Here is a 288,358-nt window from a genome sequence, read left to right as displayed (position 1 = left end):
TTGCTCATGGAATAAATTGATCATGGCTTAATGTGAATAGTGTGTTTGTAGTCAATTCAATTTAATTTTAAAATTTTAAAATTTTACATTTAAAAACAAAGGCATGAGTAACTGAAAACTTTTGCATCCTGCTGCATCCACACCACTAGGTGTAAGTAGTCCTTGACTGCTATATCAGTAAATATTAATAATATTAGCCACTTTTAAATAAACCATACAAAACTACCTGAGCAGCTTTGACATTTTGATAATAGCTCTTTTCGTGTTCCACAGGAAAAAAAAAAGTTGGTGTGTGGGTAGATTTTATCGAGTTTTTGATATGCTTGAATAAAATAATCAGTTACGCCCTTAGGTAGAAAAAAAATACCTTCAGTTTAGCCCATTCTTGGCAGTTTATGCTATTGTGACTGACTCACAGCACCAAGCGGGACTGAGCACTGCTATCAGAAGGGCCTTCTGGCTCTTTTTTTATGATGATATCACTCGGCTACATCATCTCTGAGGCGCTGTTTGTGCTAGCGATGAGTGCTATGCGAAGAGTAAGATATCACCTCACGATCATCTGAGACGCTGTTAGCTGCTGAGGCTGTCGTTCAGGTTATCACTCCCACTTACCCCATAAAAGAGCAAAGTTTTCTTTCTCTCGCTTTTATAAAAAAATGTCAGGAATGAGTGAGAACTGTCTGTCAAAGGAGGATTTGTGAGTTACAAACATTCAGCGTGAACTTGTATGAAAATTTTTGATGGTGAAATGGGAAACGGCTAGCTAAGATGCTAATTTGTTGACATTATCTGTTCTTATGCAAGCATTCAAATCTTTTTAAATGTGTGAAAAAGAATGTTTATATTGTGATCGTTTTGGTCACAGAGTTTTAAAAATTCAACTAATATAGAGAATATAGCAAATTGCATAACATGTGGATCCCACATGTTGTTTTTGGAGCCCAAATTGAGTTGAACTGAAAGAATTTATTCAGTATTGTGACGTATTTCTGAGTTAAATAGAATACTGAATAGAGGACGCTCTTGTTGATGTTTTCCCCAAGCCGTTAACCTGACGTCATCAGAGAAGCAACGTCATTCCAGAGGGGAAGCAAATCATTTGATTTTGTCTGAAGATTAAGCACACATTTTTTTGACTCTAAGCACCCCTGCACTCATCAGAAAGGTGAGGCGAGAAAGGCATTGTGGGAACTGATCTTTATGGAACTGTCAACTGTGTGATCTGTTACCGAGGCCACTGTCTTGTTCTTTCAGACCTTTAGCTAAGTTTTAGTCAGGCTCTGCATGCAAAGAGCTCAGACAGATTGATGGAAAGAGAGTCACAAGAGAGACAGAGAGGAGTAGAGCTGACTGAAAATCCTCTCACAAACACCCCACCGGGTCATTAATCATTGTCTGTTAGGCCACGACCTCAAAAAACCTGTATACTTTACATAGAACTAGAAGCTAACAGCATAAGTCTGTCAGGATTCAGAGGGACAACCGTCCTCTGCTGTCCCGTCCTTCTCAAGTTTGTTCTACAACTAAAAGAATCAGGAAGTGCGCAATTTGAATTCTACCAACTTTGCTCCAGTGTACTTCAATCTAGATTCTATTTTTTTGAGCCAATCACCTCAACTGTAAATGCCATGTGACTAATTCTAGAGCTTCAGGATGATGTCAAGACAATGCTGATTGGGTGATGAAAAAACAAATACAAAACAAGAATGCACAAAAACTTGGGCAAAAACTTATTGGAAGACATGGCTACGTTTAAATGGGCGCCAGTGGAGAAAATCCCCAAGATGGTGTAGTTACACAGTCTATCAGCAGGGGCTAATTGAATCATGCTAACTAGCTAAACTTTGACACTTTGTGCATAAACTGTCATTTCCTGCTTGCTAGAGAGCATGTTATTGGCCAAAAGATGAGTCATCAGTGTATTTGTTTATTTTTAGGAGCATGTTAGCGTATAGATTACCTCAAAGTGTACTTCAAATACAATAGGTTTATTCTAGAAACTAACAGTCCTTGTCTGTCAGGATTCAGAAGGACAACGTCTTTCTGAAATTTGTCCTTCTAGGGGGTATGAAAATACATCATTTGAATTCTACCATTTTTGCTTTCAAGAACCCTACAAAATTACTGTCACTGAAAAAACATACCTATAACGTTTTTTTTTAGTTAATTAAAGTTAAAAAAAAACTATTAGTGTTCCCCGGTAGAATATCATGGATAAATTGTTGCCTGGCGGTAGAAAATTCCCATCAGCAATGCCAAATTTGTGAATGAATCACTCTTTTGATCTAATCATGATTTGCCAGCAGTTCTGCAATTGTTCACAATTCAGTTTGACAAATTACTGACATACTAAATAGTTTACAGCAGTTTCTCACATTGAAATATTAATGGGACACTTGATAAGACAGAAAAAAGACAAAAAGAGTGCTAAATAAGGTTACCTACAATCCACTGAAAGAAACAAAATTTGCAAATGTCTTCCACTGTTTGTCAGCAACTAAGCAGCTCTTTATTGCATGTGCAGCTTGTGAATGACACTTTACTGCAGGTAGAGCAATTTATATCCATATTTTCATAATGGAGAAAGATATTTTTTGCTTTCAGGATGTTGTAGTTACTGCATCTACCTGCAGGGGCTAATTGATGATGCTAACCGGTCTAATCATCCTAGTGAGGATGCATCCTTTCTAGTCCAGACCTTCTGAGGCTTCAAGTCCTGTTTAGCATTAAACACAAGAATGAGATGATTTAGTAAGTGTGCATGTTTAAAGGGTCATTAATTACTTACCTTCATGTCGTTTCAAACCCGTAAGACCTTCGTTTATCTTTGGAACACAAATTAAGGTATTTTTGATGAAATCTGAGCTTACTGACTCTCCGTAGACAGTAAGGGTACTGAAATGTTCCCAGACCCAGAAAGGTAGTAAGGACATCAGTAAAACAGTCCATGTGACATCAGTGGTTCAACCACAATTTTACGAAGCTACGAGAATGCTTTTTGTGCACAAAGAAAATAAAGACTTTATTCAACAATTCTTCTCCTCCAAGTCCTTCTCCTTCTTCTCTTCCGCCATTATCGAGAGTACCGCGACACATCTTGAATGTGTCAGTTGCGGTGCTGTCTATGCAGGGTCAGAAGGCTCTCGGATTTCATCAAAAATATCTTAATTTGTGTTCCGTCTTACAGGTTTGGAACGACAAGAAGGTGAGTAATTAATGACAGAATTTTTCATTTTTGGGTGAACCCTTTAAATTATAATTTGAAGACTCATACAAATATTTATATTTGCCGATTTTCTATTAATGCCATACATGCAATGACAACCATCTGTGGTCTCCCAGTGGTTTGTATTATGCACAACAAACCAACAGAAAACAATGCCTTCATCTCCATATATATATATATATATATATATATATATATTTTACCTTGCATAACAATGAAATTGGACGAGGTCAGAGCCGTTTCATTTTCAGCTAATTATTTTTCATCAATTTGAGTATGTGCAAAGGATTGTGGGCGATCAAAGGACACAAAGGATACACACAATGCATCTTTCAAAACAGGCCGAATTAAAGATGCGAAATGAAGACTGCCTACTAAGGATCTTTCAAATTGAGATGTCCTTCAACGGAGCTTGGTGAGACAGCAGCCAAGTTATGCAGGCTTATTTGGACCCATCCTTCTGACTGAGAAGCCTCTCTTGACTATGAATTTACTCTGATTTGCTACTTGATATTGCTAATAGCTACCAAGTGATAAAAGAGGAGGGTCATTGTAATTTAAGAGTACATTTTATTGGACAGTAATCTAGTGCAGGATGACTCATGAATAGTTTTGCCAACATTTAGGAGCACACTATCATTTAGACGTCCTCAGATATTGTGTACTTCAAATAGAAGAGGTTTATTCATGAAATTAAAAGCCTAGGTGTCTTCTAGTATTCTTCAGTCATCTGTCCTTCCCAGTTTGTCCAAGGTTACCTTACCTATCTCTAGTGCAGTGGTGACCCGTCTCCTCATCTTGGGTCACATCTCCAGTGAAATACCACCCCCCCCTCATCATGGACCGCCCCACCACATTTCTCTCTTTTTAGAGTGACGAATTAATCAGGCCAGAATAATGACCGGACTAAATAGGTGGTGCATGTTAACAAGATCGCAGTGGCTCAGAGCATTTGTTGTAAATTGTACGCTTTTTTACAGCTCTGAATCATGAGGGGGCATGTTTTGTTTGGCTCCAGTGCTTCTGTCAGCACGCAAACATGCAGACAGAATCACTTTAGACTTTACTGTTGCCAAGTAAAATCTACAAAGCGTGAGAACCAAGAGTGCAGCCAATGTCATAAATATTCTTGGGGTGAAAATGAACAAGCGTACTCGATTGGTGAACTTTTGCACTTTTGGTTAGTGCTTCAGGTCAGTCGTTCTCACTGTTTAGTGTGCTACAATACAAGTCCAGATCCACTAGTGACACACTGTGTCTACATCAGACATGAATGTTGTTGTATTGCATCGCGTCATGCCACAACAAACTGACGCTGTTTACACTGGACATGACAAAGCGACCATTGCAAATCCATTTGTCCTTTATGTTAGAAGTAGTGTAGGTGTTTGGAGTACATTCGGCATTAGTTTACTGTAAGGAATTTGCTGTGTTGCATTGTCTCACGCCGCGTCCAGAGTAGACACGATCACTGATTATAAAGGGTTCTATTTTCTTTAGTCTCAGCTGTAGACATGGTGAGAAAACAGCACTCAAGAACACTTGAAAACCACAAAAAACAAAAAAACAAAACAAAAAACAGTGCACTTAGCTGTGAAACACTATACAGTGGTAAAGTGTTTACAGTGGTTAAGAACTGGCAACAAACTTTTAGAGGGCTGTTGTACTCGCACTGCCAATTGAGTATCAACCATCACTTTGAAAATTCCAGCTTAGGGTGATGGTAATATGAGTCACTTTTTATGTTAATTTAATTTAATTATTTGCCATATACTAATTATATCTATATATGAATTTTGAGCATCAAAACATCATAGACGAGCTTTGTCACCACTTAACACATTTTATAATTTTCTGTGAATTTAAACCACAGAATTACTTAAAGGCATTTAAATGAATAAATTATTAACATATTAAAATAATCAAACTGTTATCTAAATTAAATTTAAAAGTAAAAAAAAAATAAAAAAAAAATAAAATCAAGATGTAAACCATGGTAACCTTTCTTTTCCTTCCTCAATAACTTATATACAGTAATCAGAGCTGGGTAGATTTCTTACAAATTTGAGTCCGTTACTGATTCCAAATTACATGACAAAAAATGTAATTAATAATGTAATCCATTACATTACACATTTTAGGTAATATAATCAGACTACTTTTTGATTACTTTTAGATTACTTTTGACTTAACTCATTTATCACATTGATTTAAATGGGATAATCTCATACAATATCGAAATAAAAAAAAAATACAAAGAGTAAGAAAATATATTCCATTCACTGTATTTAACAAAATGAAGTGCATATACAGTACATGATATATTTTCAAATAAAATTCTGGATGTCCTGTGACCATTAACCAATTTCAGAGAAATGTGAATATGCAAATGTGAAAATATTTATTTTAAAATATCAGGGGCACTTCAAGTAAAAATATTAGGTGAAAGAGGTTCAGATGATAAAGCTTGTAAATAATAAATAATGTGAATTTGTGCATTTAATGTGCTTGAAATTATTTTTGTAAATCCAGTGGTCAAATACTGTGTAGCCATGGTCTTTGTGTAAATGTCTGCAAAACTGCAAGACTTTCTGAGTGTATATAAGAGGTAGGCTATTTTAGAAAAGAGCATTTAAAAGTGGAAAAAGAGGAATATAGGGAGAATCAATAAATTGTGAATAAAATATTGCTATTGTGTGAATAATATGTAATCATATAATCAATAAAAAGTCACTGTAGTCTGATTACGAGTATTTTAAAATGTAATTTAACCTAATTACAAGTACTTAATTTTTGGAATCTGATTACATAATCCAGATAACATGTAATCAGTTACTACCCAGCTCTGACAGTAATATTGTTCTTTCTGAAGAACATACAATACAATTTTTTTAAATTTCTGGAATCACAAAATGAATTATGGTTCATTTACAAAGAACCTTTCTCCATTAACAACCATTGAAAAATAGAAGTGTTTTCTGACAAAATACATATTTAATTTGGCTTCAGTCATATTTTTGTCAGTTATCTTTTTTGGAGAGCTCTTAAAAAATGTCAAATGGCCTATTTGACCAAACAATGGAGAGAGAAAGGAAAATAGTGGGAGGCAGATGAGAGAATGAAAATAACAGTGCATAGTGCAGGTCAGACATGATGCTGTGTCCCTGTGGAAGTTTTAAGCTTTGGCTGTTTTTATTTTGCTATATGGTTTAGACTAGTGTATGTGCATCTTGATAATTGAATTATTTAGTTTCTGTGTTACAGTTGAGTGACCTAGAGATGTACTACCCAAACTTCCTCTAACATTAAGTGATGCGCACAGTCGCTGTGACCAAATAACACTATTATTAATGACCAGTGGGGCTCTGTGCATCGTAACCGGTTACCGCGGGATGCGTATTATTAAAAAACAAGAACACATATAAAATCCATTTGGAATAGCCATGCTAATCTATCATTCATACTGTAACTTTAATCAATGTTATGTATCTTTTAAAAGGAGAAAGAGAGAAAATTAAAGAAATGCATTTGAAAATCTGCCCGGCAACACACAAGGGAGAAACAATGTTGAGTCAATACTGTGACATTTTCCTTGCAAAGGGTAAAGACTGTCAGTAATTGGAGGTGAATTGACTGGGGTCTGACTCTGCAAAAGGCCTTTACATGGGCGGCCTTTAAGACTGAACACACACTCATTCAAATGCAAGCATGGACTGCACACATTCCAAATCCATTTGGGCGAAGCTGTAAATTCTCACCCGCAAAAATGCCTCTGATCTCAAGCCTCTCTGTGGTGTCCATCTCATTAATGCTCTCTCTGATGGCGAACAAAACAACTTTGTCAAGTTGAGTTCTCGAGAGGTGCCATTCTCTCCAAAGTCACAGAGCCAAAGCCCCGCGTGAACTCTCTCAAAGAGCCACAAGCACATCCATTTGAGAGGGGAATCTGTGGCAGGAGCATGCAGGGATCACCTGCCATTCAAACCAAGGGCCAGATGGACCCCTCTGTGTATGATGCATTAAAAACCATGACTGTTTCAGATGTACTGTTGATTGTGATACACAAACACCGATAGATATATTTGATGAAAAAACAGATACAAAGGATTACAAAGGGTGGATTCGATGACCAGCTGTGGTCTCAGGCCTCCACGACTGGCGGAAGTATTATACTCTAAGGCCAGAATAAAACAGCTTTACCCGGGGTATTAACTCAAACAGGGAGGTCTAATGCCACGGGATCAAGCGTTCCGCGTCATTGACAGGAATGAGGGGAGTCCCACAGGATCATAAACTCTGTCCTGATCTTGTTACGCAGTCAGAGACTACATCTTCTCTCTTACTAAGCCTTTCTGTGCCTGAGTGGGACAGACTTGCAGAAAAAGCCTGGCTTATCATCTGCTACTTAGCAAGCTCTTCATCCGAGTTTTTCTGTGCATGATGTTGAGGAGCTAAACAGAAGAAGTCCTTGAATATGGGAGAGAAAAATGATAAGTGTTTTCATGCATTGCTTTGACAAGCTATTCATGATTCAGGGCCAGTGACAAATACATACTGTACAAACACATTCAAAATCTAATCAAAATACATTCAGAATGTAGCATACATACAGTGTAAAAAATACACTCTGTTTTATGGGAGCATAGAGAGAGAGAGAGAGAGAGAGAGATTCATTAAACAGTGGAAAAAGGGGGAATAATATATTATTACTTATATATTATAAAGATTTTAACAAAACAGATTCGCTGCTTATTCATATTTAAAATGTTAGGTTCAGGTTGTCAGATTAGTTCAGGATTTACAATATAATATAGTGCAACTCACTAAAAACACGTTTTTATGATATAGTGCAGCTCACTAAAAACCTGTTTTTATGAATATTATAATATATTAATATTTAAGTATTATTAATACTTTGAAAAAATATTTTAACGAACCGATTCACTGCTTATTAGTATTTAAAATGTTAGATTAGTTCAGGATTTACAATATTAAATAGTGCAGCTTACCAAAAACAAAAATTTGTAAAAAAATAAATAAATAAAACAAAATAAAAAAATAAAGAAGAAGAAATAGGTAAAACATGATTTTTGAAAATAATTATTAAAGTTGTGCACAGTGCACACTATTTAAGCTGTTAGGAAATTATTACTTTTTAAATATTAATATTTTCTTATGTCATCAAATGTAAACTTTTCCCTTATAATCGTATAAATATATTTCGAAACAAACATTTATATTAAAACTACATACTAACACTTGCAACATTTTACAATCTGTTGAGGTTCCCCTTTGTCAATTATCTTTAAGTTTTTATTCTTTGTGTGATATGTTTCTTATTTTATAATGAACAACAGTACTTGCTATGTAATGTCAACTCATAACCCATTACCAATGTAAAATGTGTGAGCAACATGCAGTTGCTATAGTTACCCTGAGGCAAATATGACTTCTGTTTGCTACTGTTAAATTAACAACAGGTGAAAACATAAATTTATCGCTACTGAAACATTTGAAATATAGATATATACTCAAGCGCCTATTGTTATTTAAAAAAAATCTTTCTAACTTAGTTCAAGACTTAATTAGGGGGCAGATTCTCCACAAACACCCCCATAAATTGCAAAAAAAGCAACCATTTTCCTGTAATTATTGTTCCATTCAGTTTGTAGGCTGAAGCAAATTATTAGTAAGATTCCATGTGGTGGTGGATGTTTCACCAAAGTTGGCAGTGCAAATTGAATGTAGCAATGCAAAGTTGAAAATGTAAATGGCTCAGCTTTAGCAGGCACTTCACATAGCCTCTCCGTCACCTCTCGTTATTAGCCGCCCACTCTTCGTCTGCGTGACCGGCTAGCGTGGACGCTTGGAGTGGCAGGTGTGGGGGCTGCCACATGATGGCTAATAATGCCGCTTGTCAAAGGGGCTTTATGAAAAACCCAGCTAACTAACACTTGTTCTGATTGTTCTTAGCAGAAAAGTGGCCACAACCTTCCCTCACCTGCGTCTTCTCGCCCAAACTCCTCGACACGCTCTTCAATATCCCTCTTAACAGTTTTTCAGGTTTGGTGAACCAATTTGATGGCACTGACACCATTTTTGTGTGACTGCCCAAGCTCCCTTGAATAGAGTGCTATTGTCCGATAGTTCCGCCGTGTGGATGGTGAGAAGGGGATTTGATGGTGGGTTCCCATAGTGGAACAAACTGAATTCTGTTCTGTTTAGCAAGCAGGACAGGTCTTTGACGAGAGGAGAGAGGAGGGAGGGGATTGTCCAGTGGAATGACGATCAGATAGCGTAACACTATTCTGCTCGTCGTATAATGCGAGGCCCCACAGAATGGGATGGCGAGGCAGGTGGGTCTTTGAAAATGGATGACAACACTGGCGGGCTGTTTGAGGCGTACAACAAATAAATCAACCATTAAGTCATCTCACAGTTCAAATCCCCTCAAGCTGCTAATAGCCTCTCCATTTTAAATGGAGGGATTAATTTCGGCTCCGAGGGGTTCGTTTTTGTGAGTATGGATTGAAGCTCTTTGTTTAGGCTCAGGAGTGAGCATTCACATTTGTGGTTGAAGATAATTGTTTAAGAGATTCTATGGGACTTAATCATGAATAAATAAATTGAGACTGCGGGATGTTTTCATTTAGGAAATTTATTTACATTTGTGTGCCAGAAAATAAACACATTTACTTAAAATGATATTTAAAAAAACAATAAAAACTACAAGAAAACATATTAAACAAATGAATGAATGAATAAATAATAAACAAATACATTTTGCCTGTTCTTATGAATATTGGACACTTTTTGGAAAAAAAACACCACCACCACCACCACCAACAACAAAAGCAAAAAAGTACAAAAAAGAAAAACAAACAAACAAACAAAAACAAAGAAAAAAACAAAAAAAGCAAAGCAAAAAATTAAATAAAAAGCAAAGAAAAAACAAACAAAAAAACCAAAAACAAAACAAAAACAAGAAAAACTCTTAATTAATCTCTCTATATAGCAACGATTCCTTAAAAATATACAATATTTCAGTTTTTCTTAAATGTAATTGAGATATCTTATTACACTAATTAATATTGCATATAATATATAATAATTTACATACAATTACATTATATTACATTAATACACTAATTGAAATTGTATATAATACGTATATAATTTAAACAATAATAATAATAATAATAATATTTTTGTAAGGACCATTCTAGTGATTCATTTCAAAGTGTAAACGCTACTGTTTTCATAATTAATGTCAGGTAGAGTTAATGTCTCAAGACACAATGAATGGTTATATATCAAAAAGACAAGATAACGGCAACCAAACAAATGATAATGTTGGAAAGGATGATTTGAATATAATGCATAATTAAAAAATGGAGATAAATCTGCAGCTAGCTCATAAAAGCTGCTGATTACTGCATAATAAATCATTATAATTAAGCACATGCTTCTCCTTGGACCGAAAACCCAATATATAAAATTAGTCCCAATCAACACTGCAGAAACTTGTGGAACATGTTCAACTGAACAAATGCTCCAAAAATGGACAACAACTGTAACTAGCAAGCAAATGATGTCCGATAAGATGGGAAGTTTGCTTGCAAGTGTTTGCAGTTTGGCACAGGGCAGGGTTAGCATTAATAATTCAGAGGATGTGCCAGCACAAAAAAAAAAAAAAGCACAGGTTTTAATGAGTTCATTTCCACATCGTGGATGAACAGATTAATTAGGAAACACTGACTCCAAAAGACAAACCCAGGACCCATCGGTTAAAGTTTCAGAGATGATATTACAGTTAACTCTTTTCATTAATTCTACCGTATATGAAGTCAATATGAACATGAACTCATTTGAAGTGAAAGTGAAGTGAAGTGACATACGGCAAAGTATGGTGACCCATACTCAGAATTTGTGCTCTGCATTTAACCCATCCAACGTGCACACACACAGCAGTGAACACACACACACCGTGAACACACACCCGGAGCAGTGGGCAGCCATTTATGCTGCAGCGCCCGGGGAGCAGTTGGGGGTTCGGTGCCTTGCTCAAGGGCACCTCAGTCGCGGTATTGAGGTGGAGAGAGCGCTGGACATTCACTCCCCCCACCTACAATCCCTGCCGGCCCTTTGGATTACGAGTCCAACTCTCTAACCATTAGGCCACGACTTCCCCATTTGCTTCCACTTTAATTTTTTCTTAAGGAATTTTGAGAGATTCATGTGACAAAATTGATGTGTATGAAACATAACTGCGCTAAAAAAACGACCCTATTATTTGCTCTTAGTAATTTTTTTTTTATATGACCACCTGTTAATCCGTGTATATCTGCACACTTACAGTCAACACTTCACAAGTCTTATGTGTGAGCGTGAGGAAGCAAAAATAACATGCAGCACGTATCATAAAGTCTGAGACCCTCCTCACATTTGCCTTTGTGTTCATAGATTTCTATTAGTATGTTTCTGAAAGTTGCAACCTTGTAATTCTCAGTTTGCTAATAGGTCTTAAAAGCTGAGGCCATTTGAAATCACACGTGCACACATACTCCTACACACTGTCACTTAAGTTTAAAACCACAGTATTTTCTTGTAGAGGCATTAATTACATTAATGCTTTTGGCAGACACATTTATTCAAAGCAACTTGCGTTGCATACAAGATGGCATTTTATGAGTTCATAACTAGGTATTTAAAAATAAAATGTGGTTCTAGCACTCATACATTGGCATAGAAATGAAAAGTTACATTATTAACCCATTGAAACGCATTCAAAATGGTAAACAATTTAGACAATAATGTCTAAGAAAATATTTAGGTTCATAGAATATATATATATTTTTTTGTTATCAACATTTTTTTATTTTCCATACAGAACATCCAAAAAAAACAAAAACAAAAAACAACAGACATACTCAATATCTCAAAGTCCAGTCAAAGGGAGGGAGAGAGGGAAGGACAAGAAAAACACAAAAGTCACTCCTTTATACAGTCACGTATATCAAAGAGAAAGCACTGCCAAGCATCGATGGTAGAAGGCTTGGCTCCATGGCTTCGTGCTGTTGTACGTTCATATGTCACTATTTGCAGGAGGCTACGGATCCAATATGTTTTAGGTTCATAGAATATTAATGGAATTTATAGAATGAATAGAATGATTTATTTTTTATTTAAATAATAATTAATATTTATACAGTACTACAAAGTAACTGAAACTAGTAAATGGTCAGGACTAGGTATAGCGGTGGATTAGAGGAAAAAATGTCTATATAATAATAATAATAATAATAATATCATCATCTTGTAGTTTTATACATATACATATAATTTTGTATTTTATTTTATGTTTTTTTTTTTTCACTTTGTGTGTGTGTAAAAAAAAAAAAAAAAAAGATATATAAAGATGTCTACATGTCTACAAAAAATGTTTACTTCAAGCTATTTCTGCTAAAAGTGGATCTACGAGCAATTGAACCATAGGGTGTCCTAACTTTGTCACATATGGATTTTCCATCTTGGCTTTATTTTTGTTAAATAAATAATGACACAGTGTGATATGTCATGTCATATTGTTCATTTATTTTTCAAATTACAAGACCTGCCAAGGACCAGATAATTTTTTATTATGTCCTGATACGGAAAACCACTGAATTCAATAGGGTGTCCTATAATAAATAATAAATATAAATGAGTGCCCTAACTAATATATATATATATTGCACATTTCATACATCTAAACTACAAAATAGCTATAAATACTTAAATAGTTAATAGTTAAATTATTGTAAAATAGTTACAAGTTATTGTAAAATGTGTGAATGTATTACAATAATTATAATTAAATATTATAAATAAATATAAAAGTGTATTCATGCATCCAAATGTACATAATTTAGAAATACCTACTGATCAGTATAAACACTACTGAGATCAGGCTGATGTTATACTATACTATACTACTGTATAGTATTTCCTCTTTTGGATCATATAATGTAGTTCTTATAGACAAGCTGAGACATATACTGTGCATTCAAAAATGCAATGGGTTGTTATAGTAACATCATCAGGTTGGCTGAAATGACATCACTTTGACCGGCCTTTTATGTGCATATAATAGACATCACGTACACGGTTATTTCCAGACGTTTGGTTCTGTCTGTCTAGCTTCAGGAGTGTATTAAACCTTTGACATCGCCTCATTTTATTTTGCCTTCCCATAGCATTTCTTCAAGAACCTGCTGTTGTGTGCTCTGAGGCATTATTAAAAAGCATATTCAAACATCAGTTTAGCATTTAACCTAGATAAGATGCAGCAACGATAAGAAGTAGCCTAGCAGGAGGATGCTTCTGTATTCAATGTCGTTTTCGCTCTGAAAGATCCCTAAAACATTGTGTCGGACCTGTCGAAGCTGTGTGTGGGGATGTGGCTTGTCAGGGAAAACTGGAAGTGACAGCTGGGATTTAAGCGAGGTGTCTGGCTGCTATCTTTCTGTGTCAAACGCGCTAGGTTTGGTCACTCTGGACGTCCCGGGGATCCCCCAGCGGGCCCTGTGTGGATGCAGCTGTGGGACCAAGAGTCACTGTGTGATTAATCACCATGCACACACATATAGAGTGCACAACGCCGCTCTCAGCCAAGGGGGCGACAAAGGGGACGTCCCTCGACAAGTGTAAACCCTCGCACCAGGCTCGTGCGGATTCCTCGCATATCCGTTCTTACACAAAACAATCCAGGAGGGATGTAAGATGGGATCATACAGTCTCACATGGCTTAGAGCTACTGATCAAAGCACAATTTCAAGTCTTGAAACTTATTCTGCTGCTTTATCGTGGGAATAGCACAAACACAACGGGAGTCGTTTTGGGTTGATACAATAGTAATTTCAATTTCACCATGCTCTCATCAGATTCCTTTCTTTTTTTTTTCAAGTGCTCAATTTCCTGGCATGTTATGTGTGGGAGTAGCAAGGCATTGCTAGTCAGACAGGAGGTATTTTAAAATGAGCCCTGCAAAAATGGAGGCAGTTCAAAAGACATTGTGGATACTTCCAAGTCTCCTGTCGATTCCAAGTCCTTTAGAGCTTAAGCCTGGCTGCTTAATGAGCTCGCGTTAGCTTAATTAAACCTTGCCCATCAAGATCCTTGTCAGTTTGCTTAGGTTTGTTGGAGGGGATGTCGGCGTAATTGGGAAAATGGCCCCAGGTCCAATGCGGGGAAATATGTTGTCAACGCCATACCTAGATCCTCCCTGCGAAGCTTTTATGTTTTTCTTTCCCCTGTTATAGCCACCCCTTGAGTACTTGGAATCTAATCGTCATAGCAACACAAACTACCACTTTAACGTCCTTTAGCTGGCAATGCGAGTAGAAAGGTTGCATTTGGAGACAAAACATCCTGCTGCCATGGAGACTGCGCACAAAAAGCGGTCATGGCCATGTGCATTTAGATGAGCGTGAAACTCAATGGCTGGAGCTTGAGGGTTATTCAGATCTTAGAATGCTTCCGCAGTGGTCCTGCATTCTCTAGAGAATTAATACGTATGGGTGCATTAAACAACGTGGCTCATGGCAATGCAACAAGTAGCCCACTTAGATGATAACTAGGCCTTTAATTGACAGCTTTGTGTCGCCTCATTATCCCTTTATTGGGTTAATGAGGTTAAAAAGAACCTGTAGCTCCTTGTGGTAAGTGTAAAGGCAAGGTTAGTCTAAACCTGGGCTGGCATTTGCACTCGTGTTTTTAATAAAGGACATTAAGACTTGTTTTGATCGTTTACAACTCAATTTATGTTGACTGTAATAACTCAACGACTTCCTTGCGCAGAACAGTGGCACAAAAGTAATTTGTAGCTACATACTGGCATAATCTGTCAAAAGGGTCAGTGAATAAATCTGAATGATTCAACAAAAAATTCGGCCGCTGAAAATTATCGGTCGAAAATGGCATTGAGAAAAACAGCTGAAAATATGAGCTGAAGATATATGGCGCGCCGCGCCACTCGGCAGTGTTCTGCGTGAAGGTTTCACTCCCCCTCCAGTCATCATGACTGTGCAGTGTGACGCTACGCCCAATATTTAATTCTATGAATGTGCATTCCATCGGAAAAGCAGAGTCTGCTCAAATAATGTGGCGATAGGAAATTTCTATGTAGTATACCAGGGGTGTCAAACTCAGTCCCTGGAGGGTCGTAGCCCTGCAGTTTAGTTCCAACACTGCCCCAACACACATACCATGTAGTTTCCAAATAAGCCTAAATGACTTGATTAGCTGGATCAGGTGTGTTTAATTAGGGTTGGATCTAAACTGTGCAGGGCTGTGGCCCTCCAGGAACTTGGACACCCCTGTAGTATACTGTTTGCAATAGCGCTACTGTGCTGTAATATGGCCACGCTGGTAAAATGATGCTATACTCTGCTCACTTGCTCTGATAATCATAGGTTTGTAGGACTATACATTATTTGGATAATTAAGGAAAAATAAAAAAAAAGTAATTAATATGAATATATTTTCTGTCCAATTTTATTGCGTTACTTTCAATAAAAGTATGGTTATTTTATTGGCTTTTGTTTTTTAAATTTAGTATCATTAAAATTATTGAGTTAAATTAAAAAGTCTTTACAAAATGACTTTGTATTAAATAAAATAATAAATAATTATTACAAAGCATTTTCGATTTCGGTTTTCTGCAGAGTGCATCCAGAATTTTTGGTTTCGGTCCAGAATTTTCATTTTAGTGCATCCCTAATTCAAATGAATCCCAAAGTCGTGATAAAACAGAAGTAGTCAGTGATCGTGTTCTGTATTATGATACAATATGAGCAGTTTTGCCAAGTCTGTGGTTTCCCCACGGAATTGGGCTACTTTTATACTGTTACCGTGGATTGTTTTTTAGTTCACAGGTTGAAGCGTGATTGGGCTAGTTTTGAGTACCAGTTATGCTGGTTTTATTATGCACACCTGGCAACCCTGAAACCGAGTAACAGATTATCCAAAAAGGAAGAAAAGAAAATGTAAGATGGGAACTTGGTGTTATTTGATTGTGGATGGACTAATGATTGGAGCATACGTAATGCATACGTCACCAGATAGAAGTCTGTCATTTTCATCAGAAGATCCAGTTTTGACAAATTAACAGATTAAACAAAACAAAACTAAAGGTTTCTGGATGAATCATTTTTCAATAAGATCTATAGCATGCATTTACAAAATAGATAGGATTAGTTTTTATTTCATGCTGACTAGAGTACAGATTCAGTTCAAAAGAATTGAGTCACTCGGATGCATTAATTTGATATGCATTAGCTTAATTTTACATAAATGTTGTAATACGAGGCATATCTGCTACAGGATAGGGAGTAGGAATATATATATATATATATATATATATATATATATATATGTATGTATATACACACACACATATATATATATATATATTTCTGTATGTGTATATATACTGTGGTTTTGCTGCACATCCCCACTTATGGGTTTTTGATTTAAGCTTTGCAGACAGACGAACAATAGCAGCTGGCATGTTACGCAAAGCAGACTCCCTTTACCAAATCTCTGAACCAACAGTAACTGAAGAGAACCAAAGAAACAAATTTGCATGCCAACACTGAAAAAAACAAACTGAAATCTGCTGCAGAGGGAGCGCTGCGGCTACACAGTCACAATACAGAATAATTAGTATTTAAGGTGTAAAGGACACTGGAGAACATAGCAGTGTGGATAATGAGTGTAGAACATATAAAGAAACATACAGGTTTTCCAGCATCTGAGGTGGAGTGTTGAGGGGTGACACGAGTAGGTGACGATGACAGACCACTTAAGATGTTGCTTCAATGTGAATACAGAATGAATAGTTGCAAAGGAAATTGTACACATACTCCACTGTAAACAGGACAGCTGGAAAAAGATTCTTTCTCTGCTCATAAATGAGCGTTTTGTCCAATTTTTCTTCTGGTCCACTAAAGTATTTATGTGTGTTTGAATACAGCAGCTCAAAACTCTTGCTACACATCTGTTCAGTCCAGGAGAGGCTTGCTTGTATTTTTTTTAATGAGATCAGCTTTATGAATTTAAATTGATATTGAATTAAGTTTAATTTGAATAAAAGTAATAATTCACACAAAAACGAAAATTTGCTTAAAATGTACTTACCCTTAGGCCATCCAAGATGTATGAGTTTGTTTCTTTATCAGAACAGATTTGGAGGAATTTAGCATTACATCACTTGCTCACTAATGGATCCTCTGTAGTGAATGGGTGCCGTCAGAATGAAAGTCCAAACAACATAGAATAATCCACAAGTAATCCAAGTAGTCCATCAGTTAATTTACCTACAGCTTGGATGGCCCGAGGGTGAGTAAAATTAAATTTGTTGGTAAAATATTCTTTAAATTATCATAATTAAAGAAAATCAAAAAATCTAACTCATGAACTTAAAGGGAGTCCATTGTTCAATTCTGAATTTTACCCAACTCTGCTGCCTAGCAACTGCCCAGAACAGCCTAGCAACACTCGTCCCCTGCCGTTTGTGCTACAGGTTGGCTATTTTTACTTTTCTAAGCCATTGGACTTAGAATGTTTACCTTGCAAATTAAAAAAAGGGAAAAATATCTATAGGCTAATATTGAAAAGGGATCAGAGGGATCATATCTCGGCATCAGAATGTCATAGAGACATGTAGGTGGTCTCTTTTTGCTCGGGGTTAACAAGCAGATATTCAGTAACACCCTAGTACCTGCTTAGTGATGCATGAGCAAACAAAACAACCTTGCACCAATCACATCTTCAATAGAAAATTCAATAGATAGGTGTGCTTTTTATTCTATCTGGTAACAAGTATTTCTGGAGCTCTGGGATCTTATTAATTAATCCATTATTCAGGCTAAACTCACAATGGTTTCAATCCCTGCAGTAAATTTCAGTAAAATTTCCAACTTAATCCAAACTAGCAGGTGCATGTGCACAAGGGTCTTCAACCTAAAACAAATTGCACCAAAAGCACGCCCCAGATCTGATTATCTGGTCCCAGACAGGCCGCCAGATTGACTATAAATACTTTTTCAATTTGGACGATTAGAAGGGGAATCACTCTGAAGAGCCTGAGAGCTTTTGGGCCACTGCAGGTAATCCCTTTTTCCGCTAAAAGCTAAACACCAGGAGGAGAGATCCATATCTATTCCCTGGTGTCTGGAGGGAAGTCTTATCAGTGCAACTTCCAGCGTCACCAAAGAACGACTTGTTGCGTTTAGAGAAGAGTGGCATCTCATCGTCAAAATGAAATTAAAACTTGAACCATGCACTCTTTTTTCATTTGGTATCCGGACAATCGGAGATCCTTTGTATGCATCTGAAGGAGCTTCCCTTATTATCAGCACATCATGTGACCTCATGGATTATGGGATTAAACTGAGAATCATTGGTGACCAATCATGATTTGTTCTAAGATAAGCGAAAGCACTTGTCACATATGAGCTACATTGATAACGCCATCGGCTAATTTCTCATTATGTGAGCAAAATTACTCAGAATTCAGCTGCCTGTTTTAAAACCGCACACAGGTTTGTCTTCATGCTTGTGACACAAAGGATATGACATGTTTTCAGAAATGGCAGCGTGAAGAAATTGAAGATTACAAGAATAGCCACATAATTTGATGGTCTGGGGCTAACCCTCGCTGTGAACTGCATGTCAAGTAGCATCTGCGTAAAAATACCATCCAGGCCCATAAAACTTATGTTCCTCAGCCCTTCCTTGGCTGTCATCTCTAGATAAATGGCCGTAAGCTGATCTCCTTCACCAAGTCATTGTTATTATTAATGATAGTTTTTGGCAATGTCACTCTCAGTCTCTTCCTTTATGTGGACAAGGAAACGAATGAATTTCACGGCTGCCAACAAACAGGAGTTTTTGAATGTTTTGCTAATCACCTGCGAGCTGTCCAATCAGAATGGAGAAACCTTGTTGACTTTTAATCAGTGAGGCTTGCTACATGCTGACTCCGAAAAAGAGGAAAATGGTTATTTGTTTTTCCTCACATATTGGCACCAAATATTGGATCCAGCAAAAAGGAAATGTTCAACTTTGTATTTAGATTCTCTCTTTTTGTCAAATAAGCGTTGCGGTTCTGTATTCCAACAAATAATAATTGTATCAATTATAAACTGCGGTTGTTTGTTGTAGCTCCTTGAGTTATTCTTGGAACACAGCTTTGGGATTTTGGGAAGATGGAAAAGAGATGAGGAAGGCAGTGAAACCAATTAAAACCAATCATGGCTTATCACTTTGATAAATATGCTTGAATTAATTCCATATTGCTGCACTAATGTGGAAGGCATGTTTCCACAACCTTGTAATTAAAAGACCTGCTTCGGTGGAAGTCTTTGTTAACCATAATTTGCACTGATGATTAATTATTTTCCTGTAGAAATGATACAGAATAGGTCACTGGGTTATGTAATTGTTCAAAAATTGTTTTATTTCTTTTTATTTGCACTCCACTCACCTTTGAGTATATAATGGAAAAAAGACTCTGTCACAGTAATTCAGTTATATTCAAAAGAGCACTAATGGTAACAATAACTGTGATTGTATTTCTGAACCTAGGTATATATTGAACTAAATAAGTGTCAAGCAAACAAAATCATTTTCATAACAAAGGATGTCAAACCAAAATTCAGTGAAGATATGCAATAGCTTTTTACAGTACTCAAACTCAGAGATAAATATACTACACCTGTCGATTTTTCAAATGAAGTGCATGACATTCTAATGAATAAAGATAAATAAAAATGTATTATTTTTACATTTTTAATATTTAAAATGTATTTAATTATATATGTTTTAAATCACTGAATGCCATATATGTGTAACATTTTTAAATTGCATGATGATAACAACAACACAAAGCAACTCCCAAACTAACAAGCCCGTGATTTAAATATACATGCAACATCTCCAGTAACTGAGGCAAACGCCCCTCAAAAGAACTAAAATCAAAGCTTGTCTCATCAGGACTTGCTTATACTGTTAATCAGTGTCTAATTGCTATTGAAAGAATTCTGAATAAAAATCCCCAGGGATAAACGTAGCAAACTGCTTTACAAAAGCAAAAAGGAGTCTACATGGTGCATTGACCTATTGGATTTGATAATCGGAACACCGACTTCAGAAGCCAAAGCTTTAAAGCCCTTTAGTCACTATAACGAAACCAAACACCTACGTCGTCTAACTGGGCATAATGACCTTTCAATACCAATGAACTTTTAACTGATTGGTGTATTGTAGAGTACAACTTAACAAGCTTGCAAATGAGCTACCGAGCTCTTCAAATCCACAACAAAAACGCCCGGGGCTCATTCAAGCACCAGAGGCAACTTTATGTCCGCTGACAACTTGATTTAACATCACTGCCTCCGTTTATGTGTTCTTTTATTCCAGCAGCATGCAGAGCTGTGGTCATCACGGAGGAACGTATTGCTTTCGAGTTCATAAAGCAACGGAAAAGAGAGTATATATGTTTTGACCTCAGTCTTCTCGCTGAGCTTGACCTCCGCCTTTCACTTGAAAGGCTACGGTTTTGCAAAGAGGTGTTCGGGTATAAGAACAAAATGACCTCTAAGAGTGGATCTTATCAACTTATCTTCTTTAGTTTATTCATGTGAACTTTTTTTTTGCAAACCAAAGCAGATGATTACCGAGACTGGAAATGCAGCGGCTTCCTGTCACTGCCAAACTCGGACCGGAGCGTTCCCTCCAGAGGCGCCTTTTCTAGGCCCTTAGAGAGGCTATACTGCACTAGACTGCCAATGGGGGAGAGAAGGAGAAAGTTGGAGGACCTAACAACTCCCAGGTTTTAATTAAGACACATGTCTTTGAGGGCAGCGTTGTAGAAAGTTCACGGCGGCCTACTTCTGGCTGGGTATGGAGGGCCTTCGGGGGTTTCTCCTCAGCGGAACATTCAATTGATTACGACATCTCACAGCCGGGCTGGCAGAGGAGACCTCCTCCAACACTTTGGTATTGTGCTGAGCAGCCTTGTGATGTTCCCAGCTTATCTTCGTCTGACTTTACTGATTTCTCCTGAAGGAAATAACTAAAATGTGTTTTATTTGCTCTTTCAATTTCAAGGTGATGATGAAAAAAAGTGCTGCTTTTATAAAGTACTTTGTTAAGAAAGAAAGGAGAGTTTGGGGGAATGTAGAGAATTATAAAACAGATCATTCTGATTCTGGATGCTGTTTGGTCAATACCAAGGTTAATTAGTAAGTAATCAACAATATACTGTTATTCTGACAGATTTGTACATATTTACTAAATATATCATTGCATAATGCTGTGAGCTTATACAATGAAAATTGTGTTTTGACAAGCTTATTAGATGTTGTTGCTAACTTCACTGTTGATTAACTTTATCTAGCAGTTTTACAGAAATCTGTACATCCTGTAACTCCAATTGCATTAATGATTTTTCCTCATTTGGAATGTTTACAGAAACAGGCATCAATTATATTAAAACATTAATTCATTTTAGAAGTGTTTAACATAATATAATTGCATTTGTATATAAATAACACAGTTATAGTTTGAACTTCAATTCAGACAAAGATAAACATGTTTTATAGAAATGGCAAGATGAGTGCACACACAGCTGTTCCAACAGAGAGAAAGTTCAGAACCATTTAAAAAAAATAATAATTCACTCAGTTTTGTAGTTCTGCTGTATAAATACACAAATTATAGGAAATGATAATTTCATTATTACATTTAATAGTATAAATGCATATTAATATTTAAATAAAAAGCACTATCTGGAACATTTTCCATTGCGGTACAGAGTGACTATATGGAAATATTTTCCCCCTATTCTTTTATCAGAGATATTTTGTATTGTAAACATTCCACTGAACACAATGCTCACTAAACAGGGTTAATGAGAAAGAAAGAAAGAAAGAAAGAAAGAAAGAAAGAAAGAAAATGGATATTTCCCAAGAGATGGAATTTAGGCAGGATCACATTTGGTAGAAAATTTCCCATTAGCTCATCTTTCAGTGCAACAAAATCTACCCACCAACAGACACACTTGTATGCCTGAATGCCCACATAAGGTTGTTATTTGACATTTTTCTGCTTCATCACAGCTAATATATATATATATATATATATAAACCTTCAGTCAGTAATTATACAGCCAAAACTTGACACAAAAAGGCACAAGGAACAAACTCTGAAAGACTTTCACAAGTTCTTTAGTCAAAACACACTCAGAAAAAAAATAAAACTGAGCAATAAAATCAACAAAACAGGGTTTAAAAGTTTCCTTGGTTACTCCTGTGCCTGCATTACACTGAGCAAAGTCATCATGACATGCAAAGTCATCAGCAACCTGTTTTTTCACACAGCCTGCTTTACCTGAGTAAAACATAAATGAATGACATTAATTAAGCATAATAAAACAATAAAAGTGCATCATATACATTAGTGTGTCATAATATACAGCACTCAACTGTAACAGTTTCTGAACCTGCTCTGTTTGAAGACTGACAGGATTTAGCATATAAAAAGTGACATTTGAATGTTGGTTTGAGGTTAGAGAGCACTGTAAGGGTGTTGTTAGCATGTACTGTATAAGAAGGAGTGGATGTGTGTGAAAAGCGCCCGTGTCACAGACCCGGCCCACATTTCCTCAGTTAGCGGTAATCTCTCTGTGTCCAACCGCTCTGATGATCTGGGAACCGTGCCACCCTGAGCTGGATTAGTGAAGAGCTAACAGGATCCTCCCGTTTGTCGGGTGGAAATGGCGCGGGGAGGATCGCGGATGGGGCATTACATTAATTACAACCTTTAGAAAGTAGGACGGCTCTATATTTCATGCACTGCTTCCTGGGATTGAGATGTGTGTGTGTTTGTTTTACATACACCTCTCTTTCCATCTCTCTCTTGCTTATTCTCTCTCAGGTTCTCTCATTTTCTTGTTTATTTATTATTCTTTGATCATGAGGTCACAGAGGACAGGCTGACAGAGATGGTGGGTGCGCTGGGATCACATTACCTTCTTTACACACTTGTAGTGGAATGGGTAAAAGAAAAATCCCTTTATACCACAATAGGAATCCTGCTCAAGCCATGTTATGGTTCGGATAAAGACTAACCATTTGCCTGACCCTTATTCCAAGGGTTTCTAAAAGAAAAATGTATCTTTTTTTTGCCTTTGCTCAGAACACACACACACACACACACACACACACACACGTTTGCGTGTGTTTCTGTGAATTGTGGGGACTTTCCATAAACTTTTATTACTTTTGATGACCAAACAATACTTTTTATCCCCTAACCCAACCTTAACCTTAAACCTACCCCTTACAGAAATCCTGTTTGCATTGTTATACTTTCAGATAAACATCATTTACTATTTTTTAAATATTTTTTTCCCTCATTTCCCTCCACGGGGCGACCCCCACAATGTCAAAAATTTCAGGCTTTACTATCCTTGTGGGGACATTGTGTCCCCACAATGTACAACCCGAATTCCGGAAATGTTGGGACGTTTTTTAAATTTGAATAAAATGAAAAATAAAAGACTTTCAACTTTCACATGAGCCAATATTTTATCCACAATAGAACATAGAGAATATAACAAATGTTTAAATTGAGAAATTTTACACTTTTATCCACTAAATGAGCTCATTTCAAATTTGATGCCTGCTACAGGTCTCAAAAAAGTTGGCACGGGGGCAACAAAGGGCTGAAAAAGCAAGACTTTTTGAAAATATTCAGCTGGGAGAACATCTAGCAACTAATTAAGTTAATTGACATCAGGTCTATAACATGATTAACTATAAAAGGGATGTCTTAGAGAGGCAGAGTCCCTCAGAAGTAAAGATGTCCAGAGGCTCTCCAATCTGTGAAAGAGTGAGTAAAAAGATTGTGGAATATTTTAAAAACAACGTTCCTCAAATAGCTGGGTTTCCATCAGCCTGTTTTAATGCGCATTTTGAAGTGTCGCATGAGAAACGAGTCATGGAAACGCCAAATTTAGAATAAAAATCCCTTAATTTGCAAAAACGTTTTTACGCTTGCTTGAGGTGGTTTTTGACTTGTGCGAAAAAGGGTTAATGCGAATAATGGGAGATGGAAATGCATTTTGCGAAAAAAATTCCTCCAAACGGGATAACTTGACTAGCAGCAGACTGATCTCGTTCACAGCATCTGAATTCAAACTGTTTTGAAAAGAAGAGGAGATGCAACACCATGGTAAACATGCCCCCGTCCCAATTATTTTGGTGAATGCGTATCAAATTTGAAATGAGCTCATTTTGTGCATAAAATTGTAACAAAACCTAATTTTGACAAAAAAAATTTACATTCAACCTATTTTTCGAATTTCCTGAAAATGTCCAGCGTGACATCCGACGGGTTTTCCCAGATCGCATCACATATTTAAAAAAAAACAACAAAAAAACAACAACAACAAAAACTTATTTTATATCAGCTAAGGCAACATTTCTCATTTTTATCCAGTTTATCTTGATGTACTAAAATAACTAAAACTGAAATAAAAATTAATGAAAAAATTACTAAAACTAAAACAAAATTACTAAAACTTAGAACTATAATAGTAAATTATACAAAAATAACACTAACTCTAATCAATTCCCAGTGGACACAATCAAGTCCTGGCCTACATTTTTTCTCATTCAAGTAGCCATTTCTTTTTCTTTCGGATATATGCTCGCAACTTCTGTTTCATGCACACTTTAATAAAATTAAACACTTTTTTCAAATTAAAATACTTATGTTGTTTGTATGGATACCTCATTTGCATGATTTGTTTGGTTAATCAGGTGCTTAAACCACACTATCAGTGGCTGCAGTTCATTCCGAGTGAATTCTCTCCAGAATGAATGTGACATACACTACACTCTGAAGTAGCTTCAATGATTTCATCTCCTGGGTGTATGACTCTGAGGTGGACTGAAATGCAATACTGCGGTTTCTGTTCGAGTAAGATTTTTCATTAAACGTACAGAGGAACATAACTATATCTGCAGCATAAAGCCCCTTCACCTCTGAGAGCAAAGAAAAGCCAACAACCTCTGTGAGGTTAATGCATCCTGACAGTGGCCTCCTCTGGGCCCCGAGTCTTTCGGCCAACTCTCTCTTTGTATCTGCTCGGCAAGGGGAGACGTCTAGTAGAGATGAAAGTCTGAGCATGGGAGTGGATCTTGGGAGATTAGTCCATCACTAACCTGGACTGAAAAATTTTAACTGATAGCAGATCAGAAAGGTCATGCTATGACTGACAAACAGAAAAATATAAAAATATGCAACACATTTTATACAACACTTAATAAAGTAAGTCAGTTGCAAGTCATTTGCACATCTCTAAGCAACGCAGTGGTGCTTTGTTACTGAATGATTCTTTTAAATGAATCATTTGAGTGATTCAATGACCTACTCATTCATTACTGAATGAATAAGTTGTTTGGAACAAATCGGTTGAATGAATGATTCAATGACTCACTCATTAAGAGAGCGACTTGCCGGTTTTAATTCAGTATTAAAAACTTTTGTATTAATTTCAGTTTTTTAGTACTCCAAATTAAGGAATTTTTTTTTCCCCCCATGGCATATTTCTATATTTAAAATATTATGTTTAAACCATTAATCTCACAATTACTTATACAATTGTTAATTGTTAATGTACATATGAGCTTAAACAAGTGAAACTTTAAATTCACTTTCAGATTCATTAAATTTATGTTAATTAAATAGAAATTACACACACAAATATATTTTTATTTAATTAACATTGTTTTGATTAATTATACAACACAGAAATGTATGTTTCATATATAAAATTTACATTATATTTATTAATTTACTTTTTAGTAGATTTAATTCAATGAAAATAAATATTGGAATGCATTGGTCACTCGAATTAGATGTGAATATATACTCCAGAGGGCAGTACTGAGTTTTTGAATGAATGAAAACATCAGAGTTGTTTTCCATCTATTGCCAAATGAGGCTAGAATATGTTAAGCCAAAACATTCAGCTGACACACAACCACTAGAGGAAACAGCATATTTTGAAAGACTAACATATAAGCAAAAATGCAGGAAACTGTATCATCTCATTAGCATCTCTGTGCATGTTTCATGAGCGGGCCTAAATTATGCATGTCACCGAACTTTTGTCATTACATTCCAACCGACATCATCTTAGGTTTTTCTGATGTTGCCAACATCTGCCACTAGAGCCTTTCCCTCAGCTGGCTTGTGAAGTCAAGAAGAAAAAGGAGCCTCTAAAAAGCTCTGAGCTTTAACAAGTGTTGGCCCTGGCATGTCCCACTGAAAAACTGCCTTTACATGAATCACTGTACTTCGTGTTATTGAGGGTAATGCCAATCGGACTAATAGGGTGTTTTGAGAAGAGGGTGAGCTTACTGCAGCAGAGCTAGACCTTTCAAAGGATTTTTGGGAACTTGGACAGAAAGAAGGGAACGTCTGGGATGGGATGCGTGCCGGGTAGGAGGCTTTAGCTGAGCTACGAATTTGGGGTGCCTGAAAATAATTTCTTGGAAAACTTACCTATGTACTATTTTATGCCAGAGTGGAGGTGGATTTAGATTTATTTTGAAGACACGTTCTTGTCAAATGTAGGTGTAGTGTGTCTAGTATTACTTGTAGATGTGTTTCTATGGCAGCGCAGGTTGGTTGAATTAAAAACTGGCATATTTTTACTTCTTTTTTCTTTTTGTTATATGAAGGTCACATTAAAACTTTTTACATTCCCCCAGGTTTTTACTCTCATCCCAGACCCTGACATTCAATTTTAAAATATGAAAATCCACCATAAAAAAATAAATATGAATAAATAAGTTTTTTAACATTTGTTTTTTTTTAAATTATCTGAACATAAAGGTATGGCATACAATACTATACATGTCTAAATAAATAAATAATATATTTAAAGCAATATAGCTATATTCATTTATAATATGGTTTAAAGTTAAAACATCTTGATGAATTTATTACAAACACGCAGCTTTTCTCTTCACAAGACGTTAATTGATGGACTGGAGTCACGTGAATTGTGATTTATTTATTTTTTAAAAATTTTTATCAGCTGTTTGGAATCTCATTCTGACGGCACCCATTCCCTGCATTAAATTGATTTTAAATTTGAAAATGTTTTCTAATTTAAAAAAAAATAAAATTTGTGAGTAAAAGATATTAAGATTGCAGAAAACTGTATGTGTATCATTTATAAATTCTTACTATATTTCAAAGGTCATTCAAGTTCTGGGGGACACAGTTGGAGATGTTCCTGGATCTAGAGTGCCAACAAGTCCAAACAGGTCAATAAGGCCAACCAAATTCTGCAGGAACAGTAACCTGAATCACTCACTCAGCGCACACTACCGTCATGCAGCGTTCAGCAAGGTTCTAGTGTGCTGTATGTTGGAGCTCTCTACTCGTTTGTTTGGGCTCATTAGGTCAGTAATGAAGTATAGCCAAAGGGGAGCTTCATGAGTAACAGCCCATATTTGTACTAAAGCGACAGCCTGCATCGGCTTTCCCTTAATTCTGGACCAAATGCACATTTAGCTGAGACATATGGAAAACTTTCTAAAGTGTGCAGTCGCTGAACCTAATGTGTGTTGTCATTTCAGTTAAGCTTATTATCTGCGTTCTTCCACTACCCCGCACTGAAGTGAAACACAAGCAGACATCTGCCGAGCTAGATATTTTCAATGTTTTGATATTTTCAGCATGATATTTAGCGTCAGTAAGTGTGTTTTGGAGATGGATTCGATTGACCTTACACTGACATGCTTTTCTGAGAGCCTTAATCTTCTGCACAGGAATTGCCGCCTGATAGAAACTACTAGGGTCACATCTGGAGTGCTATAGATTGTTTAATCCCTAACAAGTGTCCACTGTGAGAGAGATCCATATACTCCTATCTTGTAGCATTGACATTTGATGAAAATAAAGGACCCATGTGGGCTCGGATCATTAAGGTAGTCTGAACACAATAATTGTTATAAAAAGACCTCGGGGGGAATTGAATTGAATGAATTGTGGCTGTTGAAAACAATGTTCATTTGCTATGTTGTCTTTGTTGTTTTAACTACAAAATATATGGTGAACATCATTTGAATGCCACAATTGCAAAACTTGTGTTTCTGAGTTCTGTATTGTGGAGAATTCTGCAATCCGACATGCCTTCCTGTAGTTTACAGTATAGAGTGGGTTATGGGTTTGATTCCTACACTGTAAAAAAAATAAAATAAAAAATAAAAAATACAATCTGTAAAATTTATGGTAAAAAAAATGGCAGCAATTATTTTGAATTGTTTACCACCTGCTTCAGTAGCTTAATGTTGACTGAGTTTTGTGAATAAAGTTCAATCTATAATGATCCTAATTTGCATAGCAAGGAGTCATGTTTGCATCGAAAATATCCCCATTAAATACAATAAATAGCGCAGCACTATTTTGGCGGTAACAATAGTTAGTTATGATACTGTAAGGGTTATAAGTTAGGTTTATAAAACACAAGAGTTTAGCTCAACTGTTTAGTCAATTCACCGACTCTGGTCCTCAACTTCAAGACAGTGTTTGACCTATTGTCTTGCATGCACACTAAACAGAAGGCCAGCAGTTTGCCAAAGGAGCCAACTGTATGATGTATTTTTCCTCTCAAAACAACATCTCCCAAAGAAGAAGTGGCTGTCAAGCAATTTGAGAAAAGTGCAATTTCAAGAGACCAATTTTGAGCAAAAAGGAAGCCGGTTTTAGGCTAATCACTCTCCAGACCGCTCTCTTTTTGTCCGTCTATCGGTCTCTCTCTCTGTCACTCTCTCGTGCTCTTTCAACCCTCGTCTCAGTCCTTTCTGCCTTTTCTTTTTCGGAGGCTAAAGCGTTCCATCACCGGATAACAGTAAAACCACTTTCTGCTGAGAAAAAGGCCAAGGCTATACTTTTGTGAAGGTCAGCTGTCATGTTGGCATGTCTGAGGGAAAGGACTAACCTGATTGAAAAAACCCAGCAGCCCGAGGGGGAAGCTGCTTCCTGGGCAAAGGTGCAGTGGGTGTCCTTAGGCAAGGTGAGGGGTTACAGGGGCTTTTAGATTGAATTGTTACCCATGAGAAGAATGTCAAAGAAGTAAACAAGGGAGGAGGTAGACTGCACCATAAGCAGATGTTATTCGCTTTGGGTTATCTCGCCTTCTACCTGGCAAACAACGTAATCTTACTCCGGAATTCTCTGGAATTTATATATTTGTCAACCAAATCCTTCAGCGCAAAAGATGGATGACTTTGAGCCGACGCTTGAGACTCAAGAGATAAAATCCCATCTGTAGCATATGCTAAAAGATAATAAACTCCCTTCATGAAGATTCTGTCAAGAATATGAATGCAGTATAATAGTGATTTTCTTAAACAAGCAATTGATTGTGTAGTTTAATTAATGTGAGTGATGAGCTTTGACCATGGCCTGAATCCGTGCCAGTAAGAGAAGCTAAATCATAATCGTGTCAGAGTGTGGCACAGAAACCATTACAGAAAATCAATTTCTCTCTCTCTCTCTCTCTTGCCCCTTTCTCTATATCCCTTTTTTCTTGTTTGGAGCGATCCCCACTGCTCTCCCAGGTATCTCCTTTGAAGCTTTTATTTATTGATTGTCTAACCCCCTCTACTTTGTTGTGCTTTTACTCTCTGTGCTCATCCTCTTTCGCTTTTTGTCGGGGATGGTTTTTGCAAATTTCCCAGCGGGCACGGTAAAGACGCTTAAGAATTTTTCTGAACATAAGGCGGTTCAGTCATGAGCGGGAGGCTATGTAGACGTCTGTTTCTTTTTGAAACTTGGAAGATTTTGAACTTTTTTTGATAAAAGATTTGCCAGCACAACAGGCTTCAGTGAAAACACTTGTCTTTTAAAGTAAGGAGAGGCTTGGGTTATGAAAGGTAACAGTTTGACAGAAAATCTTATATCGTATTACAGACAGCACATTTGAATTTGAATGTTTTAATTTTCCTATTTCTCTCTTGAATAAAAAATAATCTGCAGTTTCAGAGGAGTTACCAATTTACACTAAATACAAATTCAAAGTTCAGTCTGATAGGTTCTAAATCAATCTGACAAAATGACATCATTATTTACGTGGCACAGCTGATTGGTTTATTTTCGTATCAGAAGCCAATGTGTTTGCTGCTCAGCATTCAAATACTTGGCTAGTGCTTACTGTAGCAGTTGCAGCGCGCTTCAGAAACCCTCCTCCTTCCCCAGCTCCACCTGTATAGATCTGCTTATGAGGTTGTTCATGTATGCTATATATGGGGGTTATTTCATATGTTATATGTGCAGCAGCACTATTTCTTACATGCTCAAAGCAGCATGTCTGTAGATGCAATGGCAGTGGCAAGTCTTGGTACTTGCTGTGCCGCAGCATTACATTACCATGCTAAACTCTAAACCCTTCTTCACAACCAGAAATATGCTTTGGCATATTGCCAGTTACACAACATTATTATAATTGAGAAAAACAAAAATAAAAAAGTTTTTTTGTTTTTGTTTTTGTGTGACACAAAATCAAAATAAATCTAACACAACTGGGAAAAACAGAAAACAACAACAAAAACAAAAACAAAAAACAAAAAACAAAACAAAACAAAACAAAACAAAACAACAACAAAACAACAACAACAAAAAACTACAACTAAAAATTAGTCAATCTATTTAAAATGAAATAAAAAGGCTACAAATTAATTTTAGTATGGTACATAACAAAATATGATAAAACTCAACATACTAATATTATTTTAAACATTAAACATGAAAAATGCTACTAGATAACAATTACATTAGGCTGTGCTGATAAATTTAACATATTAAACATGTGAAATGATGCCAGTTTGCGCATACACTTTGGCTGCCCTAAGATATAAAACGAAAATTAAAAACTAATGATGCACATCGCTGTTGATTTCCTTAAGATCAACCTGTATTTTCCAGTTCTATTGAACTCTTAGGGTTGTTTAATGGAGCTTGCGCATTATTGGCTGGCATGTCTAACACATCTATTGGTTTTCATAAGGACCCAACTTTAAGATTGCTTAGTTTTAAACTAAAGACGATCAATCACAATGTAGTTTCCCATTTCACCATCATTCCCCTGCTCTTAATCCTATTTCAGCTTTATGGTTACATTTAAAGACAGTAAAAATCTAATTACTGTAGATCTCGTTGGTCAGGATGAACCTTTGGCTTTACTTTTTAACCCCAGCGTCCTTGCCTTGTACCAGTGAACACTCTCTTTCTTGGAAGTGCAATTTTTTACAACCATAGATTTTTTGGGAACCTTGCAAATTGCTCTCTCATAGTAATTTATTCCCAGGCTAGTGAAGTTATATTCGCATGCTCTTACCTTACAAAATAGCAAGGTTGTCACAAGTGGTTTCTTTTTTTAATTTTTTTTTTATTAACTTTTGATATTACTGGGCCACTGAGACTTGTGCGATAGAACTGCACTGACATTTGCATTATAGATAGTGATCTTGCTGGCACAAGAAAGCTGAGAGGACAGCCAGATATGGCCTTGTTGTTCCGGAATCCTGCTAGATTTCCCCCAGAATGCTTCTCAACATCAGTGTCAGCTCAGCCATTTCACTGATACTTGTAATGCTACCCAGGACTTTCTGAAGTTTAGAACAGCTTTGATACTGACTCCACTGAGCAAATACGGATCATCAAATTTAAAAGGACAGCCAAGAACTTACACAAATTTTGAGTTTGACATACATATTTCATCCAAAAATCAATATTTTGTCATCATTTATTGACCTTCATGTCATTCCAAACTCGTATGACTTTCTTTCTTCTGTGAAACAAAAAAGGAAGTGTTTCAATGAATGCCAATGTTGCTCTTTTCCATATAACAGTGGTCTATGGTGATTTATAGTGCCAAGCTCCAAGAATGGCATCAAAACACACTAAAAGTATTATAAATGTAGCATTATTTATGGTCCCTTATTATCCTTTTTGGACAGTATAATTTATAAAGATTTAACAACCTACTCATGTCACGATTCGGTTCAATATGCAATACTGATCTCACAATATTATACTCTCACTCCACTATAGTAGAGTTAAAATGGTACTTAAAAAAAAAAAAATTATAAACAGTTCACTTTTAGGTTTCTGACCTTCTAGTTATACAATATTTGATGCTAAACTTAAACTTTCATTTTGGGTAAACTATACACAAAACATTTTGTTTCATCTTTGTATTCTGATAATGTGACACAAAATATTGTTAGACCCCTAATATGTCATCATTTGCACTTTGTATGGAAAAGAGCAGCTTGAACATTTTGCCAAACATCTCATTTTGTGTTTCATAGAAAAAAGTTGATGATATTAAGATTTTTTGGGTGAATTGTTCATGGTTGGTACCATCCACTAAATTCAGTTGCTTGGTTCAAGATTAAAAACTTTTTTGTCTATTTGATGGCTGCCTAATGTCAAACATTTTTTATTTTTTTTATTTTTTTACAATGTCTTGCAAAACAGCACCAGCATTCAAGGCAGCTTAGCAACAGTGGAAAATTTTGGTCTTGTGTGGCCTTCATTAATCATAGTATGAGTTCCCATAGTATACATTCAATTAATCACACCTCCAAAGAGGAATGTAAGGGCACAATAATTAAATAAATGGGGTCTGGGTTGTGAGGTCTAATATTAAATCAAAATAGAAATACAAGAAGTGTACACAGTAACCAGGCTACCATCGAACTATGGTACAGCACTGATCTCCACAGGGTGACAATATCTATTCCTTTGCCATGGGAAAAACAATGTGTTGACGAGGCTGTTTATTTTTACTACATGGTTCGGAGACACAATGTGATGTGACTGTTTGGGGAATGTGTCAGAAGACTGTTTGGAGACAAAAGGCAATTGACCCAAACTAAATTTCATCCAAAAGCGAAGATTTTTAATGCCCAATTGGATGTTTCTAATGTTTATGCATATAATGCTTGCACAGTGACACGGTCAGGATGTTTCACCTCATGCCGAAATGAAGTGTGAGCATCGCTGGTTATGCGATTCTGTAAATAACACAGCAGAATACAAATGGGTTCATTTACAGGTCAAAAAAAAAAAAAAAAAAAATCCTCATTTTATCGTGATGTTTGTACCTGCATCATGTTGGGACTAAAAATGTAAAATAAGCCATTTTTCTTTTCAATGCACTAATTTAAAAAGCCAAAACTATGTATGTGCTTGCATATGTGCTTGGCATAACATAAATATAAAACATAATATAATATAAATATGAAAAAAAAAAAAAAAACATCTTATGTTTATTAAATCAATGTGTTGCCATTTCTTTGTAATTATTTGTAAAAATTTACTAGCGATTTCTGGGTGAAAACTTTTTCTACACATTTTTTTTCAGTGTACTTCATGTGCTTGGCATAATATAATAATTATGTAATGATAATATGTAAAAATGTATAATTTATACTTTTTATTTATAATTTTAAAGTATTAATATTAATAGTATTAATATTATCATTAAATATTTATATATCCAAAAAATACAGGCATACTTTAATAATGAACAAAAATATTAATCATTTAAGAACGTTTATATAATAGGTTATAATAAAAGTAATAATTGTCTTGAGCCATTGGATTTTCTTCTTGAATTGTTAAACAACTTATGAAACTTTGCCTTCCATTCTAGACAGCAACTTGTGTACTTGTTAATAATGTAGATACTAAGTAGCTGAATGTTCAGGGAACTCCAAGTTTGGGAGCTGAAATGTTTTACCACATAATATCACAAACATTGTATTTCTCTGAGTCTTAGTGTAGTTGACAGGACAAGGAGAGATGCTAGACAACAGGAGAGAGAAAGAGAGACACAGAAAGAGGCATTTGTTCTTTGCGCCCTCCCAGAGGGTAACCACAGACATCTTAATGCCGGTATGATGAAATGGAGGTACAATTGTCCCTTCTCCCTTTTCCTTTGTGGATCCCATACAGTGGAAGCATCTTTCCATCCACACAAAAGTATTTTATGGTAGGCCTACTGTATCTTGCTTCGAGATTACACATTACATGTCATAGTTCTGTACCACCCAATTGTTGGATAAGTCTATGAGAGGAATACATGCTTATGAGGAAAATTCAACAAGCCTAGCAAGTCGAATATACTACAAGTATAGCAGTATATAAATCCCCTGTGGTAGGATTTGGATTATCTTTCAGAAGAGCAATAGTAATTTTGTGCTTATTACATAAGAAACTGGCCTGCATGGTAAACAAGATCAAGCCATGAAAACTGCCAATCACCAAATCCTCTTCATTAATCAGAATGGCAATTAAAAAGTGTTGTTAATGTTCTAAAGCGTCCGCCATATATATATATATATATATATATATATATATATATATATATATATATTTTTATTTTTTATTTTATTTTTTCTCCCTCCAATGAACTAGACACACTTCCTCTTTCTAGGAAAAAAAATAACAAAAATCGCACGCATGCTTTAGTTTCTTTATTATCTACTATCTTCATTACTTTTTTTTTTTTGGACATGACAAATTGCAAACATTTCACACTCATGAAACGCCGAACTCCAAGTTCGCGCTCACAGCTTCTGTTGTCCCATGATATATGGTGATATATATACAATTATTGAAATATAGAGAGTGCATAAAAAGTCTTACTGCAGCCACTTTTTATTTGACTGTTTACAGAAATGAAGACTCAGAAAACTCTGGACAGATATCTTGCCTACCATTCCATAATAAAATCACTCACAAATACTTTAATATCACTGTAAAATAAGTAAATTTATAAAGCAAGTCAGTAAAGTAAAAAAAAATAATTTATAAATAATATTTTCCATAAATAAATGCACAAATATTTAAAACAAATATATTTTTCTTGATAACTTATACACATTTTCTTATCCCTTTGTTTATTTATTTATTTCACAATATAATACAATATAATATAATATAATATAATATAATATAATATAATATAATATAATATAATATAATATAATATAATATAATATAATATAATATAATATAATATAATATAATATGTATTCAAACTGTGTTCAATTATTCTGAATGCTTTTTCAGTCTTATTATTTTCTCTCTGTTTTCCTTCAAGCTATTAACCTTTGCTGCTGCTGGTAATTTTAGAATATCTGAACTGATATAAAGATGCATTTCTGATTTTTATCACATAGGCTTTTAATGTGTTTGCCCATTAATATATTAGGTGAAAACAAACCGTTTTAGATATAAATAGCAACACTGCTGCAAATTAATTTTAAAGCTGTGAATATTTTGAGTTTCATTAAATGAAACACTCATAGGTTATACCCTCAGCATGTGATTTTCACAGCACGGTTCGGTTAAGACTGATATAATTCTTTCTATCTACAACAATCAAATCAAATCTAGGTGCATAGCCAGAAGGTCAAACACTGAGCGCCCATGTGCACACACACACACACACACACACAGGTTTTAGCAGTCAGCGAATAACTATGTTACAGTCCCGGGATTGTAATGGATTTTTCTCCCTAATCCCTGTATGTCCCTTCCCCATCCATATTTACCTCTGGATTTACACTTCAATGAGGGGGTGGTACACCATGATAATGCACCGCACACTTCTGCCTGGATGACACCTGCTACTGTATATGTGAACTTGTATTCATGCTTTTATGTACCGCATTCACATTTATTTGCATGCAGAACCTTTTCCCTATCTGTTCTGGTTTGGCCAGTTTTCTGCCCAACTTTGCTTCCGAAGGATAAAAACAAGTTGGGACTGAGGTTAGGATTACGGAAAGGCTTATATTCCAGCGAAAATATTTCACAAGAGGAATTAGATCCGGAAGGAGAACACGTTGTCTCAGGTTTGATTCCGCAGGGGATGACTATCTCCTCTTCCAATGGAAATGATATATGAACCAGCCCAATTTACATGACTATACATAATAAAAATAGGCATCAAGCACATCCTTAACATGAAACCTATTCACCTTTCCTTTGCAGCTAACACCTTTACCGTGTAATCCCCTTTATCATTCCCAACACTTTTCTCATCCCCCTTCCTCTCTAGGTCGACCGTACCTCCTTATCACATGCGGTTTATTGGATGTCTCCAACGAAAGCCTCAATAAATCCATAAACCCATGAAGATGACAGAAGAGGGAATATATGATATATGCTGAGAGTCACATCCGTATGTGTGTGTGTGTGTGTGTGTTAGTTTGTAGCTGGGGAATGGCTCATACCTTACTTTCTCCTTGTCATCCCTGCCAGGCGCATGACCAGTGGTGCATGAGTGTGTATATATATATGTATGTGTGTGGTCTGACAATACGACTTGTCCTCCACTGTGTCCCACAGGCATCTGTGAGAGAGCGAGAGAGACAGAAAGAGGCATCTAACTACTTACGGCAGCCTTTAGACACATGGGGCTTCGATTTCCTGTGTTAAAGGTGAAGTGTGTAATTTTTTCGATGTTAAAATACTTTCTTCTGTGCCGGTGTAATGTGCAGAGACAACTATAAGTAAGCCGTTCTTAGGAAAACTTCACAAGTAAACACTGTGGCAATAGCTTAACATGTCAGTGTTTGGTTTAAGACGTGACGTACTGGGACTAAATAAACAGTTTAGGGCCAATGCACAATAATAATGATACAAAATGAAAAGAATAGCTAAAATGACATTTTGCTGAAAATGTACTCACCCTCAGGTCTTCCAATTCTTTCTTCATTGGAACAGATTTTGATAAATTTAGCATTACATCACTTGCTCACCAATGGATCCTCTGCAGTGAATGGGTGCCGTCAGAATCCAAACAGCTGGTAAAAACATCACAATAATTCACAAGTAATCCACACAAATCCAGTCCATCAATTAATGTTTTGGGAAGTGAAAATCTTTGTTTTTGTAAGAAACAAATCCCTCATTAAAGGGATCTTACCAAAATTCCAGTCCATAGTCCATACTAATGCTTCATCCAAGTAAAAGGTTCATCCGCTGTCATCCTCTCACATCAAAATCCACCAACATATTTGTTTTGAACAGTTTTGGACTGTTTTCTGTTGTAAACGATACTTGATTTTTTTTTTAGCATATTTCTCTCCTGATTCAGACAAGACGACTATTTCACTGGAGAAAGTAATATTATGTATAGAAGACATGGATTATTTATTTATTAGGGGACTTGTGGATTATTGTGATGTTTTTTTTTTTTTTTTTTTCAGCTGTTTGGACTCATTCTGATGGCAACGATTCACTGCAGAGGATCCATTGGTGAGCAAGTGATAGTACATTTCTCCAAATCGACTATTCAATGAAGAAACAAACTCTTTTGGTTGAAACAAACTTATCTTTTTGATGGCCTGAGGATGAGAAAATGTTCCGTACATTTATTTATTTGGGTGAACTTAAATATTATCATTACATTCAATAATTGTAAAAATATTTTTATCATAATTCAACGAAAAAACTAAACAAAAAATCAATTAAATTAAATACAAATTTTGATTAGAATTGAAAAAGTGTAATTTTGGTGCAAGTTCAGCATTCATCATTTGGTAAAGGTTACATTTGGCTACATAACTTCGAAAAACCATAAACGACCCACACTACATTAAATACATTAAATTCCTGGTTCATAAGGAGAAATGTACTGACCACAATGCATTTTGTGCAGTAAAGTATTCCCTACTGCAAGGAAACAACTGATATTCATGAGACATTTATAAATCAAAAATGTTATAAACACAAGCCTCATGCAATATTTCCATTTTGTTTGTTTATTGTTATATTAACATCACATTACAGGAGCAAAACAGGTAGCAACTGGCAATTAACACCAACTTTAATGAACGTTGCAGCTTAAGTAAAGACAAGATATGACATCCTCAGCAACATCCTCAGCATCTCCTGTCCATGTTCCCTATATGTAGCCTATATATTTATATCATTTTATATAGTTAAACAATATCACACGAAGATCGAGCACTGTTTTTTTTTTTTGTCCGAAAATAGTCATGATTATGTGATTTTATAACAGTTCAAAGAAGTTAATATTAAGAGACTTACACTTTAGACACCATATTGCCTGTTTTTGCTCTATTTCACCAACAAAAATAACTCCAAACACAGCCACAGCACTATTTTGCGTCTCTGAGCAACATGACAGAGTTTCTTTCCTGAATGAATCAACCATTTAAATGATTCTAAATGAAACCTGTTTTGGAGATGTATTTACACTGTTTTATGGTTGCTTTTGTTGTTAGGTTAAGTAACTTGCTGTTTTGTGACATCTGGAGTAATTTTTTTTACTCAAAATGACCCATTCATACTCAAACACTATTCACTGATTGTCATCATCATTGTGTATCATGTGCCAAGTAATCAGGTCTCTGTGTTCAATTGGTTAATAACTATATTGAGTCAACATATTACCTAAAAATGTATAACGATTGTAATTTGTGATTGTAACTTAACCACATGCTTTATAGGCATTTTTTTCAGTGCTATGTTTTTTGAGTAAAGTTTACAAACCATGACTGAGTGAAATGTACTTGAGTATTGCAGGATAAACTTAAAATAATTAAGTAGAAATTACTCATCAAACTCTACCTGGCCACGTTAAATTTACTTCTTTCCTTTGCTAATTTTAGATAACTTAGTTAAGTAGATTTGACTTAATTTTGTATTTACATTTTACTTAAAAAATATGCATGCAAAAACTTGCAAAATAAAAAGTATATTTAACTTCTTGTTTTTTTCAGTGTAGGAGATGTTCCATTAGCAAGTTTAATAGAGCTATTGCTACCACAGTACATATTTTTTAGACTTTTGATACTTTTGAAATCATTCTTTTGAAATCATTCTGAAATCAAAACTGATGAGTTTTCTTGAATCAAATATAACATTATGGCTTGCTGTATCAAAAGCTTTTATAAAATCCAGAAACAGTATTAAAGTGTCTCCATTTAATAAATCACTATACTGCACTAAATCAATAACTAAACGTATATTAGAAGAAATGTGGCGACCTTTCATGAATCCACATTGAGTTTCATCAATTATCTCATTTAATGCATTTTTCATACGTTTTGCAAAACTTGATGCCTTTATTTTATAATCTATTTTATGAGATAGGTCGCCAATTTTCTAATAAAAGGATATCTTATTGAAGTTTAGGGATCAAGGTGATAACACCATGGCTAAGTGATGTAGGTAAGGATCCTTTGTTGATGGCCTCTTCATTTACCCCTAACAGGAATTTAGATATATCATTTATAAAAAAAAAAAACTTTATACAATTCCGATGTAAGCTCATCATTTCCGGGGCCATTTGTTGTTATATCTTGTTCAAGTGGTGTGAGTTTTTGACAAACAGTGTGAATGAGAGGTCTGTATTGATTTGCAGCTCCTTAAGATGTTCCTAAGGCAGAGGCACAGACTGGATGAATAAAACAATGATTATGCATTTCTCTCTGTCTCTCTGCATCTTGTCTCCCACACAGCTCAGTCTGACTTCCCACCATCTGCTGACAAACCTCAGAGATAGCGGCCCTCCTCGTCTGGTCACCATCTGACTGCAGCAGTCAAAGAACCATTTTCATGCTATTTGAATAACATGCTGCTGACCCCGCCTCCACACTTACTGAAGAATGATAAAACTTTCTGTGCTTCTTTGAAATAATACATGAAAAGAGAGATTTTTTTTCCTCTTATGAAGTATGATGTCTAAAGTATGTCTGTTTCTAAGGAATAGAAAATTATATCTCACAATTCAGTTTTTCTGTCATGGAAGGAAAAACTATTAAAATATAAGTAAATAATAATAATAATAAAAAAAACATAATTTTGTTCTGCAAAACTCATATTTTTCAGAATTTTAAGTTGAACAATTTTTAACAAATTTAGTGAATTTTTTGATAAAACAATTCTCAATTCTGAGAAAAAAAAAGTAAGAATAACTCGTAACCAACAGTTGTAACTTTTTTTCTTGCAATTGTGAGTTTGTATCTCCAATCAGAATTTATCGCTGGAACCATTTGTTTTATGAGAAAGAAGCAAGACTCCATCTGAATCTAAGAATATTTTCATTCCATAATTTTTCTTAACTTCCTTACCTCTCTGTTTTCTGTGAATAGACTGTACACATTAGTGTGTGTGTGTGAGTGAGAGAGAGAGAGAGAGAGAGAGATAATGAGGGAGGAACAGAATTTTTTTTAAGCATGTAAAAAGCCCTATTCACATAATGGCATTTTATGTGATTAATACCGCCATTGACAAAATAGGCAAATGGATTTTTTTTTTTTTTTTCTGTCTGTGCAATATCCATTTGGATTCTTCTGTGATTATAACCAGGGCAGATCTGAGCCTAATCCTGATGGCCCTGCCCGGATCTGCTCTCAGAGGTGAGGGCTTAACTCTGACATAGTTCAGAAATCTTCATGGCCACTGTGATGGGACAGCATGGTGCGAGAAGGAGTTCAGTGAGGTGAACTTAGGTGAATTTTATTTCAAAAAGAAGAAGAAAAAAGGAGAAAAAAAATCTGCCTCAAATGCTAATGCACAGTTATTATTAGAAAGTTATTAACAGAATAAAAATGCAGACAGAATATGCATATACTGTACAGGTGCATCTCAATAAATTAGAATGTTGTGGAAAAGTTCATTTATTTCAGTAATTCAACTCAAATTGTGAAACTCGTGTATTAAATAAATTCAGTGCACACAGACTGAAGTAGTTTAAGTCTTTGGTTCTTTTAATTGTGATGATTTTGGCTCACTTTTGACAAAAATCCACCAATTCACTATCTCAACAAATTAGAATACTTCATAAGACCAATAAAAAAAAACACATTTTTAGTGAATTGTTGGCCTTCTGTAAAGTATGTTAATTTACTGTATATGTACTCAATATTGGTAGGGGCTCCTTTTGCTTTAATTACTGCCTCAATTCGGCGTGGCATGGAGGTGATCATTTTGTGGCACTGCTGAGGTGGTATGGAAGCCCAGGTTTCTTTGACCGTGGCCTTCAGCTCATCTGCATTTTGTCTCTTGTTTCTCATTTTCCCCTTGACAATATCCCATAGATTCTCTATGGGGTTCAGGTCTGGCGAGTTTGCTGGCCAGTCAAGCACACCAACACCATGGCCATTTAACCAACTTTTGGTGCTTTTGGCAGTGTGGGCAGGTGCCAAATCCTGCTGGAAAATGAAATCAGCATCTTTAAAAAGCTGGTCAGCAGAAGGAAGCATGAAGTGCTCCAAAATTTCTTGGTAAACGGGTGCAGTGACTTTGGTTTTCAAAAAACACAATGGACCAACACCAGCAGATGACATTGCACCCCAAATCATCACAGACTGTGGAAACTTAAAACTGGACTTCAAGCAACTTGGGCTATGAGCTTCTCCACCCTTCCTCCAGACTCTAGGACCTTGGTTTCCAAATGAAATACAAAACTTGCTCTCATCTGAAAAGAGGACTTTGGACCACTGGGCAACAGTCCAGTTCTTCTTCTCCTTAGCCCAGGTAAGACGCCTCTGACGTTGTCTGTGGTTCAGGAGTGGAATACGACAACTGTAGCCAAATTCTGTGTGTGGTGGCTCTTGATGCCTTGACCCCAGCCTCAGTCCATTCCTTGTGAAGTTCACCCAAATTCTTGAATCGATTTTGCTTGACAATCCTCATAAGGCTGCGGTTGTCTCGCTTGGTTGTGCATCTTTTTCTTCCACACTTTTTCCTTCCACTCAACTTTCTGTTAACATGCTTGGATACAGCACTCTGTGAACAGCCAGCTTCTTTGGCAATGAATGTTTGTGGCTTACCCTCCTTGTGAAGGGTGTCAATGATTGTCTTCTGGACAACTGTCAGATCAGCAGTGTTCCCCATGATTGTGCTTGACAAATCTGACCTCAGAAGACTACAGAGGGTAGTCCGGACTGCTGAGTGAATCATTGGTACAACCCTCCCCAGTCTCCAAGAACTGTACTTATCCAGAGTGAGAAAAAGGGCTGGCAAAATCATTCTGGACCCCTCACATCCAGCACACTCCCTCTTTGAACTGTTGCTGCAACCTGATCTCACAGAATTCCGTGTAATGTTCACAGACTTAATTAACCTCCGAATCTGTGGTGGCATCACGGAATCGCCGAAAATTCCGTGATGGGCTCACAGAAGGCATCAGCCGTGGTCCATGCACGGATTCACTGGTTCAATGTAAAAAAGAGTGACTCCGATGCAGTTATACTTTCACTGGAGTACCTGACCCCACCCCTACCCTAAACCTACCCAGTTCTGAACAATAATGACGATAAATGTCCCAGTATCGCGTCGGCATATTGATGCTAAGGGTTTCCGTGCGTGGAGCACGGCTGATGCCTGTCACTGACTTACGTTGGTATCACTTCTGTGAGCCCATCACGGAATTTTTTCTGTGAGCCCATCACGGAATTTTCGGCGATTCCGTGATGCCACCACAGATTCGGAGGTTAATTAAATCCGTGAACATTACACGGAATTCTGTGAGATCACGTTGGTTGCTGTCTGGTAGACGCTACAGAGCTCTGAGCACCAGGACGGCCAGGCACAGGAACAGTTTCTTCCCTCAGGCAATCCATCTCATGAACACTTAAACTCTTGAACACTTAACAATTTTAATTTTTTATTTAACACACATACATAGGGGAAGTCATGGCCTAATGGTAAGTGGTAACCCAAAGGTTGTGGGTTCGAGTCTCAGGTCCGGCAGGGATTGTAGGTGGGGGGAGTGAATAACCAGTGCTCTCTCCACCCTCAATACCACGACTGAGGTGCCCTTGAGCAGGCGCCGCAGCATTGGCTGCCCACTGCTCCGGGTGTGTGTGTGTGTGTGTGTGTTCACTGCTGTGTGTGTGCACTTTGGATGGGATAAATGCAGAGCACTAATTCAGAGTATGGGTTACCATACTTGGCCACATGTCACGTCACTTTCACTTTACTTATTACATTTCAAATTTGCATCTAACATACCTGTACATATTAAATTGTCTATTTTGTATATTGTGTTTGTGCTATTTTGCACATTGTCTATTTTGTATATCTGTATATTATTATCTTTATTATCTATGTCTTGTCACTGTCATTCTGTCGCACTGTGGAGCTTCTGTCACCAAAACAAATTCCTTGTATGTGTAAACATAAACATACCTTGCAATAAAGCTAATCCTGATTCTGAGACGTTTCCTTCTGTCAAAACTACTGCATTGAACATACATAAATATTATTTTTTACAAAGTTTGCATGCCTCAGGCGAAAATTGCCACTTTGACCCCCCTCTAAAAAATAGTAATTCAGTAAATATTCATCCATAACATTTAATATTTTGGCTTTCATCACTATACATGATTATCTTTCTTCAGAAAAAAATATTAGCAAAATCTAAAATTTGACCATTAATAATTTGAGCTGGAATAATTAATTTGATTCCAATATATATTTGATGGACAGTCATACATAAAAAATGTTTTATTATTATTATTGTGCACAATAGTGTGTGCATAATACTGTATATTTCTATATGTGATAATACATTGCAACATTTAGAGCGTAAAAATGAAATGTCCTCAACATTATCATCTTGATGTTTTGAAAGAGAAAGAGACTTTTTCACCTTGATTTCTGTTGAATCTATTAGTTATTTCTGGCCTCCATTTTCTGTGCCGCTGATATTGTCAGTGTGTTCAAACATGGCTGTGTGGGCGTTCAGCCATTCGTTGTGCTCCACTGACTGCTCAGATTATCGCCATCCATCATTTGTTTACACTCTCATTTGGAAAATCGAGCTGTTTTACTCCCTGAAATTATAATTTGTCCCCAAGGCCACGTAAGGTGAACGTCAGCTGTGTTTTTTTCTTTCTTGTTTGTACTCTTAAGATGCTTTCTCAAGTCAGAATCGACCTCTGGTCCGTGGCACACTTCAGATGGTATGCTGACGGACATTCTTTGTTTTGCCTTTGGTTTACGCCTTGTCTTTTCTTGTTTGTGAAGATGTGAAGGTGAAAGGGAGATGCCAGAAAAGCTGGCGGCTTACGTCGGTGTAAGAGCACTGTAGGATTGATGCTACAGGGCGAGGCTTTTGATGTCGCAAGTGACCTTTGTCATTGGAAACATTCTCAGACACAAGCTCAGGTTCAAAAACAAAACAAAACAAAACAAAACAAAAGAAAACTAAATAATCATGGTCAACAGTCTTACTGTTTATTGACAAAACACAGTCTGAATAAAATAAAATAATAAAATAAAATATTATTAAAAATAATTTAATTGAAATAAACTAAACTCAAATAAAATAAAATAAAGTAAAATAAAATAATTTTGGTCGTCGTTTTTAGTATTTATTGACATAACAGTCTGAAGCAAATATAATAAAACAATTATAAATTATTAAATTGAACAAAATTAAAAATCAAAAATCAAATGTAAAATAAAATACAGTAAAATAAAATATACAATTGGTCATCAGTTTTACTGTTTATTGACATAACACAATCTGAATAAAATATAATAAAATAAAATATTATAAATGATTAAATTGAACTAAACTAAAATAAAATAACACATGTTATAGTGTAAAATAAAATGAAATAAAATAAAATACATTTTATAGTGTGAATGTAAAATAAACAAATAATTATGGTAATCAGTTTTACTGTTTATTGACAACAGTCTGAATAATATATAATAAATTAAAATATTATAAATGATTAAACTAAACTAAAAAACTAAAATAACATTTTATAATGTAAAAAAAAAAAAAAACAGAAAATACATTTTATAGTGTTAGCAGAATAATTATGGTTATCAGATTTAGTGTGTTTGTGTATTGAAAACACAATCTGATTACTGATAAAGTAATAAAATGAATAAAATAAATAAATAGGAATAAACTAAAATAACTAAACCAAACTAAAATAATTATGACCATCAGTTTTAATGTGTTTATTGAATAACAGTCTGAATAAAATAAAAATAAAATAAATAAAAAGTTTAATTAAATTATTAAATTAAATTGAAATTAAATTAAATGCAGAGTCTGAATGTATAAAACAAACTGCATCAAGTTTATTAATATGCATACCATATAATAAATTAAATTTTATTTTGATTGACAGCCCTAAATAATAACAAATTATTATTCTGGCATTATTATTATTATTATTATTATTATTATAGACTTTTGAGTCAATGTTTAATTTTAGAGAGAATATGTTATATCCTATATATAAATGAAATTTTGCCTTACAAGCAGGCCCAGATGGAATATGTACACTTTTTCTATTCATTTTGGCTGGAAATATGTGGAATAGATGATCAAATGAATGGCAGCTGAAAGTATAATAAAATGATCTAAAACATTCAATAAATGAACACACAAGGGAACTTTGTAAAGTATGGAAATGTGCAGTGCTTCACATGGAATTCTACAGGCGCATATTCCACACGGGCCTGCTTACACAACGTTAAAACTGAAGGTGGAACACGCATGCATGAGAAAATGTGACCTATCTATGCATGATTTATGGGGCACTTGAGAATTATTGGTATCTGGTCTTGCTCTTTTAGAGATAACACAGACAGAAGCTTGTATCACTGATGGTGTTGGTAAGACATGCTGACCTACAAGTTCTGCTCATGCGTGAAACCGCAGGGAGTTCTCAACAACAGCCACTGTCTGCGTCTGCCGATTCCACTCGCTTGGGCAAAAAATGCAGCAAACTCAGGGGACAGCTTTATTTCTACAGAAACGGGATCATAGAATGCCATAAATCTATCATGTTCTGTCATATCTGACATAATTCATCCATGCATGGAACGTTGCATGTCTGGAGAGCATGCGGTTTTGTATGTGTGGATGCTATATTTCTTTGGATTCTTCTCGAAAATGGGCCGTTTCTGCTCATATGTAGTATTCAGAGTGAAACTGAACTCGACATGGTGTCCAAACACTGCATATCCAGTTTGTATCATGCAATCTGAAAGGATTTTATCAGCCTAAATTACATATTAGACCTAAAAATATCAACGCAGAAACTCCCCTTAAGCTTAATGTAACAAAGCATCAAATCTTTTGGGCTGAATTATCTTCTTCTGAACTTTAGATGCTCTTTTGTTTTGACCCCAGCACTTTAATAATGCACTGTTACATTCATTGTGCATTATTCATTATTCACTTTCTCCAAAAGTTATTCGTAAACCACTAAGTAGAATGTTTAATATTCATAATGTTTCGTAGAATATTTTCAACATCATTTAAATTAAAAAAAGCTTTAATTCTTCTTAGAAAACCAAACGCCCTGGCATTTAGCGCACATATGAATGATGTGTACCGAGACATATTAATTATGTATATAATATGTCTCTGTGTTTCTCTCTTTAAAGTTCTTTGGTCCTTTTTTCTCATGTGTGTTTGCTTTGTTCTTTTGATTGATTTTCTTCAGAGTTATTGCTATTATTTAATCTTTTATATTTGATCTCATTTAAGAGCTAGTAATTTCTCTTAACTTTATTGGATCTGAATTATATTCATAGGCATTTATGGTCCATGATAAAATCAAACAATGTTCAGTAATGTCTTACCAGCTGAAAAGACAAGTGTGGATTTTTCTGGTTTAGTGTTATTATTATTATTATTATTATTGTTGTTGTTGTTGTTTAAAGAAATAAATATTACATACATAAAACATAAAATATGTGATGACATGAAAAATAAACCCAAAGAAAGAAAGAAAGAAAGAAAGAAAGAGAGAAAGAAAGAAAAGAAAACTTTTTAAACATTTAAAAACTGGAAGTTTTGAACGTTCATGGAACATTCAGAAAGTTATGAGCAAACATTTTTACAGTAATTTTAATAGAACGTTTTCAGGCTTTAATAACATTCTCAAAATGTTGGCACAAAAACAATTTATACATCAGTCATGGAATGTTTTTAGGAACATTTTAGTTGGATGCTCTTCAATCTTCAACCTTCATTTTCTCTTTTCTGTGATGTTCACAGCCAATTAGATGACGAAGAAGATGAAGTTTTGAATGTTATTGAACATTCAGAAATAACATTTTCATAACTTAACAGCAACGTTAGAAAAACATACATTGTTTTGTTAGCTGGGAAACAAATGAATTTGATCCTAAATCATATACTTATATAGCATTTTCTTTTTTGAATAAAAGACTTATGCTAATATACATTTCTCATTTCCTCTTAGCTAAACAAAAGATCCTTTTGAAATAAATGGTAACTTGACAAAGTTTGCGCAGTTTTCTAGATTACCCACTGACACATCTTACCCCAATCTCCTGATCTGCGCTTGAGGGCTACGGTGCATTAAAATAAAAAGGGAAGATTTATTTTATCATTTCAATGACTGCGCCGGAGTCTGTGTGGATCGCTTACCGTCATAGCCTAACAGCTGGCTTATTAAAAGCTATCCCATCATGCCCTCTGGAAGAATCCCTTTTCTGAGGAGGTTTCTGAAAATAAACTGATTATACAGACATAAATGTTAGTCATATGCAGTACGCATTTGGCCTGGTCTAACAAGAAACACAGCAGGACAGATTTTCGCAAATTTAGCAGTGAATTTTTTTTTTTGTAAGAAAGAAGCCTTTATGTTTTTGCCTGCTGAAAAATAATACAGATAATTGTAGCTAATTAGCCAATCAGTGCCATAATATGAAATAAGAGACAATATACAGTATTTTCTCAAAGGCTCTTAATGAGAAGAATATAAATTCCCAAAGTGGTAATTGTTGCTGGCTGTGATGTGCAAAAACACGGCTTATCAGTTCAGTCTAGCATATGCTGATTAAAATGTAACTTTGAAGGTGGTACAAAAACATTTCTCTTGAAATATGAATGGTGAACCTGACCGACCCACTTCTTTGATCATGTTTCTCGGCCTAAAAAATGCTGAATCCCTGAGGAACATAATGCACAAAGCATGATAGTTGGGGAAATCTGAAATGATGCTTTGAAATGTTCCACAGACTCTAATTTTCTAGCTGAGGTTAATAAAACTGCAGCATTATTATGGTACAGAGGAATTAACGTGAGGAAATCCACCTTGGAAAAACTAATTTGCTTTTTAATTGCACACTTTGAACAATAAAATGCTTTATTCATCCGAACTAAGAGTCTTCATGGCTGAGAGCTCTTCATAATGACTTTTGATGACAAATTGAGATCTAGATAAATATAAAAACTGACCAAATCTAGATAAATATTTGGCTATAATATTAAGACCTCAACTAAAGGAATAGTTCACCACAAAATGAAAATTTGTCAACAATGTACTCACCTTCATGCCATCCAAGATGTAGATGAGTTTGTTTCTTCATCAGAACAGATTTGGAGAAATTTAGCATTACATCACTTGTTCACCAAAGGATCCTCTGCAGTGAATGGGTGCCATCAGAATGAAAGTCTAAACAGCTGATAAAAACATCACAATAATCCAAAAGTAATCCACACCACTCCAGTCCATCAATAAACATCTTGTGTTTTTAAGAAACAAATTCATTAAGGCATGTTTTTCCTTCTTTTAAACTATCACGCCTGGTCTAAATACAAGTCCATAATCCATAATAATGCTTCCTCTTGTGAAAAAGTCTGTTCCTGTTGTCCTCTCTCATAAAAATCCACCAACATATAGTATTTCGTTTGGACTGTTTTTGCTTGTAAACATTGCTTCATCTGTGCATATTTCTCTCCTGATCCAGACGAGACAACTATATTCACTGAAAGCAATGTGTGACCCTCGACCCCCCCCCCCAAAAAATGTTTCTTATGCTCATCTTTTCACTTTACAAGAGGTTAACTGATGGACTGGAGTGGTGTGGATTATTTGTGGATTACTGTGATGTTTTTATCAGCTGTTTGGACTCTCATTCTGACGGCACCCATTCACTGCAGAAGATCCATTTGTGAGCAAGTGATGTAATGCTTTCTCCAAATCCGTTCTAATGAAGGAACAAACTCATGTACATCTTGGATGGCCTGTTTTGGGGTGTTTGGATTGGCGGTATGGTTCCGTTCTGGGCAAGAACTCCCTGCACATCCATGCAGCCTAGCATGGATGAGAGCAGGGAGAGCAGTGACAACCCCCCAAAACAAAACCATATGCTGATATCCCCCAACACAAACTGATAGCAAAATCTCAAAGCCTTGATCAACAAAGATGTTGCCCTTAACCAGTGACTAAAACAAATATTTTGGCTAAACCCACATAACCTGTAGCAACAAGCATGTTGCCTTCAACAGATGACCTAATCAAAGACTATAGAATACCCAAGACGTGTCACTCGTTTTGAATGGGGAAAAAAATGCAACGCTCAATATGGCTGCTCAACCGCAGGAAGCCCCGCCTTCTGAATGAAAAAGCCAATCGCTAATCGGTAAAGTCAGCGTGTCACTGCAACTGCTGTTACAAGTCCTGGTTGCTATAGAAACAATCAGCGATCTGAGACGTGCACTCAGGACTGCGCATGCGCACACTGGCTGATATAGCCTGAAAAAATAAGCTTTTTATAACGCTATTTGAGCAAAAGAAACAACATTTATGATACAGTTGTTGTCAGATTTCTTTGGTGATCTCAACCAAATCGTAAGCTTAGTGAACACTTTTGGAGAATTTGATGTTTCCCCATTCAAAGAGATAGGAGCTGCACTTCCATGCCCGAGAGGCGTTTCAAAGATGGCCGCCGAGTGACATGACTTGTCTTAAAGAGACTTTGACCTAATGAATATGTCGCCAATACCTTAAAAGCTTAACCAACACGTTCTCAATAACACCAGATAGGCTTAAGAAAAACATGTTTCCAATTCAGTTGAACAGCTTTAAGAACAAGCATGTTCTAAATAACGACCGGATTGCTCTGGAACAAGCATTAAGAACAAGCATGTTCCCAATACGACTACAGCTTTTAGTACAAACATGTTCCAATAACAACCAGATAGCTCTGGGACAAGCATGTTCCCGACAATACAACTATAACTAAGAACAAGCATGTTCCCAATACAACCAAGAGCTTAAAGGGATAGTTCACCCCAAAATTAAAATTTGCTGTTAATTTACTCACCCTCAGGTCATCCAAAGTGTGGGTGACTTTTTCTCCAGTAGAACAGTAAAGAAGATTTTTAGGTGAAACCGTTGTCCTTGGTAATTCATAAAATGCAAGTCAGCGGCTGCTGGTTTTTGAAATAAAAAAAAAAACACAAGACCAAATCAATACCCGTGGCTCCTGGCGATACATTGAGGTCTAATGAAGCGAAGCGATTGGTCTGTACAAGAAAATGAACACTACTTACAACCACTGATCTATATATAATGACTGGATCGCTTGTTGCGTTCTAAACTGCCAACAGGCAGTGAAGCCACCGGAAGTGTTCGATCCGCCATCTTACTATTCCCTACCAGCAGAGAGCACCATTGATTCACATGCAAACCGATGACCTAAAATCACCCGATTTCACGCAAATCAGTCAAACGGGATTAGTTTTTGTGTTACGTGTATGTAAATTAATTTTTACTTCAGATGTTATCTGCAATGTTTATGGTCTTTTTGGGCAGGATAAGCTATATATTTAATTCGTTTAGGTGGGTGTGTCTGCTGCGCACTGCCGACACAGGTAATGTTAACTGATCCAACACAAAATATAGCTAATTTCTTTATGTACGTAATTATTCAGGAATCATTAAACATGAACGTATTAGTATCAGAAATTGATTTGAATATACAATGAATAATAGCCTCTGTTACTATATTGCAGTAACAGTACAACATATTACACTATGTTGTACTGAAATGAAAAGCTTAAAGGGATAGTTCACTCAAAAATGAAAATTCTGTCATCATTTACGCACCCTCAAGTAGTTCCAAACCTGTATGAATTTCTTTGTTCTGCCGAACACAAAGGAAGATATTTTGAAGAAAGTTTGTTACCAGGCTGTTTTGGGGAACCACTGACTTCCATAGTAGGAAAGCAAAATACTATGGAAGTCAATGGTGCCCCAGAACTGCTCTGTTTCCCACATTCTTCAGAATATCTTCCTTTGTGTTCAACAGAACAAAGATATTCATACAGGTTTGGAACTACTTGAGGGTGAGTAAATGATGACAGAATTTTCATTTTTGGGTGAACTATCCCTTTAACTTACCATGCGTCATCTTGCAATAAAGCTTCTTGCTTCTTCCGTACTGTAAGTTACTCAGTTAATTCTCTGAATAAATTATGATGTGTATATTTTTAGTGTCATGATTGATCTATTTCAGATCTCCAAGATGCTTACATTACCGTTTATGTAAAATGTAACATTTGCTAAATTAATAATTTATATAACCACCGTTTAAATCATTACCTGCTTCAAAACGAATGCTGTTAAAAAAATCATTGTTGAAACATTTGCAGTTAGCTTACAGTACGAATAAAAACACTATAACAAAATTATAAACAATGAATAACTGTACAAGGCGAAGGTGTATGTGTATACAAAGCATAAATCTTTCTTCAGATTTCAGAATGAGCACTTTGTGATTTGTTATATACGGTATTTTGAGGTCGTGTCTGTCTGATGTTTATCATGTTCATCTGATGTTCGCTACTGTAATGTATATGAACGTAAGTTTTTAATAAGCAGGGGAAATTCACAAAATTTTTTAATAACATGCCTAGGGAGTTTGCATTGTAAGAATACACAGGGATACTTCAGATTTAAAAACGCTGACTTGTTAGGTGATGTTTTCTCATTAAATTCGTACGATTTCCTATTAATTTAATAGAATGTATGGGAATGCTGGGGAATACCAATATGGCGGCGCTGCTGGCTTCACTTTCATGACGTCATGAGCAATCCAGTTCTCTATTATAGATCAGTGCTTACAACAATATTGCCTTTAATCCACAGCCTGGGCAAACAGCTGTCAGCGCATTCACGACTGTCTATAGAGCGCGACCTCTCTGTCACATGACAACGGATGCACGGGCGCGATACTGGAGCTGAAGACGCTGTTTGTTAACAGTTAGAGTGAGAGAAAGCATGAGGAGAGATACTCACACTGGAGCTGAAACAGTTAATTCACGAAAGAGATAGAGGACGTGTGTTTTATTATTTGTCAAAATGGTACTTACCTGTGCTTATCCTGGATGCTGGAACAAGTTTAAAAAAGTAAAATTACATCCGCGTCATCAGCTCCAGTATCGCGGCCATGCATCCCTTGTCATGTGACAGAGAGGTCGCGCTCTATAGACAGCTGGTTGCCCAGGCTGCGGATTAAATGTAATACTGTTGTAAGTAGTGTTCATTTTCTTGTACAGACCGATCGTTTCGCTTCAGTAGACCACAATGTATCGCCAGGAGCCACGGATATTGATTTGGTCTTGTTTTTATGGTTTTTGTTTTTTATCTCAAAAACCCCACATCCAAAAACCGGCAGCCGCTGACTTGCATTTTATGAATCACCAAGGACAACGGTTTCATCTAAAAATCTTCTTTACTGTTCTACTGGAGAAATTAAAAAAAAAAAAAAAAAAATCACCCACACCTTCGATGACCTGAGGGTGAGTAAATTAACAGCAAATTTTAATTTTGGGGTGAACTATCCCTTTAAGAACAAGCATGTTTCCAATACAACCAAGAGTTTAAGAACAAGCATGTTTCCAATACGACTAGAGAGAACAAGCGTCTGATACAGGAGAAGAATCAACGCTGAAGTGACGGCTGCATCCGAAACTGGAAAATGCTGCCTTTGGTGGACACATTTCGAGGAAGGAAGGCATCTTGACACGTCGAATCCAGTGTTAGCCTTACTTCCTGCCTCCTGAGATACCTTCATTTGGTCGATATTTAAAGGCCGATATTTATATTCCTTCGCTGCCTTGATACCCACAATCCTGTGTGGTTGAGCAAAACAAAGATGGTGTCTGAAGTTATTTCTAGCGAGAAATCATTATTAAGTAATTAAATATCCGCTTAGTTATCAACAAGCTCGTTCTATTTTGTTCTATATCATTGAACCGTTCTTTATTGCTGGGGCTGCTCCAATACAAGTGTATTGCCAGTACACAGATAGTACCTTACATTGACAACTAAACAACTAAATGAGCCTAAGCAATGTGGATAGCCATAGCTACACGCATGTTGCCAATAACCTGAGCGCATTAAAAGGAACTTATCTTGTGAAGACGTTCGAGAGAGTGAAACATAGCAGCTGTGGCGAGGATGCATGATTTCTTGATATCGTTCTTGGGGATGAAGTTCCCATCTGAACTTGTTCTCGAGTCGGTCACATAACTCCTGGACTCCATTTCAATAATGTAGTGATGCGTGAAGTAATGCTAACTCAGTCACTTCCAAATCAGGCAGCTCATGATCAATGCGGTGAATTGAAGTGGTCAAGTTAACGAAATTGAATGAATCGAAGGTGCATTCATTGGGGAAACGAATTCCACTCGCTAAATTCCTGATTCCTAGTGGTGTTTTGCCTGCCGAATTCACCATTTAATTAGCTATTGAGCAATGCGAAAACTGCTGATAAACTGAGGGACCTTATATATGGATGCTTAGATATGTGTCATATTCCTATAGACCCTTTTTGCGCCGACGTCACGATTACGTTACCGCGCTAGCTGGAGGCAAAACAAAGGGAAAACTGGAGGCGGCCCATTCAAACCAGCGCAGATTCGGCTACATAAGGAGCTTAAAATATCATCTTGATGTGATGTTGGATGCAAGAATCGACGTAGTACAGGCTCCGATTTGAAATTTTATCGCATACCTGCTGCCTCTGCCAGACAAAAAACCGACGACAGCTGTGTTTAAACGAGATAAAACGAGCGGACTGGACAGAAACTCCAGCCATTGTTAAAAAAACAAGGTAAACAAACTTCATAGCTAGAGTTAGTGAAGCGGTCAGTGGAATCTTTCTGCCTCCACCTAAGCTGGATTCGGCCCGCGGGCCGCCAATTGAATAGCCCTGCCCTACACCAACCCTACACCTAAACCTACCCCTTACAGGAAACTACAGGCATATTTAGATTTTCAAAAAACGTAATTCTGTGGGATTTATTAGCTTCTTTACCCGTGGGGACCTCAATTTAGGTCCCCACCGTGACACGAGTCCCCATGAGTCTGTGTGTATTCAGGTTTAAGTCCCCACCTGAATAGAAAAACAGGTACACACACACACACACACACACACGACTACCATGATTTTGCCAAGTAAGACCTGTTCCTAAATCAGCATATTTTATTGATCCTGTCTGAAAACATAGTCCCTCTGGCCCTAAACCTAACTAAACCCTAAAATCAGAGGGAAATGACAGGTGGTGAACACTGAATAGCACAGATGCAATGTGAAATCACCATTTGATCAATTAATTAAATGTAACAGCCTACAAATAAAAATAAACAAATAAAAAGACATATTTGTAATCTTTAATTAAGTTATTTTAATTAAGTTAACTGTAATCTCTTTTTTTCCATAGTTGCAACGCTATTTGCTGTTGCTCAGTGTTGCTTTGAGCTGATTGGTTAAGCTGACTGTCACTCAGGAATCTGGCCAATGACTAGCGAGCGCCGTTTTCCGCTCAAATTTGAATGTACACTTTCATAGCAGTGTCTGTCAGTGTGTCGCTGCTGCTCGGCTTCTGCAGTCTGCTGCGGTCTCTCCTCTAGTAATGGCTTTTATATGTATTATCTGAGTGTTAAATTCATATTTTGAGTGAGTTTGTGTTGTGGGATGATGATTGAGAACGAATAAACGCGAATATGGACACTTCTACCAGCAGCTAACAGACAAGCAAACTGCAAAAGGTAAGTACCTTTTATTAATGTATATCCTAATGTTTTATAGTTACATCAAGATTGAAGTAAGATGCTAATCGCGATTACATATCATTTCTCAATGTCCCACCAGTTAATGTGTATTACTTTAGTATGAGCTAATACTGTTAGCTAGGGCTGGGCGATATATGACCATGTCACACAGAAAACCGCGCCTCGCTTGAATGCTCAAATACAGACAGTCATCTCAAGATTCACTTGACTTAAACACAGTCACTAATGTCTGGAGTCAAGATAAACATTCAGGTGGAAACCCGGTGACCTGTCCGTATACTGGATCTGTGCTTTTGGTTCTTAAAGTGACAGCAGTATAATTTAACCTAATGTTACCTGCAGTCGGTCATAATTTTAATCAAACAACAAAATACTAAAGAGAAAATGTATTTAACTGGTCTTTGTTCTGTTGCATTAGTCCTATTGTTTGTAATTTGCTACTTTGATCTTATACATGTGATATATAATATATAGTGTTGTGAAGTAAAATTTCCTATATTGTGAAATAATATGGTCATATCGCCCACCCATACTGTCAGCTAGTTTTAAGATCAAACCCATAAGAAAAAAGTGACAGCACTTTGAAATGAGTAACCTGAGAACACTGTCATGTAAACTCATTTGGCAGAGAGGACCTGAAAGCATGATCCTTGGACTCCTTGGAGAAGAATACTGTATGCAAAACAGGATTTTGGATCAGCTGTGAAGATTTTGTATGGAGCTGGTGAGTCCATTTTTGCAAGCCCATGTCTCTGTCAGTAAGCAGACAGTGTTTTATTAAACAAATTAATAATGTGTGTGTGTGTGTGTGTTGTGTGCGCTTCCCCCTCATGAAGTTTTGGAAATGAAAATCTTCTACCATATGATCTTCAGAGGAAGTGAGTATTCATGTCTAACATTAATACATATTATATAAATCTATTTTAAATTAATTTTCACAGTATTTTTCTTCCATGTTTTTAATTTGTTTTAATACCAGACAAAACAGGTGTCTTCTGACATAATCTTTTTTTCTTTCTCTTTCTCTTTTTTTTTTATTTTTCCCCCAGCTAATCCAGCCGATTGCTGGCAATTTGGAGGAGGACTGCTCTTTATCTGCTGTGTCTGTCACGTCTGGCCATGCAGGGCTCGCAAAATTTCAAAATCCCTGGTAGCCCTTCGGGCAGGTACTCTTCAGATTTTGGTAGCCCGAATTAAAATATTACTATTTTATTTTATTATTATTATTATTATTTTTAATATAGAAAATCAGATAGGAGTTTAAACGTCAATCAAAAATATTTTCAATACACAAATATCAACAAATATGAAGGAAGGAATTTTATTTCACTATTTACAGGGTATCTGCAGAATTTTTAAAAATATATTTAAGGCAATTTATGACCCATTTTAAGAGCTGCACAAGTAAAATGAACACAGTATGAGCGGGGTTGGACAATGTCTATGGTAACATACAGTTTTGAGTCATAAAATTACATGATTTACAGTTCAGATACAGGTTTTCACAAAAACAAAAATCTTATACAACAGCGTTTCAGGCTATAGGCCGTTTTTATGAAAAGGGATCAATCAAGCATATAAATTATGTTAATTTAAAACGTATAAATCTTAATTGTCTTAATTGTTTAGATTTTTAGAAGGCACATCAACTTCTTTCTCATTTACAACTCTGTGTTTGCTGCGTAAAAACATGAGTTGATATTTGCATTGATCTGACCATAAACAGTAGGAAAGGCTATTTGGAAATGCAGATTCACTCTCTGCCACGAGGTGGCGCTTTAGGAGCGCTGAAATATTGCGGTTTCCCCGGAAACGCTGTACACAAAGCAGCTCCGCGCTCATAAACGCTTCTTTATCAGGAATTATAGTTAAAATGCCAACGACACATTTCTGAGGACAGTCGGTTACCTTCAGATACATTCACATAAAGACATCCGCGCCGCGTTTTGACTTGAAACGTGCAGCGCTCATATTTATTCAATGACATCCTTGCCTTTTGAAGTTTAATCCTGCCATATCGCGCGACTCTTGTCTTTCCGTTCCCAACTGTAAGACCTCTTGAAATTAAAATTAAGACATTTCTTTTACCATTTAACGTATTTAAAACTTTTTATGGCCTTAATTTTGATACAACTCATTTTAAGAGTTTTTAAGGACCCGCGGGAGATCTGTATTTAAGGAGCCCGTCGGGCAGGCAGTGATACATTTTGGTAGCCCGACTGGAAAACACAATAGCCCCGGGACGTCGGGCTAGCGATTTTGCGAGCCCTGCCATGGACCTTTTGTTGTATGTTTTGGTTTTACTTATTACACTAATATAGCTATTAGTTTTTAACTAACATATGTAGAATTAAAATACATATGTTTGTCTACATATATTAGAGCTACAGTGGTGCCCAAAATTATTAGAACACTATTTATTTTATACCAGTTAAAAATGGTTTTAAGTCAGTTATTTCTATCTTTTGCTGTACAGTGTCAGTAGGAAATATCAGTTTACATTTCCAAGCATTCATTTTGCCATTAATTGTAATTTTTAGATTTTTGTTTGCACAAGGAGTCTGACAACAGCCAGTACTCCACAGAGATCTGATCTCATCGTCTAAATCCAGAAGAACATGTGGCAGTGTCTCCAAGATGCTTCAAGAAACCTACCTGCAAAGCTAAAAGTTTTAGGCACTTGTGTAAAAATTCTGTTAAATGAGGATGTTGTCAAAAATAATGCCATAAATAAATTTTCTTTATTAATGAACTTTTATAACTAAATTAAATCAACATTTATTGTTACCATCCTTTGCGTTTAAAGCAGCTTTTTCTCTAGGTGCACTTGTGGTTAGTTTTTCAGGTAACTTTTCAGATAGGTTTCTTGAAGCGTCTTGGAGACGTTGCCACAGTTCTTCTGGATTTAGTCTGTCTCAGTTTGTTTGGTTTCTTCATCACATTCCAGACAGACTGATGATGATGAGATCAGATCTCTGTGTGCAGCACTGGCTGTTGTCAGACTCCTTGTGCAAACAAAAATCACTGGATTATTGGCAAAATATGGCAAAATTAATGTTTGGAAATGTAAACTGATATTTCCTACTGAAACACTACAGTAAAAGATAGAAATAACTGACTTAAAACCATTTTTTAGCTGCTGAAAATACTAGTGTTCTAATCATTTTGACACCACTGTATATGGAGCCCACAGGAGTCAGTAGAATATTGTGGATTAATATAAGACTTATGTTATGTACTCATGTCCTCATCATGAGAGTAACCCTAACTGATAAGATAGAAATGCACTGTTTTAGCTATTCAATTCCTCCTGGGGCTCTGAAGAAATGTTTATGAAGAATTCATTGATGATGTTATTTTACATCTGAATAATAAAATTGTGACAATCTTATACATATATTTTAGTATTTTTTTTTTCAGTTTAAAGGACTAGTTCAATTCCAGAATGAAGATTTGCTGATAATTTATTCACCCCATGTCATCAAGATGTTCATGTCTTTCTTTTTCTGTCGAAAAGAAATTAAGGTTTTGAGGAAAACATTCCAGTTGACTCCCACTGAAGTCCACTATATGGAGAAAAATTCTTTAATTTCTCAAAACTTTAATTTCTTTTGACTGAGTAAAGAAAGACATGAACATCTTGGATTACATGGGGTGAGTAAATTATCAGGAAATATTTATTCTGAAGTGAACTTGTCCTTTAAGTTGAATATATTTAATTCAACATTTTTATGAAACTGTTCTATGTTCTTCACCAGTACAGTATTTTAAATGTAATTGTGCTGTATTTCTTTTAAATTTTAATTTCTTACGGCATCTGTACAGACTTTGTATTTTGTCTTCTAAATAAAACTGAATTTTCCATCTTGAGCATGCTTTGACACTTTATTGAAGGCTTTTGATTGTAATAATTGGTAAAATAACAGTGTTTCTTAAAATAAGGGTTTTACACTGTAAACAAATGACTGGCAGCTACGGCTGCCAAACAAAAACCGTAAAATTAAAAGTAAAATATCATAATTGTAACAAGGAACAATCTGTAAAATAAGGGTTTTACACTGTAAAAAAAGTCCTGTAAAAAAAAACTGTCAAATGACTGGCAGCTACGGCTGCCAAACAAAAACCGTAAAATATCGTAATTGAAACAAGAAAAATCTCTAAAATAACAGTTTTTTTCTGCAAAACCTTTAATGAAAATTTCTGTAAAATGATTGTTCTTGCACTTTATTTCAAATAAAGGTATTTTATTGTAATTTTAGTGTTTTTGTTTGGCAGCCGTAGCTGCCAGTCATTTGACCGTTTTTTTACGATTTTTTTTTTTTTTACAGTGTATTATGTATTAAACAACTGACCGATCGCAATCGTGATGTTGCTGCTCTATTAATTCGACTGCAACCTGCCTGATCTGCAGGAGAAAACCACCATTCGTCTCAGGCGCCATTACTCTGCTAAACATGCAGAGCCGTATACAAGGATGAGATGAGGCATTCAGTTCTGAAAAGGCCCATCTATGCATCAATAACCATATTACTGGGCCAACAGTTAAAATTCATGGTCGTTGAAACATTTATTTGTTGTGACTATTCAACTGGTCTGTGCTGCTGACCCTCAGGTAATTTGAGTTTGAGACCCCAGAATTAGTTGATGGCAGTTTATACATTTATAGATTCTGAGCGAAGGCAAAATCAATTCAGCAGTTTTAACATTTGCTTTTCACTAATGTGTAGCTCTTAGTAATATTATTTCCCATTTAAATGTAAAAGCCCACTGTTTAACTTGCCGCCGCAGCAGGTACCATAATGAATTTACCGAGCCCCTCGTGTGCAGGGAGATACTGTAGCTTATTTCCAAACATCTGCTTAATTAAACATGAAATAGGTGTCATTTAAAGTCTTAATCTGTCAACATTGTTTATTTATCAATGCATTTAACTTTTAATTAGCGAAATTAATCATGTTGATTCTGTCTAATTAAACATTACAGCATGAGCTGCCCTGACTGATACTGTACGGTATGACAGGAGCTGCAATCCATCTCATGCTTTTAGGATCCAGCCAGTCGACAAGTGGTGAAGCTCTGGGGCGATGAGGAGATAGTGCCAAGTTTCACCAGGATCCAACAAACAATCCTGGAGAGTGCGTTAAGGTTTTACGATTTGACAAATTCAGGGGAACTTCGAAACCAAGAGCTAATTTATTATGTTACGGGAACAAATTGGATAATTAATTCAGAAATTAACTTGTGTAAATATTTTATAATTTGACTGTTTTAGTAATTATCATTGATATGTTTTCAGTACTTTCAGTGCTGCTTTCAACCAGGGTTGCTATCCTTAAAGCCCTAAACACATTGCACAATTTTTGGCTGTCCCAGATGAACGATTGGCATCATGAAACAATCGTGGTGATTTCTGTGATCGTGGCTCCTAATCGGCCGGTGGTCCTGTGCCGTACATTGAGAGAGGTTCAAAGACGGCCATTGTCACGGTCGTTGCGACCAAAGATAGCCTACGATACAGCATGATCATTTCACAGTGTGTTCGCAGGTACGATCCACGTTTACTGACCAACCAATAAAAATGCGACATGAAATCAACGCGACATGGTGCTAAAACATAAAACTGCTTACCTCAAGCTCTTATGCCTTCCTCTTTCGCTGCTTCTACTTTTTTTCAGCACATAAAAAATACTACTGCTAAAGTGTTTCTTTATCATGCTCTTTTTGTTTATCACTAGCGCATGATGATGACGTTTTATTCTTCTGTAGTAACGTGCGTCGTAGCCTACGAGTCAACAGGTGTCATCATCGTACAGTCTACACGCATGTCGTAGCCAAGTTTATTAGATCCATGTCACACAATGTGACATGCAGTGATTTTATAAGGATTGCTAAAATTGTGCGGTGTGTTTTGGGCTTAACTAAGCTAAAAATAAGACAAACCATTAAAAATTACTTGAAATAAAAGAACAAACATTAACTGAAATAAAATATAAAAAAAGTAATATATATATATATATATATATATATATATATATAGTAGTCAACATTTGAAGTGGATCAAAAAAGTTCATCAAAGTTGTCCTAAGACAAGAATGCATTTTGCTTTTAGGTTTTAGGACAACTTTGATGAAAGGTTTTGATCCAAATGTTGACTACTGTGTATATATATATATATAGGTGCATCTCAATAAATTAGAATGTCGTGGAAAAGTTCATTTATTTCAGTAATTCAACTCAAATTGTGAAGCTTGTGTATTAAATAAATTAAATGCACACAGACTGAAGTAGTTTAAGTTTTTGGTACTTTTAATTGTGATGATTTTGGCTCACATTTAACAAAAAACCCACCAATTCACTATCTCAACAAATTAGAATATGGTGACATGCCAATCAGCTAATCAACTCAAAACACCTGCAAAGGTTTCCTGAGCCTTCATAATGGTCTCTCAGTTTGGTTCACTAGGATACACAATCATGGGGAACACTGCTGATCTGACAGTTGTCCAGAAGACAATCATTGACACCCTTCACAAGGAGGGTAAGCCACAAACATTCATTGCCAAAGAAGCTGGCTGTTCACAGAGTGCTGTATCCAAGCATGTTAACAGAAAGTTGAGTGGAAGGAAAAAGTGTGGAAGAAAAAGATGCACAACCAAGCGAGACAACCGCAGCCTTACGAGGATTGTCAAGCAAAATCGATTCAAGAATTTGGGTGAACTTCACAAGGAATGGACTGAGGCTGGGGTCAAGGCATCAAGAGCCACCACACACAGAATTTGGCTACAGTTGTCGTATTCCACTCCTGAACCACAGACAACGTCAGAGGCGTCTTACCTGGGCTAAGGAGAAGAAGAACTGGACTGTTGCCCAGTGGTCCAAAGTCCTCTTTTCAGATGAGAGCAAGTTTTGTATTTCATTTGGAAACCAAGGTCCTAGAGTCTGGAGGAAGGGTGGAGAAGCTCATAGCCCAAGTTGCTTGAAGTCCAGTTTTAAGTTTCCACAGTCTGTGATGATTTGGGGTGCAATGCCATCTGCTGGTGTTGGTCCATCGTGTTTTTTGAAAACCAAAGTCACATCACCCGTTTACCAAGAAATTTTGGAGCACTTCATGCTTCCTTCTGCTGACCAGCTTTTTAAAGATGCTGATTTCATTTTCCAGCAGGATTTGGCACCTGCGCACACTTCCAAAAGCACCAGAAGTTGGTTAAATGAGCATGGTGTTACTGTGCTTGACTGGCCAGCAAACTCACCAGACCTGAACCCCATAGAGAATCTATGGGTTATTGTCAAGAGGAAAATGAGAAACAAGAGACCAAAAAATGCAGATGAGCTGAAAGCCACTGTCAAAGAAACCTGGGCTTCCATACCACCTCAGCAGTGCCACAAACTGATCACCTCCATGCTATGCCGAATTGAGGCAGTAATTAAAGCAAAAGGAGCCCCTACCAAGTATTGAGTACATATACAGTAAATGAACATACTTTCCAAAAGAGCAACAATTCACTAAAAATGTTTTTTTTTTAATTGGTCTTATGGAGTATTCTAATTTGTTGAGATTAAATGTTTTTGTTAAATGTGAGCCAAAATCATCACCATTAAAAGAACCAAAGACTTAAACTACTTCAGTCTGTGTGCATTGAATTTATTTAATACACGAGTTTCACAATTTGAGTTGAATTACTGAAATAAATGAACTTTTCCATGAACATTCTAATTTATTCAGATGCACCTGTAATATATTAGTGCTGTCAAATGATTAATTGTGATTAATTGCATACAAAATATTATTATTTTTTTGCATAATATATGTGTGTGTTCTGTGTATATTTATTATGCATGTATAAATACACACACATCCAGTATATTCAAAATATTTACATGTCTATATTTATATTCATATAATTTATATTATAAATAAATGTATTTAATATCTAACAAACACATATTTTTCTGAAATATACTGTATACATGCATGTGTGTCTATTTATATATACATAATAAACATACACAGCACATATACATTATGTAAACAGAAACTTTTATTTTGGATGTGATTAATCGTGATTAATCATTTGACAGCACTAATATATATATATACATACACACACACACACACACACATATATATATATATATATATATATATATATATATATATATATATATATGTATGTGTGTGTACACACACACACACACATAGGGCCTATATGTTCCTTTTATATAAATATATATATCAGGGATAGACAATGTCAGTCCTGGAGTGCTGCTGACCTGCAGACTTTAGCTCTAACTTAATGAACTACTGAACTTTAACAAAAACTAATATGAAAATCAAAAATATACAAATAAAAAATAATTCAAAATATTAGCAAAAACTACACATCATTGATACCCAAATAACAACGCTTTCACTTGTTATCAGAATTATGGTAAATATAAGATGCAGGATTAATCACATATATTTTAAGAGGCTTAATTACATATATTATTTGTACAAAATGCACTTCAGCTATCAAGAAGATATTGATAGATAGATAAACAGACAAATAGATAGATAGATAGATAGAATCCAGCATTCTTCCAGGTTCCTGCATTATTATTATTATGGTGCAGAGAGATTAAACATTAAGAAATCCATTAAGAAAAAAAACTAATCTGTTTTTTAATTGCACACTTTGAACAATAAAATGCTTCATTCATCCATATTGAAATCTATATATGTAATGTATGTATGTATCTGCATTAGATGTAAGCAAAACAATTTACTCGCATAGATATTAGCATGACAATATGATTCTTCTGAGAAGACATTATCATTGGAGCCCTTTAAAACACAACTTCAATCACTGATAGATAAGCAGTTCTGTTTGTACTGGCAATTTTGATATGCAGCACATACCCGCATCCATTAACTCTGCTTCTGACCCAAAATAGATGATATAGTACATTTTAAGAGTGGTGTGACATGAATCAAGGCATGAAAATTGATGAGTTCTTGCTTTGATTGCATCCTTGATTGCATGTAAAATGAAAGGAGGGAGAAGGAGGTCAGTTTTACCATAAAGTATGTCTTTGTAAGAGTCAGAACAGAAGCTATATGTTTTAATTCAGTTTCCTCTAGAACAGAATTGCTAATTTCTTTTTAGCATTAGCATTGCTAATTTTTTTTTTTTTTGGTATTCGGTAGTTCCCAATGCAACATGAAGCTAGCGCATGGTGTAAAACGTACAATGTAATTTCTCTAAACTGAGTCTTCAAAGGTCTTCTACACACTTTTCATTGCTCTTCAGAAGTCCTTCAGGCATGATTGCATGCTTTTTAATTTCCGGTGTCGAAGCACATCCACTCAAGCACTTAACATATCTGAACCAAAGCGACGGCACACGACACAAGACCTTAATTTCTTTTGTCAAGAGTCGCTGATGGAAGTCCACAGGTTGCCAACATGCAGTAAGAATAAATGGCAGACATAATACCTGCTGACACACTTATATATCATTTGCAGCTGCTGTATGTGTGAAATAAAGCAACAGTATTACAGTAACAGAAGTATATATTATTATTTATTATTATGGTACACTCTAAAAAAATCCTTAGTTAAATACAACCCAGCGCTGGGTAAAATATGGACGAACACAGCGATTGGGTTGTTTAGACCCAGCGGTTGTGTGGGTTAAACATTTAAACCAACTGTTGGTTGAAAACAACCCAGCATGTGTTCTGTCCAATATTTACCCAGCACTGGGTTGTATTTAACCCAGCATTTTTTAGAGTGTATATTTAGTTTTTTCCCTGTCAGTACTGTCCTGTCCCAATAAAAAAGACAAAAAAAGCACAAAAAATACATCGAAAAACATACAGAAATACAAAGAAATATATAATAACATACTTATATACATGAATGTAATTTGTAATTTATATTTATAACATATTGCAGTTGACACCAATTATACAGTATGAAATATGTATGAGAAGTAGTAAGTGAAGTTCACAAAAACATTTTGGTAATGAATAGAACTCCTTACAGCAATATTTCCCTTAAAATAAGATTGCCCTAAAATGTAGGCTCAAGATTAATCTGGAACAAATAAATGATTTGAGTCAGGACAGGAACTGATTATCTGTACTTGCCAGAGTTGCTTACCCTATTCAAATCTCAATGTAACGTATTCCAACGCTTATGCACCAAATCTGTGCAATGCACGCTTACATCCATCACGCATTAGAAAAGCTGTTTCCAAAATTATTCAAATAACTTGGCAAGAGAAGGAGACCTTGCACAGTGGATCAAAGAGTGCGAGGGGAGATCATAGGGTTTTTTCCTTCCATTATTACACAATACAACAGACGACGCTACTTTCAAAGAGTACGGTTCCTTTCAACTCAACATTTCTGCAATACAACGCAACAATGACCACCTACTTTTTTTTTTTTTTTTACAGCAGTCTTGGTTCTGGAAATAGTTTTCCCATTCATTCTCTCCATAGGGGTTTGAAATAATTCTTCAGTAAAGAGTTCTAGTCATGAACCAAACCAACTGGCTCTGAGATGAATCACACCATTGCACACTTTGATTAGAAGTAAAAAAGAATACGAATATCCAAAGAAAAAGATTCAACACTGTGTTATAATATTAATATTATAGTACAAGGAATACATTACATTATTCAGTGCAAAGTTTTGTACTATAATCCATAAAATGAGTGTATAATATAAAATGAGTATTATAATATGAAACAAATGATTTAACATGGATTACACCAACCTGCATCATATTTGCTGAATGAAATCCAATACTTGTTTCTTACTAATTTTGGGGTTCTGATTCAAAAATTGTTTTTTTTTTCTAGTACATCATACTTTCTCATAAAATATTATGTGAATTTCATAGCATTTTTGCTTTTGAACCCCATTTGTATAGGTGAAGATATCTTATTTTATACCTTATCAGAAAAAGCCACAAAGACATAATTCCTCTCTTCCTCTGAGCCAGATTACAACTACAAGCCAATTTTGACATTTATGAATGATTTTTAAATCTTAATTTGTCTAATCCTGATTTCAAAGTTAGAATTATGGCCAGTGACGGACAAAAAAATGCATAAATGACCCAGATGTAAAGTTCTTTGATATTACATGGAGTATTTGAAATTTTTTTCACTCCTTTCCAGATTAGCTTAATCATACATTTTGAATAATACTTCAAAACCTTTAAAATTTGAGTGATTTCATTATTATGATAAGTTTGTTAAATATGATATATCATTTGAAAAATCTTCAGATTTCTTTTGTGCAAACTGCACATGATGGAAAATTTTTAGTAGATATTTTTGAACTCTGCATTATCAAATTAAGTAATATTAGGTAGGCTATTTTCTTCAAATCAGCAGAACTTTTTTTTTTTTTTTTTTTTAAAGATGCAGGGTGTGTATAAAAAAGTATATAGTATATATTCTTAAAACACACACGCACACACACACAGAGAGAGAGAGAAATGGTGTAGAACATTTTTATAGTCAAAAAGTGCTAGTAGAAATTGTGAATTAATTACTAAGTTTCATAAAGTTACACACTTCGAAGAAGAAAGCCTGAAATACAATTTTCCTGTAAAACTTACTGTAGTAATCTTTATTTTTATTTATTGTTATTTTATACATTATTGTTTTTTTATTTTATATAAACAATTGACTGTATATTAGTGCTATTACATGCTTTAAATTTTAATATGCTGGTCATATAATTAGAATATCATCAAAAAAAAATTATTTCACTAATTCCATTCAAAAAGTGAAACTTGTATATTATATTCATTCATTACACACAGACTGATATATTTCAAATGTTTATTTATTTAAATTTTGATGATTAGAGCTTACAGCTCATGAAAGTCAAAAATCAGTATCTCAAAATATTAGAATATTTACATTTGAGTTTGAATAAATGACTTTTGAGTTTGAATACTGTCAAGCAAAGCCGATTCAAACACTTGTGAGAGCTTCACAAGGAGTGAACTGAAGCTGGAGTCAGTGCATCAAGAGTCACCACGCTCAGACGTCTTCAGGAAAAGGGCTACCAAGCCACTTCTGAACCAGAGACAACATCAGAAGCATCTTACCTGGGCTGTGGAGAAAAAGAACTGGACTGTTGCTCAGTGGTCCAAAGTCCTCTTTTCAGATGAAAGTAAATTTTACATTTCATTTGGAAATCAAGGTCCCAGAGTCTGAAGGAAGAGTGGAGGCACAGAATCCATGTTGCTTGAAGTCCAGTGTGAAGTTTCCACAGTCAGTGATGATTTGGGCTGCCATGTCATCTGCTGGTGTTGGTCCACTGTGTTTTCTGATGTCCACAGTCAACGCAGCCATCTACCAGGAAATTTTAGAGCACTTCATGCTTCCTTCTGTTGACAAGCTTTATGGAGATGCTGATTTCATTTTCCAGCAGGACTTGGCACCTGCCCACACTGCCAAAGGTACCAAAAGCTGGTTCAATGACCATAGTGTTACTGTGCTTGATTGGCCAGCAAACTCCCCTGACCTGAACCTGACCTGTATTGTCAAGAGGAAGATGAGAGACACCAGACCCAACAATGCAGATGAGCTGAAGGCCACTATCAGAGCAACCTGGGCTCTCATAACACCTGAGCAGTGCCACAGACTGATCGACTCCATGCCACGCCGCATTGCTGCAGTAATTCAGGCAAAAGGAGCCCCAACTAAGTATTGAGTGCTGTACATGCTCATACTTTTCAGTTGGCCAAGATTTCTAAAAATCCTTTCTTTGTATTGGTCTTAAGTAATATTCTAATATTTTGAGATACTGATTTTTGACTTTCATGAGCTGTAAGCTCTAATCATCAAAATTAAAAGAAATAAACATTTGAAATATATCAGTCTGTGTGTAATTAATGAATATAATATACAAGTTTCACTTTTTGAATGGAATTAGTGAAATAAATCAACTTTTTGATGATATTCTAATTATATGACCAGCACCTGTATATATATATATATATATATATATATATATATATTAGTTGTTAAGCATCAGTTTCTATGAAGAAAATGGGAAGAAATAAGTTTCTATGAAGAAAAAAGGATTTTCACTATAACCCAGATGTTGAACTCAATGTACCATACTGACATCTCTCTAAAGTCTCTACTGCGCATTTTCTGTTTCAATTAATCCTCTAGTAAATGAGTGCCAGTTGTACTTTCTGTTTCCTTTTTTCTCCCACGTCGTTATCTTTCTTTCCTCTCACCACTTCCATTATTATCTTTCAAATTTAATAAACATCTCTCGACATAAATGAACACATATCTCGTCTTCCTCTAGCGCCTGGCAACCAGGGTTCTCATGGCACAGACCACACGCAGCCATCACACTTTTTTAGTCGGAAAGAAAAAGACGTTTTTGTCCAGCACTCAGTTAATTGACTCTGGGAGATTTATCGATAAGGAAATGATCGTGGTTGAAATGATGTGCTGTTTTCACACGCTGCAGATCACATTTACATAGTTTAAACAAACAATTATCTCCATTGTGAAATTACAATGATGCTAACATGATATTACACATGCATATCATGCATTTGTGTTCCACCATGGCCGTGCAAAAACAATTCACAGCCAAGCAGCGCGAGGGATAACGGTCTTGCAGTGATGGAAGTGCGGCAGAGGGCTAAATAGAGTGGGCTGAACATGTTTCAGCCATTATCACGAAAGCACTTATCAGTGTACTTTCAAATGTGAAAGATTTGGATTCTGAAATTACAACGTGAGAGTCATTCATATGGAAATGACATCCCTTTCCTCTTTTGTCACTCCCTGTTTTCATGCTGAGTTGATATGTGGGTATTCTAAGTCATAGGCCTACTGTATTTTTTTTTTCCATAGCCATATGGTGCACTATGAAAAAGAGTAGGTCTATTTGTTCTCTTTTTTTCTTTTTGTTACTCAGTGCTTGTACAATCAAGCCCTTTCCCTCTTTTTTCCCCTTAATACAAATTATTTGATTATTGTTGTTGTTGTCATCATGAATATGCTTAAAAAGTGGTCTATTTTTAAGAAACGTATGGTCTTTCTAACATTAATTATAAACAGTGGGTTTTAAAATGCTGCAATGGTAAAACATTACAGACATATTATGTAAGTCATTGCAATTTCACTAAAGGGCTCTTTATTCAACAAGACCGCTGATGTGATCTTTGAAACATACAGGCTTGATTATGTCATGAGTCGTGGTGCGAAGTCTAGCATTCACCACGTAATTGATCTACAAGTGCTGTTCGAGATCTCCGACTATCAGTGGTCTAACATGCTAATTAGCCAGAAATACTTCATTTAGATTCAGGGAATGCTTTTAAAACACTGTGAACTTGATAAACAGATACTTTCACTTACGACCATTGTTGGCCGTTTAGAATGATCTCCAGTGAGCTTGAAAGTATGTCAGACATTGTAACTTGGTTATTAAATTCAAACATTTTAATGTTATATAATGTTACATAATTGAATGCATTAATTTTGTAATATCAAAAATACACAAAACTATTTATTTATGGCCTTTTCTACTTTTATTTAATTTAAATAAATAGTACATTCAAAACTTTGCTGAAAATGTACTCACCCTTAAGCCATCCAAGATGTTTCTTCTTCACCAGAACAGATTTGGAGAAATTCACCAATGGATCCTCTGCAGTGAATGGGTGCCGTCAGAATGAGAGTCCAAACAGCTGATATAAACATCACAATAATCCACAAGTAATCCACACCACTGTCCATAAATTCTTGTCTTGTGAAGTGAAAAGCTGTAAAACATTCTCTTCTGATTCAGACAAGTCTTTTTTACTGGAGAAAGCAATATTATGGATAGAGAACTCATATTTTATTCGGAAGCAATGGTTTGAAGTTAAAAACCTCTTAATTATGGATTATTTTTTACAAACATTAAGCTTTTCTCTTCACGAGACATTAATTGATGGATTGGAGTCTCGTGGAATGTTGTGATGCGCTTATCAGCTGTTTGGACATTTTGACGGCACCCATTCACCACAGTTGATCCAGCAAGTCTACATTTCTCCAAATCTGTTCTGATGAAGAAACAAACTCATCTGCATAGCCTGATGGAGGCCTAAGAGTGACTATATTTTCAGAATTTTTTTTTTTTTTAAACAATTCTTTTATTTTTATTTTTATTTAAAAATGTTTTTTATTTAATTAATTTTTTTTTTTTTTATAATCTGTGAGGATTTAATGCATGTACTAGCACTAGCACTATACAGCCTAAACAGCCCACTCTCAAGTCTCTATGATATTCCAGTCTTTCCAGAAAATGATATTTTCTAGGATTTTTTGGTCTGTTTTATCATCTGCAAAGTGCAAAACCATAAATTTGTTTGCTTTGAAAACGAATAGTAAATCTTCCCTAAATCAGCAACATAATTTGTGGCATCATTCATGTTTGCACCACTTAAGTTTAATATTTAGAAAAACACCTTACCCATATGAGCAGTAATAGTGTTTGAAATACTAATGCTTGCCTTAGCAAGCGCCACTAATGATTAAAAATTAAGTCTTGCGTCGCCTCCGAGTTAAAAGAACATCTGGCACGCTAACTCTAAAAGCATTATTGAATCAAATGGAATAAAAACCAAACCTTCCCCTCAACAAACGTTTTAACACTTTAACAAAATAAACAGCGGCTGGTTGTTCCCTTAGTGCAGGTAAATGGCCTATTACATGTTTTTTTTTTTTTGCATAAAAAGGCTGTTTTTTTAATCAATTCAAAGATTCTGCTAAAAACCCACCACAAATATACCCCATTTGCCTCTAATAATGAGAGTAAAAGCATCTCCACCTGAAGGCAGTCATTTCCTAGATAATTGTACATCAACATAATCACACGCTTTGTGTGCACATTCACAGCCATCTCTCTTAGGACTCCTCTGCAAAAAAAAATAAAAATCCTCTTTTGAACCACATTACTAGCTCTTGACTCAATACGCCTTACGGTTTTTCTTCAGAAGCATGATTGATGCCAAAACAATACTTGGTCTTGACAGAAATGATCGGTTTGATACATTGATTGATTACTGTGAAAAGAAACAATAGCTGCTCTCAGAAAATCATTTCTTTGTGGCCCAGAAAACAGGTTGATATGTGTGTGTTAAGGCGGCGACGGGCAATTTTTCTCACGTTATAGTCCCTCTAAAGCCATGGCAACGAGGAAGGGTGATTAGAGGGTGGCTTTCTTTGATATCCCTTTCTTCTGATAAACCCATAGTTAAGTTCCTGCATGGCCATTTGCACTTGTAGGATCTTATGAAGTGTAACTGGAGTTGTATCTCAAGAATGCATCCAAAAGTATAAATATTCCTCATGAAAACTGCTGCTTCAGCCCAATTTTGTGAAACGTAATGGACTTTCACAGTCTTACTAACAGCTCGATGCAGTATAAAGACTAAATTTAGCAAAGAAAATTGATATTTATGGGAGGGGCTGCTTCTCTTTCTCTTGAGTGATTTGTGTAATGGGCACTTACTCCCGCCTTGAAAAGACTCTCTTGGAAACTTAAAAACCGACTTTTATGTAACTCAAGCAAGTGTATGGATTGTGTTCGCACCACACAAAGGGATCTATTGTGACACACACACTTCAGGTAATGAGCACAAAGAACTGTAATTTCATCGGCTGATTACAGATGGTAATTAAGACACTGATCCTGCAATTATTCTCAGGCAGATATTGCATGCCTGGAATACTGTTCTTTATGAAACGCATCCGGCTCTAGTGGCTGATCGGATGAGCCGTGTTGTAAAATAGCCCATAAACACACATCTGTGACTTCAGTATCTCATTTGCTACTCCCAGACATCAATAAGATCAAATGGAGAGCAAATGGAGATTGTTGCTCAATTCTCCTGCTTCTCAGATGTTTCTTCTGAAAAAAAGTTCAGATTTGACAAGATATTAAAGCCTGCAGGTTTCAATATGAGCTCAAATATTTCTGATCGCATTCTTCAAGACCAAATGATCTGAGCTGTTCAAAAATGTTTGTAGCTCTGTACTCTGTTTTTGTATTTATTTCTCCTTTAGGAGTTTTAGGAGAAAGATCTGAGACAACGCTGAAACTTAAAGAGATAGTTCAACCAAAGCATTTACTCATCCTCATGTCGTTCCAAACCTTTATGATTTCCTTTGTTCTGTGGAACATAAAATACGATTTATAGAACAGATAGTTCCGGTCTTTGATTCTGATTGGTTTAGATACACCTTTGTGTATGTCTGTGTGTTGCTCGGCAGCCACTTTGTTGCAACCACAACTGTTTGTTTGGTGGAAGAATAATGTTTTTATTAATATCATTACATTTTATTTGCTTTGTTTTATTTTGTGAAACCTTGCTACATATATGGAATAACCATTTTATAAAAGCAATAAGCCATGTGAAGCAGTGGTTTACAGTGAATTTATAACAGCTAAGGGGGTTTTAGGCACTCCGCTAACTGTAAAACCATGGCTTCTTGGGGCTTTTTGCTTTAATTTTGAATGGTAACCAAACATTTTTGGTTTCAACTGACTTTGATCATATGGATAAAACATACAGTGGAAGTCAATAGGAAATTAAACTTTCTGGTTATGAATGTTCGGTAACACTTTACAATAACAGTACATGAATTATCATGTACTAATACCTTAATTAATAATTACTTGACTATGAACTAATGAAGAGTTAAAACATGTATTAATCAAGAACTAACGAAGAACTAACTTAACTATGACATGAGTCATATGAATTACCGCACGAATAACACCACCTTAATTACATGTTAGTTCCTGCATGTTAGTTAATGTATTAATTAACACTTTGGGGTAAACTAAATCAAACATGCTCTAGAAGAAATATTCATGAAAATGGCACACTGCAAAATTGTTTATAAATTTTCCACCTGCAGCTATGTCACAAACATCAGTGAATGACAGTGGATTTCTTGCAATATTTACGTTTAACCTAACTCATCCAACGCACAATGATGCATTCATAATTAAAAACAACTTCATCTCATTTTGAGTGATTCCACTGCTGCCCTCCTACAATAATGTATTCATTAAGCAGATGCAATTTTCCAAATTAAAATCAGTGTTAGCAGAGTTGATGGTTATGTTATGGATTGGTTTACTGTCTTTATATCATAATAATGCACTGAAATCAGACGTTTGTCTTGTGTTCTTGCTCTTCTTTTGGGCCACTATTGCCCCTTCAAAATGTTAACCTTCCTCCTATCGTTCAGTTCCTTCTCCATCCAAATGCAGCCACAGGACCTCTGCTCGTCCACTTTTTTACAAACCACCAAAAAACACCAAATATCTGATTTAGATGAGCTGAATATGTATAAAACATGTGTAATTGATAACTTTTAAAGATGTGCCCCTCCAAGACAAGTCATGACATGATACATTGACAACTCATGAATTCATGTTAAGTTATAAGTAATTAATGATGAGTTAATAATATTGTGCCCCCCCCTAAGTAAAGTCATGACATTATGATACATTAACAAGTCATGAATTAATGTTAAGTTAATGATGAGTTAATAATATTGTGTCCCCCCAAGTAAAGTCATGGCATAATGATACATTAACAAGGCATGAGTTTGTTAGTTAGTCTATGAGTTGTTAATGATTTATTAATAATGTGTACAGTCAAGTAAAGTCCAACGTGATCTCATGATAATTCATATGTATTTTTAAATGTGGTTCTATATAACGTACGCTTACTTACGTTTTTACAGGCACTAAAACGTACAATACTAACGTATTTTCAGCATCTAAATGTACAAATACTTACGTATTGACAAAAATGAATCCTTATGAATATTGAAATCGCGGAATTAATTTTATTATTAGTTGTCATATCAATTACATGGTTTTCAATTGCATCATTAAATTATTTACTCGTTTAGTTAATATGAAATGATAACATTTCGTTTTATTGTGTGATTTCTGCTGCCGGCTCGTTTCCAATAATAGGCCTACAAGTTAAACAAGACTTAACTTTAAACCTTAAAATAAATAACATTTGAAATCGTTTAACCTTTACTTGTCATGAAATGTTTACTTTGTTTGCCATGGGCCGACATGCTGTGACTGACAATAGAATAGAAAAAAAACACCAAAACCACAACATAATTACGAAATGAAACAATTTTATTCCTGCGCTGTAATCCAGATATTCAGAATCCATACGACTGCGAGGAACAGACCCAAATCCAAGTTTTTATTCCGCGATCTTCATCTCCATCTCGAGCAGCGAGTCCAGCGACCATAAACAGCAAAGCCCGCGCTGACTGACGCGTTCGTTACAAATTCAAAATGTTGCTGCTTCAAACGACAGGTTTTTCGTCACAGATTGCGACATGCAGTTTCTGGTGAGGTGTATTTGAATAATGCTAGCAGCACGCGCACGAGTTCACTGAGAGGGAGAGGATCAGGAAAATAATCTGGATAATATTTTCAGCGATTAACAACATAAATTCTGCTCAAATGAAGATATAAATCTTTCATTTGAAAACCATGTTTCTAGCATCTGTAAAACTGCGTTTTTCCATCTCAAAAACATATCTAAATTGCGACCTATGCTCTCAACGTCAAATGCAGAAATGCTAATTCATGCGTTTATGACCTCAAGGTTAGACTATTGTAAATAAATGATTGTAATTGCATTTATCTGTCTGTCATGTTTTTCTTCTACTGTACAGAAATAGCTATGTTTAGGTGTAGATGTAGGAGTGGGATTAGCGATTATAAAAACGATTATATTTTTTAATGCTATATTGTTACTAAAATGGTTATTTTCTTGCATGTTTATAAAATGGGTAGGTTTAGGTTTGGAGGTAGGTTAAGAGGTCTAAAAGTCTAAATCACTTATTGATAAAATGATAAAAATGCATTGATAAGAATATCTTGATGATATAAAAGATACGTAAATATTTTAAGTTTTGTCATGACTTTACTTGGGGGGGGGGGCACAATATCATTAACTCATCATTAACTTAACATTAATTCATGACTTGTTAATGTATCATAATGTCATGACTACTTGGGGGCACAATATTATTAACTCATCATTAACTTAACATTAATTCATGACTTGTTAATGTATCATAATGTCATGACTTTACTTGGGGGCACAATATTATTAACTCATCATTAATTACTTATAACTTAACATGAATTCATGAGTTGTCAATGTATCATGTCATGACTTGTCTTGGAGGGGCACATCTTTAAAAAGTTATCAATTACACATGTTGTATACATATTCAGCTCATCTAAATCAGATATTTGGTGTTTTTTGGTGGTTTGTAAAAAAGTGGACGAGCAGAGGTCCTGTGGCTGCATTTGGATGGAGAAGGAACTGAACGATAGGAGGAAGGTTAACATTTTGAAGGGGCAATAGTGGCCCAAAAGAAGAGCAAGAACTCAAGACAAACGTCTGATTTCAGTGCATTATTATGATATAAAGACAGTAAACCAATCCATAACATAACCATCAACTCTGCTAACACTGATTTTAATTTGGAAAATTGCATCTGCTTAATGAATACATTATTGTAGGAGGGCAGCAGTGGAATCACTCAAAATGAGATGAAGTTGTTTTTAATTATGAATGCATCATTGTGCATTGGATGAGTTAGGTTAAACGTAAATATTGCAAGAAATCCACTGTCATTCACTGATGTTTGTGACATAGCTGCAGGTGGAAAATTTATAAACAATTTTGCAGTGTGCCATTTTCATGAATATTTCTTCTAGATAGAGCATGTTTGATTTAGTTTACCCCAAAGTGTTAATTAATACATTAACTAACATGCAGGAACTAACATGTAATTAAGGTGGTGTTATTCATGCGGTAATTCATATGACTCATGTCATAGTTAAGTTAGTTCTTCATTAGTTCTTGATTAATACATGTCTTAACTCTTCATTAGTTCATAGTCAAGTAATTATTAATTAAGGTATTAGTACATGATAATTCATGTACTGTTATTGTAAAGTGTTACCGAATGTTCTTTAAAGTGTTTTGGTGTGTGTGCAATAAAAGATAGTTCATATAGGTTTTGCATACAGACATGAGAATGAGTGAATCATGACAGATGTTTTTTGGGGGGTTGGGAGAACTATCCTTTTAAATGAAACACAACTGAAAACTGAAAAGGGGTGATGGAGAAAAAAAGAGATATATGATTTTAATGCTTTCATGTTTGATCGCAACAACTTAGATTTGTGAAAGAACGCAAAAGCATTGACATTTTTTTTTTTCTTAGAATTTTCTTCTTTTTCATAGAACTGAGAAGTACATTAAACTATAAAAGAGGAACATCTGAAACATAAATATTTACTCTGGACGCGTCAGTTGAATTTTATATAAATGCTCTCTCTCTCTTTGGTCGTTGTGTTGATAGCAACCATAAACATTTTATACTGATTACCAGAAAATGTTTGATAATTATTATTATTAGTAGTAGTAGTATTGAAAAATACCATTATATGTTAAACATTGGTATCTTTTATTATATTATACTATATTACAACACTGACGGCCAAGCACTATTTACTTCACTTCAGATCATGGCACATGATGGCCCTTAACCGCAGCACATCACTGTGACATACAGCCTTCAGTGGCTTATTGCTTATTTTCTTTGGCGAGGAGGCAGTATCCACAGCGCACTGGTTTTATCATTGATCAATTATGGATCACCCCAAGGTAAATACTGACAGAAATTCTAGAGATGCTTGACTTGACTGTGTACATATGTTTACTATTCTCCCTTGGAATGAAAAAAAAAAAAAAAAAAAAAAAATATATATATATAAATATATATATATATATATATATATATATATATATATATATATATACAGGTACTGGTCATATAATTAGAATATCATCAAAAAGTTGCTTTATTTCACTAATTCCATTCAAAAAGTGAAACTTGTATATTATATTCATTACACACAGACTGATATATTTCAAATGTTTATTTCTTTTAATTTTGATGATTAGAGCTTACAGCTCATGAAAGTCAAAAATCAGTATCTCAAAATATTAGAATATTACTTAAGACCAATACAAAGAAAGGATTTTTAGAAATCTTGGCCAACTGAAAAGTATGAAAATGAAAAGTATGAGCATGTACAGCACTCAATACTTAGTTGGGGCTCCTTTTGCCTGAATTACTGCAGCAATGCAACGTGGCATGGAGGTGATCAGTTTGTGGCACTGCTCAGGTGTTATGAGAGCCCAGGTTGCTCTGATAGTGGCCTTCAGCTCATCTGCATTGTTGGGTCTGGTGTCTCTCATCTTCCTCTTGACAATACCCCATAGATTCTCTATGGGGTTCAGGTCAGGCGAGTTTGCTGGCCAATCAAGCACAGTAACACTATGGTCATTGAACCAGCTTTTGGTACCTTTGGCAGTGTGGGCAGGTGCCAAGTCCTGCTGGAAAATGAAATCAACATCTCCATAAAGCTTGTCAACAGAAGGAAGCATGAAGTGCTCTAACATTTCCTGGTAGATGGCTGCGTTGACTGTGGACATCAGAAAACACAGTGGACCAACACCAGCAGATGACATGGCAGCCCAAATCATCACTGACTGTGGAAACTTCACACTGGACTTCAAGCAACATGGATTCTGTGTCTCTCCACTCTTCCTCCAGACTCTGGGACCTTGATTTCCAAATGAAATGCAAAATTTACTTTCATCTGAAAAGAGGACTTTGGACCACTGAGCAACAGTCCAGTTCTTTTTCTCCACAGCGCAGTTAAGATGCTTCTGACGTTGTCCCTGGTTCAGAAGTGGCTTGGTAGCCCTTTTCCTGAGGACGTCTGAGCGTGGTGACTCTTGATGCACTGACTCCAGCTTCAGTTCTCTCCTTGTGAAGCTCTCACAAGTGTTTGAATCGGCTTTGCTTGACTGTATTCTCAAGCTTGCGGTCATCCCTGTTGCTTGTGTACCTTTTCCTACCCAAATTCTTCCTTCCAGTCAACTTTGCATTTAATATGCTTTGATACAGCACTCTGTAAACAGCCACACCTTTCAGTAATGACCTTCTGTGACTTACCCTCTTTGTGGAGGGTGTCAATATTCGTCTTCTGGATCATTGCCAAGTCAGCAGTCTTCCCCATTATTGTGGTTTCAAAGAACAAGAGATGCCCAGAATGTATACTGTAGGGATGGTCATTTATTCAAACTCAAATGTAAATATTCTAATATTTTGAGATACTGATTTTTGACTTTCATGAGCTGTAAGCTGTAATATAACCACCTGTGTGTATATATATATAAAATTAAGAAATATAAATAATATACAGGGTATATGATGCCCTGGTCAAGAATTTATGTTTGTAAATTTGTAACAGAAAATATTTAAAATACAAAAAACATATTATTTGTGAATATACACATTCAGAAACTCAAGGCAAAATAATTTATTAAAAAAAAATAAAAATGCTGAATTGCATTAGTAATTTAAATTATGCATAAATAACATCAACAGTCACAAATTTATAGTTTTTGGGTTACGTTTACCTTAAATTAAAGTTTTAATGTAAAATTTTAATGTGTAACACAATAAGATTTTTACTTCGTTATGCCACACCTAGCCTAAGTAATTTACGCACGGTGGGTACAACTGGCCCCTGCTGCCTTAATATGAAGGCAGCTAGAGAAACAGCTGCAGAAGTCTAGCCACCAGAGAGATGTTTTGGATTTTGTGCAGGGAGGGGGTCATCTTCTCTCTGTGTTATCACCAGCATGACACAAACACCTCTGCCTTCCCTCTAAATAAATACCTAGACAGACAGCTGTGTCAGGAGATGAGTAACTACACATTCTCTCTATGAAACACTATCACTCGCTGGCACAATTGTGCTTTCCAGCTCGCTTCAACCTTTTCATGCAGTGACCTCTCACGTCTGCAGCAATCTTGTACATGCAACAGCACATTTGCTATTATGGTCTTTATGAAGTGCTTTGATTACTATGAATGCTCATTGTTTATTGCATACTGCATCCCTTTCTTTTAACAGAAAAGCTTTGCAAAGCATGCCTTGTAATGAATGTATCCATCAGTAACCACATTTGCAGCTCACTTAGAAAACTTTCAAATAAAAGGCTCTTAGCATTTAATTACATTTTTTGCAATAAACTTCTACACCATCAATGACAAAGTCATTTTATATTATGAAAAAAAGAGATTATAGTGGCCCATTATGACCTTCTATGCTTATTAAGAGTCTTTGACTAAGGTACTTAAAGATGGGATTTTATTCATAACTTGTAAGGAAAAGGTCTTTAGATCCTAATGCATCTGCATATCAAATGCGTCACAAACAAACCTTTTATCTATGGTGGTAAAGAATGAGTGCCTTATAAAAATATGAAACTGAGACAAGCAAATAACACTGACTTTTGTGAATACAGCACATTCCATATTAAGCCTAAAAGAAAGAAAGCATGTCTGCACTAAATTAAAATGGGATTTTTGTCTTTTCTAAAAAATATACTTACACAACTCATTACAATCATGTAGGATAGGTTATCATAGAAAATATAATACATTGCATTTCAAAATCAATTCAATTTAAATAAAATCAATTTAGTTACATTCATGTCTAAATTAATAGTTCACCTAAAAATGAACATTTGCTGAAAATGCAATTACCCTCAGGCCATCCAAGATGTAAATGTGTTTGTTTCTTCATTGGAGCAGATTTGGAGAAATTTAGAATTACATTACTTGTTCACCAATGGATCCTCTGTAGTGAATGGATGCCGTCAGAATGAGAGTCCAAACAACTTCACAATAATCCACAAGTAATCCACACTACTCCAGTCCATCAATTAACATCTTGTGAAGAGAAAAACTGCGTGTTTGAAAGAAACAAATCCATCAATAAGGCATTTTAACTTGAAATCACCACTGGCCAAAATACGAGTCCATAATGCATAATAAACTTCCTCTAGTGGAAAAGTCTATGCTATGGAGCCCTTTACAGGACATTGTGGTGGGAAAAATTCGGGGTGAATGGAAAAAATTCAGGGTGGGAGGAAAATTTTTTTTTCAAATGTTTTGCGTTCCCTCGAGAAACTTTGCGTTCCCTCGCGAAACTTTTGCGTTCTCTCGCAAAACCATTTGAGTTCGGACAAACTCTTCCTGTTTACTTTGCAGCTTGCAGTGGTTACAGCTCGTATGTTCACAATGGAGCGGTTCATAGAGTTTTATTTTGAACTTGGACTCAAATAAATTAATAAGTCAGTGCTTAGTTCAAGGCACGGTTTTGGGACATAATAAAACGCTTAATGTGGCTTAATGTTTTAAAACAGTGACTTGGAGGACCAAATTCGATAAAGCTGATACAATTATTAGGCTAATATTAATAACCGTATTAATAATATTACTAAGCAGAATAGCCCAGAATATGAACGCAACGCCCTGCACGTAGCCTAAGCTTTCTCTCCCCCATAAAACGCTTAAGGTAGGCTATAATGAAAACGGTGATTTAAAAATACCAAATCCTTTGCATTCATATTCTGGGCTATTCTCCTTTATTAATAGTAATATTATTAATAAAGTTATTAATATAAACCTAACAATTTTATTAGTTATTATTATTATCGAATTTGGTCCTAATGTCACTGTTTTAATACATTAAGCCACATTAAAGCGTTTTAGAATGTCCCAAAACCGTGCCTTGAACTAACCACTGTCTGACTGTATTTCTTTATACTTGAGTCAAAGTTCAAAATAAAAACTTTATGAACCGCTCCATTGTGAACATACCAGCTGCATGAACCTTTCATTATAGCCTACCTTGAGCGTTTTCTATGGGGAAGAAAAGGCTTAACGTGCAGGGCGTTGCGTTCATATTCTGCTTTATTAGTAGGAATATTATTAAAAAGGTTATTAATGTTAGCCTAATAATTTTTATCAGGATTTATTATTATCGAATTTAGTCCTCCAATGTCACTGTTTTAAAACATTAAGCCACATTAAGCGTTTTAGAATGTCCCAAAACCGTGCTTCGACATAAGCACTGACTGTAGTACTTTGAGTGCAAGTTCAAAATAAAACTCTATGAACCGCTCCATTGTGAACATACGAGCTGTAACCACTGCAAGCTGCAAAGTAAACAGGAAGCGTTTGTCCGAACTCAAATGGTTTTGCGAGAGAACGCAAAAGTTTTGCGAGGGAACGCAAAGTTTCTCGAGATAACGCAAAAGTTTTGCGAGAATTTTTCCCACCACAATGTCCTGTAAAGGGCTCCGTACTATACAGACGTATAGAAAGTCTATAGAACTGCTTTGGACTATTTTCACTTGAAGTGCTTGATCTGATTCAGATTCAGATGAATTTTTCACTGGAAAAAGCAATATTATGTAGCTGGAAGCAATGGTTTGAAGTTACAAAAAGTCCTAATTTACAAGACATTAATTGATGGAGTGGATTTTGATTGCTTCTAATGTCCTCATTTATAAGTAGCTTTGGATAAAAACGTCTGCTAAATGACTAAATGTAATGGAGACGTGATTACTTATGGATTATTGTGATGTTTTATGGATCAGCTGTTTGGACTCTCATTCTGACGGCACCCATTCACTACAGAGGATCCACTGGTGAGCAAGTGTTAAATTTCTCCAAATCTGTTCTGATGAAGAAACAAACTGATCTACATCTACAACGGTTGCCCTGAGGGTAAGTTTTCAGTAAATTTTCATTTTTGCGTAAATTATTCTTTTAAAACAAGAATAAATAATTTTTCTTTTGAAAAAAAAAAAAATAAATAAAATGCTAGTTGCCATTGGAGTAAGAAATATAAAAGTTAATTTAATTAAAGATAATTCCTAATTTGACAAGGTTTTACAGTGCACCAACCAAACAAACTGAACTCTGAACATAACAGACTCAGCTCACCGCCAAAAGCTGTGAAAGTGCTGTAAAACTGGACATCACTGAAATGAGATCTATCAAACCAACACAGCTCCTGTTAACCTTAGACGCCCTCTATGAAACAAACATAAATGCCATGGGAGCGAGATACTGCTGTTCACTACTGATGATATACATCCTGTGCAGAGTTAAAACGTCATGTTGTGATAGATTTATCTAAAGATAAAGCTTAAATTTTAGTTAGACAAAAAGCTATCACATCGCTTCAGAAGATGTGGAATGTAATGCACAAGTCTAATTAATGATAATTTTATGGTACTTTCATGGTGTTTTCAAGAAACTTGAAAGCTCCAGTTCCAATTCATTGAAAGCAGCTATGGAAAGGAGCAACCAATGCGTTATTAAAAGTTTCTCTTTTTATTTCACAGACTGACATGAGGGTGAAAAAATGATGAAACAATTGTCGTTTTTGGGTGAATTGTTCCTTTTAACTGTTCAGCAAAAAGAAACATTGATTCATTCTCACAACATTAGTCAAGAAGCAAAGAGAATCAAAAGCAATTCACCTTTTTTTTTTTTTTTTTGCTGTATATTTTAAGCTTTGCTCATTCAGATGACAGCGAACACTGTGAGAATGATAAATAAGTGTTATTGATATAGCTTGTGATACAATGTGAAACAGATGAATCATGCTGTTTGGCTCTATCGTTTCCTTTGCGATATCTCAGGGAGAAAAAGATTGGAATCTGGGATTCACGCAAAGCTCTCCGCTGTCACAGTGCCTTCACTTTAAAAGACACTACCAGCTTTGAAGTTAACAAGTTTACACTGAAAACAGTATGTTGCAATAAAATTTCAGCGATAACAAAAGAAGAAATTTCATCCCTTTTATCTGCTATTGAAGTGAAGAACTCTTTAGGTCAGTTTCTGTATTTTTTCAACTAATGTTGAAGCCGACACAAACCTAGCAAAGGCAATTTTCACCACTGTAATATTCTTTGAAAAGTTGAACCTTGAAGGAATTGAAGCACAATTACACATGCAGTTGTAAAGGTGAGTAATATTAGATTGATTGTAATAGCAGGATGTGTCAGATGTAAAACAGTCCAACAATTCGATTTCTGATGTGTGGATTTTCAAAGCAACATAAAATAGCCATGTGTCTCAGAGGTTAAATTGCCAGAGAAATTGCAGGTCCATTGGTCACCAAAACCGGAAATTATTTGATGCGTCAAAGGGAACGGTCTCATATATAATAGCAGCTCATGCTTAACATGGACAAACTGTATTGACAAAGAGCAAAAACAACTGTAAGCAACGGGCAGATGGCCACATAGATGTGCTAATTGGTTGTGTTAAATTGAAACAGTATGATTATCCAATCTGAACAATACAGTTTCACAAAGCTGTAATTTATGGCAGACCTGACATTTGAAAACAACTATATCCAAGACCATCAAATAAACACTAATAACCTGCTGTGAGTCCCACAAAACATCAAGACAAAGTAATGCAGTTGGTGAGTTTTCAAATGATCTTGATAGCTTTACACCAAGAGAAATGTTTTTAGTCTAAAACTTCATTGCCAACTGTTGCTAGCACATGGGTGCCATTAGTTTGTATTGCTTTGAATGCGTATATTACTGCCAAGGAATATGAACCCATTTTGCAGGCTAGCAGCACCCTATTGTGAAACATATACTCCACTGATGTTCCCATATACTAGAATTATAATGGCAATAAATCCATTATGGCAAGTTTTGGAGTACATTTTGCAAAGTAGTTTTTCACATTTTGAATAGAACACCTCCTGTGTGCACTTTAAGGTTTTGATATACAAATACAAACTGTAGTTTGTTTTGCAGGTGAAACAATATACTTCTTGTTTCGTACTAGCTGAGACCAATGCAGTATGACATATTGCACATGACAGATCTTTTTAACGATTTAATTCATATTATTTGCATTTATGTTTAATTATGAAAAATAAGACCTTTAATTTGTTAGCAAGATTTAAAGGAATAATTCAACCAAAAATTTAAATTCTGTCATTAATTACTCACCCTCATGTCGTTCCAAACCCGTAAAACCTTCGTTCATATTTGGAACACAAATTAAGATATTTTTGATGAAATCCGAGAGCTTTCTGACCATCCATAGACAGCAACACAACTACCATGTTCAAGACCCAAAAAGGTAGTAAGGACAACCTTAATTTTATGAAGCTACGAGAATGCTTTTTGTGTGCAAAGAAAACAAAAATAATGATTTTTTTCCAACAATTTCTTATTTAAAGTATCTTCTTTTTTGTTCTAAAGAAGGGAGAAAGTCACACAGGTTTGGACCAACATGAGCATGAGTAAACGATAACAGAAATGTCATTTTTATGGGGTGACCTATCCCTTTAAAATTAATTTGTTACAGAAAAATGAAGCATTCTATAGCTGAACCACTGTTATTGTGATGGACATGGTGAAGTTGTTGAGAAGTGGTGGCATATCCTTAAAGGAAATTGCTCTCTCAAACAGAAGCCCCTCAATGTTTTTCCAATAATTCATATGAAGAAAAGAGATCTCTTCTCTCGGTGCTTGAGACGCCACTTCAGACAGCCGACAACATCTATGACCAATGGTGCAAGGGACTGTAGTCTCCCTATGGCCGTCTGCATGCTGTGTTGGTGATTATTTTTTCCCCTGAGTCATTAGACCCCTACCAGTGAAGTCCATGCCCTGCTGGGACCAATGTGTCTTGATAAATTTGCCCTATTATGCTGATAAATTAGTCCATCTACAGAACGTTTGGGGGCTCTCTGCAGCTGTGACTGGGGGCAATGCTTCTGTCATTACACTCTTTTAAATGTCATTCTATTACCTTCCCTGAGCACAGAAGAAACAGAGACAAGAGGCAGAATTAAGATGAGTATGAAAGCGGATTCACTCTTAGTTGCTGCATCCACATTAAATCCAAATAGAGGTTTGTACAAAGCAGCCTCAAAAAGTCAAATTTGATTTCATGTTAATTAATGATGTTGTATTAGGTAACAAAATACCAAAGTAAATAGCATTTCACTGAATAAAAGAAACACAAACATGCTTTACAAGCACATTTTGGAATAGGCTATATATAAGTGGTGTGCGTGAAATGAAATGGAAGAAAAAATGGTGTTCTGAAATTAGGAGGCTTCAGTTTTTTTTAATCAAATGTAAATTTATGTCCAAGTCACATTTTCTTGGTTAAATAAACATTACTCACACTATCGAAAAAAAAAAAGAAAATCTATTTTATATTTTTACATTAACAATGTATTCAGTATTCTATTTATTAAAGCCAAGAATCTCATCAAGTTAGTATTTTTAAGCATTTTACATTTAATCCAAAATAATAATTGAAGACAGACAATTGTGGGAACTTTTGTTCAGCTATTCTTTTTAATAGCTAACTTTTTTTAATTTTTCGGATTATCAGTCATCAAAACATGGTAAATACTGGTCATAGACGTGGAGATCAAGCTGTTTACTCACAAAAAATTCTCACATATCAGATTTTAAGGCAATTTTAAGTCTTATTATAACCTAACAAAATGTTTTTCTTACTTTTTTTTAACTAGTCTTCCCATTAACGCCATTATATTCTTAATTCAGACTGTTTTGCAAAAAAAAAAAAAAAATTATATATATATATATATATATATATATATATATATATGTATTAGCTAGCTATATATCTATCTATATCTATATATATCAAAATACAGCTACACACACACTTTAATTGTTTTATTTTGTTATTATTTGTTATTATTATTGCTATTATGTATAAAGAACAGGTATCATAAAGTATTACATATTGTGAATATGTTTCTAAGTGTCAATTTTTATACATATGATTTATACATATACTGGCCATTGCAACTAAGTGGTGTTTCACCATTTTTATACATTTAAATGAGTTTTACCATTTGTATACCTCTGATTTTCTGAAATGTTCTAGACAACATTCACCTCCAGATGAGCGTTAACCTTCAGATAAAGCAACAAAACAAGTGTTTATTCAGTAGAATGGCATGATTTTACACATAATGTATGTGAAATGCAGCGTTTTAGCTGTGGAGCAATGGTCTGCTTGTTTACCTCGACCAAAGCAGCGAATCATTGATATTCTGCTGTCCTCTTTTATCTATATCAAAAGTGATACTGGCTCCACCTGTATTGTTATTGCATCTGTTTGAAATCATAATCCATTATGTAGAATATTAAGAGCTCATGCAGGTAGGAATAAAGAAAGGCTGCATTATTTACCACCACACATTCTCCAGGGATACTATGAAAAGCCTGTTTACTTTAGGTAAACATTTTTATGCGCTGTGAGGAGAGAGAAAAAAATAACCCCTAACAATAGCAGAGAACTTTCCCAGAATGCTTTCATGTGTGTGCAACTCCTACTCCTCTCCACTATTAAAGTTCACAAAAAGGTCATTTTGGCTTTCAAACACCATCTTCTGCTGATGCTCCGGGCTGTTAAATGAAGCTCCTCCATCCCGCTTTGCCTCGCAACCATTATTAAGTTTAACAACTATGTATGTTTCTAACAGAAAATCGGTAACGGGGCATCAGAAAATGCTGACCTCTGGATTCCTTCTTGACAGTGTCTGTTTTCCCAGTCATTCACTATCAGATGGCCTCTATTACACAAAACCTTTAGAAAAACCTGGCAACGATGCAGCTTTAAAGGGCACGGGCGAAAACACACGCAGAATAATTATGAAGCCGCTGACCTCTTGCTCATGCAGCAAACGCCACTGGCAAACATCTGTAGCGGAGAAAACGGGTGAGTGAGTTTAGTATTTCTGCAGTGTTTCAAGTATTGGATTCTACAACTTTACTTAAGGGGAACCTGATTTGAGGCCATATCCATTCATCGATACCTCTTTAAGGATTTAAGTTGCATTAAAATGCACGATTTTAAAGCCTTGGTTTCTTTCTTGGAAATGCAAACAAAAGAGCCTTTTGGAAGTAGCTAACAAAAAGTAGCTACACTGTTTATAAGAGCATGGCAGTAGCAAAACTGTGTAGCTTTTCAAGTAATGAGCTACTTTGTCTATCAAGTAGCAATGTGCTTTTTTTGTCACACTTTAATGCTTTACCGCCATGCAAACTGGGATAGTAATGAAATGTGCTCACCTAGAATAGGTCATCTGGAAAAGGCCCAAATGATGCACTTTATGGACTTGCAGTCACATGGTCTTCGCTCCTGGCTCCTGATTTGTTCACAAACACCCCATTTGAGTTCATGATACACAACAGTCCAATTGCATATGCACATTTTTTTGTTTGAATTTGTTCATTCAGATGGGTCATTTGTGGTTCAAAAAAAGGTTCATACAAACTCTTGAATCTGTTCATTTAGATGGTTCATTTAAATTAAGCGGTTCAGAAAAGATTAATAGATTCATTTAAGTGGTTCTATATCCTTTTTTTTTTTTTTTTTTTTTAATACACACATAAACACACTTCATTTCATACTTGTTAACATATTTGCTTGTGTGCCCCTCTCATACAATTAGGGAATCTGCTTAATTTGATTAAATCTGTTTATTCAGTTACATGGTTAAAAAAAAGATTCTTAGATTCATTTAAACTCTTCTGTGTGTGTGTGTGTGTGTGTGTGTGTTTTAATAGCGATCACTATGTTTTCTACTTGGTCATATAAATCTGTATGTGTGACCCATTAATAAAGTTTGGAAATCTGATTCATTTGAGTAAATCTGTTCATTCAGATGGTTCATTTAAAGATTCATATATTCCTTAACATTCATTCATATATATTCATTCAAGGGGTCAAATGACATGATTTAATGTTTTCCTTTGTCTTTGGAGTGTTACAAGCTGTTCGTGCAAACTCTATATAAGATCCGTAAAGTCGCAAATATGGATCTTTGAAGTCTCAAACCCAAAGATATATTCTTTCTAAAAGTTAAGACTCAACCAAGCCTTCCTAAAACACCTCATTCAAATATGCTCCCACATATCTACCTCACTGTGTTGGACGATTTGCATAACACCTCCCAAATGTATACCCAAAGAAAGAAAGCGTAACTTTTATTCTTGCTGTAGTATTGCTGCCGCCGCTGCCTCCATGTCGTGGAGACGCTGTGTGTTTCCGAATTTGGAAAAAGGCGTAACATTTCTGTCACGTACTTGAGGTATTTAGCCAATCGCAATGCACTGGATAGCTGGCCAATCAGTGCTTTTCTGAACGATGAGCTTTGTAAAAATCAACGCGTTTCAGAAAGGCTGGGCAGAGAGAAGCAACAATAATATACGGTATGTGGAAAATAATGTTTGAAAATAATTTTTTGAGCCTTCAACCGTGTAAACAGATTGCATTACACCAAATACACAAAATAATGTTATTTTTAGCAACGTCATATGACCCTTTTAAAACCACCTTCTTCTTTTACAGTGATTAATGTTTTCTACTCGGTTATAAAATTTGCTTGTGTGCTGTTATCATTGAGCTGGGAACTCATATTCATTTCATGCAATATTTCCCTCACATAGAGGTTTCTTTTAAATGAACTGGCTCATAAATGAGTCACATTTTCGTATTACAGTATATATTAGGCTATAGCTAAAACATTTCAAATGGGTAGCTCAGAAGCAGTTTCGAAAGTAGTTTCAAAGAAGCTTCCCCCACACTGCAGCAGAAGTCATTGGTCTCATATGGTAACATGAAATGATAACATTTATTGTAGTGCTGATTGAGCTAATCGAGCAAAGAAGAAATGTTGTACTACATAAGCAGCTTAAAGCTTCTCTCAGGCCCAGTTCATATTTAAATGCCCCAGCGGGGTGCCTAACCTTTCAGCTGAAGAGGTTTTCCACTGGACTTTTTTGGCCCTGCAATCTGGACATTAAATGTCTCATCCCACCATTTCAGCACAGGGCAGATGAGGACATCTAGAATGACAGCTTTCTTCTTCGAAGGGGACAGGAAATGAAGGAGGGAACAAGAGAACAATGTCCTGACCTCTGATACTGTATCACTTTTGCACCGATTCAAAGAAGGATTGAAAAGACCTGGCCCGCCATATGAAATGAAGGGACATTCTGTGATGATGGAAATTGCTGGCACAGAATTTCAGTTTCAAAATCTTGTAGCTCTGATAAAACCCTTTTAAATTTTTTGAAAGGTGTTTTTTTTTTTTTTCATAAGGCTGTCAATTAAATTAAAATTAAAATGCACTATTTAGTATATATTAGAATTACATGGAATATAATTTATATAAAATTTACAATTATTCACAATAATAATACAAAATAATTAGTAATTAAATATTATGTAATTATTTAGGTGGTTCATTTAATATAAAATTCACATAATAATAATACATTTTACATAATATATAAAATAATTAGTAATGACATTTTATGTTTTTTTCAAAATTGTATAGCACTTTTCATAATTACTTTTAAATTGAATATTTTATTTATTATTTTGTATAGAGCCAGTTCAGTTCAGTAACCTAGAATAACTTAGAAATCACACAAAAGAAAATAAAAACTATAATAATAAAAAAATTTAAATTAAATAAATGTATAACAGCTGAAAAACAACATTAAATATATTTAATTAAACAGTAAGTTAATGTGTTCATTTAATGTGTCCCTAGTTTTTCCAGAAAAAAAATAAAAAACTTGCATACATACAAATGACATTCAAAGTGACAAAAACAAACAAACAAAAGGACCGTCCTGTACATTAGATCGTTAAATTACTTTATTTCTGATCTCATCATCAAAATTTTTACAAAACATTTTTTTTCTGACAATAATATACTCAAAGAAGAGCCACGTTTTTGCATTTGGAGCAGGTCTTCACAAAACTGTTTTCAGTCTGCGTACAGACGAAAACAAAAGAAAACAACAGCAAACTAACAGAAGGGTTATAACAATGCATATTTACATCCCACAGAAAAACAATAACCCATATAGCCTGAGACCAGGCAAAGTCAGAGAAACATGATTTTCATGGAAGTTAATGGGCCTACAGAGGATGAAGTGGAAGGTTAAAACACAGGGGGCGAATACAAATGAGAGACAATATTGCTTTTCATTGTGTTTTTGCCCTATGCAATCCATTAATAGATTGAGTGGGGGGAAATGAATCAGAACCAAAAAGCCAAAATTCACTTGAATCATTAGTTTGACTTCTCCATAAATCATCGTGGCCAGATCGTTGATATCTACACAATTAGCAGTGATGTCATGGCTGTTCCTATAGCTCTTGTATAAAACTCAATTTCAGTTCAAAGAACAGCGTTCGAGGTCTCATCTTCTTTCCTACAAAGCGGCTCTGCTTTACAAACGGAACAAAACACCCGACTCTAAATGTTATGCTGAGGAACCTTGAACATGCTGGATGGGTTTGCAGACAGCCAGCTAACAGACGTCATTTTAACAAAAGCGTTTTTTTTGCTCTTGATACATCAAGGCTTCAGGTAACAGTGAAAACGGATACATGGGAGCTACTGTGACAAGTAGGCCTATACTGTATACCAGTCAAAATACAAATCAAACGCCTGTCTATATCAGATGCTTTTTCCAGCAGTTGACACTCAAAAAGCACTAGACTATAACTGCAACTCAAAATCAGCGTGAAATACATAAAGCAATAAGCTTTAGTCAGAGTCGATGCAATACTGAAACGGTCACAAACAAAAACAGGGCTGTTTGAGATGGATGCACAGTCAGTTCAAGTTCTGTCAGTCATTCACACAATGAAAAATTTATATTTCCAGAAATGTTCAATGATAAAAAGACTCCAGAAAACATGGGCTCATGAAAAATAAATGATCTCAGACCAGCAGGACACACTGAACAGACCGTATTTCCATCCCTCAATCCTGTTCGCATTTTCCCTGCCTAAATTTTTGTTATTTCCTGTTCATTGATTATAATACGTTCAGGTCGGAGAGTGTGTTTTGTCCCACAGAGCTGCATTATGACCAATTTTATTTTAGTAATGAATGCCTTTTTTAGCATTTCAGAGGAAATTGTGTTTCTGTTCCAAAACATAGCGCACTGCCTACGTATGCAGCATTTTAAGGCATTATTGGCATGTTCCCGATTTAAAAGTGTTCCAAAAAGTATGCAGCATGATTAAGCTGCCTTATAAAATATCTACTTTTGGCCAATTCAATTCAAAACAGCAGATTCACAGGCCTTCTTTGCATAGAAGGCAATCCCACAATGCATTGCGATCAACTTACCTAAAATAAAAAAAAAAATAAAAAAAATACTTGTTGAATACTTGTAAAAAGGTTGATTATGAATACAATTTAATATTGTATACATAATATTCTATAATAGTCTACTTGGTTATATAAATTGGCATGTATGCCAAAGAAAATCTGATTCATTCGAGTGAATCAGTTTATTCAGATTGATTATTATACAGAAAAGTTTCATAGATTTATTTAAATCCATTTTCATGCTATTTAGTGATCGCTATGTTTTTTACTTGGTTATATCAATTTGTTTGTGTGCTCATACCATAGAGTTGGGGAATCAGATTCATTTATGTGAATCTGTTCAATCAGATGATTAATTTGAATAAACTCTTTAAAAAAGATTATTGTGGATTATTTTTAAAATTCTCCCATCCCTTTTTTAATTTTTTTTTTTTTATAATAGAGATCACTATGTGTTATAGAGATCACTTGGTTATTTGCACTTGTGAAATCTGATTCATTTGAGTAAATATGTTCATTCAAATGGCTCATTTAAATGAACTGGTTCAAACTTCTTTTTTTTTTCTTTTTTTTGGCAATGATCACAATGTTTTCTACTTGGTAATATAAATTAACTAAATTTGAGTTTGGAAATCAGATTCATTTACATTAATCTGTTTATTCAGATGGTTCAGAAAGTGCTTCAAGAAAGATCTGTAGATTCATCCAAACCCTTCCACCTTTTTTCCAAGTATGTTTTCTACAATATTTAGTTATTTGAATTTGAATTTCATTTGAGTTGGGAATTCTGATTCACTGGAATGAATTTGTTCACTCAGATGATTCACTTAAGTGAACTGGTTCAATAAAGATTCAGATTTGTGTTAGTATTATGTAGTGTAGCTTTTTAAAAAAAAAAAAATTTTTATGAGTAGCTCATAACTAGTCAAGTTTAGACTAGTTATAGACTATTTTACCCCAAATTAGTGTGCTGTGTCTTTATGTTTACTAAAATACTGTGTTGTTAGCTTAGCAACACGCTAACGCTCATGTAAAATGTGGACATTTCTATGTAGAGTATTTCAAATTGGCTACTTCTGTTGATTCATGCTGGTTCGGATGCTGTCTACGTAGGTGGCGAGGCAGCTCACTAGATTTTGGAACAGATCCTTTGGCTCTTTGGCCTCGTTTTAACGCCCGGCCGTTCTGTCCAACATTCAATTGCTAAACTACGATACTTGAGGTGTAGATAGTTTGTGGGCTAGAGCTCTGGTTGAATGTGGCAGATTTAGTAGACAGAGAATAAGTATGGTGACAGAGCCAAGTCCACAATAGCAGCAGATGTTAGCCCCATGGGCCAACCCCCACACTGACAACAGCTCTACCTCTCAGCCATGTGCAAGCCTGGAGATAAGCGAAGGGTTTTTTCTCCTCCAATTTCTGCACAGATGAGCAAATGTATGTGTTTTTGTGTCGTATATAGCTCCTTTCACCAAGACTTTTGCCCCAATATTTATATGGCTACGCAGCAGAGAAGAAAACGGTCAGTGAGCTGAAATTCCTTCCCTCTGACTTTCTTTCTCTCAGGCCTCTTCCTGTCCTTCTGGATATTTGCATTAGACACTCATTTGAGAGTCAGCACAGAAATATAAAAGTCTTTTCTGTTTCTTTAAATCCTACCCTTGAGGAAAAACGTGTTCCCAGAAGACACTGGGGCCAAAATCACAAGGGGAAAAAGAACGACCAAAACAAACAAACGGGAGGGAAACTCAGTGAAGCTGTGATTTTTCCTTTTTCTTTTGAAGCTCTAATTTTGCGTTTATGTGAATGTACTGTATTGGTACATTCTTTGTATGGAAAGTGCTCTCTGAACATTAGGAAATTACGCCTACTGCTGTTAGAGAATATCCTTTGTAGACAAAGACAAATTAATTGAAAATTTGCATTTAGCTTGTTCGTTATCGGCAGCTTAATAACACCTGCTTGGATATTTCCAGGAAAAACTCCTGGAAGTGTTTTGCTTTGTAAACATGAACACAGGTTTGATTTAACCCCCCTCTTGTTGCATGAAACTGTGCCCACCTATGATACTTGTGCCAAATTGAAATTTGATTGCATTGAAATCCATTAATAATTCATTGTTCTTGATTAGGGATTATTCACATTAAGTAGAATGTTTTTTTTTTTTTTCTGCCTGTAAAGTGTATTATGATTACATATTTGAATAAAAAGTGTTTGTGTAAAAAGGTACATTTAAAGGTTTACTTTGTATTTCACAAATAAATGACTTGCATTAAAAATCACTGCTTCACAGGAAGTACAAAGCACTACTTTTTTTTTTCTTTCTAAATGTCAAATATTTTGGGGTCAAATATTATTCATAAATTAAAGGTATACACAACCGTTCAAAAATTTGTGGTTTGTCCAATTTTGTAATGATTTTGAGTCACTTAGGCTGCATTAATTAAAATAAAGCAAACTAGTAACATTATGAAATATTATTACAATTTTAAATAACTGTTTTCTGTTTTAAATTATTTGATATGTTTATTCCTGTGATGGCAACACTGAATTTTCAGCAGCCATTACTCCAGTCTTCATGTCTGATTTGTTACTTCATTAATTTGTCGATTAATAGAAACATGAAAAGATAAAATTATTAATGTCTGTACTGTCACTTTAGATTCATTTAATCCATCCTTACAAAAAAAAAAAAAAAAAAAACATTCTCATGTGCCAAATCTGACAACAGATTTTTTTTAAATAGTTGTTTTCAAACAAGCGATTATTATTATTATTATTATTTTTTAATTTTTTTTTTAGAATTGTGTTAAGACACTGTCACAAAGCCAGATTTCAATACCAAAAATGTTCATATTTCTAATGTATTGTTTTTACCAAAAATGAACAAGACAATAGGAGGGTTAAAAACGTAAATGGCAAAATGTGAATGACAAGGGAAGAGAAGATGCAGGGGCGTCCTCTGCCTTACGTAAATGACCGTAAAGCAGCAAATTGTCAGAATAATGGGAAGAGACAGTTACATAAGGCGTCATGATTTGGCGACTTTGTGGAGGAGGAGAATCGTTGCTTTTGAATGATGGTTTAAGAGCTTAGATTATCTAGTCAAGGTAACTCATCCAAATAGCTGATAGGATCGGATGCTTTCATACGCATTCCTTGTTTATTTTAAAGCAGAAAACTGATGAAATTTTGTGGTTCTGAATAAATTAGTATGTGCTAAGTATTTTATCCAGACTGACCAAGCAGAGAGTCCCAAACAGGAGGTCTATAATGCATGGAGAAAATTATATAAAATTATTTTATAATTTCAATTAGAATAATTAGAATGAAATATTCTAGTTTCCCCTGAACAACATTCTGACTTTGCCTTTTCAAATTCAGGACACAGAAAGTAATATGGATTTTCTGCAACACTGCCATTGAGCTAATGCCTTGCTGTAAGGAGCGTTTTATGAGGTTGTAAAGTTCTTGCGACTTACTCAGAATTGAAATGTGGTGGGCAGGTAACCCTATTAGCATTTACTTAACAACATCAAGCCTATACTTGATACATCATGCATGAAGCCTCGGAGCAAAGTACAAGCCACTCTCATTGAACAAGTAGATATTATTTTGCCTGGGTGTCTCGAAAATACAAACTGAGGAGAAAGAGAGAGAGAGGATCACAACGGTTAGGGCACATAGCAGAATCAAAGTATATATGACATTAAATGAGCATTGATATCAATCTTTCTATTCCCAAACAGATGTCAGCAGTAAAGTGATACGAAGAAAATGAAAATCTATGATGCTAATGAGATGAGGAACGGAATGAGATAGAAAAATATCAATCTTCCAAATGAGGGGTCATATCCAGTCTCTCTAGAAGCGTATTCTTTGATCAGGGTGCGCGTTTAAACAGCTGAGGCTTCGGTCTTTTTCACAAAACTTGTGTCAAAAGAAGCAAAACAATATGTTTCTTTATACTCTCTATTTACAAGATAAACATACGAAGATAACTGGTGCCGGAAACCACCAAGACACGTTTCAAAACGTCTTTGATCATCTTGACAGCGTCACTTCTCTTGAAGAGACTGAGACATGACAGTGTGAAATCCATTTCTTACCTCGCCAGCACATTTCCTGTGACGTCATTGCGCTTTATCCAGCAGAGTCTGTTATAAACATGCCAGCGTAGAGTTCTGGAGGGGCCAAAGCAGTTATCATGGCTCCTGAGGAAACGGGTGACGTTCCGTCATTGTTCCGGAGGCCTTGAACGGGTTGAAATTTGCAATATCCACACTGACTGTTGGTGAGGTACCATGTCCACATTCATTGTGTGAAGTCCAAACGCACAGGCACACAGGGTGAAAAAAAAAAAAACTGTGTTTACAGGCAATAATTCCATATTCTCAAAGTCCTTTTGAAGGTTGAAAGTAAGAAAAACCAAACAGAACTTTTACATGATTGGACAATGGCAAGAGTTTCTTGAACAAAATGCTCTGCTGAACTACGGTGAGCGAAACAGAAAACTGAGTGATACAGAATCAGTGAAATGTGACTAATGTATGACCACAGAAGTCTATTAGACTAGTAATAGTCCGATGTTCAAACAACAACAATAAACAAAAAAAAAAACACACAGGAGCATCTGGTCTGCCTTAATCTCAACTCAAACTAAAAATGAACAGGCCCTCGAATGACTATGGGAGACCGGAGGCTATTGTAACACTTATTCAGCATATGCTCAGTAGAGATTACTTTCCGCCTGAGGAAAAGCATGATCGTTTGACTTTGTGAGAAATAACATAGATTTTTTCTTCTGTTGTTTAACATTATACTTTTAAATAAAAACATAAATAAAAAATGTAGTCTTAATTATTAATAAAAATGAATATATATAAAATAAAATAACATTTTAATAAAAATTATTTTCCAATATATCTTGTTTTAGCTTTTTACCACTTAGACCTTTTTTTTTTAAAGATGTATCATCATCTAAAAGTGAAAACGATTCAGTAATAGTACTACATATTAAATCAATAATGTTATTATTTTGATCTGCGCTCTTATTGGAGATACAATGGGCTAATAAACATTTTTTTGTAAGTGTTATGATTGCCCCCAGTCACTGTCACATTCGAACCCATAATACTACTTGTATTAAATTCAATGTAATGATACTATTACAGTTGGCACATATATACGGTTCTTACATCAAAACATGGCATGTAGATTTGTAGTAGTCTGAGTTATATAGGAAAATTGCTATTACAATTGTCCCCAGTCTCCCATACGTCTTGCTTTTATAGCCAATTATAGCAATTTCATCCGTGTTGCTACTTTGTTGAGTGACATCAGGAATCAGAAAATCTCTTGGTTAACACTCCATGACCCGAGGTGACTGACCACCTCTTTCTGAACTCCTCTGAAGCAAATATTGGTTTATTCAGCTCTTCGATACAACTGGAGGCTCTTAAAGGAGATTCAGGCTTTGTTATTGTTAGATCATTGGAAAGCCATTTGAAAATGGGTTAGAAAGATCGTTTTGGTCAAAAACATGTTCTACACAAGCATGCAAACGCTTCTAGCCAAGCTCCATTTCACACATTGTCATCTGCCAGAAACTCAAGTATGCGTTGAATTTTCAGCGTTCTCAGTTTTTCCATTTAGGTCAATTACTGTCATAGTGTAGCAATAGTTTGATGAAAATATTGCTGAGCAAGTTAGCACACTCCTCAGTGACGTATAGCTAGTCACCTCAATATTAACATACACAGCGTAATACCGCTCACACTGTTAAAACTGTGTGCGCTTGCGTTGTGTTGCATACTTGCGAAGAATATATTTCTGCCACTGTATGGTAACTCCAACAAGCTAACAACCAAGTGAGGGACGTTTGCTTCACCCCTTTATGATTCTTCCCTCTTGAAGCTGAAGTGTGTAATTTTTTGGCTTTTTAGCGAAAAGCAGAGACAATTAGTATTCAGTAACAAGTACGAACAAGCAGTTGGCTTAGCAAACACATGTATACACTGTGGCACTATCAAAACTTTGTTTGTTTGTTTGGCAAGCCAACATAGCAACACTGCCTCAACCAATGGTGTAAGTTTGGGGGCGTGGCTTTCTGTTTGCCTGACAAATGGCAGATAAGGGAAACCTTTTAGAAAACAATCATTATTTTTCACACCACTGGGCGCAGAAATTACACACTTCAGCTTTTAAACTTAAAAAACACATACACACTCACAAGCAAACACACACATACACTATCTAGTCAACATGTAGCGTTCAAACACTGAGCTTGATGTTTTTCACTCTGCATTTCAGTACTGAATTCTACAGAATTGAAAATTAGTCATAAACTCTGGCGGCCCGCACATTACAGTATGCATTAGACACATACTGATTAATCTGATTACATTTTGAAAAGAAACACAAGCTATATGTACATCTAAAGAAGCTTGATCTTTGGTACATGTGCACGCTGAAAGACCTTGCCTTGTGAGACTTCATTTCGCTTTTAATGAATGCTTTTTTTATACTCAAGAGATCTTCCATTTGACATGCTCATGTCTGGACAGATCTGTCTTTTTAATCAAATAATGACAGCATTTATGAGCGCTCCCTGGCAACTAAATGAAAATAACAGCGAGAGGCCTTTGAGCTCTGGTGAACATTAATTTGTTTCTTTTCATTCTCTCATTCTCACACTCTCTCCCTCGTCAAAAAAACCTTGTTTATTGCACATTCCTATTCATTCTTCACTCAGCTTGAGAGAATCACCATTATCTACTCCTCAGAGAAGGCGTCCTGTGGCGTTGGTACAGAGCGAGGGCTGAATGAAACCAAAGCCACGTTTAACGTCTCATGCATGTTGCATTGGATTTCAATTTGCCATTGAGCAGAACAGGGACAACAAAACGTGTACGGGCCTTTGAGTCGGAACAAAGAAAAGATGGAGAAAGATGAATGGAATCCCATTTTTCAGGATACACTACACTCCACAGTGAAAGTGTACCATATGCCAGATCCTCGTGTCCTCCAGCGATGTTGTGGGAATGTTTTTCACTTCTCTATATTCGCGAGAAACAGTTAGCACGCAGCAGTATGCTCAGTTTTCGGACGTGCCGCTGTGTTAATGCCGGCAGAATGTGGATCACAGCCCAGGCACATCCTCTTTTGAAATTACCCATCATGCCTTGCTTTGCGACCAGATCCGTTAGCGTCTAAAAGTGAGGGTGCTGGTGGAACGTTCTGTTGTTGGATAGTTAATGGAGCGTTCTGTGGTGGGGTAGGTGATGCTGGGCCCCTCCATGGGTGCTCTCTGGCTGGGTGGGGAGCAGGGTCCCATGGTGCCAGTGTTGATGGTGGGCACTGCCGGAAGGGCCACAGTCTGGATGGTGCTCCTCTCGCGGGGGGGAAGCTCCTCCAGCCCCTCCAGGCTTTGCGGTGGCCCCTCGTAGCTCATGTTGAGCCGCAGGGGCTGATGGGCCTGGCAGTAGTCCACTATGGGCTGCTCGTACCTGTAGAAGGTCAGAGTGCTCATCTGGTGAGGGACCTGTGGGGGGTAAAGTAGAGAGAGAGAGAAAGAGTGAGTTGAAGATCCCCAATTAGAATAATTAAGTCATTAACAGTCATTAAATTGTCATTAAAATGATAGTTCATTCAAAAATGAACATTTTGTCATTATTCGCTCACCCTCATGTCAGTTTAGACCTGTATGACTTTCTTTCTTCTGTAGGACACAAAAAGAGAAATTTTGAAGATTGTGGTAGTCGCTCTTAGTTTGAACGATTCAAGCTTCACAAAATTATGCAAAACACCAGAAAATATCAAAAGTGGTCCATTTGAGTTATGCTCTTCACTGTAAAAAATTTTGTGTTTTTATTCATTTATTATTAGAGTATATTTCAGAGGGTAAATTCATTCGTTTTTCTACTTCAAAATTTCACGTTACAATTGTAACTTGCCATCTCCCTTTTACTAGTTACTAATTGTCTTCTGACAATATATTCCAAAAAAGAAAGAAAGAAATAAAGAAAGACACTTAAGTTGTTATACACTGATAATATCTAGTGAGCTATTAGTCAAATTTGAACTTGAAAACCGAATCAGTCAGATTTGTGAATATTTGTGATATATTAAAAAAGATCTGATTTAAAAGAATAATTTATTCATGAACCAGGCATTGCTACTTTTCTAAAGAAGGATTTTCAGTGAATGAATCATTCAGATTGGAACTTAATTAACGATTAATTGAAAAGATCCAATTCAAAACAATGATTTGCTAACAAACTGGACAAACATGGACAGTGGACAGTTTTCACTGGATTAATCATTTAGACTACAACTGAATCAACGTTTCATTGAAAATATCCTATTCAAAATAATGATTTGTTCGCAAATTTGCACATTGCTATGTCTCCCATGAAGAATTTTCACTGAATGAATGAGTGATTCAGACTAGAAATTAAAGTTTCACTAAAAAAAGATCAGATAAAAAAAAAAAAAAACGATACAGGGAATTTTCAGTGAATAATGAATTACATTTTTGTTCCTTTTTCATCACACAAAGCTATTGTATGAGTCTGAATACTGCACGTGAGTCACATTTTATGATGCTTTTTTGTCATTTTGGAGCTTGACAGCCCATGTCCTCATTCTGTTTCCTTTATGGAAAAAAAGCTATCAGAATACTCATCAGAAATTCACCTACAGTATTGTGTTCCAAGGACGAATTAAGTCATACAGGTTTGAACCGACATGAAGTCGAGTAAATAATGACATTTTTCATTTTTGGGTGAACTATCCCTTTAATTAGAGTAATTAAACCACCCCCTCACCACAAGAGTCATTAAATAGTCATAAAATATCTCCGATAATGATTCTACCACCAAGAGACATGCACACACACAGAGTTCATTCCAACATCCCTCATTCCCACATCGTTCTCAGCCCACTCGCGACTTCCTCTTTAAGCTCTGCTTCCGTCTGCATTTAGAAGCTTCCTCGTGGCGCCGCGTTTTCAAAGAGGCACCGCGCTGGTAGGGGTAATAGCTTTTTACACCGAGTGTAAACCCAGCATCTGTCTTGCTTCCCAGTGTGTGTGCTGTGCTCGCTGGTGACTCACTCTGTGTATGCACAAGAGGCAGAACACACACACACACACACACACACACACGAACCCCCGCACAGACTGCAGCAGCTATTCCTATGATAAGTGACACAAGCAAATATGCCTTTCCTTTTCATGTCATGACTCCAGAGGAGTCACTGTGGAGAAACATGCCACATGTGGCTGCCTCGTATGTACTGCAAAAATATTACAATTTTTCCAGAAAACATGCAACAAAAAATACTGGTCATGTAAACATCATTATGGCAAGTTACATTTAATTTATTTAAAAGAACTTACTTTATATATATAAAAAGATGTTTTCAGAGAAAATATCATGAATTATTTTAAGTCATTTTTCTGCTTTTTTTAATATGCTTAAGGAATAGTCAAGTGTTTGAATCAGTGATTGAAACCTTTCTTTTGAGCTTTCCCATGAACCAATGGTAACACATTTTCTAACTTTAGTTAATGCATTAACTAACATAAACTATTAATGTATTATACTAGTAATGCATTATACTATTAATTCAATCAATACATTTTTACAGTTCTTGTTAACTTTTGTTAATATTAGTTAATAAAAAGTTTGTTTTATTTCACAGTGCATTAACTGTTTCCAGATTTTGATATGTAAATGTAGTAAATATTGAGATAAACATTAACTACGATTATTAAATGTTGTAGAAGTATTGTTCATTCTTATTTCATGTTAATTAATCGAATTAACTATTGTTCATTTCCAAACAACAAGACCAAATTACTGATTAAAAACACATTTTTTTGCAGTGTTCTCATCCCTCATACCATCACACACATGATAGCACATTGATAAATCATCTGAAACGAGTCGCCATATATTTCCACTGAACAACCAGAGTTCATTGCTTTTAAAGGAGCGAATTAGTGAATGCTTAAAGATAGTGAAGAGCGACCCGAGCGTGATTACCGTCACCAAGCACTAAGTGAACATTAGTGACAAGACAGCTCTGCCGTTGTGACAGACGAAGAGGTTTTACAAAGAGACTCCTAACAGGGAGCAAAAGAAATAAACAACGTCAAATGCAGGGCCGACTCTCAAGTGATAATGAGATGCGTTGTGTCAGCGGCTCGGGTTTAAAGCTCTTTGTATGCCACAATTAATCCACTTCCCCATATTCCCCTGAGCAGAGCAAAATACTTTTTGCATGGGCACCAGCAGAATGCACAGCTACTTAAAAAAAACTGCTTTACTTAGAGTCTCGTGGGATTTGTTAGGAGGAAATGGATAGTCATATACTGCAGGGTCACTACAAGGGATGCCAAAAGTGCTAAAGCCGTTACTAAAATGTGAAAAGCGATTTTACACACTGACATGCCTGTTTGTGTTTATATGTATTTGAAAAGCACTTGCTCAAAGACATACGGAAATGTGTGCAAATAATAAAATTAGACATGTATAAAAAAAGTTAATCTGTGCTTTAGTCTGCTTTTGTCTTATGTTTTTTTTTTTTTTCAATATTAATCAAAAACAATATTGACAAGAAAAAGATAAGTGTTCACTGATGTTTGCTGGATAGCTTTAAGTCTCTGCAATCAAATATGAACACAAAACCAGGCCTAAAGAAAGAAAAATAATTCATTTACACATTTTAATTACAGGCCTGCTTTTCATTTAAACTCAAACAGCATCCAATATTAATGCATTGTATCTAATAGTCATGCAGTGAAGACTGTGCCAATAATTTAAGTAGTTTATTTTGCATTTGATTACTTGAATACATGATTCTGCTTTTACATAAAACTTTAAGCACTGTTTAGTTCATTTGTTCTGTGGCTTATAATTGATTTTGTTATAATTACTTGAATTACGTGATGAAATGTTTAATTGAGAAAAGCTGAAAACACATAACAGTTTTGTTAATAAGCTAAAGATTTTTGTGATTAGTTATCGGCTGATGTTGATGAAAATAAAACGGCAAATATCTGCTAATTAATTAGCAGATATTGACCTAATTGACCTGTCTGATCCAGTATATCAGTCCGGTTGACAATATCAATTACATACAAAAACACAGGAAGAGGCTGTGAGCTGAGCTATTAAGTGATGGCAGAAGATCTTCTTGTATTTTATGAGCCATCGGTGTGTTTAGGACACAGGTGGGTCCAACCTTCAGTCTATGAGGACACTCATAAACATCAAAAGGTGCCTGGGTAGAAAGAGATGAACGCTTGCCAAAATCCTAACCATTGCCCCAGGTGGCTTGGAAAAATAGAAAATAAATGAGAAAGAGGGAGAATCATTGTTGTCAAAATGAAAGAACCTTCACAACTATTTTTTTCTTCTTCTATCTGTCACAGATATTCGGAACCACAACATTCAAAATATTTAATTAGATACTTTTGTATCTGTTGTTAAATGACTTTAAAATGTTCAAATGTTATTTTAAGCATTCATATATTATTGCCAAGTAGATTAATAATGTTTAATGCAAAATGAATGCTAATTAAAAATAATCATCACGTTTTCCGCATTTTTACAATAAATGAACACAGTGAAGAAAACTCACATAAATAGATTTTTTTTGAGATTGGTAAGATTTATGTTTTTGAAAGAAGTGTCTTATGCTGACTAAGCCTATATATTTCATTTAAACATGCAAACAAACAAACAAGCAAATCAATCAATCAATCAAAACACCGTAGTATTGTGAAATACATTTATGTAAACTGTTTTTTTTTTTTTTTTAATGTAATTTATTCCTGTGAATTTTCAGCATCATTACTTCAGTCTCCAGAGTCACATTATCCTTCAGAAATTATAGTCAAATAGTCTAGATCAATTTGATGCATCCTTGCTGAAAATGATTTTCTTTAAATAAAATAAAATAAAATAAAATAAAATAAAAATTTTGAACAGTAAATGTTGGACACATACTAAAATGACAGCAATCCATATTATGTGTTGCCCTAAATTTGGAAAGCATTTAAAAGAAAAATGCCTCAAACACAGTGTTTGGCTGTTGTCTAAGTGAAAATGAAGTAAGTTTTTCATTCTGATTAAAAAACTATTTTGTTTTATGCAGAATAGCACACGCAAATGAATTAAGATTCATTAAGATTCATTAAGAAAGTAGATTGTTGATTTTGAGTTGCTGTTGGCTGTAAGTATCTACTGTGATGAAGTGGCAAGGTCACACTGTGCTGAGCTGCAGTGTGTGTCAGAGGTAAAGAGCGGTCAACTGAGAAGATAAATATTTAGACCACGATGTTTATGCTACCGTAAATGCAGTGGACTATGCAAATGAAGAGACATATAAATGATAAACAGGGTGAATCCTGTACATCGAGGCAAACATTACATTCTCAGTGAGTCAAACCTTTCTAATGAGCTCTAGTGATACCATTATATTACTCCTTCACTCTCTCCTGCTCAAATGAACTCCATTAAGCTATACATTTACTTACTGTAGACACTCAGTGGGTTAGCGCACACACACACGCGTTGGTATTTGTGGTTTACGGGGACTCTCCATAGGCGTAATGGTTTTTATACTGTACAAACTGTATGTGCTATTGCCCTACACCTAAACCTATCCCTTACAGGAAACTTTGTGCATTTTTAGATTTTCAAAAAAGCACCATTTAGTATGTTTTTTAAGCCTTTTTAATTACGGGGAAACAGGCAGTGTCCTCATAAACCACCTTCAAATTGTAATACCTCTGTCATACCCATGTCATTAGACAAATTTGTGTCCCCGTAAACCACAAATACCAACCCACACACACACACACACTTCTCTCTCATAGCTATTCCTTCCTTTAACTGATCTTCAGTGAAGTTGCATTGATTAATTATAATAAATTAACTACTGTTTCAGAGAATTCTGAAGAGTGCAGGAACATAAATCTAACCTTAATGTGTGTGTGAGAGAGAGAGAAACGGTGTGTGACAAGTCATAACTGCACCTTTCAGCATGGCAAAGTGACAGACGTGGACCTAAGTCAGGGTAGACACTATATTTAATTTAACACGAATGAAAAACGGCTGTGAGGGACAGACGTATGGTCCATTTAATGGGTTCCACTGTCTTAAAGGAACAGCTCAACCGCAGGTCATGACTTGTGGATTAATGACATGGAGATAATTGTGTATTAATTTAAAAAATTGATACATTAATAAGTACAATGAGTTGAACACACCTGTTCTGTGAAGAGCATGTTTTAATTACTGCATTATACACAACTGTCCTGATATCATAATAAAGAAAAAAAGCCTCATTAAAATAATAATTTCTTGAAAATCCTGTTAAGCAGTTTGGCATAATATTTTATTATCATTTCATAGGAAAAAAATATATAATAAAGAAAATATATAATAATAATATATTTAGAAGATAATACAAAATATACTGTTCACTGTTAGCTACTACTAATAATACAAATTATATATATATATATATATATATATATATATATATATATATATATATATATATATATATATATATATATATATATTATTTGTATTTGCATAATATAAAAATTAGAATACATTTTAAATAATGGGGTCTGTAGGATGTTTTAATGTTTTTGAAAGTAGTTTTAAAATATTATTACAACTTAAATTAACTTATCTATTTTAATTTATTTTACATTTTTATTTATTTTAAAATCATGATGATTTAGTGCTCAAGAAATATTTCTTATTATTCATGTTGAAAACAGTTGCTTAATAATACTGGCGCTTAATATTTTTGATGAAACTGTGGTACTTTTCTCAGGATTCTTTGGTTAACAAAAAGTTTCTTGCATTTCTTTAATACTGAAATCTTTTGTAACATAATAAATGTCTTTACTGTCACATTTAATCTATTTAATGTGTCCTTGCTATATTATATACTGTATATATAAAACTATATGACCCCAAACTTTTAAACTGTACCGTATTTTCTAACTTTTATTCACCCACATTTAATTAAATTTTTAAATTCAAACTTTTCTTGAAAAATCTATTTCTTTAAATCAATTCTTTATTTTTTATCTTGGCCATTCTTATTTGTTATTGACCCTTATAATTCACCTGTCTTTTGGCATTTTTTTAATACTTATTCATAGTACACTAGTGAAACTTTTTATTATTGGTAATGTACTGTATGACACATCATCAGTCATCTGTTACAGCTTGAAAACAATCCCATAATGCCTTTGGATGAGGTTTAAATACCTTGTATTCAGCGTCTGTCACGAATCTCCTGTTCTGTTCCTAGTCTCTGGTGCTTTTATTCGGAGTGGTACATATTGTGATGTTTCTTAACTCACTGTCTCCTGCACCATTACCCAGACGACAACACCGCGGCCAACTACAGTCAAGCGCCAGGCTGTTTGTCCATTACGAGTGACGGTGACAGCAGGAACTCATCAGTATGTGAGGGACACGGTGTCTTCGCCACTCCTGTTTATTCAGAGCTTAACAGGGAATTCTTGTGCCCTGGCCACTAGTTATGCAAATAAGCATGCTCACGTAGCATATTAAAGCCATACAGTCAAGCTAACACTTTGATTTGTTGCACGCTGCTGGCCTTAGAAGCATGCCAACTAGCTGACAGCGAAGGATAATAGATTGCCTGCCGAGCTCTGTAAGGAATCTATAGGATTCATTTTTCCCAACGTTCAGGCCAAAACCTTTCTATTACCAGAAACATTACCGCAGTGCATTCATGCAGGAGGAAAATTAGTGCAACAATGTATTTACCATGTCTAAAATGCTAAACAAGACGAAATACATTCACCATCTGCATGCATGAGTCATCCCGCTATAGCTAAGCGTGCCCAGTATGGAATTCGCTAGATTTTTAGTTAATAAGGTGACAAGTACGATAAGCAATATTAAATCACTCAGGTTTCCAAGAACAGCCTGCATATAATGGGAAAATGCACGACTATATGAAAGAGGATGTTCAGACACATTTTGCAAGTGTGAATGTGTTGCAATTGATACAAATTGCAATGTTCTATCATTATTTATTCTTCTGTATGTTGCACAGAAGAGAAATGTTTTTTGAACATCTGGACAAATAGGACTAAATATATAAATAAAGGGACTAAATCAATACACAAGTAAAAATAAATAAATAAACCAATGACTAAATAAGTAAATAAATATGAATGAATAAATACATAAATTAGTGCTGTCATACGATTAATCGCAATGAATCGCATCAAAAATAAGTTTTTGTTTGCATAATGTGTATATACTGTGTATATTTATCATGTGTATATATAAATACAAACACATGCATGTATATATTTAAAAAATGTTGTTTCTATATTAAATATATTTATGTATAATATAAAATATAAGAATATAAATATATAAATGTATATACATGTAAATATTTTCAAAATATATACTATATGTGTGTATTTATATATACACATAACAAATATACACAGTATATACACATATATTATGTAAACAAATTTTTTTATTTTGGTTGCGATTAATCGCGATTAATCATTTGACAGCACTAAAATAAATACAATTACTAAATAATTAAATAAAATGACTAAACAAATGAATAAAATAACTAAATGAATAAAGGACTACATAAATACATATATATATATATATATATATATATATATATATATACCAATTCCATAAATTGGTGGGACGTTTTTAAATTTGAATAAAATGAAAACTAAAAAAATTTCAAATCACATGAGCTAATATTTTTATTCACAATAGAACATAGATAACATAACATGTTTAAACTGAGAAATTGTAAAATTTTATGCACAAAATGAGCTCGTTTCAAATTTGATGCCTGCTACAGGTCTCAAAATAGTTGGGACGGGGGCATGTTTACCATGGTGTAGAATCTCCTCTTCTTTTCAAAACAGTTTGAAGACGTCTGGGCATCGAGGTTATGAGTTTCTGGAGTTTTGGTGTTGGAATTTGGTCCCATTCTTGCCCGATATAGGTTTCCAGCTGCTGAAGAGTTTGTGGTCTTTGACGTATTTTTCGTTTAATGATGCACCAAATGTTCTCTATATGTGAACGATCTGGACTGCAGGCAGGCCAATTCAGCACATGGATTCTTCTACTACGAAGCCGTGCTCTTGTAATAGCTGCAGTATGTGGTTTTGCATTGTCCTGCTGAAATACACAAGGCCTTCCCTGAAATAGACATCGTCTGGAGGGGAACATATGTTGCTCTAAAACCTTCATATACCTTTCAGCATTCATAGTGTCTACCAAAACATGCAAGCTGCCCATACCGTATGCACTTATACACCCCCATACCATCAGAGATGCTGGCTTTTGAACTGAACGCTGATAACACGCTGGAAGGTCTCCCTCCTCTTTAGCTCGGAGGACACGGTGTCCGTGATTTCCAACAAGAATGTCAAATTTGGACTCGTCTGACCATAGAACACTGTGGCGAGTGGGGAGGGGCCGAGAGCCGTGGGAACGGAGCGAGGCCGGTGGAGTTAATGATAATGAGCGACACCTGCACCACTCGCCGGTCTCGAGTCCCACGGAGGAGCTCCGGAAGGATAAAAGGAGGAGTGACGACAGTGGAAGACGAGAGAGGACCAGGCCTGGACTTTTAGTTTGTGTTTTGTGTGCGGCAGTCGTCTGTGAGGGGCTGCTGCTTTACTTTTATGTTTGGTTATTTTATTAAAACCTTGTTTGAATGTTCGCCGGTTCCCGCCTCCTTCTTCCCGATCTACGAACTGTGTTACATTGGTGCCGAAACCCGGGAGGAAGGAGGGACATGTTGTCAGAAGAGCCCTCGCCGCTGAGGGAGATCGTGGTGCTGACGAGGTCGGGCAGCACGAAGGAGCAAAGACCTCCAGTGGCTGCCCGAGGCGGTGGTGCTGGAGCAATGGAAGAACAGGTGGGACGGAAGGCTCGCTGCCGTGCTCCGGGGTCGAGGAGGGGTGGCTGCAGTCCAAGAGGGAGCGGAGGAGTCGGCGCCGTTCGCCAGGAGGCCGGAGCCTGCTGCCATCCGCCATGTTTGGGGAGGAGCAGGGAATGGGGGACTTGCTACCGGCTGCCCTCGACCGGAGGAGCCATCGCCGTCCGCCAGGAGGCGGAGGAGCAGAGCCGTCCACCAAAGAGGTCCAGTACCATCGCATGGCACCGAGAGTGAAAGCCTGGTTGAGGACCGAGCGGCAGTGTGTCTGGGAACCGGACCTTTTTTTTTTTTCCTCTCTTCCCTCTCTCGTCTCTGTCTCTCCTCATCCTTCCGTCTACTTTTCTCTCGCCTCGTCTGTCCTTACCCCCAGGTACGCCGCGGCCGCCGTGATCGGCTCCCCCCGGGGAGGGGGGGAGGGGGGGGGAGTAGAGCGCAGTCTCGGGAGTACCCCTCGGCCTGCGAGGGGCGATGGGGGTATGTGGCGAGTGGGGCGGGGCCGAGCCGTGGGAGCGGAGGCGAGGCCGGTGGAGTTAATGATAATGAGCGACACCTGCGCCACTCGCCGGTCTCGAGTCCCACGGAGGAGCTCCGGAAGGATAAAAGGAGGAGTGACGACAGTGGAAGACGAGAGAGGACCAGGCCTGGACTTTTATTTTGTATTTTATGTGCGGCAGTCGTCCGTGAGGGGCTGCCGCTTTACTTTTATGTTTGTTTATTTTATTAAAACTTTGTTTGAATGTTCGCGGTTCCGCCTCCTTCTTCCCGATCTGAACTGTGTTACATTGGTGCGAAACCGGGAGGAAGGAGGGACATGTTGTCAGAAGAGCCCTCGCCGCTGAGGGAGATCGTGGTGCTGACGAGGTCGGGCAGCACGAAGGAGCAAAGACCTCCAGTGGCTGCCCGAGGCGGTGGTGCTGGAGCAATGGAAGAACAGGTGGGACGGAAGGCTCGCTGCCGTGCTCCGGGGTCGAGGAGGGGTGGCTGCAGTCCAAGAGGGAGCGGAGGAGTCGGCGCCGTTCGCCAGGAGGCCGGAGCCTGCTGCCATCCGCCATGTTTGGGGAGGAGCAGGGAATGGGGGACTTGCTACCGGCTGCCCTCGACCGGAGGAGCCATCGCCGTCCGCCAGGAGGCGGAGGAGCAGAGCCGTCCACCAAAGAGGTCCAGTACCATCGCATGGCACCGAGAGTGAAAGCCTGGTTGAGGACCGAGCGGCAGTGTGTCTGGGAACCGGACCTTTTTTTTTTTTTTTTTTTCCTCTCTTCCCTCTCTCGTCTCTGTCTCTCCTCATCCTTCCGTCTCCTTTTCTCTCGCCTCGTCTGTCCTTACCCCCAGGTACGCCTTGTGACGCCGTGATCGGCTCCCCGGGGAGGGGAGGGGGAGTAGAGCGCAGTCTCGGGAGTACCCCTCGGCCTGCGAGGCGATGGGGTATGTGGCGAGTGGGGCGGGGCCGAGCCGTGGGAGCGGAGGCGAGGCCGGTGGAGTTAATGATAATGGCGACACCTGCGCCACTCGCCGGTCTCGAGTCCCACGGAGGAGCTCCGGAAGGATAAAAGGAGGAGTGACGACAGTGGAAGACGAGAGAGGACCAGGCCTGGACTTTTATTTTGTATTTTATGTGCGGCAGTCGTCCGTGAGGGGCTGCCGCTTTACTTTTATGTTTGTTTATTTTATTAAAACTTTGTTTAAATGTTCGCCGGTTCCCGCCTCCTTCTTCCCGATCTACGAACTGTGTTACAAACACTTTTCCACTTTGAAACAGTCCATTTTAAACGAGCCTTGGCCCACAGGACACGACGGCCCTTCTGGACCATGTTCACATATGGCTTCCTTTTTGCATGATAGAGCTTTAGTTGGCATCTTCAGATGGCACGGCAGATTGTGTTTACCGACAGTGGTTTCTGGAAGTATTCCTGGGCCCATTTAGTAATGTCAATGACAGAATCATGCCGATGAGTGATGCAGTGTCGTCTAAGGGCCCGAAGACCACGGGCATCCAACAAAGGTCTTCGGCCTTGTCCTTTACGCACAGAGATTTCTCCAGTTTCTCTAAATCTTTTGATGATGTTATACACTGTAGATTATGAGATTTGCAAAGCCTTTGCAATTTGACATTGAGGAATGTTGTTTTTAAAGTATTCCACAATCTTTTTACGCACTCTTTCACAGATTGGAGAGCCTCTGCACATCTGTACTTGTGAAAACTCTGCCTCTCTAAGAGATCCCTTTTAAAGCTAATCATGTTACAGACCTGATGTCAATTAACTTAATTAGTTGTTAGATGTTCCTCCCAGCTGAGTCTTTTCAAAATTTCTTGCTTTTTCAGCCCTTTGTTGCCCCCGTGCCAACTTTTTGGAGACCTGTAGCAGGCATCAAATTTCAAATGAGCTCATTTAGTGGATAAACATGTAAAATTTCTCCGTTTAAACTTTTGTTGTGTTCTCTATGTTCTATTGTGAATAAAATATTGGCTCATGTGATTTGAAAGTCTATTAGTTTTCATTTTATTAAAATTTAAAAAGACATCCCAACATTTCCGGAATTTGGGTTGTGTATATATAATGCCTAAATAAATAAAATGAGTATACAAATACATATATACATATATTTACATAGCCAATGAATTTTAAGTGCAATTAAGTAGTATAAAGATGAGAAATAATGTATAATAAGGTATAAAGATGATAAATAATGTCACAAACAAAACAAACAAACAAACTAACAATAAATAAATAGTACAGTTGGGATATATAATTTCACAATTGTAATATATAAATTCACAGTATATAATATATACACACTGTGGAAAAAATATATAGACATAATTAAATCAAATGCAGTCAAAAAAAAAAAAAAATTAAATAAAAAAAATAAAGTTTTAATTGAGAGAAATAAAGAAAAAAGTTTTGAGAAATACAACTGCAATCCTGAGAATTAAAATGGGAAAAAATGGAAAACAATGGAATGGCTTAATGTTTCTCACACAAGTTATATGCACTATTTTTATGGTGCAACAGTTGTCTTTTTCCAACAGGTGTTTTTTCTTATATATATATATATATATATATATATATATATATATATATATATATAATTTATTTATTTGGAAGTTGACAGCCTGTAGTTACTATGATCTACTACTGTAAGGCAAGAGTTGCGTTTTTTTTTGTTCCATGGAAAACATGATGGAGAGAAAATAACAACAGAATTGTCATTTCTGGGTGAACTATCCCTTTTATTTTATTTACCAAAGCAGCAAACAGACACCAGGGCTGGATGCGTAGTTACAAATTACCTTCACAATGGTTTGGCAGAAGTATTTTTGTCACTGTCGAGAGAGTTTAAATCGTCCCTGATAGGGCTTAAAAGTGTTCGCATGCATGTGCGTGTGAGTGTTGCATCAGGGTGAGTGAAAATTTAATGTGGCTGTGTTGTGTGGAGGAAGATGACACAGATGTTGCATGGGGAGCCTGTGTGACACTAAAGACACTAGACACACTTTCAATGAAGTAAAACACATGTCTGAGGGCGAGTTCGCCTGAACAGCATGAAATTTAAACAAGCGGGAGGGGAAGAACATGTTTAAGGGAGAAAAGGGAATTTGGAGATGAAGTAACCGTGACAAGTGTTTGCTTTCCATTTATATAACAGATGAACTCATACATTATCTGTCAGGAAACTGAAACGCTTATCTGCATTTATCCAATAAAGGTCTGTGCGCTGATCTATGGGAAATGTTGGCGGAGTTGGTATACAGTGGCATTTTTAGAGGAATAGTTCACCCAAAAATGTTAAAACAGTTAAAAAAAAAAAAAAACCCTAATGATTGATTTGTTTATAAGTAAAAAGCTGAATGTTTGTAAGAAACAAATCAATAATTTATTGAATTATTGTGATGTTTTTATCAGCTGTTTGGACTCTCATTCTGATGGCACCCATTCACTGCAGATGATTCATTGGTGAAAAATGTATGTATGTAAGTATTTATTTATGAACATTTCAGTTGTTTTTGTCCATATTATAAAAGTCAATGGTGTCCAAAATTTATACAATAATGTTATTTTTTATTATTTTATTATTAGTTTCATTTTTAGCAAAGCATCTACTAAAATAAAAGCATGTTAATTTTGTGGTGAACTGTCCCTTTAAAAAGGATTCAAGTTTCAGCTGACTGGACAAAAGCTTTGAGCGATTAATCAATTTTGTGTTGATGACAACAAAGAAATGACAAGATCTGACACATCTACGACTATCTCCATTGCTTTTGTGGCATTGCGCCATCTCCATCATCCTTTCAAGAGGTAAGCTCTGTCTGCACGCCCAAAACTGCTGTGTCCATCCGTCCGAATCTGCTTTCATTTTCACTCTGTCTAGCTGATGAACATTTCCAAAAAGTAAAAAGGATTTTTGGCTCTGTGGCGGCCGGCCCTGTCAACTTTTAATCAGGGATATTGAAAAGGAGTGTGTGAACGGGCCTTTTTAAGCCGGGGCTAATCAGACATGCCTCTGTGAACTGGACTGAAGCCAGGCCTGTGTGAACACCCTGCTCTGTCTCTGCCTTTGTTTCTTTCCCTTCTACTTTCTCTCTCCCGTCTGATTTCATTTCAGAGAGGCAGATTATCTGAAATGAGGCATTCTATCTGGAAAAGAGCACTCAGGATAAGCCTTTACTGAAGATGCTTCTGCTTGAAAAGGATCGATGCGGATTGTCTCTCCCTCCTGTGCATCTAAGTCCTGGATTTCTGCTTTAAGGTGCTCTTGAGAAAGAAATACAAAGAATTTACTGCTCTTTGGTAAATGGACAAATCCCTAATTCTAATAAATGGAGCTGTAGACAACAGGTTCTGCTCCGCCACCGGATCTTCTTGGAAAACATGTCACTTTTATTTATGTGTCTGTTTAGTATGCTTCTCTCCACCTCTACTCTAGTGTCAGCCTCAGACGGTACGCCCACAACCTGTTCATTGACTGTCTGATGCAAAAAGGCACACACAAATGGCATGAAACGACTAATTGTGATCTGATTGGCTGTTGCTACGCATCTTCATCTTATCGTCATTTCTTGCACCAAATGCAAGTGTGTGTTTCCAAACGCACAGAAGCCCACTGAGGTCATACGTTACTAATCTATTGGTTTCTCAAGAGTGAGATTTACTGTATAGTCATTTTCACAATAAAAATTGCTGCAAAGCAGCTTCACAAAAAAATTTAGTTTCTACAATATATATAGTAGTAGTTAATCAGTGGTGACTATGTCAAGTTGATGTACATAAGAAATGTACGGTAAAATCGGTTATTGACGTAATCAAACAGACGATGAACACTATTAACAGCAATGATTATATGTTTCAATCAAACTTATAGCAAATTCTGGTAGTTCTGTGTGTTGTTTCAGGGTTGGCAAATGTTATCACACTATCACAATAATTCAGAAGTAATCCATGATTAATCCAAAAGTAATCCACACTACACCAGTCGATAAATTAATGTCTCGTGAAGTAAAAAGCTGCATGTTTGTAAAAAAAAAAATTATAATAATAATAAATTATTGAATTATTTCTCCAAATCTGTTCTGATGAAGAAACAAGCTCCTCTACATCTTGGATGGCCTGAGGGTGAGTATATTTTCAGCAACTTTTCATTTTTGGGTGAAGTTTGTGTTAGTCATTATTCAACAAATGTTGACAAGTAAAACAATTATGAAGCAAAAAAATGACAAATGAAACTGCAAAAATGCAAAAGAAATAAAATCAATTTAAATCATAAAAGGTCATGATTAATAAATTGTATAAGTTTATAATCTGTGACAACTTGTCCTGACCTGCCATTTATTGTACGAAAAATGGAAACAACATTCAACCTTTTACTTAAAACTTTCCAATATACATATATTTCACAAATCTGGTTGTTGTGTTTACTTTTTAACTAGCTAAAGCAAAAAGTTTGTTTGGGATTCACACAAAAATTATATAACATCTAGTCCTGGATTCCCTACCTATATTTAATTTGATAAATTTGACAATCCTTTTTGCTTTTTGCACAGTAGTAATGTAATTTGCCATCAAGTTATATCCAACCCATTAGAAAAGCCTCTCTAAAACCATATAAACAATATCATTTGCGCCACAGACACACATATAAGCCCCTTCAATTTTCGAAATCAGCTCTCTTTCATTTACAGATTACCAAGCTGCAAAGGGTTGTGGAGGTGTACAACTGATATGTAATTATATTGTGGTGTAATATCTCTCCGGCTCTCCTTGCCTGGTGTGTGATTACATTAGCAGAGAGCTGCAGTGCTGATCTGCTCTGCCTGCTGTGGTGGTGGTGGGTTTGTTACCTTCATCATGTGTGTGTTCCTGTGCTGGTGCACTCCTGCATGACCATGGTCTAGACCACTAATCTGAATTAAAACGATAACAACAACTTATTTGGCGGTAATTAAGATAAATTGTACAGTATAAAATTAATGAAGGGGCGTATGTTTTCATCTGCAGTGATAATTATCACGAGGCAGAAATGAGGAGAAAAAAACACCTTAGAAGCCAGTCTACGGAAACAGCGAAATGTCATATAGTTGCATATGAAATGATGACAGGATATTACTGAGGTATGAGTAATGTTTATGTCAAAGTAACGGAGTAACTCCCAATGTAGTAATATTTAACAAAATAATGATATTTATTTTGACTTGTGAGTTGTGAGCAAATGTTTTGTCTGCACATCAGCGTTATTATAAACTAAAATAATAAAAAACTAAAAACTAAAAGCTGAGCTGAAAGTTCAGGTGAAGTAAATTCTAAAACTGAAATAAATAACTAGACAAAAATAACAATATAAAACTACATAAGACATTAATAATTATATTTGAGTAACTATTTAAAACTACATAATTATTAAAAAACAGAAAATACTGATTAAAATTCAAAATACGGATTAAAAACTGTAATAGCATATCAATGACAGTCCTCCTTGAGGCAGCCAGTCATTTATGCAAATTATAAAAAAAACACCAAGATGCATGTGGCTATCATGTGACTACTGAGAATTGTCTTTTGTAATATCCCATAATTTGCATAAAAATATGTAGATGGAAACATGGCTGAAACATTTAGAAATTATCATTATGATAAAAAGTTTTTTATTTTTTTATTTATTTTTTTTATTTTTTTTAGAGAGGCCACAATAGAGCTGCATTGACAGTCTTTTAACTTTTTATTTTAAAATGTAAAATTAATTATGCAAAATGATATATATATACGTATATGTACGTATAAATGTTGTGGAAAAGTTCATTTATTTCAGTAATTCAACTCAAATTGTGAAACTCGTGTATTAAATGAATTCAGTGCACACAGACTGAAGTAGTTTAAGTCTTTGGTTCTTTTAATTGTGATGATTTTGGCTCACATTTAACAAAAAACCAACCAATTCACTATCTCAACAAATTAGAATATGGTGACATGCCAATCAGCTAATCAACTCAAAACACCTGCAAAGGTTTCCTGAGTCTTCAAAATGGTTTCTCAGTTTGGTTCACTAGGCTACACAATCATGGCGAAGACTGCTGATCTGACAGTTGTCCAGAAGACAATCATTGACACTCTTCACAAGGAGGGTAAGCAACAAACATTCATTGCCAAAGAAGCTGGCTGTTCACAGAGTGCTGTATCCAAGCATGTTAACAGAAAGTTGAGTGGAAGGAAAAAGTGTGGAAGAAAAAAGATGCACAACCAATCGAGAGAACCACAGCCTTATGAGGATTGTCAAGCAAAATCGATTCAAGAATTTGGGTGAACTTCACAAGGAATGGACTGAGGCTGGGGTCAAGGCATCAAGAGCCACCACACACAGACGTGTCAAAGAATTTGGCTACAGTTGTTGTTTTCCTCTTGTTAAGCCACTCCTGAACCACAGACAACGTCAGAGGCGCCTTACCTGGGCTAAGGAGAAGAAGAACTGGACTGTTGCCCAGTGGTCCAAAGTCCTCTTTTCAGATGAGAGCAAGTTTTGTATTTCATTTGGAAACCAAGGTCCTAGAGTCTGCAGGACGGGTGGAGAAGCTCATAGCCCAAGTTGCTTGAAGTCCAGTTTTAAGTTTCCACAGTCTGTGATGATTTGGGGTGCAATGTCATCTGCTGGTGTTGGTCCATTGTGTTTTTTGAAAACCAAAGTCACTGCACCCGTTTACCAAGAAATTTTGGAGCACTTCATGCTTCCTTCTGCTGACCAGCTTTTTAAAGATGCTGATTTCATTTTCCAGCAGGATTTGGCACCTGCGCACACTTCCAAAAGCACCAGAAGTTGGTTAAATGAGCATGGTGTTTGTGTGCTTGACTGGCCAGCAAACTCACCAGACCTGAACCCCATAGAGAATCTATGGGTATTGTCAAGAGGAAAATGATAAACAAGAGACCAAAAAATGCAGATGAGCTGAAGGCCACTGTCAAAGAAACCTGGGCTTCCATACCACCTCAGCAGTGCCACAAACTGATCACATCCATGCCACGCCGAATTGAGGCAGTAATTAAAGCAAAACGAGCCCCTACCAAGTATTGAGTACATATACAGTAAATGAACATACTTTCCAGAAGGCCAACAATTCACTAAAAATGTTTTTTTTTATTTTTATTTTTTATTGGTCTTATGAAGTATTCTAATTTGTTGAGATAGTGAATTGGTTGGTTTTTGTTAAATGTGAGCCAAAATCATCACAATTAAAAGAACCAAAGCCTTAAACTACTTCAGTCTGTGTGCATTGAATTCATTTAATACACGAGTTTCACAATTTAAGTTGAATTACTGAAATGAACTTTTCCACGACATTCTAATTTATTGAGATGCACCTGTATATATATATATATATATATATATATATATATATAATTTTGCATAATTAATTTTACATTTTAAAATAAAAGTTATATATATATATATATATATATATATATATATATATATATATATATATATATAACATTCAATGACCTGAAAAGAAAAAAAAGTCACATTAATTTGACAACTGGTTCAATAAAATAATAATAATAAAAAAATAAAATAAAATAAAATGTTTGGAAATTCATAGACAGATACACATACATTGAAGAGTAAACACGCACTGTCGTTTCTGACTTACAGTGCACTAGATTATCTCCCCTTTAGATTCTGAACTTTGCCATCTGACATTTGAGCTCATATCTGTGTGTATACACCACTGTATATGGATTCAGATGTCTTGTGGTACAGTTTGTGTTGAATGTTTGGATCAATAGTGGTAATACAGACATACCAACTCATACTGCCTCTTTCACTGAGCTCCTTATCAAAGTGGAGGCTGTGCTGCTTTGATCTGATGGTCAGTGAGGAAGAGATAAGACAGGACATCCAGGTACCAGACCTTGACTTCAGGCTTATGGTGAGTAGATTGTGCATTAGCAACTGCAAACATTTTACAAACGGAGGGCTGGCTGCTGAAAGGCAGATGAGAAGTGGCAACAACACCAAAAAAAAAAAAAACAATTTAAAGGAATAGTTCACCCCCCCCAAAAAAAAATTGCTGAAAATGTACTCACTGCCAGGCCATCTAAGATTTAGATGCATTTGTTTTTCACCAGAGCGGATTTGGAGAAATTCAGCATTACATCACTTGCTCACCAATGGATCCTCTGCAGTGAATGGGTGCCGTCAGAATCCAAACAGCTGATAAGATAATCACAATAATCCACAAGAAATCCACACCACTCCAGTCCATCAATGTCATGAGAAGTGAAAAGCTGCATGTTTGTATGACACAAATCCTTAACTTCAAACTGTTGCTTCCAGCTAAAATATGAGTCCTCTATTTAAAATATTGCTTTCTCCAGTGAAAAAGTGTCAAAAATCTTGTCTGAATCAGCAGATAAATATGCACAGATCAAGCAGAGTTTACAAATCCAAAACAGTTCCAGTGGATTTTGATGTGAAACAACAACAGGGGATGGAATTTTTATTGTGAAGAAGCATTATTGTGGATTATGGACTCACATTTTGACACTTTTAAGTGAAAACAACTTAATGGATTTATTTCTTATAAACATGCAGCTTTTCACTTCTCAATACATTAATTGAGGGACTGGAGTGGTGTGGATTACTTGTGGATTATTGTGATGTTTTTATCAGCTGTTTGGACTCTCATTCTGACGGCACCCATTCACTTTGGAGGATCTATTAGTGAGCAAATGATGTAATGCTAAATATATCCAAATCTGCTCTGATGAAGAAACAAAATCAAAGGAATACAAAGAAACTGAATAGGGAAATGGAACAGGGTCTAAAACAGCATGTGTATAGTAGCACATTATTGATTAATTACTTTGTGATGCATAAAATGCAAGACCATTAAATCATCATACATTTACAGACCCCTATTGAACATATGCAACCTCTAAAATATAAAACTGGTCACTCAAGTGGTCTTAATTCTATCTAATCTCATTAAAATAGTCTAAATTCCTTCATTACTGTCTGAATCCTTTGGCAGCATAAAACAATACATTATGTATTAGAAGCATTCTGAGATAAATAGCTTTGGACAGACATATAACTGCATTATTAAAGCTCCAGCGGGAAAGATGTGACACTTCCAGAACTACAGAAACAAATCCAAAGAGGTGCATTAAGAATGCATGTGTGAGTTTAAGTATGTAAAAGTGCATTAAGAATGTATTATGTATATTTACGTTTCAAATCGATAACATCACCAAGTTTCACTTGTGTGGCCACGAGAGGGTGTGTTTATCTCGCTTACATCCTACTGTATTTACTCCAATGACACCCGTCCCTTGGTACTGTTTTTAAAAGGTCATGTAACAAGTGTAGCGAGATATTCACAAACACACTGGCTTATGAATGTCTATTTGCGACTGCAATTCTGCAGATAGTCAAAAAATAAAATCTCTGAGTCAGCAAAGTGCTACAAAGTAGAAAATCTTGTCAAATCTAAATGTAAAACTTGCTTCTCACCTCGGGGACCAAAGAATTTGTTTTACCATTGCACAACTGGGGCTTCACATCCCGCTAACAATGTCAGAGATGAAATTCAACCTCAATGGAAGATGTTGGGATGGAATTAAGTGACATGAATAAAAATGTAAAATATTGAGGTAAAATGTATCTTATGGTAAGTTGTTTAAAAAAATTATAAATTTAAATGGTGTATGTTAAAAAACAAATAAATGATAGCACGGTACATGGTCCCAATTGTTTAAAATAATAGTTCAACCCAAAATGAAAATTTACTGAAAATCGACTCAGACTTCTCAGATTTGGGGAAATGTAGCATTACATCACATGCTCGTCAATGGATCCTCTGCAGTGAACGGGTGCCGTCAGAACGAGAGTCCAAACAGCTGATAAAAACATCACAATAATCCACAAGTAATCCACACCACTCCAGTCCAGTCCATCAGTTAACGTCTTTTAGATGATTGTGATGTCTTTCTCAGCTGTTTGGATTCTCATTCTGATGGCACCCATGCACTGCAGAGGATCCACTGACTATGAAAAGCTAAATTTCTCCAAATCGGTTCCAATGAAGAAACAAACTCATCTACATTTTGGATGGCCTGAGGGTAAGTACTAGGGCTGCATGATATTGGAAAAAACTCACATTGTGATATTTTGTTTTTCTGCAATATATATTGCGATATGAAAAAAAAGAAGAAAGAAAAATCACCAGATGACTTGAATAGCTCTATTTGGGGAAAAAAACAAAACAAAAACAAAAATCAATCATTGGGGTGATTTTGTAGGTGAGTAAATCAGTATAGAAAATAAACAAATTACAAGCATAGATAAATATAATAGAACAAAAATACAAATGAAATAAACAGTGCTTTATACTTTTTAGGTAAGTCTAACAGTATTCAGGTAGGCCTACAGAAATTGAATAATCAAATGTAAAATAATACTGCATAGTCTTCACTGTATAGCCTAAATTCAATCTAATAAATCTGCGTTAAATCTGCAAAAGTGATTTTTCTCTGTTTTGTTGCTTTATTAACACGACAGGGGTAGTCGTGGCCTAATGGATAGAGAGTTGGACTTGTAACCTGAAGGTCGTGGGTTCGAGTATCAGGTCCAGCAGGGTTTGTAGGCGGGGGGAGTGAATAACCAGCGCTCTCTCCACCCTCAATACCACGACTGAGGTGAGACCCTTGAGCAAGGCACCGAACCCCCACCTGCTCCCCGGGCGCCGCAGCATTGGAAAGCAGGAACATCAAACTGCTTTGAACCAATATACTGTTACACATCCAATTTCTTTCTCAATTGTTTACCTTCATCTAAGCCATAAGCATCTGTGTTTACAAGGGTACTTGCAGAGACATGCATTTTGACAATTTCGTGCGTATGTGTCATTACAGGCACAAATAGATGCGGAAGTGAACGGAATTCAGTGTTCATGTGAATCTGAGTGGCTCTCACCGTGTCTACAACGGGTGCGAGCGGCACGACAAAATACAATAGAACTCAATATAATCAATGATGCTGTCTACACTGGATAACGCGCAGCGCAACACATCAAATTCCCGATAGTAAACTGATGCCTCGTTCTATTTATGACGAACGGACACAAAATTCAAATGATTTGTAACAATCGCTTTGTCGCGTCCAATGTAGACAGCCTCTAGCTGTTCGCGGGTTGTGACACGACAGCTGTAGCGTCTGGTGTAGACACGGTGTCTGTGTGTGAGCAAAGAAAATGATCAGTATAATAACGATCAGTAGCCTATACTAAACATCACACATCCTGTGATGTGACTATTGCATCCCATTTTCAATGCTGAAACGATATATCGTGCAGCCCTAGTAAGTACATTTTCATCAAATTTTTATTTTTGTTTAACATCAGTGAATTAATTTTGTAAACAAGAACTGTCAACAAGCAATACTTCTACAGTATATATTAATCTTAGTTTATTTTATTTGAACATTTACTAATAAAAACATTTTTCAAATCCAAACTTATCAAATTAATAAATGCTGCAAAATACAGTATATATTGCTTGTTGTCAGTTCATTTTAGCTAATGCATGAACTAACGTTAACAAACTCATATTGTTAAGTGCTACCCATAAAACATATTAATATATGATGCGGCTAATATGCAATATGAGAGAATGAGTTTCAGCAAACATGCAAGGAAAAAATAGCTACATTTTCTCAATCAAAATCATTTTGTAAAGTTAATTTCAAACTCCCTTTTTTCACCCTCCAAAGCACAAAAGTGAACCTCTTTGTTAAGAGAGGAAAATAAAGCCCATACAATGCCTATGACTTAGACTGCATCTTGAGAGAAAATGACTCTCTTTCAGCAATTCCCGCTGCTGATCTGTCATTCCTCAGTGGTTTATTTGAAAAGTGACGCTCAAGCACAGCAGGGGTTCAGCGCCATTGAGAGATGAATGGAAGGCTGAGTAACCCCCAGAGCTGCAATTACCCTAAACACTAAGTGGTCTTTTTCCCTTTAACCTGATTGTGACCCTTCATTGAAATCATGAGCCGTCTTTTGCACGCCTATAACACATCGAACATCAGCAGGCTCTAATCAAACTTTAATAACCACCGTTGATAACTGGTTGCTTGACTGCTCTGAAGATGTCCTGCTGAGTTGTCCTCTGGTGACTTTCATCTAGCGAACCTTTTGACCCCAAAATGAGGCTTCATCCTGGTGTGAGGAAAAAAAAAATCCTTTGGAAAAACACTTTTGTTCCAAGACAGCTCTTCATCTGGCTGTGAAAAACAGTTCATTGCTTGAAATGGTGAAGAACTTTGATGGTGTGCTCTACAGTTCCAGAGCAGAACGCTGAACGATACTCCCACCGCTTGTTTCTCAGCCTCAGAGTTGCTCTTTGGCCCTGTGTGCCGAAAGTAAGAGTCTCTACAGAGGTGTTCTGATTTCAGAACAGTGTGCCCTGGCTAGCCCTCCTGTCACATCAAATCTCTTCCTGAGCTTGGTGGATGTGCTTGGAGAGAGATGGGTAAATATTGGGCCTAGACTTGGATTAAGCTGGCCAGATATACCATCACATTACAGATGGTAGGTTTAGGTTGCGAGATTTACCCAGAGCTCACGTCAGAATGTGTTATGGGTAATGGTACAGTTGCAGTGAGTTGAGAAAATTCTTAAGCCAAAACTTAAAGACTACATAGTTTTCCAATTGTTTGATTAATTTGATTATTATTATTATTATTTATTTTTTGGTCATTGTATTATTTTGGGAGGTTCACAGAAATAAATAGCACATAATAAATAAGATGCAATGAATACATAATTTTGGGATTGGTATGATTTTTCTTATGGTCACCAAGGCTGCATTTATTTGATAAAAAATATAGTAATATTGCGAAATATTATTGCTATTTAAAATAACTGTTTTTGATTTGAAAATATATTAAAATGTAATTTATTCTGTGATGCAAAGCTGAATTTTCAGCATCATTACTAAAAAAAAGTAGTAAATAGCAAACAAACATACAGGATGATGCCAATAGCACATATATAACTTGATGATCAACTCACATGATCATTATAAAGGTATTACAAACAAAGTATATTTACTTATACATATCTGTGTATTAGAATATCAGATATTTCACAATGTTCATAAAAAAAAAAGAAAAAAAAAAGATAGATAGATAATTGGTAATACTGAATCAGGAGACAAATTGTGAAATCACACATGCCAAGCTTAATGCGCTGCCATAGGATGAAAATTACATCGTTAAAAGATTAAATAATATTATTATTAAAAAAACAAAAAAAACAATGACTTTTCCAGATATGTAAATTATAAATGGCAGATTCCCTAATATTTCTTTGTTTTTCAGGAGTGTGGCAACCCTATATTGTTCTGCATCCATTTCTCATTCTTTCTTACTTATTTTCCCTGTCCATCTCTCGCCCTCCTTCCCCAATTTCTCTCTCCATTACGCCCACAAACAGCAGCTGAAAAGGTCTGGCACTTGTTCAGAATCCCAATGATCACCCTTCCCAAAAATGTCAATGGATGGAAATCAGGCAACGTCACCAGACTGAGGATTGAAGCGTGGCATTATGGGCGAGCTAAGAGCTCCGGCTGTGTGCAGAGAGAGGGGGAAGTGGTCCTCTCGCCACTCCTGCCCAGTCAGAGGCCCGGTGAAGGGTATAAATCAGCAGTTAAAAGCGAGGCGCCTCCGGCTGATTGGTGTATAATTGAGTGTCTTTTCCGGACATTTCTCAAGGCTCTGGCTCTGATCATTTTAATTTTGCGGTCTGACTCAGGGTTCTGGCCTAATCAGAAGAATCTGTGCCCTGTGAGATTTGCACACCAGAGCCAGTGTGGCTGAATGGTGTTTAATATAAGAGAGTTGGTTTATAAAGTCAAAAAGGGAAATGAAATTATGCTGCAGAGAATTAAATTCATATCTGGAGTACTCGCCTACTAATATGCACCCACATTTGGGGAGACTGGAAAAGTTATAGATCTAAAAAAGAGTGTGATACAGTTTGGCAGTACTTTGCAAGGTCCAGTATAGTTTAGTTTTTGATATTACGATGTGTAATCATATCAATGTAAAGAGTGACAGGATTCTATTTTTGGAATCTTTTCCATTTCTGTGACATACAGTAGTGACTGACAGCTGATTATCTCAGGTACTTATGTGTTTTGTACACATTTGCTGAAACTTTACTCTCCCTCGGGACATCCAAAATATAAATAAGTTTGTTTCTTAAAAATAGAACATATTTGGAGAAATTTAGCATTGTAGACCACTTGCTCACCAACGGATCATCTGCAGTGAATGGGTGCCATCAGAATGAGTCCAAACAGCGAATAAAAACATCATAATAATCTGCAGTTAATCAGTTAATCTTGTGAAGTGAAAATATGCACGCTCATTATTAAGTCGTTTTAACTTTAAATTGCCGCTTCTAGTCAAAATACTTGTCAATAATCCATAATAACTCTTCTTCCAGTGAAAAAGTCCATCCCTTGTTGTCCTCTCACATCAAAATCCCTCAATATCTCATATTCTAATATACAAATATGTATAAGTAAACATATCTTGTTTTGCGTCTTAGGGCTGTTTTGGACTGTTTTCGCTTGTAAACTAGTGCATATTTCTCTCTTGATTCAGATGAGACAACCCCCACCCCACTGGAGAAAGCAATATTATGGCCATGATTTAAAATAACAAACATCTTAATGATTGATTTGTTTATTACTAACATACAGCTTTTGACTTCTCAAGATGTTAATTGATGGACTGAAGTCATGTGGATGACTTATAGATTATTGTGATGTTTTCATCAGCTGTTTAGACTCTCTTTCTGATGGCACCCAGAATTAATCTGAATCACTGCAGAGGATCCATTGGTGAATGACTGATGTAATGCAATAAATAAATAAATAAATAAATAAATGAATGAATGAAAAGAAAGAAAGAAGCCTACAAATCAAAATCCTGGAATTTCTTAATGTAAAATATGTTTTTTTTTTTTTTTTTTTTATATTTTACACTGGAATTGTACCAGTTGAATTGTATTTTTTTTTCTTCTATTGACATTTAAAAAAAAAATGCTCCCCAGATATACTTTCTCGAGAAGCATACATATTATTTAATGGCCTTTGGCATTGATTGACTGCTAGTCTACATGGATCTGTCTGGAAGACCACAACTAGTGTCATTGTCTTTCTTTGATGGCAACCTCAGTGCTGATGAGTGAGTGAGTCGGGGTAGATTCCTCTGAAATATCTCTCTGCATCTCTTTGTTTCAACATCATACCATACATCATTCTCAGGTGCCACCTCTGCTGCCCCTTTCCATCACCTTCCTCCTTCCTGTTCCACTGTTTCCATAGTGATGTGTGCTTGTGCCCATAATGACTAAGTATCTCTCAAAGAGGCTGCAGGGACTGGCAGGAACCCCTCTAATTTCTCTCGGCCCTTTTCTTTTCTTTCTACCACTCTTGTCACATTGATGCTAGCTCACCTTTTGAGAACATTCTGCAGAGAACACATAAGTGTCTGAACATGCAAAGTGCACATGGTGTCTGAAGAAGGGGGTATAATGTCAGCGTGTGCCTTGTGTACAGTATGTTAGTCAAAGCAAAACAGTACAAACAAGCCTGTTTAATAGAACTCGTGAAATTTTTACATCTTTAACAACCTGGAACCAGGATTATTATTGTTAACTAAAACTATTAAAAACATTTTTGTTAATTCAAATGAAGTTGAAATAAACTAAAATATAAATATTTGTCAAGTGCATTTTGTCAGTAAAGCCAGTTCTGGAATCAGCAGTAAATCTCCATTGCGTGCTTTCAGATGGAGCAGAATTTACTACACAGAGCCATAGTTCACTGACAAGCTACGCAAAAAAATCCCAGATCATATAATCGCGCGATTATGAAATCGAATAAATCGTTCTCGCTAATGACAGCTGTTTGCGTAGCTTCTCAGTGAACTACAATTCTGTGTAGTAAATTCAGCTCCATCTGAAAGCACGTGAAAATACCACATTTAATAACGTGTTTTTACTCGAAACTCACTTCATAATGTCAGTTGAGTGTTTGAAATAAATCCCTCTGAGAGATGAAAGAATAAGGCACACAACATATTTCATAGTATTCTAAGCAGAGATAAAGGCATTGCATTATAAATATACTTTATTATAATGAAAAATATAATAAGAATAACTCAGATAAACCATTTTTTGTCGTAGTCGTGTGTTTATTAGCCATGCTGAATCAATGGAAGCAGTTAAATCTTCTGTTTATTCAGCTACCGCTATAGGGTTTTCCTGGATTTGTTCTGCAGGGCATATTTAGAGTTTCTGCGTGAGAGCGCCCTCTGGCCTTCGGATGAAGATTTACTGCTGATCACAGAACCGTGCTTCACTGAAAGATATACATGACAATAGCAGCTTCTGCCTAATCATGATTGCAATTTCATTCCGATTTATCATGCAGCCAAAATGAAAACTATAATAGTTTACAAATAATACTTAAATGATACTGCCTGGAACACAAAGGATGCCAAGTTCAAGCTGCTTCTTTTTCATACAATAAAACTGAATGGTAACTATGACTTGCAAGGACAATTATCAGTAAATAATATTTAAAATTTTAACCTGTTTCTCAAACAAAGCTACTTTGGATCGTCACTTTTGAGTGAACTATCCCTTTAAGAAGTGCAGAGAAACACAAATTTTTTGGAAGAAACCTAATGGAATAAGACAGAAACAGTGAGGGAGAACACAGGGGAGAGAAAACCGGGATTGCTACAGCTGTTAAAGCAGAAGAAAAGAGTTTTTGCCCAGGAAAACAGAGGGGGAGGCTAGCAGAGATGGAGGGCTATAGCAAGACCGATCCACCGATCCAGGAAGAAGGTGGTGGTGGTGGTGGGGGATGGGGTGGGTGTGTGAATGCAGAAGAGCATTGAGCCGTGGCCTGTGTAGCAGCATGTAGGCACTCATTACTGATGTGGCAGAAAATATGTGCCGACAGGAAACGAGGATGCCAGCTGTCCCTCGATTATGACATTACCGCGCAAGAATGGGCGACAACAAAATCATATATGACTCACAGACGATGAATAATAGAGGCAAGAACCATGACCTTCTGGCCCTGCATTAGGGGCTACGTACTGACTCCCACCCTCCCTATGCAAGGCCAACACTGTATATAAACAATGACACTAAACCACCATGAGAGGCTTGAGGGATTGCACTGACACTCAATAATTAATAGCAATTAAATTGAGTGTCTGTGCATGCAAAAATCACATCTGGAACAGCTGAAAGCAATGTCTCTAGCAAAAAAACTTGTTTTTCCCTGCCAGTAACCATGCAAACATCCAAACAACAACATCGGTGTGTGGGCAGCAAACATTATTATGCGGACATTCCATTAGTTTTTCAGAATAAATGACCTTGCCTTTAGAATCTACTAGTGCAGAACTGTAGGGAAGTGAGAGAAGTCTAACACCACTACACAAGCATCGTACAGCCCATATTCACATATGAATACTGCATTAACATAAATGCATACTAGAGATACGCAGATTGGTCGTTTTGACATTTCAGGTACTTAACTGCAAAATCAACCGAGCGCTCCAGGATTCAGATGGACAACTGGCCGTTTCATTGCCGTGTGAGTATTTTTGGAATATGATGTCAAGTTAAAAATAGTTTTTAACATTTTTTGACTGGGGTGGCCATGTGAGGCACAATTAATAAATAATAATAAAAAAAAAAAATCACAAATAAATCATAAAACAAGATAAAAATTGACACCCACAGCAACAATAATAAACTTTATTATTAACATTATTTTATTAATTTTATTATTCCCACAGTCTTAAATGCACTTTTTTAAGTGGTCAATCAAATTTTATGGGTGACAATCTAAGTACAGACATCCCACTGCAAAAAAGAGATTATCATATAGTATGTGCATAGTTATTCCACCATCTCCATGGGGGGGATCAGTCGCTGTGTTTATACAATGAGCTGTGGACTCCTTTTATAAATGCATTGTAATCCGCTTCCTGCAGCGGACACAGTTGCAATAATGTGGTTACATATGGGAATTACCATTAGACGTGAAAGTACCAGCTATGTCCTTGGTTCTTGTCAACTTAGCAGTCGCACTATTTTCGAGTCCAAAACTTGCGTCGAAAACAATAGCATGGGCCAAGAACTGTGGCCCGGCAAGCAACCGCTGCGATGCGATCCGCATGCCAGCATGTGCATGCTGCTAGTTTGGTCCCCTCAGGGACATAATCTCTAGAGAATAATGTTCAGCATATGAGACAGGGGAGAGCCATCAAGACTTAGCCATGTGGCCCACGGCACTGGAGATCATGCATATTTCATGGAAATGGCAAAAACAGACAGTAAGGGCCGCTAGGTCTCTCTGTGGTGCTCTTGAATGACAGCGGTGTGCTTTGGGCCGAGGATTGGTGGGTCGTGTTTAGTAAGCAATATTTGAAAGTAGCATAATAGACTTCTTAAATGGCTTTCTAAAGGTATTTTGGAGAAACCCATGCATACCTGAACTTTTACATGAGGGAATATAATATCGTAAAAAGAAATGAGTTTCTAGAATGCCAGTTGTCCATAATGCAATTTCAGATAACACACAAAATAAATAGCCTACCAAAACTGCTTCCAATGCAGTGTTAAATAGACTACTGTAATGATCACTTCATATTATGAGACAAGTCTCTCTCTTTCTCTCCCATTCACACCCACACACACACTATGGCATCAATAAATGCAAAAGACTGGAGAGATTCAGAATCCCTCTAAGATCTTCTCTTATGTTTTATCCATGCTGGAGTAATTACCACAGCTGGTTTCAACCTCCTCTTCCATCCTTCTGAAGAGCCCTAATGACTTCATATCATGTAAGTAAAGTAAAACATTGATGGCTCACACGTGCACTGCATCCTTAATATCTAAATAAATTGCATTTGTGAGGACATCCTACATTAGAGACATGTCAGTTCTTTGCACCTGCTGAGAAACTGCTAATTGGTGGATCACATGTTCCCAGTACACTGTCTCAATTGCAAAGAGCCCGTCCCCTTGTTTATATGAGATTCTGGTGCAGTGTTATGGCTGGGGCCCCCAGGGGGCCGTGCACACTGCCCTGAATGAAACAAACCCACTACCATGTCTCTATGATACTAAGATATACCTGTATGGCTTAGGCATGTTGCTAAAGGCGTTCTGGGCAGTTGCCAGAGTGTCGAGTCAAAAGAGCCCACCCTCGAGTCTCTACGACATTCTGTTCCTGAGATATAATGTTTCATTTCAGGGTAAGGCTATGGGATTATTTTTGTGTCAGATTTTTCATCCGCCAGGCAAAAACTGTAATGTGGACTGCTTAGAAACGTAATAGCACAATAAGCTGCATGATTTGAGGTTTCATATCCGGGAAAAGTTATGTGCCAAATGTCTTGTCTAGAAGAAGAAGAAGAAAAATTATACGCCTTTAGAAGTTTTCAAAAAGGTTTCCCAAATACTCTCCCAGTGTTCAGCCTAACCGGTAGTCCTGCCCCAAACTCTGGCCATCGGTTGAGCCAATGTTGCTGAGTCGGGTCCTTAAAACAAGCACAGTTATGCTTAAAGCCCCACAGAGCCACAGTTTACACCCTTCAGGGAAATCATCCTACGAATAGCTTACTTATATTTGTCTCTCTCTCCACATTAAGCCTGGATAGGAGTATTTTAACACCGAAAAAAATTACATCAGCTTGGCTCTCTCTTATTCCTGCTATCGCACTATAGAGCTGGTTGGGGTTATGTGGACTTAGGCATCAACCCACTTTTAAGATTTATGATTACACAAATGTGTGTACCCAAAGTGCACTGCCTTTAAACTGTAAACAAAGTCTAAGTTGAGATGGAAATGCTCTGCAGTTTGTTTAAGGCCATCTGCTGAGAGCTTTGCTTTTGCTGTGTGTTGGATTTAAAGCTTTTCAAACGGGCTCAGAGATGATACTCCTGCCACAGCAGTTTTAATCTCAGTCGTGACACTGTCTCGATGCCCTCTGCCTTGCGCACTTGGTAAGTATCGGCCTCTACAAGAGTGTCGAATGTAAGAGAGGTGCACTGGCTGTTTACTCAGCAAGGTAAGAAATGGTGCACTTTTATTCCTGGCATCTTCAAGAGCTTTGACTATAGCTCTCAGTAATGGGATCCTTCCGTATAGGTGAGGCAGCAATCAGAAAGAGCAAGAAACTGGGATTGAGAGGGGGAAATAGAAGATGAGGCGGAGGCAGGAAAGAAATAAAAGAGACACGGAAATTCTCATTGACATTTGAATAGACTGCAACAGCGTTTCAGAGGCTTAGAGCGTGCAAAAGCTGAAGAGCCAGTGAATAAAAATATCATGTCAAGAAGCCAGAGAAGAGAAGATGCGCAGAGACATCGATAGAAGGGAGGGGGGGGGGGGGGTGTAGAAAGAAAATCACCACTACACCCAGTGGTGATTTTCAATCCCCCCTTGTCATCACGAGTGGGTGTAAAGTTCAGCCTCCTCACAAATTGGACGGGGGAATTTGTTCTCCCTTGACATTCTCTGCGGAGGTGTCACACAGAGGAGCCAGCCGCCTGCTCTTTGGAGGGAGATGACAGGGGCATTGTCAGGCCAGGAAACTCGGGTCCCACTCCCCCTGCACTATCTGTTGTACATCACAATACGAGGGCAGCTTTTTGAATGCCGGAGCTTGCCTCGAAACAGCAGGTTGGAGAGGGAAGTGATGTAGGCACTCAAACGGACTCTCGTGAGAGGCTGTTTTGGGATCAGTAGATAAAGAGGTTGTAGATCATGGCGTGTTTGGGGGAATAAGGTGAACGTTCATCTTAATTACCTCCCTGACATCTCACAGCTGTCCGTGATGTTTCCAAGATACCTGAAAACGCGGATGATGAATTCCTGCGAGGGTTAGGAATGTCTGAAGACAGAGGGATCCTGTCTCACTCTGTACCAATCTCTTCATCAACCACATCATCATTTCTCACACTCAGCTTGCGATGGTGGCCACCTGGGAAATGGTAGGAAACTACCCACCCCGCCCCATCCGACACAATTTTGCATGCTTCGCAAAATATACTCTGCTCTATCTGGGGAAATAGACATAGACACCTTCCAAATTAACTGCGACAAAAAGAGCTAGGCATGATCCCTCGATGTTTGCAGCTTATCACGGTATGTCTGGTCATTAGCAGATTTGCCAGTTAACACAAATGTGCAAGCTTCTCCCAAAGGGACACATCAAGGTCCTATTTTTTGCATACCGCTGCTTTTCAGAAGCAAAACCAACTAAAATATACTAGCATAAGAAATACAAATTGATCTGAATGGTAGCTGCATAACTGTCACAGGAGACAATTCGAAATCTGCCATCTTCACTCATGGTACCAAAGAACAACTCCTACAGTCCTATGTTGTGATGGTGTAGTTACCATTTAGCATCTACCATTCACATGAGGTGTGTCAAATCCTGCTCCTGGAGGCCAACATCCTGCAGAGTTTAGCTGCAATCATCTCCAACACACTTGCCTGGAAGTTTCTAGCGAGTCTGAAGACCTTGATCATGTGTGCTGGTTCATATGTGCTTAATTAGGGTTAAAGCTAAACTCTGTAGGACAGCAGAGCTAGTTCAGATGTGTTGAGCTAAACTGCAGTGGAAACTGCCCCTCCTGTAGCAAGACTCTATTCATTCATCCCTGGGAATCAAAACCAATGATCTTAACATTGCTAGTGAATTGCTTTACTGTTTATGTTACAGCGAGGTTACCAACAGGGGTTAACTGGGCTATATTAATGAGCCAAACCTTAACCACTTGGCTGAAACAGAGTTCAGAATATGTAGCTGTCCTTGGTCCTGAAACTACTGCAGTGTAGGTCCAGGGTCCTGAAAAGAAGTTCACTACACATCTGTCCAGAATCCTAGCCAGCTGTCTGCACTCAGCTGACACAATGCAGGGCTCATATGAGAATCAGTGTCAGTAGGTTGGCACAACAAAACAGAGAACAAAGAGAACATGGGCAGCAGACGCACCATGTTGAGACGTCATGCGACCGGATTATAGGCAGAGTGACACTGCAGAAGCCCTAATCCTTATCTGGGAGATTAGGAAAACATGACACTGTGCTCATCAAATCCTTTTAATCATCCAAATGTTCTGGTCTCCTCAAATTCACAAAAATGTGGCCAAATGGAAGAAGAAATGACTCTGTCTGGAAGTTACTGTCTGGCTGCATTGCCCCACATTGCCTTGACACCCTTACAAAACATGCCTGAAAGTTAGCATAAGGTCATGCAATGCAGTTTTCTGCATTAGGCTAAGATGACGACCTCTTCTTGTGGTGTTGATTGATAAGTGTAAGTCATGCAACCTGCTCCTTAAATCGTATCAAACAATCAAACAAGTTTTGTTCAGAAGTCTGACAAAAGAAGTATGTGTCTTCCTCAGGCGCCAAAAGTGGTACAAAAAAGAAGAACTATATGTGCACTGAAAACTCCCAAGGGGTTTCTAGGCAAGGGTTTGGATGAGTTTTTAAAGGAGCAATAGAACAGGAAGTCATGTAAAATTAAGTGCCAGGACAAGACGAACGAGTCATTGTGACCCCTTAACCTAGTGTTCTGACTCTGATCTTGGTTTTCTCATAAGTTCTGTCTAATTCTATCTTTAATGCTTCTCATCTTCAAGAGCAATGGCTATGTTCACAAAGCAGCAGAATATGGTTATCAGTCATGTTTTAGGGTGCTAAATATGATTATGTTCACACATTTCAGCTATAAATGAGAGTGACGACTACATTTTAGAACTGATGTGACTCCTTTACATTTTATCCTGAGATGGAGATATAAGCTGTGTGTCACTCAAAGGGTTTAGATCCAATTGGCATTTCTATGATCTGTGCATTACCTAAATGCTGAGCTCTGATTTTATAAACTAGAAAAAAAAAAAAAACAACAACAACAACAAAAAAAACCTACTATCAGTTAAATACAATTTGCTAATGGATCCAGTGCAGAAATAATGAATAAGTTAAAATTTGACATTATTATGGTTTCATTCTACATTTTAAAAATTCAACTGACAGCCATAGTTTTAATTAACAGAGCAAATACTTTCCGGATTTTGCATGTACTACAATATTTGATACAATATCTTATAATATTTGCATTTTAAAAAGCATATACACATAACTGTAAAAAATAAATAAATAAATAAATAACTTGCTACTAAAGCTAAATCTATTCTGATCCCTGGTTCCAACAAACATACCAAGTGTGAAATCAACACTGAGGTATGAAGCCATAGTGGCTACAAAGCAAAAATCATATATCTTACACGTGTTTTAATGCACACATTTATTACAGCAATGCCCCAAGGCAGAAGACACATGCTGCACCTGTACCGCTGTCATGTGGAATTGCGTGATGGTTCTCAAATTAAGTCATTACTACAGGCGTACTTCCTTTTCCCTGATGTCACATACAGCAACCATAGAGGATTCCGCTCTCAGCTAATTCTACGTACATGGGCTCATTCTCATTCAAACATAAACACATGCACACTCCAGAGTCCTCTCGGGACTTTCCCAGAGTCGTAAAATACAGTTATCTTTCATTTTATCTGCTCTACCATGGTTATATACAAACACACTCATATATCTACACTGGGATGTGCAAAACCTGACTAGATAAAGCATTCCAGAATGACTAGTTGACTCAGTTGACTAAACACCTTGTATAATTAATCTGGTTTCCAACTGAGTTTCCTATGCATTATTTAAAGAAAATGTGTTGCGTTCAAAAACAATCAGAATGAAGTTGGCCTATTTTTAACTTGACAACCTGTCTTAAAAACCCAGTGCTTCAATGGTTCAAATGATTTTACTTATTTTCTTGCAGTGTCGGACCATGTCCCAAAACACACTTGCAGCCAATCAGCAGTAAGAGATTACAATCTCTTGTAATGACACAACGCTCAATTTGAGTGTACAGGACAGATATTAGCAGATTAACTATAGATAGAGAGAACTGGAAAATAAAAAAAAGAGAAAAATATCGGAGGAACAAAACATTAAAAAGAAGGGTTACGATCAGGCAAGAGGTAGGACCCCACATAAATATCGGAGCTTATCTTATCAACTTATCTGTATTGGCTTGATTGTGTGTCATCTTCACTTTTTTCCATGATCGTCCTTATAACAGGGTTGTGTATGTACGTGTGGGGCGGAGATATCAAAATAGGGGCGAGATCCTATTGGACGATGGGCATGTTTGTTATGGCCCTTTCAAGTATCAACATCGTTTGGCAAAAATCGCTTAGTGCACCTTTAAAGTAATATTTCACCCAAAAATTAAAATGGGATGAAAATGGACTCACCCTTAGGCCATCCAATATGTAGATGAGGTTTTTTTTCTTCATTGGAACAGATTTGGAAAAAATTTGCTTTATTGTTCACCAATGGATCCTCTACAGTGAATCGGTGCCATCAGAGCTGATAAAAACATAACAATAATCCACAATTAATCAACAGGTCTCCAGTAGATCAATGAACATCTTGTAAAGTGTAAAGCCGCTTGTTTGTAAGAAACAAATTCATCATCAAGGTGTTTTAACTTTAAACTGTCACTTCTGGCAAAAAAAGAACAGTCCATAATCTATAATAACACTTGCTCCAATAAAAATGATTGATAGAGAACTCGTATTTTAGCCAGAATTTGGTTTCTTATAAACATACAGCTTTTTGCTTCGCTTCACTAAATTGGTGTGGATTACTTGTGGATTGTTTTTTTTCTTTCCCCCAGCTGTTTGGAATCACATGTTGACGGCACCCATTCACTGCAGAGTATCCATTGGTGAGCAAGTGATGTAATGCAATAATGTAATTTGCCTAAATCAACAAAACAAACCTATCTATATCTTGGCTGACCTAAAGGGTAGTTTATTCCTTTAATGCCAACAAACAAACAAACAAATCCCTACTGTTGTTTTGGATTTATACTATGGTATTCCTCAAAGTATGATGATATATTTACCACTATGTACCACCACGGTACCATTATAGTACGACCATGGCAAAATGTACACACATTACAAGGCAAAGCTTTGCCCGCTGCTAGTATGCTAATTAAAGCAACATTAACTAAAAGAAAAAGAAAAGAAACAAGACAAACTACTCTGCCTCCCTAATCAACTGCTCTGTTGAACTTTGATGACTTAACCATCGTTACTCATTCCTAGTGGATGAGCTTTTTGGCAAAAATTCACTCTACCCATACCCAGCAAGCAACTAGCCGCCTGCACTCTCTCTAACACATCCAACAAAGAATCATTCAGTGCTGCTGACTTTGTCACTGTGAAAACATTCTCACAAGAAAACCCTTTCCCCTAAATTTATTCAGAAATCAGGGAACATGTCCATACGCACGGGCACTGTGATAAACTGCCCAATTCCGATATCGCCAAGTTACAGCAGAAAGCCGTGCCTCCAGTGTGTTGTAATTGTGATTCTTGTTTCAGAGTGTGAGCCTTCAGGCTGCTCTTTTGGTTTATTCATGAGTTGGGTTTGAGGATGGGAGTGGTGGAGAAGAATCTTTAATTTTACTATCAGCCCGGGTCTGGCAGATCTATGTGAAGAAGCCTCTAATTAAAGTCAAAAGGAACATCGACCGTTTTCTAATGGAATAATTCAGATGAGCCATGTTTGTCCATGCCAGTCTCTCATCCTCCATTCTCATTCATTAGAATGCATTACACTTGTGTGATTTCTGGCAGCCCGTATTTGCTTCAAGATCACAAGCCAGTGTTGCCGTCAAAGAGAATTGCGCGCGCTCGCTCTCCCTCTCAAGTGTGTTTGCCAGTTGGTCCAGGAAGCGACCCGATGAGGAAAGCAAGGGATTATGTGCTCTGTTTAACCCTGTGAAGCCTGACATATGAAATAAAATATCATTGTTTTTTAAATGAAACAGTTTATTGAACCTTTAGAGAAAATGATAAAAAAGTTTGAATGTCTTTTTCTTGAGTATCATACATCATGCTGAGTATCATATGATTATGATATTTAGAAAGAAAGAAAGAAAAAAAAAAAACCATAGGCGCTATTCAGAAGCCAAAACTGAGCAAAAATATGCAGTTGTGCAGTTTTTCTTTTAGGGGGCAAAATGTATAATGCAATGCAATACAATAATGACTGAGAGATAAACATTCCTCAATTTCACAATGATGTACAGATCATCAAGTAAACCCAAGTTGCTTTAGTCCAACAAGTGTTCATATTAAAATATTACTAACAACTTATAAAAATCATTAAAGATTTCACAGCAAAAAGACACCTGAATTACGATGTGATCATAAAAGCATTTTACTCGCTAAATTTTTTTAAAAAGTATTAATCAGATGACAGAAGGCATGTAGAAGACTGTGTACAACAGGTATTTTTTAACATATTGCTATGAATATGCCTTAGAAATTTGTGTATTACATTTGATACAGTAGGCTTTATAGGGTTAAGTAGAGGCTGAAATGTAAGCGCAGTTGGCTTTGTACAATGTTGCTGGAGAGAGGCCGAGGAAACTGCAGGTAACACAGGCATGGAGACCACAACACACACCAGGCATGAAGCCATCAATAGTTTCACAGAATACAGGTGTGAAAGGGGGATATCAGAAGAGGACATGGCAATAATACACTGTAAAAACAGCACATTAAAAGACAGTGGTCTTGTGAAGGTGGCCATTTATTGTGTGGTTAAAAATGCTTTCAACCAGTTATTTTATTCTTGACTGCAGCGACTGCATTGAATAAAGTAACTACTAAGCATCAACCAAAAATGAATCAATCTGATTAGGACCACCTGAGGGCAAATTATATTTAGATATTTCTGTATTAAATCTCATTTTGAAAATTAATTAAAAAAAAAAACAGAAATAACCATGATGCAATTAAACTGCCAGTAACACTTCAATAAATATGTATCCTTAAAAAATATTAAACAGATCGGCCAACAAACATACTTTTCCTGCAATCCATTAGCGCAGATACATCTCGAATGGCTTTAAGTACCATTTCAAAGCTTGTGGAAAAACCTAAATAGGAACTCAGTCGCAGCGAGACCCAAATTCGCAGCACTTTGAGGAGGATGTCACGCCACGTGGTTCCTTTGCGGATTGTGAGCGAGTTCCACTAAGCCTTGGAGACAGATGCCTCTCTAGTTCCCACTCACTTGCCTCTTTGCCTTGCGTAGATGTTCACCCAATAGTTTTTCTGAAGACGCACTGTCAACATAACGACATGACAAGGACTCATGAAGCCTGACGGAAACGTTATCAAATATGCATTAAATCTCACGACTAGCGACGCGGAGTCCCTCACAACATTTGTGGAAGTCAGCCACGTTGAGTGAGTCATGCGCGGTTTGTTGCCGTTACGGGACGTTGGGGAGATGTATTATTCCAAAATAACAGGATTAAAAAAAAATTGTTTTCAGAGTTACTTTGCTCTTGGTGTATGTTTGCTCAAGTGATCAATCAGAATCTCTTGAGACGTTTTCTGAATTTCAGATTTAGTGCAGCTACATCCTTATTTCCATTAACACCTCGCTAAACCCATTAATGAGATTCTTTAACCTGTGCCTAATTAGGCATCGGTAAGGACAGCGGGAGCCGATGTGGGATTTAATCTCTTGGGATTCCGCTTTGATCATCCCTTAACCCCGAGCACGGCCCTGGGGGTCTGGTTTTAGCCCACCAGTGCGGCCGTCCAGGGGTGAGAATCAAAGCGGAAGGGGTCGAAAGTCTAGAGCACTGTTGCTGGGAGTGAAAGCCAGGATTGGGAATACAAAAGCGAAACGAAGGACTTTGCTATTAGGAAAGGTAAGTCTATTTACAGCAACACTGTCAGGGGAGGAAGAGAGAGAACAAGGGAGTGAAAAAAAGACAGCTTCGGGAAACATTTCCCCTGATTGAGAAAAAAACAAGGTGAAACAAACAAACCAAGCACATGAAATGCAGAGAGAAGAGCTTCAAAGCCTGCAGGTTGATTTAGCAATTAACTTCATTAGCATACGGTTGACTTAAATACGTGGCTTTAAAACACAAAGGCGTCTTGTCGAGAAACAACACAGGATTATACTCAGAATATATCATACATGACAGTGATACTGTTCAGAAACACTAGATGCAATGTTCATTATACTAAACACTCCCACATACTGTACGCCTATCTCTCCATATATCCCTTAGAACGTAGCGCTTTAGCTAGCGTTTCATATCCGAGAGTGTGAAAACACATAGGCTGTCTCTAATGGTTTCCTTTCGTATTTTTCTGTTTCTACGCTTATGCTAAAAACTGAGGTGCTTAGTCAAATCACTGAGGCTTGAAGAGCAGAGAGGGCTAAATTATTTACACTCAAATGAGGGCAACGCTGACGACTTGTACGTTGTAAACAAAAGAGCCAGCACATTTACTGCAGTTATTTACCCTCGAAAAACTTAAGCCTGTTAATGAAGTCCACTCAAAAATGACAAGCTGAAGTAGCAGCTAGCATAAACAAGCTCTTAATAAGGAACAATGCCAACAAAGCATTTTGCTACTGATAAAGTTAAAGTCAAACCTTACAGTCCCTTAGAAAAAAGTACCGAATTATAAATAATGGTAACAAAAACTAAATCCACCAAAATGGCTGATAGAAAGAGCAAAATGTTGATTACAAACTAAAAGTTGTGAAAAAGTTGATTTTTTCCTTCTGTTATTAGTGTATCACGGTGTTAGCATAGCAATGCTAATGTTAAATTGTTGAAATCAGTTGAGAATCTCCAGGTAATTTTGTGTTGGAAGTGTGACATTTCAACTGCCTAGGCTGCCTAGGTAGGGCACTCCAAATCTGGATAATGTCAACAAAGCATTCAGATAACTGTAACTATGCATTGTGGTGGAAAATTAGTGGTTTCATGTAAAAACTAAATCTGTCCCTTACAAAAAGTACTGTAGTAAAAATAACTATGTCCCTTACAAAAATTAACTATGGTTTGATTATAATAAGTGTAGTAACCGTGTTTTTTCGACGTGTTGATCACCATTTGTATAACCACCATGGTAACAAATATCATGCAAAACTTTGAACAAATACCATGGTAAAACTATGGTTAGTGTAGCAAAACCATGGTGAATTTGTGCTTACCATGGTTTATCTAGTAGCCATGTTTTTTTTTTTTTTTTTTTTTTCTTTAGTTTTATTTGTAGCAAAACCATGGTTTTTGTAAGGAGTATTCTGGAGGAAACGCAGTGGGAAAAGCAAAATTGCTAAAAGTGGCAAAATGTTGTTTACAAACCATTTACTTCCTGAGGCAACACTAAAAAGCAATAAACAAAGTTAAATAAAACTAAAAATGTATTATTTCAACACAAAAATGTGTTTACCCTGCTGAAAAACAAACAAACAATAGAAGCCCAATAGAGACCATCACAGAAATTCCAATGGTTTCCATTAAAATACCATTATGAACAATTAGCTTTTTCCAGGAAAAACCATTACACAATTCCTCTTTGCAGTGCGTTTTGGGCATTTTTCCAATAGGATTTAACATTCCACCAATAGAATCCATCACATACCAGTAGACACCATTACAGTTTCCATTAAAACCAATACAACTCCCATTATAACCATTAAATCCATTACATTTTCTATTGTGTTTTGGGCAGGGTTCTATTGTTTTTTTTTTCAGCAGGGTACTATTATTAGTGTATCATAGTGTTAGCATAGCAACATGCTAATTTTAAACTTTACTGAAATTAATTGAGAATTGAATTTCCTGTTGGAGGTGTACCATTTTAACAGTTGCTGCCTACGTAGGGCATTCCAAATCTGTCACTTTGGTTCCACACAAGGTTTATAGCAGGAAGGATGCTGCATTAGTAGCAGACTAGGTTTTGAAACAGAGCCAATGTTTTCAAAATTTGTGGGTACCATAGTTAGTTTCATAGGGGAATAGTTGATCTCCCATTGATTGGCATGGCTGCACTGCTAGAACTACTGTACATTTTCAGATATAACCGCAGTTTGCTGTGCCTAATGTTTTGTGTCATAAATCAATGCTAAATGGCTAGCTTCGTTTGATAATTTGAGCTCTTGGCGTGCGCTGCAGCAGGCTGTATTTGACAGCTGCACATTCTGACTCCAAAGTCTGCTTTCCTCCGGTTTCTTGAAAGAGATGTTACTCCCTGAGCTCAGTGGGGGGACGTTTTTATTTGGCATCAGACAAAGTATTATCCAAATGTACCTATCTACATCAGATAACCTGTCTTCAGTCTGTCTCTGGATTTTTCCAGTTCAATTTCCATGCAGGAAGTCCTCAGAGACGGCAAATTATACAGTCCATAGCAACACAGGTGCAAGCTGGCTGATATACTGAACAAAGCAGCAAGGCCACCCAGCATCATCTCCGGGGAGGGAGGGAGGGAGGAAGCAGATAAAAATGAAAATCCAGACATTTACTTGTGGATTAAAAGATTAGATGGGCAATGCAACAATGTATACGAGACATATGATGACATATAGCAACATGAAAAAACGGCCTTGACTGTAGTCAGTGTTTTTTTTAACTAAGATAGTTGCTCACCCACATATTGAAGGGCTTGAGCATACACACTACCAAAAATGACAAACTGATAGACATGGTTTTCTCTCAGACATGTGTCAATTTTCAAAGGTGCGAAGCGACTTGTGACTGAAACGGGATGCAGCGAGGATCGCTCCATCAAAACAACATAACCTTGATGTCTGCAGTTCAATAGTTCCCATCTGAGCTACACACCATTTACTCCACCATCTCAGGCTTCCTGTGGATAAACAGGTGACGAAAAATAATAGCGTGGGAGAAACGAGCAAAGAAAATTCAGGAAGAGAAAACTGACTAAACTTGACAAAACTGACAGATAGAGGTGACAGACAGACAGAAGATCAATGGGTTTCTGACAGGGCTCTTTTGACATGACAGGGGCGTTAATAATGCTAATGTGTTAATGATTGTGACATATGCAGTTTTAGATCTGTGGGCAGAGAAGAAATAGATGAAATCTGCGGTGCAGTAAAGGAGTTACATGCTGATGTTTAAAGACGACTAGACAGTGCGTTGTCTGAATCAGTGGTTTGTCAGACGTTTTAATTCAAAGGACTCCTAAACATACCAATTACATTGCAAAGGTACAATTATGGCATATACACTATATTGTTCAAAAGTTTGGGATTGGTAGGACTTTAATGTAGTTTTTGTTTAGGATTCATTGATTCATATAAAGTACAACATGAACAGCATGTAATACATTTGCTAAAGATTATTATTATTATTATTTTTTTTTAAATCAATTGTTCTTGAATTAAATTAATTAATTGATAAATCAAATCAAATCAAATCAAATCAAATAAACTAAATAAATAAATCTTACTGTCCCTGAATCTGTAAATGTATACATAATAATAATAATAATAATAATATACCATGTAAAAACAGAGTAATATTAAATATCATTATTTAAAAAAAATATTATTAATTAAATAGTTGGCTTTTATTTGTCATTGTAAAGCCAAATCTAATATAAACTTAACACATAATATAAAAGTAAATATTCGCCAGATAACATTTTTTAATTTTACATTGTTTTGTATATATTTTTTTTCTACAAAAAAGCAAACAAAGGCATTTTCAGCACAAACATATTCATAGAGCACTCTTAACAATAAATAAGTAGCCATAATACCAATAAGTGAATGATAAACACTAATGATAAATATAAAAACAATATGCTGTTTAGAATACTATATGCCATTTTTTATTTGTTACTGTTAAAGGGATAGTTCACCCAAAAATTAAAATTTTATGTATATCTGCTTACCCCCAGGGCATCCAAGATGTAGGTGGCTTCATTTCTTCAGTAGAACACAAACAAAGATTTTTAACTCAAACCGTTGCAGTCTGTCAGTCATATAATGCCCATCAATGGGCACACAATCTTTGGGAGAAAAAAAACATGCACACACAAATCCAAATTAAACCTTGCAGCTCGTGATGATGCATTGATGTCCTAAGACACGAAACGATCAGTTTGTGCGAGAAACTGAACAGTATTTATATAATTTTTTTTACTCTGATACACTGCAATGTCCGACTGTCACAACATCCGGTGAGTGACGCGTCATCCTGCTCTGGCACATAGAAATACATACATAGATGCCTCATTAGCGACGGTTTCTATGAGCTGCGATACGTAAGGATCTACATATATATCTATGTATATATATATCTATGTTCCAGAGCCGTTGATGCGTCACACGCCGGATGTTGTGGATGAGCTCAGGATGGTTGGACATTTCCATTGCAATATATTACAATATATACATTGCATTGTATATATCTATGTATATATATCTATGTGCCAGAGCAGGATGACGCGTCACTCACCGGATGTTGTGACAGTCGGACATTGCAGTGTATCAGAGTTAAAAAAAAATGATATAAATACTGTTCAGTTTCTCGCACAAACCGATCGTTTCGTGTCTTAGGACATCAATGTATCGTCATGAGCCACAAGGTTTAATTTGGATTTGTGTGTGCATGTTTGTTTTTTTTTCTCTCAAAGATTGTGTGCCCATTGATGGGCATTATAGGACTAACAGACTGCAACGGTTTGAGTTAAAAATCTTCGTTTGTGTTCTACTGAAGAAACAAAGTCACCTACATCTTGAATACCCTGGGGCTAAGCATATAAACATCAAATTTTCATTTTTGGGTGAACTATCCCTTTAAAGTGTTGTTTCAATTATGTTTTTTTTTAATGTTTTTGTTTAAGTATTTTGTCATTTTAAAAACACATTTTAATAACACATACTCTGCTGCTGAAAAAAAATAAAAAATACTAAAGCTAAAATTCAAAAAGCTCATCTCAACAACTAGTTGACCATCCTAACCCTGTTATATGCTAAAAATTGCCAGAAAATAATTATCCTCCCTAACATTTGTGATTCCGATTGGTTGTGTTACGAGCCTCCACTCATTGGCCACTTTATTAGGTTCACTTTTCTAATACTAGGTCTGATGCATCTAGTGCTTTGTAACATGGTGTGTTATCCATCTGCAAACGGCAATGACAAGAGAGGCAGAATGAGGCTATAAAAGGGTGCACATGGTCTGTAACAATACTCAGGTATGCTGTGACATTTAAACAATGCTCAACTGGTGTTAAGGGCCTAATGTGTGCCAAGAAAATATTTCCCACATCATTACACCAACACTACAAGCCTGAACGGCTGGCTGACACAGGGCAGAACGGATGCATGGATTCACAGTTGATGTCAAATTCTGACCCTACCAAACCCTATACATTTTTAACTGACAGAGGTACAGCCTGGAGTGGTCATTACCTGCTGTAGCTCATCATCTTAGGTTTGATTAATTTAGAGATTCAGAGATACATTCAGAGATTCTCTTCTGCATACAGTAGCATGTTGTAAAGCTTGCTTACTGTCGCCTTCCTGGCCGTTCTCCTCTGACCTCTCTCATTACCACGGCATTTTCGCCCACAGAACTGCCGCTCACTGGATGCTTTCTGTTGTTCGCAACAATCTCTGCAATCCCTAGAGACTCCTGTGCATGAAAAATCCCCGGAGATCAGCAGTTTCTGAGATCCCATTTTGTCCCAATTCTGATGTTTAGTTTGAACAATAGCTGAAGCACTTGATCACATGTACGTTCCAGTCACCTCTAGTTTCCTGTGAACTGAACTCTCAATTTTTAGAAACGGTTACTAGGCAGTTGTCAGTATAAAGTGCACCAAAAATGTAAACCATGCAACTGTCGTGATCATAACAGTTGAGTTGAGTTGTATTGCGATTTATTTTTTCAAATATAAACAGAGAGATATTTTTTTTTATTTTTTTTTTATGTACAGTGTATTTATACATGAAAGCATGGTAAATTCCATTTGAGAAATTGTAATCAACAACTTTAAATCGTTGACTCGACTGATTATACAAAGAAAAGAAAAGAAAAACAATTAATCAGAAAACAAAGACATCAATTTTATACATTTAAATCTATCACTAATCTTTTTAGTGAAGAGATTCAAATTCAATGAGATGCAGTTTTACTTTTATGTAGTTGCTGCCACGTGACTGGCTGGTTATATATTTGCATGCATTTTTTTATTTTTTATGTTTTGGCAGAGACTATTTACACTAACACTGCCCACCACCATGTGGTACGGTTAGACAACATTACAAATGTACAACATGGCGCCGGTTAACAGCAGCTCCAGTGGCATAGGTAGTAACAAGCATAACAATTACTTTTTGACGCAATCGACCCGAATTCAAATCCACCTTTTGCCGAACTCGTTCTTCTCCCTTTCCACATCACATATCACATCAGAAAGGCATTTATTTTCAATAAAAATGAAGAAAATAATTGAAAAGTGGAAAATAACATGCCTCACTGCTGTTTATCAGTTAGGGTTAGTTGTAGTGAGGGCATTATTGTACCAATTAGCGGTATCCATTTAATAATTTTAATAAAAATTATAATTTACACATAATTTACACATTTTATTATGTACCACAATACAGATGGTGCAGATGGTGCAGATATCTGACACTATTTGCATTAAGTAGCATAAATAGCATCTAACTGCTATTATTGCAAAGAAAATACTCCTATTAGTGTATGCTATTAGTGTACACTTAGTGTAAATAGCATCTATCGCTAAGAAAATATGCTATTTTCACTTAGTGCAAATAGCCACTGCCTGTATTTATATGTTCAATAAATTTTAATCAACAATAACTATTCTTGTTTATGTCATGAATGACTATGAATCACTGGCTCAGACGATTTATTAAAAACAGACTCAAAACACACACACACACACAAAAAAAACATTTTTGTTCACCTACTGGAGTAAGGATGTAACCTGCAGAAAGCGTCACCAAATGAATCGGTAAATGAATCTGAACTAATCTTTTTGCCAAACTGATTTAAAGATTCAAATTCACTAAGATTTTTACATACTAAGCTAATATGGTAGGTAAAGCTGATAAGTTGATTAGATATTTGCATTAACAAGCAGGTCCCTGAATGTATACACATTCATCAGGAACTCAAGAAGAACTATCTTACCGAAACCCCAGCAGGCAGACACAGGAATATAGTCCAGCCAACATCCACTCCACTTCTGTTTGAGTTACTACAGCCATTTGAGGCCTTTAAAAACCCTGTGCCAGCTACAGCTACTGAACAGGAATAAAGGAGTTTTAGATATCCCCAGGAACTACAGATTTAACCTTTAATTTGAGTTTAGAAATGATATTTAGCAATTATTTAAATTTGGCTTCCATTAATTACACAAAAGAAACTAAGGGGTGCAATGACATTTGCACTCACTTCCTCCAGTACCTGCCCACCGATGCATTAGATACAAAGAGTCAGGGCTGTTTCTTCATGGCTATGGGTGCCATAAAACAATATATGCATATCAATCCCTCTGACCTTTATTAAACTCCGTCAGGCACCTGGTGAATGGGAGTTTAGTTTTAAGACTAGTATCCGCACCAGAGATTTTGCATGCAACAGCATCTTCAAGTAAAAAATAAATAAATGGGAATCAGACGACAGTTGTTTCCGAAACAGAAATGATGAATTGGTGAAACGGTAAATGTTAGAGAATATTTTCGAAATATGACAGCCTGACACAAAACCTGTAGCAGCAAAACTGTCAGTAGTCTAAAAAATAATGCTTCTTCAGTCTGGCACTTTGTTGTTCAGGCTCAAAGCCAGAGTTGCGATTTTGACTAAGAACCACCTCAGGTAAAGAAAAGTTTGCAATATACATCTAACCCATTTTTCAGATAAAAGGACATATGTCAAATCCAAGCATGACAGATAAATTATTCTGTATCTGACGAAACCAGACTGTCACACTTGTTAGGGGACTACATTTAGCAAACAAAATTCTAATAGTGGATGGGATATAAAGAGGGCATTTATCTTCAGATCGCACCTAGCGTTTTCCGCGGGGTGCCGCTTCATTCAAAGAGCAAAGATAAAGACATGGAAACTCATCTTTGTCGTTTTTATTCTCAGTTAACTGAATTGTTAGCGGGGGGCCACCAAATCGAAGATAGTGCAGCATTCTAGCTGCGGGTAACCCCTGCAGAGCTCAGATTTATCTTCTGACTGTCTGCCAGAGCTTTAGAGGCGAAGAAAAGGCCATCAGAGGGATTTTTTTCTCCTCAACTTAGCCGTCTGAAACGTGGGGTTGTGGGACCCGTCTCGGACAGCCTTAGAAGTGAGTCTGTGTCCTGGGTTGGAAGCTCTCTGGGGAGGCCGCTCTAGGGGAGCGTGGGGAAATGTAGCTGGAGACGGAGTCAATCTGCTGTCAGCCTGCCAAACACACGACAACGAGACAGGCAGGAGAAAGGAGACATTACCGGTCCTCGGGGAGACTTTTCAGAAGCCGGGCTGGTGCAGGTGGATGTGGCAGAACAAATGGCAAAGGCTGTGTTTTGAATGGTAAGTCACAACAGAGCGTTCTGCGGCTCTGAAGGACAAGGGCACGCTTCGACTGGATCCTTTCCAAATAACTGTCGGCGGGCTTTTTTTTCTTTTTTTTTGCAGGGAGGGTGACATCTTTTGGACACAGTCCCTGGAGCTACAACGTCAAATTTTTTTTTTTCCCCCATGCGCTCTCTATGATGCATTGTCAGGTGAGGATGTCGATGTTGGGAGACCTCGTCAGATCCGTGCTCTCGCTTCAATGATCGGGACCTGTAAAAACTATTGATTCCTCGCTCAAGGTTATGTTGTATTTAAAAAGTGCTTCTGTTTTAGTAGCCGCGACAGACGGCATTTCAAAGTGAGGTGTGTAATTTTTACGACACTAGGGTCAGCAAACAGACGTTCTCCAAACAGACTGTTAAAAAGGGGGACAAAAAAGGCGATTAAAAACGGTAAAACATTTGACAGGACATACATCTCTAGAACACACCTCGACACTGTATATTAATAACTAAATAAAATTAAGATTTTACATGAGATTTACAAAATATGCTTATGTTATTCATGTAAATACTACTTCAGTCTATTTAAAAATGTAACATTTACTTAAATGTGTTACTTGCTGTCTCTTTATAATTCATTGTGAAATTTACTAGCAATTTCTAGATTAAAACAGTTTCTATACCATTTTTTAGTGTTCAATAATGAGCATGTTCAAGTTTATGAATTCCTTTTGATATATTTTTTTTGGGGGAGGGGCATGAAGTAAAAACTGTCAGTGTGATACTCTTCTGAAATCATGATGAAGAAAAAAGCCCAATAATAATTCTTGTGAATATACAGGTGCTGGTCATATAATTAGAATATCATCAAAAAGTTGATTTATTTCACTAATTCCATTCAGAAAGTGAAACTTGTATATTATATTCATTCATTACACACAGACTGATATATTTCAAATGTTTATTTCTTTTAATTTTGATGATTATAACTGACAACTAAGGAAAATCCCAAATTCAGTATCTCAGAAAATTAGAATATTATTTAAGACCAATACAAAGAAAGGATTTTTAGAAATCTTGGCCAACTGAAAAGTATGAACATGAAAAGTATGAGCATGTACAGCACTCAATACTTAGTTGGGACTCCTTTTGCCTGAATTACTGCCTCAATTTGGCGTGGCATGGAGGTGATCAGTTTGTGGCACTGCTGAGGTGGTATGGAAGCCCAGGTTTCTTTGACAGTGGCCTTCAGCTCTTCTGCATTGTTGGGTCTGGTGTCTCTCATCTTCCTCTTGACAATACCCCATAGAATCTATGGGGTTCAGGTCAGGCGAGTTTGCTGACCAATCAAGCACAGTAACACTATGGTCATTGAACCAGCTTTTGGTACCTTTGGCAGTGTGGGCAGGTGCCAAATCCTGCTGGAAAATGAAATCAGCATCTTTAAAAAGCTTGTCAGCAGAAGGAAGCATGTAGTGCTCTAAAACTTCCTGGTAGATGGCTGCGTTGACTGTGGACTTCAGAAAACACAGTGGACCAACACCAGCAGATGACATGGCAGCCCAAATCATCACTGACTGTGGAAACGTCACACTGGACTTCAAACAACATGGATTCTGTGCCTCTCCACTCTTCCTCCAGACTCTGGGACCTTGATTTCCAAATGAAATGCAAAATTTACTTTAATCTGAAAAGAGGACTTCGGACCACTGAACAACAGTCCAGTTCTTTTTCTCCACAGCCCAGGTAAGACGCTTCTGACTTTGTCTCTGGTTCAGAAGTGGCATGGTAGCCTTTTTCCTGAAGACGTCTGAGCGTGGTGACTCTTGATGCACTGACTCCAGCTTCAGTTCACTCCTTGTGAAGCTCTCACAAGTGTTTGAATCACCTTTGCTTGACAGTATTCTCAAGCTTGCAGTCATCCCTGTTGCTTGTGCACCTTTTCCTACCCAAATTCTACCTTCCAGTCAACTTTGCATTTAATATGCTTTGATACAGCACTCTGTAAACAGCCACACCTTTCAGTAATGACCTTCTGTGACTTACCCTCTTTGTGGAGGGCGTCAATGTTCGTCTTCTGGATCATTGCCAAGGCAGCAGTCTTCTCCATTATTGTGGTTTCAAAGAACAAGGGATACCGGAATGTATACTGTAGGGATGGTCATTAATTGAAACTCAAATGTAAATATTCTAATATTTTCAGATGCTGATTTTTGACTTTCATGAGCTGTAAGCTCTAATCATCAAAATTAAAAGAAATAAACATTTGAAATATATCAGTCTGTGTGTAATGAATGAATATAATATACAAGTTTCACTTTTTGAATGGAATTAGTGAAATAAATCAACTTTTTGATGATATTCTAATTATATGACCAGCACCTGTATACACACACACACTACAATTATATTTTACGACAATTATATTATTTATTACCATTTCTTACATATATACACACACACAAACACACACACATACTGCATAGCTTACATAGGTATACGTATATTATTCACGTTTATATAATGACTTAAAAAATTTGCATGCCTTTTTTCCTGATTGTTTTGCGATCCCATCTTTTGTTATGTTCACGTATTAAACACGTAATGTATGTTTAATTCACTTATGTCTCAATTAAAAGACGATGCGCATCAAAGTGGAAAAAGAGTTTCAAACAGTCCTCGTCTCTGCTGCACAGCAGAGCTGACGCACATAGTCTGCTAAACGCAGCTCAGTTGTGCAGTGCAAGAGAGATCGAAATGACGGAGACGTGAGAGTAAAAGTGCAGAAAAGCTGTCTATTTCGTGCACAACTTCAACAAACTACAACAGGCAAGTACAAGCTGTCAGCTGTGTGGATATTGGCAATATCGATAACAATTCTCGTTTATAATCGTTACTAATATTAGTAATATGGCTTCTTATCGAGATCTTAGTCTATATGTTGTGTTCTGTTATTTGTAGCACACTTGCCGTCCAGTAATCGCAAAAAGCTTTGTGCTTTGTTACTTTTTAATAATCAAAGTATCAGCTTTAAAATGATGCCAAATTCATAACGGAATTCAAACAATACGGTTTTGGCGCTCTTTAATGCGGCAGGCGCGATCGCTTTGGCGCCTCAGTTCAAGCAGCAGTGAACCCATTGTATCTTTCTATTTACTACTATACTACGAAATGAACATGAAATAACATCAAAAGGTAGGCTATTTTATAAGAGAGCCTACAGTACAACTTACTGAAATGTCTCATGTAAAAGCTCATTCAGTGTCAAACTGCGGAAAACGTGTAAAACGTTGCATAATGATACATTTACCTCAGAATAACCTCTCAGTGTCCATAAGCTCATCAGTCAGCTAGAACAATAACTATAAAGCGGAGCATTTTGCTATATTCATGCGCTATTGCATATTAATATTTTTAGTTAATCTGTTTTCTACATGATTCAACTCCTCCTATAAAATTGCATTTTACTAATGAAGAAAACAGACTGAATGTGTGAAAGACATGACAACATTTATAAGATGGACTGAGGAGGAGCCCAAACTACACTCAGTGGCCAAGTGATGCTTATGGTCTGTGATATTGGTGCAGATTCTGTGTAACGAACAATTCTTTGTGACTGTATATTTCAAGTTGGAAAAGATATTTAGTACCCACTTTAAGTGAACCTTAGTTCCCAGGTCGACCTGATAATCTACAAGATGTATTAAAATGCTGATAAAGGCAATAAAAGATGAGACATAAACACATGACAGTATGATTGAAATGTTCAAATGTATGGGGAAAAAATAAAAAAATAAAATAAAATGAAACACTTATTCTGTGGCACCTAAAAAAAATAATTTGGCGCCTACGTTTTTTTTCTTATAGGAGCCAATGGCTCCTTACTCGACTTTTTGGTCTGGAGCCCTGTATATATATATATATATATATATATATGTGTGTGTGTGTGTGTGTGTGTGTGTGTGTGTTATGCAGTGTGACAAACATGAAACACACAGAGAAATATGCAATGAAATCATAGAAAAGACCCCTTCTGACCCTGTGAATGTCGATAAGTCTCGTAAATATCAGATACTAAAATATATACTGTAAATATATTACTTTTTACTTGATGGTTACATCTTACACCCTTTTCGGGAGTAGCAAAATTAGTGTTTACACTTTTCAGAGGAATCAACCTATGAACTGTTTACTTCTACTTGTCTCTTGATATTTAGCAGTAAAAGAAAAAACAGCCTCAACAACATAAAACATTAAATAACAGGCACAGAAGCAAGGTCATCCAAATTGATTGCAGCCAATAAAGCAAGAACACAGTATTTCTTGTTTGCAGACATTGAGGTGAATGTATCTTGGTGTACCTTACAAAATGTTCCACTTAAAGGTGAGTCGAATCTTTACTCTTGGTCTCTGTGCCCTACTTAGAGCCTGTGTTATCGGTCTTCATAACCCAAACTGAGCGCCTTTGTAGTACTCTGCTAAATTCACCTTTCTCTTGAGGCTCTGTGTCTTCCTCTTTTTCCCCCACTTTAAAAGAAATCATTTCCATTTGTCTCTTCCTATGTCTATCCGTTTCCCCGGTATGTAAATGACTGTCCTAGATAAAAGAGTAAAGCACCTACTGGTGTATTCACAGGGATTATATGTCTAATCTCAACACTTCATCATATAATTTTCAACGGTACAGCTCATAAAAGCCGTAGCATCCCACGGTGTGAGAACATGTGGAAAAAATACACCAAACCTCTGTAAGTGTCCTCAAAAGAAACAGGCTCCTGAGAAGTGTGGAGGTGTGAATTATTGATAAGCAGTGATGAGAATTGGAAGGAATTTGACAATTCCGATTTAGATTCCGTTTCCAACAGCGACTGTTTTAGTACTTTTGAAAAAGAAATGTGTGCAAACACAGTTCTTATTACATTTACAGCCCTCAGCAGTCTGATGACACATAATGAGATCATTTCAGATTTTCAGTGTGTTTTCCTGTTTTCAGAAGCAGTCCAATGCAAATGCAATCCAATATCTGGCACTAACTGCACTAAGTATTTTTGGAAGAAGTCTTATGCTCACCAAGGAGCATTTTTTAAATCAAAAATACAATAAAAAATGAAATATTGTGAAATATTATTACAATTTAAAATAACTGTTTTCTGTTTTAATACATTCTACAATGCAATTTATTGTATTGTGATGCAAAGCTGTCTTTCCAGCATCATTTCTATGGTCTTCAGTGTCACATGATCCTTCAGAAATCATTCTAATATGCTGATTTTACGGGTGAAGAAACATTTCATTAGTGTTACTTTTGAGCAATTAAATATTTAATTCATATTTAAAAACAGTAATATTGTGAAATATTATTACGATTTGAAATATAATTTATTCCTGTGATTGCAAAGCTGATTTTTTTTTTTAAATAAAAGATAATATTGCAACAAAACAACCAACATAATTTAGAAAAAGAAAAAAAAAAGGGATTCATACCTCACTGGTCAAGTTAATATTCTCTAAAAAGAACTGCATCCTATGAGTAATTTGCTTGGGAAAAGGACTGGTTGTGCTGTGTGCTACTGATTTGCTACAAAAAAGGCTCAAAAGAGTCATGCATGGGTATGTTAATAAGCCGTCCTGTCTACACATTGTCATGAGAATACATTGAATACTTTTTTAAAAAAATTTTATGGAACCATTTCTGAATAAGAAATGATACTTGGTTCCAGTCTCATTTATAAGTGGACGCGCCCTAGTTGTGCTATGAAATTCATTATATAGACATTGTCTTATTAAAAGGAGAGGACTACACTGCAGGGAGATGCAAAGTGTGACCCATGGGACAAAATCTGCCCCACTGCATGGTTATCAGTGTCAGTTTACCACAATCCAGACATTTTCCGAAAATTCACTTGCCACTTGTGCACTGCGACTGAATGATGCAACACAACAAATCAGAACTCTCCCGTTATAATGAACAAACTTGTCTGCACTTCTAGAGAGTTTGACGATTGTAATGTGTCTACACTGCAAACAAGAGGACAGCGTCAAAACTTAATGTATGTACCCATTATTACAAATGAAGCCGACTACACTCCAAGTGCTTGTAATGGAAGTTTGAAAGTTGGCTTACTCACCCTCAGGCCATCCAAGATTTAGATGAGTTTGTTTCTTTACATCAACAGATTTGGAGAAATGAAGCAGTGCATCACTTGCTCACCAATGCATCCTCTGCAGTGAATGGGTGCCGTCAGAATGAGAGTTCATTAGTTAATGTTTTGTGAAGTGAAAGGCATTTGTGGATTATTGATTGTTTATTGTTGTATGTTTTTTTATCAGCTGTTTGGACTCTCATTCTGACGGCACCCATTCACTGCAGAGGATTCATTGGTGAGCAAGTGATGTAACGCTAAATTTCACCAAATCTGTTCCAATTAAGAAACAAACTGGCCTGAGGGTGAGGTGATAAAAATAAGATTCTGTGACTGTTGAAAACAAATGAAAACCAAGTAACATTGCAATGAATTGAATGTATTGAATCACTGGCCCTTGCATTTTCTAAAAGTGGCCCCTGAGCTGTGTAATTTGAATATCCTTATATTGAATATGCTATACTATGTAACACAGTCCATCATTGCAGAATCTTCTAAAATCTTTCTTTATCAGAGCTAGCGCACTTTAACTTTAACTACCCTCATTATCTTTCTTCAAAGCACAAGTTTAATCGACTAGGAAGAGAACTTACATTTATTTTCCTTTTATGACTAATTAATCTCAGATGTGATATGCCGTTTGAATCTGATCCTTGCAACCTTATTAGCCACAAAGCTAAAACTTGCTTGCAAGAGTGACTCAGGAGTACAAACTTTACACTGACTTGGGAGACCTGTTAGCAACAGGCCAGGAAGGTTAACAGCTTACATGTCTAAGTCCAAGAGAGCCTGCTCTTGGTCCATTAGGCATTAGCATTGCTACTCTTTCACTACATTAAGACTGCAGCAGAATATAGCTGTCAGCCCTGTTTAGAGCGCTATACGGCTATGTTCATGATGAATGTGAATGCTAATGGACAGCTTCTTCATGATACCCCTTGTGAATAAGACATACACTTTAGCATAAAGAAAATCTTAAGAGTACTGTATTTTCTGCAAATCACACCTGATAATAATTATTTATTATAGGCTATTTATTATATAAATTAACATCAAAAACTTAGATATACTGTCTACATTACAAAAACTGGTAAAACAAACAAAAATATTATAACCGTGAAATTTTAGTAATTCCAATCATTCCAAATTGCAATAATGTTTCTCTATTAAAATAACCATGGTTGAGTAAGAGCATTTATTCAGTAGCCACAATCGCAAACAATAAAGTTGAGATCTCATGAGTCATGACAGAACACTGTCTGGCTGAATGACACTTTCATTTATGCCTAGATTGCTAAATTTCACCGTACTTGTTTGTCTGTGTTTTCAGATCATCGTCGGCGCTTCTGCAATAAAGAGCGAGCACATGCGCAAGGTTGTCAGATTGCAAAAATTAGGCAAAACACTGGGCAGAAAATTTATTTAACTGAGAAGGTCTGATTTGGGGATTTGGAATTTTGACATCTAGCAACCGCACACAGGAAATCTTGCGTAGTAGAGGCATCTACTGCAGCACACAATAATATTTTGTCTCCTTTTTTGATGGAAATAAAGAGGTTTTGGTAAAGTTTTCATGTTTAAAAAAAAAACATTTTAGTCCCATCTTTTATCATCAACGATATTGCATGTTGATATAGTCACAGTTATCATTTATTGACCTTATTGTCGTCACATCATTGTCTCGTTTTAGTCCATTGAAAAGAGCATCAACGAAAATTTTCATTTTTCATTAGTGAAATCACCATTTAAGTTGCTTTGGGATATAATATACAGCATATTTCAGAAAAAAGGGGTAACACTATTTCGATAGTCCACTTTAGACATTCTACTAACAGTAAGTAACTTTGCAACTACATGTCAACTAGCAGTCATTAGAGTATTAGTAGACTCTCTGCTTAATATCTTCAAATGCTTTGTTTTGATGGGTCTACAACATACAGACTATGAGGAACTTTGCAAGTATATGTCAACTTATTCTACTAACCCTAAACCAACCTGTCCTCCAACCAATACGCCCGTATAGGTCGTTTGTCCAAATCCCTGAAATACGACCCATCAGAGCGTATACTACAATTGTGACCCAATCGGCAACAGGTCATTTTCATATTAATGTTTTGTACTCGTTTATCTGCGTTATAGTTTGGTTTCGTGTAGTTCGGTTGGTAGAGCATTGCATTATACGACGATATGTAATTACATGATCATGCGATCATGGGTTCGATCACAGAGAACGCACGTGCTCATAAAATGTTCACTAAAAATCATGATTTTGCATGATTTCTGTAAGGGGTAGGTTTAGGGGTAGGGTTAGGTGTGGTCATTCGTACGAATTAGCCACCTAGTAAAATATGTACGAATTACTGTGAGATCGGTGTAAAAAGTCCACACATTGCATTTAAATAAACACACATTTTGATTGGTAATGACAGTCATATGTCATTTCATGACGACAGACGCAACACGAGACTGACATTATTTTTACGCACGCTAGAGGGCGCTTAACTTTAAAACGTAAATATAGGTCGTAATAAGGCGCTTGCACAAACGACCTATAGGGTCATTTTTGTTGGAGGACAGGCTCCTGTAAACCTAACCTAACAGTCTACTCTGAGAGTTAGTAGACATGTAGTTGCAGATTAATGATAATTAGTTGACATGTAGTTGCAAAGTTACTTATAGTTAGTGGCATTTCTAAAGTGGACTATGTAACCAAAAAAGGGACTTACATTCTAGTAAGATGTGGTGCTTATGGAAATAATATAATTTAAAATAATATATATTGAATGTTTTCGGGAATTTAATTGCATGTTAACTGCACTTAAATTAAAATGTATTATAATTTAAATTCATATTTAAAGCAATTAGCTGAAATTGAGTGGGTTTTTTGACCCACTTAAGTAGGATCTTAAAACTTTAAGTAATTATATAATTTATGCAATTTTGTAATTTCATAATTGCTTGTATTGTCTTTGAAATATGGTTGAAATGTATTGCTATATGTACTGACAAGCTTTTATGGTAAACTGAAATATACTTTAATACCATTTTTTCTGAAACTTGTAGGCCTATGTCATTTATTCACATATATTTGTAATTACACATTTGTAATATTGAGTAACACTACAATTCTCTAGTATTTTAGTCAAAAATCAAAATGTGTACTTTGTTAACGTATGGCAGAATATTATTAAAACAATGACTTAAAAAATACTTTTAAGTAAAACTATTAATATAACTATGACATTTAAAAGTGTACTTAAGTGTGTTAAGAAACAGTCATAAAAGTGTACTCTCTTTAAGTACACTTAAGTGGGATTTTATTCCCTTAATTTTATGTTATCTGTAAATCGAGATTATTTTAAAATATACTTTAAGACTTAAAGTAGCCTACACTACAAGTGTACATTACATTACATACAATTAAGCACACTACTTTTTCACAAAAGACATTCAAGAGTCACACCTGTTAGCAAACACTCCCAAACATTTACTTTGTGAATGTAGCCTTACCATTCCCCACCCCTTGTACTGCTTTAGCGTAAGCCTTCTCCACGCAAGTGTTTCTTAGCAGTCAGCAGCATTTACAGCCATTGACCGGGCCGCACCATTTGATCAGTGGTTAATGACACTTAACGCAATCGCTTCAAGACAAACCCAGTGCTGTTTAAAGCAGAACAGATGTTTTGGCAAAGCGATCTTACGGTTTAATTAGCCATTGATACTAAGTGCATTAGCGGTGAGAAACGTCACAGCTTGAGATACGGCTGTCCCGCTGCACGTGCAAGAGCTAATAGGGACTGGGACTGACGGTGTGGTGATAGTGAAGACGATCAATGGGTCTTCCAAACGGCTTGAATGGAAAACATCGACACTGAGGAGTGTTTTTGTTGGGAGCTGCTTAAGGAGGTGTTTTATGGCTGCTAACATCTGGAGCTCGGGCAGATGTGCCTGTGACAAACAGGAGGACGCCTTAATAGGTCTCACTAGGTGAAAGTCATTACTGCCCATTACACACTCGACTGAGAATGATATCCACAGTGTTCTGATGAGCTTAATAACTTAATTAAATGCTTTGATTGATAATACAAGCATATATTGTCATCAAGCTGTGATTATAAGAGCGGAATGTAAGATTAGTTATGTAATTTGCAGCCCCCCCTCACCTCCCCTTACTCACCGGCAATTATTCAAAATCATTCATTAAGCTTGAGCGTTATGCATAAGTTATAAAACAAGGATTGGTGTTTGAAAGTGTTGTACTTGTACATGAAGTCATTCAAAGTCACAAGGTAAGCTTTTACTAAAAGCCACTTTCCTTATGCAAACAAAGCCCAGCAGTGTATGGAGGCCTGTGTGATTTGGCCAAAAAGGGTAATATTTCAAACTGGTGTTGCTTGATTGAAGGATAAAACATCAAAAAGGCATACAAAAAAAATAAATAAATAAACAAATTCATTAATTAAAGAGCAGCTCTCATACTGTGTGTAAATGTTTTTTCAGTAAATTATATTTTGCCCATGCTCCAATTCCAAAGTCCTCTTTTAAAGGACCGATCTGTCCCAAAAGTAATCATGCCCCAGATCACTTTTCAATCACACTGTTATATTTAGTAACAGACTTTTAGTCAATGTATACTATCAAACAAATAAAGCAACAACATTATTGAAAATGTTTAAATAACAGTACATTATATAATAGTAAAATAATAATTATTCTAATATTCATCATCATCATACTACTAACTACTACTACAACTAATGATATAAAACATTTTAAGTAATTATTATTAAAACCCTTTCACGACATCCAGGCAAGTGAAGAACACTCTCCAGGAGGTAGACGTGTCACTGTCAAAGTCTACAATCAAGAGAAGACTTCACAAGATCAAATACAGAGGGTTCACCACAAGGTGAGATTAGACTTTGCCAAAAACATCTAAAAAAGCCAGACCACTTTTGGAAAAGCATTCTTTGGATGGCTGAAATTAAGATTAACCTGTACCAGAATGATGGGAAGAAAAAAGTATGGAGAAGGCTTGAAACAGCTCATGATCCAAAGCATACAACATCATCTGTGAAACATGGTGAAGCGGTGTGATGGCTTCCAGGGCACTGGGTTACTGGTGTTTAGTGATGACGTGACAGAAGACAGAAGTAGCCGGATGAATTCTGGAGTGTATAGAGATATCCTGTCTGCCCAGATTCAACCAAATGCAGCAAAGTTGATTGGACGGCGCTTCATAGTACAAATGGACGATGACCCAAAACATACATTAAAAGCAACCCAGGGGTTTTTAAAGATAAAAATGTAGACTATTCTGCAATGGTCAAGCCAATCTCCTGATCTCAACCCGACTGAGCATGTATTTCACTCGCTGAAGACAAAACTAAAGACAGAAAGACCCACAAACAAACAACAACTGAAGTCAGCTGCAGTAAAGGCAACTTTGGTAATGGAAACCCAGTCTTTGGTAATGTCCATGAGTTCCAGACTTAAGGCCGTCATTGCCTGTGAAGGATTCTCAACAAAATATTAAAAATGAACATTTTATTTATGATTATATTTATTTGTCCAGTTACATTTGAGCCCTTGAATATATGGGGGCTGTGTATAAAATGGTTGTAATTCGTAAGCATTTTATGTTATATTTTTGTTCAAACCCCTTGAATTAAAGCTTAAAATCTGCACTTCAATTTCAACTTGATTGCTTTATTTTTAATTCTGTTCTGGTGGTGTACAGAGCTGAAATTATGAAAATTGTGTCAGTGTCCAAATATATATGGACCTAACTGTGTATATATATCCTAAAAATTGTACAAGGTCATATAGCAATACTGATTAACTGTGCAGCCCTAACTGTGCTTATTTCCAGCCGGTTTCACACAAGGCAACAAGATTGGCACTCATCCACCAGTGGTGGTTCAGCCACCTGGCCTCCGGCAGCTCCAAAACTACCTCATCAAGCTCGCTGTAGCCCCAGCTGAGGCAGCGTTTAACCTTAAAGACACTTGTATCTGTTCCCCCAGTGCCACCCTCTACTCTCACACCTCGACCCACCTGCCTCGGCTATCCGAAATGTCAGGTCATGGGTCACTGACTGCCTGCGAGCTCCCCGGTCTCAAACGACACTCACACACCGCCCCTCACAACCGCCTGATGGTCCACTGACCGTAGCGCTGGTAAAAATGACCTTTCAAAGCTGGTCTGAGACTCGATTTTTTTTTAAATAGCGCCAATGATCTGAGATTTTCGGAGACTTGCTTGATCAGTGCAGGAGGACAATTCTCACCACAACCTCCTGAAGTGGTTGTTTTTCGAGTTTCATCTGCCCTAAGGCTGGTAACTGTAGCTGATGTAAAGGGCTACATCCTATTAAATGACACCCGAAATGAATTTCCAGTTAGAGGTTATTGTTGCATGTAACGGGCCCCAAGCTGCCAAGCTTTAAAGGCGTTTAACAGGGTTTAACGGTTCTCTGTGTTGACAAAAGAAAGCAGCATATCGGAATTGTATTAAAGATGATACGTCAGACTCTTCATACGGTCGTAAACATTCACAGAAGATTCGGCAGTCATAAAAAAGGACATAAAACATGGCCGGAGCTCATAATCCTAAGCTTTTTGCAGTGAGGAGCATCAAACATGCAACTTTATATCCGCACTCCAAACAGATAATGCTTCTAATTAAAAATGCACATTTCAAGAATATAATTAAAGGATGTTTGTCACGAGGAGGAATGGTGCAGTAAAAAGTTTACAATGAAGAAAAGAAATGGAATTTGAAAGTGGTAAATGCCTTAGGGGTACAGCTGATGCATGCTGGGAATGACGAAGGGACTTTGGGAGGCTAGATGCAACAATTAAACAAAAAAAAAAAAAACATGTACTTGCAGGCAAAAACCTCTTGAGTAATCAGTGCAAAGTGACATAAACAGAGACAGTTAAAAAGAGCACTTCCTTTGAAAAGGATAATGAAAACATGTTGAGCCAAATGAATTTACACAAATTTATATTTTGCGTAAAGACAATAAAGCTTACTTTAGGACCAATAAGATCCTTCTCCTATTATTATTATTATTATTACTACAACAACAACATTCTCATTAGCATAATGTGAAAATTTTTTATTAATATAATGCCACAATGTATTAAAAAAAATAATAATTTTAACAAGGGCAGATAAATAAATAAATAAATAACGGCAATATAGCTTATAGAAAATGAAGCTTATTTTGCAACCAGTAAGATCCTCTCCCCATTTGTTTTACCATAACGTAAAAACTAGTGCTGTGCAACGATTACAATTTTTTATCGCGATTAATCGTATGATTTTTCTGCGATTAATCACATTGTTATGCACAAAATTCAATAATTTTGTCATTTAAAAGTACTGATATATGAACAAAAGTGCAATAACATTTTGTTTGCAAACACTTTAAACAAATAAGGTGCTTTTTTACATCACTATTCCTTTTACATAGTAGCAGTTAAAATATTTATTGTAAATCTCAATTTAAGCATTAATATAATCAAATTAAATTTAAAACCAAAGCTATTTGCCACTGCCAGGGCATTATCGTTAACAGAGTGCAGCGTGGGACAACACTTGATGGGCGAGTGCGGGCGGATAGAGACTCGTGTGTGGGGGATGCAGGAGAATAAGGGCGTACACACACTAGGAAATCTTAACCGAGCCCGAGATTACACTCATGATTACACTCATCTCAAGCCAGTACTGATCAACATCCCACCTCTCCTGTGACTCATGGTTTGTCTGTAGGCCTATGTGTATTCAGAGCCAGTGAGCAATGGACTTTCAAAATAATGATAATAATAATAAAACTGCATTAATGCACAATAAAATATTTGTTGGCATTAATTAATTAGTGTGTTAACGCGATAATAACATGTTAACTTGCCCAGCCCAAGTAAAAGCATTAATTATATACAGTGGGTATGGAAAGTTTTCAGACCACCTTAAATTTTTCACTCTTTGTTATATTGCAGCCATTTGCTAAAATAATTTGTTCTTTTTTTTTCCTCATTAATGTACACACAGCACCCCATATTGACAAAAAAAAAAGAATTGTTGACATTTTTGCAGATTTATTAAAAAAGAAAAACTGAAATATCACATGGTCCTAAGTATTCTTTGCTGTGACACTCATATATTTAACTCAGGTGCTGTCCATTTCTTCTGATCATCCTTGAGATGGTTCTACACCTTCATTTGAGTCCAGCTGTGTTTGATTATATTGATTGGACTTGATTAGGAAAGCCACACATCTGTCAATATAAGACCTTACAGCTCACAGTGCATGTCAGAGCAAATGAGAATCATGAGGTCAAAGGAACTGCCTGAAGAGCTCAGAGACAGAATTGTGACAAGGCACGGATCTGGCCAAGGTTACAAAAAAATTTCTGCTGCACTTAAGGTTCCTAAGAGCACAGTGGCCTCCATAATCCTTAAATGGAAGACGTTTGGGACGAACAGAACCCTTCCTAGAGCTGGCTGTCCGGCCAAACTGAGCTATCGGGGGAGAAGAGCCTTGGTGAGAGAGGTAAAGAAGATCCCAAAGATCACTGTGGCTGAGCTCCAGAGATGCAGTCGGGAGATGGGAGAAAGTTGTAGAAAGTCAACCATCACTGCAGCCCTCCACCAGTTGGGGCTTTATGGCAGAGTGGCCCGACGGAAGCCTCTCCTCAGTGCAAGACACATGAAAGCCCGCGTGGAGTTTGCTAAAAAACACCTGAAGGACTCCTAGATGGTGAGAAATAAGATTCTCTGGTCTGATGAGACCAAGATAGAACTTTTTGGCCTTAATTCTAAGCGGTATGTGTAGAGAAAACCAGGCACTGCTCATCACCTGTCCAATACAGTCCCAACAGTGAAGCATGGTGGTGGCAGCATCATGCTGTGGGGGTGTTTTTCAGCTGCAGGGACAGGACGACTGGTTGCAATCGAGGGAAAGACGAATGCGGCCAAGTACAGGGATATCCTGGACGGAAACCTTCTCCAGAGTGCTCAGGACCTCAGACTGGGCCGAAGGTTTACCTTCCAACAAGACAATGACCCTAAGCACACAGCTAAAATAACGAAGGAGTGGCTTCACAACAACTCCGTGACTGTTCTTGAATGGCCCAGCCAGAGCCCTGACTTAAACCCAATTGAGCATCTCTGGAGAGACCTAAAAATGGCTGTCCAACGTTTACCATCCAACCTGACAGAACTGGAGAGGATCTGCAAGGAGGAATGGCAGAGGATCCCCAAATCCAGGTGTGAAAAACTTGTTGCATCTTTCCCAAAAAGACTCATGGCTGTATTAGATCAAAAGGGTGCTTCTACTAAATACTGAGCAAAGGGTCTGAATACTTAGGACCATGTGATATTTCAGTTTTTCTTTTTTAATAAATCTGCAAAAATGTCAAAAATTCTGTGTTTTTCTGTCAATATGGGGTGCTGTGTGTACATCAATGAGGAAAAAAAATGAACTTAAATGATTTTAGCAAATGGCTGCAATATAACAAAGAGTGAAAAATTTAAGGGGGTCTGAATACTTTCCGTACCCACTGTATATACAGGTGCATCTCAATAAATTAGAATGTCATGAAAAAGTTCATTTTTTCTTGTAAGTTATTTCAAAAAGTGAAACTTTCATATTTTAGATTCATTGCATGTAAAGTAAAACCTTTCAAAAGATTTTTTTTGTTTTAATTTTGATGATTAGAGCTTACAGCTCATGAAAGTCAAAAATCTGTATCTCAAAATATTAGAATATTTACATTTGAGTTTCAATAAATGACCATCCCTACAGTATAAATTCTGGGTATCTCTTGTTCTTTGAAACCACAATAATGGAGAAGACTGCTGACTTGGGAATGGTCCAGAAGACGAACATAGGGCGTCCTCCACAAAGAGGGTAAGTCACAGAGGGTCATTACTGAAAGGTGTGGCTGTTTACAGAGTGCTGTGTCAAAGCATATTAAATGCAAAGTTAACTGGAAGGAAGAATTTGGGTAGGAAAAGGTGCATAAGCAACAGTGATGACCGCAAGCTTGAGAATACTGTCAAGCAAAGCTGATTCAAACACTCGTGAGAGCTTCACAAGGAGTGAACTGAAGCTGGAGTCAGTGCATCAAGAGTCACCACGCTCAGACGTCTTCAGGAAAAGGGCTACCAAGCCATTTCTGAACCAGAGACAACGTCAGAAGCGTCTTACCTGGGCTGTGGAGAAAAATAACTGGACTGTTGCTCAGTGGTCCAAAGTCCTCTTTTCAGATGAAAGTCAATTTTGCATTTCATTTGGAAATCAAGGTCCCAGAGTCTGGAGGAAGAGTGGAGAGGCACAGAATCCATGTTGCTTGAAGTCCAGTGTGAAGTTTCCACAGTCAGTGATGATTTGGGCTGCCATGTCATCTGCTGGTGTTGGTCCACTGTGTTTTCTGAAGTCCACAGTCAACGCAGCCATCTACCAGGAAATGTTAGAGCACTTCATGCTTCCTTCTGCTGACAAGCTTTATGGAGATGCTGATTTCATTTTCCAGCAGGACTTGGCACCTGCCCACACTGCCAAAGGTACCAAAAGCTGGTTCAGTGACCATGGTGTTGGTGTGCTTGACTGGCCAGCAAACTCGCCTGACCTGAACCCCATAGAGAATCTATGGGGTATTGTCAAGAGGAAGATGAGAGACACCAGACCCAACAATGCAGATGACCTGAAGGCCGCTATCAAAGCAACCTGGGCTTCCATACCACCTCAGCAGTGCCACAAATGGATCACCTCCATGCCACGCCGAATTGAGGCAGTAATTAAAGCAAAAGGAGTCCCTACCAAGTATTGAGTACATATACAGTAAATGAACAATTCACTAAAAATGTTTTTTTTTATTGGTCTTATGAAGTATTCTAATTTGTTGAGATTTTTGGGTTTTTGTTAAATGTGAGCCAAAATCATCACAATTAAAGAACCAAAGACTTAAACTACTTCAGTCTGTGTGCATTGAATTTATTTAACCCTTTAAAACCGGCTGTGTCGGCGCCGACACATCAGACCAAGCTGTATTCATGTTACCATAACTCTTCTGCTGTTTGCACTATCAAAATAATTCAAATTGCTCCTGATAGCAGACAACATGCGCTTTTCGGCAATATATGGCTTATTACGGTAATTTCTTGCGCTCCGTCAACAAATGACGGCAGATTTCCGGGAGAGCGGGAAGGGAGAATTTGAATGGAGAGATAGGGAGCGTGGAGTTTGTTATTGCATAAAATAATAAACAAAATGAACAAAAACATGGTCAAGGAGGAGTAAACAGCATAAGAGTCGATTAGGATGATTTTTGATGAGACTTTGGGAGCAGGCTGAGTGAGACTTTTTCACATGTGGTATGTGCGTCGCTATAATGAGTCCGCGCATGTAAATGAATGGGTGCACGCATGTACATGCATGTGTACATGTGCGTGTATGAACAAAAAAGCCTCCTGAATGAAAACTGTGCAACCCAGTGTCCCAAAAATACTTGTATATATGTATTATAGTTGAATTTTGAAGTAAGAAGTGTTGGATTATTTTTTTTTTCTAAAAAAAAAATAAATAAAAATATTCCGTTTTTTTTTATTTTTGTCTATTTAAATTCTGTTTACAAACTCAAAACACAAGATTAATGGTCAAAAACTGTACTTTTTGGAAAGCCATTTGTTTTCTGAAAAAAATGACACCTTGCACTTGAAAATAGCACATTCTGTTAGAATTTTACAGTCAAATAAACAAAATGTGTGAAAATGACCTATTTTACCCTTAGGTTTTAGAGGGTTAATACACGAGTTTCACAATTTGAGTTAAATTACTGAAATAAATGAACTTTTCCACAACATTTTAATTTATTGAGATGCATCTGTATATATATTTTTAAATTATTTTTATTATTTATATATAATGTGTAAAAATTATTTGTTTTAAAAATTAGCTTTATTTTCTTAACGAAAAATAAGACCATTAAGATCCCCATTCACATTAATGTAATAAAAATAATACAAAATCCCTTCATTCTCATTAAAGTGATTACATTTTTTTATTATATATTATTTAAATGGAGAAGTATTTATACATCATGATAGTTTATTGAAACTACATTCATGCAGATAAAAACAAATACTGTAATACAATACTGTGAATCTAATGAGATCATTATTCAGAAGAAGAACTAAAAAAACAGTAAAACCTCTAGACAGACCACATTAATGAGGAAAATTGTGCTTAATTTAAAAAAAAAAAAAAAATCACAATGCAAAAAAAGTTCTAATTAGTTAAAAAAGCTTCATTTTCTTTAACAAAAAAACATTTATTCTGTTTAAAGATTGAAATATGATTTTTTTCTCAAGAGTTTCAGAATTGCATTCAGGCTTCTGTGATAAGCAGAGATCAAGTAATACTCTCCTGTTTGTATCTGTAACCCTATTGGAAAACAATTCATTATTACAGTGTCTGTGCCCATGATTACAGTATCACTGTATTACCTGGCTAATAGACCAATTTGTGGGGCAGAACCTTGTGCAAATCACCCAGGGCCGTATTTTAGAGCGAGCCACTAAAGCCCTGTTCTGTATTTCCATAATGGCTCTTGTGGGTTGTGTATGAGGTGACAGATTAAAGGCAAAGAGAGTCAGGGGTATAATATCGGGTAAAAGCAAGGCTGCCGAGTGTATTTTTGATGTGGAGCCCATTGCGGCAAGTGCTATTGTGTGAGGCTGTGAAAGTGTGTGTGTGTGCGCTGTGGATGCAGAGCATGTGGGCGTTAGGTTGTGTGTTTGATGTGAAGGTAAAAAAGCCTGATTGTGTTTTCTCTGTCCCCGAGGAAGTGACAGGGCTGTATTGTAATTCCACTCTCATTTCCTGCACCATGGCGACCGCAGCTCTGTCACTCAAGCGCATGAGAGAATGGCTCTGCCAATCAATCAGGCCTCCATTACGCAGTACCTCCTTTTTAAACCTGCTCTTTTCTCCTGTGCCACTTTAGCATAACTAAATTTGAGCTCTTTGTCATTGGCGACCATGGATCGTGATTGGTGTGGTAAGTGAAAACAACGAGATACAGAGAAGAGAAGACGCTGCGCTACTCAATGTATTCATCATAATCTGCATGCGGCATTTGCGGCCTATCAGGCGACCGCAACAGAAATCATCACAGGAATGTCATCTTAGCATGCTTAAGAAGAGCAGGACTAGGCGGTATGATGATATGTACCTTGCGATGGTTGAAATGTGGTTCTACATAACTATTTATATTGCAAATACAAATTTTTAACTCACAATCGCAACCTTATTTTTCATAATTGCGACTTCATCTCTCACATTTGTGACTTTTTCGTAATTGCGACTTTTTTCTCGAAATTCCTTACAGAAGTGGTCACAAATGTGAGATATGAAGTTATACAATTACGAAGAAAAAGTCGCAATTGTGAGTTCTTATCTAACAATGCTCACTCAATATCTCAGCATGCATTGTGACTCTCAACTGCAAATTTATATCACAGAATTGTGACCTATTTCAGATTGAACATTGCAAAGCAAAGAGTAAATTGACAACGCACCAACAGGCAAGATTTTAGGTATAAAACAGTCTCAGCTTTCAAATTTTTGTCTTTAAGAAATTCACTCAAGAAATACTGTTTTGTGGCTCTTAGATGCGTTGTGACAGATCATTGTAGTGCCTCAGTTCAAGTGGCACATGAATCGATCATATCTTCCTCTTTACTAGTTATAGCACGGAATAAACATGAATGAACATCAGAAGCTATCTTGTTTCAATCGCGGAAAGATGTCAATATACAACATTTTTCAAGTTTAAGTCCACCAACGTTAATCTACTCATGGCGCGCATTCGGAACGATTCTGCTGAACCATATATCACAGTTGCAAATGTTTACAGTATCCAACAATTGCAACCTTACTTTTAGCAACTGCGACTTGTATTACATTTGTGATTTTTTCGTAATTATGACTTCTTAAAATTTTTTACAGAAGTGGTCACAAATGTGAGATACAAAGTCACAATTACGAGAATAAAGTCGAGTTGCGAGTTCATAACTCACATTGGTGATGTTATATAATCATTGTGTTTTCATAAATACAAATCTCAGAATTGTGGCATATTTCACATTTGAGACTCATAATTCCAACTCTAGTCACCGTACTTGAAACTTCATATCGCACATTATAAAGACTGAAATGTTTCTTACAATTGCAACTTTTTTTTTTTTCACAATTGTGACTTGATCTCACATTTGTGACTATTTTTCACAATTGTGACTTTTTTTTGGTCCCACATTATATTAGGTGGCCTTAACTACTATGTACGTATATATATATATATATATATATATATAAAAATAGTACTTATTGTGTTTATATTGTATTGCAAACACTTTTGCTGCTGCTAGGTGGGATACGGGTAAAGTTAGGGACAGGTTTGCTGGTATGGGTAGGTTAAGGTGATGGGGATCAGTCAACATAGTAATTATAAATGTAATTACAGAAATGAATTACAGCTGTAATGACATAAGTACAATGTAAAAACATGTACATACACAATAAGTCCACCTAATATAAAGTGGGACCCTTTTTTAAAATTGTGACTACAGAAGTAGCCAGACATGTACAATATAAGTTACAATTATGAGGAAAAAGTTGCAATTGCGAGTTCACATCTAACATTTTTGACTTAAAATCTCACCATTGTGACTCTCACAAATGCAAATTTATATCTCAGAATTGTGACCTATTTCACAGTTGTATTTCTCGCAATTTCAACTTTAGTTTTCATACTTGCAACTTCATAGCACACATTTGTGACTATATTATCATACAACTGACTTAATTGCAAATCTCTAAATTGCTACTTATTTTACACTGGCAAAAAATTTTCTCAGTGTGACTTTATACAATATGATGTATCTAAATGCAAAATATATTAAATTCTAATATAAAGCAATATAAAAATGTATATCTATATAAGTTTTTTTTTTTTTTTTACATTTGAAAAGCTGTCTGTAAATCTGCACAGCACACAGTCTACTCTCCTCGTTAAATATAATAGACTTACTATGAATTTTTTAAAATAATTTTATAAGCATACTACAAGTATACCCCTGAGCTTTCCGAAGCTGGAACAGAGTAGAGGAATATAGAAAATTATTGGCTTGCATAACCTTATCTTCCATCTGACCATCAGAAAGCGAAAAAATTAAAAAAATTAAAAATTAAAAATCATATGCCCCATCTATGTATTCATATTTTGAGATGGTGACAGGACATTTGGTCTGAAAGTGTCTACTAGGGAAATAAATGTATACGAAAGCGTGACAGCCCTATAAATTGCGCCTCCAACTCTTCAGATCTGGCAGATATGCACAACTTACTCTCTATAATTGGTAACTCACAGCTCACCTTTCTCTCTAAAGAGATGTGCGCGTGAAAAGAAAGAATTGAGTGTTCCAAAGAGAAATAGACGGGAATATGACACTAAAAGGGGTAAATGCAAGACAGAGCACAATGAGATGAAACTGTGATGTAAAAGGAAACTGTGACAGAGGGTTAAGCAGTCAAGATCTGTTGTGTGACGTTCAAACGGAACGGAACATTACTTTTTTTCTTTTCCATTTCCAAAAGTACAAAACAACACTCAGCCATATTGAGTGAGAGCAGGAGAGGAGCGAGGAAAATTAGAAGCAATAGTCTACCTTGAAACTGTCAGTAGGTCTAATTTTGTACGCTGCACCTTGACAAAGACTACTGCATTACGCAAAATTATTATTTTTTTGACACTTTAAGGCAACTGAAATTGTCCCAAGCTGTGACATTTAATACTCCCCCTGTTGTCTTCAAAAACATTTTTTTTTTAGAGTAAATATCCTATTTAACCCCCTGCGTTCAACATAATAATAAAGTGGGCTGAAAGGCACAAACTTTAATGACTTTGTAAACACTTATAATATAATCTCTATGCCACTACATGGCTTTTGTACATACAGACACACCATGTCCATTAAATACATAAATATAATAAATTAATGAATGAATAAATGAACACTAATAAATAAATTGTAATACATTTCAAATACATTTCTAATAAATAAATTGTATCAGCTGTTCGAATTAATAAAATAAAATAAATTACATCTATTTTTTTCTTCCTTTTAAAAATTAAATTTACAATTTTAGCAATGTTCCAATGTCTAAAAGCTTGTCTTATTTGTGTGATTTCATGAGTTTCTAATGCTAAACAAATACTGAAATTACACATTTACATTTACAAAATTAACAAGTAAACAACTGTGTAAATGAAGCATCTTCTCAGTGGGGCAGGTATGTACTATTAATAAATTTATATTCCCCATAAATTAAGTAGAAATAATTGCAAAAGTAGCTAATACAAAAAAAAAAAAAAACACTAAACACACACTAAGAGGATATAAATAAACCACATAGTTGTCATAAACAGTAAATTAGGTTTCTGTGCCATTCTTAAGTCTTCAGGGTATTTCCAGAGAAAGATATCTCAGAAAAAATATCAAATGTAATGAATGTCCTTTAAAAAAATTAATGATATTCCTCTATCGCCACACTAAGTAGGCTTTAGGCTAGTCATACAAACTGAGGGTGACATTTGCAAAGGTAGGATATATATGCTAATAAAATGTCAGCCCTCTCTGACAGCGTTTTAAGTAGTTCCTGACACATTTCGATGCCCCTCTCCGATCCGCACTGCAGTGTTGACTTACATCAAGATTTGACCATGTTTTCAAAGCAGTGGGTCACAGAGGCTATTTTCACAATAGATGTAGTGCATATTTAGCCCTCAGCTATTCACTACGGTTCTGCAAAATGGCTTCTGCTCTTTGTAAAGAAGCTATATGGGGGGTCAAGGGCAGACATGATGTAGAAACCCAAGACTCTAGCTCTAAGCTCTAAGGTTAAGTGCTTCACTTAAGGGTACTGGACCACTGGACAGGGAACGGACCGGACATTAGAACTTATGACCTTCAGCTAGTGAGTTAGCATCCACTAGTCCATGAGGAGATTCTGTGACCTCTTGTCTGCTGGTGTAAAGCCACTACTTGGCACTTTCCACAAATAGGGCCTAAGAAATGAAGGCCCTATTTTTTATTTATTTATTTTTTTAAATAGTCAATGAAATAAGGTGCTTAACCTCAGGAGGTCAAACTAACTGACTGACTGACTGACTGAATGAACCAAAAAAATATTGTATGTGCTGTTTTTTTTAATTTTTTTTTAAACTTTTTTTCTTTAAATAATTTTCTGTTAAATTAATAGGTAAATAAATAGATAGATTCCAATGTCTCTAAAAAGAGTTTTAAAAATGTATTTGTTGGATTTCATGCATTTCAAATGATAAATAAACACTGAAATTGCATAGGACACTTACAAAACGACCAATTACATAAAAGAGGGTTGCAAATTGAGAGTAAAACCTCAAAAGGGCTTATATGTATTATTGATAAACTTATATTTCCCATAAATTATATATTTAAAAAAAAGGGGAGGGGGGAGAAAGGGAAAAAAGGAAAAGGAAAAAAAAAAAAAAAGTTCGTACCAGGGTTGAATGATTGGCCTTGTGGAAAAATAATGCAGTGAACATACCATTTGTATAAAAATTGTGAGAACAGAACAAGATTATTATTTGACCCTATAGTGTTTACAATGGAACAAAAATAAACAAATTAAAACAAACAAACAAAAAGAGTCATTCAGTTTTGGAACAACATGAGGGTTATTATTTTTAAGTGAACTATCCCTTTAAGACCTTGTATCTCTGTCCCTCATAGCCTCATTTTTTGCATCACAGTAGATATGCTATCTGCTCTGAACAGCGGCTCTCAATGGCTGGGTTTTGTGTTGCATTGTCTCTAGATCTCCCAATGTGAAAATGTGTTGAAAAGGACTGACATAGATGGAAACATGCAGACATAGAATATCATAAAGTCTCTGTCCCTGCGAGTCTCAGAGATATGTTTTTCCTTCTGTTAACATTGTACCAGCGGAGGCTCTCATTAATCAAAAATGATTGGCCAGTTAAAAACACTTTGTGCCGTCCTCTCCCTGCAGAGCACTACATCCAAACCTGCCTCTCTTTCAGTTGTTCTCTGTGCCAGAATGAAACTGCTGGCACTAAACACACACAGGTCCATAAGGGACAAGCAATCGATCGCTCTGAGTCAGCTCTGTCCACTTTAATTCATTAAAACCCCCCTGTCAATGCCCTTTGGGTAATTCCAGTAATGTGAAAGAACTTGGGAGTGCCTGTGTATGCACACGCATAGGGTATACAGTACATGCCTTACTATATTCCGCATTCCATGAAGGAAGAGAGCTGTGAATCCATGAAACCTTTTCAATGGAATTATTAACACTATATGGCAATTCATTAATGGCAATTAATTGCATATGCCAATAATTACAGAAATTAAAATAATTCCAAAGCATTATTTGTGCAATTTTGTGATTTTCAAATGAAAAACAATAAATAAAAACTGCAATTACATATACAAGATTTATTAAATTAACAAAAACTTAAAACAGGGTTGCAAAAATTAGCATATAAGGCTGACATACAATTACACATTTTAAATGGAATCACTAACATTATATGGCAATTAATTTAAGACAGGCAATTGCATATGCATATATCGATAATAATAGGAAATATAAAATAATTGCAAATAAGTTTATTATTTTTCTTATCTGTGCGATTTTGTGATTTTAAAATGATAAGCAATGAGCTTAAGTTGTCAATCAATTAAATATTTTAAATGGAATTATTAACATTATACTGGTTATTAATTACTAGTTAAATGTCATTCATTAAAAAAATAAAAATAATAATTGCAAAACCATCTTTTTTTGTGATTTTTAAATGATAAACAATGACTAAATACTGAATTTACATATACAACATTTATTGCCACTTAGCTTAAATTCAATTAATTACAGGTTTAATTAATAATTATATGAATAATTATAAAGCGCAAATTATTATTCTTATTATGTTTTTGCAATTTCCCATTAGGCAATGAGCTTATTTTAAGGTGTCAATCAATTAAGCATTTTAAATAGATATATATATATTTTTTAAATAAAATAAACAATAATACAAACAAATATATATAAAATAAAATAAAACAGCGTTGCAAAATGAGCCTAAATTAAGTTGTCAATCATTTAAAAAAAAAAAAATCTTGCTATTAACAAACCATTTACTACGACTTTTGCCTCAATAATCCTTGCTGAAATGTTCTGCTAATTAATAGTTAGTTAGGTGTCAAGTCTAGGTGCTATATTGGGTAGGATTAGGGATGTAGAATATGGTCATGCAGAATATGTGCTTTATAAGTACTAATAAACAGCCAATATGTTAATAACAGGCATGCTAATAGGCAATTAGTTAATAGTGAGAATTGGTCCCTATACTAAAGCGTTACCTTAAATTATTAACATTATATTGCAATTAATGAATGGCAATATTTGTGATCTATCAATACTTAAAGAAAAAATAAATAAATTGTATTTATTTTTTATTTTTTTAAAGCACCAACTTATTCACAGCCATGATTTACAATACCACAATAAAACAATCTGGATATGTGGCTTCATTGTGTCAGACTCCAAATAGGATTAATGCGAAAAGATTTCAAATGGCCACATTAGGCAGTCATGCAGTTCCCACAATGCCGTCTTTATCGGATGTTGAGTAGCTTTAGTTAGGCGAGGAAAGACATCAGAACACAGTGAGGCATGAGCGCCACTCTCAAGCTATTACGAGTCTGAGTTAAAGGAGCGGAGGACAGAACATTCAGCGACAAAACCGCACTCGCAATACGCACACAATCACATTCCACACTTGTCAACTTAAAAGGTCACCGTATTAGTGTGGGCCCCGCATCTATGCTGGTGGCTCATTTCCAATGCACTGTTCGTTCCAACGTATTTGATGGGGAGAGGTAGCATGGAAAATAATTGGATGCGTATTTTGATGAATTTATGAGACGAAAAATAATCTCCATCTTTAGTTTGACATTAAAAACTGCTGTTTCACACAACGGCTGAAGTGGAACCAAGTCTGAAATGAGAATTACAGGCTAGTAGGGACAGCACAATCTGACAAGCCCCAGAACGACTATTTGTTGAAGCACTTTATCATAAATATGTAATATTCCACACAAAACATTAGTGGACAGGAACAAAAAAAATTTCATCATGAATTTCTGTTCTGGCTTGACTTTTAACTTACTCAAGGTTTTGTGCAATATCAGTTTTTCACACATAACGTCAAGTTTGCATCGGATTTGTAAGTAATGAAAAATAAATAACTATTTTGAATTTCATTTTACAGAGCTCATTTTGTGCTCGCACTTCATCTTCAAGTCAAAGGTTAGTGAGCTGTTGACGAACCTGGACTGTGTATTTGTTGGACATTATCTCGAATACATGGATCTAATGTGAAAACTGTAAATTCATGGCATTCAGCTTTTAATGTTGTGTCATCTTTGTAAAATTATTTTATTGTTATATATTTATCTATTAATATAAATTAATTTATTAGTAATATTATTATTATTGTTTTTTTAAGTCTACCAGGGGGTGGGATGGGCTCTAAATTTGTACAGCTGCTTTTTGTTTTATATTACTGTTCCCTGAAAAAAAAAAAAAAAAAAAATCAATAAACAGTTATTAACAAAAAGGTTAGTGAGCTGTTGTTGAAAAATTTCTAGTTTGAGTTAGGATCAGATTTAAAAGTTGAACCAGTCGAGTCAGGTCACAAGTTTTTGTTTACAGTGCTGATTCAAACTTCAATGCCTTTTGCAGACCTCTATCATACAGTTTTGCTCATAAGTTTACATGCCCCTGTCAGAATCTGTGAGAAACTTATTTAAAAAAAAAAAAAATGCATTTTGCTTATTTAGTGTAGCCTTTAAGCCATTTAACAACACATATTACACAAGGCTAAATAATAACCAAATTCACATAAATTATTCTGTTAAAAAAGTTTGCATACCCTCAGTACTTAATATTGAGTGTTATTTAAAAAAAAAAAAAAAAAAAAAAAAAATCCTCAACATCTTACCGATTCTGCAAGAGGGAAGTAAACTTGTGAGGGAAAAAGTGGATTTATTCTTGAGCAGTACATCCATATACTCTTATCAAGATATTGAATTATGGGAATGGTTCACTGGTGCATATTGTGGATGATGTAGCAGAAAAAGTAATAATTTGAGTCCCACAATCTCAATTTCTACCAACACAAAAGCCACACACCAACTTCCCCAAAACGGAAAAGAGTAATGGTTTGAAGGCTTCTTTTTGCTCTTTTTTTGGACAGAAACAGCATTAGGATTCTGGCGAAGACCGTTCCTTGTAGCAGCCTTTGCCAGCCACTTAATTTGCCGTTTATAGTTTCACCATGGCAGTAATTTAATCTGTAGCCCGCAGAATATTTCTGCCAACGCTGATGTGTGTGTGGCGATGTGAAAGGATGTGTCGTGCACATCCTTAAAGGAATAGTTCACTTGAAATTGGAAATTCTTTCATTTACTTGCCCGATTGTCATTTCAAACCTGTATGAGTTTCTTTCTTCTATGGAATACAAAAGAAGAAGGTTTGAAGACTGTTGTCCATGTTAAAATACTGTAGTAGAGGTCTTCACGGAGGAACCTGAACCGGGTGTTTTGTAACTTGCAGTTTGTAAAATTAGGATGAGAAAATTGTGAGCGGGAAATAAAGTGAAAGAAAAAAAAAGAAAAAAAAAAAACACGTGTTACCTCAGCCGCCAGAAGTAGAGCGCGGGCGGAGTTAATGTAGCCTACTGCAAGGGGACGGTGATCATGGATTCCTTCATGAGTGATTTTGAAAAAAAAAAGCTGAAACAAAACTGAAGAAGAGACGCACTTCTTGTTCTGCACGTTTTTTGCTAAAAAAAGAATTGCTCCGAGTCTTTTTTACAACCAACAAAAAGTATCGTTATTGTTGCGTAAACGCAACAGTCGAAGTTGACTCGAGATGGAAAAAAAACAAAAAACTGCGAAGTTGCATTAGTCATCCGTCACTGACCGTATCAGCAAGTAGACTTTTAAAGCAATAATCAGTGGATTAAGAAGGCTCTTTCAGTCGGCAATAGAGAGGAACGAACAGCCTAACATGGATGGAAATTTATTGGCTAGGAGGATTGTATGCATCGCAGTCAGGGAGGAGGGTTTTTTTTTTTTCCTCTCGCAACTTGTTGTTGACTTAATAGTCAAGTCAAGTCACCTTTATTTATATAGCGCTTTTAACAATACAGATTGTATCAAAGAACTTAACAGTATCAATAGTTAAGTGCACATCAATAGCAGTTTGGTGTGCAATATGTGCCGATCGGGTGCAGTCGGGTCTGTGTCTTCCCAGCCGGGTTCGGGTCCAACTTTCGAATAATGGTCGGGTCCGAGTCGGGTCCAGGTAGTACATTTAAGGCATTTCTCGGGTCTGCACGGGTTCGGGTCCCACTTTCAAATAAAATACGGGTCTGGGTCAGTTCGGTGCAGCACATTTACGGGTCTCTTCGAATTTTTGGACCTGCGAAGACCTCTATACTGTAGCATTCAAGATTCAAAAAGGATGAAAGAGCACCACTGAAATATCATATAAGTGGTCCATGTGACATATTACATATTTTTCTGCAGATTTGATCAAAGTAAATTTAACAATTTTAAAGAATGTTTTAAGGCCAAGTAAAGAAAGTTTAAGTAAAACATGATGTCCTTCTTCAGTATTGTTGACTTGTTTTCCAGTACAAAGGATTTTTAAATCAGGACACGTTTACTTGAGAAGCAAAACAAGAAGATAAGACATACGTTAAAAAGTCCTGTTTTCTGTGGAACTGATCAAAATGAAATGAGTTTATGATTAAAACAAACAAACAAAAAAAATATCTGCTAATCAGTTTCATTCAAAGGGAAAAGACGATTTCATACCCTAGGGTTTCATACCCTATTCTTGCTTTAAGCATAAACTAACTTAATTTTGTTTAGTTTTTCCAAAACTTTTACTTTTGCATCTCAAGCAAATGCATCTTGATTTAAGGATGTCTGGATATTCGTGTTGGAAAACAAAAATAATGAGGAACACATAAATGTTTTTGCAATGCATGCAAGATTTAATGCCACAACTCTATGAATTTAAGACTTTCTGCTCCGACTTAAGACTTTTTAAGGCCATGTTTTGTGAAAGGTCGAATTTGGACTTTTTAAGACCCACAGAAACCCTGTTTATGAAGTCATGCAATAGATTTGTGTCAGAAAACCACCAAAATTCACATTGTTATTCACAGATAATCTTGACACCCATCCTAGCTATCTTTAGCATGTTCATGAGACAAGTAGCATCGTATGATTCCTAGTTGAATCTTTTCAATCAGTTTACAAAACCAGAGTAAATGAATCACTCTAATCCAGTTGGAGTTCAAATCACTGACTCACTAATTAGTAGTAAGCAATGACTTAAAACTTCAGTCTGTTCTTTGCACAAAGCTAATCAGATTTATGACTCGCATTGACTACTTTTATTAAGCATTCATATCATTTTCAAAGCTTGACAGCTTCGGTACTCATTCATCGTAACTGTGTGAAAAACAAAAAAAACAAACAAAAAAAAAATTGGAAAACAGTCGTCCTTTTATCTTCTGCAGAAGAAAGTAAGGTGAGAAAATAATGACTGGATTTTTGCATGTACTGTCCCTTTAAGAAATGTTCAAGAAGCATTTATGCCAAGGAGTTTACGTGTATGTGGACAGCCTAAACGGTCGATGAACGTGTGCATTAATATTACTCTGCTCTCACACATATTTTGTGGGTGAGAATTTATCTTTTTGGTGTGTCTGTGTGTGTTTGTGATTGTTTTACCAGTTAGCCTCGTGGGATGAAGCAGCAGTATTCAGATCCTCTTATTTAGATGCAAGTCCTAGCGTGGTTGAACAGTGCTGGGAGATGGAGTGAGGTGGGAGGGAAATGGGGGGATTGGCTGTCCTTGTCTCCAGTCTCCTGCCCTCTGGGCTTCCAGAGACCTATCGAACCCTCTCCAAAGGCATAAACAGTAATAAAAAAAAAAAATCTGTTTTCAGCTTTATCACAAAGTAATTACCACTAAAGTTTTTTTATTTTTATTTTTTATAAAGAAATACCTTTAAACTGCTTGGTTTTAAATGGCATTGGGCCAGTTAATATTATCCACATCCATGCAGTTTAATGAATCATGGACATGAAAAATTTCTTCATCAACATGTATATCGAGTTGCCCAGAGAGCTGTATCTTTATCTTCACAAATATTCCCCATGACCTTCAACAGGGTATTATTCTTTCCCAGACAACTATTATTCACTAACAGGTCAACGAGAGTCCATTATGGACAGTGGACCTCATACTTACATGCTCATTTATCTTATTGTTGCTACATGGCACACCTCATGCATTTTAAAAAAGATGTTCATTTAACGATCCGTTTGGGCTGCAACCCTACAGATTCAATGAAGCCCGAGAGCCCCATTTCCCCACTTACATATCCTGAAGTGCCGTGAGGTTCACCCCTGCAATTGCCCGTTCCCAGAGGTCTCTTCAATTGTATACGCTCTCACTAAACCTCCTCCCTCGGCGGTAGCAAATGTCTGGATTTTAAGGAAAAATTACAGCCTTTGAGAATTTCACTCTGCCTATTGCCTCGATGTTGCAGGCAAAAGCCTTCTGCTAAACAGACGGTAAAACAACATAGCGATCACCAAACGTATAAAGATGCTTTGGAAATATCGCACATTGAAGCAAGCCATCAGTCATAACAAAATGGCTGCTTTTCAAGAGCTTCATGACAAATTTACAAGTCAGCTGGCTTGAGCCCGGAAGACCAAAGATCTCCAGCAGATCTAAGGCTACATCTGAATAAGTGATTTAAGCATTACTCTGGTGCTTTCAATCTCTTTGTCATTGCGTCGTGAGATCAGAGCCTTACCGTCTCCCCTCATCTCATCTGCAGACTTCAACTGTCCGCGCCACTCGAAGAAAAGCGTGCCTGAACTTCAGAGCTTAATGAACATGTCGGAATTCAATGAATTCTAATTTGCCTGTACTTTCGAAAGAGCTTGGGAAGAAAGGGGAGGAAATTTATTAGAGAGAAAATTGAAAAGGGGGCCCTCTCTTGCTGCTTGATTTCCTGCACACGTTCCAAGAGGGGCTGAAAAGCAATTAGCTCTCCGGCTATGATAGTAAATGAGAGGTATGAATGCCCAGGATGGATAGCTTTCCAAGAATGAAAATTTTGCAGTGGGAAGGATTATGTTAAACAGTCCATACTAAAAAAATCAAGGTAGCATGGTGCTTGAGCGAACGCTCTGTTAGACGTAATCCTCCCTGGAGCCCAATTTTCTTGCCACGTGTATTGATTATTTGAAAAGGATGAAAGGAAACAAGATTTACAAAGAGCATGCTTTATAGATAAATGCATCAGCAGCGAGTAACCCCGTTGAACTTCGACAATATGAGCTAGAAAGGAAATCCCTTCAAAATCGCTGCGAGTGAAGGTGGTAAATGAGAGGTGTTTTGCTGTCACAACCTCTGCAAACCAATTTGTTTTGGCAGTCTTTAGTGAAGTAGCTAAATTGCACCGCTTGCACTGCTTTGCATTGTTGTGTCGGAAGGCACGCTTGCATAGAGATGCTCTCTCTGCTAAACACTTAATTAGCAGCTCGGCTGCCGTGCACTGCCCCGAGTCTGTCCAGCCTCTGGCTCTTCCCTGCCAATCAACAGGAAATGGACTGCACCTATATGTCAATCTTGGAGGGAGTCTCTATGGTTTCCCAGCAAGAAGTCTGCGTGAGATGTGTCAGGCTCTCAGTTTTAGAGTTGCTGATGCAACATGTTAACCGCAGCTCCATACGGGAGAATGGGGAGTGTTGTAACAATGTCAGTTTAACCAATTAAAGCTAAGGTGGAGAGAAATCATCATGTATGACCACCAGCCTACCGAGAAGACTCTGTATAAAAATATATATTTCATATATAACGTTCATGTGTGTTTTACATCTACAATATGAGACTAAAATGGGAATATTATAGCAACATTTGGGACACACTGATGTTCAAACAAAATGTGTTACAGATCTCCCTTACTAGTGATTAATATACATGACATATATAGTGAGACCTATCACATTTTTATCTATGAAATAACTCATAAAATAATAAAGAATATCATTAACTCTTAATTAAGCATTGAGTGTATTTTATGAATTAATGAAAATATGCATCAATCTATATACTGTATATATATATATATTTAACTATGTGGTGACACATGCCCCTAAATGTAATTACACTTTAAAGTCTGTAAAAATACAGCCCGATTTACAGTGTTAATATTATGGCATTTTCTGTATTTATTTTATTTTATTTTATTTAACAGATGTTTTACCCATATTTTGAATTATTCATGGAATTGTTTATGTTAACTTAATTAAACAGAAAAAGGTACAAGTCATTTTCTTTCAGGACATTGCCCATTTTCAGAATTATTTATTTGTTTATTTATTAACAGTGTAAACAAACGCTTGGTGTACAAACCAAAAATATGAATATGAAATTTCCCCCCCCACTTTTTGCAAAATAAATCATGATGTATGATACTGTATCATACTGACCTTAATGATGAATGTAAACCCTCACGTGTGCTCCATTAAAACTGTACAAAAACAGATTGCATCTTTAACCGGGCATACTCTGATCACATACAGTATGGCCACATAAACTCTTTTGCAATTTCCCTGCAGCTTTAAAGAGACTATCAGATGTTTTCTAGTCATTAATTACTACCAAGTAAATCTACATTATTTATGAGCTCCCCATTACATATGCAAATAAGCTATACTCTCCAAAGCTTATATAATGTCCTGATCTTCATGCCATATGAGCACACATGCCTGCACTCTCTCACACACACTCAGGCTTGCTGCTCTAACTAACCCTTCTCCTTCCGGTGATTTATAGCACTTAAAGGAGGTGACAAGATGACACTGAACTCTGCCATCATATATCTCCCCATCATACATGCGGGTCACATGAGAGGCCCGGCGCCTGTCATAACCTGAAGCCACTTGCCTTCAATGACTGACAACTTCTCTATCACTCTTCAAGGAGAAACGCACAGAGGGGAATCCAACTAAGCATTCATTTTAGTCACTCACTGCTTTGTTTACTGGCACACGCTGTCCGCGTTCTCTAAAGTGGCACAACTGTTTAGTGAATTTACACCCCAGGCATTACCTAACCAGGCAAACATCAGGCCATTTTACTTTGCATTTACTTTATGTAGAGAACTGAACTTTTTGTTTCAGTAAGAGAGAGAGAGAGAGAGAGAGAGAAAGTGAGCAAGGAAGAGGAAAACAATAGAGAGAGCTGTGTGCTTATGCAGTTGCCTGGTGACTGACTCTATCCAGCTCTCATGGCTCATTGGCCATGTACAAGTACGGCTAAATTTCCCTGCAAAGAGAGGAAGGTGCTAGTCATGCTATTTGCATAAAAAGTGCGGCAGAAAAGCTCTTGCCCACTTTTTCCTCGATCCCTCACACCCCTACCCATCAGAGTATTTGAGCGCTGCAGAATGGATATAAAGTGGGTAGTGATGGAAAGTCATTTCTCTGAACCGGTTCTTTGATACAGTTTTCAAGAACCGGTTCAAGAACAGTTCCAGAGGCTCATAATTTGATACCTGACATCACAGTGTGACATATTACTTTTTTTTATTAATTTTTTTTTTTTATTATTATTATTATTATTTTTTAAGTATTCAGAAAATGTAGGCACATCTGCTATTTATTACAGGCTTATTTTCTATTAATTAGTACATTTTTTTTTCTAATTTCATGTGCCCTAGTTAAGCCATGATTCAGCTCATTAAAACATTAAGCTAAACATAATGCTGGGATAGGCTCCAGCATCCCTGCGACCCTACAGAGGACAGGCATTTTGAAGAATGAATTAAATCAGCAAGGCAACAAATACTACTAATACTATTCAATAATCTTTTGAAACACTTGGACTGATTCAGTCCACAAACAGAAAATGGCTTTGAACTTTTGTGAATTGTGAATCAGTTTAGCCGATTCGTCGAAAACATCAGATTCAATATGTCAGAAGAATTGGACATAAATGGGAGTGGAGAGCAAAATATTTTCTCAGGAGCAAAAAGCTTTTTATTTCTGTTCTAACACAAGCATAACAAGAAAGGTGAAATTAAAAAGCATGTCAAGAAAAACAACCTAAGTTTACAAACAAGGGTCACTAGGGATGTAACGATTCACTAAACTCACGATGCGATACTACATCGTGAAACTATACTACATAAAACATCAGTATGAAACAAAAAAAAAAAAAAGCAGATGGGCTGAACGAATAACCTCTCAATCAATTTTCAACCGGCTCGGGGTTGAAAAAAGCAAATAGAATTATTTGCGCGAGTAGATTACATACAATGTCAATGACGCGAATGACGTCAATTGGACGGCATGACATTCGCCTCAATCATGTCTTTTGCACAAGCTGAAAAACGTCAACTCAAGCGGACAATTTACACGACACATTGTTGCGCAAGCCAATCAGAGAAGAGCTTATTGACACATCCGGTTGTATCAGAATTTTTTTAATTTTTATTCACGCGAATGATGCAAAAAAACATCTTGCGAGTAATCTAGAACGAGTTGTGCGATGCAAATATTTGCATCAATTTTGGTGTGCACTCACCATAAGTGTCACTATTCAAAATATTCAAAATTGCATTGTCCTCACAACCATATACTGTAGAAATTGAGTAAACATGATTTCAGTCCATACATTTCGTGCCTGTTTATGGAAGGAAAAAAATAATAATTCTAAGAACTTCACAGTGGAGCGGTAATGTGCAAATTCCAAACACAGAGAGAGAGAAACCCAGAATTAGAGCAGAGTAATTACAGAATGCTTTTAGCAACAAATATAACACTCACACAATACAATACACCTCCTTTAAAAAACGCATGTTTATATTAAGCTAATTTCTGAACCATCCACAGCATTGAGGTTATTTGTATTCAAGCAAGCTGTGGTGGTTTAAACGTAAACTCTATTAACCCAGCTTAAACACCATTCAGTAGAGCTCAGATGTACAGAGGGGACTCTTAGGCAAACTCGGCATGGCAAATTAACAGCAACACACACACAGTGTTTGTAGTTGGCATTATATTTAGAGGTAACACTCAACACTTCAGTCTTATTACAATTCCCCATGCATTTGGAAAATAGGCTCCACTACAAAATGCCGAGCCCGATAATGAACTACAGACAAAATGAGTGAATCATTTATGGGAGGTAAGGAAAACATTACGGGTAAATAGATTAACTCAACTCTCCCAAGCAAACAAACAAATGAATACCCCACCCCTCCCAGCCCTCCACGACCAAAGCTCTTCAACGGCAGCTTATTTGAGAAGAAGTGAAGGGAATGCTTGGCATATGGCTCCTGTTTGTGTGCTAGTGGAGCCAAGCCCAGTAAGAGACAGTACAGTAGCTAATTACCAGTTTTGAAAGATTTATAAGCTATTACGGGGCAGGCTCACCATTCCTTACACTGTTTGTGCATTTGTAGATTTCTTTATTCATTAAAAGGGGGAAATTAAGTGATTAAAAACAAAGGTAATGAAGGCTTTTGTGGCTCCCAGCGTGAGCCAATTGGGGTGGTTAAACTCAGTGGATAAATGGTGCTGTTGGAAGAGAGCTCAATCCTCTCTCTCGATGTCTCGGTGTGTGGTGAGGGTGCTTAACGCTGGCCAGAGTTTGGACTCTACAGGGCCATTTATTTCTCTTGGCATTCAACAAATCATCACTTTAAATCTAAACTGTCATAATGCCATTTACTCAAAATGGGACCGCAACAACACGTAATTCAATCTGACCCCCATGTTAATTCAATAAAGAGCAAGAGTTCAGATGCACAGTTGCTCAGGACTGTTACTGTGGGGAACCGTGGTGAGAACAGAAAGTTCACCTTGCTCATTGGATGGGGTGGAATGAGGGGGCGGATCTCATGTCATACAGGGGCCTCATGCACCTACTTTGATGGAGGAGGCTTCAGGTATAAACCTGTTTGATTTGGGACAACAGACAACATTAGACTTCACCTAGAAAACTTTTTACCAACTTAGTAATAAGACATGTTACCCAAGTGGTATGGTTTAAAGATGTGCAAAAATTACATATTTTCAAAATCTAGTAGTCGTGGTTTGTCTGGCCATCTAGTTGGCAAAACGGTCCTAAGCAAGGATATCCAATCCTGTTCCTAGAGGGCAACTGTCCTGCAAAGTTTAGCCCCAACCCCAATTAAACACACCTGAACCAGCTAATCAAGATCTCACTAGGCATACTAGAATCTTTCAGGCAGGTGTGCTGAGGCAAGTTGGAGCTAAACTCTCCAGGACCAAGTCTGGACATCTCTGGTCTTAAGCCAAGCTTGTATAGTTAGGTTTTGTGACTTAGATTGGACGTATTCAATAGTGTGCATTTGATGCTTTCTTGCAAAAACAGCAATATGGAGTGCAATGAAATTGAACAGAAAACTGGTGTCTTACAAAATGTTTTAAAAAGTGGGAGCATGTTTAACTTGACGTGCTAAAAAAAGGGAATGAATTTAAAGATGAAAAAATCTGGAGGGGCACTAGACCTCAGGCTGAATAGGAACAATGCTTATTTTTCCTTGCACTGTACCGCAGATGGCTAGGCCCATCACAATGATCCAGAGGGAGGGTGCCAAGAGAGGGCAGGAGTGAGCAGTGACAAAAGACCAAGTAAGGAGGGAAACGAGATGGATGGAGGACTGCAGTAATGGGGAACTACAGGGGCTGGCAGAGACAGGTAGAAGAGACGAAAAGTAAATAGGAAGGAGAGGCAGGCATGGGAAGGAAGATAGAAGAGTAGGAGGATAAATGGATGCCAAGCAGAGGAGAATGAAAAGACGTCAGGTCGGGGAAATAAATGGCTGCCGGAATGCTTACAGGTGAATTTAAAGAAGGATTAGTTGGTGTGTACATGGAGAAGAGAAAGACACTCTGTTCCAAAACCTAGTGAGCTGCCTCCGCAAGCAGCATTTTAATGCATCATAAGCATGCTCAAATTGCGAAGACTGTTCCAAACAGATTATAAATGTAGCGTCCCAAACCAGCCACTTTTGAGGTTCTGTTACAGTTATGATGCTGTCTTACAAATCGACTGCCTATGTGGGCAGTAAACGGCAAGACTCTCTCATTTCTGGAATAGAGATAGAGAGTAAAAGAAGTTGCCTAAGGTCCGGCATGAAGAAATGGGGAATAAGGAGAGGCATGTCCTAACTCTGTTGGGCTCTCTTGGGGAAGGTCTTAAATTACACTCAGATGTGGACAGCTTGTCAATTGCGAGGCTGGGGCCCTGGCTCCAGAGAAATGCTGCATACCCTTCATTAGGTCGCAATATCAGTGGCCGTCTCTAAATCTCAAGACCCTTTATTTATTTATATACGCACTTATTTATGTATTAACCTTTAACCTTACCTTCCTGCCATGCGATGTGGGCTAGATCCCCCAGGATTCCTCTTGAATAAGATATAGCAACAAACATTGCACTACACTAACCAATAGGGTGTAACAGTATAGCAGGTGCTATGGTTCCTGCTTATATGACTCTTGATTGCTCATGCATGCCAACAGATTGAGCAGAATACATTCGATTTTACCACTTCTTTGATTTCTGTACACTCACTATGGCTCTGTTACAAATCATAGTGTGCTTATCCTTACTTGACGACTGTGTTTTTGTGCTGAAACTTTGTGGTGTGTAAATTTTGACATTTAAAATATGTCTAAAGCAGTAGATGAGAGTAGATACATCTCTATTTGGATTCTTTTTTTAACTGGTCTCTCTAATAAAATGCCACCTTTTTTTAAAGGACACGTTAGATCCATTATTGACAAACCAGTGCTTTGATTACTACTAGGGCTGCACCGATACTGAGCTCCTGTACTCGTACTCGTTAAAATTCCCAGATACCAAGCGCCAATACCTCACAGCATGTGATAAGTGCCATATTCAGACAAAGAAACAGGACAACATGCAGCACAATGGAGTTATTAGAGATTAAGGATGTCTACGAAGCAGATGTATGCAATGAATAATGTTAAACATTCAGTATTAATGCCTTTATAGCTGATGTGCGCGAACTGAAAAGCAAAGCGCTGAGTGGATTGAGTGGGCGCCGGTGTACCGACAAAACATGCTACCTATCAGATTGTGCTACCAATAATATATTTGCATTGTTTTAAGGGTAAGTTTAGGGTAAGGGTAGGTGTGGACATTAAAAAAAGCCTCAAACCACATGAAAAGATGTTGGTAGCACAATCTGATAGGTAGCATTTTTCACTATCGATTTGTGCTACCTATCTTTTTAAGGTAGCACAATCCGAGCGGATAGCGCGAATGCACAAGTTACTTAACGGTAGGGAGGGAGGGAGAGAGAGATAGAGAGTGCGCGCACTTCTGTGATCTTTATTGATGTTCGCTCACATAGCATGCGTCACTTGGATTAAAAATTAATTGTAAATATAAGACAATTTATAGGGGGATTAACTATAAAGTAAATAATTTATTTTCAACCTTAAGCATACACGACTTTCTGGCGAAAGTGAAACTAGCAGCCTGTGTGAAATGCGCTAGGCTGTACTGTCCATCTCATTCTGCACCAGTACAAATACGTGCGCGCGTTTCTGCATTAGAAAGAAAAGCAAAGAAAAACGTGACTTCTATTTATGAAAATATCACAGTTAGGAGATTTATAATGAGTGGTTCCCTGCATTATTACAGCAAAACGTGTGATTTTAGCAGCTCTAATGCAATTTAATTAATTGATGATGTACCATAGAGCAAAAAAAAAAAAAAAAAAATGAACAGTGAAAGCAACAAAAACTTGTAAAATACATTTTAATGTGCATAATTAAGTGTGAAAATAACCGAAGGATATACAGTCAAACCAAAAATTATTCAGAGGCCAAATATAATTCTTGATATTTTTTACTAGTGGGTGCAGGACACTATAGTTCATTTATGTAAGTGAGGATAGCAAAATAAAGTAAACTGTGACATATTATATCCAAAAATTCTTCATACAGTGGACTACCAATAAAATTGATACAAATTTGGAACCAAAAATTATTCAGACCGAGTCTGGGAAAAAAACAAGTTCAGGTTTGCATGCTCCTGGTTGACAGCATGCCCAGGAGACTCCAGGCTGTCATTAAGGAAAAGGGTGGCCTGACAAAGTATTGATAGTTGTGTAAATATTGTCATACTAACAGCTGTCTGAATAATTTTGGTTGATTGTAATCCATCACATACCTTTCTATCAAAGTAATCTGATATTATCGAGTTCTTGTCATATTTTACTACCATAAACTATAGTGAATAAACTGTGATAATGTGAGAAATGTTGAAGGTGTCTGAATAAATTTTGGTTTGACTGTATCTATTTGATAAATTAAGTTAACCAACTAACATTATACATACTCTTTTGGTTTCTGTACCCAATATTTAAAACATTTACAAATGCAATGAAAATATCGGTATCGACAAGTACCAAAAATAAAAGTATCAATATCGGGGGAGTACTGGAAAAAGTGGTATCGGTGCATCCCTAATTACTACCCTAAAATAAGAAACCCGTTTCACGGGGCAGAGAAAAGAAAGAGTTTGGTGTGTTGCTAGATTTCCAGCCTCTTTTTAAAAGAGATCGCTCAAAGTAGCAGTCTCCCTCCAGGTATACATCTCTAGCTGTTCAATAATTTAGCCACATAAAATGTTTTATTTCACAGACCACTGTAACTAAGCCCATTCTGAGTGCTGGTGTTTCTGAAAGCAAACAAAAATCTGGAAGCCCAAGGTTGTGATGATGCAGTCACATATCCAGACACATTAGCAACAGTGACCACCCAGCAAAAACAAGTGTGAACAGTTAATCCCTGAGTGTTACAGCAGAAATAATAACAGTGGGATATAAATTGTAGGCCATGGAGGCATTTCTGCTTGATCGAGCCCCTAACAGCAATAACTGTCATTTACATTTGATTTCACAAGGCAAGATATACACTAAGTGTTAACACTAACCAATCACTAGAAACTCTCCTCCTAACCTCAGGCTAGTTGCCACATTCAGTGATTAATCAGAGGACAGTTAATTAGCCTCCTGCACTGAGATATCTGCAGGCACTGTCAAGGGGCTGCCTGTCACATACATCAGTACTGATGCCTGTCAATCACAGAGCTGGCGGCTGAGCCCCTAAAGCCTGTAAAGCTCCTGCTGGGCCCACGCCAGCATGACCAGTTTAGAATGAGAGGTGAAGCTGCATGTGGCTGGATCGAGCAGTTCTACAGCTCTGTGATATAAAATTATGAAATAAGCCAGAGTCACACTCAGTTCCCTTTCGTTTCACCCATTTTCTGCGCTCCTGCTCCTGATGTTACCGCCCAACTGTACCGAATATCCATCTCCCACTGAGATGAGTTATGTGAGGTTCCCTGCTGGCACGAGCCAAGCCGCCCCATCACACACTTGATGCACCATAAAGGACACTGAAAACCCATTGCCACGTAACGAGTTGAGGATTGCAAAAGTGTATCAGTGGAAGGTTCAACTTTGCAAAGGACACTATTTCTTAAACTATAAGCTGACCCTACAAAAAATTGCTTTATTCCACTGAAGACAGAAAGATATATTTGGAATTTTGTATTTGTCACTTTTTCCATGTAATTACAGTAAATGGGGACTGGAGTTTTCAAGATTCAAAATGGATGCAAAGGCACCATAAAAGTATTAAAATTGATTCTTTGATGAAAATTGATGAGAGATTTTGAATGAAAAACAGGCACACCACTGTTAACCACAGCAACTAAATCCATGAGTGGGAAAACACAATTTATTCATATATATATATATATATATATATATATATATATATATATATATATATATATATATATATATATATATATATATATATATATATATATATACACACACACACACACACACACACACACACACAGTGTCCTCCACTAATATTGGCACCCTTGACAAATATGAGCAAATGCGGCTGTGAAAATAAATCTGCATTGTTTATCCTTTTGATACGGTGGCTGGGAAGTGCAAAACAACATTACAAAGTGTGAAACACTTTTACGAAGCTCGAGACAAATTTACATTTTGGAAAACATTTTTACATATCATAAAACACAATTACATGGGAAAAACACTTTTACCAAGGATGAAACAAATTTACATTTTAGAAAACAAATTAACAAGACACAAAACACTTTTACCAGTCCCGAAACAAATTTACAATGACAGATTCTTCACGGAAAGGGAATGTACCACACACCGGAAGTGACGCGGTGAAAGGTGGTGTTGTTGGTGAGCGCGGTAAATTCGTGTTGTGGTTGTGGAGTAAATGCCGTAAATAAAGTTTATGGTGACCGAACATGGACTGCGGCCGAGGGATGTTTTGCCCGTTTTGTGGCAAACACATGAGCAGCTTAAGGCGGTTTTGCTGTACGTGTCGTCGGTGTTTGGAGTTTCTAAAGGATGCGAACCAGACGGAAACACAGGGGACGTCTCGACAGCCGGACAGTGTTAAGCTGCTCATGTGTTTGCCACAAAATAGTAGTGATGTGACGTTCGACACCGAGGCTTCGAAGCCTGTATCAAAAAAACGAAGCATCTGGCAGTGAAGCACTGTACCGGAGCTTGATTTATTTAGCCAAAACCACGTGATCTGTGACGTCCGAAGCTTCGTTTTAGCACACAACCACGTGACTGCTTCGTATTCTGTTTCAAATAACGCGAACCACTTGCGCAGTTTGAAGTGTCACTCACTTCTTTGATAAGAATGAATCAATATACGAATAAATATATGCATGTGTAGTTTTGTGCATTTTCATTTTGTATTAATTCCCGCTTCACAATCACTTCAGCTGACCATTCTGATAATCTTCTTTTATTTTTATCATTTATGCATATCATATATTCTTGCCTATTTTTTCCACAAATTTATTCACTCATTTATTCATATATTGTGTAAAACAATGACTGACATGTAAAAGATTAATTTATATAGCGTTAATACTTTCTTTGTTTTATTTTCATAGCACAAACTGATTTATTATCTGAAACAATCCAAAAATGGCTGGGTCGTCTGGGACGCAAAGGCACCTATTTCCACCTTTTGACCACAAGATGTCGATAGTGTGCATCGTTTTGAAAAGCTTCGAGTAATGAACCTTTTTACGATACAGTTGAGGGGAAGCCTTGGTGCTTTACATCACTACAAAACGGGCAAAACATCCCTCGGCCGCAGTCCATGTTCGGTCACCATAAACTTTATTTACGGCATTTACTCCACAACCACAACACGAATTTACCGCGCTCACCAACAACACCACCTTTCACCGCGTCACTTCCGGTGTGTGATACATTCCCTTTCCGTGAAGAATCTGTCATTGTAAATTTGTTTCGTCCTTGGTAAAAGTGTTTTTCCCATGTAATTGTGTTTTATGATAGGTAAAAATGTTTTCCAAAATGTAAATTTGTCTCGAGCTTCGTAAAAGTGTTTCACACTTTGTAATGTTGTTTTGCACTTTCCGGCCACCGTATTTTGATCTTTCACTCAAAAAATTTACAAAATTCTAACCTATCATTGAAGTAAAACAACTGAAAGTGGGGAGAAAATCTCATGATGAAATAAATTTTTTCTCCAATGAATGTTGGCCACAATTATTGGCACCCCTAGAAATTATTATGAGTAAAATATCTCTGAAGTATATTCCCATTCATATAAATCTTTTAGCACACCCGGGTAACTAGGAGCATAAAATTGTCCAGCCATGACTGCCTGTTCCACAGGATTATAAATATGATGAACACAAAGGCCAAATTCCCTTAATCATCCATCACAAGGAGTAAAACCTAAGAATATAGTTCTGATGTTCAGAACAAGATTGTTGAGTATCACAAAATAGAAAGTGGCTGAAAGAAAAGAGTTAAAGCAAATCCCCATTTCTACCATCAAGGTAATAATTAAGAGGTTCCAATCAACTAAAGATGTTAAAAATCTGCCTGGAAGAGGACGTGTCTATATTGTCCTAATGCATGGTGAGGAGGAGAGTTTGAGCAGCCAAAGACTCTCCAAGGATCACAGCTGTAGAATTGTAGAGATTAGTTGAGTCTTGGGGTCAGAAACCTAAATATATATATATATATATATATATATATATATATATATATCAATATCAAACATCCCCTACATCGCCACATGTTGTTCGGGAGGGTTTCAAGGAACATTCTCCTCACTCATCCAAAAACAAACTCCAGTAAAATCAGTTGTCAGACAAGACTGGAACTTCAAATAGCACTGGCTTCTATGGTCAGATGAAACTGAAAAAAGAGCTTTTTGGCAGAAAACCCACCAGATGAGTTTAGTACAAACAGGGATAAAAAAGTACCCCATGTCCACGGTTAAATATACTGCTGGATCTTTAATGTTGTGGGCCTGTTTTTCTGCCAGAGGTCCTGAACATCTTGTTCAGATGCATGGCATCATGGATTCTATTAAATACCAACAGATAAAAAATCAAAACCTGACTGCCTCTGTTAGAAATCTTATAATGGGCCGTGTTTGGATCTTCTACCAGGACACAAAATGGGTCACTGAGCACAAAATGAATATTTTACCATGGCTGACCCTGTCCTCTGACCTGAACCCTACAGAAAATGAGTGGGGTGAACTGGAGAAGTACTACTAACATGGAGCTGTGAATCTGAAGGATCTGGAGAGATTCTGTATGAAGAAAATGGTCTCTGATCTCTTATCAGGTGTTCTCCAAACTCTTCAGGCATTATAGGAGAAAACTCAGAGCTGTTACCCTGGGAAAAGGGTGCACCCAGATATATTGTCTATATCCGCATACAGCCGTTATTGACTAAACTGTCAGAAAGCTTATTCCACACAAGTCCAATAACAACAAAAGAGAATGAATCTGAGCAGACAAAGCATTGTTCACTAATATTTCCAATGGATTAACTAATCCCTCCTATCAAAAAGGTTCATTTACAAATAAAAATAAGACCTTTCTGGAACAAAACATACTATATCCATAGGACAATTTTCAGGGAAATAACAAGAATCTGTAACGCTTAGCTGAAGGGAGATGTTGCTGTGAATCTAAACAGGCTTAGTGAAAGGTAAGGTACTGTACCAGGAGAGCCAATACCGCAAGCCTCATATCTGTTCTCCATATTTCTGAGCACCCGTCCTCAACAAGAGAGGCTTTGAGTCTTCTTCCCCCTCCAGTCAAACCGAACGAGCTGAGGAATAATCGCTCAGTTTGAGCAGGAGAGTTGGGGCTAACCCCTCCAGGCACTGCAGCAGGTGATGGGATAAAGAAGGGAGGAAGGGAAATTGGATTGCACTGCGAGAAAAACAAATAGTGAAAAAAAGAAAAGAAAGAGGTTTGTAGAGTAAACTTTTCTTTTCTGTTTTGTTCTTTTCTGTGAAAAATTAATTATAGGGCTTATAATGTTAATTATAGGGCTATACATTACCAAATGATATTTGAATTGCTAGGCACTTGAAAGACATAGCTCCGAACATCTCAGTTGAATTTACAAGCAAAAACCTTCTCATTTGACTCATATTAACTGGAACGGACTCTGGTAAACTGGTAAAGACTGCTACATGTCATTTGACTCATTGAAACTTTAATATATTCATTAGGTAAAGACTGCCATATGAAATTACCAAGGTTGCCCCATCAATTAATTAATTTCTACTATGATTTGGGTGCTCCACGGTGCATTTGTTGGAGACTGCTTTATTTTGACAAGGACATTAATGCAGCAGGAATTTATTTATAACTCAGAGAAGGCGTTAGGATGAAGAACAGGGGGAATATAGGAAAGGAGATTTATCGGGAGGCTCATTAGACAAACATCAGATTTCAGCCTGTCAAAAGAAGGTAAAGTACACCTCCACAGAACTTGGTGTCCTGGGTCTTCAACTCACCTCACATCTTTGTAATGGGAGTCTGCGGTCATTACGTCTGCTCGATGAGTCATTCTGTTTGACTTTATATTTCCTGGATGGTCTCTCTTTTCCAGTGAGCTGCTGTTGTTAACATTTCAAACACTGCTGCAAATATTGGCATTTCCTTTAAAAAAATGATGTAGCACCCCTCCCCTTGAAGTTGATACCAAAATGAGGCTATGCAACAATGAAGAATATCCCCAAACTCTTAACCTCTCCAAAGGGTTCCTCTTGTCAAATCTGACCTTGCTCCATGCTAGCTACTGGGGCTTTAATTCTTTGCCTTCCCACTATTCAGTGGCTCATTATTTCTCATCCCTGTTGTGAATTAGCTTCCTACGACCAGCCATGAACGTCTGGACCATCATAAAGGAGACTGCTGGGCCATTTCAGGACTCTTCCGAATTGCCTACAGTGCATTAGCAAACACACAAGGGAAGCACCTGCTGGTCCCACGACTGCATATGTGTCTAGACACTGCAGCCTTTCGATCAAATGAGTCTGTGGGTATATTATAAAACTAAGGAAGAGTCCTGTCACAATTCTGGATTTTTACAATATTTATGGATTTACACAGTTGTTAAATCAGTATGCGGCGACTACAGGAAGTAGTGCACACAAGGATAAAGCTATGGGAGTAAAGTTATCTGTGGCATAATGCACTTCTTCGCCCGTTTCTTCGGCACATCTCAGCATGTCATCTCAATGTCGCCAATTTCGTTGCTCACCCACTGCTTGGTAATTACACCACCCATCAAGACTAAGCCAAAGTCTAGAATACAAATGCGCAGTTTTGCAAAAACAGCTAAACAGGGCCACAAAGTCGACATCGTCTTCTGTTTTGTATCTTTGTATCTTTGTCTCCATGTATTCTTTAGGGAAAAAAACATAAGCTTTCTTAAACTGTCCAGCCATCAGTGGAATTATAACCATGGACAATTCAAAAGCCAGGCAATGCTAAAAAGCCCCTCCCTAAATCTAGTCGGAAGCAGGGAAAAAAATAGTCTGAAATGGAAATTGGAGCCATCATGTCTTCTCTGACTGCCCATATGGTCCTGCCGGCTGGAGATGCCAAGCCCTCATGGGACTCAGCAGCTAGGACAATTTCCATCTCTGATTTCGGACACAACTTATCCGGAACCAGTTACCTCCAGGGCAATGAGAAACAGCAGGGTTTTTTGAAGTGGGCTGTTTGATATTCAAGGTCCAAGGACCAAACTGTATACCAACTGTCTCAAAATGTTTTGTGTTTCTGCTTATGAAAGCTCCTCTATGTGACATGAAGAATTTGGACATTCCACTGCCTCAGCCTTATTTGTTCTCCTGCAAAAAGGCTCCAAATACAGGGCTTGTCTCTACCACTCTCTTGCTCAGTGGAGGGGAGCCATTGATAGGCGCAGGAGCAGATGGGGATTGACAGAGCTCCTAGGCAGTAAGCTAATTGAAGGAGACTAGGGAGGACTTTGACGGCACTCAAATGCCAGCAATGATGGGGAAATCAATGAAAGCATCCAATGTACTACCTCCGAGAGAATTCAAGGAAATCTTTTCTAATTTTCACATAAGTGCAAATCATTTAGTTTTTCTGGTTGTGGACCCAGAAATAAAACCTAATCCAGGCGGCTTCTCTGAGTTTCCTATATTTAGAAGTATAAAGCACTGTGTTATGGGGATTGGATCAAAAGTAATTACCCCTTACTTCATTCTGTAATCACTTCTCATTCTCTTTTAAAAATCTACTATAAAATTAATGTTAAAGTATCATGAACTAACAACGAAGAACATCTTTTATAATTATAATTTATAAATGTACAACTGTTCATTAATTCATGTACAAATGCACTCACTTTGAAATGTTAAAAATAAAATTAACCAAAATTAATTAATTCTGTACAAGCACTGCTCATTGTTATTTAATTAAATCTAATGCAATGACGTTTTTTTAAGTTTTTGTAAATTTTATCCACAATATGTATTTTTTTTTTTTGCATGTGTTTGACATATTTGCACTTAGAGTGCCGTTTAAGATCTCCAAGTGAGAGAGAACATCTCTGCTCCATTGTTCAAAAAGGGAAAACAGCTCCTGACTTCAGGCAAGTTTGTGAACTCCCTGCTTTACGTCCACTCGCACGCTCTCATCAATGAGTCTTGCTGTTGGAAAGAATTGTATGAGAAGTAGCTGCAATATAAAAAAAAAGAAGAAAAAAAAAAGAAGAAGACCTCTGAGTAGTCAGGGCTCCAGACACTCTGGATGAGCAAGTTGGACAGTGCCACTTTAACCTTCAGCCACAACGATATCCACCTATAAATAATAACAGATATCAATGCATCATTTATTTTCCATGTGTAAGTGAGTCACTCTCAAAAACAGTTACAGGTCAAACAAGTGGTTAGTAGCAGGCAATTGATGTGCTGCGTGACTCACCAGCATAGCCAGCCTGGCTTTCATTTTACAGATGGCGAGAGACAGACGACAAAGTGGAGAACCTTCAAATCTAAAGTGGGAGAGGATGGTGCAGGCTGGAATGTCCACCAAACAGATTCTTGTGTGACAGAGCTATATCTGCGATTCATATATCCTTCTGCTGCAGACAGGTACTGCATAACTGATCTCAATGTCCTAGATCAGGGTTTTTCGAACTATTTAATACCATGGGCCCAATATGCAATAAACAGGTATACATCTTTAACTTGGGTCATGTCATGCACCGCATAAAAGGCCTACTTTTATTTCATAAGAAATTCAGTTTTTTAAACATAAGCCTGAGGCACACTTTAGCCAGAAGCTCAAGAGACTGTGATGAGAAAGCACTTATATTTTTATGAAGTAAAAAAAAGTTGCCAATGAAACTCTTGGGGGTGTCTTCAGCTTTGACTGTTGAAGAAATTCAACATCCATAGGGAGGTGCAGTGCTGGTTATGACTTGATTCTCTCCCAGATTTTTTATGTTAGATAGGTTGCCAAGCCATCAATAGCTTTCACTTGATTTCAGGCAGATAAAGTGCATCTGAATTGTAAATGAAACAAAGGAGAACACAATTATGTACACAGAATGAGTCACACAGGACACTAAGCAAATATGATACAAAATTAATAGGCTGGAAGAAGGAAAGGTGGCTGGACAAAATTTTGTGTTTTTGTGGTGCCATGACAACCAGAACCCACGCTATTGTTTTGAAACTATTCAGCCTACATTATAATGTGTTTGTTTTTCTGCCGTTCTCATCTATTTATATTGCTCTAATTAATCTTTACTATCTTGTTGACTACAGTCCATCTAATCTTACACAGCTCCTAGTTTGAATGCTTTATTAACTGGCATTAAATATTCTCTAAATAATTTTCCCCTAAAGTTTTGTAAAGCCAAAAAGAATTAAAGAAATATTTAGAAAACATTCAGTGCTCCCTTTGCAGACCCACTTTGAAAACTCTGCTCTAAATAACACAGAAAAAAAATTGTGACCATTAACTTTCACATCTCTCTTGATGTTCAAAGACTTTGTTTCAGATGCAAAATTCAAGCATGCACAAGACATAAAGCTCACAAAATACGACTCCCTCACAAAAACAACTGCATCAAGAATTTTAGATAAGCACAAGCCCTTGTTGCCTCTTTTTTTCCTCCTCTCAAAAAATATCATCTCACTCTGAGAGCAAGGCAGAGTTGTGGGTGGTTTGGGTAGCATCTGACTTATCTGACACAGCCAGAGATAGCCCGAAAATCCAAAAATTGGTGCTTGAATCAAGCAATGCAGTAGGAGGTGATAGTACCCTCGCTTCAAACTAAAACAAAGCTTACCTATTCAGGAAGAAAACACCTCAGCACGGGTCTTGTTTGAGAACACGGTACGGCAAGAGCGCAAACAACAGTGATTATGTGCAAAGGAATGCAATATGAAAATCAAACAGAGAGCATCTTGTATGCGTAGGCCCCATGAGAAAACAGAAATCATGGGAGCTAGCATACAGGGGTACCTCTATGATAGAGGAGGGGTGTGTTAGAATTACAGATGGAAAGAGTAAGGGGCTCTTGAGGATGCGAGGGGCATAGGCAAAGTAAATCATAAGTGGATCATTTCATTTGGGACGGTCGCAGGCGCCAGTGTTGAAAGGAGTGTTTACCACTCCGCAGCCCCTCGATGGAGGTATTAAGGAGCCCCACTTTAAAAAATAGGCCATCTGCAGAGCGCCAGCCACTTCACTAGAAAAAGAGCCAGAGCCAGTTAAGATCACCACGATCTAAAAATTCACATCAGAAGATTCTCTGCTTTTCCGAGGTGCAGCAAAAATAATTATCTAGTACATTTTGCATGAAAACCCTAAAGGGGGTTCTAGAGAGGCTCAATGGTAAGTGCATCGTTCCTCAGTTGATGACTGCTGTGGTACCCTTGAGCAAGGCACTTAACAACTATAAGCTCCAGGTGTGCTGCAATATAGATGAATTTATGTTTCGGCGTACTTGTTACGTTCAAAAGCAAAAGCAGATGACCGGTCAGTCAAAAGCTGCATCTGAAAGCTTAGGCAGCTGGCTTTCTGCCTCTGTCCTATGAAGGTACCAACAAATCAGAGAGAGCTTTGATGATAACTAAATGAACAATTATTAATTACTACAATACTAATTTATTGCTAGAAATAACATCAAAAGTGGAAAAAGGTGGTCAGAAACATACATTTGCACACATTCACAACTTTCAGATGCCATATTTCTTTTTTAAACTGTCACAGAATGGAAAGCAGAGGATTATGGGACATCTGTAAGGATACATCTATGCTACCTTCAAAAATTAATCAGATAAAGGCATCTCAGCAGACAGGTGGTGGATTCGGACATGCCTTGGTGCCTTCCTACCTTGGAATGAAGTCTTTAAAGTAGCATTTTTCAGATTTCGGATACAGCCCAAGTGTAAGCAAGTACCCTGGTTTCAGGTACAGGACTAATAAGTCTTTATTATTGTTTTCTTTGCACACAAAAAGTATTCTTGTAGTTTCATAACATCATGGTTGAACCACTGATGTCACATGGAATACTTGAACAATGTCCTTACAACCTTTCTGGGCCTTGAATGTTTCAGTTACATTGCTTTCTGTGCAGGGTCAGAAAGCTCTCAAATTGAATCAAATATATCTTATTTTTTGTTCCAAAGATGAATGAAGGTCTTATGGGTTTTATCGGCGACACGAGGGAGAGTAATTAATGACAGAATTTTCATTTTTGGATGAACTATACCTTTAAGGTTTTGGAAGAAAACCTTTCCTCCATTTAATGCAAGTGAATGGTGCTTACCATAAACCATTTTTGACCGTCCAAAATCCATATGTATGCAGCTTCAATGTAATCCACATGATGATGACAAATAAATGTATTCTCTTTTAAACTTCAAATGCTCACCTTTGTCCAGCTCGATTTGGTTCACAACATCTCGTGTGACGTATTCTCATGTTTTAAGCACAGCCTTTGTCCAACTGAATGTGAGAACAGTTGTAAAAAGTTGTAAGAATTACACCTGAAATAGCACTGTTAAATTAACCTAATTTTATTTGGTAATAAACTGACTGAAGCTCAATATTTAGAGACATATCCCTAAATATAATGAAGATGTTAAAAGCTAGATCTGCTGGAGATAATGATGGTTTAGAGAGCTACAGCTAATGAAAATAAAATTCAAAATTGCATCTGAGGCCAAAGAATTGCAAGTGCCAGCGAAATTGTACATCAGCTTGGCACTAAACTTCGAATATAGTTCACAATGAGACCCGTGAGACCTTCAAGACACTGAGCCCCAGTCACAGGGAATAGTCATTACCTGCAAAACCACACTTGGTTATCTCACCATTCTGACAGGAGGCAGGCTTTAGTCCCAGGGCTCAGTTAAGTGCATGCTCCCAACAGGCCTTGGCGGCAGACAAGACATCGCAGACATTGAAATGATGCATGAAGGATTATATGGCCGCCAAACAATGCTTCCAGTGATGGGTTAGACATGTCATCCTCCCACTCTGTCCAGGGACAATGTTTTTCGACCTCATTGCCATTGAGATTGCTCTCTGAGCACTTCTCTTGACACGAAGCCGCCCTAGATTTGCTCAGAATAAGCGTTCCTCATGAGCTTGCTCTCTTGCGAGTATCTTTCCTAAGATATGTAAAATGCACAAGATGAACCACGGAGACCAATTCAAATTGTAGTTGTCACAGCACCTGGTAAAATCTAGAGGTGAACAATTTATTGTTTTTGCTGATTAATTTGTACTGATAGAAGCTTATGGAACTATCAGATATTGGCTTATGGAGTATATAGACATATGTCCTGAAAGCATATGCATTGCATCTAGAACTTGATATATAATATGATACGATACTATATGATATAAAGAGAAAAAGAAAAGTCTAAATATAATACCACATTACCAGACATTTATAATGGGCGCTACAGTTCTGAATCTACTGTTGATGAATTACTGTTCACATTTGTTATACAACAATATTTACTTAACAGTGTTAATATTGTAATATGTTTTAAAAGACTGAAAACACATTTTCTCTTATCTGTGAGCCACCAAGAATGAATTTCAAAACAGTATATTTTGGGGTTGTTTGTAGTTAAAAGGTATTTTATTTCCTAGTTATTCCTGGAATTTCTGGTTGCACCAATAGACAACACCTGGGATGTCATACCGGTATAATTTAAAATCAGCTTGTTTCCTCACTGTAGTTATGAGCATTGCCAATATCCAATATAGGATGAAGTTCTTGTAAAAACTGAATTCTGGCAAATATATCCACTTGACAAGCTGTCCGTCAAAAACATTTATAATCATTGGGGCATGAATTTCTGAGACACGACTTTAAAGGTCATTTCCCACATCATCCTCTCCTTCCCACAATGAAGGCTCTATGGTCCTTGTTTCATTTCCTCAACCTTCCTGAATCTGCCCTCTCTAAAGATAAAAAAGAACGGGTCACGATAAAAGAACCGAAGAGAAATGTGGCGACCGCCCTGGTCGTGAGGGAGGTGAGATGACCTTGATACGCAAATAGACCATCTTACAAAGAGAATGGGAAAAAAGAAAGCCACTAAAGATATTTATCATACAGTGGGCCATTGGCAGGAAAGTAGATGGGTTCTGCTTCATTTAATTATCATCGTCTATTAGAAATAATTTTTCAATTTTCCCACAGCCGGTAGGTCTTGAAGGAGGTTCAAACGATTGCTCCTCAAAAGAAGGAAAGTCATACTAGTTTGGAACGACATAAAGGCGAGTAAAAGATGACACAGTTTTCATTTTTGGGTGAACTATCCATTCAAGCACAATGAACCTCTGCCTGAAAAAGGAATAAACAGCCGTTTAAGCTGACAACATCCTTTCTTTACTTACGTATGCGCTTGACATTTGAGGTTCTGCTAATTCTACCCTTGCGTCTCTGCACTATAATCATAATCAGCGGTATTCTTCAGCTCAAAACTGAGCTTCTGAACAAGAAACATGCTCTAGCCCACCATGCACCATGTACTCGAGAGGTGAGAGCCTCATGTGTGCCTACTGGGCCAAATGCCTGCTCAAGCCATGACATGATCCTAATCGACATGAGCACACGGGAGGGCTCCAGCCCAGGGCCGAGGGCCAGACACGGAACACAATGACCAGCTCTCCCATTCTGCCGTCTCCGAGCGCCTTACAAACAATGCCCGGTCAGGAAAACAAGCCCTCGATATCAGTCCACAGCTGTGCTTTTGTCTCTCTCTCCATCCGTCAGAGACACAACCACGCAGGCTTAGACACCTACGCCATCGCCTCTGCTGCCCTCTGCGACGGAGAGAGCTTGTTTATCACACCGAAGCATATTGCCGATGTCCTCGCAAGGCGAAGGGAGAGAAGGAGAGAGACAGGAAGATAGAGAGACGGACACAAGAAAAGGGAACGAAAGAGAAACAGAACAAATAGAGGCTGTGAAAAAGATGAATAGAGAAAGAGCAGCAAATAAAGCGAGAGCGAAAGGACACAGTAAAAATGCTGAGATAGAGAGCAGGAGAGAGAGAAACAGAGTGAACGCATTGGAAAGCACATAATGGAGGGGACAGAGGCTAATTAAGGAAGGCCGGATTAATTAGGCTTTCAGTCTGCCTGCCTCTCATTCTCCCACTGTGTTTCCTGCCAGTGCCACCCTCCGTCCCCTCATAAAACACGCCGCATTGTTGTTGGATGGATTTTAAGGCTCCAGTCTTTGGAATGTACATGAGTCTGTAATTTCCAGTGGGAACGTAACTTTGTTAGCAGTGTAGGCAAATACAAGGTAAGGCTGGGTGGAATGATGCTACTGTATATAATGTGTGATGGGAGAAATGTGTTAAACATGCTATATCGCTTATACCACAAAGTATCCACAACGTAATTAAAAAAACTTGACGCCAAGCGGAAAATTATAGCCTAAGGCAGCAGATTTTGTGTATCGCTCCAAGAGGTAGTTGGCGATTCCAACCCTATAGCATCTAACAATTTCAAAATGAAATAAATAAAGTTAGAGATGCATAGATATTAAAATTCTGACTGATACTGGCAAGCTGATAATTACTATTGAACTGATAAATTTTAAGTTTAAACTATTAAATATGGAAAATAAGACACTAAAAACTAAAACCAGTTAGCTCTGTTAAAATATGAAAAATGGATATTCATTGGATATTCAATGGATATTCAAAAATGCATATTTAAAGATTTGATTTAGTCCAAATGCAAAAATAGAGGAAATGGGCATTTTTAATCTAGTATCTAATATTTATTGATACATTTATTCAAATAAAAATCCAATAACTAATATGGTACAGACACACAACATATGCTTGAATTATCTTTCAGGTAAATATTTAACTTATTGAAATTCACCAATACAGACACAAAACCACCACTCTATGAAATGTCTCAAACCATGACAGAAGATTTTAGTCATAACTCCACATATTAATAAAAAAAAACACATATTAAATTAATGACAGGACAAAAACGAGTTGCAATAATTAAAGACTTATTTTCTTCCTTGTGATTAAACTTTATTGTACAGAGTACAGTACAAAGCCAATTATATACAGAAGTTTGCACAGCTGCTGTCTTGGACATGAACTGTTAGCATGAACTGTTGACATTAACTATGTACCAGTGGAATACATGATGTTTGCTCATGTCACAAATCCAGTAAAGCCTGCTAAAGATTTGTGGGAGTTCAGATGTGAATGAACCATTGAATTACTGTCACTTTTCAGCCAAGGGTGCTTGCACTCCACTAGACTGTCATTTACAAAAGCCTCCAAACAACATCTATGTTTTAAACAGACGACTTGGACCAGCCCCCATGCAATCCAATTAAGAACTAAATCACTCCAACTCTGTTTTTCATAACACTGCGTTACAAGAGGCCATCTGGGACACAAAACAACCCTCTCTCACAATCCCAAATACCCCCACCCAAAAAAACACTCTCGCTTCTCAATGGCACTGTTTTCATGAGAGGCCACTTTTGCAGCGAGAGCCCTCGTTGTTTCTGTTCCTCCTCCCTGCTCGATGAAGCAAACATTGAGGACCCTTCAGCCCTGCTCACTATGCAGGATCCTTGGCCAAAAATGACAGGCACTGATGGGCATAAATATTTATCAGGTGCCAAAGCTTTGCCAAGCTGAAGATGCTGGGACAAAAATCAGAAGGGTTGAAGAAAAAGCATGGTTAGCCGTTTCATGAAGATTGACATCAAGACTTGCTATCAGAAAGTCATTCTGCAGGGGGAGGCTGGAATGCCCTTGTGCCAGGCTGCAGGCTCAAGTTTATGATAATCCCAATAAATTATAATGTACTCTGCAGACATTAAAAAGCATGATTGGTGCTAAATTAAATGGGCTGTGACTCTCAGGTCACAGTGAGATGGATCTGTTCTTCTGGATTCTTTCTCATCCCATCTCTCACTTATTTTACTTTCAGAGAAGATTCTTGCCTTTTCATGCTAGACTCAATTAGTAATGTTCATGAGCAGTAGGAGAGAGAGGGGTAAGCTGTGCCACTTTATATTTAAACTGTCCTCTAGTCAAAGAGAAATATGCTAGAGGTGCAATTAATACTGCTGATTGTATTTCAGGATGTATGCTATCAACTGAAATTAGAAGAATGCATCTATAATAGAAACATACAGAGAAATCTTCTTACAAAAGAAGAAAAATGTGGTCCAGTGACAATTACAAATAAAAAAAAAAAGATAAACAGAATAGGGAAAAAAAATAATAATTACACATTAAAAACCTGCTTTGATATATTTTTTTCTCATGATTACATGCAACTAAGTTTTTCCCTTTTTAAATAAACAATCACTACTTACACTGACTACTGGTTATTTCTAATTTCCCATGTTTAATGCTGAACTGAAAAAAATAGAATTTTTATTCTTGACTCTTTACTAAAAAAAGAAAGTTCACTTTTTTGATCAGCAAGCAGAGTGAACTTGTGTGTGCATTTTTCCTACTTCACCTTTCCTTCTCTAGTTTAGTCCAGTTGTCCAGTTTTTAATTCATGAGCCCATTCTGAACTGCTAACCAGATTTGGGTCCAAACGTTAATCTCCAGCAGGCACTTTTGTCTGTTTGCGGGGAGGGGGGGATTAGTCCATTTTCATTATTTGCTGGGGTCAAAGGTACTGTTCAACACCAATTTGTTAACTAAAATTTGCTGAGTCTAATGATGATTAATGCCCTTGTTGTAGGCCTTTCACTGTTACACAAAGCAAGTTCTTGTTCTTTTTTTTTTTTCTACAAAAGCAATTAGAGCAATTTTAAATCCACAAAACACATCACGGGCTGACAGGTTAAGCTTTTAATGCAAATGTGACAGCAACATAATGTACAATACGACAAAATGTGATGGTACTGGCCTAATTGCTCACAACTAAAAAGAATTAATATTGAATGAGGTGCCTTCAAAAACACGCTTGATTTCAGAGCCTCCATGACTAACATATATACACACACGATAGCCCCAATGGAGCTGGCAGAGTGACGCCCTCGTTCCTGCACGAGTATTTTATGTTTTATGAGAACATGCGAGTATTTTATGTTTTATGAGAACATGTAATGAGGTATAACCTGCAATGTAAAGATAACTGATGAGTTTTGTGACATCTCTCAACAACTATAATAATAAATATTGGAAATGGAAGACTATCAACTAATATAAATGTCATGCATTAAGCTGTGTGTGTTTTTAGCACAATCATGTAATTTTAAAGTAAATTTTAGTAATCAAAATGAATAATTCATGACTACAAGAACAAAGAAAACAACTGTACAGTTCCAGTCTGCTATAGCATGATGACTGCTCAGTAAAATATAGTTCATCACCTAAATAAATGGATTGAATGTGCACTTCATCCGCAGCTGAGCCTTTATGAGTTCTGACGATAAAGACCCTTGGTTGATCTAAATCGATCGAAGAAGACATTAGATCTTGGCATTATATTTTACGATGAAAGATGGCCAAATCGTGTGTCAGTTTAACAGAGAGACGCTTTCAAGGTGAGGTCAGAGGACAATCCCTCTTAGCAGTCTCTTCCACACCTTTATGCCATTTGTGATTCGCAACAGAAACGATGTAAGGCATGAGGAGAACACTGGTTTTCAAGACAGGAGCAATCTGAACTGTGTGTTTGAATCTAGTCTTTTGGCTTGATGTGAAAAGCCCGTAAATCAGGTGCGCATGTGGAATACCAAATCGCAGGAGAGAGAATAGAACTCATCAATCATGGGTGACGTGCGCTTTGCTGCACGGGAGGGAAGCCAAACCACATTAGTGTTGATGCAGCAATGCTGTGGTATGGAGGACGGCAGGGGAAAAAAGGAGGCAAACAATTCAGAATTATAGACTATTAATGGAAAACATTATGGAAACAGGTCAAGTAAGTGCCCTCGATGTGAGGCCTTTTGATGATTATGGATTTGACAGGTTCACCCTAAACTTTAGGCAATAGTTAGCAAGGTATTATTTTGGAATAACTGTCAATGGACAAAATTACTTTTACTGCCAGAGGGTGAAGTTACGGTATCTGCTAGCAAGGGCTAATAAGGTCATGCTAACAAGCCAAACCTTGACCCTTTATAGTGTGTAAGACAAACTGTTTTCCTTTTGAGTTGTTCTTTTGTGTTGTCAAGACCTATCATAATGGCAAAAAGGGACACATGCTGTGCAAGAGACTTAGGGATTTGAACGTAATAGTGAAAAAAAGTTTGTTCCTTGACTTGGGGAAGTCACAAAAGAAAAACATGTCAATCTGCTCGACTCTGATGTGCACCTCTTATCTCTCAAAAAATTCTTTGAGGTGGTAGATCAGAGAAGGGGCAGGGACCCATGTGCTGAGGTCAACATCGCTGTCAGGATGTCATTCTGTGAGTGCCTTTGTGTTCTCACCCACCTTTATGGTCTTCTCTTCCTGTGACCTGATTTGGCATACCCGTTTACCTGTCTAACATCATGCCAATCAGCCTGCTAGCATGTCTTCCTGCCTTCCTTGTTTCACTCAGGACTGTCTTGTTTGCCAACAGCATATACGCCCTATCATGGCCCTGCCAGAGGCAGTGTCTGCCTCTAATGACACCTTACTGCACTACTGACAGGTTTCTTAGTCCGAAGGAGAAAAGGTAGCACCTGCCCCCTGGGAAAAGCATGAACATATGTAAATATAGCCATGTATACAAACCACACACAAAATCGGCTCCTTAAAAAGTGGCAACTGACCCCAGCTGTCATCACACGATGCCAGCGGAGTCCTGAGTGACACACTGAGAAAATTAGTATTTTGTAAATTGGAACTGCAGATTGTGGTGAAGTATAAAAGAGGATGATCTAAAATGAGGGAAAGATGATTCAAGAGGGAAGGATGAGTGTGAAGCAAAGATAAGAGGCTAAAAAAAAATAGGTATGAAGCGATACACAAGGAAGAAGTCAAAAAAGAGCCCTTTAAAGTGGGGATGTCGTTAAAGACATTATCATAGGCCCAGGAAGATCACAAGGAAAAGACGACAGAAAATAGAGAGAACCATTGTGATTCACACTACGCTTTGCACTGTTTCATACTAACTATGAATAAGGATCAAATAGTGTTGAAAAAAACCGATGAGTGTATAGGAGTCAGGATTAGAAGGATGGTTAAGTTTGAAGTTCACAGACAAAACCATTTCATTATGGTCTTGGGAGTCGCTGAGCGTACGTATGTTAATGAGGACAAATAAATAATTGTGACACAGCAGCTTATTGAGGAAGTTTGTTACCCTGTGATTACTGTAACTAAAATTTTCAAAGAATCACAAATCTTGAAAGAAAAAGAAAGAGCCTGCATAACAGAGCATACTAAAAACCATCCTATCACCTTCAAGTAGATGCCTCACAGGTATTGCAGGTAGACGTATCAGTGTAAAAATACAGTGTCCTACCACACACCCAAATACAACTGCTCCTAAAAGACAATAAGTCAACTGGATTAACAGGACTTATCAAATATGCAGTAACAAATCAATATGCAATTGTAAATTAACACCTCATCCAAGGTTAAACAAACCACATAATGTGCCAAAAACATTTAAAAAACATGTCCTTCCTAAAATATCCCTGCCAAAAAGATATCCCTCAATCTCCTAAAAAAAGGCATTAAAACAGCACAAGAAGTGAAGGACCTTCTTAAAAGCAGTTAAATTTTTTTACCTTGTTTCACACCAAATCCAATGGATAATAAGCTTTGTGGAGTCTTACCTCACATTCTCTGGAGCCAGAGATGGTGTAGGTACATGGCCCAGTACCATTGACCAGCACATCTGTGCCCTCTGTGTTATTAGGCTTGTAGTCCACATAGTACTCCTGCAATGGTGTGCTGAGTGTGCGCTCTGTCTCCCGTGACTTTTTCCGACGTTTGCGAGCAGCAGCCGAGTTTTCCTGTAGCTGCTTAACACTGCTTGGATAGCGCTTCCATGACACATAAATTACGAGGAGGATCATGGCAACCGACAGGAACAGGGCAACACTTCCTGCCACTATTTTGTGGAATGATACTGGTTCATAATCTTGCTCTGGTGGTGGGACAGCGGGCTGAGAAGGTGCAGAAGAGGTGGTACCTTCCAAGGACGTCCCCTGGCCCCTTCTGCTGTCTCCAGATTTTAGAGTCGGGATGAAAGAGCTGGCTGGGGTCTGGGCAAAGGCGACAAAAGGGGTAGAGGGAACAATTACAGTTGACGGCATAGCAGGGGCAACCCTACAAACCCCATTGGCGTCAACGGCATCCAAAACCTTCTCCCCTTGAACTTCTTTGGGTGATGCACAAATCATATTAATTTCTTTGTTTCCACGGAAGGTTCTCAGCCAGGCCACCAGTGGGCACACAACTGGTCCACAGTCCCACATGTTGCCTGCCAGACTAATTGCTGTCAGAGAGGTCCAGGCATCCACAGCCTCTTGAGACACATTGACAAGCTTGTTTGAATCCAGGTTAAGCGTCTGCAGATTCGGCATGGCCCGGTACACCTCTGCATCGATCTCCTGAAGGTCATTTCCTGAAAGGTCTAGCTTCTGCAATGATGTCCAGGTCCATGTAAGGCCTTCACTCATGGTCCTGATGCGGTTCCACTGTAGGTAAAGAGCACGCAAGTTATAGAAGCGTGGAAAGTTGAAAAAGTTGATTTTGGAGAACTGGTTATGCTCAATATGCAGCTCAGTTAGCTTCATCAGGCCGGACATTGAATTGCGAGTAATGCTGCGCAGTCGGTTGTAGCCAAGGTCAAGGAATTCAAGATTACGGCAATCTTGAAAAAGGCGAGAGGGAAGATTCTTAAGGGAGTTGGAGCGCATGTGCAAGCTGAGTAGCTTACGTAGTCCCTGGAACTGCCCCGGTTGTAGAGCTTGTAGCTTGTTATAGGAAAGGTCCAGGTTCCTCAAGTTTGGTACCAGGTGAAATGTGGTGTTATGTAGCAGTGTGATCTTGTTGGAGCTCAATATTAGCTCTTTGAGCCTCCGTATCCCTTGAAAAGCACGTGCATCTACATTGGCAATGTAGTTGTGGTCCAGGTACAGCCAAATGAGTTGGTTGAGGCCAACAAATTGGCCAGCCTTCAGGCTTGCTAAGCTGTTATACCGCAGGGACAGGCCTTGACAGCCGCCTGAGAGGTTCTTGGGAACATCACGGAATGCGCTTGACTCACAGTATACAATTTTGCCATCGCATCGACAGCTCCGAGGGCAAGGACGCTCACCAAAGCAAGGGGTGGCAGACAGCCATGCCTGCATTAGCAGTGGCACCATGAACCAGCGGTGCCTCATGGCAAAGCCTAAAATGAAAAAAGAAAAAACAGTCAAGAAAGTACTTACTTCCTGATTATACAAATACACAAATTAATAGGGTATTACCTAAATCATGCTACTTAAAAAGGGATTTATTTAATTAAATTTGTATTCAATGTGTACATACAGTATTAGTCACAATAGTGGGCAAAAGTAAATCAAACAGCAAGAGAGTTTGAAACACATACAGCATATTCTCTCTCCCTGACAGAGTGTCTCTCTCACTTTTTTGGCGCAGATTCAATCATGATCCTATTAGGGCGCTGTGATGCATTGCAACGTGTTGAATCGTGAAATGTGCAAAATGATGTGCATCATATTGTGAGGTAGTTGACAATACCCTGCCCTAATTATTGAGCAGTTTCAAAGCAGAGATTAAGACGACTAATGAGAGAAGAAATATTGTAATTGTTCTGTGATTATAAACCCTTGAAATATTACATTTATACAGCAATATGATACCACACAGGACTCAATTAACAGTGGTGATTGTGCAAATCAATCCAGTCATGCCATGTTGTTTAATTCTTCTCTCTGGCAATGGCAAACATGCTATCAGAGCAAGCCAGTCCTCCAATAAGCTTGGACACAAGCCCACTACAGTATGAAAGGAAATGTCCTGAGAGATATGCTCGCCATCCTATTAGTCCCTAATTATAATCTAAATGATTGTCAGTCAACCAAATCAGTTATATTTGCCTGGCTGCTCAGTGACTCTGCTACCAGCCTTTGTCCATCTTCCCTTAATACACAAAGGAAAGCCTAGGTGTTGTTATTGTCAAAATAAATGGGGGAGGGAGGGGGGTGAAGCGAGGCATTATATCAGCAGTGAGTTCCCGACTAAACATTGGCTCAAGAGGTTAGAGGTCTGGGTAAAATACACATGTTCTTTTTGTGAAGGTCTTGGCCAAAGCCTGGACGTTTTCCAGTAATGGGATTTTATCATTTTGTGCTGCATCTTTCTGGCCTTCATGCTGTAAAAGGGTTTCGATTCTATCCCTGATGCATAAACTTTTACAAAGCTTGCTAGAAATTACATTCTGAAATGAAGTTCCTAAGGCATTATATGTCTGTACGAGATGAAGAATGTGGCTATGACACATTAATATTGTCATAAGAATTCATGAAAGTGGTTATGAAATATCAAAACATCCATTTTGCTTGAAAGCAAAATAACTCCAGATCCATCCAAACATCATTTTAAAACCATATGCACAAAATAGAAGGGTCTAGATTAATCAGTTCTACGTTACAGTAATTCTGCCACATGTTCTCTGAGGTTGAAAAGGAGAAAATATTAATAAATATCCATTTATCAGCATATCAGAACCAAACATTTGAATGGTCATGAACTTTATAAATGCACCTCCTGTTCGTGATTATAATATACGGCTTCAAAAATTACTTCAATTTACACCTACAAATGGATGAAAATCACTGCATAACATAACTAAATAGCAAACCCTCTTCTCAACAAATGATGCTAGATCTCAGATTTAACTACACATTTCTTTTTAATCAGCTGATAAGATTGACCAAGTTGATAATCAGAAAACGTCTGAATAACTGTCTTAATTTTGAAAAGCTTATCTCTTCTTATCACATCATGTCAAATCTAAGTTTTGTTTTTTGAAAAGCCATCGTTCCTTTCCAAAAAAAAGGCCACTTGATTTGATATTTTCATATTTATTGCAATGACCTTCTTATATGTCTGCAGGCTTCAGGGTTCAAGCATTTTTTGGAAGCCACTGATTGTGATTAAAAAAAAAAAAGCAAGGAGGTGCCTATATCCATGAGTGCAGAGTTGCCAACAACTGATGCACAAGCAGGCTGTTGTACAATGAAGTAATTACGTCACTGGCTCCCATTCATACTAACCAGACAATCAGACTGTATCAGCTTAATGACATTTGCTAATGAAATGATGCTGATAAAGTTAATGATCCAAGAGAAGTCTAATGAAAATTAATTTGTAGCAAACTTGCACTGCCCCTTTTTTCATTTTAGATGCAACTACACCTTTTCCACTCTTCGTAAAACTTATTTTGCCTCTGCACAGGCCTACATACCCTTCACAGTGATGCTCCAAAATTTTTGCCAGGTTGGTTATTTTATGTTTGCTGTCAAAATCTCCCACTACAGTGCCGCAAAGCAGCAAGCATAGCTCATCATTTTACGAGCTGTGGAAGGCCATCTTGCTGCACATCGCTAACGAATAACAATCAGAGCAGGTCACATTTCTGTCAAATAGCCCCTGTAAAATGATTGAAAGCACATCTATAATCAAGTACTCTAATGTGGCCATGAGAAGGTCTGCGGCTTACAGTTAATCACAGTGCTTAGTTAAATAATGAGTCTGGAAATCATGAGAAATACGTAAGGAACATAACTAGTATGCACCCTTTACCAAATGCAAAATGAAAAAGATTTAAAGACATTGTTAAAATGATCCAATGCATATTGATTGTGCCCTCACTGTTTTCTGTCAATACATAAAATCTGTTGTGTCGCCTTCCTTTAATGATGAAGATTATGAAAAACAAACAACAATTAATTAAGTACTCCCGGCATTGAATGGACACTTGCGTTGCAAAAAAGTGCACACATACCACAATGCATGCACATAATGTGAATCTTTTCCAACACAACATGCAAGTATGAAATCTACAAAAGATTATCAACTATCTGTGTGCGATCTCACTATCAATAATGCACAGGCACACTCTGAGAAATTGCCTTGCTGCCAAAAATGAGGTTCAATTAGCATTCCAGTGTTAATCAATGAGTTGGCATCAGTCTGCTCTTTAAGTCAGTGAGAGATGAAGAACAGAGATAGGCCAATAATCAGTCTGACCGATATTTTTTTACCAATATTCATACTTTTCAACTTAATTGGTTGTCAGGTTTATGGATGAATGGCACCATTTGGTGGATCACAATTGAAGAGCACCTAACAACAGCATTTATACGAAATGAAATGTAATATATTGTTTGGACATTTAACTTTGTATATAAGGACCATTCATTCTCGATTGAGAAATATGTTGCTTGGTAATTAGCCCTAAACCCTATAGTAGTCCAAACCACAGATTGCAATGAACTTGCTACCATCGAGATGATATAAATATGCCATAAATAACAGCAATAATGTTTTATCAAGTTTTTATTTATTTATTTATTTTTTATAAATACGTTTTAAAATCTCGGTTTAAATATTTTACAATGATATATTAGTAGCAGCATAAATATTAAATAAAACACTCATACATAATGTGTGTTTTGCTGTAGTACAATGATCATTTATATATTATTGTGACAAAAATCAGTTCTACATACTAGTTATAAAAATAAAAAATAAAAAATGCCTATAGGTCATAAAAACACTGAATAAATGACCATCAAATAAGCGAACAGACGGATACACTTGACTGTGCCTCACCAGAATCAAACCACTGTGAGCTGAAGTGAACGCACGGTCAAATTTTTGCAAGAAATATGTGCGATTATCAAATGCACAATAAATCGATGCATGCAAATTAAGGAGAACAACCAATGAATGAATGCATGCATATTTATGCAGACCACATTTTGTGCTTTATCAGAGTACATTCAATCTCTTAGTTTTACTGCATGCACACCGTCTGAAGCCAGTTCACTATACACTGCAAAATGAATTAAACTGCAGGAAATTTCCCCCCAATTTATCGACCCATAAAACATCCACCGTGGTTTCCACGTTCACTTAGGACCGAGTGAGAATACGCAAACTTACCCATCACCGCGTCTCAGTGAACTCCTGGCCACAGGTTTTACAGCTTTCTACCGCTCGAGACCCGAAACGGCATGGCACGCGCTCTCTTCAGATGGTTCGGTTCTTCCACGAGCGCCCGCCTGTAGTCCTCCACCGCAGAGCAGGCGCGGGAAATCTTCAGTCTCTCCTGACTGACCACTGACCATATCTTTCAATTCCCCTCAAAACAAAATTCTCATCATAAACATCCACTTGAACAGAAAGAATCCATTTTACATCCTAAAATTATACCTCAAGTCACAAACAGAGCCGAAGACGCGCGTTTCCAAATCCAAGTTATCTACCACAAGTCAAACTTATGGAAATCCCAGCGATCCCCTTCCGCCTCAGTATATTCCATCGCAGCATACTGCGCAAATACTGTCTTTCCCGAAAGGATGATGCTTACCGTAGATTAATCCGTGGATATTATAATATCAGTGAGAATTAGGATGTTCAGAAGATTTCAATCCAGTCCAAAATTACTGCGCTCATAGAATACTGTTAGGAAGTGTTACTCCATCGGGAATGTTTCTCCTCTTCTGTACAGTTCCCGACAGTACAGAGATGCAGCAGGATTGCGAGTGGTTAACCACAACCGCCTGTCGCACCATAACTTTGTCAGACAGCATCCGAATGCCCTCTTCTGGCGAACTGACATCTCCAGCAGCAATCTCTTCCCCTCTCATTTCACTCTCACTCGATATTTCCACTGGAAAACGAGTGGGTGACACAACAAGTCTATTAGCTTGACTAACGTAAAAGAAGAACAAACCCAGCTGAAGAGAAATGTCTATTTCTCTACCCAACAAGAAATGATCAGCTAGCTAATCATCCAAATATGTTATGTTCCTTTTTAAGCTTTAGATGATTTATGGGAAGATAAATGAAACCTGAAGTATTCTGTTCGAGTAATTCCTGCGTTCTGGTGCACGTGGACATAACTATTAATGGTAATACGTCATGACCTGCGCAAGTAATTTTGGTTGAAATCAAATGTACGCACTGTATAATTTCATATCTCTCTTTCTTTCAACTTCAGCAGATTATTCTATGACGTGTGTAGCTAATGTAAGATGTATCTGTGTATTGTATCATTCACGTGCTGCCAAAGAGGATGGTGGGAAATGTAGTTTGCTCACACAGGCACAGCCAATAAGATAATTTAGCATTTCAGCATTCAGCGTTTAGTAACCATGGGTTCCCTCATAAATTTAGACATTGATTTTGATTTTCACATTTGGCGTAACATTAATATGCAATCATACTTAGGTTAATTGTGACGTAGCTGTGTTTTAAAAATGGTAAGTCGCTAAATAAATGATATAGTCCTCTGCTTATCAGTTGTTTTCCATATATTATGTTTTGTCTAAATATATAATGTCAATAATTATTTAATTAATTATTTTAGAGTGTTTTTCATTTGATACAGGCTCACCTAAAGACTCTGGGTTTGATTGACATTGTTATGAATTCCACAATGACAGTCTAATCAATTATTATGGGCTCTCAGATGGACTGGAATCTGATTGGCTGTGGTTGTCCTCATTGCAAAGGAAAGGTTTGAGTGGCACAGCTATTTCCTGCTTCATCATTAGCACAGCCCTGCAATTTCTGTCCATCAAGTGTCCCCTTCAAACTAACAGGCCAGTTAACAAAAGCATTTAACCTCTCAAGGCTGTGAACTGATTGAGCAAAGCCAATTACTGAGAAGCGGACCATATTATATATATTAAATATTATATAATAGGTGAATGCCTGAATAAGAGAAATGTTGTTGCCAAGAATGAAAGAGGCTTGTGTTTCTAACATTTCCTGCCTGTCTTTAAAGAGAACAGCTTATCCCTGTGCACTGAGTCTCAGCAATTGTACAATTGCCTGGAAATCGAGGCCAGACAGCTGCAGTCTTTAACAACAGTTCAGAAAGGGGTCATGGCAGGAGAAAGTGTGTTCCTGACTACGCTGGTTTATCCACTTCAGGACCACAAATATTTTTTTGTAGGTTTTGGTAGATGTTCCCATCACTGCTGTGCTGTTGCTTAAAGGTTAAAAGTTTACCAAAGAATTAAAATGTGCTGAAAAATTACTCACCCTCAGGCCATCCAAAACATCACTTGCTCACCAATGGATCCTTTGCAGTGAATGGGTGCCGTCAGAATGAGAGTCCAAACACCACTCCAGTCCATCAGTTAACATCTTATGAAATAAAAACAAAACTATTTATAAGAAGTAAATCAGTTATTGAGACATTTTAACTTTATACTGTAGTTTTGGCAGGAAAAAAAAAAATCAATAATAACGTTTCCTCCAGTGAAAAAGTCAATCCTTTGTTGTCCTCTCACATCAAAACCCACCAACATATTTGTTTAGAACTGTTTTGGACTACTTGTAAATACTGCTTAATCTCTGCATATTTCTCTCCTGATTCAGATTTCAGTAGTGAAAGCAATGTTATGGATAGATTAGATTTCTATTTGAGTCAAATGCAATGCAGCCTTTCACTTCACAAGATGTTAATTGATAGACGGAGTAGTGTGGATTACTTGTGGATTATTGTGATGTTTTTATCAGATGTTTGGACTGTCATTCCGATGGTACCTGTTCACTGTAGAGGAGCTATTGGTCAGCAAGTGATGTGATGCTAAATCTGTTCCAAGGAAGAAACAAATGAATATCTTGGATGGCCTGATGGTAAGTACATTTTCATTTTAGTGTGAACTATTCCTTTAAGTATTCTGAGTGTTTTTAGCAGTTGGCTACGCAATTAGTAGAGCACTCTGGATGGTTTCTATCCAGAATGGTTGCAGGTCTCCGTGTTGCTCTGGCACCAATATATTGTGGTTTCAATGTAAATCTGTTTTTTTTTTTTTTTTGCCCAGCAAGAAAAAATGGAATCTATTAATTTGCGTACATTTTTATGAACACTAAAGTCTTACTCTGATCAGTTGTTGAGCTAGTTGTCATTCTGTAAGTAGGTATATTGTCAGTTGCACATTTTGATTCACCGCTGTGAATATTACCAGAGGCTGAGAGTTCCACCTGGCCTCAGCACTTTTTCAGAAATTGAGCTTGACACCTCAGTCTGTAGTGCAAAAACATCATTCCTTGGAACTCTTACTTACATACCTACTGGACTCCAATTTGGCTGATGGGCCGCTCCTTGGCCAGGGTTCAACGAGCAGAGACAATCCTGCTGACAGCGGTGAAACAATTAATGCCCTGTGAAGTTATGATGCTGGCAGCTGCCCTTGTCCCATGTAGTGATTTTACTCTGGTGTCAGTGCTATCTTTCTTTTTGCTGTTTCACATGCTGACATTATAGTTAGATATCTGCCCGGGCTTACATCACATGGAGGAGGAAACATCAAGCTAAATCCAGGGCGTCTGCGATAATCAAGTGTTATTGCCATTTTAAAGTATTGACTTAATGTCCAAGAAAACCAATATACTGTACTCAACAGCAAGTACAGTAGTGCAATGGTGTTCTCCAGTCTTTTTTATTATATATATATATATATCACACAGCTTATTAAATAAGTATTGCTTGGAAAGAATACAGTAATCTACTGGCCAAACTATATTAATTTATTTATTGTTTTTAGTTCTTGGGGGCAGAAAATGAGGTAGTCGGCAACAGTTTAAAGGTAAAAAATCCCTAAATGGTGGATTTGTTTCTTACAAAAACACAGCTTTTCATTTCACAATATGTTAACTGATGGACTGGAGTAGTGTGGATTACTGTGATGTTTTTATCAGCTGTTTGGACTCTCATTCTGATGGCACACATTCACTACAGAGGACTCACTGGTGTGCAAGTAATGCTAAATTCTCCAAATCTTTTCCAAAGAAGAAACAAACTCATCTACATCTTGAGATGGCCTGAGAATTTTCATTATTGGGTGAATATATATATATATATCTCTTTATTGTTTTTTTGTTTGTTTGTTTGTTTGTTTGCTCTTTCTTTTAAATACCCATCCAAGTTTGCAATAAAGACTTTAATGGCCTATAGAAAGTTACAGAACTAGGACTAAATTTGGAACTCTTCATTTCTTTAAAAAACAAAGTTTCAACCATCAAAACTTGAGTGAGGATGAGACAGTGTTAGACACACACAGTTCAGAGTCTCGACCCAGGTATTGCGCTTTGATTAAGTTGGTTTGACATGTTCCAAAACATTGTCATTTCCACTATATCAGCTATAAAACTCTCATTTAGGGTAAAAATCAAGCAGTTGGTTAATGTCATGTAATCAAATAGATGGTGAACAATATTAACAGCAATGTTTATATGTTGCGATCAAACTTTTGTATGTTGTCTGAGGGTTGGCATCATCTCTTCTCAGGTGTTCAGTCATCTCAGGTCTTTGTAAGGGCTGGATCCAGACTGAAGCTTGTGTAATACCTAGTTGCCATGGGATGCCAATCCCCTGACAGAAACAGAAAAAGTAATAGTTGGAACAGCAGCTACGCTAATTTTTCTCTAAGCAAAAATGATGTGTTCAACCCAAGCAAAAGAATGAAAATGTGCATTTGATCAGATGTAACTGAAGTACATGTTCTGGTTATGAGATACATTATGTGAATGCTTGGCTAAAGATATTTTCTTGACCTGGTAAGGATTCTAGCAGCTGCATTTTGGACTACCTGTAGCTTGTTTATTGAAGATGCAGGACAACCACCTAGCAGTGCATTACAATAGTCCAGTCTAGAGGTCATGAATGCATGAATGCATGAACTAGCTTTTCTGCATCACAAACAGGTAACATGTTTCGTAACTTGGCAATGTTTCTAAGATTGAAGAATGCTATTTTTGTAACATGGGAAATACGATTTTCCAAAGACAATTTGCTGTCTAATATAACACCCAATTTTTTGACTGTAGAGGAAGTAACAGTACATCTGTCTAGATGCAAATTGTGTACTGTTTTTTTGGTCCAATAAGTAATATCTCAGTCTTATCTGAAATTAATAGGAGCAAATTATTGGTCATCCAGTCTTTTACATTTTTAACACACTCTGTTAGCTTAGATAATTTAGAAGTTTCATCTGGTCTTGTTGAAAATATGTAGTTGAGTATCATCAGCATAACAATGGAAACTAATCCCATATTTTCTAATAATATTACCAAGGGGCAACATGTTGAAAATAGCAGAGGGCCTAGGACAGATCCTTGTGGCACTCCATACTTTACAGGATTTAATTGAGATGATTCTCCATTTAATTAGACAAATTGATAGCGATCGGAAGAGGTAGGATCTAAACCATCTTAAAGCCTGCCCTTGAATACCTGTATAGTTTCGATCTATAGTGTTGAACGCAGCACTAAGTAAAACTAGCATTGAGATGCAGCCTTGGTCTGACGCAAGAAGCAAGTCATTTGTAATTTTAGCAAGTGCAGTTTCTGTGCTATGATGGGGCCTGAAACCTGACTGAAATATATATATATTTTTTTTTTTGCAGGAAGGAGCACGTTTGCAAAGAGCTTGATTGACAGGCGATCAATCTCCTGGCGCACGAAGCCGACGGCGAGGGCGACCACGTCCTCTTGGGGCAGGGCGGTCGGGGTGTGACTGGTGGAAGTTAGAAAGAAGTGAGGGGTCCAGTACATCCTCTCGGTTAACCCAAGATCTTTCTTCGGGGCCGAATCCCTCCCAGTCCACTAGGTATTGGAGTCGGCCGCCCCGTCGCCGAGAGTCTAGGATTTCCTCGACTTGGTAGATGGTCCCACTGGGGTCGGCCTCGGGAGGAGGAGGTACTTCGGGCTCTGTGGAAGGAGGCAGAATGGGATTAGTGTATGGTTTTAGCAGGGACACATGGAAGGTAGGTGAGATGCGGTAAGTGTTTGGGAGCCGGAGCTCGTAGGTGACTTCGTTGATTTGTCTGATTACAGGGAAGGGACCGACATAGCGAGGGCTCAGTTTTTTGCAGGGTAGACGGAGGCGAATATCCCGCGTTGAGAGCCAGACTTGGTCTCCGGGTTGGTAACGGGGCGTGGCGGCGCGGCGGATATCTGCCTGTTCCTTGTGCCTCCGTACTGCCCGTTGGAGATGTACGTGTGCCGTGTCCCATACTCTTTCGCTCTCTCGAAACCATGAATCCACAGCGGGGACTTCGGAGGGCTCTCCCGTCCAGGGGAAGAGTGGTGGCTGAAATCCAAACATGCATTGAAATGGGGTGAGTCCGGTCGTTTCCTGCCGCAAGGAGTTTTGGGCGTACTCGGCCCAGGGCAAATATCTGCTCCATTGGTCCTGGTGGCGGTGGCAGTACGCACGCAGGTAGCGTCCAATCTCCTGTATTTTGCGTTCAGTTTGGCCGTTGGTTTGTGGGTGGTACCCGGAGGATAGACTAACTGAGACTCCAAGCAGTCGGAAGAAACTACGCCAAACTCTGGAAATGAATTGAGGTCCTCGGTCGGAGACGATATCCTCGGGTAAGCCAAAGTTGCGGAATACATGTTGGAATAGAGTTTTGGCTGTTTCAAGAGCAGTGGGTAAGCCTCGTAAAGGGATTAGCTTGCAGGCTTTAGAAAACCGATCCACGACAACGAGTATGGTGGTGGATCCGTTGGATGGTGGTAGGTCAGTGGCAAAGTCAATCCCGATATGAGACCAAAGTCGGCGTGATAGGTAAGGAACGAGTTTTCCTTCGGTAAGTGACGGGGTGGAGACAACGGCACAGACGGCACAGCCCTTGACGTAACGGACCACGTCCTGGTTCATGTTTGGCCACCAGTACTTGTGTCGGAGTAGTGAGAGTGTGCGTTCTGGCCCGGGTGGCCGGATCCCGGAGATGTGTGAAGTGAGTCTAGAAGAGGGAGACGGAGGGTAGACGGGACGTAGAGTTTCCCGGCGGGGATTCCTGGCGGAGCAGGCTCAGATTGGTTGGCGGTTCGGATCTGATCATCCACTTTCCAGATGATGGGGCAAGCGAAGATTTTGGGTGGCAGGATGGGCTCTGGATTTTCGGGTGATGGATCGGGTTGGTAAAGACGGGATAGAGCGTCGGCTTTGAGGTTCTTGTGTCCTGGACGATAGGTTATCGTGAATTTGAACCGAGTGAAGAAAAGGGCCCAGCGGGCTTGACGGGGGTTAAGGCGTTTGGCCTCGCGAAGGTACTGAAGGTTCTTGTGGTCAGTAACCACCTCAAATGGATGTTGTGATCCCTCGAGCCAGTGCCGCCATTCCTCAAGTGCTAGTTTAATTGCCAGCAACTCGCGGTTCCCGATGTCATAGTTTTGTTCAGCAGGTGACATCTTCTTTGAGAAGTAGGCACATGGTGAAGCACTGGAGGTTCACCCCTTCGCTGGGACAACACGGCACCAACTCCCACTGTTGACGATCTACTTCCACCACGGCTACGGTTGGGATCCGGATGGGTGAGTGTTGGAGCGGTACAGAAGGAGGTCCTTAACTTTTGGAAGGCTTGTTCTGCTTGGGGTGTCCAGGTAAGGGATTTTGGTTTTCCTTGGAGGAGAGAGGTTAGAGGGGCCGACTGATGACTATAGTTGGCTATGAAACGCCGATAAAAGTTAGCGAACCCGAGGAATCGTTGGAGCTCCTTGATGGAGGACGGTTGTGGCCAATTCCTTACGGCCTCCACCTTGGTAGGGTCCATCTGTACACCATTTGCATCGATGACATAACCCAAGAAGTGGATCTGGGTTCGATGGAATTCGCACTTTTCAAGTTTGAGGTATAATTGGTACTGGCGGAGACGTTGGAGGACTTGGGCGACGTGGTTTTGGTGTTCCTCGAGGGTGGTTGAGTAAATCAGGATATCGTCAATGTAAATGAGCGTGAATCGATTCAGCATGTCCCGGAAGATTTCATTCATAAAGTTTTGGAATATGGAGGGTGAGTTTGAAAGGCCATACGGCATAACCTGATATTCATAGTGCCCGGTGGGTGTAATAAAGGCCGTCTTCCACTCATCGCCTTTCCGTATGCGGATTAAGTTATAGGCACTGCGAAGATCGAGTTTGGTGAAAATTCGGGCCCCACGAAGTTCTTCCAGGGCAGCCGGGACCAGAGGTAGGGGATAGGCAAACTTGATCGTTTGTGCATTTAGTGCCCTGTAATCGATGCATGGACGGAGGCCTCCGTCCTTCTTTGCGACAAAGAAGAAACTGGATGCTGCGGGTGATGTGGAGGGCGGATGAATCCTTGCTGTAGTGCCTCTCTCACGTATTCCTCCATAGCGGCGCGTTCAGGGATGGAGGCGGGTAAACATGACCTTTGGGCAGTTTGGCTCCAGGTAACAGGTCTATGGTGCAGTCCCAGGGTCGATGTGGAGGAAGGCAGTGGCGGCCGTTTTGCTGAACACGTCTTGGTATGGAAGGTAGGCCTGAGGAATTTTGACTGAGGTAAGCGTGGTAGGGCTCTCAACGGTGGTGGAATTAAGTGGGAGAGATGGTGGGGCTTGGTGAGGCACCGGAAGTTTGGTGAGGCACTTCTTGAGGCAGGACGAAGTCCAGCGTAGGACTTCTCCCGACCTCCAATGTACGTCTGGATGATGTTTAGCGAGCCAAGGACGACATCCACGACTGCCTCCTCTAAGACGAGGAAGGAGATCTGCTCCTCATGAAAGTGTCCCACCCGGGAGCGTCACTTCTGGAGTGTGGTGGCGTACCAGTCCCTTACTCAGTGGTTTGCCCTGAATGGTGGAGATTCGATAAGAGGTGGTACTTCGAATTCGAGGTAGTTGAAGGCGAGTAAGGCTGGTAGAAGAGATGAAGTTTCCTGCGGCTCCGGAATCAATGAGGATTTCCACTGGAAAGGATTGGTTAAGGTAAAGAATTAAAGCGTGATTATGCGGAATCTGGGAAACGTCAGGGTGGAGATGGACCGTACTCACCGAGGAATTCGCAGGGCAAACGGGACAGGAAACGACGGTGTGACTTCCCGAACCACAGTACATGCACAGATTTTGGTCCTTGCGGCGAGCCCGTTCCTCCGGGGACAGGTGATACCAATCCACTTGCATGGGCTCTGGGACAGACAGAACGGATCCTGATAAGGTGGGTACTGGGGACGTCTCTACATGACACGCATTCAGCTGTTGGGAGATGTGTAGGGATTTTTGTAGGAAGCCTTCCAAACCTACGGAGTCCTCGATTACCGACATCTGCTGTTTTATAGAGGGTTCGAGACCTCGTCGATAGGCGGCGAGGAGCGCGGTCTCATTCCACCCACTGCTAGCGGCCAGAGTACAAAAGCGCACAGTGTAGTCATGGATGGACATGTTGGCTTGTCGTAACTGGAAGAGCTCTTCATGCACCGAGAGGGAGGAGGCGGGATGGCTGAACACCTCGCGGAAATGGTCGGTGAATGCATCCAGGGATCGCACGATGGGGCTGTGTGAGTTCCAGATCGCCTCAGCCCATTGCAGGGCTCTTCCAGACAGCAGGGACATGATGAAAGCTATCTTTGTTCGATCGTTCAGGAATTGGTGAGGTTGAAACTCAAAATATAGTGAGCACTGAAGCAGAAAGCCACCACAGGTGGCAGCGTCGCCGGAGTAGAGAGTGGGTTTGGCCATAGGGCATCCGGAAGGAAGTGGAGGGCTCGGAGGTGGGGGTAGGGCTTCGCGGAAGGCACGCACTAGTTCGGAGAATGGGTCTGGCGTCGGGAGAGCTTGGTCTTCCATTTCCCGACTTTCTTTGCAGGGCTGGTCTTCTGTCAGGTGTGGACGGAGAAGCAGACACAAGGTTAGTGGAAGTACTTTTCTTAATTTATTTCCTTTCCACAAACTTAACTCAAACTCAAAGGATTTCAAACAAAACAAACGACGATCTAAGAGATCGGTAAACATAGACTGTGAGTCCAACACCCAGGCTTTTCCTCTTCCTAGAGACAGGTCGGTCATGAAGGCGTACGGCACAGGAGGTCCTGGAATACCATGAGGTGAGTAGAAGGTAAGTAGCTTGCGACCTCGAGACCAGCCAACGAGGGAATGTGGTGAGTGACTGATATAGTGGCTGGTAATTGATGACAGGTGGTAATTAGTATTCTGGTGATTGTGAGCGGGTGCAGGTGGTTTGTGTGGAAGAAGTTGTGGGTGGATCCGTGACAGTATGCATGGCTTACAGCGCTTAAGTTAAAGTACTGAGTGTGAAATAATAAAATTATATGTTAAAAGTGTGCTCTTATCATTCTGTGGACAAAATCCCGTGAAATTCGCCCCGATTGGGAGCTGTATATGCACGTGCACTCATCTGTTTTCAATGCAGCTAAGCTTGTGTCGCTTCATGTCTTCTTCCCACTCATTACACTATGACAGGTCCTTTACTGCAAAAAGACGGTCATTGTGGCACTCTAAAGTGATGAAACTATCGAGCCATGTACTTTTTTAAACCATTTTCATAGGTTTCACGTTATATTGTTGGCTCGTAAAATATGTAAATGCACATGCCCAGTAGCCGCACTGTATCCCTCCTTAACCACAAATCAGACAGTAGAGTAGATTAATTTAGGTGGACTTAAACTTGAAAAATGGTGTGTTCCGCAGTTGGAATAAAATACTTTCTGATATTTATTTATGTTCAATCCGTGCTTTATGTAAATATGAAAAGACGATCGGTTCACGTGTTTGAGGCAATACAGTGATCTGTCACGACACATTAAAGAGCCACAAAATGGTATTTATTGTTTGAATTTCTTTAAAATTAACAACATTTGAAAGCTGAGAGTCCTGAGACCTTGTTTCATATCAGAAGTAACCTGCTCTGTCTTGTCTGTCAGCATGTTGTCGGTTTCCTCTTTGCTCTGCTATGTATTTTTCACTGCGTGAGAACATGATGTGTAGTGTGAGAGCGGCATTGTTTGTCAGGGATAGCAACAGTAACTAAGGAGGGCGAACACCTCACGAGGGTCTTTGCGAACGGTCAATTGAGCAGACACAACTTTTTGAAAAAAAGTTTTGAAATGGGTCTGTAATTTGCCAGTTCACTAGGATCTAGTTGTGGTTTCTTAATAAGAGGCTTAAAGGGGTCATCGGATGCCCATTTGACACAAGCTGATATGATTCTTTAGGGTTTTAATGAAAAGTCTATAACATACTTTGGTTAAAATTTCTCAATGGTAGTGTAAAACACCTTCTTTACCCTGTCAAAATCAGCTCTGTTTTCAGCATGCTGATCTAGTACATGTTGCTTTAAATGCTAGTGAGCTCTGTTGACTCCGCCCCTCGCTTCTGTGAAGTGATGAGCAGACCATATGTGTAGATTCCCTAATTCGATCGCGCCAGATACATTGACGCATCAGCCATCTCCCATTCACCATAACAATCAATGAATATTCAAAGATATACAAGCCTATAACTTGCTGTTGTAGACGCACACAGTCAATGTCCTCAAAGATTCGCAGACCGTTCCAAAAATGGCGGATGGCTTACGTATCGCAGCCCATAGAAACAGTCAATAATGAGGCATAGGTATATATATCTATGGAGCATACTAAACTTCAGCCGCAAAACTGGCTAACTAGCACATTATTAGGAAAGGCGATTTGCAAAGATTTATAAAAACCCTTATACTCACTTCTTCTGTAGATAAAGCTGGATCACGAATAATTTGGGCGAACATAGACACATTTATGTAGATCGGGGATCGGCGGATTCGCTTCAAAGCGAAAGTAACGTTAATCCTCTGCGTCTTCAGCGGCTCAGATGTCAGGAGTAAATAACGAATGCTATATTCATTATTACATCCAACAACTAAACACTTCAATTGCTTAATCGGAGACATCTTGTCTTCCCCTGCACCAGTGGCAGACAGCTCTCAGCTGACTCAGGGCGGGTCTAAGGTAAGATGGCCTTGTCAATCAACTATCGTGGGAGGGGCCTGCGCAGAACTACGTCATTCTGACAGGAATCTCAGAACAGCCTGATTTGAGAAAGGGGATTTTAAAATAGGGATTTAAAAAAAAAAAAAAAAACACTGGGTGGATTTTTATCATTATAGGATGGATGTGTGCACACACTTCCAACACACATTTATGTTCAAACAACTTGTAAAGTGAATTTTGCATCCGGTGACTTTAATAACCACCAACTTGAATGATTGTGGGATGTGACCTAGAGATAACAATGAGTTAATATTGAGAAGCGGTTCTTCTGCTACAGGTAACAACTCTTTCAGTAATTTAGTGGGTACAGGATCTAATAAACATGTTGTTGGTTTAGATGCAGTGATAAGTTTATTTGGATCTTCCTGTTCTATAGATGTAAAGCAATGCAGTTTTTATTTCGGTGCAATGAATGAAGCTGAATTACAAGATGCTGTCGATTCTACATTTGTTATTGTATTTCTGATGCTATCTATTGACCTGCACTCAAAGGTAGACACAAATCTGCTATTTAAAGCAAGTAACAGTAAGTAAAAGAACTGAGTTTAAGCAAGATTAGCGGCAACCACACTAGCGATGCTAACGGGCTATAAGCTAGTAACGGACTCGGCAAATCGAAATAAAACTAGTGATAACAAGGTGCTCCGATTGTTTTTGCTGTAGAATACAATGGGGGATATGTTCACACATGATAGAAACAAAAATTATGATGTATAAAGTTGATTTTAAGATTGAAAAATAGACGATAAAGAATTAACTTGATGGAGCTTCAACTAAAACACGTGGCAGCAACAAACATGAAGTGATGTCGAAATATATATAAAGCCAAACTGCTTAAAATGTGACACAGTAGATCTTCTAAAATGAACTGCTCTTTTTCAGCCCTGCCACATCATCTCAAAAGATTCAGGTCAGAACATTGATTAAACCACTACAAAACTTGCATTTTTGTTTCCTTTCAGCTATTCAGATTTGCAGTTACTTCTGGGTTTTGGTTTGTTGTCTGGCTGCATCACACAGTCACACTTAAGCGTCAGCTTACGAACAGATGGATGGATATTATCCTTAAGAATTGCCTGGAATACAGCAGAACTTATGCTTCCTGCAGTGATAACAAGTCATCCAGTTCCCAAGGCAGCAGCACATCCGCACAGACTCAAGCTGTCACTATATGTTTCACTATACTATACTATAGATTCTTGCAGTAAAATGCTGTATTAGCGGTACTCATATCCATAGAATATTTTCTCAGAATTCATCCAGGGATCATCCAGATGCAAACATGAGATGAGCTTTAATGTTCCTCTTGGCAAGCAGTGGTTTTTCGCCTTGCTACACTTCTTATTGTGCTCTTTATAAGTCGTGAACACTGACCTTATAGCTGATGCTAGAGATATCTGCAGTTCTTTGAAAGCATATTCTGGGATTTATTTGAAACTTCCCAGAGGAGTTGCCACGATGCCTTTGGAGAAATTTTGGCAGGTTGGCCACTTTTGTGTGTTCACCACCACTTCGAACCTCCTCCATTTGAAGGTAATGACTCACACTGTGGTTCAATTGAGTCCAAGAACCTTTGAAATGGCTTTGTAACCCTTTCAAATCTAATATATCTCAAAAACTTTATTTTCTCAGCATTTTTTTTTTTTGTGAGGAATTGAGTGTGGAGTATGAAGCTTTGAGGTGAGCACTTCTTTCTGGTTGAATGGTTCAATATATATGCAATTTAAACTCAACAGAAAGGTCTGCCTGTGTTCAGCCTCCTAAATTTAATTACCAATGAAAATTTTGTTGATTTATGGGGGCAATTACTTTTTCACAGTTGCCATATGGATAATTGGTGACTTTTACTGAGGTTAAATTCATATATCATAGAATGAGCTGTTCATGGAAATCCTACTCTTTTTATTTTTTTATTTTATTTTTTGCCTGTTTCATGTATGACTGCTAAATATCCATCACATTAGTTTTACAGAAGTTCACACAAGTTTATTAGCTTTTTTTTTGTTTTAAATGTTAAAACTGTGTAACCCAAATTAATGGGAATTTTATATACAATTCGGTTACACTTTATATTAGGTGGCCTTAACTACTATGTACTTACATCAAAAAATAAGTACAATGTACTTATTGTGTTCATATTGTATTGCAAAACACTTTTGCTGCTATTGAGGTGGGATACGGGTAAGGTTAGGGACAGGTTTGGTGATATGGGTAGGTTTAAGGGTGGGTTAAGGTGTAAGGGATGGGTTGACAGTGTAATTATAAATGAAATAAATTACAGAAATGAATTACAGATGTAAGTACATATAGGTCTTTTAAAATATATAAGTACAATTTAAACGTAAGTACATAGTAGTTAAGGCCACCTAATATAAAGTGGGACCTACAATTCAAGTGCACAAATATTTATGCCTAAATATATTTTGAGTGTATGTAATTAAAATTTTGTGCAATATATGTTTACAAAGTAGAATAAAGTGGATTTTCCCTGTATGCAATAGATAGACAGATCACAAGTGTCTAAAAAAAATATAAAAATGTTGCTCTCAAAGTAACCAGACTGCTTTGGTGCTGTTTTAGATAAAAATATTTCTCCCTGGGGTTCAGACCCCCAGCCCCCTAGAAAATAAGGGTACTTCTGTGCTTGATGGGGAGTATGTGCCTCAGCACTGATGAAAGGCTAGAGACATGCAGCAGTGGTTTTCTTCTATTTGTCTTCTTAACAAATCCCTGTTCAAAAATTAAAAGGTTGAGCAATCACCAGGTAGTGATTTCTGCACTTTCGCCAAACCGTGAAATAACATTAAAGTTGAAGCATAAAACTCGCCAAACTGTGGCAAATAAAATGACAGATGTTTCGTTGGTTTGTTGACAAGACTTGTGAAGTGTGGCAGCACTTCAGTTCGGGAGCGTGTGCATCATTGTGCTTGAGTGTGTTTTAGTATGTGTGTGTGTGTGTGTGTGTGTGTGTGTGTATGGGGGGTGGGGGAGGGGGGGCCTTCCCAACCTTTGCCACAAGCTGTGTCCCAATCTGGAGAGCTGTTATCTAAACCGAGAATCATAGGATGCTGGGATTGGATTTACAGGAAAAGGACATATGGATCCTTTTGTAACTTACTGTAGAGCGAAAAGCATAGATCAGAGTTACAAATTAACCACCATGGTCTGAAAGACAACAGCAAACAGCAACCCATCTTTATGTTTGTCTATAACATTCAAGGTAGAATTACCTTTTAAAATGAGGTAATATATGAAAAATGCTACAGAATATGACAAGAAATTATTATAATTATTTTTTTAATATCATCCAACAGAGTACTTATTGTATCTTGTGAATTATTCACAACTCGAATTCTGGAAATGTTGGGACGTTTTTTTTATTTTTTATTATTTGAATAAATTGAAAACTAAAAGAATTTCAAATCACACGAGTCAATATTTTATTCACAATAGGACATAGATAACATAACAAATGTTAAAACAAAATAAAAAAAAACAAATGTTTTTAATTGCATTTCAAATTTCATGCCTGCTACAGGTCTCAAAATAGTTGGGACGCATGTTTACCATTGTGTAGCATCTCCTCTTCTTTTCAAAACAGTTTGAAGACGTCTGAGCATTGAGGTTATGAGTTTCTGGAGTTTTAGTGTTGGAATTTGGTCCCATTCTTACCTGTTATAGGTTTCCAGCTGCTGAAGAGTTTGTGGTTATCTTTGACGTATTTTTCATTTAATGATGCACCAAATGTTCTCTATAGGTGAAAGATCTGGACTGCAGGCAGGCCAATTCAGCACCTGCACTCTTCTACTACGAAACCATGCTGTTGTAATAGCTGCAGCATGTGGTTTTGCATCGTCCTGCTGAAATACACAAAGCCTTCCTGAAATAGACATCATCTGGAGGGGAGCTTATGTTGCTCTAAAGCCTTTATATACCTTTCAGCATTCATAGTGTCTTCCAAAACATGCAAGCTGCCCATACTGTATGCACTTATGCATCCCCATACCATCAGAGATGCTGGCTTTTGAACTGAACCCTGATAACACTCTGGAAGTTCTCCCTCCTCTTTAGCCCGGAGAACACGGCGTCTGTGATTTCCAACAAGAATGTCAAATTTGGACTCGTCTGACCATAGAACACTTTTCCACTTTGAAACAGTCCATTTTAAATGAGCCTTGTATACCATGTACCATGTTCACATATGGCTTCCTTTTTGCATGATAGAGCTTTAGTTGGCATCTGCAGATGGCACAGCGGATTGTGTTTACCGACAGTGGTTTCTGGAAGTATTCCTGGGCCCATTTAGTGGATAAAAGTGTATAATTTCTCAGTTTAAACATTTGTTATATTTTGAATAAAATAGTGGCTCATGTGATTTTAAAGTCTTTTACTTTTCATTTTATTCAAATTTAAAAAACGTCCCAACATTTCCGGAATTGGGGTTGTACAACTACAACTTGATTAGTATCATCTAGACCATTTGATTTTATACCACCATAATTGTTTAAACTGTGGATGATTTCAGTTCAGTAAAATATTAAACTTATTAATTTCTAGTGATGTATTGTATATTTATGCTAGTATTTGATTTTCTTAATGCTTTATAGCAGTGTGTTCAGTGTTTTCATCTTGGGTGACCAGGTTCGCTTATAGCCCCACAGAACCTTGCGGAATCTGAAACCAGGGCAATTTATGGCCTGTGTTTCTGCTGATACAGCCCTACCTGTCAAAACCATCAGGGTTAAACAAGCGCCACTCATCATAATGCCCAGATATGCAAACAAAACCGGCATGGAGAGACCATCAGAGGAAACAGCGGAAGGAAAAAGAGACCTTCAAATAAATTACTTGTCCCATCAGTGTCATAGCAATTATGACAGGTCATTAAATGATATTGTTTCATATTCCACTCAGATCAAACATTAATTAAATCACATTGAGGGGTGGAATTCAAACATGGCGGTAACATTATCTGTGCATTGTGAAGTAGACTTTTTGTGTTTATACAGTACTTTTACCTTTGTCATTGTGTATACTTGTAAACACTGATTTGAAGCTTAGGAGTTTCATTTTGGTATTTTATAAATCTATGAATAGTTATTAGATAGAGGAATGTTCGCTTTAAAAGCCAGAAAAACATTTAGACAGTTTCTATAAAGGGATAGTTCACCCAAAAATGAACAACAACTATTCTTCTCCCTGAGCTACCGTCTTTTAAAAAGTTACTGTCTTTTTAAAACGCATGTCTAAAGTGCAGCAGTTTATTTTAATAATTTGCACTTTGTATGACTTTTTTAGTTTAAAGCCTGTTTTTGTTGTATTTAATTTTTACTTTTTAATTTAATTTTTTTCCATTAAGGCGTCCTGTGTTTTTGTGTGAACTGTTTTACTCGTTCCAGATTGAATGCGTCCTCTGTATGTGTACATGCTCTCCCATTTGATGCTGTGATAATCACAAAATCAAAAACGAGGTCTCTATTTTACATGTATCACATCTACTGAATTTAGAATTGTGCAAAATGTCACTTCACATATAATCATGACTGATAATTTTCATGATCAATTAGCACATCTCTAGTTCAGTTAATCTAATTAATCTAAATGTATTAATATTGTGTGCGTACATGGTTAGCTTAGCAACATGCTAACTGCAAACGCAATTGAAATTTGAAGAAGAATCCTTGTTAAGAAAGAGTCTATGCACGATCACTTCCGAATCAAGGCTGTGTTTTAAATCACCCCTTTATATAGTGCACTATAGTTGAGGGGACATTTGTAATGGTGTCTGAAATCATAGTGGACAGTATTGAGTGCACTTATTAAATCCCACAATGCAACTCAATAATGAGTGTACAACCTAGCTAGCCGCTAGGGAACTGTAAGTGTTGTACCAAATGAATTCCCCCATTTCACCATATATCCGCAGCACTTCCAGCACACTCAGTTTCAGAATTCACTCACCTGTTTTCATTCACTCATTCAGTGGACTAAATTAGTGGAGTAATGTAGGGAAGAGTGAATAAGGGCAAGGGGTCGATTTCAGATACGACCAAGCTGTAGTTACATTAGAGAAATTCTGCAGGCTAAAAAGGTCCACTGAATATTGCCCAGCAGGCACAGGACGTCAATATAACGTCAGATTGACATTGGACATTACATCAGACAGACATTGCATTTTGGTTGAGAATGAAAATTGGGTTGACGTCAGGATTTAAATATCAACGTCAGCTGACGTCAGTATCGGGCATTAAATTAACATTGACGTTAGACGTTGAATTGGCGTTGAATTTTGGTCACCAGATGTTGCAACCGAAATGTAACCAAATAAAACGTTTTATGATGTTGTGTGCCTGCTGGGTTGTATATAAATTGTTTATACATTTGTGAGGCAGCTCTGACACAGACAGCTATTAGGGTAAGTCACAGAAGGTCATTTCTGAAAGGGGTGGCTGTTCACAGAGTGCTGTATCAAAGCATATTAAATGCAAAGTTGACTGGAAGGAAGAAATTGGGAAGGAAAAAGTGCACAAGCAACGGGGATGACCTCAAGCTTGAGAATAATGTCAAGCAAAGCCGATTCAGACACTTGGGAGAGCTTCACAAGGAGTGGACTGAAGCTGGAGTCTGTGCATCAAGAGTCACCACGCTCAGACGTCTTCAGGAAAAGGGTTACCAAGCCACTTCTGAAACAGAAACAACATCAGAAGCATCTTACCTGGGCTAAGGAGAAAAAGAACTGGACTGTTGCTCAGTGGTTCAAAGATCTCTTTTTAGATAAAAGTTAATTTTGCATTTCATTTGGAAATCAAGGTCTGGAGTCTGGAGGAAGACTGGAGAGGCACAGAATCCAAGCTGCTTGAAGTCCAGTGTGAAGTTTCCGAAGTCAGTGATGATTTGGGGTGCTGTGACGTCTGCTTGTGTTGGTCCATTGTATTTTATCAAGTTAAAAGTCAATGCAGCCATCTACCAGGAGATTTTGGGGCACTTTATGCTTCCATCTGCTGACAAGCTTTATGGAGATGCTGATTTCCTTTGCCAGCAGGACTTTAACACCTGCCCACAGTGCCAAAACCACTTCCAAGTATTTTGCTGACCATGATATTACTGTACTTGATTGGCCAGCCAACATGCCAGACCTGAACCCCATATGGAATCTATGGGATATTTTCAAGAGAAAGATGAGAAACAGTTGATCCAACAATACAGATGAGCTGAAGGGTCAATAGTGCCTCAGCAGTGCCACAGGCTGATCGCTTCCATGCCACACCTCACTGATGCTGGAATTTGTGCTAAAGAAGCCCGGCCAAGTATTGAGTGCATAAATGAACATACTTTAAAGAACTTAAACTTTTCTCTTTTGCAAATCCTTTTTTTTTTTAATTGATCGTGAAATATTATAATATTTTGAGATACTGGATTTTTGACTTTCATGAGCTGTCAGCTCTAATCATCAAAATTAAAACAAACAAACAAAAACTTTTGAAATGTTTTACTTTAATGTAATGAATCTAGAATATATGAAAGTTTCACTTTTTCAATCAGCGTTCATAGAGTCCTTTTTTTGGTATCACAGTCATCAGAAAGACAATGCTGGTCGACTTAAGTTTCCCTTGTCAAAAGCTTATCAATACAGGTCCACGATGAACCAGCCCAGACCTGCATGGAAATACATGCAGGAATCAAATCATGGGTAAAGCTTTCAAATTTATTAAAAACAACAAACCATGGTAGGGGACATCAAGGTGTCTCCTAAGACTGACTTCACTTTCAAATATTAATGGCAATCCAAAGCTGCCATAATCAAAGTTCACTGTAGTGTGACTGTAGTTGTTTAGAGGAAATATTGCCTGTTTTGCTCATACCTGAGGCTGGAGAGGAGGAGGTATATGGAAGGTCACTCCTGCAGTGCGTAATTAGACAGCAAACTGCCTCACTAAACATGGCGGCTGTCCTGCAGAGAACATTCCCACATGAACACACACACACACACACTCACCTGAAAAAACACATGCACGACTATGAGTTTAAGACCAGCTGGACAAACAAGCGAATAACTCTCTCTCTCTTTGGCTTGATTATTATTCTGTCAGATTTGGAGTTCTGTCAGGACAGGTAACATTGTCAGTGTAATACATTCTAGCACACATAACGCTACATACAGTGGGGCGGTGGGTGTGTGTGTGTGTGTGTGTGTGTGTGAGGGAGGGGGGGAGGGGGGGTCAGTGCCCCCGTGTCAACAAGCTTGGCCCCCCTAAATTTGGAATAATATCACACCAAACAATTCTGTGTGAAATGTTCAGTTTGTTTTGTAATCTATAAAAAAAGAAAAACACCACCAGCTGCTAAATTCAAATCTGCGTTTGCTGGCTGGCGTGGAGCCAAAAACATACACGTTTTTTACAGCGCTGTGTATTATAACCAATCACACACGATTCTGTTGCGCTTATGAATGCAATGACCAATCAGAGGCGTTCAGATGAGTCATCGCTGAAACGCTGCGTGCTGGCTGACTGAATTAACTGGCGAATTCTCTCATCAGAAACAACAAAGTGAAGTTGTACGAATATAAGTAAGAGATTCATTCACAGTGTAAACAGCTTTAGTGATTATAATGGGAGTTTCTGAGAGTGCTTGAACTCGCTGGACTGAAGTGAAAATGTTCTTTGATAATGTAAACGTTCTTTGCTCTTTCTGTACAACGAAAGTGTTATAGGCTAATTAGTAGCTTACAATATTTTATTACATCCACATTAAATATAAAGGCAGTCATATTAAAAATCTTGGTTTCACTTTATTTTGATGGTCCCTTTAACACATTCTGTTGACTATAAGTAACATTGCACCTACATATCTATTAACTCTTATTAGAGTGTTAGTAGAGTATTAGTAGACTGGTAGGGTTAGGGATAGAATAAGTTGACATGCACTTGAAAAGTTACTTACAGTCAGTAGAGTGTCTGTTGGGAGACCATCACAATAAAGAGTTAGCAGATATGAAGCAGACAGTCTACTAATACTCTTATGAGAGTTTGTTGACATGTAGTTGCAACATTACTTAGTGTCAACAGAATGTTCAAAAGGGACCATCAAAATAAAGTGTTACCATCTTATGGCATGACACCCATATCGGGTACTTAAATAAGGTTTTTATGCATAGTTTATAGATTACACTATTAGGCTACTTTGCCCATCACCCATTATAGATCAACTAACATAATCTATAAAGGTGCAAAATGCATTTACTTACACATATTTGAGAATCAAGATATTTCATGAAAGAGTTTGGGAATATTTCAAATAAAAAAGGGAAAAATAAATAAAGCATAAGCCTATATCAGTTATACAGCGCTGTATTGGCTGCTGTGTGTCACAAGACAAGAGCCCCCCAAAATTATTTGTCAAATAAATGAAACATGATTAAACATCAATTTGAGTTTAAATTGTTATAGTTTCTTCTAGAGATTGCAATGATACATGAAATGGTGAACAATGACTGAATGAATAATACTGAAAGTAGCTTAAGATTAATTTTAAAAGTGTGCCCCCTTAAATCTCGAGTCTCAGGTTCGGCAGGGATTGTAGGTGGGGGGGAGTGAATGTCCAGCGCTCTCTCCACCCTCAATACCACGACTGAGACCCTTGAGCAAGGCACTGAGCCCCCAACTGCTCCCTGGGTGCCGCAGCATTAGCTGCCCACTGCTCCGGGTGTGTGTTCACAGTTCACTGCTGTGTGTGTGCACTTGGATGGGTTAAATGCAGAGCACAAATTCCAAGACACCATACTTGGCCACATGTCACGTCCTTTCCTTCCTAAAAAGCACAAGTGGCCCCGGCCTGGTCCCCCCAGTTACTGTGGTCTAGAACCGCCACTGGCTACATGTTTATATCTTATGTTAAATAATATATGCCAAGTACTCAAAGGTATGTGGTAACTGAATAATTTAGAATCTTCAGAGAGTTTGATATGGGCAAATGTAATGTTTAATATTTAAATGAAGGAGAAATAATGACATACTGACCACACAGAGAGTGTCGCTCAGAATACTAATGCAGATAAAGCTTTATTTTGCTGTTAAGTAATGAAATCTACACATCTTTTATTCTATAGTACATCTGATTAAAAATCCATACATTGATTACTGCTTTGTTTAAAAAAAAGAAAAAAAAAAAAAGAATTTGATTATCATATTTGGTCTATTATTATAAAAGTGTCAGCATTTTTTGTGTGAACTATGGCTGGCTGTCAAGCAATTAAAAGTTTCATTATTTACAGGATGTGGTGATTAATTATTCTAATTAATCACAAATAAAATCTGGTTGAGAAATCACCCCCAAAACTTTATTTACATTCATTGTGTTAAATGTGAAAAACATAATATACATTAATTATAAGAAACGAAAACTGTCAGTAGGTGGCGATAAATGTCATAATGAGTAAGTCATTGAGCGATTAATTCATTCAATTCACTCAAATGGCTGAATCATTCAGGAATTAAGTAAATGGCTCTCTATGAATGGGCCAATGAATCATTCACCTGATTCATTCTTCATTGATTGAATCGTTCATCTGTTTTGCTTAAAATAGATTCATTAATCATTGTATGTTGAGGCGCGCACCAGTTCTGCTGTGGCTTTCAAGGTAATATTTTCAATGGAAAATTGAGCGAAGAGAGACAATACTGTTTCTAAAAAATAACACCAAATTAACTTCTTATTTATTGACCTGTTGTATCATATTTGCACTCATGCTATTCAGGACAAAAAATGTCTCTAAAAAAGCCATAGTATAAACAAAAATGTCTGAAATATGACCCATGGTTCCATATTTAGATACAAAAAATAATAATAATAATAAAAAAAAATTGTCATAATACTCAGTGCACCTTTGGTAACTCAGTGTCGAGCGAGTATCTCTTTGAGGCGTTTATTTCCTCATTCCTAATTCATTTACACAGTGCAAGAAGAGCTTTATTGGGATTTTCTATCAAAACATTGAACATGAGTGGAATGAGGTACTGCTTCAGGTAGTCAGTTGGCTCCTTTGGCCCGGCAGCCATACATAATTAAAGTCGTTTAGCAAGGCATGGGGTTGGTTTGCATCCATAAAGTGTTGTTTAACCTTTGAAGCCCTGCCAAGACCTGCAATCCACAAAAGATAGGTGCACCACTGGTCCAGAGAACTGATGGCCAAACATTTATAGCGAGATTTGAGCTAGTGTGAATGGTTTGATTTGATCCTTTTTGATGGCATTAGGGTTGTGAGGGTTTTCTGTATTGATGTTTAGCTTCGTTTAACCATAGTCACCCCTCGAAATGGCCCCAGATTGTCTCGATTTATGATTCGCTTGCAGCCTCCAGCAAGCCCAGCTGAATAATTTACATTGTGCTGAGGCCTGCGTGCCTGGAATGGCTGATAGAACTGTTGCACGCGTGGATGTATGTGTGTGTCTGTATGCATGTCGGGCACAGAGGAATAAGGCCAGCGACAGAGGGTAGAAGAAAAAGGTTGAGACGTGTGAAGGCAAAGGTTTGGTGACGTATGCGAGAAGGAGATCCCAGCAATGCTAATGTCACCTCAATTTCTCATTGCAGTTGCCTAAATCTTAATTGTATTCAAAAGAATAGTTCACCTAGGAATGAAAATGATCATTTATTTACTTAATGGTGTTCAAAACACATATGGTATGTTATGGTAGAACACACAATTTAAATTTTTTAACAGTTTTTTCAAAATCTCTTTGTGTGTATCAAATTGGCTGTCATTTTAACTTAAATTATATTAATGTAATTATATTACATACAAATCATGTTGAATGTCATATAATATATGAAAAGCATGTTATAAAAAAATAAAAACATGATAAAATTGAACTCATTAGAAAAGAATCATTAGAAAATTATAGTATTTATTAGGGTATTATAGTACTATATATATATATATACACACACACATACATACACCCCCCCAAAAAAAAAAAACTTTTTTTTTTTTTTTTTTCAATTATACTGATTCATGAAACAAAAATAACAGCATGCAGGTTTGGAACAATATGAAGTTGAGTAAATAATTAAAATTTTCATTTTTGAGTGAACTATCCCTTTTATAACATAAATTCCTATTATGCATTTTATCTATCAGTGATGTGTGGTTGTTTATAAAACAAGTCCAAGTTATTGAATTTTTACAGCACAACCTTAAATATATATATCAAAGGTAATGTATTTTTTATTAAGCAGTCGATATATGAGGATATAAGCCAACGAATCAAAACTACGACAGCTGAAAGCACTAAAGATATGAATTCTTTATAAGAGCACTTGATTCCTCTATTCACGTGTATTTGATAAAGTGAGTGTTTCAACACAAGATCCTTGTTCAAATTTAATCTAGATGTACAGTAGCAGCTCACTGCCAGTATTTTGGGAGATATAATGTCTCACGTCCAGGGCTCGACACACAGTGTGTAAGATTATCCCATGTGTAGATGAAATCACTCTGCCTTTATCCATTTGCCCATCAGAGCACCACACCTCCTGCTCACCCTCGCTCTTCATGACACTTTCTCAGTGGAGGTACAGCCTCGGGGATGATGCTGTAGAGACCTTGATCCCTTTTCCACCTGAATATCCTATTCCTTTCCTTGTGTTGGGCTCAATCTCCCACCATTTTTTCTCCAGAGCTTGAGAGCAGCTCCTCTGAGACTCATTACATGCTTTTTCATATTTAAACTCTGGCTTCTTGCCAAGTTTGCCTTGATGTTCTTTTCCATGGAGATCGACATCACTCATTCCTGAACCTCTTGCTCGGTGTCTTTCAATCATGAGAGAACATCTTGGGTGCTTTGCTATCATACGTCTCAGTCATATTGATGGGTAATCTTGAAAGGCTGCTTGCGTGGCCTTCCAAGAAGTAATTTGTGCAAAATTCATTTGAACTCTTATTAACTGAGGTACAAATTCATGCATGACATTTCAGGTCTGATTAAAAAGAGCAAGCAAGGCTTCGAGGACATGCTTTCATTTATACAACAGTTTGACAGCACAAGTGTGTAAATAAAAAAAAGAGCCTCAGCAACGGAGTGTCTTTTAAAACCCTTTTTTGTGCAGAACTACTTCCTTCCGCCACGGATTCAAATCTCAGTTTGATAGTTTAACAGCTCAGCCCAAGCCTCCGTTACTAATTCAAAAACGTCACTTTAGAACTAGTAACATTGAGTTGCTTCATTAAAAGCATATTGTATTAGTGTATTGAAAATTCTGTGGACTTTTTTATTTTTTATTATGCGGAGCAGAGTATTACGAGAGAGAGATGGAGTGTGTATGATTACTTGCATCTGATAAAGCATTCATTATTCAGCTCAATATCATATTCACAATAAAACAGTGTGTTTTATAGTGAAAAAAAAAATAAACTACCTTGTTTACAACTCTGTTTCAGTCTCTTTCAATATAAAAGTCTTTACTGTTGACTCACACAGTAATATAACTAAAATCACCATCACATGCACACACACATTGTTTCTCAGTACTAAAACAATTATTAAATACTGCTATTAATTATATAAAATATTATTTATTGAATAATAATATTTAACTTTATTTAAATAGCCATCATAAAAGTTGCTAGGCAATGCTTTTAAAAGTACAAAGGCAGCGCTCTGATATACAGCATTAAAGTTATATAAAATATAATGTTATGAGACTTTGTCCTCAGCCAAAACTATTTGCTCTGGAACAAATAATAGATTAATGAGACCAAAGACTGCCCATTAGATTTACCCAAAATTAATTATATCTCATGTTTAACCACTAGAGACATCAGAGCCAGCGGTAAATTCCAGAAGATCTGGCCGAGGTAAGGCTGCTCTCAGCCGCTGACGCCCTGGAGCTCACATCTCTGAAAACGTCTAAGCAAATTTTCAAATAGATCTTTTTTAAAAGAACCTAAACAAATACAATCTGACTTAAAAAAAAAAAAAACTTAAACCTTCATTCTGTGACACACAAACAGCATTATAACATTATAGTGAATTTGAGCATCCGCCATGGCGCTCGCTATGAGAAATTCTGCAAGTGGAGTGATACAAACAGTGAAAGATTGGAGTTCTGTTATCACTAGAATATCACACCACTTGGAAAAGGCTGTCAGGTCAATCAGATTCGAGGACCAGAAAGAACAACATGTAATATATAGACAAGCATATTTTTATCAGTTTGCATGCTCTTATTCAAAAAAGTAGCCAGTCAGACATAATAATATCTGATAAACAGCCAAGTTTCTCATAGCACTACACATACAGTATGTCTATGCTTTAAAAATGGATCATCATTTGATGGGATGCTTGACTCTAATAAGATCTGAATATACGAATAAGAGTCAAAATATTGCCTCACTCTGATGCGCCTGAAAGCACACGACATTATCTCTCATCACCTCCAAGTCACATATCCACTGCAACACTCTATGCATTTAACTGGAGAGATGTGGTGAAGAGTTTAGTGAGAAAAGTACATTAACCAATGCTAATCTGAAATCAAAATTAGGTTGAATACATGCACACAAAGGCAAGGAACAAGAAGCCTCAAGAGAAGTTAAAGGGACACTTCAACCAAAATTGAAAATTCTGTCATCCTTTACTCACCATCAAGTTGTTTCAAACCTGCATGAGTTTCTTTCTTACGCTGAACACAAAAGAAGATATGAAAACACAATGAAATATTAATAATGTATTATGTAATTTATAGAAACAATATTTCATTATTAATTTAAGTGCACATTCCAAAACATACTAAAAATGTTCTCCTTTTTATTAATTTTTTTCTTCTCCAGATAGATAGCACCCCCCTGTGGAATCCCCAGACTTTAATATGACATTCTAGAATTCTAGAATATTCTATTCTAGGATTTTTGTTTTTTGTTTTTTTAACCAAGCCAAACCAACATGCAGTATACTTGTTACATTTAAAAAAAAAAGATCCTCTTTCCCGGGAAAATGGACCAAAAACATTGATGACTCATCCTGCACCACAGATTTCTGACCAATCAAAATGCTCTCTAGAATATGAATGTCCCTCCCTCTAATACAACCTTCAACCTACTAGCAAATCATAGTGCATGTCTTTGAAGTGAGCCCTTCGATATATGTCCCATTGCAATTTCAATATATATTGCAATTCTTAAGTCATGTTTTTCTCAATCTTGTAGAACAGCAAGTTGTAATAAACAGCTAGAAACTCAATATCAAACCTTCTATGTGTCCAATACAAACAAAAACAAACCTTGCAAACTGATTTGAATACGTCTTACAGCTGAGAGACTATGTCCGCACACTTCTTTCTCCATCAGGGTAAATATGTGAATACTTAGTGTCTTGCAAGCTAGGGCAATCTCATTATGCTTATAAGATCGAATGCAGTGAGCCGTGAGGTAACCTAAATATTAAAACCTACCGGACTCATCCATTTCCTGAAAGCTACTAAAAGGGTTCAGAGCAGGAGTTCAGCTTCAGGGATGGGTCATTAATTCAATTGGGATGCCACATTTTTGAGCTCAGGTGATCCTTGCAGAAATCTCCCAGCTTTTGACACAGACAGTTTGTTTCACGATATTACTATTGTTTATATGCTGCATATCCCTCCAGCAAGAAACCCACATCTGTTCAGCTCCACATTTTTTTATTGTTGTGCGCACAACGCTGATCTCTTGGAGTGTGTAGTCAAGTGCTAGATTACACACAGACAGATGATGCCAGGATTAAAAAAGGTCTCTTTGAACCAAATGTTAGTGGGAAAAACGTGAGATTGCAAGACAAAAGTGGGTTGAAGTACGGTTGAGGGCAATATGATTATAATATGAAGCTGTTGTGTTTTAAGAGATTCTTTTGTTGTTTTTGATAATGGTGCATATGTATCATGCATTTTTGCATTACAAATCAGTGAATGTAATTCCATTATTCATGGGGAATTAAGCAAATGTCTAGTATCTGTGTAAAATGCATCCCTAGAGATGCAGAAAAACAAAACCAGAGGCATGACGCACACACATAGATTGTATGCCCGTTTTTTAAAATCACAGCAGGATCCCACTCCTCTAGCGTAGCACTAATAAAATATGGTGCTGCTCTGGACAGGATTTATGAGCTCAATCAATTTCCTTCAGCCTGATCTTCATCTTGTCCCTAGGTTTCTTTCTCAAGAGCCTTATCAATTATATGTAGCCAAGGGAGGCTGTATCGCTTGTGTAGGTGTAGTCAGTGTTGTAAAGCAGCTTAGATAATGGATCCACACCTTTGGCGATAGTGGATGCCATCTGGGGGTGGGCACTGGGATATCTGACGTAGGCAACTAATGTCAGGAGAAGAATGAAAATTATTTTTCCATTAAAAATACAAAACACTGTCTTTCTTCTGTGGAATACATTTTGCACTCTCTTCAACATGAGCCAAAAATCAAATCAAACAGGGTGTTGAAGTCATATGAGAAGATTTTAAGCTATTTGCATTCTCATCCTTTTACAAAACATCTTACCATGCAGATTAGAGATTCTGGTTTATCATAGCATATCCGTTTCGCTCTACTGTTTACGATACCCCAACATCGATTATTAGTTATAGTGTATGCATAAGCAAACTCTGTTGCAAGTATGAAATGGAAACCTGAAACAAACATTTCTTTTGATGTCAGTATCACACCCAAAAGCCCTTACCTGATTGTAGAGTGGTTGCTCATTCATTAAAAGTAATCAATCTGGGTACACACTAATGAATACAGCTGTGGCCAAGACATTTAGGTACCCAAAAGTTATTACTCACGTTAAATGCTCTGCATCCTTAAATCATGCGGACAACATTAATAAACATTTCCCGCTGCTTGCTGAGGCGGTAGATATGAAGACTGTGATTTCCCAAAAGTGTAAACAGACGGCAAACACTCTGAGCGATGTTCTTGTCAAACATCAACATGGAATCTAGGATGGTCTTCTTGTTGAAATTCAATTGAAATGTGCTGTGATTGGCAAAATGCTAAATAATAGGGGACTTGTGCCACTTTTTAATTAGAATTAATGAGATAAAGAGGCATTATTACATGTACAAATATAATGTCTGACTGTTTGAGACATCTGCTAATAATAACTGCAATTAAAAGAAAGTATTTATAAGTCAGGACCATAGAAATATGATCTAGCCCAGTGACACATTGAAATGCAAAGCCACTGGCACATCTTACCCTGAAGCATAGGCTATGGTTCCCAGTATCGCATTTACAACCTGATCTCATGAAAGTGTGTATAAATAGTACACCAAATAAAAACTAAAACTCGTGGTATTGATACGCAAAAATTTACTTTGGCATGTATATGCTACGCAATGTGTAGGATTAGGGTTGTGGTCAGGCATGTGCACAGTAGGACTCAACCTGTGCAGAGCACATGCCTATTTTTCCCTTACTCTCCGAAGTGCCCTTTTTTGGTGGCTGTGTTTTTTTCTTTTCTTCAATAAATGAATGCTATTGGTCACCCTTTACGTTTGTCTGCCTGTTTTACAAATATTTAGCCAGTGAGAGTGTGAGATCTTGTTGGATCCGCTCAAACTGTCAGTAAAATCTCATAACTCCACCCTCTCTATCTGGACTGAATAACCTGAAGTTCCACAGCAGCTTACCAAGTCTTACAAGGGAAAATAAAGATATTTTTCTTTACGCAAGAAACACTATGTCTATAAAGGCTTGTATTTTATATATTTGAGGTCTGAGACAAGTGGGACCAGATAGAGAGGGCCAGCATTTGCCATCTAGTCATAGCCAATACACTTAAATAGCCTGTGCATACAGTAGCATTTAATCTCTTTTATAAAATGATATTTTGGCCAAATGTATTTTACAACAGGAAAAACTGAGCGCCCATATAGCTACAACAAACTTTGTAACCTGTTGATGAAAACATAATGTGATGCCGCCGTTTTAATGACGGACAAAATGTGCATTTGCACAGATTCGCTGGTCAAAAACAACATAACTGCATTTGGGCTTGACACAAAGCGACTGAGTGATCCTTGTCACCTAGGTAAAATATATTTCTAAAACTTTTCGGTCCCACTTTACATTAGGTGGCCTTAACTACTATGTACTTACATTTAAATTAATCATTTGGTACAATGCACTTATTGTGTACATACATGTTTTTACATTGTACTTATATTTTTTAAAAACACCTACATGTAATTACATCTGTAATTAATTTCTGTAATTACATTTATAATTACACTGTTGACCCATCTCTTACACCTTAACCCACCCTTAAACCTACCCATATCACCAAACCTGTCCCTAACCTTACCCATATCCCACCTCAATAGCAGCAAATGTGTTTTTCAATACAGTATGAACACAATAAGTACATTGTACTTATTTTTTGATGTAAGTACATAGTAGTTAAGGCCACCTAATATAAAGTGTGACCAAATTTTCTTTTTTGATATATGATTGCTGATACACATGATTTATTCACATTTAATCATATTATGGTCCCATGGTTCATGTTTACGCTGTTAATATGCACGTATTCGCTAGCTAGCAAATTTCTTCACCTAGTATTCTATACTCTCCGCTCATCTTCACATGTATAAATGTGGTAAAACATGGTTTTACTAATAATTTTGTCATTGCTGGCTTATTTTAGACCTTCATGAGGCCAACATCTCTGGTCCAAAACAGTATCAGGTTTTTGCCAGGTAGGCGGATACATGTTGGATATGCTATATAGCTATAGTTTCTTATAATCTCCTATTTTGACTGGAATTGTGTTGGACATAATTATTTAAATTATGATATAGATGCGTATCATATGTATGCGAAAACTGCCTATCATATGCACACCAACAAAATTCGTATCATATGCACGTGAAAACTGCGTATTATATGCAAGCACGTGCATATCGTATGCACGCCAAAGTCGATTTTTGCTTATCAATACCACAAGTTTTTGTTTTTAATTTGGCATACTATTTATACACATTTTCATGAGACCGGGCTCCGCATTTACTATTTTAGAAAAATAAATTATTTCAAAAATGAGGATTCATTCAAGAATGAAACAAGTCACTGGCTGTGTGAGCAACTCGTATCATTATTTTCAACAGAATCATTAAAAATGACACTTAATTAAATAAGAGCCTAGTGAGTAGTTGCATACTTTATTTAACTGATTTGTAAATGAACAAAACAAGTGACTGGCTCTATTAGTGAGTCATTGAATCATGATTCATTCAACCGATTTGTTCAACGACATTCATTCAGGAACGAAACAAGTGACTGAATTAATAATATCACATGACATACAGTACCACTTTTTATTATTTATGCAATTTACTACATTATGACAGAACTAAGACAGTATCATACTCTGAATATAGCCACATCTTTATTGGTGATTTACTAAATCATTGATTCAACCGATTTGTTAAAAATGACTCCCTTTATGAGTGAATCATCTGAATCATTGTTCAGTCAGCTGATTTGTTCGAAAGTGTGAAATGTTGATTTTAACTGTTTTCATTGGAGGAGCAACGACAGATGAAAGAACGGACATGTAAGTTATTCTATTTTAACTTAGAGTTTAACTGTTTTATAAAAGCAATGTCTTGCTGTCAACTTTTTAGGCTACCTCACTAACTTTTAATAACCGACTTGTCGTTCTAATGTGCATGTCTCTCGAACAATGGCTTAGTCCTATGAACTACATCATAAAGTTATGTCCCCACACAAGTGTGTAGTGTGGAGGTTACGTCTTGGTTTATCCTACTTGTTCAGCTGTTGTATAAAAGCTATATGACTCTCTCATTAGTGTTTCTGTGGTCTTACAGGAGCACTGTGATTATCTGTGGCCTGGGCTGGAACCTACAGCATGCCATGCTGATAAACAACTATAACACACTCTAGAAAGCGTGATATAGCTTTAAATTTTAATTTTAATGAAATTTAATTTTAATTTTAAAAGTTTTTAGCATAAAACTGCTTATCACTTTTATCATGTGCATATTAATGAGACCATGGTAAATATATGGTAATGACAAAAAACAGGCAGCATGGGATACACTAAAAGAGTTATCTTGCCCCACTCCTCTATGCGCTCCCCAAAATCGGCAAACAGTTTTAACATGTTTTGGCAGATGGAACAGTTTATAGAGCTCTAAAAGTTGAGGAAGTTTATTACTTCTGCCTGGCTTCATATTCCAAGCGTTTCTCTCTCTCTGTCACCATAGAAATAGTTGACAATGAGACAGAGTGGATGTGAAGTGTGGGTCCTGGCTCTGAGCCAAATCTGTGCCCAACGTCTGCATCCGGGATGACAAGAGGACATGAGGCTTTTGTCGTGTGAGCCTGTCGCTAATGCGTAACGGCATCGGTAGTAGCAGTTCATACCGTTTTATGACAATGTGAGAGGGAATTTTAGGTAACTGCTTACTCAAGACTTTTTCCAATATAAAATTCACTGTTGTAACTATCATTTTCATCCAAGATTTCACAGTTAATGTAAACCTTAATTAAAGGGATAATCTCACTCCAAACTGAAACGTTTTCTCACCATTTGCTCAATTCTGTAATTTGCTAGCCATGTTGTTCCAAACCTGAATTGCTTTTTTCATCTATTCACGTGAACACACATCAGAGACTAGCAAAAGAAATTGTTGAATAAAGTAAATATTTTGTTTTTTGTGTTCCTAAGATGAACGAAAGTCTTACGGGTTTGGAACAACATGAGGTTGAGTAATTAATGACAGAACTTTTGTAAGGCTCCACCCGCTAGCCCAAACAACGGAATCCAGCGGCCTGGTCGAAGGTTTAACGCGTATTCGGTCTTTTACTTGCGCTTCTGAATTTATCAGGATCTAGTTTCAATTTTAGTCTAACTCCGTGCTTGATCTGACTCCAATTTCAAGTGATCATTAAATTTAGACAATATTTATAATTAAACTGATCACAGATATCGATTGTACATTAACTTAGATATTTGATTATTCCGAAAATCTCATACTTTCAATTCTTCGTTCATTAGGGACTAGGTATCGCATAGGAATTACACTTCGGCCGATTATTTAGTGAATCCACGACACAAACTCGTCAGTTCTGAACTTACTCAGAGGGTGCAGAGCGGTTATAATACCTTTAAGTGAGCTGCGCCTGCATGCGCATAACAAAGAGTGTATTTTTCCTATAACCACGAGAGCTACACCGTGTTAAGCCAGCGACAGTCAGAAATCCAAAGTCTCCTTCATGGTGCTCCCCATGGTTCATCCATTAGTGCTGTGGTGTGATCTGTCCTGAACGCAGATTTGTGGAAATACCTCTACCATTAATCTACTGGAAAAAATGATTTCAGAAGAGATCAGAATAAATCAAATATAACAATTTATTATTAGTCAGGTAAACGTATCTTGCCAATTACATAATAAAACAATAAGAAGCCAATTCAAAAATAAGAAAATACATAACAGTTGTTCAAAGATGAATCTAAGAATAAAATGTTTACCTGGCTTCAAGAAGAAGATACATAGTATGGAACATATTAAATACCCTCCACACTACGGGCTGATCTGGCTACAAATCGCGCCGACTGATTTGCAACTTTCCCTTAAATACTACCAGAACAAAAGGCCCATAAACATTTATTCTCTGCCCCAAAACAGATTAGATCTGTGTATGGGGGATGAGAAACCTCTCTAGGAGCTGTTCTCGTGCCCCAAATGGTCACACCTGTAGAGCAATGTTTGTCAGGTTTTGAAAGGAGACCGCCCCCACAACAGAGGTACAGAATTCACTTAAGTTTCCAATATTTCCCATAATATAAATGACTGCTGTGAAATTGAGACCAGTTTACCCATCGCACCGAGACCTTTAAAATGATACCAAACATGAAAGGGAAAAACAACAGGTTCACAAGATACATGATATGTGGTATTTGCATATTCTTAATGAACTTTGAGCGAACCCTTTTGGGGAGAAAGAGGGAGATGCAGAGATGGCAGGGTGAAGAAGGGGGTCGTAAATGATCAAAGAAGATAAGTTTGGTTAGGGTGGTGTTGTCTGTTCTCTTTGGGGATCTTTTGTTGTCTTTGGAGATCTCTTCTCCAGGTTAGTTTCATGGCTTTATTGCATGACATCTGTGAGTTCCTGAGTTAATTTCATAAAGGAAATAATTTCACTCCCTACACTTTCATTTTTGGGTGAACTATCCCTTTAAGTGGTCTAAATGTATTTCTGTGTATTTATATAATCTGTAGAAGGCGTAGGACCATAAAATGTTCCGAGGTCTACGATAGGTTGTCCCACCTGCCTGACAACATACAGTATGTATTTGTGCAACCTGTTCACACAGACATGATACGGCATCAGCACGGTCCATTATGCTATTGCAGGCCGAGCTAGTGTGCTATTGCTAGCCTCTCTGAAATCGTCTACTTTATCTTTAAATGTAATAAAGTATTTTTTAATTTTTTTTGTCTACATAAACCTCACTCATCCACTGCAAGCTTGCATTATTTTTTTGATTGCAATGGCCACTTTTTCTTTTTTGTACTTGGATGTGCGTGTACATGTCACTTCTCTCATTTCATCTCAAATTTAAGGTTTTATTTAATGTGTTTAGTTGCACATATACTAGATTTCAACAGGAAAAAAACAGTATATTCATTTGGTTTTTTGAGGTACGTCAGAGAAATCATTAGAATATTCTTCAGTGCTTTCTGTACAGTCGGTCACAGAATGACACTTCTGTGTAATTGTGGTTGGACGCTTTCCATGCTTTTTGGTCAGACAGACCTCCTTTCTAAGTGGGCGATTCTTGGCTAGACAAAGCAGAAAACTGTACCAGACTCTATGGCAACTGTCAAAAGTCAGTGTTTTTTAAAAGGACTTTGTTAGCAAACTTATTTTGAAGTGTAAAAATGAAGCAAATACTGATGCAAGAAATGAGTTGGTCAGGCAAGCTACCCTCTCTGTCCCCTAACACAGACGGGAATAGTACATACAAAATGAATAATGGAAATGCAAATGGAAGGCCCCACATGGAGGGCGTGATGCTGAGCGGGGCGCTGACTCAGCCAAACTCTCTGAGAAGCAGATGAGCAACAGCAGCAGAGACTGGCGTTAGCATCCATATCTGCCCAGGGACAGAAGACTTACTGTGCACAGGGGGCCTCCCGCATGGGTGGGAAACGACCTGTCTGCACCGAGCTGACACTCATTCCATCTTCAAGACCAACACAGGCTTGTTTTCTCAATAATGCGCTTTTGCAGTTGAGCACTTTGAGTCCAAATAAGGGTGGAGTCTTTAACAAAAGTAGTGCACTTACCACAGCTGGTAAGATACATCATTGATAATGTGACTTTCAAAAGGTACTACTTTTTTAGTGTACTGTTTTAGTCCTGATTCATGAGATTTTTTGCTGCATACATGAATCATATTTGCAGTACATTTCCGCATAGTTCTGTTCACAGAGTCTGTTTAAAGTAAAAATGACCAGCCACAGTAATTTATTTTAAAATTTCTACATGTTGTTTAGGTGGGTAAATGGTAAACTGAAATATATGATACCACAGTAATAAAATGGCACTGAAAACACCTCCTTAAATTATTGTTGTTGACTCTACAAATGATTATATGGACAACAGAGATAATGCGTGTGTGGATTTTGTAGTCACAACCAGTCACAACTTCATACGTACTGATTATTTCACCAAAATAAAACATGTCAGAAATACAATTCTGCTCATAAATGTCTAATTGAATTGCTGCTTAGTGCGTCAAAACAAAATCAATATCTTTCAAAGATTTAACACACTTTGACCGATGAAATATTTAAATCAGACTGCCAGTAAATTAACAATGCCGTGTCAATTATTTACTGTTGATTTCATAGTATTTTGTTGCATGCGTCTTATCGTATTCAGCTCATTTTTAAGAAAAAAATAATAATAATTTGTTTGTGCTGGTACATTCATATGCATCTATAAAAAAAATCCACAAGGTAGAAAACGAGACCTCATGGAGGTCCTATGTCCTACCGTCACATATCACGCTTAACCTTTCATCAAAAGGGAGTTCTTCTAAGCTTTCAGTTTCCAGAGAAGTCAGTTGAGGAAGCGACCTTCCCTTTTTTGCTTTGTCTGAATGGGGTAGACTAGAGGCTTGTGCACTGGGGAATTGTTTTTCTGCGCTCATGTTTGCACCCAGCATCCAGTTTTCTCTGGACCAGGTGTTATTTTATTTATCACACCAACAGAAATAACCTTTGCATCTGGGGTGTTTGTGACTGTCGGGTGGCGGGAATGATTTGGTTTCAACTGACTGAAGAGTTGTTCCATAGAACCAGTAGAAGAAGCGGCTTCACTTTTTCTCCACAAATATAGTATAAAACCCTATTCGGTGAGTAATTGTTTTACATGGAGACCTTCTACTAATCAGCATTTACAGGTGCTAATCTGTGATTTTTACAGCCGTCTGAATCAAAAATCGTGTTCTCCTGCCACCTGGAGAAAATTCTAAGCCAAATTGCCTTCTTTTTTTTAAGTTTAATGAGAGTAAGTTTAATAAGTTTTATGAGATTATGTGAAGGAATTGACCTTTTAAAAATGTGTTATTTGACACTTTTGCATCAAATTATTAGCCAAATACACAAGTTTTGGCAATGAAAAACACTTTTAAATAAAGCCATGGCTTCCTGCTATTTTTAACTAAAATAATTTTACTGAAGCAGATATTATCATCTGACTTTTTTTGTAAACCACTAACTTTTCAGGTGAAAATTCGGTTCAATAAAAATTCCAGTGAATTCATTCTGATTTAATCCAGTTTATAATTGCATGTGTACGTGTCATTGTCTATATGAAGTTACGTCCCATCTCCCTCGTTCCTACATGAATTATTTGCCATCAGAATGCATGAGTTTTATCACAGAGGACCCATTCAAATGCCCTTTTAAAGACGTCAGCCTAGAAACAATTACTATTCAGAAAAAGTCTCCTGTGCTCGTTTCCAGACAATTTAATCAAATTTGCTGCAGTTCCACAGAAATCACACAAAAGCAGTCTCTCTTTCAAAGTTCACCTTTGAACATTGTGCAGACAAGCTAACTATAGCGGTTGGTCAAAAAGAGATGCCGGCGCTTCAGTTGCTACCCCTACTGAGAAGAGAATGGTGGAGTAGTGCTGTTGGGTTTGCTGGTGATTAATGGACTGTGTTGTTACACTGTGAGAGTCAGATAATGAAGGAAGCAATGCCCTTTGTGTTTGAGTCTGTGTACCAGCCTTATCTCCTTTAGATTTAATGATCAGTCACCAGACTTCCAAATAGATGCAGTTAAAGCAATCAGTATGGACTTAAACTGCCTTGTTTCCCCTACTTCCTACTTGTTAAAAAAAAAAAAAAAAAAAATTATATATATATATATATATGTCTATGTCTATGTGGCATGTAAATAAATGCAATTGATTAAAGTGGCATTTGTGTGGTAGTGTGGTACAATAGCTTTAATGTGATTTGTTGAATGTATTCTTTAACACCTTTACCAAACTGGATAATTGGTTTAACAAAAGTCAAATTTGCACTCATTGGGACTCATTTCTGAAACACGAGCAGAACGAATGTGTGTAAATCGTAAGTAAAGCTGTTCTGACGTAAATTTTCAGATTCATGAAAGTGTTCGTATTTTCAAAATGTTAGTTGCTATGAAACAAATGTACACCAGCTCCCTACCACATGTAAATGGTGCGTAAAACTGATGACTGATTAATTTTGATGCACTGTCATCATAAGTTCGCTTGCTCGTTTTTTTTTTTTGTAGCTGAGAGTTGATAACTGTGTAGCGTTTGTCACTGTCACTTTTTACCCAGCTGTCCAATCAACGGAGGAGGGGCGGGACAAATATACTACATCGACCAATCATACTATTCGTACAACAACTGAACAGCAGAGAAGTTAATATTGCTGGTTACTGCATTTTTATATTCAGTAATATTCTTCAAAATGAGATACTAGTAATACGTTGTCGCCGTGGATATTCCTAATCATAGCAACCAAAGTACCACCAACACTGTACCACCAAAGCGTTCTCAAACACCACCAGCTCGTCATTTTAAGAAGAGCGCCTGACATCATTTCAGCTGGCTAAAAACACTTTGGTGCAAACATTAATTGAATATTTATTGTTAGGCATATGGCCTATAGTCTTTTTTGCATTTATGCAATATACTGGAGCCAAACCTGAGGAAGTAGACCACAATATTCCACTGAGTTTCTTGACACACAATTTGCATAGCTGTAATTCAGGCAGGGCTTATGCTAATTGTGAATGAGCGTGGATGAGCGCCATCTTTACAAATCACTGGAATGCATTAACATACACGTTTAACTATCAAATCTGATGTTTATGAAGCATTTGTGAATCCAGAGGAGAGTTTTCAGGGAAGGTCCGTTTTATGCGCAAATTACTCAATTTACTCCTATATTTTCGAATGTTTCATGAATGAGGCCCATTGCATGATGGAATTTTAGTATAATCGAAGCTCAAAATGTATAATTTATTGTATTTTTCTACAAAATTAAATGAATAGTTCTCTATCTGGCCAATCAACCAAAGTGATTCATTTTGCAATTAAGTGCTTGTGTTGCATAGGTTAAATCCCATAAATATGTATAATTTTAATGATGCTGTTGTAGAGAGTCAGAAATCATCCTAGGACAAACATTCATAGCACCTCTTGTTCAGGTGCCCTATTTTCCCAGGTAGCAGCTGTTGGAGATGCAGCACCAGGAACGCTTGCAGAATGAAGTCCCAAGAGCTCCTGTTGGATTAGAAAGCAGGTTTGCCTACGCTCAAAATTCAGGCAAATCTAACATGTGTGTTCAGCAAGCTTTCACTCACGGGTCCTACCAGACTCGTCAGTTTTGTAAAACTCAGCAGGGCTTTTCTGTATCATTGTGTTCGCTCACGTGCTGTCTGTGGGCAGGTACAATAACGGCTGCCAGCGGGAGCACAGATTTGTGGCTGGAGGCATTTTTCCCCTTTGTGCTAGTGGGTAATTTTGAAGTTTTTTGCAGCTCCCATTTGCAAAATCTGTATTTATTCAGAGCGCTATAAAGCCGTACATACTGCAGCTCGGCCTTTTCATTATCCAAATGCCGTAAAAGCCAACGGCACAGCAGCCTTGTTAAGAAAACCTACATCATTAAAGCGTGTGCAGCTAAAAGAAGAGGAAATAACTTCCAATTGTGCCATTCAAGAGTAAAATTACATTAATGATCTCAGCTTGCCTTCTTTGAAATAGTGTTTCTGAAAAAGAAAGTGTGTCTAAACAGATAGATTAGCAACCTGGGTAATTCTAAACAACATACAGTACTCAAGCCATTATTTTATACCCTCAGTGATAAACTGTAAATGCTTCTGTTGTTCTGGAGATGTTATGTAGTGTCAAACAACTTAAAATCAGCACATTTGGATACACGAATCTTAAAAAAATAAATAAATAAAAAACTCCTTACATTCTGTCATCATTTACTCATCATCATTGTCAAGTTGTTCCAAACCTGTATGAATCTTTTTTTCTTCTTCTGCTGAATACAAAAGATATTTTGAAGAAAGTTGCCATTAAGTAAGTATGGAGGGAAAAAAATAAAAATTCTAAATATCTTCTTTTGTGTTCAACAGAAGAAAGATTCAGACAGGTTTAGAACAATTTGAGGTACACTGCAAAAAATGGCTTAATATATTTAGTCTTGTTTCCAGGGAAAAAAACTAAAAACAACTAAATGAAGTGTGTTTTGCTTAAAACAAGTAAAATTATCTGCCAGTGGGGTAAGTAAAATACTCTTGTTTTAAGAATATTTTACTTACCCCACTGGCAGATAAATTTACTTGTTTTAAGCAAAATGCACTTCATTTAGTTTTTTCCCCTGGAAACAAGACTAAATCTCTTTAAGTCATTTTACTTATCTAGTAAACAGAGCAGGGTAGATTACTTACAAATTGTAATCCGTTACTGATTCCAGATTAGGCCTACATGTAACGTAATCCGTTACACATTTTAGGCAATATAATCAGATTACTTTTAGATTACTTTTGATTTAACTCATTTGTTACGTCTCTATGTGTGACGCTGAGTTGTTGTTTGAGTGTTATTTTGTTGTTGTACTCTTTTTCCGGGTTTTCCTTTGCCGCCTTTTTGTTTTGTTCTTTCTCTCTCTTCTACTTTCACTTTCGCAGGTGGTGTGAGGATTGGTCGTCTCGCTTAGCAATCATTCGGGACGAGTGATTGGGTGTGATGACATGAGAGGGGGAGTGTTCTCCAATCGCGTTCGCTGATTGATGTCCAGCAGTGCTATAAAAGGGAAACGCCGGTGCATTAGAGACACCGGTCTTTGTGAACTTGTGTTTTCTTTCCTTTTGTGTTTGGTTTTTGTTTGATTTAGTTTGTATGGTTTAATATATAATGTGCTTTGACGGCCGTGTAACAACATCTTATCTATTTGCTGTCCTGAAGCCTTTGTCCTTTAGTATTTGAAAGCCCTAGAAAGCTTTTCACGTTCTGTTAAAACTGGATTGGAGGTGAAGGGGGTAGGTAAATTATGTCACGTGACTTACATGGTGCACATTTAGGTTTATTTCATTGTCTAGACACCCTAGGTTAGGGACTGGTGCCGCTTTTTGTATGTTTTTGTTTGGTTAGCTAGTGCAGCTGAGTTACGACGTCTTGGACGTTGAAGATTGTTTTTTTGTTTTTTTTTCTTTTTTCTTTTCTTAGTTTAGGGTTAGATTTAATATGGGTTAGTAAGATTTCTTCTGGTTTTGTAATTTCTTTCTTTTGGCACGGTCCAGGCTCCCTTCATTCTCCCCAGTTCTTTAATAGGCTGAGGCTGCCGGTGTGTCTAGCTTTTATTTATTTATTTTTTATATACATGGTTTATTTTTTTGTGAAAATAATTGTCATAATCTTTAATAAACCAAGTTTGCTTGATTTACTCTCTCTGGCGTTAGTTACTCTTTTACACATACAGACTGTAATGTTGACAGTGGTCCGATCTGGTCTAATGTTCCCCTTCTTAATCTTTAGACGCTTCACACTCAAAGAAGGGTCGTAACACATTTATCACATTGATTTAAATAGCATTATCAACATGAAGTGCATTAAACATAGGCTATTACATCAAGGTTTCCCAAACTAGGGTTCATAAAGGAACTGCAGGAGGGTTGTGAGTTTAATGAAAAGCTGACAATTAATTAAATCATAAAAATTAGAACTGCGTTCAGCCCCGTCAAAACATTGCAAAAGGGTTTTTTTTTTTTTTAAACCGAAACGTTGGTGCGTTGAACACCCTGTTCTGTTGATGCAAGAGTTGCAACTATGGCAGCTGAGAAGGCCATTCTTTGTGTTCTTTTTGAAGAATTTTTGGAGCCTGATGAAATTGGTGTAAATACGTGCTTAATACTGCAAAATATGCTCAATGTTGCAGTCACAGCCCTTGCCGTCCATTCTTATGTAAAGCACTTAATTACCATTGTGTATGAAATTTGGTATATAAATAAACTTGCCTTGCAATGAAGCTAAAAATATAAACTACATCAAGTTGATACGCTATATTGTTACTATAAAAATCTTACGACAAACATGTCTTCTAATATCTTCAATAGACTCTATGCACGGCCCACCGCCTACGTGTTTCCGCTAAAATCTCAGTTGTAGGCGAGCTTCCGGTTTAGCGTTCTCTGATAGCAAGCTGTGGTAATAGCGCGGTCTTTCTGTCAAATTTTCGATTATCTAGCGATTACAAGTAATTATTTTATATTATATATTTTATTAACTGTAGTAACAACATTTTAGTATATTATATTAAAATATAACATTTTATTAATGTTAATGAGTTCAAGAAGCTTCAAGTGCCTTCGGCGTGAAGGTGCAACGTCTATGTATTGCTGTGTCCCGTTATGTGACACATCCTCAAGGTTTAATTCGGTGGTTAGTTTCCATACTTTCCCTTTGGACAAGGAAACAAGTAAAAAATGGATTCACTATATCCGACGTGAGGATTTTAATATCACTCCTAACACAAGAGTCTGCAGTCGTCACTTCAAGAGTGATGATTTGATCGAGCCATCGACTCCCACAGGACGCCGGCTACTGAAGAAAGGTGCAGTGCCCACTTTGTTTGAGTGGAACAAGTATCGAGTCCATTGTTGCGTGTACCGAGCTGCAGCGGACACATTTGTTAAAGGGGTCATATAATGGTACATGCACTTTTACAAGTTGATTGTACTGAAATGTGTGTTAGCAGTGCCTGTACACAACCATCATAAAATGATAAAAATCCATCCAGTGTTTTTTTTTTTATCTCCTTATTTGTTTTACCCTGTCTCAAATCAAGCCGTTCACACGGTCGGACGCCCCTCCCACGATGGTTGATTGACAGCAGTGTTTCAACACAGACCCGCCCTTGCTCGTGAGCGAGCTGTCAATCATAGTCCGCGCGTCATTGTTGATATACGCTGGAGCTGTCTATGAGCAGAATGGCGTCTAAGCGATTGTGGTGTTCTGTTCTCGGGTGCAATAATGAACACAGCAGTCATTTTGATGTTCCTAAGTCCGAACCGCTGAAGACACAGTGGCTGAGTTTTGCTTTTGAAGGGAATATTCCCCACGAGCAACGTCAATGTTTTCATGTTTGCGCGAATCATTTTTCACCAGACTGCTTTATAAATGAAGGTCAGTATAAAGCTGGTTTTGCTAAGAAGCTGCTCCTGAAAAAAGAATCGGTACCAACTATTCGTGTTCCTGCTGAACCTCCAGAAGAAGTGAGTGTAACGTTTAATTAACCTTTATATTAATCTTTGCAAATCGCTAGCACGCTTCATGATGTATGTGGCTAATGTTTACATTCAGGGTACATGCATGTTTTCTATTCTGACGTTCTCAATATGAAAAATTCCTGCCGTGACCTCATATCAGTGTTTCCGCCCTGAGAGTTGTACCTAACACTGCATAGATAACGTTACGCATCACTGACAAGCCTACATTTACCGAATTTATTTTTCATGACCATTAGCTGTAACATCAATCTGTCAATGAACTAACGTATCAGTAAACACATAGCGTTCGTATCTCACTACTCTACCTGACAGTACACACAAAAAATAGATAAAAGTGACATTACGTTAACCAACCATTCAGAAACGTCCCGTTCGAGCCTTAATTGTCGAACTTCTTCGGGGCCGTCATCCTGTTCCGGTCCGACTCGGTTCGAATTGATATGGTTGCACAGTATCCTCAGAGACTCCGCTGCCATTCTTCAAAATATACCCTCAACTGTTGTCAAGGCAACACTCCACATGTGTTAGGTCAAAACGCCCCACAGAACAGAGGGCGGGCGAGCAAAGCTCATTAGCATTTAAAACACACGCACTAAAGCGGTGTGCTGAAAACAGAGCTGTTTTTGAGCAGGTAAAATGAGTGTTTTCTTACAATACTAATGAGAATTTTTAATTAAAGTATATTACAAACTTTCAATTTAGACCCTAAAGAATCATATTAGCTTGTACAAAAATGGCATTATATGACCCCTTTAACGACTTTACTTGGACCCATTGTGCAAGCTGTCTCTGTATTTCTATAGCCTTTGTTTTAAATAAAACACTTACTAAAAAATATGAAATATTTTTGTTTACCTGCATGCCATGTGATCATTAATCAGCATCAAAGAAAGTGTGAACATGCAAATGTGATACATAATTATTGAAATATTTATTTTAAAATCTCAGGGGTACTTAAAGTCGGCATGAAACGGAAGTAGCGATTGTCTTTTTTTCTCTACTGTGACCTCTATCCAAGTGAAACGGAATCTGAAATGAGAGGGCAGGACTTGATTTCATCTTTCGAGAATTGATTGGATCATTGGAAGTTGGGGCGTTGCAAACAAAATGGAGGCAGATCTGAATGCCAGTTTGCTGTTAGTTGTTGGGGGATTTCTCTCCACTGGATTCACCGCTGACACCCTAGCATTAAGAATTATTTATTTATTTATTTATTAAGGATGACGGTGAGGAGGACGATCAACGGCACAAAACATGCCTAACAGCACGCGCGCGCGCGAGAGAGAGAGAGAGAGAGAGAGAGACTGCCTGAATGACCGAGCTCGTCCTCCATCAGGTTAAGTCATATTCATAAAAAAATAAATAGTTTGCGATGTCCTAAGAGTAATGTTGTGGAAATATCCTTTCAACTTTTAAGAGTAGTGTACTCCCCCATGGCTCGCGTCAACTGGTCAATGCATTTATTTCTATAAAGTGAAGCATCAGCTTCAGCTTTATCCCCAGTCGTTTATCGCAGCGTTTACCCCTTTACGTCACTGGCTCCGCCCTTGCGCCATCGCATGTGACCGGAAGAGAAGATGAGTCGTTTTGAGGTGGAGGGGAGGTTAACATTTTTGATTAAAGATTACAAAGGCACATGCATTAAAAAAAAAAAATAATGAAGTGCACAGATACATTATTTATAATAAACACTACAGTATTCCACAAAAAAAGAAAAAAAAGAATAAGGTTTAGATGAAAAAAAAAAAGTTTTGTAATGCCCTTAACTAAGAAATAACGTTTATGTGCATTTTAATTAGTTATAATTAATAATACATGGTTTAAAAAACCTACAGAGTAATAATTCAAATAAAAATGAATGTGTTCATCAGTAGTTGATGCAATGTTGAAACCCTTCTTAAACCTGAAATGATTTTTGTAAATCCAGTGGTCAAATGCTGTTGCCACCTGACTAATGACTGAGCTTTGTGTGAATGTCCACAAAACTTAACTAATATATATATATATATATATATATATATATATATATATATATATATATATATATATATATATATATATATATATATATATATATATATATATATATATTAGTTAAGTTTTGTATTATATATGTGTGTATTATACACACATATATAATATGTATATAATCGGTAGGCTATTTTAGAAAGTGATATTGTGTGAAATATATATAATCCATAAAAAGGTAACTGTATTTGTATTTTAAAATGTAACTTACTCTAATTAGAAGTACTTAATTTTTGGAATCTGATTATGTAATCCAGATTACATGTAATCAGTTACTACCCAGCTCTGCTAGTAAAAGTATCTTGATTTAATAATTTTTCGATATTTTGACTTGAAACAAGACAAAAATACTAAGTAAGATAAGCCATTTTTTGCAGTTTAACTTGAGTAAATTGTGACAGAATTTCAATTTTTGGGTGAGTTATTCCTTTAAGTCACATAAAGCAAAAATGTTTCTATTAGACATTTTGATTAAATATCGATTTAATTATTAAGATGTTGTTTGTTATAAAATGAAAAATAATTTTTATATATAGAACATAAATAATAGGAAAAAAAATCACTTTACTATGAATTTTAATCATTAAAACTTTAACATTACGTCACATTTTATTACTGAAACAAAAAATTATGAAATTAATAATTAGTCTTTCATTGTGTTTCCAGCTAACAACTTATCATGCTAGCTTAGCATAGCACTAAGTGGTTTGGATAAGGTATTTTTGATTAGCCAACACCAGATATCATAACACATGCTGTTTTCGCTCAGGCATAAACTTGCGCCTCACCAGCATATGTGATTTTGCATACAGGCCCCTAGCATACAATGCTCTGATGCTGGCATACAGGACCACCTCTGGGTCTGTGCCCTCTTGCCTAAGCACTTTCACTCAGATTGTCATTTCCTCCCACTCAACGAATGATGTTCCCATCAATGTGTGATACAAGGTCACTTTCAAAACCTTCATACTCCCTCAGTGGCGGAACAAACTATTAACCTTCACCTGAACAGCAGAATCCATTGAAATCTTCACAGATGACTGGAGACACATGTCATCTGGGAGCATTTGACTAACTAACCCCTTACTACTCTTACTAGTGCTGTATAGTATGTACGCTTTGCACAGTATGCAAATTTTCAACAGAGTCAGGTTCCAGAAGTAAAAACCCTATTTATTTTCTCTATAGGGGAATTGATTTTTAAATGATGGCTTGTAAACCTTTAAAGACAGACCTACTCTAAGCTACAAGGTTGTTGATCAACGGTACATGCTTTTTTGAAACCATCAGCCCACATTATATAAACTCATTTAAATAATCCACTCCCTTCAAGCACTTCAATTGGTGTAATAGAGTCTCTACGCTCCACACTACTTACAAATTTTGAATGCATTATATGCATATTTTGCACTATAAAATATACTGCTTCTGTATATACAATACACATCTTTAAAATGCATATTTTAATACGTACTTATGATCCATCATGGGTTTGTAGCTCTTTTCCTCATAAAAGCCAGTAAGTACGCACCTTTGTCTTTTTATTCAGATCAAACTTTGTAATGTGATTCACCTTACACCTGGTTGGTTTGCTTATAATTCTTATATGAAGACTTAAAAAAAAAAAAAAAAAAAATTCACTATAAGGAAAATCAAGAGCGACGAAGTCGTCGGAAAACATTGTTGCACTTTTTTCAGGACGAAATACATATTAAATTTGATGCGAGAATTTAGAGCATACTACATGAAATACTGAACCCACAACGCATTGTGGCTCAACTTGATCCGAATTCTCTTTTTGTATGTGAGAGCCAGATGTCCTCCAGACCAGCAGGTGGCAGAAATGCATAGTCACTATAAAACATAAAAGATAAAGAAGACTGTCACAATTTTGGCACAAAATTGGATTGAACATATAAAATAACAGCTTCCATGTGGATAATTTGTTGGATTAAAAAGCATCAGGCACAATAGAGTACATACTGCAAAATATTCTATAAGTTAATATTCCATTCTAAACATAAACTTAGGCTGCATCCATTATCACATACTTCTCTATATAGTAAGTGAAAAGAGGAGTCCAAATTCATAGTATTCATAAATGATAAATAGTACCTGGGTGATCTATTTCTGACGAGATTCTGAAGTGCACGTCCACTGAACACTGTACTATCCCATGAGGCCCTGGGAGGATTTGTGAATGGCAGTAAAGCGACGCAACTTATGTTGGAAGGTCACATGAGAATGACTACAAGACAAATGCAGTACATTAAAATTTCATTCATACCACATATTTACATAGTACAGAACATACAGTTTTAACAGCCACAAAGTAATCATTTATTCAAAATAAGTAGTCTACCTACTTGTGTGTGATATGATTTCGAATGCAGCCTTGCACTTCTCCTGTAATGTTAGTCCTAGTCTGGTACTCATCGAAAAAGAGTATTAATCACTTCTGCTTGTATAATTCTCTTTTGTAAGTTACTTTGGAGACAAAATAAATATGCTCATCTGCTCACCAGATGTTTTAATTAGCTTACGCAACTTGATGGTTGACCGTCTTTGAACTACATTTTACAACTGAAGACATTTTATTCAGGTTTATTTATTTATTTATTGTCAGATGTGTCAGTCTTCATAAACAAATGCTTTGGCAACTCAAATTTGACAGCTTGCTAAAAATAAATACAGTTGCTATTTAGTGGCTTTGAAAATTAAGTAACAAATTGCTTTTCCCATGCAGCTAAAAATGAATCTACTTGGTAGATTAGATTTCTGAGTGTGGATTTTTTAGGAAATGCAGTCATAATGGCAGGAATATGCGCTTGACTGCACGCTATTTGTCTGCATTACCTGGAGGGTCTCGGTGGCTCGGGCGACCTGACTCTCTAGTGCTTTGTAATGAGGGAGTTTAATTATTGCTCACTCTGTGTGAAGACTCAACAGCACTCGTAGGACCCTCACCTTCTGTCCCCTCCACACTTTCTGATCTAAAAACAAGCTTAGCGTCTCCATGGAAACAGCTCTTGATGTTCTCCGATTTAAATGCCCTGCATTGTGCTATTTGACTGGTTGTTTTTGTCCAAAAGCTTGAAGTAAAATTAAAGTGAAGTTTGGCTTTGAGAGCCGCTTAGTTAGATTTTCCACAAGTGGATGTCGATTTGTCAACATTTGTCTCATATTTTTCCATGCTTCATTGAATAGACTGGCAAAAAGAAAAGACGACACATATGGATATTTTTACATGAGGTATAATAGAGTCCCCAGTTATGTTTTGGATAAGTATTAACTAGTGTTGAGTTGAGTCCACTTTGTCAAGCCCAAGTTGAGTCCTAGTCTATAACCAATTGAGTGAGAGACATTTATTAATCTGATTTTATCTTATAATTTTATTACATATTTTTTAATCTTCCATGTTTCACAATATGGATCCATCTGTAAAAATTTCTGAGTCCACCCGAGCCTGTCCGAGTCCAAGCTCACTCATAATTGCAGTCCGAGTCCAAATACTCCAACTCTAGTATTAACCTATTTTTATTTACTCCATTCAGTCAGTGTTTAGGGGAACAACTGCATTGTATGGTGTCATTTTAAAAACAGTCAGAAAGAAAAAAAAACCTAGAGTACATTTTTATTTTTCAAACCTTACGAGAGGCGTAATGGAGAACTTACTAAATGTTTTGTTTTGATGCTTTTTTTTTTTTAATTAATTAATTTTTTTTACCCCCATTCAGTTTCATCAGTTTTTAGGGGAAAAAAAATTGGATTTATTTGAGCTTCTTTTTTCATCCAAAGTCACTGTCTTCTAAAGTACATGTGGTTATGTAGGGCATTTTATAATTATTTTCATAATTTCCATAATTAAAAAGAAATAATAAAATAAAATAAAAAAATATATCGTGTTATATATATATATATATATATATATATATATATATAAAAATATTAAAAAAACTTTTTTACTTTACTTTTTTTTAAAGTGTTTATAGTGTATATAATGAATTTGTTTGTTGTTATTATAGCACAATTCTTTAACACCCACACCAACCCACCAACCACTGTAAAATAATGCATTTGAAATCAGTTTTGAGCTATGCTATTCTGTTCATGTATACTGTACATTTAAGAATGCTTAAATTCAGTGCAGACACATTGTTTTAAGACAGTTCAGATCAGTGAAGTTGAGCTGACATTACAGATGTGTTGTAAAGAGCTAATGTGTGATTCAATTTAAAGGTGCAACAATTACAAAGAAGCACTACACCAAGGCCAGACAACACCATGTTAAAGAGACACTGCACTGTCACATCAGCTAATTGAGTAATTGGACAGACTGCCCACTCTGTACGTGATACGGAAGCATCTCTCCCTTCATTTATCAAGATTTGGTGATTGGTTAGTTTTAAGTTAAGTGATGAAGCTGTATTTGTTTCTGTGTGGACGCAGCAGGTCAGCCGCTTCAGTGAGAGAGCGTTTGTTTTGGAAACGTCCACGGTTACTGATGGCGCAAGCACACCTGCGGTTTTTAGAAACGGTGGGAATTTTTACTGTTCGCCAGGCATTTATTATTGCATTGTTCTGACCCCATTCTAACGGTGAGTCACGCATTGGTCATCTCAGATGCAGCGAAGAGACTCTGCAAAGTCAATGTGCTAATTAAGGGGAGGTGTAATCATTAAACAGTTTCAGTGATGACACAACAAACATTCATCAGGCCAGTTTAATATAGACTGCCTGACCTCCAGCTGCAAAGCACAAAACTATTTTTTATGTGTGAAAAATTGCACTTTGAAACCTGCTTTCAAAAGTTTGCGTTTTCAGGCCCCCAACATGCTGTTGTTAGATAAATTAAATAGTGCTGTCAATTGATTTTAAAATTAATAAATAAATACAATTAATTGCACATTTTTTTAAAACATCAAATATATGTTGACTGGCTGCGATACTAACAAATTACTTTTAGAAACCTGGTTAGGACAGTGCTATTATAAACCCTGCAGGCCTCGTCAAGCAACGCTAATAATGCTGCATTGAAGACGTCTTTTCATTTGAAAGGCTCTTGAGAATGCAGGCAACAAAGACTTCTGTTCTTTTAAGGCAAGAATTTTAGCTCCACCAATCTGAGAATGATGTACTGCCTGCCCATTCAGGTTCAACAAATTGTTTAGCCTGTAAAAGACAATACAGCTGTCAGCTACTCTCTTTTTTTTATTATTTAATTCTTTGGATATCTCTTTTCATGTTTCTATCTGGGTCTCAAAAGATACGCTTACTGAGAAGTTAACAAAAGAAGCTCCCAAAATGAACAAAAAAATCTCTCAATTAGATTAGCATATATCGCCTTTCAATGACATGCAGTGTTTCATTACCACACGCATCTACACCCGCATATTCTCATTTATGCCTACATGATGAGATCGAGAACAACTTGTACGATATCTGATTAGTTGGAGAACATTTTAGACATGGAGAAAATGAGATGCTACTTGGCTGAGAAGCTGGAAAGGAGCAGCTGCCTTGGGAGAGAGTGCAAAGCACCATTTTAATGATCAAAAACTAAATGAGCAAGCTTGTAATGCTTTTAGAGAGTAGATTTAATCCACCTGGAGGTTTAGCATAATTAAAATCACTAATGAACGAGCCCTTGGAATGGCAGGCCGGGCCACACAGTATTTGAGAGTGAACTGAATACTGTCTGTGTGATTAGGCAAGTCAATCCACCTGCTTTAGCTTTCATTAATGTCTATAAAAAATGTTCAGTCTGTTCATCACACAAAGATGTCATATAGCCTTAAACCATGAAAATCCATTATACAAATAGGAATCACATTTACTAAAATCTAAAAAAGTAAAATAAAAATTTTCTATTGTCTAAAAAGTATTTAAATATTTTTTCCCCTTAATACTTGATTGCCATGGAGGTTTCATATGATTTTGTGTCATTTCTTTGTGTCAAAAGTCATTGTGTCAAAAGAAGCGAAAAATTTAATTATGTAATTGTGTACAATTAAGATGCATAAAGTTGTTAGTTAAATTAGCCTTAGCAAGACAAAATTTCTAATAATTTTCATAATTTCATTTCCATCACAAGATGATTATTAAATAGAATTACCGTTATACAAATACTATTAATACAATACAAAATGTGTACATTTCAAAGGAGTCATACTTTATAAATAGAAATAACAATAAAATGTCAGAGTTAGAGTATTTAAATTAAATAAAGCTGCAACTAAAAGTGGAAGATGTTAAAGTATTTGCAGTTCACAGAATTTAGTGTTGAACAATGTAATTTTAGTACTATATACATTTATAATGTTTATTCACATTTACAGTGAGGAAAATAAGTATTTGAACACCCTGCTATTTTGCAAGTTCTCCCACTTAGAAATCATGGAGGGGTCTGAAATTGTCATCGAGGTGCATGTCCACTGTGAGAGACATAATCTAAAAAAAAAATCCAGAAATCACAATGTATGATTTTTAACTATTTATTTGTATGATACAGCTGCAAATAAGTATTTGAACACCTGAGAAAATCAATGTTAATATTTGGTACAGTAGCCTTTGTTTGCAATTACAGAGGTCAAACGTTTCCTGTAGTTTTTCACCAGGTTTGCACACACTGCAGGAGGGATTTTGGCCCACTCCTCCACACAGATCTTCTCTAGATCAGTCAGGTTTCTGGCCTGTCGCTGAGAAACACGGAGTTTGAGCTCCCTCCAAAGATTCTCTATTGGGTTTAGGTCTGGAGACTGGCTAGGCCACGCCAGAACCTTGATATGCTTCTTACAGAGCCACTCCTTGGTTATCCTGGCTGTGTGCTTGGTCATTGTCATGTTGGAAGACCCAGCCTCGACCCATCTTCAATGCTCTAACTGAGGGAAGGAGGTTGTTCCCCAAAATCTCGCAATACATGGCCCCGGTCATCCTCTCCTTAATACAGTGCAGTCGCCCTGTCCCATGTGCAGAAAAACACCCCCATGCTTCACAGTAGGGATGGTGTTCTTGGGATGGTACTCATCATTCTTCTTCCTCCAAACACGTTTAGTGGAATTATGACCAAAAGTTCTATTTTGGTCTCATCTGACCACATGACTTTCTCCCATGACTCCTCTGGATCATCCAAATGGTCATTGGCAAACTTAAGTCGGCCTGGACATGTGCTGGTTTAAGCAGGGGAACCTTCCGTGCCATGCATGATTTCAAACCATGACGCCTTAGTGTATTACCAACAGTAACCTTGGAAACGGTGGTCCCAGCTCTTTTCAGGTCATTGACTAGCTCCTCCCGTGTAGTTCTGGGCTGATTTCTCACCTTTCTTAGGATCATTGAGACCCCACGAGGTGAGATCTTGCATGAAGCCCCAGTCCGAGGGAGATTGAAAGTCATGTTTAGCTTCTTCCATTTTCTTATGATTGCTCCAACAGTGGACCTTTTTCACCAAGCTGCTTGGCAATTTCCCGTAGCCCTTTCCAGCCTTGTGGAGGTGTACAATTTTGTCTCTAGTGTCTTTGGACAGCTCTTTGGTCTTGGCCATGTTAGTAGTTGGATTCTTACTGATTGTAAGGCGTCTTTATGCAGCTAACGACCTCAAACAGGTGCATCTAATTTAGGATAATAAATGGAGTGGAGGTGGACATTTTAAAGGCAGACTAACAGGTCTTTGAGGGTCAGAATTCTAGCTGATAGACAGGTGTTCAAATACTTATTTGCAGCTGTATCATACAAATAAATAGTTAAAAAATCATACATTGTGATTTCTGGATTTTTTTTTTAGATTATGTCTCTCACAGTGGACATGCACCTACGATGACAATTTCAGACTCCTCCATGATTTCTAAGTGGGAGAACTTGCAAAATAGCAGGGTGTTCAAATACTTATTTTCCTCACTGTAAATTTAGCTTTTATTTTTTTCACTTTTAGTTTTCATTTTAGTTTGAGTTTGTCATTTTGATTTGCTTTTTTACTGTTTTAATGTTTTTATTAGTTTTTTCCCAATATTTATATTTCACTTTTTTATTTTTTAGCAAATTTCATTTTTAAAATTTTCTTTCAAGTTTTTCATCTGATATTTTTAATTTTATTTTATAGTTAATAAATTATTTATAATAGTTTTAGTTAACGATAACACCACTGTATTGAAATTAAGCCACTCTCAATGCTAATTATTTTCTCTCCATGGCTTCATTAGCGTGATAACCGCAATCGTTAAAGACATTTTTGCACAGACTTATACTGTACGTAAATTTGTAGACTAATACAATTTGACCACTACTTGATTATGCAAAAATTATGTGTCTGCCACACAAGTTCTCTCTCAAACTAAGAACAGATGACAGGTTGACACGGAAGTGTCCTGTCACTATTAGCAGTGATTGACACCAATTTCAGGGAAAAGAAAGAGGTAGGTGACAAAAGGCTGCAGCACCTCCCTGTCAGAGTCTAAAACCAGCAGAATGCATGGAAATGGAGGATTGTTCGTGTTACCGGCCTCAGACTTAGGGGATATCTGGGCCAGTAGCAAATGATACACGTGTTATGCACTGTGGATCGATGAACAAACTGTGAAAAACAAGAGAAGACAGAAGTTACATATTTCCACAGCGGCAGTCAGTTTATTACTGCAATAATTTCTCTTTAAATTCTGAAGAAAAAAAAAAAACACCAACATTTCAAAACTCAACACTCTCAAATTGCATTTTGTGAAATACAATCTAAACAAACAACAAATCCATAAGTACACTTGATAAGAGTATGCAAAATATACCTTTGATCATAATATAGTGTATAGCCTACTTGTATGTATAAATAAATAAATAAAAATATATAATATATATAGGTAGGGTACAATGGGGCTAAAGGCACCCTGGGGTAAAGGGCGCCTTTGATATTATTTTCCATCTACCACTTGATGGCACAAAAACATGGCGTAGCACTTTGCAAAACATTGGCTTTTCAAGATGCACGTGCAGATTTGTCTGATCTTTAACGTGATCGCGCGCAGCAGTGCAAAGTTGATTCTGTGCTTACTTGATCTAATATTGTAAGTTTTTTAAAATGTTGTAGATTTAAGTAGCAAATGAGAATCGCTAAAATCAATGCATATATTTTGAGGCAAAGGTCTTATGATTTTCAGTTTTGTTTATGATAATTAAAGCAACAGTTTTTAAATAACGAAAGAATATGCAAAAGTATGGTATTTGGGGTAAAAAGCGTCCCTTCTGTTGGGGCTAAAGGAGCACAGTAATTGACCGTTCGCAAAACCCACCCATCCTTAGTTACTGTTGCCATGACCGACAAACAACGTCGCTCTCACACTACACACGTTCTCGAGAAAGGGAATCATTTATGATTTTATAGGGAATTTGAACAAAATCACTATTTTGCGGCTGATCACTGAGTCAGACAGCGATTCAATGAACGAGCCGTATAACATCAACTCTGCACTGGACATTAAAACCCAAAATATAGTGAAAACACTATTAAATAGCACAGTAACAAGATCGGCAGATTAAGATATTAACTTGTAAGCACAAATCACAAGATACGTCTTTTTTTTAAATATAAAATAAGACTATTTATATAAACCCAAGACATGTAAACTAATCGAACACATGAACACAATGATTCACACAAGTTGCAGAAAGAGAGAAAGTGAGGAAAGGATGAGTTTAAGAGAATGAAAATGTGAAATCCCAAGTTTATAGCAATATAGTCTATTGCATAGATCTGAACAACCATCAATCACTTAATTAACCCTCGCATTGAGTTTCTCAATGAGGCTACAATTTATATTAAATGCACCAGTTCAGCCTGGAAGTTTGTACTTGCGTTGCCTTTGCGTTAAGGGATTCCCTTCTGTCCTTGTCTTTGCAGAAAGGGGGTTTCCCAAGTTGCTGATTGGCTGGAAGTTCAGTAGTCATTGAACTGATGACTTGGACGTTGGCTGAAGATGCGGAGTTGGTCTGGCTGAAGTTTGAGCTGGACTTCACGGCAAACTTAGCTTAACTTAAAACTCTCAACAGAAAGAAAAAAAAATTTGAGTAAAAGGATGTAACAAAACTAGGTGATTTTTCTCCTCATTGTGGTGTTAAGTAGCTGCTGGCGTGTAACCAGAGCACGCTCAAAGAGTGCTAAAAACAGTGGCAAAACGCGGTGGCAAAAGCAATAAAAATAAACAAGAAGAGAGGGATTTGATGGTGTTTTTAAACTCAGCTTTTGGACACATCCCAACTGGTGTGTTGACCAATTAGATATTATCTTAGCTCGGGGTGTTGCTCTGTTTCTCCTCCCCATCCATAAATCTATGATCTATCTTATCAGTCACATGGTCCGAACTTTACACGCTCTTGCAAAGTATACTTTTGGATGTGATCTCTATAACCAGAATATGATACATTTGACAAAGAATTAAGTGAAAGAAACGTTTCAAGCATGATTTTTCAAACTCATACATACCAAACATGAATATGAAGCCTTGAGCTATTCAATAGTTATTAAAAAGACATACACAATAAGTGATTAAAACATGATAGTCAAGTGGGTGGGTTGCATACATAATATGGAGATATGCATAGAAATGATTAGTTGCTCATAAGTCCTTTTAAGATGATTTTAGGTGCATATGGAAAAGACAGTCTCGGTGTAGTTCTTTTTGTCAGACTCGTTCTGATCCTACACACGAAATGAACATAAACATCAGAAAGTATTTTATTTCAACCGCGGAACACCATTTTTCAAATTTAAGTCCACCAAATGTAATCTACTCTACTGTCTGATTTGTGGTTAAGGCTAGAAGGGATAAAGCTGCTACTACTGGGTATGCGCATTTACATATTTTCCGAGCCAACAATATAACGTGAAACCTATAAAAATGTTTTTTTTTTTAAAAAAAGCACACGGCACCATAGTTTCATCACTTTACAGTGTCGCGGTGACGGTCTTTTTTGCAGTAAAGCACCTGTCATAGTGTAATGATTGGGAAGATGACACGAAGCAACGCAAGGTTAGCTGCATTGAAAACAGATGAGTGCACATGTGCATATACAGCTTCCGATCGGAGCAAAGTTCACAGGATTTTGTCCACAGAATGATAAGAGTACACGTTTTAAAATAATATTTTATTATTTCACACTCAGTATTTAACAAGCGCTGCAAGCCATGCATACAGCACCAGACACAACAGATTTTCTGGTACACAAAACAAGTACTTTAAAAGGAATACCTTAGCTTATGCCTTGCAGTTGCCTTTATCGTGGCAGCCAACAACCAGGGGCATGTCTAGAGGGGTGGCACCGGCCCCCCTCAAAATATGCTTGGCCCCAGTACCATTTCTAGACTTAAGCAAGCTAGGCGGTCGCCTGGAGCACCACCAGCTAGAGGGGGCACCAATGAGCGCACGTACTGCCACTACATTTTAACAGGGTTGTGATCAAGAGTGGCACGGACACCCTGAAATATGATTGCCGCCCCAACTGGATCCCCCAACATCATTGGGCTAGAGTACTGTCATTCTGATGATGCCTGTATGCCACTGGATCAGAGCGCTGTCAATCGTTTTTTCTGTTTAATGTTTCTGGACATGTTTTTAATGGTCAAATTAAATGTTATTAATCAAAAGGCATGTCTAATTAATTAAAATCATGAAACAAACAATTTAACATCAATTTATTAAAAGTTTAACAAAAGTTACATGTTTAGGGCCCAATTAAATGTTTTATTTTACCAAATTAAAATGTTGTTGTTAAAATGTTTTACTGTTACCAAATTCTGTTTTAGCATGTTAAATTATTTTAAAGTATAAAAACAAGTTTAATTTATTCTTACAATAACGTTAATGTCGTTAATTCGCCCCCCCTAATATAATGGCAGGGGAAACACTGATGTATTTCTATGGAGACAGGCCATAGCTGTCGGGCAAGATGGCGGATTGACTTGGTTGGCATTGCTGGGAACGCCCACAAAAACGTCATATCCGTTTATGCCGTGGGGGAAAACAAACCATTTGAATTAACGCGCGGAGACCTTGTTAGACGCTTGATCTTTACTTTTTGTTATGATTTTGATTGATTTTTGCTTGCTGCAATGCCGAAAAGTTGCTGTGTGGCGTTCTGTACCTCCAATAAGTAAAAAAAAAAAATAAAAAATAAATAAAATCTGAAGATGTATATACTAGGGGTGTAACGATAAATTGATTAATCTAATGCATCGCAATTCTCTCTGAAATCGATTCTGAGCTTAGTTTTAACAGCAGATGGCACTGCATGCTTTAGAAACAGCTTGCTTTCAGTTCCTTACACACCACTTGAACTTAAAATAATCATTCATAAAGTTCAAAAAGGTTGAAGCGAATTACAAGTGTTTTCACAGTGGGTTGTTTACATTAATCTTGCATCATAAAAGCAGAGGTGCAAGTACATTTAACCACTCAGTTGAACGCACAAGCGGTCTTCTTTGTGAGCATTTGAGTGTGCAGTTAAAAACTAACCTAGAGTACCACCTGCTGTTAAAACTAAGTTCAGAATCGATTCAAGGGAGAATTGCGATGTATTAGGAAAATCACAGAATCAATCCATTAATCGATTTATCGTTACACCCCTATTATATACTGCCAAATAAACAGACGGAGGTATCACAATCGGAGCGGGTAGCACACATCAGAACTCCAACAGCAGTTATGGATATACAACGTATGAAACACATCAAGCTTAATCATATTTATATTCACTCCAGATAGGCTAGACCAGGGTTCCTCACATCTTTTCCTGGAGGGCCAATCTGCTGCAGAGTTTAGCTCCAACCCTGATCAAATTCACCTACCTGTGATTTTCTAATGATCTTGAAGACTCTGATTAGCACGCTCAGGTGTGTTTGATTAGGGTTAGAGCTAAACTCTGCAGGAGTGGGCCAGATTTGAGGATGCCTAGGCTAGACTACTTACCCTTCAATGACCTGCCATTAGTCCCGTCCCCCTGCACCGCAACCCAGTTCTGATGGGGCTTACAGCAACCCTCCTTCACATCAAATAAATGCTCCTGATATTTTGTGACGTAAATGTCAATCTATTAAAACACTTATTTTATATTATTATACACAATCCCTTAGGAAAATTAACAATTACTATAGTAAAAGTAGGCTATAGTAGGCTAACCATGTTTTTGGGCGTTTTTATTACCAGTTGTAGCCTATAACCACAGTTTTACTTCAAATACCATGGTTAAACTATGGTTAGTGTAGCAAAACGTGTTTAATTTGTTTTTACCATGGTTTATCTATAGTAACCATGTTTTTTGGTTGTAACCATGGTTAATTTTCGCAAGGGATATTTTCACGTTATTTTATATCTTTTTATTTTACAGCGTGTATTTGTGAAAATGATTAGGCTATACGTTTAGCACACACCACATAATGCTGTGCATTTCAAGGCACTTCAGTAGACCTTTAAATGTTACCTATGTTTTGTCGATGTTAAAATTCTTTTTAATATCAATAAAAAAAAAGTATGACAGGCTTTTACTCTAATCTTTATCACTTTATTAAAATTAAGCAAAACAAAACGACAATTGTTTACTTTCACAAGCAGTCACGTATAGGCTTGTAGTTAGCCGTCTCTTGCCTGGAGACTCAGTCAGGTAACAAAAAGTGTCGGGAAACAACACCTCTGGCCATTCCGTCATTTGTCCAGTCACAGATACTGTAAGGACAGTCCGACCCAATTCGGCTGAGTTTTTCGACGTATCTTGCTCTGTCGAGCAGCAGAATTTATTTTATGTAGACCATTCTGGGTCAACACCATGCTTTTCCAATGAGGGGGAAAGGATCGTTTTCCCCCACACAGCTATGACGCGACACCGTCCAAGTCTATAGCAGCGTTATCTGTGTTCTGATTGGTCAGATCGCCTGTCAATCAAGCTCTTTGCATACGGTCAATTAACATGATAATTGATAGACGGCTGACTTTTCCATTTGTTGACATGACTTAGTTAGATTCAGATGGTAAATATAATATATTATGTTGGGTGTCCATATTAGAGATAATCACCATGTTTAGAATGAAACTAGGGCTGCACAATATATTGCATGCGATTGTCATGCGCATCTAGTCAGTAAAGCCGGTTCCGTTATTAGCGGTAAATCTCCATCACCTGTTTTCAAATGGAGCGGCATTTAATACACAGAGCAGTAGTTCACTGACAAGCTACGCAATATCACGTTCAATATATCCGAGAGAGAGAGAGACTGACTTAGATACATAGATTTCTAATAATAATAGTTTACAATGACAGTGCAAAGACTATCAAAAATGCAAACACTAATTCATCAAGACACCATTAAGCCTTAAAGACCAGATCTCACAAGAGAAATATTTTAGATTCCATTGCACTTGAAATATTAATTTGATATAATTAGTTTCTCATATTCCATTTAACTCATGCACACTGACACACTGAAACAACGCACGTGCTGAACACTCAAAATGGCGGCTAAACCGAGAATAAAACATACACAGAGAAACGTTTAAAACACTCTTAAACAAAAGCTATAACATATGGCATAGACTCGGTAGTTTAGCCTTATAAGACATTTTTCTAATCTCAATCAACATAAATCAGGCATGAAACGCGATTAAACTCACTCTTCAGTTTTTATAATCATCAGTGGATTAAAACACTTTTGTTTTTTAGATTAGATACACTTCAAAACTCACTCAAACTCTTTGTATAACACATTTCGATTTACACAAGCACAATGAAATAAAATTAAATGATTTTAATGAAATATAGGCATACCTGTGAAAAACACGAGAAAACAGAATTTACATCTTTCCACAACGGCAGTCAGTTGAGTTTATTATTGAGCCCACCAACCAGCAGGAGGTTAATCTCTCGCGTCTTTCAGGAGCGCCTGATGCGCCATCTATTGGCATGGCGGTGTAATGCCACAAAGATATACTGTTTTACCTTAATTAGAAAAGTTCTCATTTTGTAAAAAAATAAAAATGAATGTACTGAATGTAACCATGAACTGATACTTCATTTCAACTCAATAATGGGAGCTCAAGCATTTGAATATGTTGGTTTGGAAATAATGAAAGAAATAATTTCTTATCCCCGTGTTTGTTTTTTTGCTCCAAGGTGCTTTATTGCAAACCCTTCTAGGAAACACATCTGAAAAGACAGAAATAGGTTTCTAACCCATTTTTCAGAGACATATTCTGTTCAAAAGGGCTTTTCCTTAGAGTATCCCTTTCGAATAATTAACCTGGAAGGCATGCACTTCTTTTTTTCAGTCCTTCTTAAATGATTTCAGCAGAATTTTGACTGTTCTTCAGCACTTTAATGGTCTTTCCAGTCCTTATTATCCTGTTGATTAATGTATAGTGTAATACTTGTCCTCACAACTTTGCTGACAAACCTAATGAGATGGCTGGAATAGCTGTTACGATTCTTGGTCTAAATGCAGTGTAGCTTCAATTAGTTCAGCTAATAGTAAAACTCATGCCAGTTTTTTGAGGTGTGAATGGAGAGAAATTTAAAAATACAGTGGCTATGGTGCAATAAAATGTGACACAAACAGCATTTGTTGCGCTACACTTAGGAAAAAGTAGCTTGGTACAAGTGAACTAGAGACATTTTGCTGAAAAATATGGGTAGCTTATGCATTTAAAGGAATTTCTAATTTGTATTCTTAAACATTAGTGATGCATACACATGACATTTATGCATTTAGCAGACACTTTAAAGCAACTTACAGTGCATTCAGGATATACATTTTATTTTATTTTTTTAAATTAGTATGTGTTAGGAATTGAACCCACAAACTTTTGCACTGCTAACGCAATGCTCTACCACTGAGCCACATTATAAAATATGGGACTGCAGTTTTGTATTCTATAAAAAAGGCCTGTGAAAATGAGAGTAAATAAGATCCTGATGAAACAGGACAGTGCAGTGTTCTTAGAATTTCCTCTGTATATCTTTGATAGGTAGACAAAAAAAAAGGAACAAAGTGAATTTGCAACAAATCAAAGATGCAGACTGAAGCGCAGATGGAAGGTAAATTGCATTGTTAATATTTTATAGTGTTGTGCATGAATACTTCTGTATTGTGATTGTGAGTGTTGGAGAGAACGACAGGATAAAAAGGGAAATAGCTTTTTTCTTCTGCATTTCAAAAGCTCAACTTTCAAATGTGAGCAAAAATTCGGCCATATGACCTAGCGGTTAGCATACGTGCTTCAGCACACTGAGATGTGGTAGGAGTTTGACTCCTCACTATATCATTTTTAGAAAGTCAACAACCTGTTCTCATGAGAAAACAAAAGCTTTCTAACCCTGCATAGACAGCAGCAACAACTGACATGCTCAAGGCCCAGAAAGTTAGTAAGGAAGGACATCGCTAAAATCCATGTGACATCAGTGGTTCAACCTCGCGTATCAAAGACTGACACAGAAGAGAAGAAAGTGTTGAATGAAGTCATTCATTTTCTTTTCTTTTTTTGCGCACAAAATTTATTCTCGTAGCTTCATAACATTAAACCAAACCAACTAGCTACAAGGTGAATCACAACATTACAAACTTTTATTTGAAGAGAAAAGTAAATGTAAATCAGACAAAAAGACAAAGATTGAACTACAGTCTAATGAAGCATTGAGAATGGCATTAACTGAAGTAAAAATTGAGAAATATAATACTTTAAAGTAACTATATAAACAATATAAGTTCATTACTATATATAAATATATAGTTTGCGGTGCTTCATGGGAGTGGGCGGAGTTAATCATCTCTGTGATTGGTGGAATGCTCTGTACAGCATCATGGGTAATGTAGTTTTTCACCAACAATTCCACTATTAAACACAATTACTTTAATAACAAGTTGAATTAATGCAAACAGATCAATGCAACAGGCTTCAATAAAATCATACACTAAAAATAAAAGTGCTTGAAAGGTTCTTCACAGCAATGCCATAGAAGAACCATTTTTGGTTCCACAAAGAACCATTCAGTCAAAGGTTCTTTAAAGAACCATCTCCTTCTTACCTTTTTATAATCTGAAGAACCTTCTTTTGCCACAAAGAACCTTTTGTGAAACAGAAAGGTTCTTCAGATTTTAAAGGTTCATTATGGACCCATTTAGACAAAAAGATTTCTTCTATGGCGTCGTGAAGCGCCTTTATTTTTAAGAGTGTATACAAATTAAAGTGTTAGTTCACCCAAAAACGAAAATTATGTCATACTCACCCTCATGTTGTTTCATACCCGTAAGGCCTTTTTTCATCTTCAGAACACAAATTAAGATATTTTTGATGAAATCCATGAAACTCTCCGTAGACGGCAACACAACTGACACGTTCAAGGCCCAGAAAGGTAGTAAAGACATAGTTAAAATAGTCCATGTGACATCAGCGGTTCAATCGGTGCTTTATTAAAGACTTTTTTAAAAATCCCTCTGGGAAACATTTATGAACAGAATTTAACAGAAGGAACAGAATTTAAAAATCCTGCGCAGACCCCTTCATGAAGCATGAGGCTTTGGTTGCATCTGAAATCACATACTTTCTGAGTAAATGCTTCTTTTGAAGAACTTGAAGTACTTACTTTTATGATTTTAGCTAAATATGTAGTTAAATTCTGCTGTTATGATATGTTTGATGCATAATATAGGTTGTATTATAGTTGTATTGGGTATATACTATTGTTTTTGCTATTGTCACCCTAACTCAAATTCACATGAGTTGTATGCATGTCTATGTTTCTATGTAATCTTTCCAAAGAGTAGTTTCACTGTATTTCTATTTCTCTATAACATAAAATGGTTAAAAATTACCTTCCACTGGCATGCATGAAACATCATGTTAATAACATTTTCCCATTCACATTCTATCTTATTTCAAATAGAGACAATCAAGTGTCATAATTTACTTACAGACTGACATTATGTGACCACCACAAGTAGACGTGAATGAATTAATGCAGTGGAGAACACAGACGGTTTGCCGCAGCACTTGATTTGTCATGGCAGATCAAAGGTGACTGTAGGTTGGGTCTGCATCATCTTGTACTCCTGTCCCTCTCCACTTTCATCTGCTCTATGAGGCCTGGATGAGGCTCCTCTTCAGCTGGAGCAATCTTGTCATTTTCCACAGCAATCATACTCAAGGTTGAAGTCGCAGCTTTTTTATTGATCTGGGCCGAGCGTGATGAGTTTCATTTCGGAGGGCTCGGTGTATCAGTCAAAGATAGACAGAAACACACACTCGCATGACGGCCCACACAAACACACCATATACTTCCTTATTGCGTTTATAAGTTGAGATGCACTTATTTGTTATGCCTCCATCACCCAGTGATACATACACCTCAGAAATAGTTCGGCCCAAAAATCATATTTTCTCATAATTTACTTATTCTCATATTGCTCCAAAGCTCCATAGCTTTCTTTCTACTGTGGGGAAAAATATATATTTCAAATAACTTTAAAAATGTTGATATATACACTACCAAGTTTTGAATATAATTTTTATTTATACTTTTTCGTAATCTTTTTTTTTTTTTTTTTTTTTAGCAAAGATGCATTAAGTGACCATAATAATGTTTATAATGTTACAAAATTTCAAATAAATGCACTTCTTTTGAACTTTCTATTCCTCAAATAATTTGGTTTAGTTTTATAACAATAATATTAATCAGCACAACTGTTTTCAACACTGATAATAATAAGAAATGTTTCTTGAGCAGCAAATCATCATATTGGAATAATTTCTGAAGGATCATGTGACACTGAAGACAGGATGATAAAATGATGCTGAAAATACAGCTTTATCATCACAGGAATAAATTGCACTTTAAAACATTAAAATAGAAAACAGTTATTTTAAATTACAATAATATTTCACAGTATTACTGTTTTCACTGTATTTCTGGCCTTGGTAAGCATAAGATACGTCTTTAAAAAATAATTTTAAAAAATCTTATTGACTCCAAATTTTTGAATGGTATTGCATATGTATTAATAATAATGACAGTTGCTGAAGTATTTATTCATTCATTCATTCATTCCAACAACAACAAAAAAAGTAGTACAGTAGTACATACTATAGTTCACTATACCTATCTATTTATAGTAATCACACATATAGACAACTATTATTCTAGGCTGTGGCTTACCCTTGGTCTGAACACTCACCTAGCAATTAATCCTTGTTCAAAGCTTCTTGCATCTTCAATCTAACTCCTTGTTGCAATAAATCAGTCTCACTCAGTCTCTAATGAGGGTTCCTGACATCAAAGTTACCCTCTCAACCTCATTAACCTGTCTGGGGAAGAAGGACACTGATAACGGTGGTCCCTTAATCTCTTTCTCCCTTCCTTTCCATGGCATCTGTGTATTAGCAGTAGAATAGCAGACACACTTTGATATTCTCTATGATATTTTTTTTTTTTTTTTTTTTTTGTATATCAGATTGCTCAGCTGCACCGGATGACAGGCTTTTAACTTCACACATTTGAGTTACAGGTGAAGTGTGTAATTTCTGCAGCAGACTGAATTGAAAGGCAGTTTCTATGTGGTTGCTATAGGTCAAAAGAGACCGAATCAATTGATATTCTGGTCAGTAGTGTTGGCATGGAAATTGCCTCTACATAAAAGATCTCAACGTTTAGTTTTTTTTTTTTGATTGTTTGTTTGTCTGTTTTATCATCTGCCAGATAATAATAAAAAAAAAAAAGAAAAAAAAAAAAAAGAAAGTCAGATCATGAGTTTCAGATCATGAAGATTATTCATCTTCTGGAACAAGTTTTATCAGCCAGACTTGCATCTAGCCTATAGTTGTCTCTACTTGTTAAAATAGTATATATATATATATATATATATATATATATATATATATATAAAGGGCACACATACTTTTACGAAAGATCAGACATCTTGCGTTGACAGCAGTTTAACACTATACTGGTCTTTTCCGCTGGGGATTAAAATGCGATTAGTCTTATCTAATTCATGTATCTCTGACATTGTTGGTGATAACGATTTTATTTTACATTTTTCTCATGTGTCACTTGACACTGACGACGAGTCATCTAATAGCACATTTGGACAGTTGGGTGCTTTCATATTAATCACATGTATCTCTTTTATCACATCATCTCCATACTGAAGTCATGCTGCTGTCGGATGTTAACACACAGAGAAAACCTACAACAGGGGACATTCATTGTCAGATCTGTTCATACAGAATGTGATGTCCAGCTGGTACTTTCTGTTTATTCAGGTTAAGAGCTTGTTAAACTTATATGGTTACTGAAAAGCTACTAAATTTTTCACAAGTTGCAGTTCTCTCAAGTTTAGGGTGAAATAGTTCACCCTAAAGTGAAAATTCAGTCATTATTAACTCACTCCCACTCACTTTAAAATTCACTGTAATAAATGAATAATTATTAAGACATTTTTCAGCAAAATCTGCCCTTAATATTAACCCTGTAAAGCCTGGCATTTGAAATAAAAATGATACGGTAAGCTTCATAGGGTTTAAGGGATAGTTCACCAAAAATGAAAATTCTGTCATTAATTACTCACCCTCATGTTGTTCCAAACCCGTAAGACCTTCATTCATCTTCGGAAAACAAATGAAGACATTTTTGATGAAATCTAACCCTGCATAGACGGCAATGCAACTACCACGTTCAAGGCCCAGAAAGGTAGTAAGAACATCGTTAAAATAGTCCATGTGACATCACTGATGCAGAAGCCGGCGTTCTGATGTAGAAGCCGGATGTGTTGCACCTTGTTTACAAGCAGAGGAAGACACACGCTGTATATAAAAAAAGTCTTCGTAAAACATGTCTGAAGATTTCCACAGAGAGGATGACTTACAATTTTTTCACACGTCGACTCTTGTCAGACTCACGTCAGTGGCAGTTTGCCCGATGCAACATATTGAATTGGCGTCAGGACCGTCGGTGCGAGTGAGAACTCTGATTGGATGTCCAGTTTAGCGAACGAGTCAGTGCCCGAGAATTAAAGCGAAAGTGTGGAAAACGAGCACGTAAATGAAAGCGGCACAAACAGAAGACTGTTCTAATGTTATGTAATCTTACCCAAGCGTTCCAATGTGTGAATATTTTCATAACAACATGAGCAGCTTATAATAAAAAAAGTTAGCAACATAACTGATTGGTAAGCAATTGCTGCTTTGTTTACGTTTCGTAAATCTGCATTTATCTCATATATCTTTGTTTCACTTTCTCCTTTTGAATGATGAATATATACTATTGATAGCTGCTGATGTAGACAGTTAATTAATCTTGGGCAAGTGCAGAACGCGTATGTTAGTTTGCAGTCGGCTGTAATCTGAGCTGTGTGTTCAATTGCAGTTTATTGAAACAGATGCTGCCGATGTGAACACCGTCGGCTTTCATTGCTGCTTGTTCTTTGAAGTCGGCTTGGTGTGTCCCGGCCTTAAGAGAGATGCTGGCTTCTGCGTTCAGTCGAAGACACAGAAGAGAAGAAATTGTTGAATGAAATCATTATTTTTTGTTTTCTTTGCTTCATAAAGAAAACTAAATCTTTCACCTCATAGCTTCATAATATTATGGTTGAACCACTGATGTCATATGGACTTTTTTAACAATGACCTTAATTCCTTTCTGGGCCTTGAACGTGGTAGCTCCGTTGCATTCTATGGAGGATCAAAAAGCTCTTGGATTTCATCAAAAATATCTTCATTTGTGTTTTGAAGATGAACAAAGGCCTAAAGGGTTTGGAATGACATGAGGATGAGCAATTAATGGCATAATTTATTTATTTTTATTTAAATTTTTTGGTGAACTATCCCTTTAAGAGCTTGTTAAACTTACACGGTTACTGAAAAACCACTAAATTGTTCACAAATTGCAGTTCTTCCAAGTTCATGGTGAAAATTCACCCAAAATCAGAATTAATTAATTATATATATACTCACTTCCTCTCGCTAAAAAAAAAAAATTCCATTTTTCAGCAAAATCTCCTCTTAATTTTAACCCTGTAAAGCCTGACATTTAAAATAAATATGTGTGGTAGGATTCATAGGGTTATGAAGGAAAGCTTCTCACCAGAAACTAATTATATGAAATTCATATTTCTTGTGAAATTTATATCATTTAAAATATTAAGTTACATTTAGTCTGTAATTATTTTTTCAGAGAAGAAAAAAAAATAACCTTTTGGACTTTATGAATATGTGAATATAGTATTCCAAGACATCCCATGAGAGCTAATTTCAATACTCATATTTCTGTGTCTTTCATTGAAGCTGCTGGAGGTAGGAGATTCTAACTGTGACAGAAATAGCAAAATGATTTGAAGCTAAAGTAACTGATTTGTCTTGATTGCCTCATAGCCACCCACAGTAGGGTTATTCCATGTTATTTGCCCATTTTATCTTCTAAACAAATGAAAAAATGTGAAATAGAGAAGTGCATAATTTTTCTCCACATTGTTTGTAGCTTAATACGCAGAGACAACTGTAAGTAAAACATTTATAATTTGTTTTCCCTGAAAAGCGTAAACCATGTGTGCTACAAAAAGAAAAGAAAATATCTGCTTGTCTAACCCATAAAAGACAGACATGTTTGAAAATCCAACTTGAAAATAGTAATTATTTCATAATCATACATGATTTTGTTTAGTAAGACTGGTGGTGCATACTCTGGCTTTAAAGTAGTTATCTTCCTCAGTTCCACTTGGAAGGCGAGTTGGGGGCACATTGTAAAGGTAGATGGCAGTGAGATATGTGTTAGCTAGACACAAATATTGATTGTACAGAGCGAAAAGAGACCTTGGTTGCTGTGGTTGAGGATGAAGAGAGAGACTGAAAAGTGAGATCTATCTCAGGTGACCAGATAAGTAAGACTCCCTCCTTTTCTACTGCAGTTAATTTTTTTTTCTTTTTCTTCAGAGTTCTGTTACTATGGAGTCAGGTAGTGCTTTTCACGAATACAGTGCATTTTGGTGACCTTTTTTCCTTGAAAGCATTAGAGGCACATGTCCCTTCTTGTTCTTTGTTGTAAGAGCAATTGGATTTATTGGATAATATATCTAACATAAATAAACCTCTTGAGTCTTGACTGAATCAAACAAGTAAAATAATGCATACAATAAGACTGTCAACTGATTTAAAAAAAAAAAAAAAAATCACAGGTTTTGAAATTAATTCTGATTAATTGCTAACATTAAAATTTGTAATTATAAATATAATTTCACATTGACTCTCCAAATTGAGATGGAAACATCATAAAAAACAGTATTTTAGTAATTTGATGTTTAAAATATTTACTAAGTACAATGAATGAAAGCCAGTATCACGCATAACAATACAGATACTGATGCTTCTATTAAATTAACTTTCTATTATGAAAAACATTCCTTAAAGTTGTGACACCCATACAGTGGTGTCATTTGGACCCGTTTTTTTGTTTGTTTTATTTTATTTTATTTTTGCATTTTTAATTTATTGGAGTTGAGAAAATTGCAAACATTAAATAAAACGAAACTAAACTAAACTTAATAGAAAATTAATAGAAAGTAAAACATCTCACATAATATTTAATTTTAGCTCCTACGACTGACAATCAACATTTTCTGAAGGTTAAGTGTTTTAGCCGCTATTTGCATCCCTTTAAGTGACAAAGAAAGTTATAAAACAAGATAAAAATGCCGGAAAAGGCCTGCTGTCTCACAAAGTATCAAGGACATATCAGATTTTCAAAGCAGGCATGTAAAAAATCAGAGCCGATCCTCCTTATAAGCAGAATATGCAAGCTGCGTTCGGGGGCCCCCTTGCTATCAAAGATGTTTTAATTTTAGTTTCGTTTTTGAATTTGGCCAGCGGTTATGAAAACATGAAAGATCATTTATTTTAATGCAATGCGCTGTCATGCTCTCTACGTAAAAATCAGCCAAATCATGTAACGTGAATCTCTTGCTCTTACAAAAAAAACAAAAAACAAAACGAGTTGAAAGCGTACCGAGCCGCGGAAGAGGGATTCGAGAAGGAGTGAAACACGGACAAATGTTTTTCATCCATTCTTTCATCACAACCCCCCACCCACCCCCTGGCGCCACAGTTTTGCGTAGGGCCCCCAAAAGTCTGGGATCGGCACTAGTAAAAAAAATCGTAATATTTTGGATGTCACAAAAAGCACACCATTCTGTTCTTTTCTCTGACCTGAAATTTTCTGACCTGAGAGGTTCCAGATTTTAGTTTCCCTCTTCAGGTTCTTTGCAGTGTGTGAGATGAGCATTAAATGACTCACAAAAACTCTCCAGTCACTGTTCTAATTGTTAAAGTAATCAGACTGTCGATTAGCAGCGACTTTTTGCCTGTCAGCTTTGAGTAACGGAGGCACTAAAATAATGCAATGCAATTTTTAGCCTCACCAGATTCCACTTTATCACCTGGGACATTTCCCAAATGGAAGCCACCTGGTGTATGTTCATCAGTGGTGCTTTCTGTATACGGTATGAATGAAACATTAGAAACCTGTAATTTCTCACATTCAGCCACATCCTGTACTTTCTCAAAGTATAACAAGTGTTAACTAGTGCCTTCTCTAGCTTTCCCTCTCAATTTACCTCTCTTTCTAATGAGTTTGTCTTTCCTTTAGGTTAGGACATGAGCTGCTTCCTTAGAATGGCAAAAGAGGTACAGTATATTAAGTTATTCATGCACATTTTTGTTTTAAAGCTTTTGACTTGCATCTGTGTTTCTAAAACTAAGAATAAGATGAATTTCTTCCAAACTTTTCTGACTTCCAAAGTTTCTGAAAAAAAGGGATATTACATCCCAGTTACAGTCTAATCAAGTTGCCAGTAATCTGTATGATCCTTTTCAGTCTGGCTTCTGTGCTTTTAACTGAGATTGCTTTTCTAGGTTTGTCAGTGTCTTCCAAATTCCCCACAGCTCTTTTCACTCACAGTATCACTCAGGGCTCTATATGCGGACGTTTAACTGTACTCTTCATAATCTATACATACTTCACTGCAGTTTTCATCTCTGCCATTTTGCCAAAATCTTAGATTAAAAAAATACTTAAATGTTTGTTCATGCCTTTATAACATCATACTGTGTCGATGCCTTCCTCCTGTCTCCCAATTTGGGCTCCTTTAATATCCTGATTTTACTGGTTCTCATTTCTCATTTCATTTGACATTTCATGACTTTCAGATATTGGTGCAGTTTATGCAGCTCTCTTTGTAGCTCACTGACTGACAAAACTATGTTTCCATTCAAAATTACAAATCCACCCACAGCTCTCCTCACTCACGGAGTCCCTCAGGGCTCTGTACTCGGACATCTGCTGTTCATAATCTTAATGCACTTCCCTAAAAGATACTTAAATGTTAGTTAATGCCTTTATAACTTCATTCTGGGATTACTATCTGGGAGTACTTTTTTTCAGCTGTAAAATGTTGTCCCAAACTTACTTGATTCTTGCTTGCATCCTGGACATGAATATTAGAAATGAAGTCAGACACTAAAGCTGTGAATTATCTATTCTACCATGCTGGCTTTTTTGATCAATGACCCTGCGTGCAATACTGCCATTTCAGACAAGCTTGTCTCTGGACACCCTGCTAGTACCTTTCTGGCAGGTCCAGATAGGGGAACTAATTAACTCCCTGGACAAGGAAACGCACAGTGATGTCGTGGGGTCAGGTTGTTGTTTCATTCTATTCCTCAGGTGCCAGAACAGAATAAGCAAACAAATAACGCATTGAAGGCCTGGGCTTTGTGACCCAACAGTGTACCGCAAGCCACCGATATAATTTGGTACAAAAAGGACAGCTCACAAGGGAACATATCTCTGTTTTAGTGAACCAGCTTGTTAACCGTGAAACTAATAATACAGCTTAATGCAACACCTCATGTCGTGATGACAGGCTGATGGGATAGAGAGCTTAGAGAACAGCCCTCACGGAACTGGGATGTCTGTTATGAGCCTCCCCCCGCTTTCAGTATTGCAGCTTCATCAACTCGTGCTGTGCACCACTAGAGACCCAACAACCAAGACATTCAGCACCACTTCTTAATTACAAGGCAGATGTTAATGATACAATTAATTAGTTTCTGCTCCAGTAACTGAGTTACAAAAGAGCTGGGCTTTCTCCACTGAGATTATGTGCTTTTTTATTAAGGGCATAAAATTAAAGTGACAGACGCTCACTGCTCTTGAAGAGTGTTGACAATAAATAAGAGTAGAGTGTGTGAGAAATCAACCTGAAGTGAATTGCGGTTGCTTTTTATGCAAGATTTATTTCCCATTTTAAGGAGCAATAATTATACATTTCCCATTATTACTTTCTTAAAGGAATAGTTCATATTTACTGTCTCCCTTGTGTCTAGTGGTGTAGTGGTGCCTGGAGAAGTGGGTATACTCATAATTTAAGCCCCCCCCCCCTTTTTTTTTATAAACGGCCCGGAAAAGGATGAACGTCTTGCATATTTAGTTCACTATTGTAATATTTGCACACTGTCACTTATCTTATGCTGCTTGAGTAAGGATCATTATGAAAATAATATTATCCACAGAAGAGGTGCAGATTTAGCAATAAATAAATAATTAAAATAAATAAATAAATATAAATAGACTGCAGCAACTGACATTTTGTCAGAACCTCTAGTAAATTGCATGCTATTTTGTTTAGTTGTCTGTTAAGAATTGTGATCTCTATTTGAAACAAAAAATAAATTGATTCTCAATCATTTCAGAAGTGAGGGGGACAGAAATTTCAAATATAAAAACTTTTTTGTCTAATTGACAGGTTTTATTACTATTATTATTATTATTATTATTTATTAATTGTTACCTCTTGCTTTTAATTGGCTGAGAAATCAAATACACTGCTTGACAATAACCAATAATTTATCATATGTTTTCCTGTATTTTCCTAATGACAATTTTATGATTTGTTTAGCCTATATACACCCCATAAACATAAAAGTTATCACAGAATAAGGCAGACTATATATTTTATAGCCTAGTAGCCTATCTATTGCCAAGTGTAATAAATGCTATCAATTAGCACTGCATTATTCAGAATCAGATGCTTTTTTATTACCTGGAGATGACTTGAAAAGCACACATAAACCAATCATGTGTTTACTGTCTTCACATTTCTTTTTATTCAGCTTTGCTACAGTTGAGATGGCTTTGGCTACAGCGATAGCTGAATTCTTGCACGTCGTGACCATAGACTGTATAAAAACAGGTTGTGACTCGTAAGTTAGTAGCTACTTCTATGAGGCCGATTCGGACTTTCTGCGCAAGAGCGCCATCCGGCTTCGAGTAGCCTATAAATGAAACATACACTGCATGAGAGTGTTTACGTCTCGTTCACAGTCTTTACTGGATGTTTTTAGAGAATATTTAGATTTATTCACATGCGATTGGATTAGTTACTCATATGCTGGACTGTCATGATTTGGCTAGTGCAGGACGCGCATCAGAGCCCTTACGAAAAAGAAGTTTATTCAAGTGTACTATTAGTATACTTCTTTAAACTAAAAATAGGAAAATGTACTTTTAGTCTACTTTTTATGTACTTCTCAGAAATGGGCTTTATGTACTTCTCAGAAATACACTTAAAATGACATTTAAGTATACTTGACATATACTTACTTAGAAAAAGTCTAAATATATTTGAGCTACTTGTGCTCCTAGAATCCTTGTTTTCATTGTTATATGGTAGGGGGCGCTAGTACACATCTTCTTTACAGAGTTACCAAAAAAAAAAAACACACAAGTTAAGAAGAAACCGAAACAACAGATGCTTCCACAGGATCAACAGACATAAAACAGCATTGAAACTGTGTAACGTTATGGAATAAAATGTCGACCAATGAAGAGGTAATAATGACTGTCAAGCTTTGGGGTGTTGATTGGCTCCATCTACGTTTTGATCAACCTGATCTCACAGAATTCCGTGTAATGTTCACAGACTTAATTAACCTCTGAATCTGTGGTGGCATCACGGAATCGCCGAAAATTCCGTGATGGGCTCACAGAAGGCATCAGCCGTGGTCCATGCACGGATTCACTGGTTCAACACCAGCGCTGCATCGGACCACGTAAAAAGAGTGACTCCAATGCAGTTATACTTTCACTGGAGTACCTGACCCCACCCCTACCCTAAACCTACCCAGTTCTGAACAATAATGATGACGATAAATTTCCCAGTATCGCGTCGGCATATTGATGCTAAGGGTTTCCGTGCGTGGAGCACGGCTGATGCCTGTCACTGACTTACATTGGTATCACTTCTGTGAGCCCATCACGGAATTTTTTCTGTCAGCCCATCACGGAATTTTCGGCGATTCCGTGATGCCACCACAGATTCGGAGGTTAATTAAGTCCGTGAACATTACACGGAATTCTGTGAGATCATGTTGGTTTTGATTATCATTCTGAATCCATTTCATAGTCTTTTTTCAGCTTTTTGTCCAAAATGTTGTTTATTTCTTTATTTTTTATTTATGAAACTTACCCATATTTAAGTGTTTAAAAAAAGAATGCATGAAACTAGAATAAAATGTTTTTGTTTGCAAGCAGATACCCTGTTCTTCCTTTTGATGTTTTGTGTGATCAGATATTCATATAACAAAATATATACAAATTAATAAATAGGGACATAGTAGTATACTTAAAGTATGATGTAAAGTTCACTTAAAGAAAACTTACGAGTATACTTGCGGTATAAAACTACTGAACTAATAGTGTACTGAGACAATACTTCAAAGTATACTAAAAATGCTACTACAAGTATTTAATTAGTAAACTATCAGTATACCTATAAGTTCACTTTTAGTATAGTTGCAGTACAAGCTAAAACATTGAAGTAAACTAGTTGTGTACTCAAAGTTTACTACTGTTATACTTAAAAGTATATTTTACATACTAGAAAGTGGGACAATTTAGTCCCAAGGAGTATTGAAATAGTACACTTATGAGTATACTACTAGTACACTGATATTTGTATACTTTACTACAAAAAGTATAATTAAAAATATACTTGAACTTTACTTAAGTATACTTAATAAAATAAACTTGAAGTATACTACTTTTTGGTAAGGGAGGGGATTTAGAAGTGGGTATAAGGAATGCCGACTGATAAAGAAGTCCACTACACCACTGCTTATGTCCTTCCAAACCTGTATTCTTTTATTTATTTATTTTTTCTGTGCTGTAACTCTCAATTTTCAATTGTGAAGTTTGATCATGCACATGTTATTTATTTATGTATTTATTTATTTATTGTATTTCAACTTATAAACATGTTTATTCAATTCAATAATGTTATGACATTCTAAAAATTTATTGCAAGATCATGTTAAGAGAAATGCAGACAGATGATGTTTGTCAGCCATCTTAGTAAGCTTATGCACAAAGGCTGAAAAATTTCATCAACAAATCTGCTAATTGACATGTCACATCAAATGAATAAATTCAGAAACTATAAGTTGTAAAATTGTTTAAAATTGTAAACTAAACTGTACATTCGTTCATTTATTTATTTAGTAGTCACCATTCACTTTCAGTGTATGGAAAAAGCAACGTGAACATCCCGCTAAAGTTCTCCTTCTGCATTTCCTGGGGAAAAAAGGGACGTCAAAAATCTTTATAAAGAGGGTGAGTAAATGATGAAAATCTCTTTGTCATAGAGACCAAAAATTAGACAAAAAAAAAAAAGGAAAAACAAAATAAATAAATGGACAATTAATCTGTGTGAGATGGAGCCAGTAATAAAATCTGACTGTGGTTTGTTATATGGCATGCAAACATTTATTAATTTGTAATTTGAAGTATCTATGGCACCGACAATCATTTTACCTATTTTTTATTAAAACTATTCATTCTGCCACAAGCTACTCTGAACAGTAGAACACTGGGGAATTTTAATAGCAGAATCATTTCAAGTGAGGTATGACAACTAAAAAATTGTACCCCCGTTTTATTAGCAGTAAAAGAAAGATTTTTATTATTATTTTTTATTATTATTATTCTGCCACATAACTCTATTTGCCACATTATTATTCTGTCTGTTGCCTTTATTTCTACAGCAAATTTCTTTGGGCATTGATTTATGTTTCTCTCTGGAGCTTATGAGTGTGTGTCCTTAGATCTAACCTAATAATTGTAGGAAGGAAAGGTGAAATAATATATTTGTGATTTTTTTATTCATTTGAAAGTGTTCTTTCTTGTATTATTCACAAGAATGGGGAGTGACTCATATTAATAAATGCATATAATCAAGGGGCTAGTTGTCTCACAGGAATATATCGCAGTAACTAAGGTGTTTTGAGTCAAAATTCTGGTTATAAAAATGCAGAATTCAAATTAGGCTTTTTCATAAATATCAGGTAGCATTCATATTCATATCTATCCTCTCGTAGCAATTGTCCTTCATTATATTTGCTCCATCGTGCTGTAGGTAAAGCCTTGGATACATTCAACTCTGATTGTGTGGCTTTTACATTTGCTGTGCCTGCAGGAGAGAGCAAGTCCATGCTGTCACGCTCTCTGTTTTCATTAGCATGCTTTGGCTGTGGAGTGAGCTGTTGTTTCTGACTCAACAGATTTGTTTTCATGGATATCATGTCACCCTTGACATCTCATCTCAGGCCCAGAATTACTCAGCAGCCCTTGCCTCTGAGTTCCCCAGCAGTTGCAAGAAGCATTAGCCTTGCACTTCAATTATTCACTGTTCAATTCCTACCTGTCTCTTGCCCGACCATGGACCCTATACAAGATCACAACCCCATCCTGCAATGCGGGTAATGCTGGGATCAAAACTCACTCTATGGACAAAAATAAATCAGAGCTCACCCTGATAAATAAAACAGCTTAACCTAGGCCAAGAAAGCCAGGGTGCTCTGTCTCGATGGTTTTAGACTTTAGAGGGATTTGGGGTACTTTTAGCTTGGCAGGCTAAAAGGATTTCTTTTAAGGATTTGTGCAACAGTTAATGCAACAGTTGTGAAATTTTGTCACAAATTAATCTATTTCATTAGTAAACAGATATTTAGTTAATTATTTTGGACTGGGAAACTATACATTTTTTTATATGAATAATATAACTAATTTTCTTAACATTTCTGCTACACAGGGTATTTAAGTTGAGATCACACTTATCTGAACTTTAATGGTCAAAGTGTATGGTGATTTTTTTTTTTACATTTATAGAATTTTACAGTAAAATGCTGTTAAATGTGCAGTTTTTGGAAGTGAAAAGATTTTGTCATCATTTACTCATGCTTTCTCATATATATACAGTATATATATATATATATATATATTTTTTTTTTTTTTTTCAAAAGAAGAAGAAATTGAAATTGATTTCTTTATTCAACAAGGATGCCTAAAATGTATTAAATTCATTAAATAATTAATTAAAATGATATATATAATTTATAATAATATTAGTTACAGATGTGTTAGTGAAGCCGTTATCTGGATGTGGATCTGTTGCTAAGACAAAGTTACCTTTATTTATGTATTTTGATAAAACTGGGGCATGTGGTGCATGGAAGTACATAAAGAATGCCTAATATATATATATATATATATATATATATATATATATAAGCAATATCACACTCGTAGATGTGAGATATGGCTGTATATCGTCACGGCTGTGATTCGGCCATAAAAAAAAAAAAAAACATCAATGGAGTGTCTTTAAAAGCCCTCTTTTGTGCAAACTACTTCCTTCCACCACGGATTCAAATCAAAGTTTGACAGTTGAACAGCTGAGCCCAAGCCTCCATTACTAACTCCAAAATGTCATTTTAGAACTCCTAACAAAGGAATGTTAAGTTGCTTCATTGAAAGCTTACTGCATTACTGTCTAAAAAACAGTGTATTATGTATAGTAGATATTGTGAGAGAGAGATGGACTGAGCAAGTGTGATTTCCTGCGTCTCATTACAGCATTTATTCTTCAGATCAATCTCATCACAATAAACATTAGTTTGAATATCTGCTGCTCATTATCTTTGTCGTAACGTTAATATCCTTTCATCTGTTAAGGGTGATTTTGCTGCTCAGTGCATTCGTTCACTGGTCAAGCTGTTGTTGAAACTAAAAATAACTTCCGTTTATAGCGTTTTTCAAAGTAAAAGTCTTTACTGCTGACTCACTCTTGTCTTCATCTAATGGTGGAACAATGCAACTAAAATCACCATCACGAACACACACCGTTTCTCAATACTAAACACTATTATTAAATACTTTTATTTGTATAAAATATTTATATAAAATATGATTTATTGAATAATAATATTTAATAAACAACAACAACAGCCATCAAAAAAGTTGCTAGGCAACTCAGTCTAAAGTACAAGGCAGCACTCTGATATACAGCATTGAATTTACATAAACTTGAGATTTTACCAAAACTATCTTCTCTGGAGCAATAATAGATTAATAAGACCAAAGACTGTCCATTAGATTTACCCAAAACAAATGACATCTCATGTTTAACCACTACAGAGACATCAGAGCCAGCGGTAAATTCCAGAAGAGCTGGCCGAGGTGAGGCACTCTTGGGT

General features: G+C 36.9%; 1 protein-coding gene and 2 long non-coding RNA genes across 9 annotated transcripts; 1 reads left to right on the top strand and 2 right to left on the bottom strand.

Moving 5' to 3' along the window:
* Window positions 1-47,169: 47,169 nt before the first annotated feature.
* Window positions 47,170-61,125, bottom strand: LOC131548342 (uncharacterized). Of its 2 annotated transcripts, XR_009273121.1 has the most exons (4): window positions 52,521-52,604; window positions 50,471-50,579; window positions 47,787-47,874; window positions 47,170-47,375 (listed from the first exon to the last, which is right to left on the bottom strand). It is a non-coding gene; the product is annotated as an uncharacterized LOC131548342 (long non-coding RNA). The 2 variants fall into 2 exon arrangements; XR_009273122.1 differs by lacking the exons at window positions 50,471-50,579; window positions 52,521-52,604 and adding an exon at window positions 60,856-61,125.
* On the top strand, window positions 55,013-57,638 carry LOC131548341 (uncharacterized). The gene is made up of 4 exons (XR_009273120.1): window positions 55,013-55,203; window positions 55,856-55,951; window positions 56,064-56,105; window positions 56,277-57,638. It is a non-coding gene; the product is annotated as an uncharacterized LOC131548341 (long non-coding RNA).
* Window positions 61,126-91,985: 30,860 nt separating the features above from the next.
* On the bottom strand, window positions 91,986-211,651 carry LOC131548497 (leucine-rich repeat transmembrane neuronal protein 4). Of its 6 annotated transcripts, none has more exons than XR_009273169.1 (4): window positions 211,017-211,651; window positions 205,667-207,231; window positions 95,544-98,977; window positions 91,986-95,075 (listed from the first exon to the last, which is right to left on the bottom strand). XR_009273169.1 is itself a non-coding variant. In XM_058789809.1 (4 exons), exons 1-3 carry the CDS (start codon window positions 211,018-211,020, stop codon window positions 99,125-99,127), a joined length of 1,599 nt encoding a protein of 532 aa, XP_058645792.1. In that variant the 5' UTR covers window positions 211,021-211,651; the 3' UTR covers window positions 98,858-98,977; window positions 99,118-99,124. The 6 variants fall into 6 exon arrangements, 4 of the variants coding, with proteins under 4 accessions (XP_058645790.1, XP_058645792.1, XP_058645793.1 ...); XM_058789809.1 differs by lacking the exon at window positions 91,986-95,075 and adding an exon at window positions 99,118-99,154 and having other exon boundaries at window positions 98,858-98,977; XR_009273171.1 differs by lacking the exons at window positions 91,986-95,075; window positions 95,544-98,977 and adding exons at window positions 193,897-194,047; window positions 194,117-194,198.
* Window positions 211,652-288,358: the final 76,707 nt, after the last annotated feature.

Source organism: Onychostoma macrolepis, chromosome 10 (genome assembly GCF_012432095.1).
Source record: "Onychostoma macrolepis isolate SWU-2019 chromosome 10, ASM1243209v1, whole genome shotgun sequence".
NCBI lineage: Eukaryota > Metazoa > Chordata > Actinopteri > Cypriniformes > Cyprinidae > Onychostoma > Onychostoma macrolepis.
This window is presented reverse-complemented; position numbering and strand designations above follow the sequence as displayed.

Bases quoted from the DNA above. Each gene is read 5' to 3' on its own strand.
- LOC131548497 (XM_058789807.1), bottom strand. The intron at 98,978-205,666 runs GTAAGACTCCAC...TACCCCCCACAG, and splicing joins CTGGCTCCAGAGAATGTGAG to GTCCCTCACCAGATGAGCAC.